General features: G+C 41.2%; 8 protein-coding genes across 11 annotated transcripts; 4 read left to right on the forward strand and 4 right to left on the reverse strand.

The window, feature by feature from the left end:
- The first annotated feature begins 2,104 nt into the window (after positions 1-2,104).
- LOC135081356 (uncharacterized) lies at positions 2,105-152,299 on the forward strand. Its single transcript, XM_063976075.1, has 70 exons — positions 2,105-2,244; positions 53,499-53,593; positions 54,455-54,545; positions 55,350-55,479; positions 55,958-56,100; positions 57,833-57,960; positions 58,611-58,790; positions 59,287-59,453; positions 61,861-62,136; positions 62,480-62,732; positions 64,270-64,452; positions 65,692-65,924; positions 66,787-67,000; positions 70,711-70,884; positions 71,555-71,784; positions 72,186-72,331; positions 75,378-75,508; positions 80,014-80,202; positions 82,115-82,329; positions 82,870-83,087; positions 85,501-85,631; positions 86,178-86,366; positions 86,789-87,516; positions 87,876-88,125; positions 89,394-89,576; positions 90,072-90,331; positions 90,717-90,885; positions 91,339-91,505; positions 92,013-92,259; positions 92,625-92,771; positions 93,148-93,359; positions 94,893-95,026; positions 95,566-95,696; positions 96,276-96,491; positions 98,348-98,552; positions 101,518-101,658; positions 103,395-103,534; positions 106,102-106,329; positions 106,893-107,028; positions 107,432-107,531; positions 107,737-107,943; positions 108,334-108,454; positions 110,601-110,791; positions 112,142-112,280; positions 113,220-113,418; positions 113,911-114,097; positions 115,344-115,541; positions 116,423-116,584; positions 117,722-117,833; positions 118,354-118,625; positions 119,164-119,306; positions 123,081-123,234; positions 128,765-128,908; positions 129,483-129,585; positions 129,924-130,069; positions 130,560-130,763; positions 132,800-132,980; positions 133,974-134,086; positions 134,969-135,116; positions 135,707-135,814; positions 136,572-136,723; positions 139,101-139,252; positions 140,083-140,246; positions 141,096-141,225; positions 143,530-143,627; positions 145,633-145,781; positions 146,580-146,762; positions 149,571-149,719; positions 150,735-150,847; positions 151,773-152,299. Exons 2-70 carry the CDS (start codon positions 53,528-53,530, stop codon positions 151,857-151,859), a joined length of 12,090 nt encoding a protein of 4,029 aa, XP_063832145.1. The 5' UTR covers positions 2,105-2,244; positions 53,499-53,527; the 3' UTR covers positions 151,860-152,299.
- Positions 152,300-157,221: 4,922 nt separating this feature from the next.
- LOC135081357 (uncharacterized) lies at positions 157,222-181,714 on the reverse strand. Its single transcript, XM_063976076.1, has 14 exons — positions 181,181-181,714; positions 180,349-181,060; positions 179,511-179,684; positions 177,580-177,782; positions 175,185-175,280; positions 174,674-174,800; positions 173,648-173,715; positions 172,641-172,795; positions 171,601-171,695; positions 161,918-161,990; positions 160,586-160,712; positions 159,488-159,614; positions 158,029-158,142; positions 157,222-157,253 (listed from the first exon to the last, which is right to left on the reverse strand). The coding sequence occupies exons 1-14, from the start codon at positions 181,634-181,636 to the stop codon at positions 157,222-157,224; spliced, it is 2,559 nt and encodes an 852-aa protein (XP_063832146.1). The 5' UTR covers positions 181,637-181,714.
- Positions 181,715-181,956: 242 nt separating this feature from the next.
- On the forward strand, positions 181,957-186,279 carry LOC135081016 (ubiquitin-fold modifier 1). Its single transcript, XM_063975739.1, has 4 exons — positions 181,957-182,082; positions 182,170-182,226; positions 184,472-184,602; positions 186,119-186,279. Coding segments are annotated over exons 1-4 (261 nt in total). The 5' UTR covers positions 181,957-182,080; the 3' UTR covers positions 186,190-186,279.
- Positions 186,280-186,860: 581 nt separating this feature from the next.
- Positions 186,861-209,706, reverse strand: LOC135081017 (GDP-Man:Man(3)GlcNAc(2)-PP-Dol alpha-1,2-mannosyltransferase). The gene is made up of 9 exons (XM_063975740.1): positions 209,521-209,706; positions 208,865-209,092; positions 206,075-206,307; positions 205,422-205,639; positions 199,884-200,006; positions 193,904-194,065; positions 190,181-190,379; positions 188,008-188,203; positions 186,861-187,036 (listed from the first exon to the last, which is right to left on the reverse strand). The coding sequence occupies exons 1-9, from the start codon at positions 209,538-209,540 to the stop codon at positions 186,955-186,957; spliced, it is 1,461 nt and encodes a 486-aa protein (XP_063831810.1). The 5' UTR covers positions 209,541-209,706; the 3' UTR covers positions 186,861-186,954.
- A 2,015-nt stretch (positions 209,707-211,721) lies between these two features.
- On the forward strand, positions 211,722-216,392 carry LOC135081019 (uncharacterized). Of its 3 annotated transcripts, none has more exons than XM_063975742.1 (6): positions 211,722-211,738; positions 215,014-215,211; positions 215,421-215,530; positions 215,617-215,794; positions 215,917-216,005; positions 216,160-216,392. In XM_063975742.1, exons 2-6 carry the CDS (start codon positions 215,158-215,160, stop codon positions 216,374-216,376), a joined length of 648 nt encoding a protein of 215 aa, XP_063831812.1. In that variant the 5' UTR covers positions 211,722-211,738; positions 215,014-215,157; the 3' UTR covers positions 216,377-216,392. The 3 variants fall into 3 exon arrangements, with proteins under 3 accessions (XP_063831812.1, XP_063831814.1, XP_063831811.1); XM_063975744.1 differs by lacking the exon at positions 211,722-211,738 and adding an exon at positions 211,805-211,823; XM_063975741.1 differs by lacking the exon at positions 211,722-211,738 and having other exon boundaries at positions 214,792-215,211.
- A 38,205-nt stretch (positions 216,393-254,597) lies between these two features.
- On the forward strand, positions 254,598-255,248 carry LOC135081358 (uncharacterized). The gene has a single exon (XM_063976078.1). It carries the CDS (start codon positions 254,598-254,600, stop codon positions 255,246-255,248), a length of 651 nt encoding a protein of 216 aa, XP_063832148.1.
- A 9,141-nt stretch (positions 255,249-264,389) lies between these two features.
- LOC135081244 (putative nuclease HARBI1) lies at positions 264,390-266,158 on the reverse strand. Its single transcript, XM_063975992.1, has 5 exons — positions 265,635-266,158; positions 265,286-265,567; positions 264,744-265,131; positions 264,530-264,663; positions 264,390-264,440 (listed from the first exon to the last, which is right to left on the reverse strand). Exons 1-4 carry the CDS (start codon positions 265,887-265,889, stop codon positions 264,533-264,535), a joined length of 1,056 nt encoding a protein of 351 aa, XP_063832062.1. The 5' UTR covers positions 265,890-266,158; the 3' UTR covers positions 264,390-264,440; positions 264,530-264,532.
- Positions 266,159-271,942: 5,784 nt separating this feature from the next.
- Positions 271,943-279,266, reverse strand: LOC135081243 (putative nuclease HARBI1). Of its 2 annotated transcripts, XM_063975991.1 has the most exons (6): positions 279,222-279,266; positions 273,191-273,928; positions 272,839-273,120; positions 272,297-272,684; positions 272,083-272,216; positions 271,943-271,993 (listed from the first exon to the last, which is right to left on the reverse strand). In XM_063975991.1, exons 2-5 carry the CDS (start codon positions 273,443-273,445, stop codon positions 272,086-272,088), a joined length of 1,056 nt encoding a protein of 351 aa, XP_063832061.1. In that variant the 5' UTR covers positions 273,446-273,928; positions 279,222-279,266; the 3' UTR covers positions 271,943-271,993; positions 272,083-272,085. The 2 variants fall into 2 exon arrangements, with proteins under 2 accessions (XP_063832061.1, XP_063832059.1); XM_063975989.1 differs by lacking the exon at positions 279,222-279,266 and having other exon boundaries at positions 273,191-274,770.
- Between the last annotated feature and the right edge of the window lie 9,092 nt (positions 279,267-288,358).

Genomic DNA, 288,358 nt, shown 5'->3' on the forward strand with positions numbered 1-288,358 from the left:
GACTGCGAATAGAAAGAAGAGGGGAAGGCCTATCTCTTCAGAGCATCGATGCCATAATATTTTTTTTTTATGTGATAGGAGGCAAACGAGCAGACGGATCACCTGATGGTAAGTGATTACCGTCGCCCATATCTAAACACTGATGCATTACAACCTTGTTTGGTTGGGTGCATTAGCCCCACGTGGTCTATAAAATGAGAGCATTGACTTAACGTGATGCTCCGAATGCTTGCTAATCAAATTCGCAAACCGAGTCCATGCCATATCGGTGTCATTTCTCAGATGTGCGTCCGCGCAAATTTCGCCATTCACGCGTAACGTTAAATTAATTGCCCAATATTAACACAAACCCATACTATTGACATAAAATATTGTTGTTTTCATTCACCAATAACCATATATTATTACTCCAGTTACGCGAATTTTAGCTTCACATTGACCTTCAAACATTTCGTCAATAGTAATCAGGTTAAGAGTTAAGCAACAATTTGGCATGTGTAAACACAATTAAGAGGCAACCTGCGTCCTGTCTTTGTAGTCGCTCTAGCTAGATGGTTTAATTTTATTCGGATCCAACGTATAAAGTTGAATTGCTGCAATGGGATTTTGGACACAAGCTAAAAGACTCCAGCTCATACAGGATACCAGGTGGTCAGATGATCAGATGGTCATCAGATCTGTTTAGAGACGGAAATTCGATGGGTGCAAACGGTTTAAGATTTATTAGTGTACTAGCTTTCCGCCCGCGGCTTCGCCCGCGTGGAATTTTGTCTGTCACAGAAAAACTTTATCGCGCGCGTCCCTGTTTCAAAAACCGGGATAAAAACTATCCTATGTTCTTTCCCGGGACTCAAACTATCTCTATGCCAAATTTCATCAAAATCGGTTGCGAGGTTTAAGCGGGAAAGCGTAACAGACAGACAGACAGACAGACAGAGTTACTTTCGCATTTATAATATTAGTTGGGATATTAGTTGGGATTAAAAATTACCCCTGCCTCAGCCTAGGTTGAAAATTTCAGTAACTAACAACTCATTTACCGCTATTTCCATTTACTCAAAAAACTTGATTAAGTTTAAGCAATTTACATGCTGAAATGTCTAGTGTTACGAAATATGCCCTTGATTTTTTTTCTATCTGCAAAATGTACTTACTGATGCGTTAAATACCCATATTTTATATGTTATCAGATCAATAGATGTTCCAATGGCCGCTGACGGTCTCGGAACAGGTTCCGAACTGTTACCTAATAGTTGCGCTTGCGCCGAGCGAGAAATGTTGCTAGGGCTGCCATAATAATCATACTTGTTCAGACTGTCACGGTAGTTATAAATCTAAAACTAAACAGAGCTTAAACTAATTACTTTAATTACCTATTTGCATTTAATATCTCTGTAATATAAATAATATGAAAACAATTAAGTAGGTACATAATAGGTTTTGTGTAAAAAATAATGTTCACTCGAAGCCTGTATGATAGAAACGCTCGCCGTATTTAAAATGCACGTGGACTGCATTGATGTAATTTTAATTATTTTATTTTATTACCGTTACTAATTATAGTCTTATTTAACTTCCAAGGTCCAACCCTACTTGACAATGACACTGAGGAGCAAAGCAACTAAACTTTAATTGTTATAATGACCTACTGCCATTAGCAGACACCTAGTCACACGCGTTGAAAGTGTTTATATTGAAGTGAAAAACTCTACGGGCGAAATTAACATTGCAAATACTAGTTTCGTTTACATATAAATGATAAAACATCATTAATCCAGTTTCATTTCATAATATACCTAATTCATTTCAATGTCATTCTATAAATACAACAAATAATACACTATTAAGATTAAGCTCATGGCTGCTGAAAGCACAGCACACGAGAGTTGCGTGACCCTGAAAACCTTACGGGCTACGTCTGCTAATGAAACGTCATAGCATAATGCCTGCAGCAGCCTCATTAACAACAAATAAAGCTTGCATACGATTAGCACGCAATGCGATGTCTTTATCAACTTTATTTGAAAATAGAACCTGCTGCGTCTGCGCAACCTGACAGCTGAGAGACCTTAGTGCCTGTCCGACTTTCGCAGGGAACGGTCGCGTCGCGCTTCCGTGCCAACAGCGCGATTTGACGTACGCGTAACACACGTTAGCTTGACCGGCTTCCGATAACTTTGTTTTGATGTGTTCTAAGGTGTTCTGTGAAGTGTCAATAAGTTAACACCGAGGAGCATTGTAAGTGTAAGTTGTTTATTCAATTTGAAGGGTAGTTGCTTGCGCAAACTTGCGACTTAATTTAATTGTCTGTGGCAAATATTCTAAAGTGGCTAGGTAAATGAGTATGGTTTGGGAAATTACTATGGCCTTGTTGAATTTATAAAAGTGATACGGCTATTTATTCAACTGGTTATTATGTTGTTTCTTTGCATATCGTCATTGTTAATAGAAATTAGTTTTGTAATTAATTGGATTGTTTTTCTCTTTGCGTACGCATTAATTTTGTACCTACTTACTTTATGCGTAATATTTGAAATACAACTTTTCAAGTTTCTTGAATTATGTTAATGACGGTGGTGGTCCTTTTATCGGTATCAATGTAACATTCACCCAGATCAATGGTCGGCCTTGATCTACCGATGAGATTTACTTACTCCAAGAGATTTCGCAAAATGCAAAATAATGTTTTTTACGTTATGTATTTTTCGGACAGTTCAATTTTTATTTGTTGCATCATAATAAAATTTTAGCCTGGTCTCTAATAAAAATGCAAGTAGTGAAGGTTGAGTACAAGCAAGTGCACCTGTAAATTACCTAATTAAGAAAATTTAATTTCTTTCAAATTTTCCAATGAGATCCAACTATCAGAAATAATGATAACTTGAACCCATGGGCAGATGAACTGTTTGTAAAAAGTTAGCAGGAAGTATGTTACAAGTTCGAAACCACTGATCAGATTTGACAGAGGTATTACTTAAATTCCATAATTCTGTACATTTCGTGCAAATATCAAGGTGATATTAATATTAAAATAAAATAAATAAAATAAAAATAAAATAAATAAATACTCAGATTTGCAATCCCTTTGGATGTGAAAAAAATTAAGCTCCTAAGTCAACGCAGTCAAAAGTTACAGTAGGATACTTCCCGTTTTTCTTCCCGTCTTTTTGAAGATACTTCAAAAATGGATAGAATCAAATTTTTACAGCACATCTAAAGAGAAAAGTCCTAAACTATTTCATTTGTACGAGTAATTGTAGGTACAACATTTCTATGCTATTACAAACTTATTAAATTACAATTAGGTTGGGATAGCAAGTAAATTCAAAGGCAAAGAGTTCGATTCGCACTTGGCCGTTTTTTTACCTACATCAAAGCTTGCTCGATATGACTAACAATATTACACGCTTGCCAGTCCCTGGCAGTTCTCTTATTGTACCTTCAAGAAACAAGTTGTCCGTAATTGTTTGTCTTCAACAACCACTTCTCCGCCGTTATTACCCATCTGATCCATGTAGATAAGTAAATAACATCATAACAATGAAAATACCAGTTGAAATTGTGTTATTATAACGTTCAAAGTTCATCATCATGTAATTGCAAAAACAAAAAATAGGTAAAACAAAATATATTTTTGGACTGTTAAAATGGAGAAACTGGTTTAAATAAAATAGGTACATGTAAGTAGGTAACTACTGCATAAAATACAAAATAAAATCATTGTAGCAACTGCATGTGATGATTTGTGACCTGAAAACTCTGAAATACTGCACCTGTACACTGCAATAGCCTATTTATATATTTACCTAATATTTATTCGTAGGTATACAATGAATGTATAAAAGCAGGTACTGGAAAACTTAATGCCACCCGATATTCTCTCCGTCTATTATTCGGGCCAAACAGCAATTAGGCAATCTTACTTGCCGTTTATTCCATTACGGAATTATACTCCATTATAAACACAAATCATTTTCGAGTCGCTTATTATATCAATATACCACCCTGCGAGTAGGTATATGACTATGATATATGACTATTATGTGTAGTGACTGCCGTTTTTGCGCAGGACGCACTGGCGTGGAAAGTTATATTATCCTACCGTCTTATTTGCCTCTACTTCTACCGTGCGATTAACGCTGTTGTTCTCCGGCTAAAATACCGGTTTCGTTATTTATGCATCTCCTGGCAAGCAAGATCGAGATTTAAATTGCTTTATAACAATAAGAATATGATTTATACCTTATTTATCACGTCACAATAACTATAATATGAAGGGTTTAATATGAATCTAGCGGAATACGCGGGGTTTTAACTTAGAATTGCATTAAGATTTTTCCAACTTGTCTAATCATCTCGTAAGTTTATTTAAGACCAAGCTTTGATCATTATAAAAACAAAGCTTTATCTTAAAATATATTGCATAACCCTCTTTCTGGCTAGGGAAAACCATTTTACATCCATACCTTGGTCCTTAAACGATATTGCGATCAAGAGCAAGCGCAACAACCAAACAATAATATAAATCTTTTGTAGTGGAAAGAAATATAATTAAAATTACGTCATCAAGGAAAATTACAAGATGGTAGAGCTGGCTAATTGATCTTAAGAAGGGCACGGCAAACTGCTTTGGCAATTTCGCCAAAAAGCCCTGTGTCATCAACGAGCAGGTCAAGACCTTGCTAATGGACGTGACCCTGTGGAAAATCTTCACTTGCACGTAAACACTTGCATGTAAGATATTTGTTTGTGTATTAAATGGTAATTTTTGCGGCTTCTGACGAACTGGAAATAATATTTAATTTATGGAAAGGTCGACTGTGCAACTTGCATAAACAAAGCTCCTGTATACCTTCTCGATTCACATCAAGCAAAGATCCAAATCAGGTCTCAACGTTGATTCAGGATACACGCCTAAAACCAATTAACTACCTACTTCAACAACATTAAATTATTGCCTTAATGGGTTCTGACATCAAGCATAGGTACACGTGTAATAAAAGTACTAAATAGGTCAGGTCAATGTCTTGATTTACCACTCTGTCTGTTTGGTAAATCAAAAGATAAGCATATTGAAGTCAACGAAGTCTGCAAGCTCAGCTCATTCCGCAGTCCGCCCGCACCACGGTTGCGCAAGGTTCCTACGATCGACTCAGGCGCATTTCACTAGTAAAAGTGCTGCGCAAGAGTTGCTCGAATCCACACTTCGAATTTGATTGAGGAGTCATGAGCCTTCGCAACACACATTTACAAAATAGTTGACGATGCTTAGTTTCGTAGGCATTTAACGATATGTATTTATAAAGTCGGTGTTCACTCTTATCCATTCGTGTAATAACTTTGGTTTGATTGTAACTTAACATAATAACGGTGTCGTGTCTGGACTGGACTAATTAGTTTTTATTAAGGACAGATTCTCTATGAACCAAGGAAGAATAAAATCAAATAGTATTAAAGTACATAAATTAAAGGATTTTACTTTTGTACGTCGCGCGTCGTAATGCATTTCGGGCACATGTATGATCAATTAACAAAATATATTGTAAAAACCTAATAATGCATTTGCACTTAATTTCCATTGAAATACCATAAATTCCTGTCGCTTATGGGAAACGCGTAATGAATAGGCAGCATTGTGTTGCAAACTGCCTGTTTGGTAACGTTCTCACAGCGTGCGTACGCGCCGTGCGATATGGTAGAGCTGTGTACACACGACGACCACGAATGTTCGATTCACAAGCACTCGAAGAGTAGAACTACTTATTCTTCTTCTAAACTTGATCGTCATTTTCCTCAAATGTTGTTAGACTGAAGAATCTTGGTGTCAGACATACATAAGCCGCCAATAGTGTGCGATGTATCGCACATCTCGAATGTTATTCCCACGGCTGCAACTCCTGTGTAGCCAGGATCTACAGCTTGACCGCCAAGGAAAATCCAACTAGTGAAGGTCAAGTTTATCCCGGGGGAAAGTTAAACTGAATGTCGAAAGTTAGTGCACTTATTTAATTTACTATAGTATCAATTCTTAGTATACTTACTCAAAAACTACTCCCCACCAAATCATAATTACTGACGTGCTTTGTTCTGTCTCATTAAATACCCTTTTACTCGTATACCATCACGTGAGATGCAGGCCATGAGCTTCCTCGTTGCGGATAAAAAAACCCTTGGCAAAACTTACTTGAAATAAAATAGCTGTAAGGTTTTTGAACAGTCGTACTGGAGGACGCGCCTTTACCACGCTCATTTGTGGCGAACGAAGCGTTTTTAGGAAGCGGTAACTTTATTTGTAAACTGGGTATTTGCGGTAATAGAGTGATAAATTGAATTTCTTCACCAACACCTCGTTATAGGGTTCAACGTCTTGACTATACTCATAAGTTAAAATCTTCTACTGTGTTAGTCTGCAATCAACCTTACTAATATTATAAATGCGAAAGTTTGTATGGATGTCTGGATGTGAACATGTTTGTTACTCTTTCACGCAAAAACTACTGAACAGATTTTGATGAAACTACAGTATTATTGTTTATAACCCAGAATTACAAAAGTATAGGCTATATTTTATGTCGATCACACGGGTGAAGCCGCGGGCAAAAGCTAGTGTCTAATAAGCTTGGAACGTGAGATTTAGATTTTATCATAAGAGCTAGAGTTTTCAGATTTTGGCATTTAAATATTTCCAAACAACGCTCTTGATCGTGTGAATCTGGATCAAATTCCAGACTGCTCCAAATATTGATATTAAACCAACCAAAACAGAGTTGAATCTGCTTTTCTTTGAAAGAGAGTCAAGCGGCGTTTTATATTCGAGTTTTAACATCCTTTAGAGATCTTAATAATCGTAGTGCAACGCGGATATTCCTGCACTCAAACGTAATGACGAGTTAACCATTAGTGACTTATTAATTGAGACAAATAAGAACCGGCTTAACCACAACATCAAACTGGTGTTGTAGTGTTAATGGCAGTTTGGTCGTGATTTATAGAATCACCTAGGCGCGTGCAGTGCACACAGTCCTGGCAAACGATATTTGATGAAAATCACTTTTTATTGTTGAGTATGAATAAAAGACATACAAATGTAAATCGCTGAAAACGTCCTTTGCAAGGGTATCAGATAGCTCCACAATAGTACATTTATTTCAGTTTTAAATAAATAGGCCAAGCTTTATAAAGTACTAGCTTTCCGCTCGCGGCTTCGCCCGCGTGGAATTTTGTCTGTCACAGAAAAACTGTATCGCGCGCGTCCCTGTTTCAAAAACCGGGATAAAAACTATCCTATGTCCTTTCCCGGGACTAAAACTATCTTTATGCCAAATTTCATTAAAAATCGGTTCAATGGTTTAGGCATGAAAGCAAGATAGACAGACAGAGTCACTTTCGCATTTATAATATTAGTATAGATAAAATAAAATAATAATCTTGGCATATAAAATAAAAAAGTTATGTCATATTCACATGCAACTTAAATTGCAACAGACGACATACAGGAACATAATATTAATCCCTTGAAAAGAAGATTTTCACATACAGTTTAGCGCTTAATATGCTATTTAATTGAAACCTACGAAGCAGCTCCCATCGCACAATGAAACTCGTGGAGATACTATCACTCGCGTGTGTCTTGTCCACACTTTAACAATCATTCCCATGAGTTTCGCAACGCACTGAAAGCTCCAGTCCTAAACATTATTTTTATGTTCTGCTAAAGTTGATATAATTAAATGACAAAAATATTTTATTGTTTGTGGTAATTTTCATTATAAAATGCAGTGATAAGGGCGAAGTTTGCACGCTATCAACGCAACTTTATGTATGTGGGTATTGTGGGTATGAGTGTTATACTGAAGTATAGAGCTTTCTCCAATCTTATCATTCACCCTGAATTTTTGATACGACATTTATAATTAAAGTTAACTACATACTTGGACTATTATATTTAGATTTTATTCTATCTCTGTCTAATGTATTTCTAATAATTCTCACCAAATAATCATAAGATGCATCGACTCTCTACCACATGCTCATTGCTCGCTCATACTAGCTTTAAACATAAGCTACCGCTGTTGCTTAAACGCACAGCGCTGCCCAGACTCGAACCCAGTAGCCTCATCCAGCACCCAAACCACGAAGACCTGCTAATGAGCCCCATTACACATATCGGGCCAAAATAAATGTAGTTCCCATGCGCAGTGACACAATGCGCGCGCGCTTGGGCAACGGTTACTTATGTCACGCGCCGCTGTTAGTGTAATATAATTGCACCGCTCATATAATATAGAGCCGGCAAACGATTCTTGAATCGAATACCCATTCTGAGATCTTGGTACAATTTTGATGTTACCTATGTGCTCGCAGACTAAAAACTTTGTAATGCTACTCAATTAAACATTTAAAAAAGCTTCAAATAATTGAATGATCCGTAATTATGGTTTCTTCCACTTTAAATAAATTAGTATGTATCTAATGTATCACTAATACCTATCTGTTTTGTAATTAGATAGTATATTTTAAATAATTTTGTATAATTTACTCACACTTAATTAGGCAGAAGTTTTATAATTACTTTTTATCGTGTTTTAACTTTGTTTTATGTTAAGAGCGTTTACGCCGTTTGGCGCAAAAACAGTACTTTTTCAACTCGTTACAATCATTAACCAGTAATATTACAAATATGTTATAGGCATAAATAGTTAGGCAATTTCGTCGTCTAAATAGTTAATTGAGAAAATTTTGCGATTAGTTTAGTATTTAAGAATTGTATCAAGATAAGTCCACACAGGTTTTGTAAATTTCCACTTTAGCGTCAGTTTACAAGCTGAAATTTGTATAAAAATACTGTAAAAACGATTTAACAAACATTTATATCCTATAGCATAGATCCTTGGGCAAATAGTTATCTGAGAATTTTTTTAGATTTAAGCATTTTACAATAAGAAATCACAAATTAAAAAAACGTGAAATACCCAAAAATCAAAGTGATTTTTTCACCAATATTCTTCCTTTATTCAACACAAAAATAGCTTAATATAATAGTACAAGTTTTACAAAACAATAAAACTTGTATTATTGAGCAGAGACGATGCACAGCATCTGGTGAGAGATGCGTCTACTTCCGGTGTAGTTTTTTACCATTTTATACCTTAAATGACGTCATTTCCGCAATTATTTAATAGGAATTGATTTGACTTACTTCCGTTTGCCGCCATTTTAGTCACCTGGGGGCGAGCTTGCTCGGAGTTCTTCATAGAGAGCTCACCAGGAGGCCTTCTTGGGATGCTGTGCATCGTCTCTGCTCAATAATACAAGTTTTATTGTTTTGTAAAACTTGTACTATTATTCGGCATGTGACGATGCACAGCATCTGGTGAGAGACTTGTTTATTAGCTCCTGGTGACTACTTACCAATGGCGCTATGTGATGAAAGTTTTCGAGTTTCTGTAACAGAACTAGATTAGAACATGATTAATTTCAGGGTATTAACATGTTTTGTTCTAAATGCCCAGTGAGAGCAGAGTATGATTGAAGAGTATCCAACATCCTTTGGATCTGTTGATTGAAAGTTATTAATTAAATAATATGTTATTTGGCGTATCGGTCGTAGATCAGTTAATAAAAGTGTCTGCCTTATAATTGCTATTATTGTTCTGCCTACGCCTATATCTCATCAAATAATTTCATCTATGGCTAAATATCAACCCAAATTAAAGATGCCACAACGAAGTCAACAATGCCAGGAGAGGTTTTAAATCCAACAACCTTTATACTGTTTTTATCCATGTAGATTCCTAGTATTACTTGGTGTTGAAAAAAAAAATAAATAAATAATGTGTTATTATATTCCGCTGTTCGCCTCTGCTCGCCTGATTCCAGTAACTTACGCAACCGTAGCAAGGGCATACCTATGTTGTTTTTTTTTTTTTTTTTTGGATTTGCTGTCATTTTCCCAGTTGTTTGTATGATGCCGTAACGGTGCCGAACTTAGGGGCCGTCCATAAATTACGTCATCGATTTTTTCAGATTTTAGACCCCCCCCCCTACAATCATCCTATCGTCATTTCTTAATGACACCCCCCCCCCCCTTCTCCCAAAATTGACGTCATTACCAGTTTGACAAAATTAAAACATTGCAGATTTGAGAAAAATAGGGTATTATATTACGATTAAAACACTTGGTTATAGAATCACCTTTTATTATTTTTCTTTGGCAATAATCATTGATTTAATATAATATAAAAGTTAAAAATAGGGAATAATAATATTATATATTGCCAAAGACAAAGGAAGCCGACTTATAGTATAAAACAAAGTCGTTTTCGCTGTCTGTCCCTATGTATGCTTAGATCTTTAAAACTACGCAACTAGGGTTGCCAGAGCCCCGATTACGGTAATTTTTAACGTCTCCAATCCAGACACGCTTCTCGATTCTGCGATACGATTGGTCGTTCAACAGCGTACGTCAGCTGTTTTGACCAATCGTATCGCAGAATCGATGAAACGCGTCTGGATTGGAAACGTTAAAAGTTACCGTAATCGGGGCTCAGGTCCAAATTCACAAAAACCGGACTTTGTGTTTCATATGGCCGGACATTTTAACCTAAAAGCCGTACATGTGACAGGGGGGGGGGGGTGCGCAATTAGTGTCAGCTCATGAGTGAGTACTATCATCATCGGTTGCTAACCAACATCCTGATTCCTGATGCGTGCGCTTCATATGATTCTGTGGCTCGACAATGGACAGGCCGGACAAGACCCTAAAAAGCCAAACATGTCCGGCTAAAGCCGGACGCCTGGCAACCCTATACGCAACGGATTTTGATGCGGTTTTTTTTAATAGATAGAGTGATTCTTAAGGAAGGTTTATATGTATAATACATGAAAGTACCACGGGCGAAGCCGGGGCGGGCAGCTAGTATTATATGTAATATTATTGTTAGAGTATATTATCTGTAGTTATTACTGTATTCGTGTACATCTATGTTGCATTATGTATTTTATTATGAGTTATTTTAGTATTGTACGCGCCTTAGCCGCCTCTCACATTTGCAGTCTCACTTACTAGGTGTGCTGGAAGAAATTTCTTTTTAGAAATAATCTTTTTTGTATGTGAACAATCCCAACTAATATTATAAATGCGAAAGTAACTCTGTCTGTCTGTCTGTCTGTTACGCTTACCCGCTTAAACCTCGCAACCGATTTTGATGAAATTTGGCATAGAGATAGTTTGAGTCCCGGGAAAGAACATAGGATAGTTTTTATCCCGGTTTTTGAAACAGGGACGCGCGCGATAAAGTTTTTCTGTGACAGACAAAATTCCACGCGGGCGAAGCCGCGGGCGGAAAGCTAAACTATAAAGAAATAAATAAGAATGACGTCAATTTCGAAACACCCCCCCCCCCCCCTATCTATCATTTACCGTCATCCGCAGACCAACCCCCCCCCCCCCTAATTTAGAATGACGTAATATATGGACGGCCCCTTACTCGTAGGTCAAGGTTTATTAACTTAATCCTGAAATTATTTCTAAATAATTTCAGGATTAAGTTAATAAACATGTGAAAACAAGTTGACAAAACATAGTCCCACCTAAGGTGTTTTGTCATGTCAGCAGCTGATGTAGATGGTAGGAGAAAAATATACATAAGCTAGTCTGCGAGAAGCCTCGTAAAGGTCACATTTTAGATACCTACTGTTGGGTTTAAGGCCTTTATCAGGAAGTGAAATTGGTTAAGCTTTTATGCTTAGTAAGAAAATTAAAGTTATCTTTAATTTATAGTTTTAGATTAGTAATACCAGCCCTCCTAGACAAGTAGCACTTTTTGATCGAATCGAAAATTGGATACGTTATAACTTCATAATAGAAAAAAGAAGGCTAATCGACCGTCCTTCGACTGGTTTGCGATTTTAAAGTGAATTTTGTCTAGACCCACAGGGTAGTAGAAGAGTAGATAAACGATTTAGTCTAGCAAATAAATCTTGCTGTCGAGCTTCAAGAGGTAAGTATATAGCTACGACTGTTTTCCTTAGGCCATTAGTTTTACCACCAAGGCCAGGTTATTTTATAAGTTTTTAAAGTGGATTTTTGCCAGGTATGTTTTAGGAACGATACCTTATTACACCCAACTTAACATAAAAAATTACATGTTACCCGATCCTGACGTGGAGGTCACCATGTGGTAAGAACATGGTGGAGATTCTGTATTTTGAGGGTCGGCCTCGAGCCCTGCTAAGAAAAGCCAGAAAGGTCACTTCGAGGTGCTAAGCAGGTACCTTTTGCTGTGGTGAGAAACGGGACAGCAAAGATTTAGCCTAGTTTACCACCATAGCCACCCTGGTTGAAGTCGTTGCAAAGGCTGCTGGTGAATCTCTGTGGGGTCTCTGGATATCCAGTTTCCCGAACTTTTGGAATATTTACCTTTGGATCTGAACCCAGGAGATGTCACTAAGTAGGTTGTTTTCCCCGTAAATCGACCTAGATCGTCAGATAAATTTGATTGAATCGACCTGGGAGATAATATTTTGCGCTGTCAGAGCTATTTTTACCCGACTGAACCGGAAGGAGGTGATGTTTTTCAAGTTGAAAAGTTAGAGAGACAGTTCCAATAGAGGCTCTGAATGTGCCCCTTCCTCCCTTAGTTTAGAGTATAGGCTATGCTTTGATTGTCCGATAGCAAAATTAGTGAACGCACATGAAATGAATGAAAGAATGAGAAATCCCCCATCGCTGATTATAATTTCTGATATTTTGTAGACATCCAGATGGTTGTTAAGAGATGCTGAGCTGGAGTCTTGTGTATTGGATCGGTTGTGTGGGGTCGAGTTGTGATGAGCCCTCACTGGAGATCAAGCTTACCATTATAGGCACTTGTTGAGTCGTATAGATTTCGTATTTACCGACAAAACCCTTAGAGATGACGACTTGTTGAACCTGAGTTCACGTAATTGACAAGGTTTAAAGTGTTCCAGAAGATAAAATGTTACACAGAAACCTTCCGTTCTAGTAGTTGCTGTCTCGTCTGGTTTGTCAAAGGTGACGAGGTTTAGTAAGTAGTTTGTGATTGTATCAATGTTTTTCGGTATGCAGTAGAGAACGAGAGATTGATAATTTTGGGGTACCTTGACAAGACATGCGGAGAGGCCGGCGGTGTCTCTGTGGTCGGTATCTGCATCCAGATTTAGAATTTAGCATTCAACTACTTCAGATCGGATACTTACATAATTGTATATACTGATTAGGATGTTTAATAGAATAGGTTGTTTGGTCTGTCTTTCTTGCGAAGGAATATTGTGAGGAGCAGGCTCATGCTGAGCGGTGCCTTATCTGGTAATTTCAGCACCTGTTTTAACAGGATTTCGGTTTATTTGGTCAGCGTTAGACAGTCAAGAGTGTTAAAACGCTGAATAAAGCACGGCGTTGAAGGGACAAGCACCGGCTTGGAGGTGAATGGTAGACGCATCCCTGGAACCATTGTCAGGTAACAGGTTGACCTCCGCAGTCTGATGACGCCTGCCACTGCCTAAGATACGCTCAAAGGCAGCCTCCGTAGAATTTGCTGAGTGGAAAGTCACTTGACTTTGCTATTCTTATTTGGTCAGCGCTAGACAGTCAAGAGTGTTAAGATGCCGAATAAAGCACGGCGTTGCAGGTGCAGGGGCAAGCACCGGCTTGGAGGTGAATGGCAGACGCATCCCTGGAACCATTGTCAGGTAACAGGTTGACCTCCGCAGTCTGATGACGCCTACCACTGCCTAAGATACGCTCAAAGGCAGCCTCCGTAGAATTTGCTGAGTGGAAAGTCACTTGACTTTGCTATTCTTATTTGGTCAGCGCTAGACAGTCAAGAGTGTTAAGACGCTGAATAAAGCACGGCGTTGCAGGTGTAGGGGCAAGCACCGGCTTGGAGGTGAATGGCAGACGCATCCCTGGAACCATTGTCAGGTAACAGGTTGACCTCCGCAGAATGATGACGCCTGCCAATGCCCAAGATAGGTACGCTCAAAGGCAGCTTCCATAGAATTTGCTGAGTGGATGGTCATTTGACTTATTGGTCGTCAAGGGGACCTGAAGGGACTGATTTGGAATCCTTGGCTTTTTGTTCTAAATCGAAGGGAGTTATTTTGAGGCTTATGTACCTATTTGCTTTAAAGTATTATCTTTGTAAGATGTGTAGGTAAAGGTTACTTACTTATTAGTATTTGACAATTTGTAAGAACTAATTTAATCAGTCTAAGCAAATAAAGATATTATTATGTTTTGATTTTGCTTGAAGTGACCGGCTAGAGAACCAAGGTCGGATTATTTTTTAGATATCACCAGTACGAGCAAAGGGTAATTTTACCGAACAAAAATCCAGCACTGGGAGGGTGCTCCTCGCACAATGCTTATTAGGAATTTTAGCCAGGATACGCTCGTGACATGTTCAAATTCAAATTCAAAAACGTTTATTGCATGTCACATTACAATTTATAATATGTTGTTGCAAAAATAGAGGTATACATGTTCGATGCACTTAGCACATTTTGTCATACTTATTAAGCTTCTTGATTTGCAAAAAACATTAGAATTTAATAATTCAAGCTGTAAGCTGGCTCAGTGTTGGGGGTGGCCGCCCAGTCTACTAATAGTTGTAGTTTAAAGTGCTTTGTTGATGTGGTAAAGCATTTGTAGGTGCTATAATTTATGAGCACAATGAGCCTTTTTAAAGAGGTATTTATTAAGAAACTCGTACCAGAAAGAGTTATCGTTCGATTGTGGTAATGCTAACAACGTATTTTGATTGGTAATGTTTGCGATTTGGGCTGACGGGGCCGCCGTTAAAATTGTATAAGATGGTTGTGGGTACGTTATTCAATCTATTTATACAATAATATAGAGATTCGCGAGAATGCTCATTTGATCGAAAAGAGTGTTAAAGCTATCAGAATCCCACGTACCTCGTTTCATCCGTTTTGAATCTCGCCGGGGTCCGAGTTTCTCCGGTATCCGACGCTCTGGGTCCACCTGCTCGTCGTCCGGAAGACACTCGTCCCCTTTGGCGCCAACCACCATCACGTACATGTCGTTCGCGGTCACACACGCGCGGTCAATTGCACTTTTTAATTTTAAACTTAGTATAAGAACGTTGAGAAATAAATTATTTCAGTAAAAATCTGAGCAGAGTTTCTGCTTACGATGTTGCTAGTTTGGAAGTTAAAGACGCTATGTAAAATAGTACAAGTTTTACAAAACAATAAAACTTGTATTATTGAGCAGAGACGATGCACAGCATCTGGTGAAGAACTCCGAGCAAGCTCGCCCCCAGGTGACTAAAATGGCGGCAAACGAAAGTAAGTCAAATCAATTCCTATTAAATAATTGCGGAAATGACGTCATTTAAGGTATAAAATGGTAAAAAACTACACCGGAAGTAGACGCATCTCTCACCAGATGCTGTGCATCGTCACATGCCGAATAATAGAAGAATATCTTATCTCAAATATTTACTTTAAAATTTAAAATAATTCATTGTAATTTTTTTTCTATGAGTATTTCAAAAGTACTATAAAACGCCGCGCAAGAATTGTTCAAATTCAGGGATTTACCTCGATACGCCACTTCCTGAACCATTCGCCTAATTGTGTGACTGCGCGTTGAAGCGCCAAGATGATGTAATTCCGATTACGTCCGGACTTGTAGAGTGCGGTGTCGTCCGCAAAGAGGGCTAAATCCGTATGCGGATATTTGGGGATGTCATTGACGTACAATGAAAAGAGGATGGGCGAGAGCACGGAGCCCTGGGGGACTCCGGCTCTTATGGGGCGGGGGGAGGAGAGGGAGCCATCTACTCGGTAACGAAAGGTGCGATTCGATAAAAAGTCACGTAAGATGTGCACGAGACTGTCCGGCACACCGAGTTCGTAAAGCTTGTAAATCAAGCCGTTGTGCCAGACTTTATCGAATGCCTTCGCTACGTCGAAGAATAACACTCCTGTCCCTACGGGTGGCTTAGCAGTGAGGCCGCTAAGTATATGCTCCGTTAAGCGGTGCACCTGTTGTACGCAGGAATGTGAGGCGCGGAAGCCAAACTGTTCGTTTATTAAGAGATTATTGGAAAAAACATAATCTCTTAATCGAGAAACAATTATACGTTCGTATAACTTACCCATGGTCTTTAAGAGACTGATGGGTCTGTAGCTTGTGGGGTCAGCCAGTTTCTTACCGGGCTTCGGGATGCCAATGACTTCTGCCTCTTTCCACGCATCGGGAAAGATGCAGTGAGACATGGCCGCGTTGAAAATAGCGACTAAGAGGTATACTAGGGGGGCGGGCAGGGCGCGTAAGACTCTATTAGAGATACGGTCCGGGCCGGGGGCTTTGTTGGGACGGAAACCTTTGATTATCGTTCGCACCTTGTCGACGTTGGTCGGGTCTAGGGTTGTGGTCGGAGGGATAAATCCCGAAAAAAGTGCAGCAGTGTACTTTTCTAGGGCTTTGTCTGCGAAACGTCCTCCGGTTCGCACTCGTCCTAATGTCCCCACCCATCTCACCTTATTTGACCAAACTATTCCTTGGAAAAGTGAGGCCAAGTACTTAGGTGTCACCCTCGACCAGAGATTATCGTTCGCTCCGCACCTCAGACGCGTCTTGAGCCGTGCGAACCACTACATCCACCGACTCTACCACCTAGTTGGAAGGAAAAGTAAATTGTCACTTAGAAATAAGTTGACAATTTACAAAACCTGCATCCGTCCATTGTTGACTTACGCCAGTCCGGTGTTTGCTCACACTTCCTGCACAGACCTTAAGAAATTCCAGACCCTCCAAAACAAATTCTTACGCCGAGCCGCGGACGCCCCGTGGTTCGTGCGTAATACGAATCTCCATAGAGATTTCGAGATCCCATCGATTGATCACTTTATGAAAGAAGCCTCTCGCCGCTACTTTGATAAAGCGATCAACCACAAGAACCCTCTTATCGTTAGCGCCGCCACGTATACACCCCAGAAAGATGTCGCTGCCCAATACCGACGACCTAGGCATGTCCTAGACGACCCGGACGATCCTATTACCGAATTTCTGAACACAGACATCACTGCCTTAAGCACGCCAACTACTCCACAACACAGTAGCTCGTTACACCGTACTCGCCGGCGAGTACGAGGCCCTGCTTTCCATTTCGGACGGTACAGACATGTACCGGGCCGGTTCTCCCCTATCCGTCCCCCGGACACGGCCTGAGCCGAGGTCCGAGCCTACCGTGGCGCCCTCAGGCCGCGTCCGTAGTCCCCTCGATCGGGCCCACTAGAGTGAGCCCGCCGTAGGCTGGACTCTGGTCCAACACCGCGGTGGGCAACCCTCTAGTTGGGTTCGCCACTGATCGGGCTAGAGTACCTTCTGTACTCGCCACTCTGCCCGGTGAAGCTGGAAAAGCTCCTCAAGCTACCAGCGCGCGTCCCTACAAAAATAAAAAAAATAAAAAAAGTTCAAATTCAGTCCGCCTCGAGGCGTTCCAGAGTGAGGTCACGTCGCTCAGTGCTCTGCTGACATGTGTCATGCGTACGTTGATATTTGACACGTAGCCGGACTTTTATAGTGTATCCGCAAAATCTTGGTGGTAGATTTTGCGATCACGTTGTGGTAGATTTTGCGACAACAAATTCTATTTCAGACGTAATGAGAAATAAAAGTAAGTTATTTTTAGCGATGAAACGAAAACGAATGACGAAAATTTGGAACAGCAAGAGCTAAAGTATGTATACTAATATTATAAAGAGGAATAATACTGATAATTTACTTGCCATAAATAGGTGGTTACAGAATAGTTAATAGGAATGCTCCGCCAGCAGGGTCCGACCCAGTTGTAGGGGGAACACCTATTCCAGTCGGAAAATCTTTGCGGTACCTCGGGTTGTAGTTAGTTGGACAGTGGTCATTTGACGGCCACTTGAAGCTTCTCACCCCTAAGCTTTTGGCTACCGCCGGCGTACTAAGTCAGTTGATGCCTAATTTCGGAAGCCCGACCAGAAAAAAAATCGGGACGTTGTGTAGAGGCTTGGGAGGCGTCATTTACTAGGAGAACTCTTAGACACCGACTGAGCACTCGACACTCGACTACAAATGGAGGCGCTAAAAATAATTTATTCTCAAAGTGGGCAGTAGACAATATAAGTTTGGGAACCGCTGCTTTAGATGGTTCACTCACTCACTCGGTAGCCATCTTGATTTTCTGACATTTCGGATTTTTCCCATAGTCTGGGTCGTATAACCGACCAAACCCCATTTTCAGATTTTCCCTGCCATATCTCCTTCTGTCCGTCCTTAACTTTAAAGACACCCATGTCGAAAAAAATACTTTTCCCCGTAGCTCCCAGTGTTGCCAGGTGATCGAGATGAAAATGGTCAAATGTCATTTGCACGACCCCTTTGCAGGAGGCGTCATCCAAATTTTTGACCGGAAGTCGTTATTTCTACTTTCGACATTTTTGGACCAAATCTCCCAAAGTGTGGCAACACTGGGGAAATTTCTTCACCCAAGCGAAACCTCTCGACAGGACACACAACCGCCTCATACAACTCGACTTTCCAAAATGTTGCCATGTGCTCGAAAAATGAATTCCAAAATTTCGAAATTTTGAACTTTTCACAAAATGGCCGCCCACGCCGCCGCCATCTTGATTTTCTGACATTTCGGATTTTTCCCATAATCTGGGTCGTATATCCGACCAAACCTCATTTTTATTTTTTTTCTGCCATTATTCTTTCTGTCTGTCACTAACTTTAAAGTCACCCATGTCGCAAAAATAACTTTTCCCCATAACTTTCAGTGTTGCCAGACTTTTTTCATAAAAATGGTGAAATGTCATTCGGGTCCCCAAACGTCACCAAACTGCACACCAAGTTTTTGGAATTTTTGGAAATTTCCATTTTCTACTATCCGGGGCCGTGGTGGTAAAATTTTCTTCCAAAATGGTAGATTTTTCCGATTCATGGCAACACTCGAGGAACAGACCAACAATCGCCCGGAACATTGTACCCCACTCCGGTGTCGCCATCTACCGGAAAATTGCTGTCAAAGTTTGGGAATTTTTTGATCGCAACAAAATGGCCGACGGCTCAGCCGCCATCTTGTTTTTTCATAATCTGTGAAAAAGACTAAAGAAGACTATACATGTCACAAACACCCAAAAGAATTTTTCAAAAACAATTGCGCATCTCGGAGTGACACCTCCCTAAAAACACCCCGAAATCGCATTTTCAATCCAAGATGGCGGCGCGGCCATTTTGTTTTTCTAATTTTTTCTCAATTTTTTTAACACGTCTTGGCAACCAAAATAAACTCCCAAAAAGGAAAAAATTCAGGATGAAAAACAAAAAAGTTGTTGTCTCAAAAAATGCCGCCATTTTGTTTTTTGGTTAAAAAAATCTAAAAAACCTGCGTGTCAAAAAATCTAGTAAAAAACAAACACCAACAATTTTACCCCCCTCCCCTCTAAATACCCCAAAAATACCCCTGATCAGTCAGTCAGTCAGTGAGTCAGTGGTAATCGAGCTTTATATAATATAGACTAGCTTTGGTCGCCCGCTACGCGGGCTACAAAAGCTAGATCTGCGATGCTGGCCGCTCCGGGCTTCGCCCTACGCGGCGCTCGGCCTGCGGCCTCGCATTCGGAGCTCGGCCTTCGGCCTCGCAAAAATTACACGGGGCGTTTATTGTCTGTCGCGGTGCTCTTGTGCTTTTTTGACGCAACACAAGTAAATCTATGGCGACTGTCGGGATTTGAACCATCGCTCGGCCTTCGGCCTCGCCTTTCTGTCTGTCACTGGGCTCTAGTCCTTTTTTGACGCATTAAAAATAAATCTATGGCGACTCACAGGCTTTAAACTATCGCTCGGCCTTCGGCCTCGCCTTTTTCTACGTTAACCAAGCCCCCCTGCATACAATTTGTATGGAAAACTCAGTTTCATTTGGAAAATGGGTAACTGCTTGGCGGCCATCTTGGATTTCCAAAATTTTGCATTTTTCCCTTAATCTGGACAATTTTCCGCGCCGAACCCTATTTTTCATTTTTTTCTATCCTCACCCAGTCCCGTGAAACAATTCCTTAAAACCACCCAAGTCCCAAAATTTTGAGTTCCCCTAACTCCCAGTGTTGCCAGGTGATTGAGATGAAAATAGTCAAATGTCATTAGTTTGACCTATTAGCAGGAGGCGTCATCCAAATTTCTGACCGAAAGTCGTTATTTCCATTTTTTACATTTTTGGACCAAAACTCTCAAAGTATGGCAACACTGGAAATTTTGGTTTTCCCAAAGGATACTCCTTGACAAACTACGTAATCGCCCCATACAACTCGACTTTCCCAAATGTTGCCAACTGCCCGAAAAATGCATTTGAAAAATCAGAAATCTGAAACTTTTTACAAAATGGCCGCCCGCTCAGCAGCCATCTTGATTTTCCATGATTTCGGATTTTTCCCATAATCTGGGTCGTATAACCGACAAAACCTCATTTTTAGATTTTCCCTGCCATATCTCCTTCTGTCCGTCCTTAACTTTAAAGACACCCATGTCGAAAAATATACTTTTCCCCGTAGCTCCCAGTGTTGCCAGGTGATCGAGATGAAAATCGTCAAATGTCATTTGCACGACCCCTTTGCAGGAGGCGTCGTCCAAATTTTTGACCGGAAGTCGTTATTTCTACTTTCGACATTTTTGGACCAAATCTCCTAAGGTATGGCAACACTGGCGAAATTTCTTCACCCAAGCAAAACCTCTCGACAGGACACACAACCGCCTCATACAACTCGACTTTCCAAAATGTTGCCAACTGCCCGAAAAATGCATTTGAAAAATCGAAAATCTGAAACTTTTTACAAAATGGCCGCTCACTCGGTCGCCATCTTGATTTTCTGACATTTCGGATTTTTCCCATAGTCTGGATCGTATAACCGACCAAACCCCATTTTTAGACTTTTCCTCCCATATCTCCTTCTGTCCGTCCTTAACTTTAAAGACACCCATGTCGAAAAAAATACTTTTCCGCGTAGCTCCCAGTGTTGCCAGGTGATCGAGATGAAAATGGTCAAATGTCATTGGCACGACCCCTTTGCAGGAGGCGTCATCCAAATTTTTGACCGGAAGTCGTTATTTCTACTTTCGACATTTTTGGACCAAATCTCCTAAAGTATGGCAACACTGGAGAAATTTCGTAACCCAAGCGAAACCTCTTGACAGGACACACAACCGCCTTATACAACTCGACTTTCAAAAATGTTGCCAAGTTTTCGAAAAATGGATTCCAAAATTTCGAAATTTTCAACTTTTTACAAAATGGCCGCCCACGCCCCCGCCATCTTGATTTTTTGACATTTCGGATTTTTCCCATAATCTGGGTCGTATATCCAACCAAACGTCATTTTTATTTTTTTTCTGCCATACTTCTTTCTGTCCGTCACTAACTTTAAAGACACCCATGTCGCAAAAAAAACTTTTCCCCATAACTTTCAGTGTTGCCAGACTTTTTACATAAAAATGGTGAAATGTCATTCGGGTCCCCAAATGTCACCAGACTGCATACCAAGTTTTTGGAATTTCTGGAAATTTCCATTTTCTACTATCCGGGGCCGTGGTGGAAAATTTTCTTCCAAAATAGTAGTTTTTTCCGATTCATGGCAACACTCGAATAACAGACCAACAATCGCCCGGAACATTGTACCCTACTCCGGTGTCGCCATCTGCCGGAAAATTGCTACCAAAGTTTGGGAATTTTTTGATCGCAACAAAATGGCCGACGGCTCAGCCGCCATCTTGTTTTTTGATAATCTGTGAATGTATCTCTTAAGAAGACTATACATGTCACAAATACTCAAAAGAAATTTTCAAAAACAATTGCGCATCTCGGAGTAACACCTCCCTAAAAACACCTCGAAATCGCATTTTCAATCCAAGATGGCGGCGCGGCCATTTTGTTTTTCCATTTTTTTCTCACATTTTTTAACACACATTGGCAACCCCAACCAACCACCAAAAAAGAAAAAATTCAGGACCAAAGACAGAAAAGTTTGTGTTTCAAAAAGTGCCGCCATTTTGTTTTTTGGTTCAAAAAATGTGGTAAAGCTGTCAGTCAAAAAATCTAGTTTAAAACAAACACTAACAATTTTACCCCTCTCCCCTCTAAATACCCTAAAAATACCCCTGATCAGTGAGTCAGTGAGTGAGTGAGTGGTAATCGAGCTTTATATAATATAGACTAGCTTTGGTCGCCCGCTACGCGGGCTACAAAAGCTAGATCTGCGATGCTGGCCGCTCCGGGCTTCGCCCTACGCGGCGCTCGGCCTGCGGCCTCGCATTCGGCGCTCGGCCTTCGGCCTCGCAAAAATTACAGGGGGCGTTCTCGTTTGTCACGGTGCTCTTGTGCTTTTTTGACGCAACACAAGTAAATCTATGGCGACTGTCGGGATTTGAACCATCGCTCGGCCTTCGGCCTCGCCTTTCTGTCTGTCACTGGGCTCTAGTCCTTTTTTGACGCATTAAAAATAAATCTATGGCGACTCACAGGCTTGAAACTATCGCTCGGCCTTCGGCCTCGCCTTTTTCTACGTTAGCTAAGCCCCCCTGCATACAATTTGTATGGAGAATTTAGTCCCTTTAGGAAAACGGGTGAACGCTTGGCGGCCATCTTGGATTTCCAAAATTTTGCATTTTTGCCTTAATCTGGACCATTTTCCGCGCCGAACCCCATTTTTACTTTTATTCTAACTTAACCCAATCCCGTAAAACAATTCCTTAAAACTACCCATGTCCCAATATTTTGAGTTTCCGTAACTCCCAGTGTTGCCAGGTCATCGAGCTAAAAATGGTCAAATTTTGTGTTCCCGTAATTCCCAGTGTTACCAGGTGATCGAGATGAAAATGGTCAAATGTCATTAGTTTGACCTATTTGCAGGAGGCGTCATCCAAATTTCTGCCCGAAAGTCGTTATTTCCATTTTTTACATTTTTGGACCAAATCTTCCAAAGTATGGCAACACTGGGAATCATTGTTTTTCCAAACGATACTCCTTGACGAACTACATAATCGCCACATACAACCCGACTTTACCAAATGTTGCCAACTACCCGAAAAACGCATTTGAAAAATCGAAAATCTGAAACTTTTTACAAAATGGCCGCCAGCTCAGCCGCCATCTTGATTTTCTGACATTTCGGATTTTTCCCATAGTCTGGGTCGTATAACCGACCAAACCCCGTTTTCAGATTTTTTCCCACATATCTCCTTCTGTCCGTCCTTAACTTTAAAGACACCCATGTTGAAAAAAATACTTTTCCCCGTAGCTCCCAGTGTTGCCAGGTGATCGATACGGAAATGGTCAAATGTCATTTGCACGACCCCTTTGCAGGAGGCGTCATCCAAATTTTTGACCGGAAGTCGTTATTTCTACTTTCGACATTTTTGGACCAAATCTCCCAAAGTGTGGCAACACTGGGGAAATTTCTTCACCCAAGCGAAAACTCTCTACAAGACACACAACCGCCTCATACAACTCGACTTTCTAAAATGTTGCCAACTACTCGAAAAATGAATTCCAAAATTTCGAAATTTTCAACTTTTTACAAAATGGCCGCCCACGCCGCCGCCATCTTGATATTTTGACATTTCGGATTTTTCCCATAATCTGGGTCGTATATCCGACCAAACGTCATTTTTATTTTTTTTCTGCCATGACTCCTTCTGTCTGTCCTTAACTTTAAAGTCACCCATGTCGCAAAAAAAACTTTTCCCCATAACTTTCAGTGTTGCCAGACTTTTTTCATAAAAATGGTGAAATGTCATTCGGGTCCCCAAACGTCACCAAACTGCATACCAAGTTTTTGGAATTTTTGGAAATTTCCATTTTCTACTATCCGGGGCGGTGGTGGAAAATTTTCTTCCAAAATGGTAGTTTTTTCCGATTCATGGCAACACTCGAATAACAGACGAACAATCGCCCGGAACATTGTACCCCACTCCGGTGTCGCCATCTGCCGGAAAACTGCTACCAAAGTTTGGGAATTTTTTGATCGCAACAAAATGGCCGACGGCTCAGCCGCCATCTTGTTTTTTGATAATCTGTGAATGTATCTCTTAAGAAGACTATACATGTCACAAATACTCAAAAGAAATTTTTAAAAACAATTGCGCATCTCGGAGTGACACCTCCCTAAAAACACCTCGAAATCGCATTTTCAATCCAAGATGGCGGCGCGGCCATTTTGTTTTTCCGTTTTTTTCTCACATTTTTGAACACACCTTGGCAACCCCACTTAACACTCAAAAAAGAAAAAATTCAGGACCATAGACAAAAAAGTTTGTGTCTCAAAAAATGCCGCCATTTTGTTTTTTGGTTCAAAAAATCTAGTAAAGCTGGCAGTCGAAAAATCTAGTTTGAGATAAACACCTACAATTTTACCCCTCTCCCCTCTAAATACCCCAAAAATACCCCTGATCAGTCAGTCAGTGAGTCAGTGAGTGGTAATCGAGCTTTATATATTATAGATAGACTAGCTTTGGTCGCCCGCTACGCGGGCTACAAAAGCTAGATCTGCGATGCTGGCCGCTCCGGGCTTCGCCCTACGCGGCGCTCGGCCTGCGGCCTCGCATTCGGAGCTCGGCCTTCGGCCTCGCAAAAATTACACGGGGCGTTTATTGTCTGTCGCGGTGCTCTTGTGCTTTTTTGACGCAACACAAGTTTAACTGTGGTAACTCTCGGGATTTGAACCATCGCTCGGCCTTCGGCCTCGCCTTTCTGTCTGTCACTGGGCTCTAGTCCTTTTTTGACGCATTAAAAATTAATCTATGGCGACTCTCGGGCTTTGAACTATCGCTCGGCCTTCGGCCTCGCCTTTTTCTACGTTAGCTAAGCCCCCCTGCATACAATTTGTATGGAGAATTTAGTCCCTTTAGGAAAACGGGTGAACGCTAGCGGCCATCTTGGATTTCCAAAATTTTGCATTTTTGCCTTAATCTGGACCATTTTCCGCGCCGAACCCCATTTTTACTTTTTTTCTAACTTCACCCAGTCCCGAGGAGCAACGCCTTAAAAACACCCATGTCACAAAATTTTGTGTTCCCGTAATTCCCAGTGTTGCCAGGTGATCGAGATGAAAATGGTCAAATGTCATTAGTTTGACCTATTTGCAGGAGGCGTCTTCCAAATTTTTGACCGAAAGTCGTTATTTCAATTTTTTTCATTTTTGGATCAAATCTCTCAAAGTATGGCAACACTGGAAATTGTTGTTTTTCCAAACGATACTCCTTGACAAACTACACAATCACCACAAACAACTCGACTTTCCCAAATGTTGCCAACTACCCGAAAAATGCATTTGAAAAATCAGAAAACTGAAACTTTTTACAAAATGGCCGCCCGCTCAGCCGCCATCTTGAATTTCTGACATTTCGGATTTTTCCCATAGTCTGGGTCGTATAACCGACCAAACCCCATGTTTGGATTTTTTCTGCCATATCTCCTTCTGTCCGTCCTTAACTTTAAAGACACCCATGTCGAAAAAAATACTTTTCCCCCTAGCTCCCAGTGTTGCCAGGTGATCGAGATGAAAATGGTCAAATGTCATTAGTTTGACCTATTTGCAGGAGGCGTCATCTAAATTTTTGACCGAAAGTCGGTATTTCCATTTTTTACATTTTTAGACCAAATCTCCCAAAGTATGGCAACACTGGAAATTTTTGGTTTTCCAAACGATACTCCTAGACAAACTACATAATCGCCCCATACAACCCGACTTTCCCAAATGTTGCCAACTACCCGAAAAATGCATTTGAAAAATCAGAATTCTGAAACTTTTCACAAAATGGCCGCTCACTCGGTAGCCATCTTGATTTTCTGACATTTCGGATTTTTCCCATAGTCTGGGTCGTATAACCGACCAAACCCCATTTTCAGATTTTCCCTGCCATATCTCCTTCTGTCCGTCCTTAACTTTAAAGACACCCATGTCGAAAAAAATACTTTTCCCCGTAGCTCCCAGTGTTGCCAGGTGATCGAGATGAAAATGGTCAAATGTCATTTGCACGACCCTTTTGCAGGAGGCGTCATCCAAATTTTTGACCGGAAGTCGTTATTTCTACTTTCGATATTTTTGGACCAAATCTCCTAAGGTATGGCAACACTGGAGAAATTTCTTCACCCAAGCGAAACCTCTCGACAAGACACACAACCGCCTCATACAACGCGACTTTCCAAAATGTTGCCAACTACTCGAAAAATGAATTCCAAAATTTCGAAATTTTCAACTTTTTACAAAATGGCCGCCCACGCCGCCGCCATCTTGATTTTTTGACATTTCGGATTTTTCCCATAATCTGGGTCGTATATCCGACCAAACGTCATTTTTATTTTTTTTCTGCCACGACTCCTTCTGTCTGTCACTAACTTTAAAGACACCCATGTCGCAAAAAAAACTTTTCCCCATAACTTTCAGTGTTGCCAGACTTTTTTCGTAAAAATGGTGAAATGTCATTCGGGTCCCCAAATGTCACCAGACTGCATTCCAAGTTTATGGAATTTTTGGAAATTTCCATTTTCTACTATCCGGGGCCGTGGTGGAAAATTTTCTTCCAAAATGGTAGTTTTTTCCGATTTATGGCAACACTCGAATAACAGACCAACAATCGCCCGGAACATTGTTCCCCACTCCGGTGTCGCCATCTATTCGAAATTTGGTGTCAAAGTTTGGGAATATTTTGATCGCAACAAAATGGCCGACGGCTCAGCCGCCATCTTGTTTTTTGATAATCTGTGAATGTGGCTCTTAAGAAGACTATACATGTCACAAATACCCAAAATAAATTTTCAAAAACAATAGCGCATCTCGGAGTGACACCTCCCTAAAAAAACCCCGAAATCGCATTTTCAATCCAAGATGGCGGCGCGGCCATTTTGTTTTTCCATTTTTTTCTCACATTAAAATTCACCCTTTGGCAACCCCAACAAACCACCAAAAAAGAAAAAATTCAGGACCAAAAACAAAAAAGTTGCTGTTTCAAAAAGTTCCGCCATATTGTTTTTTGGTTCAAAAAATCTAAAAAACCTGGGTGTCAAAAAATCTAGTAAAAAACAAACACCAACAATTTTACCCCCCTCCCCTCTAAATACCCCAAAAATACCCCTGATCAGTGAGTCAGTGAGTGAGTGAGTGGTAATCGAGCTTTATATAATATAGATAAATTGTTAATTTGTAACACACACTTTTTAATGATTTTAACACACACATTATGTATTGCGACCGAGCGCGACGACAGCGCCACGTACAGGTGGGCTATATGGGCAATATTGTCACCGCTGTCAAACAAGAAGTAAGTAAATAATGTGAAAAAGTTTATGAAATCTTGTGTTATTTTACTATATTTGTCAATTTTGAACGATGGTAGTCAGTAAAATTATTGCAAATAACATTAAACTTGTTGTTTTCAGTGAAAATTAGCCTACTGGTGACTAAAATGGGGTTTCGTGCCATCATCATTATCATTTCTTTCTTTGTTCTTATTCCGTGGTGGATACCACGGTCTTGGAAATCGATAAAATTCGCAGTCGCTTTTCTTCTTGGTGTTTACAATTCACAACAACACATCTTTCTTACTAGAACCGTATTTTTTCTTTAAAACGATTATAAAATGTTTACTGCAATATGGATTTGACAGCTCAAGTCAGCGACTAAAATGTCAATTTTAGCCGCAGCGAGCGCTGTGATCGTTTAGGCTACTCCCTCCACCCGGTTTGCACCCTGCCTATAGTTGCTATTTAAACACAATTGTGATTTCTCATAGACTGACATATAATTTTGAAATGACAGTAAGGCAAACAGGGAGTGCAACAGACTGTGCAAAGCATGTCACGTCGACATTTTTTGTTATAAGCTACTGAAATTTAGGCGCGCTGTGCTGAGATCCCTTACAGCGGCAGCAAATAACTAGTCACTGTTAGTTGTTAGTTTTTAAATTTGCAATTGTCTGCATTGCATGCCGTGGCAGCCTCTAATTAAGACAATACTTAGTTCTAAGCACTGTGTTTGTCTTTTTGGTTGTCCTCCTAATAAATAAAATACACTAGACACCACTGGTGTTGGCGACAGATCTGGTAACACCGATGCTAGGCCATGGTCTATGGACTGCAGCCTAGCAACGGTGTTAGCCATCTTGTTTCTCGATATATCTTGTTTTTTGGATATAATTCTGTTGCTTTGCCTTTTGTGCTTTTTATGTGATCTGAATACAGTTTCGTATTTAAAGCTGAGCATTTTCTATTTCTGTAGCTAACAACTGGTATTTTGTTACAAAGATTATTCGTGATAATTTCAACAGTTGCAACATAGCAAAAGTGACAAAACAACAGAAGATAAAGATGATTGATGAAATCTTTCACCATTACAATTCAATTTTTTCAGGTGAACATAAAGCTAAAAATATTCAAAAAATATGTAGTAAAAAGCTTTGATAACTTTCTATTTATTTATTTATTTAGAAAGGTACACCAACAGTACATTGTATACTTACACTTTTAAAAATACATTATTTGATAATTAAATTACGGATTTATTTATTTATTAGGATTCATTTATACCATAACATGATTTATAATGTTGGAGTCGGTGTTGGAAGATTTTATAGTTATTTTGAGCTGTCACTTGACAGCCTGGCACACTTTTACGATGGTGGATCAAAGTAGTTGGGTTTGACTATAGAGCAAGAGAACACGCACACAGTCACAATCTTTTAAGTGTGAATAAAAATAGCATTGAAATTACCTAAACTTGACATGCCACGCTAGACGTAAACGCTCTTAATATCTATCTATAAATTAGCTAAAAAGCTAAACATAATTATTAGCACTTAATTGAATCTGAATAAATCAGTATTTTAACCGCGTTATGTATAGGTACTTCACAAAACGCGGTTAAATCAGTGACATTGTGAACTTGATACCTAAAGTGATGACATATCCGCAAGCGGAGCCGCGGGCAAAATTGATACTTGTTTTAACTACATCACAACAATGTTTACTTTTAAAATACAATTTAGTTTAACACCTAACTGCAGTAACCTATACTCGTGCTTTATTTTCTGTTTTATATGGCACTCGGCGGGACAAAGCCAGTGGCAACTGTAGGGAGTGATATAATTCACACCTCGTCGTCTGACGCTACAGTTTCCTCAATTGTAACTGCAGTAATTGTAGGAAGAAGCCTCTGAAACGTGATGCTGATAATCCGTAATAAGTATGCGCCGTACGCCGGTTCCCATGGCCTTTTGCGATATGGAATTTCCCTATATGTTGAAATAAATAAAAATATAAAGAAAACATTGGGCCAGTGTGTTTTTATAGCTCTCCAAATAGTAGATTTAACAATTTTGCACTCTATTGCGCTTTCTCTTACTTAATTAATTATTTTTCAATGTCATTATTTTTCATGGTAATGTATCTACTTAGTAGGTACGTGCGTATCAAGTAACAGCAGTTGTAGGCTGCTTAAGAATTTTCCAAAATGTTTTGAAATCCTTTAGCATGGGATGAATATCACTCCCTCCTCCTACGTCTCCCTGGAATTATTCACAGCTATCATTTTACCAATTCCATATTTTATGACGAACCAAAGTATTTCTAATATTCTGGCTCGCAAGCCTTATAGAGACTTCACTTTGACATTCACGTGCAATGGTGTTGTCTTATTAAAGTTAACCTTACTTTGTATTTTAACTGCTCCAACAATAACTGTCGACGTAGCTGCAGTAGCTAATCGCCCTGTTTGGACAATTACTGCCGACAGAGACATGACCGCTGACATAATGAACGGCCAAGACGATGTTTGTTTGCTTTCAACGTTTAACTATTGTTCACATCCAAAACAGTCAATTCTATTATATGAGCACTTAGAGCAAACAAAAACATTCCCAATAGTAAACGAAATATGGTTGGACTGGCCGAATCGAGACCCGATCCGACGACACGCGGGTTCGCTCAGTTGAAATACGATCAGTAAAATGACTTCTCGATCGATATTATGGTTCTGAATCACTCATTTGGCTTAGCATCATCTTCTGAGCACAACCTGATGTTCTAAATTGGCGGTAGGTAGAGCAGGCTATATTTGGACGTGTATTAAAAAGGTCAGGCTATTATACATAGGTAGGTACTTACTAATAAAAATAATTTGAACTTGAAGGAATGCATTTAGTTAGGTTGAATTAAGAAATAATGTTAGGTTGAGTTAGAAATACTAGTTTAGGATGAGTGAAGAAATGTGATGAGATGTCATTCTCGTAGGATGAATACGTAACAACCCATTTTAACACCTAATCATTATTTTAAAATGTATTTAATGTTTTAATTAATTAAAATTCGATTGAGCCATGTAAAACGCTAATGACACGGTCCATTAATTAATCCGACACCAAGATTAATAGTTACGAACGACCTACGAAACCGCGGAATTAAAAATAAATAAAAAAATAATTAATTCATAACAATTCCTTTATTCGAAGTTTATAAACAATAAGTAAATAATATCATTTTTCAAATATTACATAAATTTTTGGGTACCACGGACCATTATGTAGGCAACCTAGCCATTGACCTTCCTAATGATGCCTTTTGACGCAGGCTGCATTCTCTTACAAAATCTGACACAATAGAGTTGCCTTAATTAAATTATAAAAGACTGTGAGTACCTACTTAATACACGAGGAAGCTAAAGTGTTAATTGATGGATCATATTTTGTAACGTAACAAACATCTAGCCAGTGATGTAGGTAGGTACCGCCTTATTATATTTTAAGTAAGTAGGTGCAATTTTCCTTCAAAATATAGTTTGTGTTTCATCATCATCATCATCATTTCAGCCACAGGACGTCCACTGCTGAATATAGGCCTCCCCCAGTGATTTCCACAATTTCCGGTTGGTGGCGGCCTGCATCCAGCGCCTTCCCGCTACCTTTATGAGGTCGTCGGTCCATCTTGTGGGTGGACGTCGGACGTAGTTTGTGTTTAGGAACCAGTTATAAAAAAATATTTCAAGTAAACAACGTACTTTTGTCGCACTTTTTGTAAGTCAGTAAAATGGATATAATGCTTAATTCAATACAACATACATCTGTTTCCGCAATTTATTACACCGATCTTGTCGCGACAAGGAAAAATTTCCGTGCTTTTAAGCGATTTTGTGAAAAATATTATTGGCAGGTAGTTGCTAATTGCTCATAAGATAGGCCCCTTAATTTAATTTATTGTCCGTGGTGCATAATCTTTTTCTTAAAGGTTTTAAACCTTTGTTTGTCACCTGTCATCCGCTTTGCAATGGAGGGAAGTCGAACCTTAATTTCGAACTCCTCCTATGTTCTTCTGATTAATTTCGTTGCGGGTCCAATGACAGTTTAACTTTCCCCCGGGACAAACTTGACCTTCATTGGTTGGGTTTTTGTGGCGGTCAAGCTGTAGATCCTGGCTACACAGGAGTTGCAGTGGTGGGAACGAGAGGTGGGAATAGTCCCGTTAAGTCAGTAAAATGGCATCTTAAGGTAAGTGCCCCCTACTTCGGTATATTAAGGCTCTGACGACTTTAACAATTTATTTAAAAATAACCAAGCATGATATCAATATGAAAGCTTTTGTATGCTAAACTTTGGTCTTTTGACAGTAACTTAATACATAAATTATAGTTATATTGTTTGAACTTTTTTTAATATTAATTGTTTGGATCCTGTTTCGTGATAAAATTTTGCTCTGTTTCTAAGTTCGTGAACTCATGTCCCCTATTTCGGGATAAAGTTTTACGCATCGAGTTAGGATATTTTAATAATGATTAAGGGTTTAATAAATTTAAAAACGATAGTATAAATTTATAATAAAAGAATTCTGTGAAATTGACAATATTACTTACCTGAAATATTCATGATAAATAATGTGAGTCTGTCTAGCTAGGTAGGTACGTACCTTCGTATAAAGTTTTGATTTATTATTCTAACAATATGTGAAAATATTTATATAACCATCAGCAATGTAGGGGGGCCTTACCCCTCCCCCCTCCCCTTCGTACCCATAAAATTTAGATTTTTTATTTCTAACGATAAGTGAAATTATTCATCCAAGTCTAAGTTTAAAAAATGTGGGGGGGGGGGACTAACCCCCCACCCCTGGAGCTGCTTCAAGTGAGTGTAGCCCCCCCCCTGAAAATAACCCCATATACGCCAATGACTCATAATAAAAATTAATTAATTTATTACTTAGGTAGGTAAGTATTAAAAACTAAACAATATGTCGATTTCTTTGATGTTATGTGTCATACAAGTACCTAACACTATACATTTATATATCACGAACTTGGGAAAAAGTAACAATAATTACGGTTCCTTGTTTCGTGATACTGATTATTCCAAATTCCCCAAATAAAATTCATGGATTATTGTCAAATTGTGTCAATTAACTATTATATATCCCATATAAAATACAAATAAACCAAGATAAATAAAACGAATCGAATTAAAACCAAAATTACGCTGGTAGTACTTATGCTAATTTATCTTAAAATTGGTAATTTATGTGAACTTCAAACTCGTGTCATATTAATTCTAGTGAACGAAACATATACCGAATTTAGATCATGAGAAACTTTAATTAATGTATTATTTGTTTCATAACTTACATTTCAATTATCATAAATAATTATTTAAAAACCAAGCATCAAAATATTATCCTCAATATCCTTGATTCGGTAGTATCACGAAACAGGGGACACCCGAAAAATAATATGTACGCTATTTCGTGAGTCAATTAATCGCAATTTTAAAGGAATTCTACGTTTTCATATAACTTTTTTCTAAGCCAAATCAATTGTCAATGAACACATGAAACCACTATTACAAGTTTTATGCAAATGGACGTTTCTTCGCCTTTCTATAAGCTTAAGAAGTTGGAGCGCTAACCTTACGGTGAGAGCAACATTTTCACGCCGCAAGACTGTTTTTGGCTCTCTGAGAGTTTGAAGCTTTGTATTGCTCTCATTTTTGGCGCCACAATGTTGATACTTGGTTTTTTAGATACTTTAAATAATAGAGTTTTTGTAGTAATAAAGATTTTTTATAAATAATATTCCATTTGCTTATTATTTGAACTAGAAAAAAAACTTACGAACTTACATACTATCACGAACTAGTAGCCGTTTACCTTAGTTGTTACTTTTTACGTTTTCTGCTGATCATCATGACGTCACAAAGTGCTCCTAAACTGGTCGGTTTTCTCGATTTACGTATCATCACTTTTTTTGTAAGTAGGTAATGCAGTTTGTAATGCAAAACAGCGTTTAACAATTCGCTAGATAAGCAAATAGGTAGTTCAGGTGTCAGGAGGATGACGAAACGACCGGCGGCTTCGGATTGACACCGTTTCTGCGAATTGCTCAATAATAACATTGCAGATCTGACATCTTGATAGCACAAGTTTTAATAACTAGGTATGTCGTTTTGCGGAACAATAATTATCGTAACATTTTTCCTTTCGTCATTTCACGTGAACAATAAACACGGCTCAATTCAAGACTTACTACAGGAATACTACTTAGTCCATAATGTAGAGCTCGAACCGTATTTCGTGTCGAAAAGAAACAAATTCGTAGAGGCTGCAATTATTGACAAAAATAGTAAGGCTGTGTTACACCATCTTACTTTAACTTTAACAAACGTCAAAATCTATCAAACTCTATACAAAAAGCACCGGTTATTCTTATAGTTACGACGATCAAAGTTACTCGTAGGTGGTACAACTCAGCCTAAGTGCTAATTTTACTAATACAATACTTATTCATACGCAATCTATACCGATTAAAAAAGTTATTGCATTTTACCTAAATAACTCAATTGATATGTGAGAATGATCATCGGGCGGTTCTCACGTGTGCGTAGAGTCACGTCGCTTGAGCAAATCATTTCAAGCCTGTATAGCTGTGACCTATCACTTATTCTGAGCCTATAATTAGGTTTTCTTTCTGTGTAATTAAATATGACAAACAAAAACACAATACTTAGTACTACATTTTTTCTCACTTACATTTACGTCACGCGTCAGTTTTTTTAATTTATTTCATATTTATTTACATGGTAAATACACCTCATAATCAAAAAAGTGATCAAAGGTGATCTGAAATTGCTTGTACAATGATCCTTCGGGTGAGAAAAAAAAAACTAAATATTTTTGATTATTTCGTACTGTCGTTTGGGTTGTAGGTACCTAATTAAAAAACTAAAATTTAGACGCATCTTTTTATTATTTCAATTTAAAATCCCTACCTTAAAGTAGAGTTAGGTAAATAGAAGTTCCAACGCTACGAATTTGAGTGACCTGCATTGTCAACAGTTTTAATCCGCAGGTTCGGAAGTCATTACGCCTATTATGTGTCGACGAAAATATCCGACATCGCCCGAACAAAGCGTAAGCTTATTATCTCAAATTACGGCATTAGTGTAATGCCGCTTCCTCGTCACCATGAGAAAAACACTTTTCAGTGACGTGAGGGGAATTGCACATTGCGTCAAGACTTGAAGACAGCTGAATGTTGCTGAACTGTAAAAACTTAATACCAATTAGGTATCTTCTAACTTGTACGTGTTTGAATTATGCAATGGCGACTAATTAATAACGGATCATCAGCACGTTATTTGGTCTCTACTACATGAGCACGACCCTCTCTAATTTACCAGAGGCAAATGAAGGATTTGGGCTACACTCCCCACACTGATTGGTCGGATTGGGAGAACTTCTTCTTATCGTGTCGACAACAAACCTACTCAGTGTCAGCACAAAAACTCCGCTACAATAGTGGGTTTGGGAAACCTTTATGCTTTTTTATAGTCATGTAATTTAATAGCTTTTAATGCCTAGTTCAGTAGTGCGGAAACCAAAAAACTATGATCTGCTACGTTTTAAATCAGATGAATTGTCATCAAAAATCCGTCACGGGAATTGAACCCGGAAACCGAGCGAAGTAATGGTACATCATTGTCCGTCGTCCTTGGTCTGTTATCTGCAACAATCATTGTTTTCACAACAAACCGGTTAATAATCACGCAGTGCAGATAGACTCAGTGACTCTACGCTAGAGACAATGTAGATTCTATCCAAAGCTTGAGTTCGCTTCCCTCCCTAATCAAGTGCCAATAAGTAGACAACTCAACGATATTAGCAACGACCTCTTCCTATTTTATTTTTAATAATTTCGTTGCGGGTCTAAAAAACATTTATTATTATTAGAAACTCTAATCTCAAAATTTGTTTTTTTTTATTTCACATTACGAACTACGGTACGTAAAGTTGTTGCCTTCTCAATTTATGTGTATTGTGTTCAATTAAAGTATGAATGCATTAACACACTGAAGAATATTTAAGACCATCTTAAGGAAAACTTTACTGGAAACAAGACTTTTTTTTTCTTTCGAGAACGTCTAGTCTAACGAATCATACCTACCTACTTCAAATTCATAACTTAAACTACTAATTGTCAACAGTCCATGCAACTTCATTGAATTACCTATGTTATGGAACAAAAACGATAATTCTCCAGTATCAGGATGGCCCATTGCGTGTCCAGTTACAGAAGATGGCACCATCGCATGACCCGTCATGGCTCATGGCGTGGCACGAAATACAATTGACCTGTGCACCGCAGTATTTACTAACGATATTAATAATTCATACCCAGATGCATCGATAGTAGAGATGAGACGTATTTACTAGAACAGATCCACACACTAGGTATTTTACAGTACTAAGTGGCACCTATTCCAATTTTTAAAATACTTGATCCACCTAGTATTTTTTAAATTACACGATTTCCGACCCTACCATCAAAGTAATAGAGGTTATTATTGCATAATCCGTAGTCGTCCACCTAGTATTTTTTAAATTACACGATTTCCGACCCTACCTTCAAAGTAATAGAGGTTATTATTGCATAATCCGTAGTCGTGTATTACGCGCACCGCGTATTTCTCGCTAAGCTTATGTGCGAACGTAGAGATTCACTCCGTCTCTGTCTGACAAACAAATTTGAGCGCAGGCAGGTGTGAGATAGGAATAGCCTGTTGAAGTATGAAGGGAGGATATCAATAAATCAACAGCCAGCAAAAACATTATTATTCAATTTCAAATTGCATTATTAATACTACGGTTGTATCTTTTCAAAGAAAATTGTATTTTAAAGTCATAATACGTGGATTAGTCCGCACTAGTCGCGTCAAGTATGGTAAATTACTACGTACTAGGTGGAATAGGTATTTGGATCAAGTATTAATAAATACTTGGAATAGGTGCACCTAGTATCAAATTTACCTAGTATAACCCATCTCTAATCGATAGTGACGTCCCCGACATAGTTCAACGGAGCGTATTCGGTTTTTGCAAGCCATTGTCTGAGATAAGTGGAGATTACTGCATTTATTTATTTATTTATTTATTTATATGGCATACCAACAACATATATATTATACTCTTATGATTAACATTTATGAAGATAACATTTGCATTGCATTGCATTGCGCTTATGATTATTTGCGCAACCTTACGGTGGATATAAAAGCTAAAGATTGTGGGTGGAATGATATTTAGATGGAGCCAAACTGTATTAAAATTAAAAAAGCTCTCCCACTTCATTCAGGATCTAATTTAAATACTTATCTAGGTTTTACTATCAAAATTATGTTATAATACAAAATCCACACATCATGCTACTCTATTTATTTATTTATTTATTTATTAATGCAAAACACTTGTAAGCTTACAGAGCAGGTCCAAAGCGCTTACAAGCTTAAAAATAAAATAAACATATCATAACAAGTTTATAACGATGACACAGCTATAACTTGAATAAATACCTACTTTTTTTTCACAACCGTCGTCAGAAGTACCTTATAAGCATTCAGTGACGTCCAATCTCAAGACCCCCCGCTAGTGTGTGTTGATATGACGAAATCGATTCTGCATAAAGATGCTAAAAATAGCGAATCTAATAAACATTACATATGGATTCAGTAGGCTCTTTGCAACAGGTCTTCATTAAATTGAATGTCGGACTGGAAAATATATTTTTTTCAACCATAGCTCCCATAATATTCATCAATTATCCCGACCCAGTTCAGACTTTTTTTCCAGTACTTAGCCTAGATTTGCTTCCTTTAATATGACGTTTCAGCAATAGTTCTTGCACTTCTTTAGTTCAGCAATGTCTGTCAATAAAGCAGTCTGGGGTAGGATGGAGTAAGGGCCTTTAAAATTGGGTTTTAGGCACAGAAGGATGCTTTTATACGCTAAATGTTTCTGTTTTGCATTTCATTTATGCCATCTCTACATCCGTGAGCTCTCTGTCTTATCTCTACATTGTACAAATTAATATCATGTCTTTTAACGGAGAGGTATTTTTAAGATCCGGACTGTCAGATATACCTTGCTTTGTTTGGGCGAGTAAAAAATATCCACCTTCAGCAAAAACATATACGTGCCTAGTAACAAATATGGCGCTGTTCTTTATGTTTTAGACCATCCATACTCGCTAAAGACTTTTCGGATCCCTCATTAGTTTTCAGTGTTAAGGATCAAGTAGAAGTAATTGAGTTCTTTGTGTGAAACGAATGGCACTGATGACTGCTTTGGTTGTAGGAAGTGATATTTTGTATAGGTAAGCCATTTTCATCATGGTGTTACTTCTTGTGTATTGTTGTTGGTAGTCCACGAGGCCGATAGAACTGGTTCTGACTACATTCATACGGAAAAAGTAGTATCTGGTCTGGTTCACCTCGAGCAAATTCACCAGTAATTTCTTTGGGATTGCGTCGTCAAAGAAGAAGCGAATAAACAAACACTTGTTTGTAGTGTTGAATATGCAAAGATACCAAAAGATCAAAGGCTTTACTAAACTGGTATGGGACAGTGGATGCCAAAGCATCATTCACTAAAGAGTGAGTTAGTGTAGCATATTTGAATGTGAACCTAAAACCGAGCATTGAGAATACATAAACGAACGATAGTAGAGTATATTCTTAATAAAAATAATTAAAACCCTCTGGCCTTCAAAAAGGGAAATAGGCATAGACAATTTATGCCCATTTCCCTTTCTGGGCCAGAGGCAGAGGCTTCTTTGATCCTACGTAGGTACTAATCCTACATTGACGCTTCTATTTTGAAGCGGCCTCTGTCCATCATGAACACAATAGCCTACCAAAAAGGATTACCGTATCAGCCTTGGATTTAAAATTAAATGTCGCAAAAGAAGATCGAACCTTTGACTTGATAAGGAAGGAAACTTTCACAAGCAAGGCCTTTACATAAATATCATTTTCAGAAACTAGTTGTGCCCGCCTGAGTTTTTAAAGTAATAAGGAAGATACGCAGGCACGTCTGAAAGTCACCGCCAAAATAATTTACGTACCTACTGTTTGCGTCTGCGTATTTCTAACAAGTTAGTTTTTATGATGATGGGCATTTAGATAATAATATTTAGTAAACTACATAGTTACAAAATCCTGCCTACTTAGTAAATTAATATTCTCTCTTCTTCTTTTCCCTAACCCTTTTTCCCATTATTTGGGTTCGGCTTTCCGTGTTCTGAGATAAGCGGTTATCACGCCATTTTATCGATTTTGCCCATACATTTTGACGTCGATAAAAGTTATCACGGCGCGCATCTTAGGCCTACTGGACAGTCTATCCTGTTTTGTCGTAAAAGAAAAAGTAAATTAATCTTCTCTGAAATCATGAAAATCTTTCCGGTTTTTCTTTCAACTCGTGGAACCCTAAGTGATCGCATGAGACCGCGGTAACAATTGATTTCTACTGTGTCTTGATTAGCTGGTACCTACTTGAAGGTGTAATCGTGTCACCAACATATTTTTATTAAGGTTATAATTAATTACCTTTTGTTGAAAATGACTAACGGACAACAAAAGCAACTGAAACAAGTTGAAACAACACAAATCATACTTATCGCTAATCGCGATCTCTTCCAGACAGCCCACGCGGCTAAACCAAATCTTTTATTTTGTTATACAATGATTCATAAAGAATTTATATTCGTTTGACTTAAGATGGACGCAAATATTCTTAATTTTTTCACCTACCCCTTTCCACATAGAAACAAAGCCTTTATCACACGGAAAAAGCCATCAATCAATGGCTAATCAATCAACATTCTGTTGCCCTGACTGCATTATGCTCATTGTTTTACCGTAAAATTAAGTAATTAAAATGTGTACATTGACCTATTGGCTTGCATTAAGTCAATCAGGTTTCTTAATAAGGAAATAAAAAGGCTTGTGATCCAGATGGGTCTACCAATGCTTGCTCACCTTGTACTTTGAGTAGGTATGCTATACTCAACTTATGTAAGTCTACAAGCTTTTAACTTTGTATTTTTCGAGATGAAATCAATACCACTTTGAACGGATCTCATGAATGCAAATTAGATGTAGATAAATATTGTTTACTCAGGTATTTATAAAGTTATGAATATTTAAAAGTAGTCAGAAGTGGATTATAAGGTTTAATAATACCCTATCAATACCTAATTAACAACCGCCGGCTCTAAACACACTAGCTTGTAGACCAGAAATCAATCTAAAAAAAATATTTCACTTAGTAAATGGCTAATTACTAACTTATTTTGTCTTATAAAATCTTTCTCATCCTCTCAGCTTTTATTGAGGAATAAGAAAGATCTAAAAGTATGTAGACAAATGGACAATACAAAACAATTTTCAAAGATTCTTAGAGCTTAAACTACCCATATCTAATAGCACAATGCTTGAGGAAGTTCTAATAAAGCTCTTTAAGTGCAGTTAGTTCTTGCTATAGTTGTTTCGCTGATTTGCCTACAGCACACGCCACATGTAGCCATCCAATTAAGCCGTCGGCTACCCGGCTTCCCTAAGGCTACACGCGTCCTGCAATTTGAGAAAAATACTTCCTAGGCATTTTTTTTATTTTATTTACTAGCACTTTGTTGTAGACTTGGCCTTTGGCTAAACTGTGCAAGATTTAATGGAAGTGTAGTATGTAGGAAAGGGAAATCAGTTCTCAAGTTAAGGATATGAAAAGTATGTATGTTTATGGCGCACATCAATAAACTTCTGCCCCATGTTTTCAATACATACGAATACTTATTTTTCAAGATCTTTTTCTTTCCTCGACAACTTGAAAGATGTCCTTTGTCGTCAGTTTACAATACCTACAGACTTAATCCACGCAGACCAGGCCAATAAGACCAGTGAGTAATAAAATGATCGAATTACTTAAATGGACCATTTACATTCACACCGACTTTACATAATCCGCTCGGATAGCCGTCATCCTGAGGATGGGCCTCATTAACAGAGTCATATGCGCACGCGTTCTTCGAAATGTCTAAACGGTTTGTCAACTACCATAGTGTTAAGATTAAAGAAAGAAAGAAAAGATTAGGTCTTAGGACATTACTTTGAACGATTTTTTTTATTTAATGAAAAGCTTGCATGAAAGGATTGAAACTTTGAAAGGTTCAACTGAATTTGGCCGTGAGCCAAACAATGCATGAAGGTAGATCCGCCAACGGATAGAGATGCGATTTAAGACGCTCTTAAATCGCATGGTGCTGCATTTTGTCCTGGCTACCAGAGACTAGTCCTAGCTATAATTTTGTAGGGGGGAAAATGGGAAACTGACCCATGCCCCTCATTTTCATTTATTATCACTTCTTAATTTGATAGAAATCGATTTTTTCTTCAGCTGTATTGTTTAGTACTTATTTTTACCTTAAAAATACGTAGGTATATGCGGTAGAGAAATACTGTCGTATTTTTCAAACTTCATTTTATATTGTTTACGTGTTCCAAATAACTTGCCACCCGCAGAATATTTCACCTGTCAGTTATTTAGCTAAATCTGAAATATGCTCGTCATTTACCTACCTATACATGAGTTTCATTTCGTAACATGGGATTTTTCTTGAAAATCCTACGTTTAGCGAACGGATCTTCACGGTCCGCCAGTTGGCAGCAATTGCTGCTATTATGGCCACCACACATGCTGGTATGCAGCACTGTCATTAGGGGTCACGTCGCTCGATAGTCCGGTATCGATAACACAATAATGGAGGAAACCTATAACTCTACATTTTGCAGGTCGAACCAAAGCTGTGGTACCTATATGTATAACAAACTAAAAAAAAAAGATACATGCAGTCGAACATACAGCCTCCTCCTTTTTGGAAGTCGGTTAAAAAGTATACCTATCCCTAAAAACGCTAAACATTTTATAGTACTTATTACCTACTTGTTGTGTTTGTACAAAAATATCTATAGGTGCCATTTAGTCGAAGAAACAACACTAGTTATGGCATGTCAGCTCCAAGGACGGACTGACATGAGATTTAGGGATACACTGTTATTAGGGAAGGAAGGTCACTAACCAGCTAATGCTAGGCATTACTTCATTTCGATGATAAAGCAAGTTGGAGGCGTAATCTGAACATGTAATGGAGACTCGACTGAAAAATAACAAGAAGTCTGAAGAATAGTAATTATTCTTGTCCTTTGCATATTGTTGTCTAACACAGGAAAAATAAATAAAGTATGTCTGAGACTTGTAGTACCTACATGATGATTCATGAAATGATGAAGGTAATCCTTATCACGTTTTACTTTTTATACAATCTTAATGTTATTTTATTTACGTCTTAATAATGAAGAGTCTCTGTCCATAACTTTAAAGGTGAAAAGTATTGTTTACCGGTTTCCTCAATCGGCACTTTACAACAACTTGAGGGACAAAGGATGATGATCGAAAACACCGATGTTCTTCAACTTAGTATTAATCTTTTGGCGAAAATTGGCGATGATTTAGGTATGCACGCTGGAAACAATACATTTGTAATATTTATGGGACGCTGCCAGCTATAAAGAAGAATTCCGTGAATCAAAACCCTTATCAATTCCAAGACGTGCAGCTTAACGTACCTACAGGCAAAACAATTTTAATATTCGCTTCTATCCCGTAAGAATTTATGTCTTGCATAGCTTTAATACATTATAACGACATAGTTACCGTCTTTGTACTACATGAAGTAATATCAATCAGGGGAGATGCAGGCAAAATAGAGCTTTCTCATTGCGTGATAGGCCTTTAAAAGTTTAGAATATTTTCTTTGTCTTAAGTTTAATTTTAAATGAAAGTGCCAAATCATCTCTCTGCTGTCTAATTTGGCGATCATCTAACCTGGGAGTTAGGTATTTTTGCTGGAAAAATGGACCCTTCACAAATTCGAAGAGTGCACTCGACCGGTTATGTTAACCCGTTAACGCCCGACGAGTGCCGACGACGATGATGACGTCATGGAGTACTCGCGTCTTACATCAGAAGATCACTGATCAAGGTAATTATAACAAGGTAGGTATGCGCCTTCGATTCCGGAAAGATGGCTGGGTGTTTTTCTACATGTTACTTTGATAGCATTCAATAGGAAAACTACTTATTTAAAAATAGCCTTTCAAATTCAAACTTTGTTAAAGTAAAATTCCATAATCTGCCCTAAACCTAATATAAACTAACGCCTATTTTAGCACAGGTTATTTTTGGGTGTTATTTAAGTTTTTATCTAATAGATATTTTGAATAAAATAACGTTAACCAAAATCCACGTGGTTATGAATTTGCTGGAAGAAGCTATACTTAGGTATGTAGTTGCGAATTAACTTGGAAGCTTCAAAGTCCAGGTAAACGAACCAAACAAGTAGAAAAATGACGAAAACTTGCAATTTTAACTACTCATCATTAGTAAAATAACTGAATAAGTTCTTATTAAGAGAACAATAACATGGAAGGCCTTAACAAAAATATTATGAGAAGTCATTCACTTAGCCGCCACTTAAGTAAAATTTAATTGTGATTTAATGGTGCCGTAAAAATGAGGAAAACACAAACATCAAATGGTAAATTATTTTCGGCTTTGAATCTAACCAAAAATAGTCTTTCAAAGATTTTTAATTAAAGGGGCTACTTTTCCTGAATGCAATGTTTGATAAGAAAACTTAATTTGTATTCGTTCGTTACAGGCAAATGACGTCCTCTGCTGGACACAGACCACCGCTATTACATAATTATGATACCTTATATCATACGATTTTTTTCAGCTTTTGGTGGATAGGCGAGATCTTTAAACTGTTTGTTTATTTTGTAACGTAATTGTTCCTACATGCAAATATGTTAAAGATAGGTAATATCTGCAGAATGAGCTCTTGGACGTGCCTTTTTTCCAATATTCTTTATTACGTGGTCATTTCAACGTGTGCATACATTGTTGGTACAACTGGTACAACTTTCTTAGAGACTACAGTTCCAATTCCAAATTAAATAGTATTGTAAGCTTGTAAGTGATTTTCTTTTATCGTGTTGTGGGTGGTAAACATTTTTAAAGCTTTCACGGTACAAGCGATAAAGACTCCGTGACAAACCGATACTGACATGGAAACCACGGTATTCTATTATTTTCTTAACCCATGTGTAAATAAATAAACCTGACATGTGACCTTTGTGATTACACGGCTTGCAAGCCCGTGGCCAATGCACACCACATTAGTGACTTTGTCTCTGCTCACTGGCGTCCTTCACGGGATTATGTAACAACGAGCGCGTAATAGCTGTACTATGCGTTTAGTTCTGCTCCTTGTGCTCGAGACATGTCAATGTTTCCTTGATTGAGAGCGTTGATAATTGATAACTTCGCTTGAGCAGCGGTCACATGAATTTCTAGGAATTTCCCATGAACCACCTTATTTTAGATCTATGGGATGAGAACTATAGGCTACAGGAGTTCAATTTGTATTGTAGACATATTTAGATTCTATTCTTGGCCTACTAAAATGCAAGGAATATTATACGCCCTACAGCAGGGTCCCAATAACGATTTAGAAAGGTTATTATTCATTTACAAGACGTCAAACTGCTATTAATGTTTACATTTCGAAACGCAGTGTACTGTTGACATGCAAAAGACAGTCAAAATATCATTGTTCGGTCGCTGCGCACAACACCGCGCATAAAAACTGTCAACACGCGCCCGCGCACGATCGTACGTGAGGAGATAACAGCTGTTTGGGCTCCACTGCGGAAAATGGCAGTTAGCACTCAAGTCACAGCTTAAAGTTCAGTGCCTCGTAATCTAAATGCAGGAACTTTGAAGCGTTCTCTATAGAGAATTGGTTCATAACATATTGTTTAGTAAATAACACTACACTTAGCCATTTTCAAGTTTTTATAAACGTTCTAAAATAAACTTCAGTAAGTATTCTTAAAAATAAACTATTACCCCCTTATTAATATAAAGTTACACCTAGGATGAAAACTGGATTAAAATGACATTTACTGTAGCAAAAAATTATTTTAGCTAATAAAAACATTAACTTTACTTCACCGTGTCTATTTTCCGACACTACACCTTTTAAAACTGTTTGTCCAATTTCGAATTATCGATGGCTCCTACGTATACTGGCGTAAGTGAAAAAAGTAAATTTTACAGGAGAGCCATTTTAGTGGCCAGAACCATATTTTTGGGTCATATCTTCTGACCTACTAAAACGAATTTAATGTAGAGGTTTTACCTTCCAATAAAACCGCCATTGTGCTCCGAGCCTTGTCCGGGGGAATGGGTGAGAGAGCTATTGCTGATTTCATCGTTTTAACAGGTTTTTTCGTCTGGCAACACTGGTTTCCCGCCCTTTTTCCTGCAACATAGACTACAAACCGCGCGAATCATCCCCTCCACCAAGTGTGGGCGCCCATCATGGCGGCCGTCTATCGCTCATTGCTCTCACCAGGGGCAATAAAATGCCCGGACAAGGCTCGGAGCACAATGGCGGTTTTATTGGAAGGTAAAACCTCTACATTGTGCTTCCTCGCCTTGTCCGGGGGAATGGGTGAGAAATGTCTGTTAACCTGGTGAGGGATAGATGATTAGCGCCTTGACCATAACGGTCCACATATATGTAAATTAATTTAGTTTAAGGTACAAAATTATAACACATTAAATAAAGAAAACTAAACTTTATTTCAACTCTTCATAAAAAAAGCAAATATTCATATTTTATGGTTATTAGTTATTAGCATTATCTAATCATCTAAAGGTAAAAATAAATTTGACATGTTGATAAATTGATTACTCCTAGTATTTCTAATTTCCCTACAATAATGTTTAAGAAAGGTCGAAGCCTGATTCCAATTACCTTTTTTAAGAATTTTGTCAATTGGAACATTGCAAAGCCAATTGAGCGATGCAACAGCTGATCTACTGCTTCCTGGGCTAGCATCAATACCTGCGGCCTTAAAAATAGTTCTTACCCAATTAGCAATTACTGTCCTGGAAGCAGGCTTCGCCTTACCTTGGGTTGTAATAAAAAGTTGCTGAAGTGAGCCTCTTCTCGTAGCTGATAATTCGATGACCTTATGTATCCAATACACTGGGTCCAACATTTGATTTTCGTGGGGGATCAGCTTCCACCCCGATTGCTGATGCCGGGTGGTGTCAGTCTTCGAGCCAAAAGTTGGCCATAGTATAATATTGGAGCCATCATGCTCCAAATGATCAGTGGGTCTAGACAAAGTGCAATTATAATCGCAAACCAGTCGAAAAGTGGTCGAAAAGCCCCTTTTTTGTATGGAATTTGACGGATTCGATTTTCGATTCGATCAAAAAGTGCGTTTTGTCTAGGGGGGCTGAAGACACGTTTAAAAGTGTCAAATCATGAATACGTCTACCTGACACAAGCAATAAAATCGTTGCACAGCGTCGGTTTGCCTCGAATAAAGAGACAACTTCTGGATTATTGTCTTTAAGCCACTGGACTACAAGCTGCGGATCCCAAATTGGCACTTTTTTAACTCTTGGTCGTGTAAGTGTAATAGATTTTAGTACCTGTCTTACGAAGATGTCCTCGCTTAATTTTTTGCCTACATGAGGTTCGCATATAGTCGATATTACCGACTTGTGCAAATGAATTGTAGCAGGCGCCAATTTCTCTGTCAAATGAAGATGTGCTAGAAACTTTGCCAGGTCTTTAGCCAAGGGAGTTGACACTGTGACATTATTCTCCGCGCACCATTTCACCCAGCGGTTCCACGCCGGTTTATATGATAACGTCGTAGACTTACGCCAACCATTAAGCAGCAGAGCTTTTTCTTCTACAGTCCAACTCTTGAGGAGAGAGTCCCAGCTCCAATCAACCATGCTTCCAGAATAAGGTCTTCTACCCTTGGAAGTGAGTAACCTGTGGTCATGTCCACTAACGTCTCGCTCAGGTTCTGAATTTGAACTGGCCCGCTGAGGGCTCTGTTCTGGAGGTCTGGTCTCCAAAACGATTTCGGCCATTTTGGTGCTATCACTATGTATAGGCCGCTGCAACTGTTCAGATGAATTAATACTCGTGGTATGAGAGACGGGGGTGGAAACACCCACCCTAGATTGTAATTCCACTGCCGGCTGAAGGCATTGTGAAACTCCGCTCTCTTGTCCCACGGGTCCATCGACACGTAGCGCTGAACTACGTGCGCTCGAACAGATGCGAAAAGGTCTATCTGTGGAACACCAAATGTCCGAAATAGTTCCGAAGTTACCTCTGGCAGGAGATGCCATTCCGGGATTGGTTTTCCTCGAGACATGCGGTCCGCGATGCCGTTGAAGCACCCCGGTAAGTGTTGACATATGACTACCATCTGTAAGTCCTGGATGAGTTGACATACCTCTCGAGTCTTTGCCATTAGCATTGGAGATCTCGTCCCACCCTGGTTGCGTAAGTAGGCCATCGCCGTCGTATTGTCCGATTGGATCAAAAGACAGGCACCGTGAAGGTCGTGTGCACAGGCTGCTATTGCCTTCTGGATGACAACCAATTCCTTGATGTTGCTGTGCCAGCGCTGTTGATGAGGAGCCCACTGACCCGACAGGTGAGTGTCGTTCAGTAGGGCACCCCAGCCCTGATCTGATGCATCGGTTACAAGGTGATGTGTGACCTGAGGTAAGTGAATTAATGAGTGTTCGCTCACCGATCGACGCCACCATTGCAGCTCCTCTATTACTTCCTTGGGTAGGCTGTGTCGTTGCTTTGGATGTCCCTGGCGTAGGATTCGTAGGTGACTCTGAAACAAGCGGCAGTGTAAACGACCTTGAGGGACTACATAATTTGCGAAGTTCAACCTTCCTAGTATCGATTGGGCTTCCCTCAATGAGCATGTTTTCCTCGTTAAGAGTCGCTGAAACTCCACACGAAGTTTTAGTACCTTCTGCTGAGGAAGGTATTTTCGATTTGAGGCTGTGTCCCATCGAATCCCTAAGAACTCTAGGTCCTGCGTGGGGCACAATATAGATTTTTCGAAATTTAGGATCCAACCTAGTACTTGAAGTAAGTGTACTGCAGCCGAGGTCTGCTGCTGAAGCAGACTTCGGCTCTGGTTCACAATCAAAAAATCGTCCAAATATACTACTACCCTCATTCCCACTTCTCTTAGCTTTTGAGCTAAAAAATTTGTTATCATTGCGAAACATCTTGGTGCGCATGCTATACCGAATGGAAGACATGTCATCTGGTATAGTTTTTGCCTGAAAATCAATCTTAGGAAGCGTCGATGACTTTGAGCTACATTCACGTGAAAGTAAGCTTGTGACATGTCGATTTTTGTCAACCAATCGCCTGGTTGAAGGAATTTGGGTATCTCGAAGTGCGACACAAGATAAAATTTCTTTACCGAAATATAATCGTTTAGGCATTTTAAATTGAAAATTGGTCGATATGATTGATCCGTCTTCTCTATTAGGAACAACGGTGAAACAAAACTGGGACTCACCTGAGCTGGTTCGATTATGTTCGAATCGATCATTTTTTGCACTTCTGTACACATTTGTGGGGTATCCGGAGTCTGATAATAATTTAGATTTGGAATAATCAGCGGGGGCTTTTTTACGAATGGTATTCGAAAATTTGAAATCATATTCAAAATCACCTTTGGAGTTTTTAGAGCTACCCACCTCTCGAGAAAATGTTTCAAGCGCCCTGCTTGAAACACTCTCGAGTCAATCATAACGACGTCTTTTGGAATCTCCGCCGTGACGTCGTCCACTAGATTTTTTATTTGAGTCATAAGAGTACTTTCGTTTTCCTCGCGATGACAAGTCTTGTTTTGAACTCTGAACTGATGGTCCGTTAGTATTTCCTCGAAAGGAGGTTAAATATTGATTCTTTGGAGCAAATTTTGGAGGTTGTCCTTTAAAGGAAACATTAGTTGTTTTTGCAAGTTGGGGTTTTTGAAAAACTTTTGTAGGACCACCCTCTTTCTCTAGCAAAGAATTAAATTGATCCGGCTGAAATAAAAATTCCGGAGATGGTGGGATCTTTTTGAATTTATCAGCCGTGAAGTTATTTGAAACCGATTTCAAAAGTTCAGTTCGTCGATTGTTAATGATTGAAGCTCGTTTTCCGCAAATAATTTGCATAATATTGTTAGAAATTTCATTGTAATCCTTATCCTCACAAAATAATTCATTGATTTTAGCACTAAATTCATCATAGGAGACGGACTGCAAGTCCTTCACCCAAGTCAACAATTGAGTAACATTATTTTGCAACATTCCTCTTTGTAAAAGTATGGCATTTGATAAAGCCGCGAACGTGCGTTCACATGAGGGTAGAAATTTATTTTTATCGTATGGTTTCAAATCGTCGTTCGTTTCCAACTCGACAAAACCAGGTTTAGATAAATAAGATTTTTGTGTATCAATGAAATTAATGTTCAACCAATCAGGTGACCCAAATAGTTGCAAAGAGTTAATGATGTCAAATCGATCCTGGTCAGTTTTACCAAAACCAGATTCTTTTAATGTTGTTTGCAAGGATTTTAAACAAAACTCTTTACTACCTTCATTTTGCAATTCTGTTTCTAAGGTGGCCGTGGGTGTACTATCTGTAGCACCCGGCAAAATTGATTGACTTGGGATTTCGTTGTTTTGAACAATATTATGCATAAAATTCGTTAATACTTCAACTTGGTTACACAAATTTTCTAATAAAGTATCGGAATTGTGGTACTTAGCTCTTTTTGCAGAATGCCGCCAATTAGCCCGTTCTATCGAGCTACTTGAAGAAGAGGAACTTGTTGATGGTGCCCTCCGTCTTCTTCGCCTCTTCCGGCTCCTTTCAGCATCACCAGACGATGAGGCGTCCATGTTGAATATTTTTTCTGAATAAACTGACAGGACTTCCTCTTAACCTTGTTAATCCTGCGAAGTTCAGCAACGCAATGAGCGATAGACGGCCGCCATGATGGGCGCCCACACTTGGTGGAGGGGATGATTCGCGCGGTTTGTAGTCTATGTTGCAGGAAAAAGGGCGGGAAACCAGTGTTGCCAGACGAAAAAACCTGTTAAAACGATGAAATCAGCAATAGCTCTCTCACCCATTCCCCCGGACAAGGCGAGGAAGCACAATGAAATTTCACATTTAGCCTTAACATGTAATGCTTTTGCTACTGCTGTTATCAATTTTTATATTTTTCTTATATATTTTGAGATATTACGCATTGCCCTTTTACGTCGGCATATTTCTATAATTTCATGTATATTGTTCAACGTAAAGAGACTTAAATGACAACGTAAATATAATATTTTAAGCGATTACTCTCTTTATTTATGCATGTAATTATTTTAATTGTTATCATGTGCTATATCAATAATAAATCAGTTAGAAAAAGTCGTTTAATGTACCGTTTTACGTTTTAACGCAAATACGCCCATATACTGTGCTCGAGATTTAGTTAGGTCTTTTAACATAATGTGTCATATTTTTAAAAAATATAAATAACTTGAAAAAATCGAATTGCCTAAGGCGGGAATTGAACCCACGATGCCTTAGGCAGTTCGATTTTTTCAAGTTATTTATAATTTTCAAATTAGTTTGAGATGCGACTCTTAACGCTAAAAATTAAATAACTATATAATGTGTCATAATTTATAAATAAAACAATTTGCTAAATATTTTCATGGCTTTATTTAAGATTTGGATTATAAAAAATATATGTTTATGTAAGCAACTACTCGTATAGATTGACGAATCGTATGATTGGGCTTTATACGTGGCGTAGTTTTGCACATACGCCTATTTGCCTAAAATTTTATTTTGTATCTAATGGAAAAAAAAAATTTTTTTCTTACTGATGTTATAGATTAGAGCAAAGTGAAATCATTGCTTAAATAATTGGAAAAAGGCGTAAGCGGCAGTTTCGCCCTTATACGTAGGAGCCATCGTTATCGCAACACTGAAGTTTATTAATAGGTACTTTAGAGATGGTACGATTATACAAACACCACTAGATTTATTTATTTATTTTTATTTTTCTTTATTCAGAAAACCACAGCTCTTTATAATAATAATACAAACAGGTATTTTTGTTCTTACAGCCAATAATGGATTCTATATATTATTACAATCTCGTAAAAAACAGTCAAAGGGGCAAAAAAAAGAAACATAGGCTTGCATGCAGGTTGTGTATTAAAGTTTACCAATCGTAAATACAATAATTGCTTCTTAAAATTAAGTTTTTATTTATTTTACTTTGCTTATACAACCCTGACGCTTGAGCCAGGCCTGGCTCACTCCGCGCGGTACATCTGATAATTACCTACAGCGAAGCGCCCCGCCGGCGGGTATTATATCAGTCGAGTGTCACGCGCGCGCTCGTCAGGACGCTGGCGTGCGTTGTAGTATGATTATAATTCTATGATCGAAGTATTATTTAAAAATGGACATAAAGAGAAAGAAATATTGTGCGGCGTTCGGGTGTTTAAATTCGAAAAGTAATCTACCGGATTCATCTTTCTTTTTTTTTCGCTTCCCAAAGATGCTGAAAGGTATGTTGGTCATGTAGGTAATCAATAATTCTTAGGATAGTATAGGAACCTAACCTACTATGACTACTGCTCAGAATGCGTTCGTTCGTTTCAGCCAAATGACGTCCACTGCTGGACAAAGGCCTCTCCCAAGGTTTTCCATAATGAATGCATACTTACCTACATACGTACCTCATTACAAATAAGTAGATTAATTATTTTTTCACTAGACAGCAACCCTAACAGCGTAAGAAGAGTTCAGAGGCACGCGATAGAAAGAGACAAAACTTGTAGGTGAATAAAATTGTAGGTACGTAGTGCTGTGCGAGCTGAATTCCACTGTATCGCGTCGTAGCAAGACTCGCATTTGTTTAAATCGCCTTGCGGAGTAATCCTTCTGTACCTGTACTATTACTTATTCTGTGCTTGAGCTGTGAGGTAAATCAATTCTGAACACAAAAAAATTGCGCTTTTGTGAGCGTAGTAGTAAGGTGCGATTTCGAATGCACCATGTGCGTTGGATATTTTGCATTATTATTATTACCGTTAAAATGTCGGCATCTGATCCTTCACAAAGGAGTGCAATTTCTGTTGCTACTATTATGTATTCTGTGCTTATACTAATAAGGGGGTTAAAGGCACCACATTACTTTAACATCAAAAATCTGGCAAACTCCATACAAAAAGCACCGGCTATTGTTATTTTAACTATAACATGAAGATGGTGCAACTCAGCCATAAACTCTTCCTCGAATAAAATAATCCTAACAGCTCTTTAAAAACTTGCCCTCAAACGAAAAATGTTACCTACCTAAATGTGAGCAGCGTATTTCTTGACTCTGGGAAGAGTATAAAAGTGGTGGCTGTCAAAGTGTTTAAACAACGCCACTACACTATTTCCAAAACTAAGTATCAATCGACACAAAATTTTCCATGTTTGATTTATAAACATTTAACAATAACCATAGCATTTCCACGAGTGTCATTTTCTAATTTTATTACAGTTTCTTCATTATTTAACCAAAATTAGCAAAAAAAAAGTTAATATTTTTATCCCTGGATGTATGTCTAAACGCCTTTGCATTATTCTAAACAAAAACAAAATTGCCAATATGCCAAGGCCGGAAAATTGTAAAAAAAAAAATCTTTTACAAAATGGCGGGAAGGAAGGCGAGCGCGTCTGTGACTGTGCAGTGGGAAATACAAGAAATAATAAAGTGAGTGTGCTAAGCTGGGAAATAAGTAGAATAGAATGGAATTAATTCGAGTCCTTGTGAACTTTATTTACAGGTAAGAAATTTTCGGAAAATTTTTGTACATAGGTCAACCCGCGTACCCGCAAAAAAATTACAATTTATTTTTGGTTTGTTCACACGAGCTTAGGTAGATCCTAGACATTTTCAGAAGTTCGGCCTCGGGATAGCGAGACGTAGATTGTAATAACCCACTTGATTGCATTGTACAAATCATTATGTACGCCGATTGTCTCTGTATTGTTTGTATTTCGCAACGAGGTACGGTAATTAAAATAATAACTATTGTAGGTACTCTAAATAACGCATTATTCTGGTTTTATGACTACCGTTTTTTATAACACGAACGACAATTTAGACGTTAAACTACTTAGTTAGTTCTAGCTAATAGGCAAGTCAAACTGCGAATCCACCTACCTACATCGAGGTGTAAAGTTCAGGCTGCACACAACTGGTTTTGAACCAAAAATAAAAGAAAGGAATAAGGAAGGATACGCTCATTTGGTTTTACAATACAGCCGAGTGCCGCCCTACCCACCTTCTAGAAATAAAATTGTTTTACACATCGTGTGTGTCGAGTTTGAACTCCATTTGGCGGTGTTTTAACATGCTAAAACAGATCATTTAGTGGTCTTCCAATACCTGGTGGCACCCTACGCCTTATCATAGGTATTTCTTTAATTTTAATTTGTGGCCTACCCTCATTTGTTCTCACGTATTTGGGCGTTGGTCAGCCGAGTACCGCCTTACCAAATTCCTAGAAATTGTTATACGTCGTGTGTCGAGTTTAAACTCCCTTTGGCGGTGTATTAACATGCGTTTAGTGGTCTTCCGATACCTGGTGGCAACCTGCGCCTTATTATAGGTATTTCGTTCGTTTCAGCCAAATGACGTCCACTGCTGGACAAAGGCCTCCCCCAAGGTTTTCCACAATGAACGGTCCTGCGCTGCCCGCATCCATGCTCTTCCCGCGACCTTTACCAGATCGTCGGTCCACCTAGTAGGAGGCCTGCCCACGCTACGTCTTCCAGCCCGTGGTCGCCACTCGAGAACTTTCCTGCCCCAACGGCCATCGTCTCTACGAGCTATGTGCCCCTCCCACTGCCACTTGATTTTAGCAATTCTGCGAGCTATGTCGGTTACTTTGGTTCTCCTGCGGATCTCCTCATTTATGATTCGATCACGCAGGGAAACTCCGAGCATAGCCCGCTCCATCGCCCTTTGCGTGACCTTGAGCCTTTTATGAGGCCCATAGTAAGCGACCACGTCTCAGATCCGTATACCTACCATTATAGGTATTTATTAGATTTTAATTAGTGTTTTGTTCCAGCGGCTCGGGCGCGCGCCGCGCTCGGCGTGATGGCGGCGGGCCGGCAACTCAGGCTGCTCCTGTGGAAGGACTACCTCATCCGCAGGAGAAAGCTGGTAAGTACACATTTATGTATAGTGTTTGTGTTTGTCGGCCGTTTGGTGTAGTGGTTCGAAACGGACTACTATTCCGGAGGTAGCGGGTTCGATTCCCGCACAGTACACACATTTGTGTGCATGAACATATTTGTTTGTATTGGACTGGGTGTTTTCTATGTATAATAAGTATGTATTTGAAAGAAAGAAAGAAAGAAAAAGTATTTAAGTATGTTTATATCCGTTGTCTAGTACCCATAGTACAAGCTTAGCTTAGTTTGGGACTAGAAGTGCAGTGTAAAATGTCCAAGGATATTTATTTATATTTATTTATTAGTGTTAGAGTCCCCGCAGATTACAGACTTTCAGCCGGCCGATATTTGGTCGCTTTTTCGGCACAAGTGATTCATTAGCGGCCGTTAAAAATATTTGATGGGTTTCACAATTACCTTCAAAATAAACTACCTGCAAACTTTTACGATTAGGGTCCTGGGATCATAGAGTATGTAGATTTACTATTTCTAAGATTTTGTAAGATTTTCTCTATTTTTATGAATTAGAGACTAGATACTAAAGGTTCGGCCAAACCAACGCGATAACACTCGATCAACCGGCGTGCAGCGATGGCGATCAATGCATTTAGGTCTGGTCGCCATCGCTGCACGCCGGCTGATCGCGGTGTGATCGCGTTGGTTTGGCCGAACCCTTACTCGGTTTAGTATCAGTTATCCAATCGGTAACTAAATTAATTGTAAACTGGTATGCAAGGAAGAGGTTTATACTTTTACTTGTATAATAGTAAGGCAAATCCCGCAAAATCGCACTCGCTTAACTCTGGATCCTACTCTACATTTCAATAATAATGCATTACTTCTCTTCCAGATAACCCTGTTTGGCGTAGCGTGGGCCACGCTGGTGATGCTGTGCCTGTACGTCGTGCGCATCAACATCGACAACCAGGACTTCCCCACATGTAAGCCATTAACTATTTCACTTATCTAAGCGTTATATTCATTAGTTTAGTCAATTTCTTAGAATTAATTTCTTGAGGTTTTTCCATATTATTTACTGACCTACACACTTCCTTGACCACGTTTGCATAGGTTGATTTGATGGTTTTTTTAGTTAGTAAAAAAGTACCTACCTTCTTAGTTAAATTAATTGAGTAATTATTAAGATGAAGATTCAATAAAATATTAAAGCTAGCACGAAATAGAGATGTTGAAAATTATGTTTACTTTCGCACCAATTTGCATGTATTTTCATTAGCATTTTTTTAGCAGAAATTAGATAAAGATTACGATAGATTAAGATAGAGGTCATCTTACCAGCGAAGAGCAAGTACTTAGGTACGCCATATCTTTAATTTGCTTTTGATAAATTAGAGAGGGTTGTGTTCCCACAGTAGAGACTGATGATAATGATTCTCTTCCTATGTTCTTTTAATAAAATTCGTTGCTGATCCAATGACAATTTAATTCTCTCCCGGGACAAACCTAGCTGAACTTTACTGGTTGGGTTTTATTAACGGTCAAGCTGTAGATGCAGGCTACCACAAGTGTGGGAAAGAGACGTGTTAATAGTCCCGTTGATGATGGTGTTCCTACTCCTCGTTCCCACGAGAGGTGGGAATATTTTTTTAAACACAACTAGGAAGCTCTTGACTATATCTTACCTGATGGTAAGTGATGATTAGGCCGAAGGTGAATGAAAGCTTCACCCGGAATCCTCAACCACAGAGGATCCCCGTTGATGATGATGGTGTTGTCTCTGGCAGGCCAGTTCAGCGCGCGCGCGCTGCCGAGCGCCGGCGTGCTGCCGTTCGTGCAGTCATTCGTGTGCAGCGTCAACAACGAATGCGAGCCTATGGACCGCTTCCAAGAGGTGCCTACTTACGAGAATGCCAAGTGAGTTCTTTTTCATACTTCGTTCGTTTCAGCCAAATGACGTTCGACAACTGGACAAAGGCGGGAGGCCAAGGATTTCCATAACGACTGGTACTGCGCTGCCCGCATCCAGGTTCTTTTAGCACCAGATCGTCGGTCCACCCAGGGGGGGCCTGCCCACGTTCGCTACGTCTTCTGGCCCGTGGTCGCAACTCGAACATTTTTTGTGCCATTTGTTTTATTTGTATTGATCTATAGGTATTTTATTGGTACAGTTTGTTCTTTACATGAAATAATTTTATCGTCTCAGAATAACTAATACCCATACTTACTTAGTAGGTACAAAGTTTTCTTAGTTTGGGAAGAGTTGCTTGTGCCTAGTAGAATGTCTATCATTTTAGGGTTGAAACTGATGATTTCCAAACCAAGAATAAAGCACATTTTTTTCTAATAAAACACTTCATCCCTGGAAAGTAACTGCTAACTCATATTTGTTCAGATTAACGCAGCTGCAACGAAAGTTCTCTCCGCTCCTGCACAACGAAACAGTCCTGGAGGTAGCAGGCACGGTGCCCGACGCGCTGCGGCTGCTGGCTACCTGCGCTGTCGTCCTGGACCATCCCACCATGATCGAGATCAGCAGTAAGCATCATCAGGCCATACTCTAGAGACTGACGCAGCTGCAGTCACTCTCTCCTTCACTATGAGACAGTCCTGGAGGTAGCAGGCACAGTACTTGACGAGCTGCGACTGCTCGCTACCTGCGCTGACGTCCTGGACCATCCCACCATGATCGAGATCAGCAGTAAGCATCATCAGACCATACTCTAGAGACTGACGCAGCTGCAGTCAGTCTCTCCTTCACTATGCGACAGTCCTGGAGGTAGCACGCACAGTACTTGACGAGCTGCGTTTGCTGGTTACCTGCGCTGTCGTCCTGGACCATCCCACCATGATCGAGATCAGCAGTAAGCATCATCAGGCCATACTCTAGAGACTGTCGCAGCTGCAGTCACTCTCTCCTTCACTATGAGACAGTCCTGGAGGTAGCACGCACAGTACTTGACGAGCTGCGTTTGCTGGTTACCTGCGCTGTCGTCCTGGACCATCCCACCATGATCGAGATCAGCAGTAAGCATCATCAGACCATACTCTAGAGACTGACGCAGCTGCAGTCACTCTCTCCTTCACTATGAGACAGTCCTGGAGGTAGCAGGCACAGTACTTGACGAGCTGCGACTGCTCGCTACCTGCGCTGACGTCCTGGACCATCCCACCATGATCGAGATCAGCAGTAAGCATCCTCAGACCATACTCTAGAGACTGACGCAGCTGCAGTCAGTCTCTCTTTCACTATGAGACAGTCCTGGAGGTAGCGCACAGTACCCGACGCACTCCGGCTGCTGGCCACCTGCGCTGACGTCCTGGACCATCTCACCATGATCGAGATCAGCAGTAAGCATCATCAGACCATACTCTAGAGACTGACGCAGCTGCAGTCGCTCTCTCCTTCACTATGAGACAGTCCTGGACGATCCCACCATGATCGAGATCAGCAGTAAGCATCATCAGGCCATACTCTAGAGACTGACGCAGCTGCAGTCACTCTCTCCTTCACTATGAGACAGTCCTGGAGGTAGCAGGCACAGTACTTGACGAGCTGCGGCTGCTCGCTACCTGCGCTGACGTCCTGGACCATCCCACCATGATCGAGATCAGCAGTAAGCATCATCAGACCATACTCTAGAGACTGACGCAGCTGCAGTCGCTCTCTCCTTCACTATGAGACAGTCCTGGCGGTAGCGCACAGTACTTGACGAGCTGCGACTGATAGCCACCTGCGCTGACGTCCTGGACCACCCCACCATGATCGAGATCAGCAGTAAGCATCATCAGGCCATACTCTAGAGACTGACGCAGCTGCAGTCACTCTCTCCTTCACTATGAGACAGTCCTGGACCATCCCACCATGATTGAGATCAGCAGTAAGTCCCCTAAATTTATACCATAGACCCCACATTGCACCATCCAATGTGGCTTTAGGTAGATGCCTGCAAAACCTAGGAGATGGACATAGACTTTGGTCGTGTTTTTTGTGGGTCAACCTGCTGGCAGATGCTAGTGAGAGAACTAGGTCAAGGCACCATTTTCTTGACTAGGACGATCTTTTAACATCCTTGGAACAACAATTATTATGTGTCTCTTCCTTATTTGAAACGATCAATTTTGATACACAGACAAATAATCACAGAAAAAATTGGACAGAAATCAGCAAATTTTTCCTTCACTCTAATTTGCTGATTCGCGAAACCAAATATTTAGCACTTCACTCTTATCAAATTCGTAGAAAATCTTATTTAAAAACCTTTTCTAGAAAACGGTCTCCGAGTGGAGAGCTTGTTTGCGAACCCGGCGCGCGCGCGGCGGCGCGTTGCGGCTCTTTTGGACGTGTCAGATGAGCTGGCCGCTGACGTCATGGCCGCGCAGCTTAGTTTTAAAGGGGTAAGTCTGTTATAAAGCTAGGCGCGGACTGGTGTTACGAGGCGTAATGTAACATTTTACAAGGCGAGCATTCATATGTCGTCGATCGGGAAACTAGCGAGCAGATACAGTTTTAAGCAGACCGTAAAAACGCCGCGCCAGTCTGTACCTACCTTTATGGATTCCAGTTGACACTTTTTTATAACGGGGAAGCTTTTGGCTTGGGCCTCACTTGTTAGAAAGTGATGAAGGCTGAAGGTGGAAGCGAGCTTCTCCCGAGTGGATTTGTGCAACAAAAAATAAAAAATATACCCACACGGTGCGCCATTCTCCCAGTGGCGCGCCAGTAGCAGGGGACACCCGGGTTTGAAGTCGAATGCTCTACCGCTGAGCTATATCCCCTTGAACGATTTCGACGAAAATTATAATCCATTAGAAACAGGTTATTTTTATTCAGTGTGATTCACGTTTTTCTAAAAAATTATAAAAGACGCGCAAAAATTTAAAAATATTTTCCTGGTATCTTATAAACTAAGAACTAATAGGTGCTATTCTAAAAACAATACCTTGAAGTCTGCTTATTTTAGAGTTTGGAATTTAGCGTTATTTTCTCACGTACGATATATGTATTTCAAGTAAAATCGAGTACCTATACAACCTTTTTGTTTTAGATTTTCAAAGGCAATATAAACAGATGCGACACTGACTCCATAGCGGACCTAATCAAGATGGAAGATAAGGAGAATTTACAGGTGTTCGTGAGGAAACTGTGCAGCATGACCGATAAGGACCTGCAGAGGATGGCCATGGACTTGATATTTGAAATCAACTTCGGGAAATACCTTAGAATGGTGAGTTCTATGTCTCCCAACAAAGTAACATCAGTTTAGATATTGGGATGCTTTGTGGCTTTTGATGTATCTTACTGAATCTAGGGTAATTAACGAAGTTAAATACCTATGCGCTGGATGCAGGCCGCTACCAATCGATCAACGTGGAAAGCATTAGGGGAGGCCTATGTTCAGCAGTGGACGTCCTATGGCTGACATGATGATGATGATGATGATGATGATGATGAAATACCTATGTATAGTATAAGTATCGAGATATTTTCTTTATATGCTAGCGATGTAGCCGGAATTTTACTGCTACCGTACTGCTCTCTGATGCCAACTCACAGGCTTAGCAGACCTTCCAGATTCTCTTTGCCCGCTCGAGAAAAACATATCTGGCCGTCAGATTAGTGTTACATATTTCGACTTATGGCCTTATAAATGGCTTATACCAGATTTTCGTCATAACATAACATTTTTGTCTTTTTTTAAACATGTTTTTTAAATATTTCAGATAGGCGACATGTACTTCAAGCTATCGGGCGACAACCGAATCACCACCTTAGCCGAGTTGGCCACGGCAGCGCTGCGTATGACCAAACTGGACAGCTTCCTGCCACCAGCTGTGACTACCCTCTTTAGCGGACGGGAGGTGGACTTCAGCTATTTTAACGTCACTTTGTAAGTAATAACATGGTAATAATGAGTGGAGAACAGGGGATCGGACATTGCCGATATTCTTTATTTGCATAGACTATTTAAATTGTTCTTACAAATCGTCAAATAAAGATAAAAAAGAGCTTCTTTAAAGTAACTCAAGACGTTTGTAAAGTATGTGTGAAAAACTGCCTAATTTTCATCTTTTTGCTATTCGATTTTTATTTGACTTGGAGATATCCTTCGAACAGTTAACTTTGTTAAAAGCAGGATTCTTCCTTGTGGAAATCCTCAGGGGATGCCTACGTCCAGCTTTAGACGTCTTTTGGTTTTTAAGAATACACAAAATTAACATAATTCACTTTGTAATGTGTTTTTGAGTTTTAATGTTAGGGCCTTGCCACACTGGCGGATTGCAAGTGTTTTCTGGGTGGAGACGGCGAGGCATTTTGCATGCTTTTGGCGACCGCGGTGTTCCTCACCGCGCCGCCGCTCCGCTTGCAATCCGTCAGTGTGGCAAGGCCCTTAATGTCAGTTACTATTTGTGTTATATATGTCACCGTAAAATTGTGAATTCCGTCAGATTATAATATGACGTAGTTAAATTACAATCTAACCTAACCTAACCCACTGTTAGTTTACAATCTAAGGCGTTATATTATAAACTGACAGAGTTCACAATTTCACGTTGACATATACAACGTGTCCCAAAATTCAAGGATAAGCCGACGCCACAGGATGGACATAGTCATGACAACTTTAGGAAAAATAAGGAAAAAAATCTATCTCAATTATTTTTTAACTTACTCAATAAATTATGAAATTCGACGAAAATTGACACCCCTTATGATATTTTACATTACCACGACCACAATTTTTCAAATATTCCTGTTTTTCTGTTTATATCGGCAACTTAAGTAGTGCTGCTGTTCACCCCAACTCTTAAAACCCCCAGAATTCTTGCAGTTTTTACACAAAAGTTAACCAAAATATGTTAATTCCTTAAAATTTTGAACGATTTTTACTTTCACTCCACTTTGACTCATCGTTTTGTAAAAAAAAAAGTATGAACACTACTGCGGCAAGTTTTTTATAAAGTTGACGCATCTATTCAAGATTCCAAAATGATATAATACTCTAAGAAACCTAGTCGCAAAAAAGATATGCGTGCCATTTTTACAAGCACTTCGCTTGTTAGTTAGAATGGGATAAATCTGGCAACTGAATTTATAACCAGTTCTCCTTAACCAATTGAGCTGAAATTTGGTATACTTGTGTAAGTACGATGACAATGCAATATTATGGTACCATTGAGCTGGATGGAGTCTGGAGGTGGCCATAGGAACTCTTAACGAAACGGTGGAATTGCATCTAGTTTGGGCTCGTTGGACTTGTCTTTTCGAGCACTTTAGTGCTAGATAATGTCCAGGGTCCTGATGATGAAGTCAAGGGGTGGCAGGAGCTGGCCATAGGAACTCCTAAACGAAACGGTGGAAGCTTATAGAGTTTGGGTTCGTTGGATTTGTCTTCCCGAGCACTTAGGCCATGAGATTGAGAAACAACTAAAAAGTTTAAAATAAAGTTATAATAAAAAAAAACTTTTTTAAAAACAAGCTTGACTTCGTTTGAAAATTATAATTGACTTCATCATCAGGACCCTGGACATCATCTAGCACTAAAGTGCTCGAAAAGACAAGTCCAACGAACCCAAACTAGATGCAATTCCGCCGTTTCGTTTAGAAGTTCCTATGGCCACCTCCAGTCTCCATCCAGCTCAATGGTACCATAATATTGCATTGTCATCGTACTTACACAAGTATACCAAATATCAGCTCAATTGGTTGAGGAGAACTGGTTTTAAATTCAGTTTCAACATTTATTATCACATACTAACTAACAAGCGAAGTGCTTGTAAAAATGGTACGCATATCTTTTTTGCGACTAGGTTTCTTAGAGTATTATACCATTTTGGAATCTTGGATAGTTGCGTCAACTTTATAAAAAACTTGCCGCAGTAGTGTTCATACTTTTTTTTTACAAAACGATGAGTCAAAGTGGAGTGAAAGTAAAAATCGTTCAAAATTTTAAGGAAATAACATATTTTGATTAACTTTTGTGTAAAAACTGCAAGGATTCTGGGGGTTTTAAGAGTTGAGGTGGACAGCAATACTACTTAAGTTGCCGATACAAATAAAAAAACAGAAATATTTGAAAAATGGCGGTCGTGGTAATGTAAAATATCATAAGGGGTGTCAATTTTCGAAGAATTTCGTAATTTATTGTGTAACTTAAAAAATAATTGAGATAGATTTTTTTCCTTATTTTTCCTAAAGTAGTCATGACTATGTCCATCCTGCGGCGCCGGCTTATCCTTGAATTTTGGGACACGTTGTATATGCTACGTCATGCTAATTTTTCATATTTTTTTCAGAATATCAAAGCTAATGGACCAACTCCAGCCTACTTTCTCAGGCACCAAAGCCTTCGCCATCCTCAAAGACGCCTCTGACATGATAACCATGGCTTTGGAATACTTGGACAAGCTGGTTGTGGCCAAGTCTGCCAACCCCGTGAGAGATACTGCCGGCCTTATAAGCCAAGTTGTAGGCAAAACGAACGCCAGTGACTTGAGTGCCATATCAAAAGCATTTAATGAAGCAGTTGAACTGATTGAATCTAATGAAAATTCGATAAATATATTTAAGATGTAAGTATCGCAATTAAAACTTAAATTACTAACAATAATTAATAGTCTTATGTCTTTTTAGTATCTAATACAAGTTTCAATTCATTTCATATTACTAATGCTTAATGCACCAACTGAACACTTGGATAGTTGACACCTAAAATTGCTATTACTCGTAAAATAACTGTGGTACAATTTGGTTTTGATAGCTTTGAAAATGTATGTCATTTTATACATAGATGGTGTGGTTACACCACTGATAAAATTGACTAATTTCTCTATCTCAGACTAATATGCTTCATTATAATTTATCAAATTAACAAGAGCGTTATAATTAAGACAATAAAAATTGCCTCATTTTCAGTTTAGCCCAAGTAATGAGTTTCGTAAACAAATTCTTGCCAGAGGCCACAAGGCACGAGGTGTTATTCTACGCCACGCTGCTGGCCAAACTCGTGGAGGGAGCCACACAGGTCGTCAGCGTCAACCTCAACATACAGGAGGTGGCCTATGACGTCAGCACGAGGCACCCGGAGGGGGTCCAAGTGTTGATGGCCCTCCCGCTGCCCATAGTGAGGAAAGGCTTCGAGGGCCTGGCTGATGCGGAAAGAGTGCAGGTAATTGTGACGTATTTTCTAGTCAACATACAAAAGGTGGCCTATAACGTCAGCCGGAGACCTGTGGGGGTCCAAGTGTTGTTGGAACTCCCACTGCCCATAGTGAGGAAAGAATTCGAGGGATTAGCTGATGCTGAGAGGGTGCAGGTAATTAAGTATATTGTAGTCAGCATGAACCCGGGCCAGGGGGCCTATGACGTCAGCAGGAGGCACCCGGAAGGGTCCAAGTGTTGGTGGGTCTCCCACTGCCGCTCGTGAGGAAAGGATTCGAGGGCCTGGCCGATGCTGAAAGGGTGCAGGTAGTTATGACGTATATTATAGTCAGCATGAACGTCAGCATATAGGAGGTGGCCTATGACGTCAGAAATAGGCACCCGAAAGGAGGAAAGGCTTCGAGGGCCTGGCTGATGCGAAGAGAGTGCAGGTAATTGTGACGTATATTGTAGTAAACATTAAGGAAGTGGCCTATGACGTCAGCCAGAGGCACCCCGAGGGGGTCCAAGTGTTGTTGGGTCTCCCACTGCAACTTGTGAGGAAAGGCTTCGAAGACCTAGTTGATGCGGAAAGAGTGAAGGTAAATATGACGTATATTATAGTCAGCATGAACGTCACTCACAGGAGAGGGCCTATGACGTCAGCCAGAGGCACCCAGAGGGGGTCCAAGTGTTGTTGAGTCTCCCACTGCCACTCGTTAGGATAGGATTCGAGGGCCTGGCTGATGCGGAAAGGGTGCAGGTAATTGTGACGAATATTGTAGTCAAATTAAGGAGGTGGTGTAGTCAACATACAAAAGGTGGCCTATACGTTAGCCGGAGGCCTGTGGAGGTCCAAGTGTTGTTGGAACTCCCACTGCCCATAGTGAGAAAGGATCGTCACACACAGGAGAGGGCCTATGACGTCAGCCGGAGGCACCCGGGGGGAGTCCAAGTGTTGTCGAGTCTTCCGCTACCGCTCGTGAGGAAAGGCTTCGAGGGCCTGGCTGATGCGGAAAGGGTGCAGGTAATTGTGACGTATATTGTAGACAGCATTTGAACGTCAGCATATAGGAGGTGGCCTATGACGTCAGCAATAGGCACCCGATGGGAGGAAAGGCTTCGAGAGACTGGCTAATGCTGAGACTGTGCAGGTAATTGTGACGTATATTACAGTCAGCACCAACCACACGTACAGGAGGTCGCCTATGACGTCAGCCGGAGGCACCCGGAAGGCGTGAAGATATTATTGGGAGGAGGAGGGGGTCTAAGTGTTGTTCGAGTCTCCCACTGCCACTCGTGAGGAAAGCATTCGAGGGCCTTGCTGATGCTGAAAGAATGCAGATAATAAATGATATTGCATTGCAAGGAAACTGTTACAAATCTAAGCCCGAAGCTAGCCAAATTGTGCCAATGTAAGAAACTTAAGCCACCACAATATTACAAAAAAATTAGGCTTATTCTCGATTGGAAACTCCTATCTTTTACAGGTCTTGATATTTTGTATTAATGTACTAAGGCGTATTTAATTATTTTGATTCCTAAACTCGCCCATGATGTTTCAGCTAATGACTTCAAAGCTGAACGTACGTGGACAAGTGTTTTGCGACGCCAACAAACTGGCGGGTTTCTTCGCTGTGTCCAAAGACGAAGCGGCCGCGCTGAAGAAACAGCTGTGCACAGATGCCTGGAAAAACTACATGGGAGACTTCATACAGTCCTTCGGGATATACGACGTTAAGGATATCGTGAGTTGTTATTAGTTTTTACTGAAGTAAGTATTTCCACATCGCCCGTTTGGTAGCGCCCTGCATCCAGCGCCTTCCTGCTACCTTTATGAGGCCGTCGGTTTACCTTGTGGGTAGACATCCCACGCTGCGTTTTCTTTTGTGGGCGTCCTATGGCTAAAATGATAATGATGATGAAATGAAGGATTTGGTTGACACTCCCAATGCTGGCCAGATGGGTCGGAAGGCCTGAGGTCCGCATATGTGCCTCTTAAACGCTTTTTATTACATCCATGAGAAGAGAGTGGATGATCCTATTTTATTCTACTGTGACCATATTATGTTACGGCATTTTAACCAATTTAAAAAAGCAGCAGGTTCTCAATATGGTCGGTTACAATCTTCAAAAGTCATGGTAGTAATTCGTCACCTATTCAACACGTTATACATTAATAAATATAAATTATACCACATAGCAAACGCTTTGCCAGTCCCAAATGTGTGTTTATAGGAAGTCATCATCATTATCAAATAATGAAATGTTATGCACTCGTGTGGCAGGCAATCATTAGGCACTAAAGACAACCTTCACCGCGTGTTATTTGCAGTTTGCAGAATCATTTATATGAATTTGCACTCTATTCATATGTTATTTATTTAGACGCGGCCAAAAATACTTCAATGTGTCGATCACGTTTTTTGCACTGCTCGATGCAAAACAAGTTTTTGTAGCATGTTAAGTATGTGTTGCAACTGCATAATTTGAACCTTAGTTACCTATGTGAAGTACCTATTATTTACTTGTTTTCATTGTAAATTAAAATATCCAGTAAAATGAAGATTAATCATGTTCTGAAGCCTACTTTTTTGGGTCGGGATGCTGTACTTAGTCAAAAGTCAAAACGAATACTTCCACAATAAACATGACGACTTAAACTTAGTAATATGTAGTTGCGGGTTTGAAACCTACTAGAGGCAAATGTAATGCCCGTTTTCAACTTCAATCCCCAAGTTTTAAATTACCTCTATGCGCTATAGTAGCACATAACAGGGATTTTGTTTTCAAAGGTGTCACTTAAAAATTAGAAATAAGGGATTGATGGTGAAAACGGGTATTAAACTTATAGTTGCGGTTTTGAATACTACTGGAGGCAAATGTTGTAGTATTATATAAATTCCTAACTAGGTTTATTATTGTCCTGTCTCTATAGAAGCTTTGCTTAATTAAGCCGTAATAGCAATTATTTGGAACACTTTCAGATAAACAACATGGCATCCATAGTGGTCCAAGAGACTTTCGGCAAGGACGTGTCCGACCAGCTCTACACCATAGACAAAGACTTCGAGATCCTGCAGAACTTCACCGACACGCTTGTAAAGCGGGAGTCGAAGGGAACGAGACACGTCGACTGGAACGCGCTGTTCAACGTGACAGATGATTCGGAGTTCATGAGGATTTTTACAGAGAGAGGACACTTGGGGAAGCAAATTTTGTAAGTAAAGCTGCCTTAAAATGTCTTTATTTATTTATAACAAGACATACACTAAAAAACAATAACACAACGTATTTGAACTTAATCTAAGTGCTGCCTTAATTATAATTTATGAATTAAGATTGAATTAAAATAATTTAGACAAACCCACAAGCTAGAACCGAGAGAGTTTCCTTAAAATTGTTCACCAGTTGGCGCTTCTGGCGAGTAAAGTCAGGACCTTGTGACAGGTCGCTTGCTTGTGCCTGAAACAGTGGCGCCTACTGGTGACGCTATAGCGGTTCGCATTTATTTGCAATCACTGGATTGCATACGTTAGTTGGCGCCACTGTCGAGTGAGATCCTACCCCCTGCCAGTGGTGCCAACTAATGAATGCAAATACGGAAACCCTCAGACCAGAAACTCAAATTACGATTGCGTCAATTTCTTTGTCAAAAAACCCTGATAAAGGGACTTGCATCTTTTGGCTACCATGACTTAGAAGACCTTCTTTCAAGGCCTGTAGTACTGTAGGCTTTTATTCGAACTTAACCGTGTCTTGAGTAGTGGTCTTTAAAAACCGATCCCAAGATTAAAATCGTAGGGCTACCCATCGCACACAAACTCTCACACACACACACACACACACACACACACACATACACACACACACACACACACGTACACTTACAACCTTATTCAAATATTTAAAAAACTGTAAGAATTTGCTTCTGTAAAATATATCTATATATCCATATACTTACTAGGTAGGCCCCAGCCTCAGATTAATGTAAGTACTTGCTTGTAAAAGTAAATAAAAAGATTTTATTTTATTTTATTTTATTTTATTTTATTTGTATTTATAACAAATATATTTTTCAGAATAACAGTCCACGGCGCCCTCGCCAAGGAGGTAGTCAAACAAAACGCGATCCTAGAGTACAAGATATCGCCCATACTGCTGGACCTGACGACGGTGGTGCTCGCCATCCAGGAGCAACTCGCGCTGACGCCGCGCCACGTCACCGAGGCGGTCAAGACACGGTACCCAGCTATAGTGGAGACCATGCTGAACACTTTGCTGGATGAGAATAAGGTAAGAAATGCTATACAGGGTGAATCAATTAATAATAATAATAACAAATAATAAAAACGTTTATTTGAACCAAAAGTTACATTATGCATGTATTACTATGCTAAAGTTAAAATTATGATGAGAAAAACTTAACCTCAGGCCCTTGTTTCCAGGTTCTAGTGTTTTGAATAACCAATCAGATTTCATTAATTATTTATTGGAGAATGAAATCTGATTGGCTATTCAAAACATTTCTCCGCTCCGCTATTTGGTGGAAATCGGGCCTTACCAATTTTTGTGTAACTCAGTGTCATGTTGATTAAATATCTGAGTATATAAGTTATACAACTAAGTACTCGTATATTACTCATTTTGAAAAGATCTCAAGAGAGACGATAATCTGTTTACTTTCTATTTAGCATATGGGGCATTTCACGCGAAGCGGACAGCGAAAATCTAGTCAGGTTTTGGATTTTGTTCATATTTGGATTAAATGTACTGCTATATGACCTGAATGGATGTGCATCATTATAATTTTTTTATGAAGCTTAGTTTATTTTTTATGAGCGTTCAAAAAATTGGTAAAATTTTAGGAACAGATTTTTCAGAAGCTTTTACTGCTATTATTACATTTGATTAAAAATAAACTAACTATTGGACTTTTGAGAATAAATAACTGTGTTTCTTACTGTTTACTACAAATTTGAAATTTCTTTTTTGTTCACATAGAAAACCGGAAGTAAAGTTTTAAAATCGAATTTTACAAAACTTCGGGATTTTTTAAATTTTAAATTTTTATTTTAAAATATACCTAGTAGTCTATAAATAACGTGTGCAAAGTTGTAGAGTGGAGTCTGTATTGGTTTTTGATTTAGACGCAGTACAGTGCGAGCGCGCCGGAATGAGCGTCATACTGGCTATCGACATTTAGCTACTGTATAAAAATTATTTGTTCAAAAATAACTGAAACGTTAATATTGTTGCATGCATACTCTTAAACAATTATAATTTTGACTCGGCGAACTTTGTACCGCCTAAAAACAATGATTGTTGGCATTGAGATGGTGCGTATTACGTTGCGGACTATCCACATCTTATTGAATAATACACTAAAAATATTATTCTTCTTTTTTAGGTAGTTTAGCTAGCTACCTCCATATCAAATTTCATCAAAATCTGCCCAGCCGTTCTTGACTTATAAATCGTGTAACTAACACGACTTTGTTTTATGTATAAAACAAAGAACGGCTGAACAGATTTTAATGATATTTGGCATAGAGATAGCTGGCACCCTGGACTAACATATCCCGACTACCCAAAAAGAAGGGTAATGTTTTAAGAATATTATCCAATAAGTTGTGGGTGGTCTGCGACATAATACCATCTCAATGCCAAAAATCATTGTTTTTAGGCGGTACAAAGTTCGCCGAGTCAAAATTATAATTGTTTAAGAGTATGCATGCAACAATATTAACGTTTCAGTTATTTTTGAACAAATAATTTTTATACAGTAGCTAAATGTCGATAGCCAGTATGACGCTCATTGCGGCGCGCTCGCACTGTACTGCGTCTAAATCAAAAACCAATACAGACTCCATTCTACAACTTTGCACATGCTATTTATAGACTACTAGGTATATTTTAAAATAAAAATTAAAAATTTAAAAAATCCCGAAGTTTTGTAAAATTCGATTTTAAAACTTTACTTCCGGTTTTCTATGTGAACAAAAAAGAAATTTCAAATTTGTAGTAAATAGTAAGAAACACAGTTATCTATTCTCAAAAGTCTAATGGTTAGTTTATTTTTAATCAAATGTAATAATAGCAGTAATAGCCTCTGAAAAATCTGTTCCTAAAATTTTACCAATTTTTTGAACGCTCATAAAAAATAAACTAAGCTTCAAAAAAAAATATAATGATGCACATCCATTCAGGTCATATAGCAGTACATTTAATCCAAATATGAACAAAATCCAAAACCTGACTTGATTTTCGCTGTCCGCTTCGCGTGAAATGCCCCATATATGACTTTATATCCTACACCCTGATCACCCTGGCTTGAAATATGTCGCAGGCAAATTGTATGATTCCGCATTTTACAAACGGCGTCGTCAATTTACAAACGCTCGCTGTTCTATGAAATGCCGAAGGCAAATTGGCAACTCGTTCAATTGATAAAATTTCGACTATGAATGTTGCAATAGGGTGACCATCATAAAACACACGTTGGACAAATCAGACATAATTTCAGAAATCAGGTTGGTATCTATTCAAGTAAGACAAACCTAAAATACTTGCTACTCCTAAAGTAATTAAAATATTTTCGTAACAAAAACAACACTAGACTAATTTAAACTATTGACGTACCTATAGGTAGGTACATAAAAATATGACATTAAATAAGTTTCGATAGTCAGTCCTTTAGGTAAGTCTTATATTTTAATTATACCACGAAGAAGTCTAGAAGACATAACACAATATTTTTTATACCAATATATTCCGCAGCAGTCCTCCGAGCACCAGATTCCATTGTCAGCTTAGCGTGTTTTACGTGCCGGATAACCTCAAAAACTATTTTATTTTTTCATAGCTTTTTCACTGCTCCTATTTGTGAATCGTAAAATTTTCTTAACTCACTAAGTATAATAAATGTCTTTTTTTGTGAAAAGTCCTTTGAATACGTAGAATTTGCACTGTTTTCTGTATCACAAAACCACTATCTGACGCCATTTTTCTTGTTTTGATTAGCAGCGCCTCGCGTGGTGAGAAAAAGAACTAAATACTTCAATTTGCCGCGGCATTTTGTAAACAGCGATTGAATTAGCTATCAAATGTTTTGGCATATTATAAAGTGCCAAGGCAATTTACATTTTGCCTTCGGCATTTCATAGAACAGCGAGCGTTTGTGAATTGACGACGCCGTTTGTAAAATGCGGAATCATTCATACAATTTGCCTGCGACATATACAACATACAGGGTGGAAACGATAAGTGATCTCACTCGATTATTTCTAAACTATACAAGATATCGAAAAACTGGTTACTGATCCTGAAAGTGCTTCACAAGCTCTTTCAAACGGTACCAATAATAGTTTACAGAATGAACTGGATCTATTCGAAAATTCAATGTTTCCAGCTTCCATACTAAATGTACGCAAACCACACAATATTACAAGTGTAATAAATTTTTTGTTAAATAATAAATTTAAAAAGTTGTTTAAATAAACTTGTAAATTGCATCTTATTTAAAACTATTTCTGGAAAACATTAGTTTTAGGCTTTACTTGCTATAATATTATCAAGAGATGAGTGCCATGACTGTGATAGTACTAAATGTATGGAAGATGGAAACATTGAATTTTTGGATAGATCTCATTTATTCTGTAAGCTATTGTTGATACCGTTGGATAGAGCTCGTGAAGCACTTTTAAGATCAGTAACCAGTTTTGAGATATCTTGTGTAGTTTTTAGTATTATGTAACTTTACCAAATGTATGGAAGCTGGAAACATTGAATTTTCGGATAGTTCCAGTTTATTCTGTAACCTATTATTGGTACCATTTGAAAGAGCTCGTAAAGCACTTTCAGGATCAGTAACTAGTTTTTCGATATCTTGTATAGTTTAGAAATAATCGAGTGAGATCACTTATCGTTTCCACCCTGTATACAAATACAACAACTAACGAGTAATCGTGGCATCTAAATTAATACTATTCCACAAACCTTTTCAGACATACAAATCCCTCTCCACGGCAAGTGCAGACGTGGTGTGCGCGGGCGCTGACGCGGCGGGTACTTACCTCGTACTACCGGAGGAAAACCGGGAACTACTGGTCGGAGCACTGTGCAACGCCACGCTGGCTATTGACGCTGGCTTGAAGAACGACTCTGCTGTTGGCAAAGCTGTAAGTAGTATTAATAACATGATACTTAGTGCTACTATCCACGTAAACCGCACGTCCATGTGCATGCTATCGTCAATTGACGATTTTTTGCATCTCGCGTAGAAAAAAACAAAAATGTGTCCATGGAGCGGCCGGTGGCGTCCTATCAGTAGTCTTGCGTTCGTCATGCGGTATGCAAGCATTCGTCAAATGACGGACAGTGGACAGTAGGCCTTAGGTAAATACTTCACTGCGAGCGAGCACGTGGTGTGCGCGGGCGCAGACGCAGCGGCTACTTACCTCGTACTACCGGAGGAAAACCGGGAGCTACTGGTCGGAGCACTGTGCAACGCCACGCTGGCTATTGATGCTGGCTTGAGGAATGATTCTTCTGCTGGGAAAGTACCGTACCGAAGCCTTGATACTCGTACTAATATTAAAATACGTTTCCACAACCCATCTGGACGTACAAACCCTCTGTGAGCACGTGGTATGCGCGGGCGCAGATGTGATTTTTGCATTCAAAAGCGGTATTGACTGATTATAAGTTTTGACTCTAACATTAATTGTTATAAAGCAAAATTATTGGACCTCGCTACGTGCGAGGGATTTTTATCAATTAATTAAAGGCCCTTAAATTATCGCCCGTTGAAACCTGGACACGCTGTATAAATATTTTTGTTTTCTACAGATATCAGCCGTGAAGAAGTCATCGCACATCCTCGACGAAGTGAACTGGACGAAGCTCATCGACGGCCTCAAGAACGTCTACGTGAAACTGGACCAAGATTACCCGTACCTGTTCGAGTTTGCGTCCTACGGCATGGACGATAAGGAGCACAGTCGCGTGAAGGAGCTGATGGATAAGGCGAGGGACTACTGGTTCAGTATCAAGAGTTTGGAGAGGAGCTTGCACTTGAGGTAATATCAGAAGCAGTTTGTTGCTGGGGAGATGTAACATTCTACTTATGTCCGAGATGGTGATAGCCTTTCTTTTCGCTTTACCTCCAATATACGGTCAAAACACACGCACACACACATTTTCACACATTTTTAATTTTTTAGTAGTTGGTTCAATTTTATTTTTATTTCACTCCATAACTTTGAACAAAATTATGTGATAATTCTCAAGTCAAGTGCATACTTATTGTACCTACCTCAATATTTTAATTATGAAGTTGAAAAAATACTTTCATGGTATAATGTTAGAACATAGTAGACATTCATCTTCGAGACAAGAAAATTATTGTGAACAACAGCTAGCTCATTCAACATAGGTACGAGTACACCCACCCACATATAATTATTTTTATGTATAACAGTATCAAGCTGGTATTCCGCCTTCTCGACCTGGTGGACCGAGGAGCGTTCGACCTCCATAGCGAGGGTTGGCTGAAGATGAAGCACGCCTTCAGCTCTTTGCAAGCGCCGCTGGCTGTAGTTGACGACTTCATTAGGCTGCTCACTGGTAAGGAACAAGATAAATTACCGAAAACCATAGTTATCGGAACGTAAAACCAATAGATGGGAAAAGAGTGTAGTGAAAAAATTAAAAGTTCCCAACGCTATACAGGGTGGAAACGATCTACGGGTGATCTCACGCGATTATTTCTAAACTATACAACATATACAGGGTGTTAGGTAAATGGGTATATGAGCCGAGACCAGCCCATGTTAACATAGTCATATAAATACTATAGTGGTGTCAGAAAGTCTGGGAAAGGTACCATTATTGAGTAATCAGCTGATTCAGTTTTTGTCGCCAAATTGCGTCGTGACACCCCTGAAAATTAATAGTACGACAAACTAGCGTAGATAAAACAAATAACAGAAAATTCATTATAATTTTCTGCCTAAAAATTTGTCTCTGAGAGGCAAAAACCTTAAGCAATCCCCCAGGAAAATCAGTCCATCTAAAAAGATTTAGCTCAAGTCAAATACCCCCTTACCTTATTTGATTCGATTTGGATTTTGGATAAGTAAAAGTAAACAAAGTGGTCAAGAATTAATTGTACTTCATTGACTGTAACTTACTTATTAAATAAACTGAATAATCAGGACCGTTCATTGTGGACGTCATTCGGCTGAAATGAATGAAGGAACGAATCATTAAACTTGATAACTTTGATTAAGGAAAATGAGACATTGTAGGTAATCATCTAAATTTTATCATCGTAAATCACGATATTGTGTACTAAAAATACCTTAACTAAAAATAAGACACCATTGAAAAAAAACCTTAGGCATTAAAGAAATGTGTCCAACGCACTGTTTAATCTTTGAAGGACAATGAAAGGTCTTTTGTTGATGAACAATGGGACCGGCACGTGTGGTGCGAGTGAGACGCAAGACGTATCGCACGGCGGCTTTCACTTGCAAGAAAGAGTCGGAAGATCATCGCGGCGCAGGAGTAGAGATGTGTAAGGAGGTGACATTGAAGGCAAAAAATCGATTAAGATTTGTCACGTGTTCAATAATAAATCGTTGAAGGATTTTTTTTCTACAAACAATAAATTTAGGTGCCATTAATTCATTTCCAATCATTAATGGAGACGACATGTGGTTGGGGTTAAGTTTTCATTTCATGATTGACTAATGAAGGTCGAGTCGTCTGGGGTCAAAGTGTCGTAATTACAGTGCCGTAATTACAATCCAATTGGTCAGTACAGTAGTCTTGCCGATTGTCTATCAATAGCCTATCGAAAGGCCACCCAAGCACTCATACTATCGTTAATAAAATATCATATTTTCTAATCTAAGAAAAATAACAGCGTTTATCGCAAATTTCAATTTAGCTAAAACATTTCCAAAAGCATGGCAGATTACGGTTTTCTTAATTTACCAAATAAAACTGTGTTGATTTTTTTTCAATGTCTTCTATCAATGCAATGGTATCGTTAAACTAATTTAGACCCATCGATAGTATGAGCGATTTCAGGTAGGTAGGATCTATCAATTAATCGATAATTGATTTTAAGACATTCCTATTGATTACTCAGATGGTTTTCAAACAATTTGATATTTTAATCGATTTTTTTGATATCAATATCGATTACCGATTTTATGGAAAAAATAATGACCCCGCACTAGTTGCACCGCGCATGCGCCATGCGGCCATGTTTATTTGTTTACATTATTTTGTCAGTAAATAATTTGCGTTCGTTGCGATGTTTTGTTGTTGACGTTCTGGATAATTAGATATTCAAATAGCTAAGTAATACAGTGAAATTATGGTGATGTGTGTTGAGTGGTGTTGGTGCAATAGGACTTTGTGTCTTCTTTAGTGTGATGAACGATTTATGTCCGGGAGACCTTCCATTCCACGATGCCTTGTATCTTAATGTTTTCGCGGGTGGGTGAATCGACACCACCATACCACCGAAGGGAGACCCGGAGATCCCGTTCTTGAAAATAGGATTTCACTACAAGAACCTACCCGGTCACTTGAAAGCGTGAGAAGGTGAATTAAGTGAGTGGATGGATGTGATAGATGTGTTGCGATTCGTTTTGTGAATTAGAGTGAAGTGTTACCCCCTGAATACCTTGGATTGCTTGCAGAGTCAATAAAAAGAGGTAAGTGAAGAATTGGTTCAAAAGTAATAATAAAAGTGGGCGGTGCCGACTCGCGTCAAAATTTGTGAATGAAATACCGTTTGACCACGTTTGACCTAGGAGGGAGTTGCGCGATCGTAGGGCTGTCCAAAAATTAAAATAATAATAATTTATTTAGTTTTGTATGGGAAAATATTTTTTATTAAATATTACGATATCCACTTTCTGACACCACTATAGTATTTATATGAGTATGTTAACATGGGCTAGTCTCGGCTCATATACCCATTTACCTAACACCCTGTATAAGGGATAGGGAAGCTGAAAACATTGAATTTTCGGATAAATACAATTTATTCTGTAACCTATTATTGATTCCATTTGAAAGAGCTCGTGAAGCTCTTTCAGGATCAGTAACCAGTTTTTCGAATTATCTTGTGTAGTTTAGAAATAATCAAGTGAGATCAGTTATCGTTTCCACCACAGATCACAGAGATGTGACAAGGGGGCGGGGCCGGTTTCGCAGCAATGCCCAAAAACAAAACACATTGCTCGTGACAGCAATGATGACAGCAGCGACGTCATAATGTAAACAGTTTACATTGCTTGCGTAGTACTAAAGATTATTCGGACGTTGAGTACTGATATACGCAGTGGATAATGAGCATATATTTTGATTACTTTGGGGGGTGTAAATTTCTAATGCGACACTGACGCCCGTATTCACAAACGTCTTCATTAGATGACCTCATGGTCTCACAGTGCTCGTGGACGCACAGGGTGACACACGAACCAATCACAGAGCACTATTCAACGCTCTGCGTTCGATTTGCTGCTTCACTTAAGCAAGCATCGTTTGTGAATACGGGCGTGAGTTTCGAACTCAGCGCATTAGTTGGTATCTCTCTATGGTTTCCACCCTGTGTGCTTAGGAAATAAATTTCTAATGAAATGTTTTCTAGCGTTGGCGCGCAACGAGAGCTTTTCCTCAAGCCTGCCCGCTAAAACGTCGCAGGCCCTATCAGCCATCATCCCCAACATACCGCAGTTGGTGGTGGAAGTCGTCAACATGATCGTCAGCGGAGACGTAGACGTGAGTATTAGTATCCAGAAGTCATTAATTCTCAAACTTACTAATATTATAAATGCGAAAGCTTGGATGTTTGTTACTATTTCACGCAAAAACTACAGAACCGAGTTTGATGAAACTGTGGCGACACCGACGATACGCCACTACAAACTGTGTACCAACAGATGGCGCTGTCACTACTACACTATGGCACACTCCGCCGCTCATACAAACCTGCATCGCGGTGACGGAGTTTTATATCCTGCCAAGTATAAATAGGCAAACCAAGATGGTGTAAATTGGGGTGCAGTCCTGTTGTCCCCCCTGCTTGGCCCCCCTGGGGGAGCCAACAGGATTTCGAAATCCTGTTGTCCCCCCTGGCTAGGGGAGACAACAGGACTAGATTTTTAAACAATGATTTGAGGACTGTTGTCCCCGCTGGCAAAAATTATTTAAAAGCCATAAATTTTTATAACATAATTTATGAAAAACTGAAGTATTTGACTGAGTGCCAAATTGAATACTTAAGCGTTTGTCAAGTAGGTAATAATTACAATTTTGATAGGTACCTACCTATTGGTGCCGGCCGGTATTAACTAACACCTACAAACTTGAAACTTGGCAGGTAGGTTCCTTATATAGGGTGTAGACATCCACTAAGAACGGAATTTATTTATTAAAGGATAGAAAACAATATGTAGGATAGAAAAATAATATAACGAAATCGCGGGCGGCCGCTAGTTGAATCACTGTCACTGAGCAAGTAATTTGTTGAATATTATGATTAATTTAAAATTACCCAGTTTTAACATCCTACTTTTTTGTATTTTAATGTATTATTGACATTCTTACTTGACATATCATTTACATGCCAATATCTTGGTAAAACATGTTGTATCACCTGTTAAAACTGTAAGACCAAATCATGTTGCTCTGTAATATGTTTTCACACATGTTTATGTAAATAAATATCTTCATCTTTATTTTTATCTTTACCTACTAATGTTGTAAGTAAATGCGGAAGTTTATGAGTATGGATGTTTGATACTCTTTCACGTAAAAACTACTAAACGGATTTTTACTTAAACTTGATAAACTTTTCAGTAGATAATATTTTTTATACATGAGAATAGAATAATAGAGGTACCTACTTAGCTTTTGCCTACGGCTTTGTCCGTATAATTTTTTTCTGTCACAGAAAAAAGTATAGAGCGCCACACTGTTTCAAAAACCGAGATAAAAACTGTCCAACGACTTTTCCCAGGACTCAAAACTATCTAAATATCAAAATCGGTTCAATGGTTTAGGCGTGAATTCGTAACAAACAGACATATAAAGTTACTTTCGTATTTATAATATTATTTAGTAGGAATAATTCATAACGATCTATTAAAAGCAAGTAAAGCAGATTTTGAAATAGTCTGAAATAGTACCGGTACCAAGAACTTATATTTTTTTCGTTAACCAAATGTTAATTATTATTTGACATACGTTTAGGTATTCAGTTTGGAATTTGGCATTCATTCAGGTACTCCAGTCCTTCTTAAATGTTATAAAAATTTATGGCTTTTAAATAATTTTTGCCAGGGGGGACAACAGTCCTCAAATCATTGATTAAAAATCTAGTCCTGTTGTCTCCCCTAGCCAGGGGGGACAACAGGATTTCGAAGTCCTGTTGGCTCCCCCAGGGGGGCCAAGCAGGGGGGACAACAGGACTGCACCTAAATTGGACCTTGGTCCCCGAGCACAACACCCGCTCGGAAGGAAGCACTAACATCTAGCTTCCTTATTGTGGATCAACATTAGGGTGGTCCTTATTCCTACGAAAAAAATTTTTTTTCTTATATTTTGCGGGGCACCACGTAATTTGAATATATACCATATGAAAGTCTTTTATTTTTTTTTTAATTTTTAAAAGACATTTAGGGGTCGCTACCAAGGTTTGAATTTTAAGTAAAAACACAAAATCTGTATTTGTTAGATTCATTTATTTTTAGCCAAAGCCAAATAAAAATATTACAAAATTATTGTTGTTGCTATGAACTAAGATATTATGTACAATGTACATTATTTGAATCAATTATTTTTAAGATATAAGGGCCATTCTTAAATTTGTGCCAATTTTTTTTTAAAAATTAAAGATTTTTTTTTTTAACTTTTTGCGATGTGTATCGAAAGTATAAACCAAAAGCATACTTTTGATGTATATGGACAACCTTAAAGCCCTCGGAAAGGAAACAAAATAGCCTACGTAACCACGGCTGTGACACTGCATGACACGGATGTGACAGTTTTACATTTTTACTGTAAATAATAATATTTATGTTGTTAAATTTATATCATAATAGTTTAAATTGATTAACAATAAAATACACTAAATTCGTTTCATCAACAAAGGTGTTATTTGGTAATATGTACTTTTTTCTGAACATCCAAAAATTTAATTAAAATTGAGATCAAAAATACCGTCAGGTAGTTAATATATCTACTAGATAATAAAAAAATAGACTTTTTATTATTGGCACTATCTGATCATGCTTCCGATATGCTACCTACATGGTTTCGATATGATAATATGCTTAACAAATTAGTAAATCTTAAACACAGTAGGTACCTAATTGAGTATCAAATGAGATTTCTGTAGGATTCACATAACAGTTGTTTTTGACAACTTAAACATGTTTCATAGTCACCGTACCACTAAAAATATGGTTAATAGCAATTCCTTTTAAAACAACTCCGACCACCTCTGCAGGGCCTTTACCGGGAGCTGTCTCAGTAAAATTTGATATTACTGCAGAAATGAGAAAGTGCAATAATTTTTCCTTCGTGGCATCTAGAAAATCATAATAGCGAAAAATAAGTACACTTACTAAAAGGCTACTTCTAAAAATTGCACAATACACAAAATAATTTAGCAGAACAACAAAAACTATTAAAATAACAAAAATAGAATGTCACAACCACGCGTTGTAATGTCACGACCATGTACTTAAATTGTTTGCGGTAGTGACACATTTTTAATACCATGGCCGTGACAATTTGGAACGTGTCCGATATATCCAAAAAACTATCTGTGAATTAGCAGATCTTGTGCAATTATCTGAAACTATACTGCATGAGGTACATAATTATGTTTTATACAATAGCGTGACATTGATACCTACCTTTAAAAACCGTACACGGGATGGACGTGTTATGGTTGTCCCTTTTTTCAAATAAATAGGAAATAATTTTTTGCGGCTCACTCACTACGTTCAGCCATTTGCAAATCTAATAAGATGACAATGTTACTGTTCTAAAAAAACTTAGCAAGGGATGACAATATCAAAGATAGTTTTTTACCGAGTTACGCATATTTAAAGTGGCGCACGTGGTTGTGACACAAAAACTGCTCACACAATGTTTGGTGTTCAAAATCAAAAATGGTAATTATTATTGATATACATTTTTAACAGTCTTATATAACATGTATTAATCTTGCATAATTACTGTAATATTTATCAAAATAACATAACATCTCTTCAGAAAAAAATATTGTATGTCCAAATCCGGGAATCTCACACTACACGGTCCGTGACATTTTGGACTTGTAACTTTTTTTTAATATTCTTCTAATAGTTTTATGATAAAAATGACATTGGGCCTAGTTAATAGAGGTATTTTACTAAGTAAATTAATATACAGTGCACTGATTTTCTTTAAAAACATATGCTATTCTTACATCTCACACAAAAATGCGTAAGAATAAGAATGGCCCATAAGAGTTTACTTGTTAGTATCTCGACGCGTCGGTACCATGGTCGGTACAGAAGAGGGGTTGAGGGAAGAAGGGGACAAGAAGCGATTGTCTATTCTATCTATGCGATGTTCATTTGCACGTAAAATGTGATATTAACACTTAAATAAAACATTTATGAAACCATGATTTAAGATTTTCAAAGCTTTTGTAAATATTTTGACAGCTGGTAGCGACCTCTAAATCTTAACTAAAAAAAAAACAAAAAAAGCTAATTTCATATTTAGAGGTATATAATCGAATGAGAAAGTGCCCCGGGGATAATTCAAAAGTCGAAAAATAAGGACCACCCTAATCAACATCATATCCCACATTGGTGACCGTATACCACGTGGTGTTTACAGTATTATTGTTTATAACCCAGAATAACATAGGCTATAATTTATGACGATCTGTGACAAAATAAATATCACGCGGGTGAAGCCGCGGGCAAAAGCTAGTTTTATATATTTTTTCACAAATAACATAGACCTACTTGAAGGCGTTTGGTCAGTAAAGTTCTCGAGAGGAGACTACAGATCGGAAAACGTGTGTAGGCAGATTCCAACTCAGTGGTTTGACGATCCGTTAAAGGTCGGTCAGAAGCACCTGAAAACAGGAAGCGCAGAACCGATCATTGTGTAAATCCAGCAGAGAACGTCTTTTGGTTGAAATAAATTAACGAACTATGTAATACTCGTGGAAATAAAGCTTTATTTATTAAATAATTTAATGCAATTCCCTCTTACAGCTGCAGCCAATCATCTCCCTAATGAACGGTGAGCCGGCCTGGCCATGCGGCAGTAGCGTGACCGACATCTTACAACTATCGGCCGGCTCTAAAGAAGCTGTCACAGCTGCCGAACGCGCCATCTGTATTGACAACGGCTTGCAGGACGAGTGGGCGGAGTTCGTCAAGGACAGACACATTTCCTTATACGTGAGTATACTAGTAACCTTTCTAAAGCTGCAGCCAATCGTCTCCCTAATGAACGCTGATTAATTTCGTTGCGGGTCCAAGGACAGTTTATTTTTTTCTGGGACAAACTTGACCTTAACTGGTTGGGTTTTTATAGGCGGTCAAGCTGTAGATCCTGGCTAAACAGAAGTTGCAACGGTGGGAAAGAGAGGTGGGAATAGTCCCGTAATGAACGGTGAGCCGGCTTAGTCGTATGGTAGTAGCGTGACTGACGTTCTACAACTATCGGCTCCAAGGAAACTGTCACGGCTACCGAGCGCGCCATGTGTGTCGACAACGGCTTGCAGGACGAGTGGGCGGAGTTTGTCAAGAACAGACACATTTCATTATACGTGAGTATACTATTAGGGGCAAACTTGACCTTTACTGGTTGGGTTGATATTGGCGGTCAAGCTGTAGATCCTGGCTAAACAGAAGTTGCAACGGTGGGAACGAGAGGTGGGAATAATCCCGTAATGAATACTGAGCCGGCCTGGCCGTGTGGCAGTATCGTGACCGACGTTCTACAGCTATCGGCTGCCTCTAAGGAAGCTGTCACGGCTACCGAACGCGCCATGTGTGTCGACAACGGCTTGCAGGACGAGTGGGCGGAGTTTGTGAAGGACAGACACATTTCATTATACGTGAGTGTACTGTTAGTAAGAAAGTTGTAGCCAATCGTCTCCCTAATGAACGGTGATTATACATATAATTTCGTTGCGGGTCTAATGACAGTTTATTTTTTCTTGGGCAAACTTGACCTTTACTATTTTGGATTTTATTGGCGGTCAAGCTGTAGATCCTGGCTAAACAGAAGTTGCAACGGTGGGAACGAGAGGTGGGAATAGTCCCGTAATGAACTGTGAGCCGGCTTAGTCGTATGGTAGTAGCGTGACTGACGTTCTACAACTATCGGCTCCAAGGAAGCTGTCACGGCTACCGAGCGCGCCATGTGTGTCGACAACGGACAGCAGGACGAGTGGGCGGAGTTTGTGAAGGACAGACACATTTCCTTATACGTGAGTATACTATTATGGGCGAACTTGACCTTTACTGGTTGAGTTGATATTGGCGGTCAAGCTGTAGATCCTGGTTACACAGGAGTTGCAGCGGTGGGAACGAGAGGTGGGAATAGTCCCGTGATGAATACTGAGCCGGCCTGGCCGTGTGGCAGTATCGTGACCGACGTTCTACAACTATCGGCTGCCTCCAAGGAAGCTGTCACAGCTGCCGAACGCGCCATGTGTGTCGACAACGGCTTGCAGGACGAGTGGGCGGACTTTGTGAAGGACAGACACATTTCATTATACGTGAGTATACTGTTAGCTCGTAGAGACGATGGCCGTTGGGACAGGAAAGTTCTCGAGTGGCGACCACGGGCTGGAGGACGTAGCGTGGGCAGGCCTCCTACTAGGTGGACCGACGATCTGGTAAAGGTCGCGGGAAGAGGCTGGAAGCGGGCTGCGCAGGACTGTTCATTGTGGAAAACCTTGGGGGAGGCCTTTGTCCAGCTGTGGACGTCATTTGGCTGAAACGAGCGAGTATACTGTTAGTAACTCTCCTAAAGCTGCAGCCAATCGTCTCCCTGATGAACGGTGAGTCGACCTGGCCGTGTAGCTTCTGCGCGACCGACATTATCATGGAATTCCTGCTAGGATTTTAAATTCCTTTCTTCAGAATCGGCCGAATAAAAAATATTAGTTAAATTACTTAGGTCAGATATTTCATACAAGCCATCCCATTAAATGTTGATGATTAAGTTTCTACTGCCACTTTTCAACACCCGTCTATTACGATATCCTGAAATGATATAGTTGACAAGGTGTAAAAGACACTTGCCCTAATAATAGTGAAAAGAGCCTAAATATACTAATAATTTAATTTTCACTTCCAGAATGCCAGTACATGGAACAGCATAGCCTTCGGTCCGCACGTGTTCCTGCAATTCTCGTCAACCTTCGACGCCCTGGTGGAAGATACGACCCTGATAAAGGAATTAGTGCTTGACCTGGTCAACGAAACCAAGAGCGATGCGCCATTGACGATTGTCGGCGCGTGGAAGTATGCCGCTGGGCTGTTTGAAGGGACTGACAGGAATGACACTTTGAGGTACGTTTAAGTTTAATGAAGTGATACAAACTAGTGTTTTTAATGAGGCCCGTTTGAGTTTACAGTTATACCACAGAATAATAATAAATAAGTACTACGTTATACCACATGTTATACTCTAACCGGGAACTGGGAAACGGGGCCTATTTTTATGTCAATTAGTCTTCTTCTGCCTCGTCTTATTCCGTTACGCGGGGTTGACATTCCACATTATGTGTCGCCATTTATTTCGATCAATTAGAGTGAGTTTTAAATCTTGGATTTGTTAGCAACCTGCCCCTATTAAACGAAGTTTAACCCCTGACAAATATGAATATTTCTTCGAGTTTTAACCACCTATGCGCTATGTACACTTATGAAGCAATAAATGATTATGATTATGATCATCTGTTTACCGTTATAAAAGTGTTTTTGTTTCAAAATCCCGAGACTATGATAATTTCACTGCACTAAGGCCTACTAAAGCCATCGGCCTAAAACTTAGATCGACTAAAATATTTAAGACATTAAAAAAATATGTTATCTTTCTCCGCATCCTAGGAGCATGTTCTCAAACATCGACGCCCTCCTCGAAAGCATCAATACAACACCTCCCGTGCAATCCGTCAGCGCCCTCTGGGAGGGCTACGCCAAGTGTAAGCCCTCTGAAGGCTGCGGAGATTTGCGGAGGGCCGCGCTCAAGTACTCCTTCCAAGCTGTATCGGTCGTGCTCGATAATGTGGCTGGAGACTTGCTCACGTACTTTAGAGAAGTCAACGGTAAGATTTATTAGAAACATTAGCGATTGTATCCTCATGAAACCTCCCGTCTAGTCTGTCAGAATAACTTACCTGGAAGTCTTTAAATAGACTTCGGACGCAGGTTGGCCGTAGTAAGGACAATCTTGGATGGCTCAAACATGTTCCCCAGTCGATGAAGCACATGATGTCGTGGCCTGAGTGCCCGAGCAACTGCACGCAGGAGGATTTAATTAATGCTGCTGACAACGCCACTCTTGTAGCGAAGTTTTGGGCTGACACTGTGTAGGTTTGTTGTCGATACGATAAGAAGAATGGTAAGAATTACTAGATGCATTTGCGAGTGTTTCGACACAACTCCTCTCGCCTAGGTCGTTAGCGCCCTTTGGGAGGGCTACGCCAAGTGTAAGCCCTCTGAAGGCTGCGGAGACTTGCGGAGGGCTGCACTCAAGTACTCCTTCCAAGCTGTGTCAGTTGTACTTGATAATGTCGCTGGAGATCTGCTCACTTACTTTAGAGAAGTCAACGGTAAGATTTATTCGATACATTTGCGAGCGTATATCGACACAGCTTCTTTCGTCTATTCTGTTAGCGCTCTCTGGGAGGGTTACGCCAAGTGTAATACCCACTGAAGGTTGCGGTGACTTACGGAGGGCCTCGCTGGATATGCTCATGTACTTTAGAGAAGTCAACGGTAAGATTTATTAAATAAATTAGCAAGTGTAAATCTATTACTTACCGAGGGCTGCGCTTAAGTACTCCTTCCAAGCTGTGTCGGTGGTTCTTGATAACGTGGCTGGAGATTTTCTAACTTACTTTAAAGAAGTCAACGGTAAGATTTATTCGATACATTTGCGAGCGTATATCGACACAGCTTCTTTCGTCTATTCTGTTAGCGCCCTCTGGGAGGGTTACGCCAAGTGTAATACCCACTGAAGGTTACGGTGACTTACGGAGGGCCTCGCTGGATATGCTCACGTACTTTAGAGAAGTCAATGGTAAGATTTATTAAATACATTTAGCGGGTGTATCGCCACGACCCTCCCGCAAAGTCCATCAGTGCTCTGTGGGATAGCTTCTGTTTTCTTTTCCTTTTCTTTGGCAACTCCTCTCGCCCAGTCCGTCAGCGCCTTCTGGGAGGGCTACGCCAAGTGTAAACCCTCTGAAGGCTGCGGAGACTTGAAAAGAGCAGCGCTCAAGTACTCCTTCCAAGCTGTATCGGTCGTGCTCGATAATGTGGCTGGAGACCTGCTCACGTACTTTAGAGAAGTCAACGGTAAGATTATTAGAAACATTAGCGAGTGCATCACTACGACACCTCCCGTCCAGTCTGTCAGAATGGCTTATCTGGAAGTCTTTAAAATAGACTTCGTACGCAGGTTGGCCGTAGTAAGGACAATCTGGTCAGGTGGGGATTCTTGGATGGCTTAAACATGGAGTGCAGGTGCGGTTTTGTTCCCCAGTCGATGAGGCACGTGATGTCGTGCCCTGAGTGCCCGAGCAACTGCACGCAGGAGGATTTAATGAATGCTGCTGACAACGCCACTCTTGTAGCTGAGTTTTGGGATGACACTGTGATAAAAATTACTAGGTAGATGCATTTGCAAGTGTTTCGACACAACTCCTCTCGCCAAGGTCGTCAGCGCCCCCTGGGAGAGCTACGCCAAGTGTAAACCCTCTGAAGGCTGCGGTGACTTACGGAGGGCTGCCCTCAAGTACTCCTTCCAAGCTGTGTCGGTGGTGCTTGATAACGTCGCTGGAGATCTGCTCACTTACTTCAGAGAAGTCAACGGTAAGATTTACGAGATACATTTGCGAGTGTTTCGACATAACTCCTCTCGCCTAGGTCGTCAGCGCCCTCTGGGAAGTTTACGCAAAGTATAAACCCTCTGACGGCTTCGTAGGGGCTACGCTTAAGTACTCCTTCTAAGCCATGTCGGTGATTCTTGATAACGTCGCTGGAGATCTGCTCACTTACTTTAGAGAAGTCAACGGTAAGTTTTATTAAATAAATCCTCCTGTCCAGTCTGTCGGCGTCCTTTGGGAAAGCTATGCCAAGTGCGAGTCCTCAGAAAATTGCTGACTTGTCACGCCTAAAAATCGGTAGGTACATAGCTTTCAATTCAATATCATAAATTCCTATACTTAGCTCTGTTTTCCTTGCATATTTTTATTTCGTCTTTAGACTCTCTTTGTATTTGCATAAATGTGGTGTGTTTGCATAAATAAAATATTTGTATTTGTATTTGTATTTGTATTTCATATTATGATTTATAACCTTCACTACTGAAACATGGCAACAAGTTTTAAGGTGGCCTAAATTGTGCGTTACTTTTTGAAATCCTTTAATACCTACTGTCACTTGTGGGTCAATCCTACAACTAACAAAGAGTATCTATGAATCTGTCTTAATTATTATTTTGTAACTCCACAGAACCAGATTCGAACCTGCTGCAAATGGTGGGGTTCACCAAGTCTACCGGCTTATACATCCTGTTCGACAAGCTGCCGGAATTCGTGGCCGCTCTGCTTAACTCTTACTTTGACTACGGATTTATGAGTCAGGTAAATAATTCGGAAGTTTTCTAGTCTTCGCTTCACATTGAGAGTGAAACCTGCCAAGGTAGGGGGCAACTATTGCAGTTACTGATCTTTAAATGTGTCTCTTCCGAAAGGTACTTCTTGTGTAGATCTAAAAAATAGCAATACGCCGACAGAAAAAAATGTATTTTCATCTAGGGTATGCAATGACAAGCAACCAAAATCTAGTGCTCCGAGGCAGTTAAGTTTCATGCAACAGCAGCTTACGCCCGTATTTACAAACATTACTATGAGGTCTCACAGTGCGCGTGGACGCACAGGGTGACACACGAACCAATTACATAGCTCCATTCAACGATGCTGTGCGTTCAATTTGCTGCTTCACTTAGCATTGTTTGTGAATACGGGCGTTAGTGTATTTCTTTGTATTTAAATAGTAAGCCGACACAGTGTTCCTGTAAATTCCTATAAAAATGTATATCATTAAACAAATCCCACTTAACATCAGGTGCGATTGTGGTCAAATACCTGCCTTGTTATGCATAAAAAAAATACATGCCTTTTTTATAGATCCGTCGCGCCTCCCTAACTGACTTCTGGGACTGCCAAGAAGTTCTATCGTCCCTGGCACCAGCGGCCGGCAGCAGCATAGACAAGGAGACAGTCAAGAAGGTGCAGCCCTTCGTGTGTCCTTCTTTGCTGTACTGGATCTCGCTTCCACGCGGGGATAATACGTTCTTGGACGTCGTGGCCAAACCGGTGAGTTGACGGGATTGTGCAATAAGCATAACTTTAAACTTAATTGATTTTCGGAATAAACACCAGACAGTGTAATTTACTGTTTTACACTCATTACATTCGAGTGTGCCTGTCAATTAGTGCAACTTATGTGGTCCTTTTTAGCCTAAAATTCTTGAAAATACTATCAGACACCAATGAGTATGGACCTTAATACCCTTAGAAAACTGTTAACTGTCTATCTAGGTATTTTAGAAAGTTCTGGGCCTTCATATACGTATCTCTGTATCTCCTTCATATACGTATCTCTGTGTCTCTGCCTGTACCTGAATCTGTTGCTGGTAGAAGAAATTATAGCGTTCTTGAAAGTTATTTCTACCTATTTATTATGATAACATTTTAAACTGACTGAAATAATCTCAGTGTATTTAATTTCTCTACAGCAATACATATTCTACACGCTCCCAGCACAAAACCTGACGAGTAGCTTTGAAGCTGCATTCAATAAAGCTTCTGAACTCAGTAGCTTTCTCTCAAACATATCCACCAAGAACCAAACAATTTTACCGGAAGAAGACACTACACCTGATTCTTTAGAGGCAAAACTGCAAAAGACTGTCGATAGCGTCCTCAACTACAAAATTGACGAAACCGACCCTTCGTACAGATTGTTCAATGAAATAAATAAGAAACAATTCATTTCAATGACCTATCTGACTAGAATAACGGCTATGACCAACAAACTTGCAGTAGCTATAGAAAATTTAAAAGCAAACGATATAAACAACGGTTACACTGAAGAAGGGGCAAAAAAACTTGATTCGGACATAAATTATATCAGCAGGATATTCAAAAGAAGACCGTACGAGGCTATTGCTATACATTTTGATGTTATAACCTACATGTTGTCAACTAACAACGATTTTGACTTGGTGAAAACCTTTGACACTATTTGCGAAGACTTCAACAATACTAACATAGATATACTTATCGAAGATCATAGAAGTAAGAGTAAAGTCTGCAGTAAGCAATATAAAGTGATATATGGGGCAGTACAAAATGTAATAGCCGATGATTTGAAGGGAGCAAAAGACAGTTTGGATAATTTGCTGAAGGCTCTGCAAGATGACAATGAAGAAGCCGTGGATGTCGCGAGATTCTTTAGAGACAGGTATGGTCTTGATACTACTTTTTTAAAGCATGTTTCCAAGTTAAATGTTAACTTAATTTTTTTTTTTTACCTCTTCTGTCTTTTGTGATGTCCATTGAAATAAATGTTTCTTTCTTTCTTTCTAAAATGTGCAACCATTTCATTGCTTTTTCTTATGATCCAAAAAATTGACTCATTTTTATGAGCAGTTATTTGATAGTTAGAAGTTTTTTAAAAGCCACACTCAAATTATAAAGGAAATTACTATTTAGAAGAGTGTAGAACTACTGTTATGTTATTAAGTTATTTGTGGATTTAAACCAATCAGTTTTTCAATATTTTTTTTCTAACAAATGCTTTAAAAATCGTTTTATTTTCAGAAAGAAACTAATATCGTCCCTAAGATCATCCGTCAAGTACTCATACGACCTCGGCCTTGCTATCTACCTGCAGTACCTACAAAGCAGCTTACAACAATACGGCATCGTGTTGACATTCCTCGCCGGCGCCGACTGGTGGGCGGGGCTTAGAGCGCAGTACAAAGGACCACGGGTTGCAGGCTTCCTGGATGCCGTGGAGACCAGCTTTGAGGTGGCTGAAGATGTGTTGACCAAGCTGGATGAGATACGAGTAAGTTACTGTAGCCACCTACCTCCAGTACTTATAGAGTAGCCTAAAGCAGTATGGTGTCGTGCTGACGTTCTTTGCTGGTGCCCACTCGTGGGCGGGGCTTAGAGCGCAGTACAAAGGACTACGGGTTGCAGGCTTCCTGGATGCTGTGGAGACCAGCTTTGAGGTGGCTGGGGACGTGTTGACGAAGCTGGATGAGATACGAGTAAGTTACAGTGGCCACCTACCTCCAGTTTTATAGAGTAGCCTACAGTAGTATGGTGTCGTGCTAGCATTTTTTGCTGGTGCCGACTGGTGGGCGGGGCTTAGAGCGTAGTACAAAGGACTACGGGTTGCAAGCTTTCTGGATGCCGTGGAGACCAGCTTTGAAGTGGCTGAAGATGTGCTGACCAAACTGGATGAGATACGAGTAAGTTACAATGGCCACCTACCTCCAGTACTTATAGAGTAGCCTACAGTAGTATGGTGTCGTGCTGACATTCTTTGCTGGTGCCGACTGGTGGGCGGGGCTTAGAGCGCAGTACAAAGGACTACGGGTTGCAGGCTTCCTGGATGCTGTGGAGAACAGCTTTGAGGTGGCTGAAGATGTGTTGACCAAGCTGGATGAGATACGAGTAAGTTACAGTGACTACCTACCTTCAGTACGTATAGAGTAGCCTACAGTAGTATGGTGTCGTGCTAGCATTCTTTGCTGGTGCCACCTGGTGGGCGGGGCTTAGAGCGCAGTACAAAGGACCACTGAATGCAGGCTTCCTGGATGCTGTGGAGACCAGCTTTGAAGTAGCAGGGGACGTGTTGACCAAGCTGGATAAGATACGAGTAAGTTACAGTGACTACCTACCTCCAGTTTTATAGAGTAGCCTGCAGTAGTATGGTGTCGTGCTAGCATTCTTTGCTGGTGCCGACTTGTGGGCGGAGCTTCGCGTGCAGTACAGTTAGTATCAAATACTTCGTGGCACCCAAAGTGGCCAAGAAGTTGTAAACACAACCTTATTCTAATTTTAACAAGACGTGTTGGAACTTTTGGCTACTTTGAGTGTCACGATCTATTAGACGCTGACTGTACAAAGGGCCGTGTGTTACAGGCTTTCGTGGATGATGGATTTTTCAAGTTCCAAGTATATCTTATATAGTCTACTAATTATTACCTAATGTAATCTTTATTCTTATGTAATGTCCAGGTGCGATTGCGGTCAAACACCTGCCTTGTCTAGCATAAAAAAATTAAAAAAATGTTTATTGTTACATAATATAAAACTAATTCGCAGTTAGTCCGCCTCCTACACGACGTGAACGTGAACGACACGGCTTCCTTCTGCCGGGACAACGTGTCCCTCGCCGACTATATGCCAGACTCCACCGGGACATTGTCCCGGCTCAAGAAACAGATATGCAGCGCAGACAAGACCGAGTTGTTTAGGGAAATACCGCCGCTGGTGTTCGCTTCGCAGGTAAGAAGATAGAGATTAAATTCAATTTCTTTATTATTTATGTTCAGGACACTTATACACTTCCCAATACTCCCAATATACATAGCTTACCCTTACCATATCACTAGATCGACGTCGAAACGGCAAAAAAATCAAACATAGCTAGAAATAAGCATACAAAAGCAAATACAGACAGTGCATATCAAAATGTAATTGTAATTCATCGAAAATAGTCCAACAATAGCCGAAAAAGTTGATCAGTTTCCACACCATTTTGTATTCATAAATAATTGCATATGAACAACTATTTACAATTAAATAATTTCATTTGATTTGTGTCTATCTACTGCACACTCTTTGAATGCAACGTCATAAGAACTTTATTTGATTAATACCGATTTCTATTTTGCCTTGCGTCTCTTGCTTATGTCTTCATACTTACATTACACCTTTACACTTTTTAGCACGTGATTTGTTCGCTTTACAATAAATTCTAATTTGTTGTTTATTTCGTAGGGCTTCGAAGACGACCTCCAACTGCCGAGAGAGATCAACTACACGGCCTTGTACTCAGACATCTCCTCCACTGAGTCCCTCTTAGAAACCATCCACAACGGACCCAAAGCGCCGCTACGACCCAAATGGATCACCGATGAGAAGGTCAAAGGACTGCGAGGAACCGCCTTGAAGCTGCTGTCAAAGGAAACCTTGACGAGGATCTCTTTTGGCGTGTTAGGGAATGTAGTTGATGCTGGAACGCTGTTCTTGAATACTAGGTAAGTTTATATCGCTTTATGCAAATAGAAAACGTGTGGCAACTGGAAAACGTCAGAGATTGTGGCAAGATCTACTTCTGCTTCCACAAAAGTCTGTGATATTTTTCAAATCTGGTATTGTAGTCGGTTACGTATTTTATGTGGAATAAAATTTTTTTGGGGACTAGAAGCTATGATAGTTATATCAATAACGAGTCGTCAGCTTGGAGATAATTAGAGTTAGACACATTAGAAATTATCTACACTGTTCTTATGGGTGGATTTGTGCAAAGATTTAACTCAATAAAAATCACCAAATATTGCTGAAATCGTTGGCTTAAGAGTGTAAACCTTCGTTACTTTGTCAGCCAATCTTCACCAGTTCTCAAATCCTCCTAACTTGCAGCCAATGCACGCTATGCTCGCCGCTGACAACATGGCTGAAGCAGCTGAGCTTGCAGCTGTACAAGAAGCAAGAATACGACGCACTGCTGTGCCGCCTGCATACTGTTTCACTGGAGGAAGTACACCATGCCTTGAACAACGAATTTCACTGGGACATGGCCGTCAGGGAGGTAAGGTATCTTTGAGGAATAATTAAACATGGTTTCGTGACAATCTTCCTTCATTTGACACGGACCGTGACCGTGAATACTGTGCGAGAATTGCTCGGCATTAGCTGAGTCTCCCTTTGTGCAGATTCAAAACTCGATTAAGAGTATCCTAATAGCTCATCAGTTAGTGCCGTTATAGATACGGTTCTGCAACTCGCTAGACCGTTGAGACAATCTGATGATCGCTTAATCACTAGGATGGCGCTATCCGATTTGTCCTGTCTGAAAATCCTCCTTTTTCTTTTGTTAAACATCGTAGCAAGTCCACCAACTATTAAATTGTTCCCCAGTATTGTTCGAGTCTTGACTGGTTAATATTTATTGACAATCGATATTAGTTTTAGGAGGTTATTTCACACTCCATACCTCACTTCGTTGTTGTCACATTGTTTTATACATCCCATTAAATTCCAGCTGATATCGTTCCGCAACTACACCAAGTACGAGCTGAACAAGTCTTTAAACGAGCTGCTGGGACAAATCAAGCTGCACCTGCTGGAAGACGTGGCCGCCGACACCAGCCGCGTGGCCGCCTGCCTGGCGGGGAACGTCACGAGGAACGAGTTCGGACACGCTGCGCTGTGAGTATATTTATCTATAATATTTAAGCGTTAATGCCATATAATTGGTACATAAAGTGAACTTAATGCCATTGGGCATTCTCTGCCAGTACACAGTTAACCAGGAGTTTGTTCGCACGTTCTGTTATTGCGAAATAATAATTTACATGACTATAATTAACTTTTAAAAATTGTATTGCCTATCGCTTGCCGGACTCTTCCTCTGATTTGATTTACATGATTGTTAAAAATATACTTTTTTTAATACTCGTACACGGTGTTTAGCTCAAGAAAGCACTAGTTTCATCAACGTGCTCTGGCCACAACATTGACATCATTATCTATTCTTATAAGCTCTAACTGATATGTTGTACCGAGGTGGTGATAAGACAAGCAGATGTCCCTGTTAAGGGCTATTATTAAACCAATTTGTAGCAACAAAAATACGTTCAAACAATACCACCTATATGGCACTGATTTCAAATTAACTAAACAATTAACTACAATGTCTCCCTTCTTCCTCCCCAGTTTCCTCACAGTCTTCGCTCAGACGACTACCCTCATCCGAGCAGAACTGCCCCACTTACACGAGATAGACGGCGTGAAAGAAGTAGCTTTCCTCAAGGAGCTGGCTTCACAAATAGCTCCCAACTTGGATGTCTACGCGCCGCTGAAGCAGTACTTGAAAGATGGGAACAGCTTGGAACAAGACTTGAGGAAGTTAGGAGACGAGCTGGCGATGAAAGTGGGAGATGGTGACGTGAATTTGAGATTGGTAAGTTTCATAGATTAGAAAAGCTTTTTTTTATTAAAGTAAAGCCTGAATTCATTGTGTTGACACTATGAGTACATAAGATGAAATTGGCATGAAACTCGTCATTTTGGAACCTGTAGGTCTAGGATGCGCGTTACGATAAACTTATCGAGGTGTTTTATCGATTTTGCACGATAAGCCCATAGATTTGTCGTCTTAAATCGTCGATAAGAAGTCATGGCGCGCTTCCTAGTCCGGCTGGAAGGTTTGGGACAAACAATTTTTGTTTGTTCGAAATCTTGCAGGTTCCAAAAGTCCCAGTTTTGTTATTGTCTTTTACCATGTTCTATAGACATGAGTTTATTTTAAAACTACTTTGGTTTCAGCTTAAAAAATCTCTGGACCAAAACTCAATGGAAATTTTTGTGGTGCTACAAAACCGCAGTCTTGATGAGATGTGCCCTCACTCGGATTGTGCTGTCCTTATGGATATTATCAAGAATAACATCAACTCCACGCTTATTTCTAAAGATGTAAGTAATATTAAGATATTTTTTTCGCACTGTAGTTATTTATTTATTTATTAATATTAGGAAGACCAGGGTTTACATAATTATAACAAGCTATACATTAGAGTAAATCACAATGAGGGTTTTCGCGAATGAAAGATCCGCTAGATGGCGGGACGTGGATGATGTGGGGTCTGACTGCTGCGTGATTGGTGAATTTTGACATATCTGTCAATGTCATGTCAAAAATAACCAATCATGCAGCATATGGACCTCGCGTCTACGTATTGCCATCTGGCGGATTTTTCATACGCGAAAACCCTCATTACCAAGTCCTTTCCGAGATATATGGAATAACGTTCGTCAGTATGTGAATAAAACCTTTTTTCGTAACCCTCAGTTACCAAAACTCCAAGAAACGGAGTTCTGGAAGTTCCAGCCCGTGTCGAACATCTTGTTCCACGTCGAACAGCTGCTTAATCACTTGGGCAGGCTGGTGGGGCTGGCCAGTACTATGGATGTGGCTGGAGTGCTCAAAGGAAGGCTTGCTCCTACCCTCGACTTGGTATTGGAGATATTGGCAGAGGATCCCCTCAATAGCGTAATCTACAGGTAAGTGTCAAACATTTGGAACAGCTGCTCAAACACCTGGGCAGGCTAGTGCTGGAGGTAGCTAGAGTGTTGAAAGGAAGACTCGCGCCTACCCTCGACTTGGTGCTGAAGATACTAGCTGAGGATCCCCTCAATAGCGTCATCTACAGGTAGGTATCAAACATCTGGAACAGCTGCTCAAACACCTGGGCAGGCTAGTGCTGGAGGTAGCTAGAGTGTTGAAACGACGACTCGCGCCTACCCTCGACTTGGTGTTGGAGGTACTGGCGGAGGATCCGCTCAATAGCGTCATCTACAGGTAAGTGTCAAGCATCTTGTTCCATGTATGTAGAACAGTTGCGCAAACACCTGGGCAGGCTGGTGGTGGAAGGAAGACTTGCGCCTACCCTCGACTTGGTGTTGGAGATACTGGCAGAGAATCCCCTCAATAGCGTCATCTATAGGTAAGTATCAAGCATCTTGTTCCACGTGGAACAGTTGCTCAAACACCTTGGCAGGCTGGTGGTGGAAGGAAGACTCGCGCCTACCCTCGACTTGGTGTTGGAGGTACTGGCGGAGGATCCGCTCAATAGCGTCATCTACAGGTAGGTGTTGAATATTTGGTTCCACGTAGAACAGTTGCTCAAACACCTGGGCAGACTGGTGGTGGAAGGAAGACTCGCGCCTACCCTCGACTTGGTGCTGAACATACTAGCTGAGGATCCCCTCAATAGCGTTATCTACAGGTAAGTGTCGAACATCTTGTTCCACGTAGAACAGCTGCTTAAACACCTGGGCAGGCTGGTGGTGGAAGGAAGACTCGCGCCTACCCTCGACTTGGTGTTGAAGATACTGGCAGAGGATCCCCTCAAAAGTGTCATCTACAGGTAAGTGTCAAATATCTTGTTCCATGCTGATCAGCTGCTTAAACACCTGGGCAGGCTGGTGGGGCTGGCCAGCACTATGGACGTGCCAGGAGTGCTGAAAGGAAGACTCGCGCCTACCCTCGACTTGGTCTTGGAGATACTGGCAGAGGATCCCCTCAATAGCGTCATCTACAGGTAAAGCCCGGTCTCTGAGTACGTAGAATTTTGTCCAGTGATCCCAAGCTATCCATCCTGATATCCGTAATTATGTTGCTGTTGCGCTCGCACACTCACTGCGGGCGCCCGTCGCACAGTCGCGACAGCAATATAATTATTAAATAACGAGCGAGCGATAAGGATGGGTACCTAGCTTGGGGTCAATGGACAAAATTCTACGTGCTCAGAGACCAGACTATAGTTGTTTATGTCTCAATAATATTTAAGACGCTTGGGGCCTACTTTAAAGACTAACTTTTGTGTGCAACTTACGCCCGTGTAATTGAAACCAAGCCTTGAGAAATTGTATATCTAAAAACCTTCCAATCAATCTTATCTGTTGCTGAAAACCGCATGAAAATCCTATCAGTAGTTTTTAGTTTATCGCGAACAGACGAAACTGATGCGGTGGCGTGGAGGACTTTGTTTTTATAATAATATGTAGTGATTTTTATTTATTCCATTATTATAGTATCCACGGCATCCTAGAACAGCTGCGGCCGCTGCTAGGCAACTCCACCCTGGAGCACGATCTACAGGCCCTGACAAGCGGACTCCAAGTGTTGCATCAATACAAAACCTATCTGGAGAAACAGGACTTCAAAAGTATGACTAAACCGATCTATTATTATTTTAAACTTGAATCTATTAACAGTCCGCGCGACCTGTCCATTGACCATTGGCATATGATCGCGCCGGCGATGGCGATCTGCACGCGTTTGTGTGGTTGAAGCTTTAGTAGGTGTTTTGACTATGATTTTCTTCAAGTTTTTTTGTAATGTCGGTATATTTGCTGCACTCCATTTCTCTCTCGTTATCTTTTCTCATTAAATGGACAATTTGACACCATTCTCCAATAATTCGAAATCACAACTTTTCTAAAAAGACACTTCATTCTGGTCTTAAAAACTTAATTAATTTTATATTACCTGTAAATTACAATTTTTGGTCGCATTTTAATGAAAAAAAAGTAGTTTATTTGAGTTAACAAAATAGTGACGTCACTAGCTTGTAGTGCCATACAAAATCTAGGGGAGAGTTTCGTTTTGACAGTTTTAAAAAGTACGTCAATTGATTGGTGGTGTCAACATTTATCTAAAATCAGTGGTCACATAGCGAGCTTGATATGATTCGTTGTGTTGCAGTCCCAGTGTGGGAGGTGTTCTTGAGCCAGGACCGCGTGGAGTCAGCGCTTGCGGCGTTGGGCATCAACAACACCAATTTCTGGTCTATTGCTGCGCCGCGCATACACGCCGGGTACATACTGCTCAAGCCGGTAACTATCTCTACATACTTATGTACTCAATTTGGAATATCCTTCCATTCCTTCCTTAGCGTCGTCGTGGCCTTTCTCACCGTCGGCCACGGCATATGCTGAGTGGGGTCTCATTGCGATGGCCATCGCTGTTGCGACAGGGTGGCCCAGTGGCACTGCTCAGTTCACTTTCTCTTTCCTTGTTATGTTTTATCTCTGTCTTTTTTTCCCCTTTTTTGTCTTTGTGTGGTGTAAAACTGTAGACACTGGCTAAACTGTACAAAAGTGGCAGTAGTAAGATAGAGAGGTGGGTTGATATTTATATAGTAAGTAATAAAAAGCTGTGTGTGCGACTGATGGTAACTGTAATTAACAGCGAGATAAAGGTAAACGCGGAACTATTTACGCGCCCAGTAGATTTTTCGTCCAAGAGCACAAGGGGCATTAAACTAGGCAAATTATGATCTAAAGCTCCTTATTCACACTGCTTTTCTATAAGTCAACTGACTTGAAGTATCAATCAACTAAAGCCTTTTATTTATTTATTAAGAAAAAAAGCTGCTTGAAGACTTATATTTTGCAATCCGTTTCTTTCTACAGATCCTATCCTGGAAGCCAGGCGACCACATAGCCAACTACGTGTGCCAGCTGGAAGCCATGTCGCGCGCGCTGCAGCCGGCCGACCTGGGCGTGGTGTCGCGCGATGACGTCAGCGGCGCCGTGGCCGAGCAGCTGTGCGGCCTGCCCGACGAGCGCGCCAAGCAGCTGCTCGTGGCTCTGATGCACAACTTGAACTTCAGCTATATTGTGGACAAGGTGCGTGCTTTACTAAAGCCCGGTCTGTGTGCACGTAGAATTTGGTCCAATGACCCCAAGCTACCCATCCTTATCGCTCGCGCGTAATTATGTTGCGGTTGCGCTCGCACACTCACTGCGGGCGCCCGTCGCACAGTCCAGACTATACAACTCAATGACTTCTGAATGGTGTCTCCAACTTGACATGTATAGCAGATAGCAGCTCTGCTCCAGAATTGATCTTCACGTACAATATGGACAAGGTACTTATTTAATTACAGCTCTATAGCTTCTTAATTGTGTCCCCAACACTTCGGCAAAGCTAGAATCGTCCGTTCGTTTCAGCCGAAAGACGTCCACTGCTGGACAAAGGCCTTCTCCAAGGATTTCCACAAAGCCCGGTCCTGCGCCGCTCGCATCCAGGCACCTCCTGCGACTTTCACCAGATCGTCGGTCCACCTAGTGGGAGGCCTGCTCACGCTACGTCTTCCGGCTCGTGGTCGCCACTCGAGAACTTTTCTGCCCCAACTGCCATCGTCTCTACGAGCTATGTGCCCCGCCCTCAAGCTAGAATACTGCGTAGCCAAATACGTGTGCCAGCTAAAGCCTGGTCCGTGAACACGTAGAATCCCATCCAATGACCCCAAGCTACCCATCCCTATCGCTCGCGCGTTGCTGTCGCGACTGCTCGTGGCTCTGACGCACAACTTGAACTTCAGCTATATTGTGGACAAGGTGCGTTATAAATTACAGCTCAGTAGTTTCTGAATGGTGTCTCCAACACGACATGTATAGCAGCTGTGGCCAGCTGATAGCAGCTCTGCTCCAAAATTGATCTTCACGTACATTATGGACAAGGTGCGTATTAAATTACAGCTCAGTAGTTTCTGAATGGTGTCTCCAACACGACATGTATAGCAGCTGTGGCCAGCTGATAGCAGCTCTGCTCCAGAATTGATCTTTCTTTACGTACATTATGGACAAGGTGCGTATTTAATTACAGTTCAATAGCTTCTGAATAGTGTCCTCATCACTTCGGTGATGCCAGAAGAATACGTTGCTAACTCCGTGTGTTAGCTAAAAGACATGTCGCTAATATATCAATGCCGGTCAGTGTCGGTCTGCTCTACTGCAAAATAAGAATTAACTTCACTACTTAGATCCAGATGCAGAATGTTCTTTCAATGGTAAGTTGCTAATGAATTTTGAGTACATTTAGCCGCAAAAAGCTATTAGCACAGAATAATAATAAGTACTACGTACAGAAGTTTTACTTCGCGAAGGTATTTAAAAAAATGTATGCTCAATGTCATTAACAATATGGTGTAATTTAGCCTGTCTCAAGAGTCAAGCACCATTTTGTTGACAAACGTCAGTGATCGGCACTGCGCCGAAGCTATAGGGCTGACTTCAGTAAAATGATGTGACGTGAGGTGCCAAACTGCGGAAAATGGCGGAGGAAATACATGATTTAGCATGAATTATTATGAATAATATTAACTACTTATTTATCTCTCAGTGTCTTGAGGCAACTTAAAAAAGTACATTCTGTGTTTTTATTATTATTTAGGCAGTTAAATACTGCACAGTATTTAGTACACCATTTTCTTTATTTTCTTCCATCATACACAAGAATACGCGTGCGTGAGTCAATGTTCGCTCGTATGTGAGGCCTTGTCGAATAGTATCCTGTAGGTGGGCCATCGTGCGTGTTTTGTTTTCGATGTAAACTCGCGGAGATGAACAGGCCTGCTATTAGTAAGGTAAGGTTTCAAAATTTGTTGTTTTTTTGTTTATAAGCTGGGAACCGTAGCAATTTTTATCTTGACGACAATCGAAACACTTTCGTCACAATAATTCATTGTATTTTCCCTCAGGTGACCGCAGCCCTCCTCGTACAACTGTACACAGCCTCCAACCTCACAGAAGCAGAGGGCACAGCAGTAACGCAAGGTCTACCGCGTATGGCCGCCGTGCTGCCTTCAGTACAGGCTCAGATCAGCGAGGTGGCTGACTCTTTCGCTGAAGAGCCATTGTTCAAGAGCCTGGCCAACTTCAGCTCCGTCGGGGGACTGTTGGGATGTGAGTAGAGCTCTTGGCTAGATACTTAAGGACTATAGAGCCTGTATGACTGCGGTGCTGCTGCCATCAGTATAAGCTCAGATCAGCGAAGTGACGGACTCTTTCGCTGAAGAGCCATTGTTCAAGAGCCTGGCCAACTTCAGCTCCGTCGGGGGACTGTTGGGATGTGAGTAGAGTTGTGGGCTTGAATAAAAAACTTTCGTTGCGGGTCCAATGACAGTTTAACTTTCCCCCGGGACAAACTTGACTTTCATTGGTTGGGTTTTTGTGGCGGTCAAGCTGTAGATCCTGGCTACACAGGAGTTGCAGTGGTGGGAACGAGAGGGGAATAAAAAAACCCTGGTTATTTTATTATCTGGCGGCCGTGACGTCACATTGTAGCTCTGGTACGGACAGGCGAACGCGGGGAAGTTTGTGGGTAAGCGGGAGGGAGAATCGTATTCCAGTGAGATGCGCAGCTCGCTCAATCGGGCTGTAAGTACTATAGCGCCTGCCTCGCATGGCCGCAGTGCTGCCCTCTGTGCAGACTCAGCTCAGCGAGGTGGCCGACTCTTTCGCTGAAGAGCCATTGTTCAAGAGCCTGGCCAACTTCAGCTCCGTCGGGGGATTACTGGGCTGTAAGTAGAGCTGTTGGCTTGATATTACAACCCGGTTATGTATTAGTCGAACCTTAATTTCGAACTCATCCTATTTTCTTCTGATTAATTTCATTGCGGATAAAATGACAGTTTAACTTTCCCCCGGGACAAACTTGACTATACAGGAGTTGCAGTGGTGGGAACGAGACCAGTTATTATCAGGCGGCCGTGACGTCACATCTTTGCTCTGGTACTTACGGTGGGAGGGAGAGTCGTATTCCAGTGAGATACGCAGCTAGCTTGATCGGGTTGTAAGCACTATAGAGCCTGCCTTGCATAGATGTTAGTATGTAAGAAGAGCTGTTGGCTTGATACGTAAGGACTATAGGGTCTACCGAGCATGGCCGCCGTGCTGCCTTCAGTACAGGCTCAGATCAGCGAGGTGGCCGACTCCTTCGCTGAAGAGCCGCTGTTCAAGAGCCTGGCCAACTTTAGCTCTGTCGGGGGACTGTTAGGCTGTAAGTAGAGATATTTTATATACAACCCGGTCGTGTAAATTGAGCATGGCGGCCGTGACGTCACATTATACAGACGCAGCGAACGCGGGAAGCTATGTGGGTAAGCGGGAGGGAGAGTCGCATTGCAGTGAGATGCGCAGCTCGCTCGATCTGGTTGTAATTGCTGGGCTGTAAGTAGAACTATTGGCTTGGTATACCACCAGGTCATGTTATTTGCGCACCTGGCGACCGTGACGTCACATTGTCGATCTGGTACGCATGCATGGCCGCAGTGCTGCCCTCTGTGCGAACTCAGATCAGAGAAGTGGCTGACCCATTATTCAAGAGCCTGGCCAACTTCAGCTCCGTCGGGGGACTGTTGGCACGGTAATACTATCTATACAGTATTCCAACTCGGCCATATTTTTGAAATAAATGTCAACAGCCCCGCGGAACGTCACCCTATGACAACATGCGATAGGGCTGCTCACCTACAGTACCCATTCTAATTACATCTGTCTACTTAGAATTTCTATCTAGTTTTGTGATTGTAATTTTTTATTTATTTAGACAAACAAAATACTTTGTGAATGGAATAGGATAAAATTACGTGATGTTTTGTGATTAGTAGATTTAATTAAAAAAATATACTAAAATAATTTTGAATCTATGTACTAATCATAATGAGTACTTAATGACCTGTTACTTTAATTTCAGGCGGGCGAAGTCGTGGGCCAAAGCTGGTTTTATACAATATAATTTTCATTTCAAATCAAACTGACTGAAAATGACCATTTCTGACAGTTAATGACTAGTTTTTGACAAATTTGACCGTTTAAGACGGGCAGTCAAATTCAATCACCTTAGTCATTTTCAACATTTCAACACTAGGCCATCGACGTCCGTTTGGCACATTCGCGACACCCCTAACTTTTTCATCTCGACCGCGTCCCGAGATTTGAAATTCGAAGGAAAGCTCGCGTTTCGTCGGTTTATATGAAGTTACAATACTGTATGATATTATTACCGTGCTGTTGGGATGTGAGTAGAGTTGTGGGCTTGAATAAAAAACTTTCGTTGCGGGTCCAATGACAGCTTAACTTTCCCCCGGGACAAACTTGACCTTTATTGGTTGGGTTTTTATGGCGGTCAAGCTGTAGATCCTGGCTACACAGGAGTTGCAGTGGTGGGAACGAGAGGGGAATAAAAAAACCCTGGTTATGTTATTATCTGGCGGCCATGACGTTACATCAATGCTCTGGTACGGACGGGCGAACGCGGGGAAGTTTGTGGGTAAGCAGGAGGGAGAGTCGTATTCCAGTGAGTTGCGCAGCTAGCTCAATCGGGCTGTAAGTACTATAGCGCCTGCCTCGCATGGCTGCTGTGCTGCCCTCTGTGCAAGCTCAGATCAGCGACGTGGCGGACTCCTTCGCCGGAGAGCCATTATTCAAGAGCCTAGCCAACTTCAGCTCCGTCGGAGGACTGCTGGGCTGTAAGTAAAGCACTACAAACCGATTGAGCTTACTGTGCACCTAGCTGGAATGCTACTCTCCCTCCCATTTACACTCACACTTCCCCCTTTCGCTCCGCGCGTTCGTACCAGAGCGTGGAATATGTTAGTTAAATTGGCTCACCGACTACACGTCACTTGGCGAGCTATAGAACGGAATAAAATCCAAAACGAGATCGTTCGGTAGAAGACCAAAGCAATCGATAATGTTAAAAAATATAGCAAGCTGAAATCGAGTTCGAGCGAGTTTTCAAATGGAGATCACATCTCAATAAACGCAATGTTGGGCTCCCAACTGATTTATATACCGAAGACCTAAAAATTCCAGATCATGATTAGATTCCAGATTAAATTATAATTCGAAACTTCTTCATTTCCAGCGTCTGAGTTCCTTGCTAGCGCGGGCAACATGCTGTGCGGGACGCCATTCTCGGCCGCTGTACCGCGCCTCTACCGAAGCGTCATCGCCAGTCCCGACAAGGCTGACAAGCCTGATGAGCGGCAGCTGCAAGCGCTACCTAGTAAGTGAAAAGTTATCGGATCTATTTGTTACTAAAGCCCGGTCCGTGAGCACGTAGAATTTTGTCCAATGACCCCAAGCTACCCATCCTTATCGCTCGCGCGTAATTATATTGCTGTTGCGACTGTGCGACTGGCACCCGCAGTGAGTGTGCGAGCGCGATAGCAACATAATTACGCGCGAGCGATAAGGATGGGTAGTAGAGATGAGACGTATTTACTAGAACAGATCCACACACTAGGTATTTTACAGTACTAAGTGGCACTCCAATTTTTAAAATACTTGATCCACCTAGTATTTTTTAAATTACACGATTTCCGACCCTACCATCAAAGTAATAGAGGTTATTATTGCATAATCCGTAGTCGTCCACCTAGTATTTTTTAAATTACACGATTTCCGACCCTACCATCAAAGTAATAGAGGTTATTATTGCATAATCCGTAGTCGTGTATTACGCGCACCGCGTATTTCTCGCTAAGCTTATGTGCGAACGTAGAGATTCACTCCGTCTCTGTCTGACAAACAAATTTGAGCGCAGGCAGGTGTGAGATAGGAATAGCCTGTTGAAGTATGAAGGGAGGATATCAATAAATCAACAGCCAGCAAAAACATTATTATTCAATTTCAAATTGCATTATTAATACTACGGTTGTATCTTTTCAAAGAAAATTGTATTTTAAAGTCATAATACGTGGATTAGTCCGCACTAGTCGCGTCAAGTATGGTAAATTACTACGTACTAGGTGGAATAGGTATTTGGATCAAGTATTAATAAATACTTGGAATAGGTGCACCTAGTATCTTTACCTAGTATAACTCATCTCTAATGGGTAGCTAGGGGTCATTGGACAAAATTCTACGTGCTCACGGACCAGACTATAACAGTCTTCATAAATGGTAGGTATACGTGACGCCCTACTGCCTTATCATTGTCGATGAATGTCTGGTGGACGGTGCTCATGAGCCAATTTCAGCACGTAAAAGGACCAGAAAAATATATTTCCACAGCATCGCGACTAGGTAGCATCGCTTTCTGGTTTCTATTGACCTTTTTCATTTTTGAGAATTCTCGACAAGAATTTCTCTAATATATTTTAGATTCTTTAATAAATAACTGTAAATACATATATTCACACAAACTGGAGAAAAATCGTTTAGCTTATCAATGATGTTATACATAGTGCCATCCACGAAGACGCGCCCCATCAATTTTATTCGAAGGAAGCGCGGGGTGTGGGGAGTTTGATCCGAGCAATCCGAGCGTCATTATTGTAGTGTGCGTGTGCACTCATGGATAATTTTGTGTACCGATAACACTCAAACATTAGCGGAAGAATGGTGGGGCGCGTCTTCGTGGATGGAACTATCTATACGTTTTGCTGTGTCAATACGCGTCACTTTTTTCGTGCTATAATTAAATGTTCTCCCGAACCACTAAGTACTACCAGGTGCTAGCTATATTAGGACATGTATAAGTGACTAGCTGTGCCCGCAACTTCGTACGCGTGAAAACCCGTTTTCGCAACATATTTCATTATTGCTCTGCTCCTATTGATCGTAGCGTGATGTTGTATAGCCTTCCTTGATAAATGGGCTATCTAACACTGAAAGAATTTTTCAAATCGGACCAGTAGTTCCGGAGATTAGCGCGTTCAAGTAAACAAACAAACAAACAAACTCTCCAGCTTTATAATATTAGTATAGATGATAAAATTTTTACATCTTGTGTCGCAGCGGATTTCTGCCGCTCGCTGTACTCAGACGTGACGTCGCTGCAAGGCGGCAAAGTGGTGTGGAGTTTCATCAAGCCGCTGCTCATGGGCCGCGTGCTGTACGCGCCGCCCGGGCCCGCTGTCGACAGGATCATACGACAAGTAGGTTTCAATCCTTATTTATACCATTATTGTGAAGGTATTAAAGAAATTAAAGAGGCGATTGAGCGAAACAAGGGCTCTAAAGTGTTCGCAAGAGATCTGTCTGTTGGCCAAAGTCAACTGACCAAGCTGAAGACAGAGGATGGCAGAGCCATTTCGTCGGGGCCGGAGATATTGGAAGAGGTTGAGAAGTTCTACGGACAATTATACACGAGCGTACGCGCACCTGTCACAAATCTAGCCGAAGACCCAAGAGCTAGACTGACCCGACACTACCGAAGATATCCCGGACGTCAGTCTGTACGAGATTAGAATGGCTCTCAAACAGCTGAAGAACAACAAGGCACCGGGTGATGATGGAATCACGGCTGAGCTTTTGAAGGCAGGCGGAACGCCGGTACTAAGGGCTCTTCAGAAGCTGTTCAATTCCGTCATCCTCGAAGGAAAAACGCCTGCGACATGGCACAGAAGTGTGGTGGTACTCTTCTTCAAAAAAGGTGACCGCAGGAGAACCAAAGTAACCGACATAGCTCGCAGGATTGCTAAAATCAAGTGGCAGTGGGCGGGGCACATAGCTCGTAGAGACGATGGCCGTTGGGGCAGGAAAGTTCTTGAGTGGCGACCACGAGCCGGAAGACGTAGCGTGGGCAGGCCTCCCACTAGGTGGATCGACGATCTGGCGAAGGTTGCGGAAGGTGCCTGGATGCGACCGGCGCAGGATCGGTCTTCGTGGAAAACCTTGGGGGAGGCCTTTGTCCAGCAGTGGACGTCTTTCGGCTGAAACGACGAAGGTGAAGGTAAATAATATTGCGAACCCATTCTTTCGCAGCTTAACATTGTGATGTATTAAATACACTTCTCTCCTAGTATACTTATGAATATTATAATAGCAAAATAAATGTGATATAAATATCCTTGAACATTTTACACTGCGTTTCTAGTCCCAAGCTAATAATAACAACAATAACACTGGTCAACAAAAAAAATAAAATTGTTTGTTTCCTGTGATTTTTTTTCTGTTTCTATCTCAAATTGACGCATATTTTTTAAATATAGCAACAGTTTTTCTCTAACAGCTTTTGTTTTTAAGTTATAGCTATCTACCTTCATTTAATATTTTTACTTGGATTTTTGATTTAATTGGACAAAAAAATATATTTTGTTGGTGTTTTCGATATTGCTTTGTTATGAAGATGTTTGTGTGCTTAATCCAGATTGCTTCTGCTATGTTTGTGGTAAATAAAATATTTGAAAAATGTCGAAAACCTCTATCGGATTTCATGAAAACTGCGTAACATGGACACTTTAAAATAAATATTTGAAATTAATTAATCAAGACCACAAATGGGTTATTTGTGTTCTGGGAATAGGTAACTTACTTTAGGCCAACAAGGGGGCTCCACAAAATTCCCGTTTCATGTGTATCTGGAAGAGTCGTAACAAACAAAAGCATTGGTTACAAAAAATTTGACCAGTGCGGCGTCCCGCACACACAACTTTTTGCTTTTCAGCTAAAGTTGATACAAACTATTTTATAAATATGCCTTTAGTTAGCCAAGACCGTATCACCGTACTTCCACCACTTTATATTAACCTCGGCATCTTGAAACAGTGTGTGAAGGCGCTTGACAAAAGTAACGAATGTTATAATTTTCTTTCATGAAAGTTTTCAGGATTAAGCACAGAAAACTTGAATGTTGGTAATTTTTGATGGGACTCACATTAGGCAACTGGTAAATGATCGTTATTTTAAGAAATCAATGACTGAAGTCCAGTCCTCAGCTTAGAATTCATTTTTTTGGTTATAAGTAATTTCCTAAGCAAAAATAAATTGTTGAGAGCATGCTATCCAACTTGCAAGAGCTAGGGTGCAACATGGGCATAAAAATACACTTCATGTACTCGCATTAACATCGATTTCCACAAAATGTGGGTGAGTTTAGTGAGGAGCAGGATAAAACATGTCATTAGAATTTTCGGACAATGGAAGAAGGTTATCAGGGGCGGTGGTGATCATATATGAATGGCAGACCATAGCTGGAGTTTGCAACAAGATCTACTCAAACTTGTCTATTCAAAGAAATCATATAAAAGATCATCATCAATCATTTGCTAGTGTTCAATAGATATTTTATCAAGACAATGTATAATTTTTCGTATTTTTTGGTCAAAATAATAAAACTATATTTTAAAAAGTAAAGCTGTTGACGATCTCCCAGTATTTTTTTCATAATCAGCGCCATAGAAATACCCAATAACAGAAAAAAAATTAAAGGAAAAAAAACATGTGTTGACCAGTGTAATTGATGATTTGCTGATGGTTTCCTCTACTTATCACACTGTTTCTCATCAAACATGATTAGAATTAAGAAAATACTTAGCAAGAATGTATTACTTATCCACTGCAGGTTTTGATTTTGATAAGGAAAGGAACAAGTGGTACTTTTTTAATAAATTATGACTAAGTAGAATTTCAATAACTGATCCCAAACTATCATTATCTAAAAACATTTTAGGGGAATACTTAACGTAAATATTTACCAAAACCAATATCTCTTCCCGCCCAGGCTAACTCAACCTTCGCGCACATGTCGCGTCTCGCGGACCTAGTCCACGCATTTGCAGCATCCTTCCCAGCCGTGGGCGAGCTGGCCTCGCACGCGGCGGGAGCAGAAGTGATGACGAGGCTGCTAGCATCACCGGCCTTTGAAGACCTGAGGACCATGCTGCTGGGAGACGCTGAAGTGGCTGATGTGGAGTTCAGTGGGGTGCTGGATGAGCTGGGAGACGTCCAGGTTAGATATGATTCAGTTTCAATCTAACACACTACTAGTGGCACTCGCGGCAGCAGCAGAAGTGATGACGAGGCTGCTAGCAGCGCCTGCGTTTGACCTGACCTTGGCCTTGGCTTGACCGACCTGAGGACCATGCTGCTGGGAGATGCTGAAGTGGCTGATGTGGAGTTCAGTGGAGTGCTGGATGAGCTAGGAGATGTCCAGGTTAGTCAGCTTTTATCAGACTTAAGAAGGTGCCTTTTACACAAGTTGTTCAAAGGTCCTTGACAAGGTCTACAGATAAATTGGAGTGACTGAAAATCAGCGCAGTCTACGGCCCCATCGCTTCGCGAAGCCCACACTCGGCCTCGTCGGCACGCGCACCGACGATCGCCAAACGGCTAGAATACCTTCTGTACGCGCCACTCTGCCCGGTGAAGCAGGAAAAGCTCTTCAAGCTACCAGCGCGCGTCCCTTAAAAAAAATCAGCGCAATCTGACGTATTCTCAGGCGGCATTAGCTAAGCCACCTCCAGTTGCTTTTAGTATGTATTTCATTATTATTAATGTAAATGTTTCCCCCAGGGTCTAGGCAACATCCTGTCCAAAGCGTCGGAGCTCCTGCGCTGCATCAACCTGAACCGCTTCCACGCGGCTCCTACTGAAGAGGCGCTCACGCACGAAGCCGCCGAACTTACTATGCTCAACGAGTTCTCCGCGGGTAAGCACCACAACAAGGTGAATCTTAAGCACTTGTAATAGGTGTTATTTTAGCTGAACCGCTTCCACGCGGCGCCCACTGAAGAGGCGCTCACGCACGAAGCCGCCGAACTTACCATGCTTAACGAGTTCTCCGCAGGTACGAACCTTGTGCAGTTGCAATAGGTATTATTTTCAAACAGAAGTGTGTTGTCTGATGTGCTGTATCTTATGATGAAGGTAAGCCATTTGAGTCTATGCGTTGTTGTGCCATTGATTTAAATACGGTAGGTATTTCCAAATGGTTATGTCTTCTTCTTACTCTGTGCCATATCCTATTACATTTGGCGTAGGCCATCCTCGCACTAAGGCGCCAAAATAGTTAGTCTGATTAAAATATTATGAATAATATTTTTATTTTTTAGGCCTAGTGTTCCTGAATACCGACGAGTCTTTCACAAACATTGAATATAAAATCCGGATGGACATAGAAAACACTCCAACGACCAGGAGAATGAAGAACTAGTAAGTTAACATTTGTCTATAATAATCATTCAAAGCTCCAAAATATTAATTTCATTGACTGTATTTTATTTGAATTTTATTTTGATACAAAATCAAACAGTTGCGTGACCTTTTTTTCAGGAAGGATGTTATTATTAAGTGTAATTATAATACATGATAGTTTATGTAAATAAACTACATGAAACCACGAAATTATGTTCTCCAGCCTGTGGATCCCCGGTCCCGAGTCCTCGTTCCTCGAAGACCTGCGTTACTTCCGCGGCTTCGTGCAGATCCAAGACCTGGTGGACTCCGCTATCATCCAGCTTGCCAGGAACGCCTCCCGGAGGAGCAAGAGGGAAGCCACAGGAGGGGACCCTGACTGGGCCGTGTACACGCAGCAGGTGCCCTACCCCTGCTATAGGAAGGACTTGTGAGTTTAGGTTTCGTTCGCTTAATAATAAGTTCATTGTGTATTCATGGACCAAAAAAAGTTCATATAAGAATTACAGGGGTATAATACAATTATGACATAATGACACTATAAACTTTAAAACAATATAATTTTTCCTACGAACCATGTAGCTAAAGAACATTCACTGCTGTATATTATTCACTGCTGGACAAAGATGTCCTCCAAAGTTTTCTTCAATGACCGGTCTCATGCTGCCCATTTCCAGGTGCTCCTATGTTCTAAATAAAGGTTGCTTATGCGCTACCTTAAGATATTTTTGTCTACTACTTTTCTAGAACCTTTCTTGAGTTTGTGCTTTTATTTGAGTTTGTGCTTGAACTCTTCAATAGTCAGCTTCTTTTATTGCAGCTTCCAAACGTCTCTGTACGAGTCGCAGGCGCTGATCGTGGCGTTCTTCTTCTCGATGCTGTTCACCGTAGCCTCGGTTGTACGATTCGTCGTGGCCGACAAAGAGTCTGGTAACACTATGGTAAGTACATATTATAACCTGAGGTAGGGTACTCACCTGCCATGTAGCACGTAACGTAGCATGTAACGTAACCAACCTTCAAGTGAGTACGGCTCGTCCACGGTCATCGTGTATCTGGCTGCGAGCTCCTGGATCCTACTGCAAGCCGCCTTTATGCTCGCAGTAATACCGCCACTCGGCAGGTCGCTGCGCTCCCTGCGAACCACGCGCGAGCAGATACATTATACGGCTAGATGAGTACTCTGCTTGCGATGCGCGCCGCGATTGCATCGCACCGCACCGTGTGGCTTCTTCCCAAGGATTTTCACAACAATCGGTCCTGTCGTACACTTTTCGTAGCAGCTGGTAGCAGGCAGGTCCAGCAGCTCTAGATTTCCCCGCGTTCGCAATAGCGTGCGTGCGTGGCCGGCTGTGCTGCTACATTCGTGATCGCAATCAGACTGGTAGCTCGCAGCGTCGTCTGCTGGGGCGGGCGCCAAGATTTTCGGTTACCTTATTGCTGGTGTTGTTACTACAGTGTGAGTCACGTTAAAGTGTACATATGAAAATAGATGAAACTAGACCTATTTTCATCGACAAAAAAGAGGTCAAAAAATTTTAGAGATTTTTTTTTAATTTTTTATAGAATTTTTTTTCTTCCAATTACTTTTTGTAAAGAAAACGTAATAACTTTTAAACTAAGCGGTATATCCTGATAAAATAAAAACAGTAATAATGCTAAATAACAGGCGATACTAAAAAAATACATAAAATACACAAAAAAGGCCAACAAATAATAAAAAATGATACTTTTTGAAAAAAAAGTGCTTTTAAATTCGTGTTTTTTTGGTTATTTGATAAATTTCTCCAAAAAATGCCCCCATATCCGGTGGTTTTTATTACTTTGTATTATTCTCCATCGTATTACCTTTGTAAAACCAAAAATCGCATGTCTCTATCCCTATCACAACGTTTGCAATGATCGTTTGAACTAAGCCTCTCCGGGCGCGCCATTCAACGCTTCGTTAACAACGAAACTGAAAATGGCTCTAGATTTGTAATTTTGATAAAGACAAGTTAGATTTCAAATAAAAACAAAAGATTTCGAAGTAAAATAAGCATTTTAGTTAAAATTAAAATTGTCTCTACCTGTAGCGGAGAATAATGTTGTGGCAGGCCTTTGTTCAAACGATCATAGCAAATGTTGTAATAGGGATAGAGACATGCGATTTTTGGTTTTACAAAGATAATACGATAGAGAATAATACAAAGTAATAAAAACCACCTGTTATAGGGGCATTTTCTGGAGAAATTTATCAAATAACCAAAAAAACACGAATTTAAAAGCATTTTTTTTTTCAAAAAGTATCATTTTTTATTATTTGTTGGCCTTTTTTGTATATTTTATGTATTTTTTTAGTATCGCATGTTATTTAGCATTATTACTGTTTTTATTTTATCAGGATATACCGCTTAGTTTAAAAGTTATTACGTTTTCTTTACAATAAGTAATTGGAAGAAAAAAAAATCTATAAAAAATAAAAAAAAATCTCAAAAATTTTTTGACCACTTTTTTGTCGATAAAAATAGGTAAAGTTTCATCTATTTTCATATGTACACTTTAACGTGACTCACACTGTATAGCCAGGCCTGTTCATCTGCGCGAGTTTACATCGAAAACAAAACACGCACGATGGCACGATGACAATCACATACGAGCGAACATTGACTCACGCACGCGTATTCTTGTGTATGATGGAAGAAAATAAAGAAAATGGTGTACTAAATACTGTGCCGTATTTAACTGCCTAAATAATAATAAAAACACAGAATGTACTTTTTTAAGTTGCCTCAAGACACTGAGAGGTAAATAAGTAGTTAATATTGTTTATGATAATTCATGCTAAATCATGTATTTCCTCCGCCATTTTCCGCAGTTTGGCTCCTCACGTCACATCATTTTACCGAAGTCAGCCCTATAACTTCGGCGCAGTGCCGATCACTGACGTTTGTCAACAAAATGGTGCTTGACTCTTGAGACAGGCTAAATTACACCATATCGTTAATGACATTGAGCATACATTTTTTTAAATACCTTCGCGAAGTAAAACTTCTGTACGTAGTACTTATTATTATTCTGTGCTATAGCGATTTATTATATTGGCAGCTGATGCACGTGATGGGCGTGGAGCTCCGCTGGCAGACGCTGTCGTGGTTCCTGTGGAGCGCGTTGGAGGCGCTGGCGGCGATGGCGGGCGCGGCGCTGGTGCTGTGCGCGGGCGGCGTGCTGGCGCGCACAGCGCCCGCGCTCGTGCTCGCGCTTGCCGCCGCCTTTGCCGCGGCCGTGCTGTGCTTCTGGTGAGCCGGGGGATGGCATTCTCTAAATAAATAATAAATAACTAGCGGCCGCCCGCGACTTCGTACGCGTGGATCCCGTTTTACCCCCTTCCCGCTTTTCTGTTGAAATTTTTCCTGAATTTTCTTTGCTATAAACCTCACGGAGCCCGAGACCTTTCCAACGAATGCAAAACCGTGGAAATCGGTTCGTGCGTTCTGGAGTTATAGCGTCAGGGAGGAAAACCGGACTTATTTTTATATAGTAGATAACTTTATTGACATAAAAACAAGTACAGTATAAAATTGCGAAACCCCTGACTCCTGTGCTAGGTGTATGTACCTGTGTTACAGGAGCCAGTGCCCACACTTAAGCTATATAAAGTTATTTATCGCAAATGGTAATTTTGAAAATCAATTTAACAAACATATTTAAAAAAAAAATTGGAAATAAACAAAAAAATAACAATAATAAATAAGCATGTGTATGAGTGGTGTGTTTGTAGTGATTGTGTGTGTGTGTGTATGTGTGTGTATGTGCGATTTTCTGCCAGTCAACCACGGGTCATGCAGATAGTAATGCCCGTTTTCACCATCAATCCCTAATTTTTAAGTGACCCTATGGTAACACTTAACAGGCATTTTGTTCCTATGGGTTACTTAAATATTAGGGATTGATGGTGAAAACGGGCGTTAGGCACTTATCAGGTATCATCGGTCCCCATCGGCGATCATTTAGTGGGCACACGTTGCAGGTACAACCGTAGGTGCCCGACGCCGACACAGTCTCCCGACCGCTATCGGACTAGCAACGCGGTCTTCCCATAAAGGCGGGGACTAGCAAATAACTGTGGAATACAGTCCATCTTGATTTCTTATTAGTCTACATATAGATAATGCCATCCACGAAGACGCGCTCCACCATTCTTCCGTTAATGTTTGAGTGTTATCGGTACACGCTAATTATCCATGAGTGCACACGCACACTACATTAATGACGCTCGGATTGCTCGGATCAAACCCCGCGCTCCCTCGACCAAAAATTGGTGGGGCGCGTCTTCGTAGATGGCTCTATCATCCATTTTAGTATGTCCCCTCCGCTCATAGTTCTCACAGGTTCACTCAAAACACACATTGAAACTATGTATAGTCTGGTCTGTGAGCACGTAGAATTTGGTCCAATGACCCCAAGTTACCCATCCTTATGGCTCGCGCGTAATTATGTTGCTATCGCGCTCGCACACTCACTGCGGGCGCGCGTCGCACAGTCGCGACTGCAATATAATTACTCGCGAGCGATAAGGATGGGTAGCTAGGGGTCATTGGACAAAAGTCTACGTGCTCACAGACCGGGCTTTACCTATATCTCCGCAGCTACATGATGTCGAAGCTGTTCAGCTCGGCGAGCTCGGCGGCGGTGTGCGGCGCCGTCGCCTACCTCGTGAGCTTCATGCCCTTCGTGCTCATCCTGTCGCTCGAGGCCGTCATCTCGCGCGCCGCCAAGATCCTCATCGTGAGTACACACTGACATAACATCATCGAATAAATACTTTTCTTTCTTTCTTTTTTTCTTTCTTGTATGTGATGCGACTTTGGTTTATTGACCACACTGCTTTAGGCCCGATTCGACCAAACTTTTATCCGAGAATAACTCCTGATAAAACTGGCACATTGACAGTTTCAGTATGGGAAATATGTCAAAACTGACGATTTATTCTGAGATTAATATTTATAGTTCCAAAATACTGAACTGTCCTATGCATGACATTGACAGTGGGGCGCCACCGTCAATACCGGATCGCTGGTTCTGATTTTTGCCATGTTTGAAACCATATAGTTGAACGATGGTAGCGCCCCCCTGTCATTGAGTTTGGTGGGACAGTTCAACGTGGGTCATCTATACTCTTGTTTGGTCGAAACCACCTTTAGAATATAAATGAAATAGGTCTTGAAATATGCGAAAGAAAAATGCTACATTTTAATTCATTTTGTCAAAATATCAAAGATATTCCTTTTTTTTACGCAAAACAAGACAAGTATTTGACTGCAATTACACTTGATTTTTCTTGCCTTGAAGAGGACCAGAGCACGCATACAAATGCCAAATATTAGTTGGTCCTTTCGCATCAATATAAATAAAGCATCATAATCACTGGTGCTAAGAAATTGCGAAAAAATATTTCATCTTTGATAGCATTTGGAAAATCTAATAAAATGATTTTAAGGTGATTTTCAAACTTGTGAACTTATTACTAAAAATTTGGTAATGGTGGCACTTTATGATGAATGTTCCATGGGGCACACTGAAAACCAGTGTCGTGGCCTTCCTCGCCATAGGCCACGGCATGCTGAGTGGGGTCCCATTGAGATGGGCATCGCTGTACGACACAGGGTGGCACTGCTCAGTTTAGTTTCTCTTCCATTGTATGTTTTATTTGTTTCTTTCTTCCAGTGCCTGTCCATGTCGTCAGCGCTATCCTACGCGTTCCTACACGTGGCGCGGTTGGAAGCAGCGGGCACGGGCGCGCACTTCGCAGGCTTGTGGGACGTCACCGACGACGATGACGTCAGCATCGGGCTGGCCGCCGTCATGATGATCGTCGACGCGGTCATTTACTTCGTGATCGGCTACCTTATTGATCGGTTCTTTGGTGAGTAGCATTTTGATTCGTTTTTCTGATCCTGCATGTCTGAGAAATAATTTGTTGTATCTAGTACTTCGTCTAATTTTCCACTCAAACAAAAATCAATGATTGGTTGTTGGTAACTCTTTGATTTAAGACGTGTGTTGACGAGCTGGCCGATGCTACTTACAGCATGTTCCGTCTGGTCTTACAACTGCTCCAACTGGAAGACGCAAGCGATTTAGCCCACTTTTAGCTCTTTCCAGGGGCCAAGTCGCTGGATTCATCATCATCTCAGCCATAGGACGTCCACTGCTGAACATAGGCCTCTTCCAATGCTTTCCATGTTGCGCGGTTGGTAGCGGCCTGCGTCCAGCGCCTTGACTGAGTCGCTGGATTGATTTTTTAAATATTTTTTCTTGACAACTGAGACGACAATGAGAAAAGGGTTTTAAAAATGGGTCAGTAGGGAAGAAAAGTGCCTCGGGCGAAATAAAAAAAAATATTTGTCCATTCCAGGTCTCAAAACTCTCCAAAGCAACATCACATACTGCACCACAACAGACGAAAAAGCTGGCGTTAGCATCATCAACGTCACCAAGTGGTACGGCTCGCGGCTGGCACTCGACAACGTGTCCATGGAGCTACACAAGGGGCAGGTCACCACGCTGCTGGGGCACAACGGCGCCGGCAAGACCACGCTCATGTGAGTGGCTCTCCTGTTGGTCACCAGTGGCTCTTACTTCCTGGTTACCAGTGGCTATCTCTAGGTTACTAGTGGCTCTCTGCTCCTGGTTACCAGTGGCTCTCCTCTTGGTTACCAGTGGCTCTCTCCTGCTAGTTACTAGAAGTTCTCTCCTACTGGTCGCCAGTGGCTCTGTCCTGCTGGTCACCAGTGGCTCTCACTTGCTGGTTACCAGTGGCTATCTCCTGCTAGTTACTAGAGGTTCTCTCCCGCTGGTCACCAGTGGCTCTCACCTCATTGGCGGCGTCAGCATCGTCAATGTAACAAGTGGTGCGGCTCGCGGCTGGCGCTCGACGTGTCCATGGAGCTGCACAAGGGGCAGGTCACCACGCTGCTGGGGCACAACGGCGCCGGCAAGACCACGCTCATGTGAGTGGCTCTCCTGCTGGTCACCAGTGGCTCTCACTTGCTGGTCACCAGTGGCTATCTCTAGGTTACTAGTGGCTCTCTGCTCCTGGTTACCAGTGGCTCTCCTCCTGGTTACCAGTGGCTCTCTCCTGCTAGTTACTAGAAGTTCTCTCCTACTGGTCGCCAGTGGCTCTCTCCTGCTGGTCACCTGTGGCTCTCACTTGCTGGTTACCAGTGGCTCTCTCCTGCTAGTTACTAGAGGTTCTTTTCTGCTAGTTACTAGAGGCTCTCTCCTCCTGGTTACTAGTGGCTCTCTCCTCCTGATTACCAGTGGCTCTCTCCTGTTGGTCACCAGTGGCTCTCCTGCTGGTCACCAGTGGCTCTCCCTTGCTAGTTACTAGAGGCTCTCTCCTATTGGTTACCAGTAGCTCTCTTCTCCTGGTTACCAGTTGCTCTCGCTTCTTGATTACCAGTAGCTTTCTCTTCCTGGTTATCTGGTAAATGATCAAATAATTTATGTTTGTCAAAAACTTATGACACTTCCAAATTATGTTTTTAGGGTTTATTTTATCTGTTCAATTAAATTTTAATGTGCTTCAAATTTCTTCTTGCTGCGTTGTACCGTGATAGTTTTCATTGGTAGCGCGTTTTATATCTCTATCTGCTGCTTCTTCTCCGCATTGGCCCATTTATTGTCCCGAAGCAGTGGTAGGGTTAATACTGGGACGTGTAAAAGTGCTTTTTAAAAGCCTATTTGCAAAAAAAAATGAGTTTTATTTATTTATACTTTTGCACATACAACTGTACAGTGGCGGACTTAATGCTTAATGTTTTATGAGTTTTTATCTAACTTTTATAGCAAGATCCTGACGGGTATGTTGTCCCCTAACGCCGGGCACGTGGTGGTGCGCGCGGAGAGCGCGCGTGCAGTGCGCGTGGGCGCGTGCCCGCAGCGCGACGTGCTATACGAGCAGCTCAGCGCGCGCGAGCACGTCGCGCTCTACGCGCAGCTTAAGAGTGGCAAGGCGTTGGAGGAAGTGCAGGATGAGGTGGAGAGGTAAGTTTTTATATGCACTTTGTTGTACTCTTATTCTATTGCTGGATAAAGTTTCACCCTGAAAGTTTTCTCCAATTGTTCAGGTGGACTAAGAACAGTATTTTCTGTGAGCCTTTAAGCAGCTTATAAATAAATAAATAAATTTGCTAGTCCTACAAGTGTTTCATCTTCGAGAGATCCTCTTCAGAATTAAAACAAAAGACAGTTTTCCACCAAGGTGGGAGAGAGGAAACGAGATGTGTTCTGAATAATTTCGTTTATGCCAATAAATCTCTTCAGTGGAAACAAATCGAGTAGAAACGAGAAGAAATGTGTCGGGTGGTCTTATTTTTGTGTAGAATTTGAATTAACGGTGATGTTGTTGGTAGGACTTAGGCTGTGTGGCCGAGATGCGATACAGCTGTCAAGATCGCTTCGCATCGCTTCAAGAAAGCTCGGTTTCTATCAAGATGGTGCGGATCCAACCAGACTTCCTAGATTCCTGAATAATGAAATCTGGTTATTCGGAACACTTCTCCGCTCCGCTCTGCCTTACGCTCGCTCACATCTTCTCTCCTCTCGTTTTCTCTTCACTCGTGTCTTTCCTCGTCTTCTCTTCGCTTCAGAATTAACCTGCTAGTTCTCCCCTTGTATCAACACAAGCTAAACTAAAGCCTGGTCCGTGAGCACGTAGAATCCCGTCCAATAACCCCAAGCTACCCATCCTTGTCGCTCGCGCGTAATTATATTGCTGTCGCGACTGTGCGACGGGCGCCCGCAGTGAGTGTGCGAGCGCGACAGCAACATAATTACGTGCGAGCGACAAGGATGGGCAGCTTGGGGTCATTGGACGGGATTCTACGTGCTCACGGACCAGGCTTTAAAAGGTAATTATTTTGCAGCATGCTCCGAGTATTGAACCTGGGCCCTGTGAGCGAGGAGCCAGCTTGCCGCTTGTCAGGCGGCACGCGGCGGCGCGTGTGCGTGGCGCTGGCCTTCGTGGGCCGGCCGCACCTCGTGTCGCTGGACGAGCCCACCGCCGGCGTCGACCCCTCGCACCGCCGGTCAGTATACATCACAACTGGGCCCGGGAGCGAGCAGCCAGCTTGCCGCTTGTCAGGCGGCACGCGGCGGCGCGTGTGCGTGGCGCTGGCCTTCTCTTCTGAGCTTTAAGTATACAGGGTGTCCCAGAATGGGTGAAAAAAACTGATAGGGGAGGTAGCTCTACTAATGTACCAAAAAAATATGAAAAAAAATTAAGGAAACGCTTAAGGAAAAAAAAATTTTTTTTTTAAAGTGAAAATAAATCAGCTTTGCCTAAGTATCTGGCTATAATTGCTGCGTTTGGAGTTTATTTGTACTTTTTTTGTTACTAATATTAATTGTACATGATCGCTTTGTTTATTTGTAAACAAACTTTTGAAAATAATGACTACACTTTATTTAAAAAAAAATCCGAACTCAAAAATTTTTTTCATATTTTTTTGGGATCGTGCATTAGTAGAGCTACCTCCCCTATCAGTTTGATTCACCCATTCTGGGACACCCTGTATAACGGGATGTATGTACTGAAAGCTCAAAGATGGGAAACCCCTCAAATGAATTACATGCATAGGGCTTTTTTAAAGTATCTTTATACACTTCTCAAATAAAAATTATCCTACCACCACATATCGACTGGTACGGTAAAAAATTCCACTTTATTTCTCACTTTCATGTTATACCTATTTATATTCGATTTTTACATAACACCAAGTTGATAAATCATAGACTAAGAGCTAGTGAAAGCCAGCCCTACGTCATTTTATAAAAGTTTGCCAGCGTATGCTCCCAATATAGGTAAGAATGTTGGTGCATCATGAAGTTTGGGTCATCGTGGCTTTGGGAGTTACCCTCAAAAGCTAGTCTGGCGTTCACCAGCTCTTAGGCCGGACCGCTTGAAGCAGTCAGAATCGACAGCTTCAAGCTGCGACTGCACAGTGAACTGCAGAGTTCTATGGACGCACATACACGAACCGCTCGAGCAGTTGCAACTGATTCGGGCGGTCGACAGTACGGTGAATTTTCATCGTGCGGTCTAGCAGTCACCAGCCATACACCGACTGCTTGAGCTGTGTGGTCCGTGTATGTTGATCACTGACTAACTGCTCGAGCTGTCCGTGTATGGCGGGCCTCAGTCTAACAGTTAATGAATCCAACAGGGACATCTGGTCGATGATCGTGAAGCTGAAGGAAGAGCGCACAGTGCTGCTCACCACGCACCACCTGGACGAGGCCGAGCTGCTCAGCGACCAGATCGTCATCATGCACAAGGTCGGTAGTCATTTGGCAAACTGCGTTGTTGGACCTTGACACAAGGTGATAAAGTTCAGAAGTATGTTGAAACTCCCATAACGCATCGGTAACTTTTTCTTTCTTTTTTTTTACCTGTTTTGAGATACATAAATACTTTCAATCTATGTATGTATAGACCCAATACAATGAACTGTCCCACCCGTGACATTGACAGGGGGTGCCACCGTCAATACCGGATCGCTGTTTCCGATTTGTCATATTGAAAACTTGAAGTTAAACGATGGTGTCGCCTCCCTGCCAATGAGTTTGGTTGGTGGGACAGTTCAGTGTAGTTCATCACTAAAGGGGTTCCTTACATGACATAGTACCATGTCAAACGCAATGCAATATACACGTTTCTTCGTATTTTTGTTCGCTATTAATTCGACACAATATTATTATGTCATGCTGACAATTAGTACAAAAAATTATATATTACTTTTTTGCAAATCATGATAAAGTGGCAATTATTTTACCATTGACGCGAATAAATATCCAGGGCCAAGTCCACACCTCCGGCTCGCCCATCGAGATAAAGCGCTCGCTCGGCAACGGCTACAAGCTGTGCGTGTCGTACGCCGACACAACCGACGCCGACGCCGACATAATCGCCGACGCCGACACCGACGCCGACGCGTGCCTACACGAGCGCAGCAAACGGCTGCTGAGTGTAGTCCGGGAGGCCATAGCCAATGCTAACTTGCTGGAGATCAATGGGCTGGATGTAGAGTTGTCGCTGCCCTTCTTTGATGCCAATGGACTGAATAACGAGTGAGTATACAAGTAGGGACGCACATGAAGGGGCGTGCTATGTATGTGGTTGTAATTATAACATAAGTACCAATTAAATTCAATGTAATTTTTTTGATTTTGAATTTAGTTGCTGTTTTTCCATAAATCTTAATCTTGTGTATAGCTAAAGCCTGGTCTGTGAGCACGTAGAATTTTGACCAGTGACCCCAAGCTACCCATCCTTATCGCTCGCGCGTAATTATGTTGCTGTTGCGCTCGCACACTCACTGCGGGCGCGCGTCGCACAGTCGCGACAGCAATATAATTACGCGCGAGTGATAAGAATGGGTAGCTTGGGGTCATTGGACAAAATTCTACGTGCTCACGGACCAGGCTTTAGTCATAATCAACCTGCATGTAATGGATAAATTTTGATTGTCCTTTATGAGTCAAGTACACTATAAGCAATAGATTTGATCTTCCCGTGAGAAAACATGGTAAAAAGTCAGTCTTTGGCTCATGAATGTCTAACTTCAAATTGTTTTATAACCTGAAATATTGGCGTTTTGTTTCTTAGCTTCCTCAAACTATGCACATCACTGGAATCGAGCCAGGAGGCGCTGGGCTTCCGCGACTACTCGCTGGAGTGCAGCAGCCTGGAGCAGGTGTTCCACAACGTGTGCTCGCAGGCCGAGCTCACCAGCCACGCCATAGAGGACGGTGAGCCGCGCGCATAAGGTTCATAATGTCCTGCTGTACTCGCTGGAGGACAGCAGCCTGGAGCAGGTGTTCCACAACGTGTGCTCGCAGGCCGAGCTCACCAGCCACGCCATAGAGGACGGTGAGCCGCGCGCATAAGGTTCATAATGTCCTGCTGTACTCGCTGGAGGACAGCAGCCTGGAGCAGGTGTTCCACAACGTGTGCTCGCAGGCCGAGCTCACCAGCCACGCCATAGAGGACGGTGAGCCGCGCGCATAAGGTTCATAATGTCCTGCTGTACTCGCTGGAGGACAGCAGCCTGGAGCAGGTGTTCCACAACGTGTGCTCGCAGGCCGAGCTCACCAGCCACGCCATAGAGGACGGTGAGCCGCGCGCATAAGGTTCATAATGTCCTGCTGTACTCGCTGGAGGACAGCAGCCTGGAGCAGGTGTTCCACAACGTGTGCTCGCAGGCCGAGCTCACCAGCCACGCCATAGAGGACGGTGAGCCGCGCGCATAAGGTTCATAATGTCCTGCTGTACTCGCTGGAGGACAGCAGCCTGGAGCAGGTGTTCCACAACGTGTGCTCGCAGGCCGAGCTCACCAGCCACGCCATAGAGGACGGTGAGGCGCGCGCATAAGGTTCATAATGTCCTGCTGTACTCGCTGGAGGACAGCAGCCTGGAGCAGGTGTTCCACAACGTGTGCTCGCAGGCCGAGCTCACCAGCCACGCCATAGAGGACGGTGAGCCGCGCGCATAAGGTTCATAATGTCCTGCTGTACTCGCTGGAGGACAGCAGCCTGGAGCAGGTGTTCCACAACGTGTGCTCGCAGGCCGAGCTCACCAGCCACGCCATAGAGGACGGTGAGCCGCGCGCATAAGGTTCATAATGTCCTGCTGTACTCGCTGGAGGACAGCAGCCTGGAGCAGGTGTTCCACAACGTGTGCTCGCAGGCCGAGCTCACCAGCCACGCCATAGAGGACGGTGAGGCGCGCGCATAAGGTTCATAATGTCCTGCTGTACTCGCTGGAGGACAGCAGCCTGGAGCAGGTGTTCCACAACGTGTGCTCGCAGGCCGAGCTCACCAGCCACGCCATAGAGGACGGTGAGCCGCGCGCATAAGGTTCATAATGTCCTGCTGTACTCGCTGGAGGACAGCAGCCTGGAGCAGGTGTTCCACAACGTGTGCTCGCAGGCCGAGCTCACCAGCCACGCCATAGAGGACGGTGAGCCGCGCGCATAAGGTTCATAATGTCCTGCTGTACTCGCTGGAGGACAGCAGCCTGGAGCAGGTGTTCCACAACGTGTGCTCGCAGGCCGAGCTCACCAGCCACGCCATAGAGGACGGTGAGCCGCGCGCATAAGGTTCATAATGTCCTGCTGTACTCGCTGGAGGACAGCAGCCTGGAGCAGGTGTTCCACAACGTGTGCTCGCAGGCCGAGCTCACCAGCCACGCCATAGAGGACGGTGAGGCGCGCGCATAAGGTTCATAATGTCCTGCTGTACTCGCTGGAGGACAGCAGCCTGGAGCAGGTGTTCCACAACGTGTGCTCGCAGGCCGAGCTCACCAGCCACGCCATAGAGGACGGTGAGCCGCGCGCATAAGGTTCATAATGTCCTGCTGTACTCGCTGGAGGACAGCAGCCTGGAGCAGGTGTTCCACAACGTGTGCTCGCAGGCCGAGCTCACCAGCCACGCCATAGAGGACGGTGAGGCGCGCGCATAAGGTTCATAATGTCCTGCTGTACTCGCTGGAGGACAGCAGCCTGGAGCAGGTGTTCCACAACGTGTGCTCGCAGGCCGAGCTCACCAGCCACGCCATAGAGGACGGTGAGCCGCGCGCATAAGGTTCATAATGTCCTGCTGTACTCGCTGGAGGACAGCAGCCTGGAGCAGGTGTTCCACAACGTGTGCTCGCAGGCCGAGCTCACCAGCCACGCCATAGAGGACGGTGAGGCGCGCGCATAAGGTTCATAATGTCCTGCTGTACTCGCTGGAGGACAGCAGCCTGGAGCAGGTGTTCCACAACGTGTGCTCGCAGGCCGAGCTCACCAGCCACGCCATAGAGGACGGTGAGGCGCGCGCATAAGGTTCATAATGTCCTGCTGTACTCGCTGGAGGACAGCAGCCTGGAGCAGGTGTTCCACAACGTGTGCTCGCAGGCCGAGCTCACCAGCCACGCCATAGAGTACGGTGAGGCGCGCGCATAAGGTTCATAATGTCCTGCTGTACTCGCTGGAGGACAGCAGCCTGGAGCAGGTGTTCCACAACGTGTGCACGCAGGCCGAGCTCACCAGCCACGCCATAGAGTACGGTGAGGCGCGCGCATAAGGTTCATAATGTCCTGCTGTACTCGCTGGAGGACAGCAGCCTGGAGCAGGTGTTCCACAACGTGTGCTCGCAGGCCGAGCTCACCAGCCACGCCATAGAGTACGGTGAGGCGCGCGCATAAGGTTCATAATGTCCTGCTGTACTCGCTGGAGGACAGCAGCCTGGAGCAGGTGTTCCACAACGTGTGCTCGCAGGCCGAGCTCACCAGCCACGCCATAGAGGACGGTGAGGCGCGCGCATAAGGTTCATAATGTCCTGCTGTACTCGCTGGAGGACAGCAGCCTGGAGCAGGTGTTCCACAACGTGTGCTCGCAGGCCGAGCTCACCAGCCACGCCATAGAGGACGGTGAGGCGCGCGCATAAGGTTCATAATGTCCTGCTGTACTCGCTGGAGGACAGCAGCCTGGAGCAGGTGTTCCACAACGTGTGCTCGCAGGCCGAGCTCACCAGCCACGCCATAGAGGACGGTGAGGCGCGCGCATAAGGTTCATAATGTCCTGCTGTACTCGCTGGAGGACAGCAGCCTGGAGCAGGTGTTCCACAACGTGTGCTCGCAGGCCGAGCTCACCAGCCACGCCATAGAGGACGGTGAGGCGCGCGCATAAGGTTCATAATGTCCTGCTGTACTCGCTGGAGGACAGCAGCCTGGAGCAGGTGTTCCACAACGTGTGCTCGCAGGCCGAGCTCACCAGCCACGCCATAGAGGACGGTGAGCCGCGCGCATAAGGTTCATAATGTCCTGCTGTACTCGCTGGAGGACAGCAGCCTGGAGCAGGTGTTCCACAACGTGTGCTCGCAGGCCGAGCTCACCAGCCACGCCATAGAGGACGGTGAGGCGCGCGCATAAGGTTCATAATGTCCTGCTGTACTCGCTGGAGGACAGCAGCCTGGAGCAGGTGTTCCACAACGTGTGCTCGCAGGCCGAGCTCACCAGCCACGCCATAGAGGACGGTGAGGCGCGCGCATAAGGTTCATAATGTCCTGCAGCTGCCTCTGCTTTTCCACAGCGCTGGAGGCGAGCTAGGAGGCGCTGGGCTTCCGCACTAATTTAATAACTTAACCAATTGAGGGGAACTCAGGCCAACCTTACCTCGCGTGCCAAGTGCGAATTGGTGGAAAACTGGATTTAAGTGTATTTTTCTTGTGATTTGAATTTCTGCACATGTGCGGATCTGATCCACGTGCGTGTAAAATCACGCTGCTGGTTGCACCCAGTACAAAGATTTCGTATGAGGGAGATCTGCGTATATCGCAGTTGAACGTATACTCGTTGTTTGCGCGCTTATGTTGGCAACAAAGAGTTCTCATGTTCTACCGTTGGTATACATGCGTGCATCTTCCCGACCATTCCGACCAACGGTAGAACATGAGAACTCTTTGTTGCCAACATAAGCGCGCAAACACTCGTATAGGCAAACGTAACTTTTTTTTAATTGTTTATTTACTGCGTGTTCTCAGCGCCAGAGGAATCGGCATCAAAGAGTGCGTCTACATCAAGTGTTCGCACTGAAGAGGCGCCGCTCGTGGGCGGCACGGGCCCGCTGACGGGCGGCGCGCTGCAGCACTGGCGCGCGCTGCTGCGAGCCCGGTACCTGCACTACTCCCGGAACAGGTCAGTGACTACACCTGACGCTTGTGACGGCGTCACAGCGCGTCACATCGAGCGGGCCCGCTGACGGGCGGCGCGCTGCAGCACTGGCGCGCGCTGCTGCGAGCCCGGTACCTGCACTACTCCCGGAACAGGTCAGTGACTACACCTGACGCTTGTGACGGCGTCACAGCGCGTCACATCGAGCGGGCCCGCTGACGGGCGGCGCGCTGCAGCACTGGCGCGCGCTGCTGCGAGCCCGGTACCTGCACTACTCCCGGAACAGGTCAGTGACTACACCTGACGCTTGTGACGGCGTCACAGCGCGTCACATCGAGCGGGCCCGCTGACGGGCGGCGCGCTGCAGCACTGGCGCGCGCTGCTGCGAGCCCGGTACCTGCACTACTCCCGGAACAGGTCAGTGACTACACCTGACGCTTGTGACGGCGTCACAGCGCGTCACATCGAGCGGGCCCGCTGACGGGCGGCGCGCTGCAGCACTGGCGCGCGCTGCTGCGAGCCAGATACCTGCACTACTCCCGGAACAGGTCAGTGACTACACCTGACGCTTGTGACGGCGTCACAGCGCGTCACATCGAGCGGGCCCGCTGACGGGCGGCGCGCTGCAGCACTGGCGCGCGCTGCTGCGAGCCAGATACCTGCACTACTCCCGGAACAGGTCAGTGACTACACCTGACGCTTGTGACGGCGTCACAGCGCGTCACATCGAGCGGGCCCGCTGACGGGCGGCGCGCTGCAGCACTGGCGCGCGCTGCTGCGAGCCCGGTACCTGCACTACTCCCGGAACAGGTCAGTGACTACACCTGACGCTTGTGACGGCGTCACAGCGCGTCACATCGAGCGGGCCCGCTGACGGGCGGCGCGCTGCAGCACTGGCGCGCGCTGCTGCGAGCCCGGTACCTGCACTACTCCCGGAACAGGTCAGTGACTACACCTGACGCTTGTGACGGCGTCACAGCGCGTCACATCGAGCGGGCCCGCTGACGGGCGGCGCGCTGCAGCACTGGCGCGCGCTGCTGCGAGCCAGATACCTGCACTACTCCCGGAACAGGTCAGTGACTACACCTGACGCTTGTGACGGCGTCACAGCGCGTCACATCGAGCGGGCCCGCTGACGGGCGGCGCGCTGCAGCACTGGCGCGCGCTGCTGCGAGCCCGGTACCTGCACTACTCCCGGAACAGGTCAGTGACTACACCTGACGCTTGTGACGGCGTCACAGCGCGTCACATCGAGCGGGCCCGCTGACGGGCGGCGCGCTGCAGCACTGGCGCGCGCTGCTGCGAGCCCGGTACCTGCACTACTCCCGGAACAGGTCAGTGACTACACCTGACGCTTGTGACGGCGTCACAGCGCGTCACATCGAGCGGGCCCGCTGACGGGCGGCGCGCTGCAGCACTGGCGCGCGCTGCTGCGAGCCAGATACCTGCACTACTCCCGGAACAGGTCAGTGACTACACCTGACGCTTGTGACGGCGTCACAGCGCGTCACATCGAGCGGGCCCGCTGACGGGCGGCGCGCTGCAGCACTGGCGCGCGCTGCTGCGAGCCCGGTACCTGCACTACTCCCGGAACAGGTCAGTGACTACACCTGACGCTTGTGACGGCGTCACAGCGCGTCACATCGAGCGGGCCCGCTGACGGGCGGCGCGCTGCAGCACTGGCGCGCGCTGCTGCGAGCCAGATACCTGCACTACTCCCGGAACAGGTCAGTGACTACACCTGACGCTTGTGACGGCGTCACAGCGCGTCACATCGAGCGGGCCCGCTGACGGGCGGCGCGCTGCAGCACTGGCGCGCGCTGCTGCGAGCCCGGTACCTGCACTACTCCCGGAACAGGTCAGTGACTACACCTGACGCTTGTGACGGCGTCACAGCGCGTCACATCGAGCGGGCCCGCTGACGGGCGGCGCGCTGCAGCACTGGCGCGCGCTGCTGCGAGCCAGATACCTGCACTACTCCCGGAACAGGTCAGTGACTACACCTGACGCTTGTGACGGCGTCACAGCGCGTCACATCGAGCGGGCCCGCTGACGGGCGGCGCGCTGCAGCACTGGCGCGCGCTGCTGCGAGCCAGATACCTGCACTACTCCCGGAACAGGTCAGTGACTACACCTGACGCTTGTGACGGCGTCACAGCGCGTCACATCGAGCGGGCCCGCTGACGGGCGGCGCGCTGCAGCACTGGCGCGCGCTGCTGCGAGCCAGATACCTGCACTACTCCCGGAACAGGTCAGTGACTACACCTGACGCTTGTGACGGCGTCACAGCGCGTCACATCGAGCGGGCCCGCTGACGGGCGGCGCGCTGCAGCACTGGCGCGCGCTGCTGCGAGCCCGGTACCTGCACTACTCCCGGAACAGGTCAGTGACTACACCTGACGCTTGTGACGGCGTCACAGCGCGTCACATCGAGCGGGCCCGCTGACGGGCGGCGCGCTGCAGCACTGGCGCGCGCTGCTGCGAGCCCGGTACCTGCACTACTCCCGGAACAGGTCAGTGACTACACCTGACGCTTGTGACGGCGTCACAGCGCGTCACATCGAGCGGGCCCGCTGACGGGCGGCGCGCTGCAGCACTGGCGCGCGCTGCTGCGAGCCAGATACCTGCACTACTCCCGGAACAGGTCAGTGACTACACCTGACGCTTGTGACGGCGTCACAGCGCGTCACATCGAGCGGGCCCGCTGACGGGCGGCGCGCTGCAGCACTGGCGCGCGCTGCTGCGAGCCCGGTACCTGCACTACTCCCGGAACAGGTCAGTGACTACACCTGACGCTTGTGACGGCGTCACAGCGCGTCACATCGAGCGGGCCCGCTGACGGGCGGCGCGCTGCAGCACTGGCGCGCGCTGCTGCGAGCCCGGTACCTGCACTACTCCCGGAACAGGTCAGTGACTACACCTGACGCTTGTGACGGCGTCACAGCGCGTCACATCGAGCGGGCCCGCTGACGGGCGGCGCGCTGCAGCACTGGCGCGCGCTGCTGCGAGCCCGGTACCTGCACTACTCCCGGAACAGGTCAGTGACTACACCTGACGCTTGTGACGGCGTCACAGCGCGTCACATCGAGCGGGCCCGCTGACGGGCGGCGCGCTGCAGCACTGGCGCGCGCTGCTGCGAGCCAGATACCTGCACTACTCCCGGAACAGGTCAGTGACTACACCTGACGCTTGTGACGGCGTCACAGCGCGTCACATCGAGCGGGCCCGCTGACGGGCGGCGCGCTGCAGCACTGGCGCGCGCTGCTGCGAGCCAGATACCTGCACTACTCCCGGAACAGGTCAGTGACTACACCTGACGCTTGTGACGGCGTCACAGCGCGTCACATCGAGCGGGCCCGCTGACGGGCGGCGCGCTGCAGCACTGGCGCGCGCTGCTGCGAGCCCGGTACCTGCACTACTCCCGGAACAGGTCAGTGACTACACCTGACGCTTGTGACGGCGTCACAGCGCGTCACATCGAGCGGGCCCGCTGACGGGCGGCGCGCTGCAGCACTGGCGCGCGCTGCTGCGAGCCAGATACCTGCACTACTCCCGGAACAGGTCAGTGACTACACCTGACGCTTGTGACGGCGTCACAGCGCGTCACATCGAGCGGGCCCGCTGACGGGCGGCGCGCTGCAGCACTGGCGCGCGCTGCTGCGAGCCAGATACCTGCACTACTCCCGGAACAGGTCAGTGACTACACCTGACGCTTGTGACGGCGTCACAGCGCGTCACATCGAGCGGGCCCGCTGACGGGCGGCGCGCTGCAGCACTGGCGCGCGCTGCTGCGAGCCCGGTACCTGCACTACTCCCGGAACAGGTCAGTGACTACACCTGACGCTTGTGACGGCGTCACAGCGCGTCACATCGAGCGGGCCCGCTGACGGGCGGCGCGCTGCAGCACTGGCGCGCGCTGCTGCGAGCCAGATACCTGCACTACTCCCGGAACAGGTCAGTGACTACACCTGACGCTTGTGACGGCGTCACAGCGCGTCACATCGAGCGGGCCCGCTGACGGGCGGCGCGCTGCAGCACTGGCGCGCGCTGCTGCGAGCCCGGTACCTGCACTACTCCCGGAACAGGTCAGTGACTACACCTGACGCTTGTGACGGCGTCACAGCGCGTCACATCGAGCGGGCCCGCTGACGGGCGGCGCGCTGCAGCACTGGCGCGCGCTGCTGCGAGCCAGATACCTGCACTACTCCCGGAACAGGTCAGTGACTACACCTGACGCTTGTGACGGCGTCACAGCGCGTCACATCGAGCGGGCCCGCTGACGGGCGGCGCGCTGCAGCACTGGCGCGCGCTGCTGCGAGCCCGGTACCTGCACTACTCCCGGAACAGGTCAGTGACTACACCTGACGCTTGTGACGGCGTCACAGCGCGTCACATCGAGCGGGCCCGCTGACGGGCGGCGCGCTGCAGCACTGGCGCGCGCTGCTGCGAGCCCGGTACCTGCACTACTCCCGGAACAGGTCAGTGACTACACCTGACGCTTGTGACGGCGTCACAGCGCGTCACATCGAGCGGGCCCGCTGACGGGCGGCGCGCTGCAGCACTGGCGCGCGCTGCTGCGAGCCAGATACCTGCACTACTCCCGGAACAGGTCAGTGACTACACCTGACGCTTGTGACGGCGTCACAGCGCGTCACATCGAGCGGGCCCGCTGACGGGCGGCGCGCTGCAGCACTGGCGCGCGCTGCTGCGAGCCCGGTACCTGCACTACTCCCGGAACAGGTCAGTGACTACACCTGACGCTTGTGACGGCGTCACAGCGCGTCACATCGAGCGGGCCCGCTGACGGGCGGCGCGCTGCAGCACTGGCGCGCGCTGCTGCGAGCCCGGTACCTGCACTACTCCCGGAACAGGTCAGTGACTACACCTGACGCTTGTGACGGCGTCACAGCGCGTCACATCGAGCGGGCCCGCTGACGGGCGGCGCGCTGCAGCACTGGCGCGCGCTGCTGCGAGCCAGATACCTGCACTACTCCCGGAACAGGTCAGTGACTACACCTGACGCTTGTGACGGCGTCACAGCGCGTCACATCGAGCGGGCCCGCTGACGGGCGGCGCGCTGCAGCACTGGCGCGCGCTGCTGCGAGCCAGATACCTGCACTACTCCCGGAATAGGTAAAAACATGTACAAATATTGTAGGCGCTCACTAGCCGACTCCCGACAGCGACAGCTCGGCGACCTGACACACCTACTCTAGTATTTTAATTTGTATACATAAGCTTGTCGTTGCGACTCCGCGACTCTGACGAGCAGTCGTATGTCGCCCAGTGTGAGTGTACGCATAAATTTAGTAATCAACCTTTTTTCAACTTCAAATCATAAAACTGGATGATACCGCTCTCCGATCGCGTGAGGCACTTATGCGCACGACTCTATGTAGGCGTGTCGCGCGCGATCGGAACATTTCTTTCTGTGGCATTCTTTACTCTATTCAGTTTCAGTTAACTTCATTGTGTGGCAGTTTCAGTATCCTTAGAATCCTTCGTTACCTGCTTTACCCCCTTACTCCATCTACGACGTATTACCTGACCGCAGGTGGCTACTGTTCGTGCTGCTGGTTCTCCCGTCGCTGTTCGTGGGCATCGCGATGGCGTTCTCGACCATCCGGCCGCCCGCCGACAATGAGATCGCACTGCGACTCTACCCCGGCCTTTATGCGAATACTACGCAGTTCATCGTGTGAGTACCACGTAAATTGCTGCTACAAGTCTAGCGTATGACTGAGGTATGGGAGCGACACGGGAGAGGTGACATGACGTGATGGAGCATACAATTGTTTATTATTAATAAGAAAATATATTGAAAATTTGACATGTAATTAACATTATGTATAAATTTCTTATTGTTATTCTTATTCAAGTTTGAAACACATCTGAAATCTCGCTGAGGTTTGATGTTATATAAAATCGTCCTCATACATCGGGCATTAACTCAGACATGCGCTAGCTAGACCTGTATTTATTTTTTACAACCTCGTTCTTATTGCAGAAAGATAACACAATATTTTCTCATCTACACTGAAAATAAATCAGTGTGACAAAAGAACTACCCCCCATAAAACACTACACTAATGTTACTAATAATGTGCAACTTATCGACCCCTGGGGATTAAATAGTAATTATGTTTTTGTCACTAATTAGTAAATGTAAGACTAGGCGCAGACCATCGATTTTTAGCTGGCCGATAGTTTAGTCGGGCAGTTGATCAGTATGGACATAAAATAAATGATAAAGAAAATGATTGTGATTTCAGGCCAGATCCGTCAAGCTATTCCGAGAACGTGGACCCAACGTTTGCACAACATGTCCTGGATTACTTAATGATGGGTGATGGTGCCCGGAACTGGACTCAAGCGGTAAGATTGAATTACATTCTGTTAAGTATTGTGCACATGTTTGATTTACCTATACAGATCAACTTATAGTAATACTACATAACCTTTCATGTAGGTTATTGTCAAAGTTACGGTGAAAGTAAGTTGGTGCATTTAAGCTAACACAACTAAACATTGCCGTGTTGTGTGGTTCGTACATGGATGTAATAAACACGCAAATATCTTTGGACAATGGTGCTGGTTGCATTGTTACTCAATATTTAAGCTATTAAGATTTAGTACATAAGCCCTCAATGTAACTGTTTGTTGTCCCAAATAAAGAGAAAGAAAGAAATATTAATTTATGTGCCTTCCGTCAGGACACCCCGACTTGCCAGTGCAGCGACAGCATACAGCAGTGCAACGCAAGCAATGCCATCGACAAGCCCAGTATGATGGTGCTGCCAGACGTAAATACTCTCAACGAGTGGCTCGTCAACTCGCAGAAGGACTACATTGAAAAAAGGTATATTGAAGAAACGTACCTTGGCTTTCTTGGGGACACTTAGACACACTTAATTCTTACACTACTTTTCAAGCTGTAGATCCAAGCTACACAGGAGTTGAAGCGGTGGGTATGAGAGATGGGATTAGTCCCGTTTAACACCAGTTTTGCTTTTATTAGCAGCAAAGTTGGTCGTAAAACCGTGTATTTTTCTACAACTCCTGCGTCAATATGATCGAAGACAAGTTTGCTGATGCAATCACCGTGATAGAACCGCGTCCCTTTTTTTTAATTTTTTTTATGTAAGACGACAAGACTGGTATTTGACCGCAATCGCACCTGGTGTTACGTGAGATGTAGTCTAAGATGGTACATATCTACCCTGTAAGTGCTTATTCACTCTCGCCTTGAAAAGGCCCGGATAAAAGTCTTCAAGAAAACATCCTGCGCGGGATTCGCCTACCTAACTAAATCTTTCATTGTAAATGAATTTGAATCTTAATGTCTCCAGATATACGGGCTTCACGGCATCCCTGGCCAACAACAAGACAAACCTAATCGCGTGGTACAACAACAAGGGTCACCACGCGCTGCCCGCCGCCCTATCCGCCCTACACTCGGCCGCCCTACGCGCCGCCCTACGCGCGCCAGCCGCCGTCACCGCCTACTCGCATCCCATGAAGATCTCGCCCGAGCAACTCAGCAAGGACACTGTGTGAGTACTACAGTCTACACTCACACCCGCCGCCGTCACCGCCTACTCGCATCCCATGAAGATCTCGCCCGAGCAACTGAGCAAGGACACTGTGTGAGTACTACAGTCTACACTCACACCCGCCGCCGTCACCGCCTACTCGCATCCCATGAAGATCTCGCCCGAGCAACTCAGCAAGGACACTGTGTGAGTACTACAGTCTACACTCACACCCGCCGCCGTCACCGCCTACTCGCATCCCATGAAGATCTCGCCCGAGCAACTGAGCAAGGACACTGTGTGAGTACTACAGTCTACACTCACACCCGCCGCCGTCACCGCCTACTCGCATCCCATGAAGATCTCGCCCGAGCAACTCAGCAAGGACACTGTGTGAGTACTACAGTCTACACTCACACCCGCCGCCGTCACCGCCTACTCGCATCCCATGAAGATCTCGCCCGAGCAACTGAGCAAGGACACTGTGTGAGTACTACAGTCTACACTCACACCCGCCGCCGTCACCGCCTACTCGCATCCCATGAAGATCTCGCCCGAGCAACTGAGCAAGGACACTGTGTGAGTACTACAGTCTACACTCACACCCGCCGCCGTCACCGCCTACTCGCATCCCATGAAGATCTCGCCCGAGCAACTGAGCAAGGACACTGTGTGAGTACTACAGTCTACACTCACACCCGCCGCCGTCACCGCCTACTCGCATCCCATGAAGATCTCGCCCGAGCAACTGAGCAAGGACACTGTGTGAGTACTACAGTCTACACTCACACCCGCCGCCGTCACCGCCTACTCGCATCCCATGAAGATCTCGCCCGAGCAACTGAGCAAGGACACTGTGTGAGTACTACAGTCTACACTCACACCCGCCGCCGTCACCGCCTACTCGCATCCCATGAAGATCTCGCCCGAGCAACTGAGCAAGGACACTGTGTGAGTACTACAGTCTACACTCACACCCGCCGCCGTCACCGCCTACTCGCATCCCATGAAGATCTCGCCCGAGCAACTGAGCAAGGACACTGTGTGAGTACTACAGTCTACACTCACACCCGCCGCCGTCACCGCCTACTCGCATCCCATGAAGATCTCGCCCGAGCAACTGAGCAAGGACACTGTGTGAGTACTACAGTCTACACTCACACCCGCCGCCGTCACCGCCTACTCGCATCCCATGAAGATCTCGCCCGAGCAACTGAGCAAGGACACTGTGTGAGTACTACAGTCTACACTCACACCCGCCGCCGTCACCGCCTACTCGCATCCCATGAAGATCTCGCCCGAGCAACTGAGCAAGGACACTGTGTGAGTACACTCTCCGCACTTACACCTCCCGCCCTACACTATATCGTGCGATTATCGCCGGCACTTGCACGCCGCGGATGCGCAACGTTTCCGCCTCGTGTTCGCCGTGGAGTCGTGGCGCGTCGCCGCTCCGCTTTAAACAAATAAAAAATTGTTTATTGCTTTACAAAACAGGAATTACAAAAGTAAACTTATAATAAAAAGTTGGAAGCAACTGGAAATGGCTCAGTTTTAAAAACACTTGTAATCCACCAGGGTGGCAAGGCGACAGCAGTTAGATTTACAAGCAGGTGGAGCACGGCATAGATCTTGCGTCGATAGTATTTGGACGATCACTGCGCGGTGGCCTTGGACCTTTCATAGCGGTTTTATGCCCGTATTCACAAACGATGCTTGCTCAAGTGAAGCAGCAAATCGAACGCAGAGCGTCGAATAGAGCTCTGTAATTGGTTCGTGAGTCACCCTGTGCGTCCAGGCGCACTGTGAAACCTCATAGTAATGTTTGTGAATACGGGCGTTAGTGATGTGCGCATATTCTAGTGACATGTTAACAATAACATAAAGGCAAAATTATTTAATTTTTAGCGTTAAGAGTTGAAAAAATCCAGTGTCTAAGTAGCTCAGTTGGAAAAGCAGTCGCCCGGCAAGCGGAAGATCGTGGGTTCAATTCCCTTAGGCAGTTGGATTTTTTCAAGTTATTTATAATTTTCAAACACAATGGCAACTGTCCACAGCTACCAGCACGTAGCAGACGCGGGTATCTCGGCGCTGGTGGTGCTGGCATACTCGTTAGCCAGCGCGGGCGCGGCCGTGTACTTGGTGCGCGCGCGCACTCGCCAGGAGAAGCGCCTGCAACTGCTGGCTGGAGTGCCGCCACTGCGCTACTGGGCCGCCGCGCTCGTCTGGGACATGCTGGTAAGCCACATTTTATTTTTCATGTTATTTATTTTATTTTAAACTAGCTTTCCGCCCGCGGCTTCGCCCGCGTGGAATTTTGTGTCACAGAAAAACAATATCGCGCGCGTATTTGCTCACCGTTTAGACCTACCCTGGACTACGACAAACATTTTAAAACCAAAATCAGCTCAATCGGCCCAGCCGTTCTCGATTTTTGATCAGACTAACGAACATCAATTCATTTTTATTTATATAGATAGATAGATTAAAGACCGGTCCGTGAGCACGTAGAATTTTGAATGACCCCTAGCTACCCATCCTTATCGCTCGCGCGTAATTATATTGCTGTCGCGACTGTACGACTGGCACCCGCAGTGAGTGTGCGAGCGCGATAGCAACATATTTACGCGCGAGCGATAAGGATGGGTAGCTTGGGGTCATTGGACAAAATTCTACGTGCTCACGGACCAGACTATACCTATATTGTAACTGTATGTGTCCCAAAAATAAATAAAATAAATGTTACAGTGACAGGCCATCGCGGCATAGTCTCTACGAGCTATGTGCCCCGCCCACTGCCACTTGATTTTAGCAATTCTGCGAACTATATGTATAGGTCACTTTGGTTCTCCTGCGGATCTCCTCATTTCTGATTCGATCACGCAGGGGAACTCCGAGCATGGCCCGCTCCATCGCTCTTTGGATGACCTTGAGCCTTCTTATAACGATGGCCGTTGGGGCAGAAAAGGTTTCGAGTGGCGACCAAGGGCTGTAAGACGTGGGCAGACCTCCTACTAGGTGGACCGTTATCTAAAGGTCTCGGGAAGAGCCTGGATGCAGGCAGCTCAGGACCGTGCATTGTGGAAAACCTTGGGGGAGACCTTTGTCCAGCAGTGGACGTAATTTGGCTGAAACGATAATGACAGGACCTTAACTCTACATTGATGCTACCTGTTCTCGATAGCATGATAGCTTTATGAGAATTTACAGCATATTTACTAATCTTTGCAGATCATCGTCATCAACATGGTGATCACGGCGATACTGATGGAGGCGTTCCACTTCCCCGTCTTCGTCGAGAAAAATAACCTGCCGGCCATCTGTTTGCTCATTTTACTTTACGGGTAAGTTTTAGTTTATTATTATTGTTTTGTGACATTCATTCATTTGTATAAAAGAACGAAGTTTATCACTTTGTAAATTACAAATTGTAATTCCAATTCCGCTCTTAGAATGTTAAGTAGCCCATCGGGCATCGGATCTAATCGGATCATCTAAACTGTTGGGCTATTTGGCGATTCTGGATATAAGAGCTTATCTAACGCCCTCTACGTATTTTCGGTTCTATCTGTCACTCACCACGGAATCTCGGTTTGCGTGAGTGACGGGTATAGATGAAGTATACTGAACTGTACCACCAAACACATTGACAGGGAGGTGCCACCATTGTTCAACTAAAAATCAGAATCAGCGATCCGGTATTGACTGTGGCGCCCGCGCCCCCCTGTCAGTGTCACGGGTAGGACAGTTCGGTGTAGTTTATCTACAACGTGCTCCTTTTGTTTTCCGGAAATTTTAGGGGTATATTTTATAAATAAAAACTATTTAAAGAGTCTTAGGAATATGTGTTTCTAGAAGCATATTTTTGAAGATATTGTGGATTCTAGATTTAGAAGATACCTAGTTGATTTAGATTAAACATCATCAATCCAGTTTTTTTTTAAATTGTCACCTAGTCTTTTTGTGCAGACTTTTTATTGATAAGTGTATGTAAATTGTGAATTATTTCAGTGAAAAATTAAGTTTAAAAAAATTGTTGAATTTAACAAAAAATGTAATGCCATTCCATTCTTTGAAGTGGTCTTATTAATACCCTAGAGTTCCAGGAAATCAAAAAGGGCACGTTGTATAACGTTGCAGAATCATTTCTTTTTTTATTTATTTACTCATTTTATAACCTGTTACATTGTTTATTGAATAGCGTCTCAAATCCTATTTATTGTAAGGTTCGCGTGCGGCAGCTTAGTCCACGCGTGCGAGAAGTTGTTCAGCGAGGCGAGCGTGGCCAACATGCTGCTGTTCTGCGGCGGCGCCTTCGCCGGGCTCGGCGGCGTCACCGTGCTGCTCATCCTCGACGTCATCTCCGACTCCGACGTGAGACTACTTTCAACCTTATTGTACTTTAGTCAGAGTTCAATTTGTATTTATTTATTGACAAAGATCTACCAACAACACATCTTTACACAAACAAGAATGCATGCAATGATGACAAGACCAAAAGATGTGTCTTAATAGGTAAATACAGCTTACATACGAAATAAAAACTTAACGACCGAATTTATTGTGGAATTTTCTCAGTTGATGGTGTGAGCCACTGCCACTAACACTAATAACTAAATTTATGTCGGCCGTCTATCATTAGGTAATGTATTTACAACTCTCTTTATCAGGTACCTCTAGTACAATATTTGCTTAATTTGGGGGCTAGATGGCGCAGTAGGTATTTATCGAAGCATAGTATATCATAAAGTAATTTGTTTTTTTATATACCTTTGTGTGATTTGCACACAACTAGCCAGTGTCAACTAAATTATTAAAAAGTATGTTTATATCCGTTGTCTAGTACCCATAGTACAAGCTTTGTTTAGTTTGGGACTAAAAGCGTAGTGTAAAATGTCCAAGGATATTTATTAAAAAAAAAAATCTTTAGAAGTTATTCATATTATGATAATGTATGTTTCTAGCAAACGGACAACGCTCGGTGGGTGCTGCACAAGATCTTCCTGCTGTCGCCGCAGTTTGCTCTCGGAGACGGATTGCTCGAAATCGCCAAGAACACTATACAAGCTCAGGTATATTTCAATAACAAACCTGCCTATTGACATAAGGAATATTTTATGAACTCGGTTTGACATGTTAATTTGAAATAATGTTTTTTTTTGGTCAACACAATAATAGAGCACTGTTTTGAAACCTACCGGAGTGTATCAATCTTTGCGATTCTTGATCTGTATCATCCACCTCGTATTTCTTTAACGGGGCGGAACCTGTGTGGATGGTAGCTACTGCCTCCCCACCAGATTTTGTCTCTATAGCGATGGAGTTAAAATAAAGGGACGTGTAAAACCCTATTTGCAGGAAATGAATGACCGCAATCGCACCTGATGTTAAGTGAGACGCGGTCTAGGATAGTATTTTTTTTTTAATCCACAACGAGGAAGCTTTTTGCCTGTACCTCACCTGATGGTAAGTGACGATCAGGCCGATGGTGGAAGCGAGCTTCACCCGGAATCCTCAACCACAGAGGAACTGGCTATCTTACCTCTAACTGCCGGAACACAACAATGCTGTTAACATTGTTGTTATGGCGACCGACTTAGGTAAGTGGTAGCTAGCCAGGCGGACTTATAACAAGCCCTGCCACCAACCAAACCGAACAGAAAAATCTGCCCCCACTGGGAATCGAATCCGGGACCTCTGCGTCTGAAGCAGGTGGTCTTACCAATAGACCACAGAGGCGGTTAAGGTAAAACAGATCTGTTCTGTAAGTGCCTATTCACTCTCGCCTCGACTCTTTAATAACAGTTTATGTATGTAATCGTTCTCCAGGTGCTAGCACGCTTCGGCATGGACACGTACAAAGACCCGTTGGGTTCAGAGCTGCTGCTGGCTCACTACGCCTCCCTGCTGCTGGTGGGCGGCCTGCTGTTCCTGCTCAACCTCGCCGTCGAGCACCAGTACTTGGAGTTCCTGCTGCTCAAGTGAGTGGTTCCTTCGGCGTGACACGTACAAGGACCCGCTGGGCTCGGCGCTGCTGCTGGCTCACTACGCCTCCCTGCTGCTGGTGGGCGGCCTGCTGTTCCTGCTCAACCTCGCCGTCGAGCACCAGTACTTGGAGTTCCTGCTGCTCAAGTGAGTGGTTCCTTCGGCGTGACACGTACAAGGACCCGCTGGGCTCGGCGCTGCTGCTGGCTCACTACGCCTCCCTGCTGCTGGTGGGCGGCCTGCTGTTCCTGCTCAACCTCGCCGTCGAGCACCAGTACTTGGAGTTCCTGCTGCTCAAGTGAGTGGTTCCTTCGGCGGGGACACGTACAAGGACCCGCTGGGCTCGGCGCTGCTGCTGGCTCACTACGCCTCCCTGCTGCTGGTGGGCGGCCTGCTGTTCCTGCTCAACCTCGCCGTCGAGCACCAGTACTTGGAGTTCCTGCTGCTCAAGTGAGTGGTTCCTTCGGCGTGACACGTACAAGGACCCGCTGGGCTCGGCGCTGCTGCTGGCTCACTACGCCTCCCTGCTGCTGGTGGGCGGCCTGCTGTTCCTGCTCAACCTCGCCGTCGAGCACCAGTACTTGGAGTTCCTGCTGCTCAAGTGAGTGGTTCCTTCGGCGGGGACACGTACAAGGACCCGCTGGGCTCGGCGCTGCTGCTGGCTCACTACGCCTCCCTGCTGCTGGTGGGCGGCCTGCTGTTCCTGCTCAACCTCGCCGTCGAGCACCAGTACTTGGAGTTCCTGCTGCTCAAGTGAGTGGTTCCTTCGGCGGGGACACGTACAAGGACCCGCTGGGCTCGGCGCTGCTGCTGGCTCACTACGCCTCCCTGCTGCTGGTGGGCGGCCTGCTGTTCCTGCTCAACCTCGCCGTCGAGCACCAGTACTTGGAGTTCCTGCTGCTCAAGTGAGTGGTTCCTTCGGCGTGACACGTACAAGGACCCGCTGGGCTCGGCGCTGCTGCTGGCTCACTACGCCTCCCTGCTGCTGGTGGGCGGCCTGCTGTTCCTGCTCAACCTCGCCGTCGAGCACCAGTACTTGGAGTTCCTGCTGCTCAAGTGAGTGGTTCCTTCGGCGGGGACACGTACAAGGACCCGCTGGGCTCGGCGCTGCTGCTGGCTCACTACGCCTCCCTGCTGCTGGTGGGCGGCCTGCTGTTCCTGCTCAACCTCGCCGTCGAGCACCAGTACTTGGAGTTCCTGCTGCTCAAGTGAGTGGTTCCTTCGGCGGGGACACGTACAAGGACCCGCTGGGCTCGGCGCTGCTGCTGGCTCACTACGCCTCCCTGCTGCTGGTGGGCGGCCTGCTGTTCCTGCTCAACCTCGCCGTCGAGCACCAGTACTTGGAGTTCCTGCTGCTCAAGTGAGTGGTTCCTTCGGCGTGACACGTACAAGGACCCGCTGGGCTCGGCGCTGCTGCTGGCTCACTACGCCTCCCTGCTGCTGGTGGGCGGCCTGCTGTTCCTGCTCAACCTCGCCGTCGAGCACCAGTACTTGGAGTTCCTGCTGCTCAAGTGAGTGGTTCCTTCGGCGGGGACACGTACAAGGACCCGCTGGGCTCGGCGCTGCTGCTGGCTCACTACGCCTCCCTGCTGCTGGTGGGCGGCCTGCTGTTCCTGCTCAACCTCGCCGTCGAGCACCAGTACTTCGAGTTCCTGCTGCTCAAGTGAGTGGTTCCTTCGGCGGGGACACGTACAAGGACCCGCTGGGCTCGGCGCTGCTGCTGGCTCACTACGCCTCCCTGCTGCTGGTGGGCGGCCTGCTGTTCCTGCTCAACCTCGCCGTCGAGCACCAGTACTTCGAGTTCTTGCTGATCAAGTAAGTTGTCCCTAACATATAGATTTTGGTTACTCTCAAAACTAGAGTGAGCAACCCTATGTTAGAGTAGAGCGAGCCTATGCGCCTGGTGTGGAGGCGGCTATTGATGAAGTCTGACTGCCGAGAGACACTAGACAAAATAAAAAAAAATATTTTTCGATGCTCACCGACGAGCCGCGTTGTGTCTTATTATTAATTTTATTCTTTATCACGTAACTACATTGTAACGATTAGTTTTGTACGGCTAACATGAAAAACTTTCGAGTTTGAATCGTTTGCTTTTTGATAAAATTCGATACCTTCGAATTAAACGATAATATGACAATTTTAATTCTCAAAATAAGTTTCGTGCAATTATTTCTCATACTAAGTTCACTTTACGACACGTCCACAAGGGCGCTGTTGTAGTTTTCGTACTAAATTTTTTGATGGTTTTCGATTCGAATTCGAATGTTTTTCATGCTAGCCGTACTGACCCTGTTAAAGGTTTATTTAGATACCAACAGAATCTTCTGTATTATCGACCTCATTGTTGAACCCTCGTCTGCGCTTCCGCAGGTTCCGTCGGGAGTCGATCCCGCCTCTGACCGGCGCCGAGTTGGACGAGTTGGAAGCGTTAGGCGCCGGCGCGGAGCGGCGCCGCGTGCGGACGGCGCTGGCGCACGCGGACGCGCCGCTGCGCCTGCACACTATTGGCAACATCAACGCCGGTGAGTACACGACCAAATTTTAACTATTGATTTTGCTTTCCCTCCCACCTCTCGTTCCCACCACTGCAACTCCTGTGTATAGTCTGGTCCGTGAGCACGTAGAATTTTGTCCAATGACCCCTAGCTACCCATCCTTATCGCTCGCGCGTAATTATGTTACTGTTGCGCTCGCACACTCACTGCGGGCGCCCCTCGCACAGTCATTGGACAAAATTCTACGTGCTCCCGGACCAGACTATAGCCAGGATCTACGGCTTGACCGCCATAAAAACCCAACCAATTCACCTGATGAAAAGTAGAAAGTGGCGGAAGGTAAAAGTGAGCTTCACACGGAATTCTGAACCACAGAGGAACTGGATATCTGCTGGCCGCTTTGAACACAATAAGGACCATTCAACTGGAACTGGAGTTTGAGAGTTTTGCTTGCTTTTAAGAAATTTGGAAAGTGTTATTTGCAAGCAGGCTAACAGCTCACATAGTAGGTCCCCATAGTTAATGCTAGTGTATAAATTTTCGTAAAGGCCAAACTCCTAAATCCTGGATTTACAGAATTTACAATGATGGGAAGGAAATGTAAGACTAATCTTGACTTACACCTATTTCAAGAGCAAACAGCTGAACATACGCAATCGTGTAGTCCCCTACTATCTATTTTTTGACACTATTTTTATCTTACATCTGTCTATAATAGTACGTGATTGCTTTAGACTAATTTGTTATTACTTCTGATTTTAAATTCAAAAGCTAAATCACTTTTGTTTTGAGGCAATATGAATTGATTAACAAATTTGTAATTAACGTTTATTCAAGTTTTCACTTAATTTTCCCAGGTTTCGTAGACACAGAGGGCAAGAAGAACTCGCTAAGCAGCATGGTGTCGGGCCCGCAGGACGTGGCGGCGTGCGTGGGGCTGGGCAAGGCCTACTCCACGCGTGGGCCCGGCGCCGGCCGCGTCGCGCTGCGAGACCTCACGCTGGGCATACCGCCGGGACAGGTGAGGATCTTTTTTTATAAGGAAGTTGGTAATTATCATTAAAATCACCACCTCTTATTATTTCTGTAACACATTTGTTTGTAATTCCTAAAATAAATGAATAAAATAAAATAAATTAAGGCTCCGATAGTGGTCACATCATTATCATCATCATTTCAGCCATAGGACGTCCACTGCTGAAAATAGTCCTCCCCCAATTATTTCCATAATGGCCGGTTGGTAGCGGCCTGCATCCAGCGCCTTCTTTTTCATATCTTCGTCGGTTCATCCTGTAGGTGGACGTCCTATCACATATTTTGTCTTTGACAAAGTAGCATTCATGACAGATTTTGTGATCGCTAATTACAAAATTAATTAGCGATCACAAAATCTGTCATGATGCTGAGTGGATACCGTTTCGGTGACACGCACATTTCCTACTCTCTTTACTTTTGTTAAATATTTTTGATTTGTGTCGCTGAATAAAATATTTCATTTTCATTTTTTTTCAATTAAATCTGACAGTTTTAGTTCAAGTTGGCCAGTTAATTCTTGCGAGTCGCTTGTGGTGCCAACTAAACCCCTAATTTTCTTTGAGTAGTGTAGGCTAAATCCTGCATTTGCCTCGTATCGAGAAAATCGTTCTCCTGCAGTAGAGACTAAATAACCTGAGGTGGAATTGTGTAAAGCAATCGTAATCATTTGACAGTTCATAACGTACGATAAAGTCAGTTAAACAAAGCGTTTGACAGAATAATCGTACGTTATGAACTGTCAAACGATTACGATTGCTTTACACAATTCCATCTCTGATGATTTTATAGTATGAAATACAATGAATGATTGAATATTGATGATAATGATCCGCAGTGCACGGCGCTGCTAGGCGAGAACGGCGCGGGCAAGTCGACGACGTTCGCGCTGCTGACGGGCCAGGCGCGCGCCTCCGCCGGCGAAGTTAGGTTACGAGGCGACGTCTCCGTACGCTCCGGGTACATTAGTAAGTCATATCCACTATCTAATATCTTTTATTAAAGATATTTTGAATCAGACGTCAGTGTAGACGCACACTGGGCGACAGTCACGGCGACCAGACAATACATGTATGAAACTAGCGGCTGCCATCGACTTTGTACGCGTGGATCCCGTTTTACACCCTTAGGGATGGAGTTTCGTAAAATCGGTTCTTGGCAAATGTCTACACCCTGTAAGGAACTTTAATTTATTTTAATTTTAATTCTTTTATAGATATTGATTAACATGAAAAGGCATCCAGGTCGCCGCGACTGTCGCCTAGTATGTGCAGTCGCTTAAGGTAAGTGCCCCCTACTTCGGTATATTAAGGCTCTTACGACTTTAACATTTTATTTAAAAATAACCAAGCATGATACCAGTATGAAAGCTTTTGTATGCTAAACTTTGGTCTTTTGACAGTAACTTAATACATAAATTATAGTTATATAGTTTGAACTTTTTTTAATATGAATTGTTCTGCGGACCTCTTGTTTGGATCCTGTTTCGTGATAAAATTTTGCTCTGTTTCTAAGTTCGTGAACTCATGTCCCCTATTTCGGGATAAGGTTTTATGCATCGAGTTAGGATATTTTAATAATGATTAAGGGTTTAATAAATTTAAAAACGATAATATAAATTTTGAATAAATGTATTGTGTGAAATTGACGATGTTACTTACCTGAAATATGTATGAGAAATAATGTGAGTCTAGCTAGGTACGTACCTACGTATAAAATTTTGATTTGTTAATTCTAACAATATGTGAAAATATTTATATAACCATTACAAATGTGGGGAGGACTTCTCCCCCCCCCCCCCCCCCCCCCTCGTACCCATACAATTTTGATTTGTTATTTCTGACCGATAAGTATGTGAAAATATTTATACAAGCCATTAGAAATGTGAGGGGGGGGGGGCTAACCCCCCCTTTCCCCCTAATCCCACCCCTGGAGCTGCTTCAAGTGAGGGAATGAAAATAACTTCAGATACGCCAATGACTCATAATAAAAAGTAAGTAATTAATTAATTTCTTAGGTAGGTAAGTATTCAAAACTAAAAAAAAACGGATTCCTTTGATGGTTTGTGTCATAAAAGTACCTAACACTATACATTTTCATATCACGAACTTGGAAAAAAAGTAACAATAATACGGTTTCTTGTTTCGTGATACTGATTATTCCAAATTCCCCAAGTAAAATTCATGGATTATTGTCAAATTGTGTTAATTAACTATTATCTATCTCATATACAATACAAATAAACAAAGATAAATAAAACAAATCGAATTGAAACCAAAATTAGGTTGGTAGTACTTGTGCTATTTATCTTAAAATTGGTCATTTATGTGAACTTCAAACTCGTGTCATATAAATTCTAGTGAACGAAACATGTACCGAATTTGGGTCATTAGAAACTTAAATAATTGCATTATTTGTTTCATAACTTACATTTCAATTATCATAAATAATTATTTAAAAACCAAGCATCAAAACGTTATCCATAATATCCTTGATTCGGTAGTGTCACGAAATAGGGGACACCCGAAAAATAATATGTACGCTATTTCGTGAGTCAATTAATCGCAATTTTAAAAGAATTCTACGTTTTCTTATAACTTTTTTCCAAGCCAAATCAATTGTCAAGGAACACATGAAACCACTATTATAAGTTTTATTCAAATGGACGTTCCTTCGCCTTTCTATAAGCTTAAGAAGTTGGAGTGCTAATCTTACGGTGAGAGCAACCTTTGCACGCCCCACGGCTGTTTTTGGCTCTCTGAGAGTTTGAAGCTTCGTATTGCTCTCATTTTTGGCGCCACAATGTTGGTACTTGGTTTTTTAGATAGCTTAAAGAATAGAGTTTTTGTAGTGATGAAGAATTTTTATAAATAATATTCCATTTTCTTATTATTTGAGCTAGAAAAAAAACTTACGAACTTACGTACTATCACGAACTAGTAGCCGTTTACCTTAGTCGTATTTATTAAAATGTTCTAGCGTTAATAATTTCAAAAAATCGAATAGCTTGAGGTGGGAATCGAACCCACGACCTTTCTCTTGCCGGGCGACCGCCTGTCAGTCGTATGTTTATAAGGCCGCTCAAACAGTTTTCTTTTTATTCAACCTGTTGGGTTGGGTTTTTTTTTATTGGTGGTGATCTTTGCAACACAGGAGTTGCAGCGGAGTGAGCGGAAGGTAGCAATAGTCTTGAATTACGGGACTATTTCCACTTCTCTGATCTAACACCTAACAGTGGCATTTAATGTAATACAAACGTGTTTACTCTGCAGGTTATTGTCCTCAAACCGACGCCGTGGACCCGCTGCTAACCGTGAGAGAAACGCTGGAAATATACTGCACGCTGCGGGGCATCGCTGAGCAGGAAGAAGTGAGTATTCATTTTCAAAGTCAAAATTTCTTTATTTGTTTAGACTAATAAATAGTTCTTACAAATAGTCATTTTGCTCTTAAGGAGCCTCTACATGTCTCATAATCTATTTACTAGAGATGGGCCGACTAGTCGCCGACTAGTCGGGAAAGCCGACTATTCGGCATCATTTGTAGTCGGCCGACTAGTGACGACTATTCGGCAAAATATGCCGATTATAATCGGCGCATTACAAAAATAAATATGTGAATAAAATAAAACTCATAATCACCAAGATGAATATGAGGTAGACCTAGGGCGTTTAGCGAAACCACTTTTTACTGCAAAAATCAGTTAAAAGTGGTTTCATCTGATTTAAAATTTTGGCAATCAGTCTAAATTCTTACAAAGTTAAGATTAATTAAAAATACCAGGAAATCATCATAAATGTGTAAAGTGTATGCAATTTGTCCATATAAAAATGATGACACTTTTTTTGGGGAAAAAAATGCATGGAATTGCATACCTACCCTGCGGGGAAGTGGTTGATTATGTCAGGCTACTCTCATGGGAAGAATGAGGAATACCTACACAAATAGCCCCTGAGCTCCGTCGATCGCCTTAGTTTGAAGTACTATGGGAATCCGGACAAAGCCACCAACTATCACAGTCCGTCCCGGCAATTGCCCACCTGTATGGCGGGCCCTGCCTATCAGACGGTGGTAGTAGTCCGTGCAATGCAGGCAGACCCTACCCCCACGCCCTCAGCTCGCTGACCATCACCGTGGAGAGTGGAAAGGAATCAGTGGGCCTAGAATGCGCGCCGCGATAAGCCTTTTTATCAATTTTTCCCACACATTTTGACGTCTATAAGAATTTCACGCGCATCCTAGCCCAGCAGGAGGCGATCATTATTATTACCTCCTATTTGACATCTACGTTAGGTACTGTTAGGTTAGATTGTAATGTTGCTTTTTATTTTTTGTCATATTAAAAGTTTTATTTCTCAAGAAGTAATACTCGTATTATCTCTTAAGAAATCTAGATATTCTTATTTCTTTGAGAAATCTAGATATTATTCTTCGGACAAGTAGGTATTAGAATGATCGGCATTGCCGACTAGTCGGCCGACTAATCGGCAATTTGAAAACCGATTAGTCGGCTAGTCGGTTAGTCGGCAAAGACCATAGTCGGCCCATCACTACTATTTACCCTACCAGCGCTTCGAGACCAACATTTGGCAAGTGCTGAGAAGAAGCGCCGCAACAAACTCGGTCACCACTGTCTGTCGGTTAATATAAATAAATAAATTTTCATTGCTCGCATATAATTAAATTTTTTTTATGCTAGGATAATGAGCTATTTTTAGGTATGCTAGCTGGCGCCACTAGTATGGTAGGATCTCATTCTATAGCAGGGGTGGCCAACTTGATTAGACATAAGATCTACTGTTTACTAACGAAACGAAACTCACAAAACGAAATCTTAAATGAAACAGCATAGTTTAGTACACAATAATGTAGTATTTTTTGCCTTGCCACGATCGACTGGACTAATATTCGCGTTGGGTTGGCCACCCCTGTTCTATAGTGACGCCATCTGGTGAGTTCAAATACGGTAGCCGTCATTGATGTTACTAATCTTTCGTAGTTTTTTGAAAACTTCTTATTACCTATCAGCAAATGTTACTGAGCCTGTCCAGATGACGCGTTTTCACTCGCGCGATAGTGAGGTACTAGAGGTTCATACATTTAAAGGCCGGTCGCCGAGCAGATAGAATTTCGTCCGATGACCCCAAGCTACCCATCCTTATCACTCACACGTAATTATATTGCTGTCGCGACTGTGCGACGGGCGGCCGCAGTGAGTGCGAGCGCTCAACGACCGGACTTTATCCAAATGCAGTCGCGTATTTTGTCTAAGTAAGAACCTCGATCGCGTAAGTAAAATCGCGTCATCTAGACCAGCTCTTAACCAATCTGGCTTGGAGTGAGAAGCAGATACTTGACGTGAGTGCCCATTGCAGGTGATAAAGCGCACGCTGGCGTGGTTCGAGCTGGCGCGCTATGAGAACTCACGAGCGGGCGCACTGAGCGGCGGCAGCCGGCGACGTCTCTGCGCCGCGCTCGCCTTCATGAGCCGCTCGCCGCTCATCCTGCTCGACGAGCCCACCAGGTAAGGAACTGCTTTACTCACTTAGGGCCTTCACCCACAGCGTTAGTCTCATTTAATAAAAAATTTGCAACGCACTACAGCAGCGTTTGCATCGCGACAGAAGCTCTTTTATGTGGGTGAGGGCACACAGTTCGCGACCGCATTGCGACTCCTCCATCAGGTGTGTATACACGCTACAGGACGCTACATGACGCTACAGGACGCTACATGACGCTACACGACGCTACATGAGGCTGCTAGACGCTACACGGCATGACCAGACGCTACAAGACTATAATATAACACGACAAGACGACAAGCATTCTGGATCGATGTGGACGCGCAACAGAATCGCTACAAAAAGTCGCCATGGGCGAGGGGCCTCAGTTTGCGGGCACGAAACTGGCTACGGGCAAACGATGGCGGGGCGACGCAACGGCGAAGCGACGGCGATGTATACAACAACATGGATAGTATATGATGACGCGCACGAAACGGAAGGTGGCAGAGCGGGGTGATCGCAAAACTACTCCTCATCACCGCCGCTCCGCCGTCGCATCGCGTCGTCATCGCTCAGTCGTCACCACATTCGTGCCCGCAGACTTAGCGTGCGTGTTTGCTTACACACTATACCGGCACCGGAGCTACTGCACACTAGCTTCCCTTAGATTAGTTTCCATTCAACTTATAGGCTTGTAGAACCCTAAGGTCGCATGAGACGGTAAGTTGTGTTTTGATTCGGGTACGTGAAAGGATAAACGTTTCTTTTTTTCAATAAGTTTATTTAAGTTCAAAGCCTGAATCTTTGTTTGTATCCAGCGGCATGGACGCCGGCTCCCGCGGCTGCGTGGCGCGCAGCGTACGTGCGGCGTGCGCGCGCGGACGCGGCGTGCTGCTGGCCACGCACGCGCTGGGCGACGCGCGCGCGCTGCGGGCCCGCGTGGCGCTGCTGCGCGCCGGCCGCCTGCGCGCGCTCGCGCCGCTCAGGGCCTGCCTGCACAGGTCAGTGGGAGCACGCGGCGTGCTGCACGACGCACGCGCGGGGCACGCGCGCGCGCTGAGGGCCCGCGTGGCGCTGCTGCGCGCCGGCCGCCTGCGCGCGCTCGCGCCGCTCAGGGCCTGCCTGCACAGGTCAGTGGGAGCACGCGGCGTGCTGCACGACGCACGCGCGGGGCACGCGCGCGCGCTGCGGGCCCGCGTGGCGCTGCTGCGCGCCGGCCGCCTGCGCGCGCTCTCGCCGCACAGGGCCTGCCTGCACAGGTCAGTGGGAGCACGCGGCGTGCTGCACGACGCACGCGCGGGGCACGCGCGCGCGCTGAGGGCCCGCGTGGCGCTGCTGCGCGCCGGCCGCCTGCGCGCGCTCGCGCCGCTCAGGGCCTGCCTGCACAGGTCAGTGGGAGCACGCGGCGTGCTGCACGACGCACGCGCGGGGCACGCGCGCGCGCTGCGGGCCCGCGTGGCGCTGCTGCGCGCCGGCCGCCTGCGCGCGCTCTCGCCGCACAGGGCCTGCCTGCACAGGTCAGTGGGAGCACGCGGCGTGCTGCACGACGCACGCGCGGGGCACGCGCGCGCGCTGAGGGCCCGCGTGGCGCTGCTGCGCGCCGGCCGCCTGCGCGCGCTCGCGCCGCTCAGGGCCTGCCTGCACAGGTCAGTGGGAGCCCCCAGCATAGCGTGCTCTAGTGTGCCTTCTTATTCGTTACGCTCTTGGCAGAGCGGTCGTGGTTACGTTGAGGCGTTGTTCACATCGTTGTAAAGACGGATAGAACTCTCCGCACGATCTATTGGCAGACTGTCTGGTGCAATCACATAAGCAGTTTCCCACTGCTGCTTTCACTTGGTCGGTCCAACGCATTGGTGACCTGCCACGACTGTGTCTACAACGATAACAATTGTTCGCCGTCATTGTGAGAGGCAATAGTCACCAGCAGTCACTGCGAGGCAGCTGTCACGCGCAGTCAGCGTAAGAGGCAGCTGTCAAAGCTCGAGGCAGCTGTCACTCGCCGTCACCGTAGAAGGCAGCAGTCACCGGGCGAAACAGCGTGTTTGGATAACTGCCTTCTACGATGACGGCGCGTGACAGCTACCAGCTGTTTCGTACGGTGACTAGCTGCCACACATACTCACCGGAGAGGCAACAGCAACTGTCACGCGCCGTCACCATGGGATGCAGCAGTCGCCGCGCGAGGCAGCTGTCACGCGTCGTCAACGGGAAGGCAAGCAGTCACCAGACAACTGCTTCCCACGGTGACGGTGCGTGACAGCTACCTCGCACAGTGACAGCTGCGTCCCACGACGACGGGGCGTTACAGCTACCAGGCCTTGTCTTCGAGGACGAATTCGTCGCGAATGTCACCGCACGAACACGAGCATATGTTGCGTCCAGAGAAGCGATTCGAAACGGGAGTGTTTGGGGAGGGATTCGGGCATTTACTGGACGCAACACTAATATCTCAACTCAAGCGTAATGCACGCGATTTACGCGCGAATTTTCAACTCACGCGTATCATGTGGACGCAATGTATTGGCTGCTAAAGCCTGGTCCGTGAGCACGTAGAATCCCGTCCAATGACCCCAAGCGACCCATCCCTATCGCTCGCGCGTAATTATGTTGCTGTCGCGCTCGCACACTCACTGCGGGCGCCCGTCGCACAGTCGCGACAACAACATAATTACGCGCGAGCGATAGGGATGGGTAGCTTGGGGTCATTGGACGGGATTCTAGTGCTCACGGACCAGGCTTTAGCTGCCACACATACTCACCGAGGAGGCAGCTGTCATCGTGGGAAGCATCTATCACGCGCAGTCACCGCGCGAGGCAGTTTTTACACGCAATTACTGCACCGTGGGAGGCAACAGCAGCTGTCACGCGCAGTCACCGGGGAGGCAGCAGTCACTAGACAGCTGCCTTCAACGGGGACAGCTGCCTTCAACGGTGACGGCGTGTAATAGCCGTCTCGCGTAGTGACTGCTGCCTCTCACGCTAACGGCGCGTGACAGCTGCCAGTTGCTTCGCACGGTGACGGGGCGTGACAGCTACCTCGCGCCATAACAGCGCATGACAGCTGTCAGGCCTTATCTAAGAGGGCGAATTCGCCGCGAATGTTACCACGCGAACACGAGCGTTATGTTGCGTCCAAAGAAGCAAATTCGAAACACGAGGGTTTGAGGAGGGATTCAGTAGTGCAAAATAGTATCTAAATTTTACCGCTCCATGATCCCTACATGCGTGCACCGTCGCGTTCGGGCGTTTAATGGCAACACAGAGGTCTCTAGTATCTCAACTCGCGCATAGTTTCGCGCGAGTCGAGTTTGGCGTAGTGTCACGCGATTTACGCGCAAATTTTCAACTCGCGCGTGTCTTGTGGACTTGGTTGCTAGTATCTCGCCGACGCGAGTATTTTATGCGCGTAAGATTCGCGACGTATTCGCCCGTCTGGACAAGATCTCAGTTGCTTCGCACGGTCACAGCGGTGACAGCGCATAACAGCTGCCTCGCGCAGTGACTGCTGCCTTCCACGGTGACGTAGCACGCATAGATGACCCACGCTGAACTGTCCCACCAAACTCAATGACAGGGGGGCGCTACCATCGTTCAACTATATGGTTTCCAACATGGCAAAAATCGGAACTAGCGATCCGGTATTGACGGTGGCGCCCCACTGTCATGCATAGGACAGTTTAGTATTTTGGAACTATAACAGCTAACAGTTTCGCACGGTGACAGCTACCTCGCGCAGTGACGGCAGTGCCAGCTGCCTCACGCGATGATACTTTGATGCCCCCGCGTGTGTTAACCACTGCCCCCCTTAGGTTCGGCGGCGGCTACGTGGTGGAGTGCCGCGTGGCGGGCGGGCGCGCGCGCGCGGTGTGGGCGCGTGTCGTGTCGCGCGCGCCGCACGCGGCCCTGCGCGTGATGCACCACAGCGCGCTGCACTTCCTGCTGCCTGAGCACGCCACGGGTGAGACTGCACTCTGCATTCTAAGTGCTTGTTCACGTTGACTCGCGGGCGCGGTGACGAAATATCAAACATATGTAGTGATTCTAAGTGTTCACGTACGAAACGCAGGTGCGGTCTAACTAGCGGGCAAGCTAGCGACTGGTGCGCGCGGAGCGCTCGCGGTAATTTCAACGCGTGAAGATGTTTGTGTGTGTTCATGTCAAACTAGCGGCGGCGCGCGCGTTTCACTCGCGACGTCAGGTAAGTTCAACCAGTTTGAACTTGTCGCTAGAAACGATAGTACGTCACACTCGCGCGAACGCCTGGTGGTTAATGTGAACACGAGCTCGCAACGTTTCCCGCGCCCGCACCCGCCCCCGCGCCCGCGCGTACCTACGTGAACAAGCACTAATGAGGGTTTTCGCGAATGAAAGATCCGCTAGATGGCGGGACCTGGATGTGGGGTCCGACTGCTGGGTGATTGGTGGATTTTGACATATCTGTCAATGTGATGTCAAAAATAACCAATCAAGCAGCATTTGGACCTCGCGTCTACGTATTGCCATCTGGCGGATTTTTCAATCGCGAAAACCCTCATTGACGCAGTTACATACGCTGCAATCATATCGTCGGGTCGTCATTAACGTCCACTGCTAAACATAGGCCTCCCATCTAAGGGACGATACCCATTGACCGGCACGCGTCGGAGTGCACTTACACGGCGGTAAATAAAATAGTATTTTATTAACAGTTGTTAGAGTCGTAATTGCTTACAACTTTAACTGACATTTCAAACTAGACAGGACACAACACATTCACAGGACGTCCATTGCTGAACATAGGCCTCCCCCAATGACTTCCACATCGCACGGTTGGTAGCGGCCTGCATCCAGCGCCTTCCTGCTACCTTTATCAGGTCGTCGGTCCACCTTGACGTCCCATGCTGCGTATAAAAAACAATAACAATCAGATACCACAATAAATCAGTGTAGTTAATTGAAAACTAATAAATATGTGTGGTTTGTGCTCATTCCAGTGGACGGTAAAGAAATAACGACGCGTCCGAGCGACATCTTCCGGCTCATGGCGGCGCTGCAAGGCGCCTGCGACATCGACGACTACACCGTCACCCAGAGCTCGCTAGACCAGGTATTACAAAACATTTTGAGCAAAACCAACAAAAACAGATTCGTTCGATCGTTCCAGCCAAATGTCGTCCATTGCTGGACAAAGGCCTCCCCCAAGGTGTCCCACAGTGAACGGTCCTGCGCTGCCCGCGTCCAGGCTCTTCCCGCGACCTTTACCAGATCCTCGGTCTATTTAGTAGGAGGCCTGCCCGCGCCACGTCTTCCAGTCCGTGGTCGCCAATCGAGAACTTTCCTGCCCCAACGGCCATCGTCTCTACGAGCTCAAATCAATATAGAAAAAAATAAAAAGTCTAAGAAAATACTCACACTTTCCTGCGCAAACGCAAGACGACGACTTTATCAAACTATTGCAATGTTCACTTCAAACCATGACAAACTATGTCCAATCCTAGTGAGGGTTTCCTTTTGCGCTTACCAGTTGGCGCCACTGCGCTTGTGGCTAAGAAAATGGCGCCATCTGGTGAGCGCCAAATGAAACCATCATTGGGTGGTGTTAGTGCTCAAATACATCAACTATTTGCATGGGATAAAACCCACGAGAGAACTATAGATTGTTTCATTTGATCCAACTAATCCGAGCGTCACTGTTGGCATTGGCAGCATTGCAATGAGGGTTTTCGCGTATGAAAAATCCGCCAGATGGCAATACGTAGACGCGAGGTCCAAATGCTGCATGATTGGTTATTTTTGACATGACATTGACAGATATGTCAAAATCCACCAATCACGCAGCAGTCAGACCCCACATCCACGTCCCGCCATCTACCGGATCTTTCATTCGCGAAAACCCTCATTGTTTAGTTACAATGATCACGCTCTGGTTGGTCGGATCAGACTCCCTGCACCTCGCTCTTTGCTCGACCGGGGAGTGGTGGGGCGCGTCTTCGTGGATGAACGATCTATAACTAATTTGATGGCATTGTCAGATGTTCCTGAGCTTTTCGGAGCGCGGGCCCGAGCCCGACGCCGACGCCGACAGCCGAGACGACCTCACCGACGTCACTGCGCTCTGAACCTAGCACTGACACAGTGCATAGATCGTTTCATCCACGAAGACGCGCTCCACCATTCTTCCGATAATGTTTGAGTGTTATCGGTACACGCTAATTATCCATGAGTGCACACGCACACTACAATAATGACGCTCGGATTGCTCGGATCAAACTCCCTGCACCCCGCGCGACCGAGACAAAAATTGGTGCCCCACGTCTTCGAGGATGAAACGATCTATAACTACGCCATTAACCCGTCGAACGATTCTCTGATATAGATGACCCACGCTGAACTGTCCCACCAAACTCAATTACAGGGGGGCGCTACCATCGTTCAACTATATGGTTTCCAATATGGCAAAAATCGGAACCAGCGATCCGGTATTGACGGTGGCGCCCCACTGTCAATGTCATGGATAGGACAGTTCAGTATTTTGAAACTATACACTATTATAAAGAGAGACATACTGTCACGATGACAAAAGTCACCCGTGCGAGCTCCGTAATACTATTTATATCTATATTAATCACTGAAGTGGTCATTGGCGAATCGCGCAACGGGTTAATTGCGAATCTATTTTATACTGAGAATATGACATATAATTGGTAAATTTCTTTGTCAGAAGCCATATTCTCAGTGGCTGTAAACAATCCAACATTCGTTAGTCAAAAAGATGATTTGGTTTAATCAGTAAACCGTCCGAAGTGCATTAAAAGCATGCAATTAGCACTAATCATCGTAAGAGTTACATAAATTATATAAAATGGGTTTGTAATATCAAAACCAAACTACCGTCCAATGTAAATTAAATGAATTGCTCAATTACCTTATTGACAAATTACTATTTTATTTTAGTGTTGTATAAATGCATAGAGATAAACATAGGTCAATTAGTGTGGTCTTGCCATTGCCATGGAAATACATTTAAGTTTTTTTAATATTTATAAACACTGGCAATTTTTTTCCGATGTGGCAACTATACAGGGTGGAAACGATAAGTGATCTCATTCGATTATTTCTAAACTACACAAGATATCGACAATCTGATTACTGATCCTGAAAGTGCTTCACGAGCTCTTTCAAACGATATCAGTAATAGGTTACAGAATTAACTGGATCTATCCATAAATTCAATGTTTTCAGCCTCCATACTAAATGTATGCCGCTATGCTAGCCACTCAATATTAGAAGTGTTTTTTTTTCATTTCAAATAATAAACACTTGAAATTAACTCGTAAATTGCAATCTGATTTAAAATTATTAATGGAAAACATTGGCTTTAGGCTTTACTTGCTATAATATTATCAAGACATGAGTGCCATGACTGTGGCAGTACTAATTGTATGGAAGTTGGAAACATGAATTTTCGGATAGATTCAGTTTATTTTATAACTTATTATTAGTACCGTTGGATAGAGCTCGTGAAGCACTTTCAGGATCAGTAACCAGTTTTTCGATATCTTGTATAGTTTTTAATATTATGTGGTTTTACTAAATGTATGGAGGCAGAAAACATTGAATTTTCAGATAGATCCAGTTTATTTTGTAACCTATTATTGGTACCGTTGGATAGAGCTCGTGAAGCACTTTCAGGATCAGTAACTAGTTTTTGGATATCTTGTATAGTTTAGAAATAATCGAGTGAGATCACTTATCGTTTCCACCCTGTATTATTTCTTTTGTGGCAACCCTCAAGTATTGTGTACAGACTGACAGCTTAGTGTGACGTAATAATTTAGATACATTTCACTTACCTTTTTATATAGGATTTTGTGTATTTTATAGTTATTTTAGGTACCATTTTAATGCAATACTAGAAATAGTAGACACGGACGTGTTGTTTTGCATTTGAACAACCATTCGCATGTGAGAATAGCATTAAGTTAATATATTTACCGACTTAGCTCAAATAGTATGTTATTTTATAAATGAATATACGAGCTCTGTGATATTTAGTGTTTTAGACTAAGAGAAATAAAATATTTTTGAAGGTTTATGGAAATTTGGCGTTTATTTCTTAACATTAATGACTTCCTTAATAATCCTGAGTATTCACACCATTTAAAATGGATTTATATAAATAGAAAATATGCTTAATAAATTCAACAATATAAACTTAAGTAGGTAGTTACTAAAATCCCGATATCTTATCTCCGGCAGCTCTTTGGAATGCTACAGTCGTAAATATATGTACTTGACACACAAAGCGGAACGGCACGTGTCATCAAAATCCGTCCAGCAGTTTATGCGAGAAGGATTAACAAACATACATAACACATACTCTCAGATTTGTAATGTTAATTGTAGAAAAATCAACCTGCATAATACCGGACCCGTTCCGCTGTGATGTCACAACATTGCTTATCCTATTAGTAGGTATTAATTTAAGAGTATTATAAATTATAAACATTAAATTCATAACAATTAAGCATTGGAATATTTATGCACAAGTACGTATTTTATGCTTATTAAAATAAGTAGATAAAATAGTGATCAGAATAGCGCGCCTGTTTCTTTCAAATCGGCAATAAAAATATTCACGAGTTTTACTGAACACTAACTTCTTACTACAGCTTTTAAAAGATAAATTCTAATTTATTGAATTCTTAAAAAACGTTAGACCATCTTTAACTGTAATGTAACTTCCGATCACTTAAATGTAAGACAATTTTAACAAAATATAAATAATAGTTTACAAAATAATAAAGTGTACCGCCATTATTAATTTAAATCACAGTCCACCACCGAGTAAATCGTAAACAGTAAGTACATACGTTCAGTTGGCGTCGAAGGACGGGTTGCGGAGCGCGGCGGCGGCCTTAAAGCGGAGAGCGATTGCGTCCAGTGCGCGGAAGCACACGTCGCGGTTGACGGCCGCGTGCGTCAGGCTCGACAGCGACAGGCGGGCGGCGCTGGACACCGTCTCCGAGCCGAATAACAGGTTCACTGGAAAAGACATTCAGATTTTATAGAAGCAAGACAATACACTTATGTGTTACTAAATAGGAGAGCAAGACAAAGCTACATAGTACTCATGTGTGTTACTAAACAGGGTAAAAAGACAAGATTACATATACTCGTGTCGTGTGTTACTAAATAGCAAGACAAGGTTACACACACTCATGAGTTAATGAAGAGGGAGGCAAGACAAGGTTACATACACTCATGTGTGTTACTCAATAGAAGAGCAAGACAAGGCTAAATACACTTATGTGTGTTACAAAAAAGGGTATAAAGACAAGGTTACATAAACTCGGGTGTTACTGAATAGAAGAACAAGACAAGGTTACATATAAATGTGTTACTAACTAGGGAAGCAAGACAAGGTTACACATACTTGTGGGTGTTGTGAGCTACTAAAAGAGGGAGGAAGACAAGGTTACATACTCATATGTGTTACTAAATAGGGGAGAAAGACCAGGTCACATACACTTGCTTGCTAATAAAATTGAGGGACAAGCGGGAAACAAGAACAACGGAATAGCTGACTAAAGCCCACATTACAAAAGGATACATAAGTACGCATCCATCTTAAGAATAAATAAGTCCGTTATTAGAATCGAATCTATGCATGACTTAGTTTCAAGGGTTCTTCGTAATACGGGCCTTAATAGCGGGCCCTGGAATAGAGGACCATTATACAACAGTGGACTGAGACACAGGTTATGACGTGACTGGAAGTACTATCACAGACATAATCATCTAAGTCAGGGGTTTCCAAATTTATTTGAGACGCTCCCCCTTTCGACCAATAAAAAAAATCCGCGCCCCTCATCCTCCAGTCCAGATTATTTGTTGGTCGTATTGAGCAGTCTGGAATGCATTCGAGAGAAGAAATTCCGTTGAGAAACGGTCGCAGGTTTTTTATACTTGAGTACACAGATGGCCTGCGCCCCCCTTTAAAGGTCTTTGCGCCTCCCCCCACTTTTTGAACCAATGATCTTAGTCAACTGACTACTAAGGATAAATGGTTTTACTACTCACGTTTAGACAAGTGGTTCAACACCACCGCGCACGTGTGGTCGACGTCAAGCGGACGCAGCGCGTGCTTCTTGCCGAGGCCAACTTCGGCGTCTTCCGACATTTGAGCAAAGGTGGCAAAGACTTGCTGCCGCAGCCAGCTGGACAGCTCGTCTAGCCACGAATCGATTAAGGTCTCGGCTATGTCTGAAATGGAAATTGTTTATAAATTCGTTGTTTTTGTGACAATAACTTGGTGATTTATCTGAATAAATATTTTAATTGAACAAAGCTTGTCTAGTAGTAAGCTCCGTACAAACATTAGCAGTATTAGCACAGAATAATAATAAGTACTACGTACAGAAGTTTTACTTCGCGAAGGTATTTAAAAAAATGTATGCTCAATGTCATTAACAATATGGTGTAATTTAGCTTGTCTCAAGAGTCAAGCACCATTTTGTTGACAAACGTCAGTGATCGGCACTGCGCCGAAGCTATAGGGCTGACTTCGGTAAAATGATGTGACGTGAGGTGCCAAACTGCGGAAAATGGCGGAGGAAATACATGGTTTAGCATGAATTATCATGAATAATATTAACTACTTATTTACCTCTCAGTGTCTTGAGACAACTTAAAAAAGTACATTCTGTGCTTTTATTATTATTAGGCAGTTAAATACTGCACAGTATTTAGTACACCATTTTCTTCCATCATACACAAGAATACGCGTGCGTGAGTCAATGTTCGCTCGTATGTGAGGCCTTGTCGAATCGTATCCTGTAGGTGGGCCATCGTGCGTGTTTTGTTTTCGATGTAAACTCGCGGAGATGAACAGGCCTGGTATTAGCACCTTATGTAGTTATGTAGTTTTAGTCGGCCGTTTGGTGTAGTGGTTCGAAACGGACTACTATTCCGGAGGTAGCGGGTTCGATTCCCGCACAGTACAAACATTTGTGTGCATGAACATATTTGTTTGTATTGGACTGGGTGTTTTCTATGTATAATAAGTATGTATTTACAAAAAAAAAGTATTTAAGTATGTTTATAGCTTTGCTTAGTTTGGGACTAGAAGCGCAGTGTAAAATGTCCAAGGATATTTATTTAAAAAAAAAAAAAAAATATTAGTATAAGTGTGCGATTGCGGTCAAATACCTGCCTTGTCTAGCATAAAAAAATAATTTAAAAAAAATTACGATTTTGCATTAAATATTTAAATTATATACAGATAGTTTTTGCCCGCAGTTTCACACGTTTGAACTTTGGTTTGTCACAGATCGTCACAAATTGTAGCCTGTATGTTATTCTGGGTTATAAACAATAATACTGTAAAGTTTCATCAAAATTCATTCAGTAGTTTTTGCGTGAAATAGTAACAAATATGTTGACATCCAGACATCCATTCAAACTTTCGTATTTATAATATTAAGTAGGATAACAGCACGCCAAGCTGAACTCTGTGAGGTGAGTACATCTTATAGAGTTTTGTAATAGAGGCTATTATGCAAAAAAAAAATATGATGTGCTTTCGTCTGTAAAAGTATTTGCTATTAAAAGGTTGGGAACTGTCTACTCTCTCAGCAGCCAAAAGATATTAGCATTATTAGCCTTACCAGCGAGCAGCAGAGTGGTGTATCCAAAGTAGCCAAAAAGTTCATAACACGTCTTTGTTTGTGATATTCAAAAGTAGCCAAAAAGTTCGCATACGTCTATTCAATCGGAATAAGGTGGCGAACTTTTTTTTTAATTCAAAACAAGTCAGGTGTTTGACCACAATCGCACCTGATGTTAAGTGGGATGCCGTCTAGGATGGTACATTTCTGCCCTGGCTGTAAGTGCTAATTCACTCTCGCCTTGAAAAGGCCCGGATTATAGTTTTTGGGAAAGACAGCAGCAAGCAACGAATTCCAATTAAACTATTTGACGCTGATATAACAATGTTACGGAGAATCTATTTGGCCAGACTTTAATACAGTCTTTCCCAAAGTGGGCGATAACGCTCCCTTGTGGGCGCTGCAGGCTTAAAGGGGGGCGGTAAGAGACCCAGAAAAAAAATCGGGACGTTGTGTAGTGGCTTGGGAGGCGTCATCTACTAGGAGGACTTTTAGACATCGACTGAGCTCGACTCTTGACTACAAAAATGGGGGGCGCTAAAAATAATTTTATTCTCAAAGTGGGCAGTAGACTAAATAAGTTTGGGAACCACTGCTTTAATATAAGACATCGACTCACCAGCAAGTAGCAGCGCGGCGAGGCGATGCGCGACGTGCGCCCGCAGCAGTCCAGCCGCCGCCGCCAGCTCGCTCGCGCCCGCCCAGCCGCGGCCCAGCTGCGCGCACCACTCCTCTGCGGACATATTATGCTATCGATACTAATATTATAAATGCGAAAGTAACTCTGTCTGTCTCGCATTCACGCCTAAACCACTGAACAGATTTTGATAAAATTTGGCATAGAGATAAATTGAGTCCCGGGAAAGGACATGGGATAGTTTTTATTACGGTACTTGAAACAGATAAAGTTTTTCTGTCACAGACAAAATTCAACGCAGGCGTAGCCGCGGCCGGAAAGCTAGTACGTTATATTACATTACATTATACACTACGGCAGGGAAACTCCGTAATGTCTTTAATGTAGTTTCGGGTCTTAACATAGATAGTAGTTAGGAATATTTACAATAAGGTAGTAGAGTTCAATTGGGACGATGACTCGGCAATGAAATAGAAGTTTTGTTTACTCCGTCAGACAAAGAATAACAAATCTGAATAATTACAGTAGCATACTGAGATTAAGAAAAAAAATGTATCCAATATTTTATGTCTGACGGACAAATAATTACAATTTTGTCATCTATCCTATTGAACTAAAACAGCTGTTTATTTATTTTTTTATAAAACTTTATTGCACAATAAAATCGTACAAAAGGTGGACTTAATGCTATATAAACATTCTCAGCCAGTCGACCCGTGGGCTGTTTATACAATGTGTCCGGACAGGCAGTGATCAAACTTTAAGGGCGTAATTTATGGACAATTGTATCGATGAAAATTCTTCAAATCTGGAGCTTGAACCATTTCTAAATTTGTATAGGTATTTCATTCTTGCCATTTCTCGCAAAATACCAAGAATTTAAGTTTTACATTTTTAGTATTCACCTCTTCCACCTTAACACTAATAAGCAAATATTTGATATTATGCGATAGCCTATAAAATTCTCTATTGGTAGAAGTAGAAAACAGATGCAAGTTTCAAACATTTTAATTGAGTAATAATGGATTTAAGAAGAAAAAACATGACTTTCCACTTCTTTTTCGGCTGAAATAGAAGTGAAACGTCATGTTTTAAAATAACTATATATTTTAAAACAAGAAAAACCACGTCGTCAAAGTATGTTTAGATAAAATTGTCCATAGATCACGCCCTTAAACTTTGATCACTACATGCACGGATACACCGTATAAAGATTAAAGATAAATCTACTTTATTCTTAACTTCAAAGCTGCACTTGCCGTTGGCATCTCTAGCAGCTGTGCTTCAAGCCACTGTCAGTGCCGCTGCTGTATGAATGCTAAACATTAACGAATCACACCATGGGGGCAAGGGGGGTTGAAAAATTGCCACAATTTTCTTACGTAATTAATGGTCACCCCATAAATATTCAAATTTCAAGTGTGTGATCGTAAGCACTCACCGAAGTCCTCGGGCACGAGCTCCGTCTGCTTGGGCGGCGGCGTCAGGTGGTGCAGCGAGTCCAGTGCCGCGTCCACGTGCGTGAAGGCCCGCCGCGAGCCCACCAGCCGTGCAACCGCGCCGCCCACCTTATTGCAAAATAAATCCATATAAATAAAAATGAATTGATGTTCGTTAGTCTCATTAAAACTCGAGAACGGCTGGGCCGATTGAGCTGATTTTGGTGTTAAAATGTTTGTCGTACTCCAGGATAGGTCTAAACGGTGAGCAAATAAGGAAAGATTTGCTTATTTATTGCCTTTAAGGCGGAACAGAGTTCGCCGGGTCAGCTAGTCGAAAATTAAATAAAGATTTTAATAGATGCTTTTCATTTCGGTCACAGACACGCGTAGACGTTTTTGTCGGGACTCAAGATCACTAATTTGCGTTAAAATTTTCCCTTTCGAAAACAATAAAGCAAAAACGTAAGTTTGAAAGGTCAAAAATGTTAGAATAGAATAGAATAGAATAGAATACTTTGTTGATCTACTTCTGTCTGTTCTCTGCTTCAAGCTGATATGCCATAAAAAATCATGACATGTAAGGTCAAAATAGTAGAAACCTCAAGTTTTTAAAGGTCGGTCGTCATAAAACTACCTGGATTTTAATCATGCACATCAAGGACTCGGTCTATTTCCCTTTTTTATGGCAGAGTTGGATAGTGGTGTAATAATTTAGAGGTACAACCGGGGTCACCAAATGTCAGTGACCAAAAATCAAGGTCAAAGTAACCAAAGATCAAGGTCATCAAAGGTCAAAGGCACCAAAGGTCAAAAACATTGAAGGTCAGTCACCAAAGGTCATGGTCAAAGTAACCAAAGGTCAAGGTCACTGAAGCTCAGTCACGATCGAGTCAATCATTCCCCAAGGGCGAGGTCACCAAAGGTCAAAATCAAAGTAACCAATAATGTTAAACATGTTAATGGTTATAAGTTTTCTAAAATGTTAGTCTACATAGTTTTTACACTGTATTGTTTTCCTTGTAAAATAAAATAAATAAAGCACAAAGTCCCCAAAAGTCAAGGTCACCAAAAGTGAAGGTCACTTGTGTGGTACTCACGCTGAGCTCGATGGAGGTGGTGACGTAGGCCCAGTCGTGGCGCGCGCCCTCCGCTCCTTCCGCACCCTCGGCACCGACTGCCGTCTTGATCGAGTTGAATACGCCCGTCACCGTGCGTTGGAACAACCTGACAAAAATACCTTTTACTGGGCTAATCTGAACTAAATAGAACAACTGGGTTTTTTTAAATAGAATTAGTACCCAAATTACACATCCCCCTCTAGTTAAACCCTAGTGCTAAGCTTAAATACGCTTCGTGTTACGAGTGGGTTTGCCACAATAGTCCAGCAAGTGGCGGTCGGGCACTTTCAACTATTGTCGATTTTTATGTAGGTAGTTGATAGGTACGACTGTTAAAAAATTGCAGTCTGATATGCTATCGACTATGCATTACTGAGACTATGCAGGCTATGAGAAACACAAAGAAAATGCTCAAAGTTACGGTCAAACCTCGCCGGCTCATTTGCGAAAATACTTACGTGCCGTGAAGCTCACTATACTACCCGTTCGCGCTAAGTTTGCCGATGCGATATGACGTCACTCGAAGAAAATAACAAACTATATTTAAAATATTTTTTATTTATTATTGTTGATAAAAATTGTGTATTTGCGTAAAATAAGACACTTTAATTGGGTTTAATCACTTACTAATTGCGTTTAATCGCGGTTGGAGGGGACGCGCATTCCACGGACAGGCAAACTTAGCGCGAACGGGTAGTATCGCAAAAAAAAAAACTACCTCCGATGTAACCAAATAAAATGACTATTGCAGGTAACTGGCGCAATCGTTTGTAAATCGCAAAATGCCGCGTTATATTTACCGATATGCAACAGTTTTCTGACTACATCTACCTACCTGAGCCTACTCCCTAAAAATGGCGTCGTTGCATAAGAGAAAATACTAATATCGCGGTAGGGCTAAGCCCCGTTTATTACAATGAAAAACCTACCTACATATTATTGCAAATAAAAAAAAATGGCTGTACTAATCTACAAAACATGGAATTACCCTACCATTACTTGCGATTCATCATAATAAAGTTGCATCGTCAATTATTTCCTTAAAAAAAATTATTATATTTTCGGGAAATCTTACGAAATTTGACCACTGACTATCCAATCTACATGAAATATGTGAAAACGAATGCACCAATTAATGAAATAAAAATTAAAATAATTAACTTGTATCGTCAATCATTTGCATATGACGCTTTTTAGATTGAAAATTAGAAAAACTTTCGGAATTTTGGCACACTGACTCCACACAAAAAATGAAAAAACGAACACGCAAAATACAATATCGACATAAAAAAATATTTAAAATTAACTCACTTGTCCAACCGTTGCATGTTGTTCGACGTTTGCCCGGGAGACACGTTCCTCTCGATGCTCATATCGTATTCGTCTACAAAGAAATTATTCAACTTCAAATACTTCAATAGACTGCTCGATGCTCGACATCTTTCCGTTACGAATATTCAAAGAGAAGAGGGTAGAACAGGGTGGCCTACTTTACCGAGTTGCCGCCATTAAACGGGTCGTTCATTCTTGACTCACTCATTCGTTCACTCTTTTTTTAATTTTCTTTCGCGGCTTTGGAATTAGCTCATTTGAGCAAGTTTACAAGCAAAATATTTCGAGATTTTTTTTATTTTATGACGCGTTGCAACGCGTCATAAAATAAAATGAAAGAATTAATTTTATAGTTGAACGATTTTAAAACGTCAAATGGCAACGATCGGAAATGTTGATTGATGGCAGCGCCCTCCTGCAAATGACATTTCAATGTTTTCCAACGTGGCAAAAATCGGAACCAGCGATCCGTTATTGACGGTGGCGCCCCCCGTCAATGTCACGGGTGAGTACACGTTTCAGTGTAGTTCATTTTATTTCATTCAGCGTATTTTTTTTTGCCTGTGCATTTGCCACGACACAGAGAAAGAATTGATAAACAAATTTAAATTAAAAAACAAATGTCGGAAAAAGAATTGATAGAAATGTAACGGAAAATTTATACGTTCCTTATTTTATAATAAAGATAACATGCTATACTCGTATGTATAAAAAATACTAGAAGCTAATAGGATGACTGATAAACAATTATTATTTCGTCACTTTATTCGAAGATATAGTTCTAAATATTATATGTATTTTAGAATACATATGTCAGTATAACACGTAGTCCTTTTATTGCTTGAGCAACCATTCGCACACTTTTCAGATTTAATGGTATTCGATGTATCGATTAGAAAATAAAATCAATTTCTACACTGGTATCCCTAGCGCCCCGCTCCCTGCATCGCGCCATCTTTACTTCATTCTTTTATTGTGCGCGCAACGGAACGCCGCTTCGCTCACTTAATATACGTACCTATTCCTATTAGCAATCATGCCTAAACGTAGTGCAGAAGAACAAATTGCGTATTATACCAAAAAGATTAAAGAACTTAAAAGTAAAGAAAGCAAACGTCGTAAACGTGTTATTGTTTATTCGGATTCATCGGACAGCGAAGAAAACTTGGGTAAGCATAAAAGTTTTCATCACTACCCACTTTTGTCGATATTATTTTATAATATTTTACAAATCATATCACAAGTTATTTTATTCAAATAGTGAAGCTTAGAGTTGACCGTGAGTCAACCAAAAGCGAATTTGGCCCAAGAGTTAACCGTGAGTTAACCAAAGGGTATCAGTTAACTAGAGTTGACCGTGAGTCAACCTGCCATGACAAAACAACTCACTGTCTCAGCCATTTTATTTTTATTTTTTATTTTGCAAATACTTACCAAAAACGTCTATTTTAGGTGTCGCTATAAACGAGAATATTGCAGACAGTGAAACAACTGCTCGGTCGAATAATGATCTTGAGGCGTCTACGTCAGATCAGGGGTTGAACTTGATGGATAATGATCAGTCGAATAATGATCCAGAGACTTCGATATTAGACACGACTTTGCCCTCGTTAGACCCTGACGTGCTCATAGCTTTAGGGGAACTTCTTCCGGAAGAAGTTACCTACGGAGAGGACATACACCCAGATTTAGCGCAGAGATGGGCTCCAATCCTGCGCAAAGGATTGCCTGATAAGGAACAAAAAGAGAAGCTAGTTAAGGAATATGCTATACCAAAAAATTGCAAGCTGTTTCGAGCTCCTCTTCTTAATCCAGAAATCGCTGCTGCAGTTTCTGAATTCGCTCGTACACGAGACAAAAAGATCGAATGTTCTCAACAACAATTGGGTGTAGGCCTAACGGCGATCAATAGAGCTATGACACTTTTGCTCACGAGTGACAATAAGATACAAGCTATTAAATGTTTATCAGACGCTTGTCGGGTCTTATCAGATCTACATGCTTCAGAAACGCAAACGCGAACAAAGTCTTTAACACAAGGCTTAGAAAAGTCCTTCCTAAACTTGATTCAGGATACTGAACGTGACGAGTTGCTTTTTGGTGCTGGCTTGCCAGAAAAAATCAAAGCTTCAAAAGCCATCGAAAAGCAAGGATCTCAAATTAAGAAACCGGACAACAAGACGAATCCAGGTACATCGGCTTTACGTACGACAAGGCCTCAGGGAAACTGGAGGCCCCTCTCGCTCGACGCCGAACAGGGGGGGGCGCGGAGGTTCCAGGAAACCTTACACGAATCAGAAACCTGCGACGCAACAGACCAGCTTCAACCCATCGAGAGTTTGGAACAAACCTCCCCGTGCAGGCCCTCGGACATAGAGGTACACGCCGGTAGATTGCAATATTTCTATAGTTGTTGGTGTAATATAACTGACAATAGACTTGTCTTAAATTGGATTCGAGATGGTTACCCAATACCATTTTGTAAAAAGGTAAATATGGTGGCGGACAGGCATCGTAACTGGGTACCGAAAGAAAAGACTGAGATGTCCAAAGCTATTCAAAAATTACTCCATCTTGGGGCCATTACTGAATGTAAACCATCTCGAAATCAATATTTATCGGACATTTTCCTAGCTCCGAAACCTAATGGAGATAGTCGATTTATTTTGAATTTAAAATCGTTGAACAAATCCATACAAAAAACACATTTTAAAATGGAAGATTATAGGACGGTTTCTCTTTTGATTTCACATGGTTGTTTCATGGCCACAATAGACCTGAAGGAATCATATTTATTAGTTCCGATTAATCCCAAGCATAAAAAGTACTTAAGATTCCAATTCGAGGATAATAACATGCAGACTATTACATACGAGTTTAATGCAATGCCTTATGGTCTCTCTGCCGCACCTAGAACTTTCACAAAAATTATGAAAGTGGTTGTAGGTTATCTTAGAAATCGAGGTTTTAAATCGGTTATATACCTAGATGACATCTTGTGCATTGGTTCCAGTTATCAGGAGTGCCTAAACAACGTAACAGAGACCCGAAAACTTCTAGAATGCTTAGGGTTTGTCATTAATTATGACAAAAGTCATCTTAATCCCGTTAACAAATGTAAATATTTAGGCTTTGTTTTTGACTCTATTGAAATGTCCCTCAGTTTACCCAGCGAAAAGCAAAAACATATTTTTACTCTCGTCCAAAAATTCCTGACCCTACCTCGATGCTCCATCCAAGAATTTGCACAGTTGATTGGAGTGCTGATAGCAGCATGTCCAGCTGTTAACTATAGCTGGATGTATACTAAATTACTGGAAAGGGAGAAACATTTAGCGTTACTCAAAAACCATAATAACTACGGTGCAAAATTTACACCCACGGCTGAAATATTGCCAGATCTTACTTGGTGGGCCAACAATATTTTTACTTATAAAAATAAATTGGAAAAACCTACATTTGTATTAGAAATATTTTCTGATGCATCTAGGCAGGGTTGGGGAGCCTTTTGTAATGACACTCGGACAGGGGGTAAATGGAAGGTAGACGAGCTGAAATTTCACATAAATTATTTGGAAATCAAGGCAGCATTCCTTGCATTGAAAACATTTGCCCGAGAAATGTGCGAATGCGCTATTTTGTTACGTTGTGACAATGTCACAGCTATCAGTTACATAAATCGAATGGGAGGAATTCAATTCCCCCATTTAAATGAAATTACCAGAGATATCTGGCAGTGGTGCGAGAAGCGAAAAATATGGCTGTATGCATCATATATTAATACAAAAGACAATATAGAAGCAGATCAAGAATCGCGTAACAAAAATGTGGATACAGAATTAGAAATTTCCAGTGCAGTGTTTCAGAAAATTATTAATAATCTAGGAAAACCTGACATAGATCTTTTCGCTTCTCGCGCCAATGCCAAGTGTGAAAAGTATATATCTTGGATGCGGGACCCAGATTCATTTAAGGTGGATGCATTTACCCTAGATTGGCGTCCTTACATTTTTTACGCCTTCCCCCCATTTACCCTAATACCAAAGTGCCTTCAAAAGATTAGGACGGACAGAGCAGAAGGCATACTTGTTTTCCCCTTTTGGCCCTCTCAACCATGGTTCCCATTCTTAAGGGACATGTGTAAATCAGAAATTATTTATTTCGATGCAAATGACCACATAGTAAATTTCTTTTGCAGGAGAAGGCAACAGCTCAAACTTACCCTGGGTGTCGCGAGGCTCTCCGGGAGTCTTTTCTAAGAAAAGGAACCCCGGAGGAAGCATTAGAAATAATGTTATCTTCGCTAGCTCAAAATACTGTTGTACAGTATAGCTGCACATATAAATTATGGTGGCCATTTTGCATAGGTTTAGATTTAGATCCATACAACACTTGTTCCGAATCAGTGATTTTGTCATTCCTTACAAACCTTTATAATCAGGGTGCGGCATACGGTTCCCTTAACAGCCACAGAGCTGCATTAGGTTTATTACTAAATTGTGATATTGGAAATTATAAATTAATTACGAGATTTTTTAAAGGAGTTTACAAGCTTCGGCCAACTCATCCCAAATATGTAGGCACATGGGACCCCCAAATTGTGCTTAATCATATAGCGCATTGGAAGCCCCATAGTGAGATTTCCATTGAAAAATTGACAAAAAAAGTCACTATTCTTTTAGCACTGTGTACAGCGCATAGAGCACAAACATTTTCTTTGATCAAAATAAAAAATATAAAAATCGGTAACAATGATATTAAAATATTTATTTCTGACATAATTAAAACTTCTCGCGCAGGACGAGCACAGCCATTGTTGATTCTTCCTTTTTTTCGTGAAAACGAGGATATATGTCCAGCAACTGCTATCAAAGATTATTTATCTAGAACGGAACAAGTAAGAACTAACGCTAACGATAATTTGTTGCTGACATTCAAACCACCGCACAGTGGTCTGAAAATGAAGCTCCCATACCATAGAAATTTAATGTCAGAAATTAGTAAATAAAAATATGTATTGTGTTTAGTATACCTCCCTTTGTTTTACTAATATAGTATGAAGGGTATGAGTAGCTCCATGTGTGAGAAAAAAAATATTTTTATTTTTTTTGTATGGAAAAAAACACTTAAAGTGGATTTTTTTTAAACTGAATAGAACTGAAGGGCTGGTACTCACATGAGCTATTGCACCATACACGGCGATCAAGATGACATACAATTCTTGTGCCTTTGGGTGCCGCTTTGCATGTACCAAGCTTTGGAAATTTTGAATTTTCGGTAGGTGATCTTTCAAGTCTTTGATGTTATTTTATGAAGTTATTAACCGCTTTCAATACGAGAATAGTATGTAAATTAATACTCATACTCATAATAATAATTAGGAATATAATAGGGATATTTTTAAATAATTTTTATTTTGAAAATATAAAAAAATAAAACGTTTAATCATTGAATGAAGTAACCAACCAGTTGGTAACTGACATTGTTATTAGTTCATCATTTCTGCCATAGGACGTCCACTGCTGAACATAGGCCTCCCCCAATGCTTTCCATGTTGATTGATTGGCAGCGGCCTGCGTCCAGCGCTTCCCTGCTACCTTTACGATGTCGTCGGTCCACCTTGTAGGTGGACGTCCCACGCTGCGTTTTCCGGTACGCGGCCTCCATTTCAGAACCTTTCTGCCCCATCGGCCGTCAGTTCTGCGTACTATGTGCCCTGCCCATTGCCACTTCAGCTTGCTAATCCGTCGGGCTATGTCAGCGACTTTGGTTCGTTTACGGATCTCCTTATTTCTGATTCGATCTCGCAAAGAAACACCAAGCATAGCCCTCTCCATAGCACGCTGTGCAACTTTGAGCTTCTGTATAAGGCCTATAGTGAGGGGCCACGTTTCCAAGCCATAAGTTATCACTGGTAACACACATTGGTTATACACTCTAGTCTTCAGGCATTGACGTATTTTGGACGAAAAGATGTTGCGTAGTTTCCCGAACGCTGCCCAGCCGAGTTGGATTCGACGATTGACCTCCTTCTCGAAATTGGACCTACCTAGCTGGATCGTTTGTCCGAGGTAGACATACTTGTCGACAATCTCGAGAATTGAGCTCCCAACAGAAACTGGGTAGGGCGCAACATGGACATTCGACATAAGCTTCGTTTTGTCCATGTTCATCCTCAGAGCCCCGATTACGGTAACTTTTAACGTCTCCAATCCAGACACGCTTCTCGAATCTGCGATACGATTGGTCGTTCAACAGCGTACGTCAGCTGTTTTGACCAATCGTATAGCAGAATCAGAAGCGCGTTTGGATTGGAAACGTTAAAAGTTACCGTAATCGGGGCTCAGGCCTACCTGTTGGGAAACTCGATTAAGGTCTTCGAGCATTGTGCCAAGATCTTCCAACGATTCTGCCATAACCACAATATCGTCGGCAAACCGAAGGTGAGTGATGAACTCGCCATTAATGTTTATGCCGAATCCTTTCCATTCCAGGAGTGTTATTAGTTACTAACCTGCTAATGACGTTTTAATGAAAATAATAGAAATCAATATTGATTAAATAAACAACTTAAAAAATCGAACTGCCTAATAGGCCAGTAGAATTACAATTAATCCTGCATGTTTCTGCCTATGCCTATGTTCAGCAGTGGTCTTATTCAATGCAGGATTAAATGCCCTTCAACCGTCATGAAGACCAGTTTTCGATAGGGTAAGTCCTTTACGCGATATAACCGTAAAACCGAAAAAACGCCCCTTTCGGGGGCCCCCACCACTTAAGCACAACTTCGTCGAAGTCGAAAATTTAGGATAGTCTTAATGGGTAACAAATGAAGCCATTAAAACAATAAAATCTTTTGTAGGAATTATTTCCGATTTCAAATGTAATTCTACTGGCCTATTAGGCAGTTCGATTTTTTAAGTTGTTTATTTAATCAATATTGATTTCTATTATTTTCATTAAAACGTCATTAACAGGTTAGTAACTAATAACAATGTCAGTTACCAACTGGTTGGTTACTTCATTCAATGATTAAACGTTTTATTTTTTTATATTTTCAAAATAAAAATTATTTAAAAATATCCCTATTATATTTCTAATTATTATTATGAGTATGAGTATTAATTTACATACTATTCTCGTATTGAAAGCGGTTAATAACTTCATAAAATAACATCAAAGACTTGAAAGATCACCTACCGAAAATTCAAAATTTCCAAAGCTTGGTACATGCAAAGCGGCACCCAAAGGCACAAGAATTGTATGTCATCTTGATCGCCGTGTATGGTGCAATAGCTCATGTGAGTACCAGCCCTTCAGTTCTATTCAGTTTAAAAAAAATCCAATTTAAGTGTTTTTTTCCATACAAAAAAAATAAAAATATTTTTTTTCTCACACATGGAGCTACTCATACCCTTCATAATATATTAGTAAAACAAAGGGAGGTATACTAAACACAATGCATATTTTTATTTATTAATTTCTGACATTAAGTTTCTATGGTATGGGAGCTTCATTTTCAGACCACCGTGCACCGTACCGACCAGCGACGAGTCAGACGATCGCGCGATGGGTGAAACAAGTCCTAGCGGCGAGTGGAGTAGATGTGGCGATATTTAACGCGCATAGCACGCGGCATGCCGCCACATCTGCGGCCAAAAGCGCGGGCGTCTCACTCGACGTGATACGGAAAACGGCGGGTTGGACATCAACATCGGAGACATTTGCTAGGTTCTATGATAGACCACTAGTAAACAATGAAATTTTTGCTAGATCGGTTTGTTTACAAGATCAGTCCCCTTAGTTGTTCCGTTCTCATACTAAAAATGAACTAGGTATGTACTATTGCCTTTTTGGTTTGTTTCGAATTAGTCAAGATACGAATATTAATTTAGCATTAATATGAATTGTTAATACATATAAAATTATTTACAATAATCATAATAAAATTATTATTGTCATATTACATTATTTTATTTAAACTCTTTGGGGTTCGGTATAAGGTATACACAAAATTATTATCTTTAATAATATTTTGCTACTCGGCAAAACTTATCTCTAAACATCTACGTGTTATACTGACATATGTATTCTAAAATACATATAATATTTAGAACTATATCTTCGAATAAAGTGACGAAATAATAATACATGATCAAACGAACTTCCAAGTGAAGTTCGATCAGTATTATATGAGTCACTTTATTCGAAGATATAGAAAAGGGTCCCACCCGATTCCCTGCCCATTTAAGTTTTGCCGAATCCGGAGAAACTCTGAAGAATGAAGTAAAGATGGCGCGATGCAGGGAGCGGGGCGCTAGGGATACCAGTGTAGAAATTGATTTTATTTTCTAATCGATACATCGAATACCATTAAATCTGAAAAGTGTGCGAATGGTTGCTCAAGCAATAAAAGGACTACGTGTTATACTGACATATGTATTCTAAAATACATATAATATTTAGAACTATATCTTCGAATAAAGTGACTCATATAATACTGATCGAACTTCACTTGGAAGTTCGTTTGATCATGTATTATGAAGCCCTATGGACGATAGCTGGTCAACAATATTTAGTTAATCCTCTGACAAAAAATATAAATAAACGTCACTAACAAAATGTTTACCTTGCGTTTTACCCATCATAGGGCACGATAGGGCATGTATTTTTTTAACTAACTAAAAAAAAGGAATGTTTCCTTTGAGTAAAATTTTCAATCTACAGTATTTAGAGTACTTTCCCTTCAGATGGCGTTACAAAATTCCACCCTGTATAGTTTCCAACGAGTCAAAAATCGGAATCAGCGCCCCTTGTCACTGTCACGGGTGGGACAGTTCAATGTAGTTCATCTACAACAGTCTACAGTGTGAATACACGTATGGTTTGTTTCATCCACAAAGATGCGCCCCACCATTTTTTGGTCTCGGTCGCGCGGGATGCGGAGAGTTTGATCCGAGCAATCCGAGCGTCATTATTGTAGTGTGCGTGTGCACTCATGGATAATTTAGCGTGTGATACTCAAACATTGGAATGAAGAGGTTGAGAATGGTGGGGCGCGTCTTCGTGGATGTAACGATCTGTGAGCTGAGTGTGAGTTTACATCAAAAGCAAGCAAGTTTAAAAAATGTATGAAAATTTTAGTTTTTGAACGTTTTCCGCTAGGGGCGCTGTACAATCCGTCATGAATTTAATGTCGGACTTCTTGGCGGGAATCTGAAGCGTCATATTAGCGGTTTTGTTTTATTTCCTCAAATTCGTGTTTGGGCGACTATTAATGTGTAATAATGGTGGATTATTAACCATTGAGTGTTCGTGAACGTGCATGAGTGTGGGCAAGTGAAGCAAAACAGTGCATCGTGATTCTTCTGGTTCTCTCAAGTTGTCCATAGGAAGTCTCAGTAAAGCACCACAACTTTACTGAGACTCAAAGGGTGGGAAGGGGTATCATCTATCATCCTTCATAATATCATTACTTGATCTCATTTTGTAACTTGTATCACTTATATACTTGAAAATGGCACAAATCAAGTCGACCTCGACGTGTATTGCCAACATCATCAAAAAAGAAGAAGAAGAAGAATTTAATGTAATTTTTTGACACGCTCACTAGTGAGCGCGTTTGATGTAAACTCGCACTAGGCTCTCTGTAGTGAGCGTACCGGCGAGCGCGGCGGCGTCGACGGGCCGCGAGGAGGCGTGCTGCGAGGCGCGCCCGCGCTGCTCCTCCGCGCCCTCCCACCACATCTCCTCCGCTCTGCGGACCACGGACGCATAGCGTTGTTAATATAGCACGTAGTATTATTAGTAAGATCTCCTTCCTTCTGTTAAGCAACGAGCCACACACATCGGCACCAATATAGTATAGTTAATAATATCCTTGGACATTTTACACAGCTCCATCTCGTCAGACCCGTCTTTAAGCTACTGGAAGTACTGGGCACAAGGATCTAGGGGGTCCTATGGTATTACTTTAGACTTTTAAGTGTTATATTATTATTATATCGGTGTATTAAGATGTCCATGGATATCGTAAGAGGTGACTGAGAAATATGCGAACTCAAGAGCTCAGTAGCTCACCTGGAGCCGTCCTTAACATGCCTCCAGTGAGCTCAGAAGCTCACCTGAAGCCGGCCTTAGCGTGCCTCCAGTGAGCTCAGGAGCTCAGTAACTTTTATGGGCCAAGCTCGGCGCGCCTGCAGTGAGCTCAGGATCTCACTAGCTCATCTGGGGCCAAGCTCAGCGCGCCTCCAGTGAGCTCAGGAGCTCAGTAGCTCACCTAGGGCCGGCTTCGGCACGCCTGCAGTTAGCTCAGGATCTCACTAGCTCATCTGGGGCCAAGCTCAGCGCGCCTCCAGTGAGCTCAGGAGCTCAGTAGCTCACCTGGAGCCAGCCTCAGTATGCCTCCAGTGAGCTTAAGAGCTCAGTAGCTCATCTGGCAACGGCACGCGTGTGGTCCAGTGAGTTCTGTAGCTCACTTGGGCCGGGCTCTATGCGTCTACAGCAGTGAGCTCAAGAGCTCAGTAGCTCACCTGGGGCCGGCCTCAGCATGTCTCCAGTGAGCTCAAGAGCTCAGTAACTTTTCTGGGTCGGCCTCAGCATGCCTCTAGTGAGCTCAAGGGCTCAGTAACTTTTCTGTGCCGTTCTCAGCTCACCTGCAGTTAGCACACGAGCTCAGTAGCTCACGAGCTCAGTAGCTCACCTGGGCCCGGCCTCGGCGCGCTGCTGCAGCAGACAGCGCAGCTTGGCGATGCTGGTGGAGAGGTCGGCTGCTTCCTCGTACTCGGGTTCCGGGGAGTCACTGAGAGCCCCCAGTGGTGGCGGCGGCTCGCGGGGAATCGCTTTGGCTTGCGATGGCTGGAAAAGAACAAGTAAAGAGGTTTTAGTTAATTAATAAAAACGAACTCATAAGTGCCAAAATACTGGACAATATCTAATCAAGTACTAATATACTAATATTATAAAGCTGAAGAGTTTGTTTGCTTGTTTGTTTACTTGAACGCGCTTATCTCAGGAACTACTGATCCGAATTGAAAAATTATTTCGGTGTAAGAAAGCCCATTTATCGAGGAAGGCTATAGGCTATACATATACCATCACGATACGAGTAATAGATGCAGAGCAACAATGAAAAATGTTGCAAAAACGGGATTTCACTCGTACGAAGTCGCGGGCACAGCTAGTTATTATATAAATAAAATATTTTTGATTTGATTGTGATTTTGTGTCATCGTTAGAACTCCCGAATCAGGTTATTCGTTTTAGTTGCGATTTCGTCGAAATACAAATACACACTCGGTCCACTAGATATAGGCCATCCCCAATACGCGCCAATGTATCTTGTCTATCTTCGACTTGTCGCATCTAGCTTCTGCCGACGACTTTTCGCAACCAAGTAACCTTGACAGTTTGTATAGTATAATAATATACATTTAATAAATATAAAGCCTGGTCCGTGAGCACGTAGAATTTTGTCCAATGACCCCAAGCTACCCATCCTTATCGCTCGCGCGTAATTATATTGCTGTCGCGACTGTGCGACGCGCGCCCGCAGTGAGTGTGCGAGCGCGACAGCAACATAATTACGCGCGAGCGATAAGGATGGGTAGCTTGGGACCATTGGACAAAATTCTACGTGCTCACGGACCAGGCTTTAGTGTATATTACAGTCAAAGAGAACTACAACCAATGACTACAGCAAGAACTTACCACACTATCCTGGGAGATGACTCTCTGCTGCTTTATTAACTGCGGGGCTGAGCCATTACCGTTGTCTTCTGGAAAAAGTTAAGCATCAATAGTACAGGTACTTTTGAATATAAAGAAAAATGTTATTAGGATACTTTTTTTCTTTACAGTCCAGTGTATAGCTTTAGCGCTTAACTCAGCCAGTCTAAGGTATGGGAGCGGCACGGGAGGGATTTCAGTTTTTAAGTTTCAGTTCTAAGTATGGGGAGCCCCCAATATTTATTATTTTTTTTTTTATTTTTGCATCAAAATCTTGATGCGGTTCACAGACTACATCTACTTACCAAGTTTCAACAGTATAGCTCTTATAGTTTCGGAAAAAAATGCCTGTGACATACGGACGGACAGACAGACATGACGAATCTACAAGGGTTCCGTTTTTTGCCATTTGGCTACGGAATCCTAAAAAGGTGCTTTGGTGAGGGACCTCCTCGTGGTGCACCCTGGGCAACGTCCGCGTGGTCTGTTCACGCGGGCGGCTAACTTCTCGTCTGCGCGGCAGGTCTCGTCAACTCGGCGGGCCTGTCGGGCAACCCGTAACCCACAACTGAGTGGGCCGAGGATCGTCAAGGCATGTGCCCGGGCCACAATGCAGGGGACATCTTTAAAAACCCCCACAGGACTGAGCAGCGGCATGGAGCAGACCGTAACCCGCTACGGCGGACCGAGGGTCCTGTTGTACTAGGGCCGCGAGGAGAAAACCTCTATAAAAATAACTGGAAGAGGGGATTGGGGGTTCCCTCGATCGAAGCCGGAGAGGATCGCTCGTGAGCGAGCCTCTAGCCTGAGGCGGAGCTGCGGACGAATGTCCAAATAGGACAATAACTCACGGCTCCGTTTCTTTGGGCTCTGGTGGAAGCCGTCGGGTTTTAGTGTTTTAGTCCCACATAACTTACTGGCCGTCCCCATCAACCAGTGGGAACGCGCAAAGCATTTCCCGACGTAAAAAATGTGCTTTGGTGGAAACCGGACCTAATGTGTACCAACCTTTCTGTATGACTGTGGAGGAGCCCGCCTCCTTAGGCTCGGCCGCCGTCTTCGCCTTAGGGCTTGTTTCTGGCGGCGACAGCTTCTCACCATTCCCTCCTTTCTCTCTATGGGACGGGGATTTCTCCTGTAAAAGTGCAATTACTTTTATTGGGTACCTCCAATATTTATGCATAGATATTTTAACCTCTGTATTTATTTAGTATATGAAAAGTAGTTCAAAATTGATCTGTACCCACCGAAATGGAAGGTGGAAATGAGATGAAATTAATATCACAAGATATTAATAGTACGAGAAAAATTGCCATTTACCAGTTTTAGTAATGACATGGGCACAGGACTATTCCCACCTCTCCCACCGCTGCAACGCCTGTGTAGCCAGGATCTACAGCTTGACCGCCAATAAAAACCCAACCAGTGAAGTTCAAGTTAGTCAAGGGGGCCAGTGACATGGGCAGCAATTATTTCATTATTTGAGATTTGAATGACTAGTTTAAGAAGATAAGCTAACCTGCGAATCGTCGCTGAGTCCCGTAAACCTTAGGCCTTTCTTGAAGCCCGCGATGCCGAAATCTAGTAGGCCCTCCATCATGCCTGCCGCTTCGTCCTGGACAATCGAAGCGCGTGAGAATATGGTTTAACACGGATATTATTATGGTAATGTCTAGCATGCCTAACTCTAAGGGCCTTGCGCTGCCTAGTGTCAAATAACTGTACATTTCATTTGAGATTTGAGGTTTGGCATCTATTTATATTTCGGAGGTATTAGGTAGTATATCATAAACTTAAAAACACATCTCCCAGGTCACATCTGTCTTTCTCTTTATCTATTACACACTATGCAGCACAGTGCCTATTCAGTAATGATGTGTGTATAAATCAATCAGTGATAATAGAATATGGAAAAAGAAAACCTTCACCATAACTGTAGAATTCACGAATTGAAAGTTTTTGAGAAATCATCAACTGTACATTTTCATTTTCCTTTTTTTTCAAAATCGAATATTTGTCTTATAATGATTAGATTGATAAAAAAATTACTAGTTTCGTATTATTAATCAACGGACATGCAGACAGCGCATGCGTATTGCCAGGCCTCCGTCACTCGCCTATGCCGGCCGAGATAATTACCTACAGCGCGCGACAACTTCAAGTTGCAAATCAGTCAGGACCGCCACGCGCCTGTGAGCACACGCGTATTTCTATACACGCTCGGTCGATCATCGTCACAATCAAGGTTTATTGTTCCAACAGCACTGTTATCCTTCTTTAATGTTAAATCGTAGTATTTAGGAATAATAATTAACTGTACTAATTTAAATAATTAAAAAAAACTACACTTTTTAAATAATTTTGAAATACTTATGACAAAAAACTGTAGCAAAAAAATTATTTTAGCTAATATAAACATTAACTTACTTCACCGTGTCTATTTTCCGACACTACACCTTTTAAAACTATTTGTCAAATTTCGAATTATTGCAACACTGAAGTTTATTAATAGGTACTTTAAAGATGGTACGATTATACAAACACCACTAGATTAATGATTACCAATCGTAAATACAATAAATGCTTCTTAAAATTAAGTTATTATTTATTTTACTTTGCTTATACAACCCTGACGCTTGAGCTGCGAGGTAGATCAATTCTGAACACAAAAAATTTGCGCTCTTGTGAGCGTAGTAGTAAGGTGCGATTTCGAATGCACCATGTGCGTTGGATATTTTGCATTATTATTATTACCGTTAAAATGTCGGCATCTGATCCTACACAAAGGAGTGCAATTTCTGTTGCTACTATTATGTATTCTGTGGTATTGCCTAACATCGCACGCAACGCGCGCCGTCTCATTCCATTTAGCATCGATGCCTCGTTTGTATGAATCCTTCCGTCTTTCTTTACCTAAAGTAAATTTAGTCAATACCGTACTGCGCTTTTTGAGAATAGGCGACATCATATCAGACTATACATTTCTATGGAACAATATAATGTATTGCAATTACATTGAAGTCAATTGTCCCAGAGTTACCTTGATAACAAACTTGATTATTATAAAAAATCACAGAAGGAGAAAAACTAACAAAACGTCACAGTCGATCGTGCGAGCACTTTAACACGAGTATTTCATGCGACTCCTACCCACATATTGCATTACCGTTAACACACATATTCTCGTGATATCCTTAATTTGACTAATTTTAATATTTTCGAGACAATTTCCATGTTAGGATATGGGATTATGGGTGTTAACCAACATGCAGACACCACAGCCCGTATTTTATAACAATATCTATTACTTGTGGAACAGAACATTTCTAATTTTCCATGCCATTATAATATCAGTAATAGAAAACTTTTAGAGGAAAAAGTCATTTTAAACCATGAAGAAGATCTTAAAGCAAAACTCCTCAATGTGAAGCCGACACTGAGCTTTAGCTCTTATTGTAATTTTATTAATATTGTAATTGTAATTTAAGTATTGTAATTTTAGAATTCAGTATGAAGGAAACTAATAGTTTTCGATTCTGATAGCGAAATGTTTACCGCCCGGCTGTGATTTTGAACCTGGATTTTAAACCACTTTCTTAAACAAATTGTTTTTAAAATGGACTTGTTCTCGATGATTCAAAGTTGTTTTGCGGATTCTAGTTTTTGTTAGAATTGTAATGCTTCAACCACACCAGGCAGAACGCCATCACCGGCGCGGTCGCGCGACCTGTCATTGGCCTATGATCGCGCCAGCGAAGGCGATCTGCCTGATGTGGTTGAAGCTTAATTTGTAATAACGTTCGTTAATTCACGAATAAGTTCAGACACAGCCGCGCGGGTATGTAATGAAGAACGCACTTAACTAACTTAAAAGCCAAGAGAAGCTGACAGATCGTGCATAAACTCTAACATACACCGGAGTATTGCTTGCGGGGCACATCTATTGAAAGTTTGCGTGGGACCTGGAGGTCTCCGATCTTAGTCTTAGCTTGGTGGACGGTGGTCTGCAGGTCCTTGAGGAGTGCGTCGGCGGGCTTCGGGCTGGTCTCCTTGCGGACGGGACTCGGCTCCTTCTGGGGGGAGTCGGCCAGGTCTAACTCGATGGCGTCCTCCTCGCCTGGTGACAAGGTTTCTTACTAAGCCTGGTGTTTTAAGCTCCGTATTACAATAACTGCACCAAATAGGACAAGTGACTGTATCATGAAAATGCTCATCGAATCGGCTAGTTCGCTACTTTCATCGTTGGACTATTGTCGCAATTTTTTTCTCTCTCCAGTGACGGATTTTCGGGAGCGACAAAAATAGAGGACGTTAGACATCTGGATGGGTGTTGGAATAGCCTACTGGCTAGAAATGGGTAAAATCACCACTGTCTAACTTAGAAACTGCACACCATTTTGAATGAATGTTTGAAAGGCAATTTTTTTCTCTTGCCAAACCACAGCTGCTGACTATTATCAGAAACAACACAATTCAATCAAGTGTTTTAGAGCCAAAGTACACGATGCGTTAGTTAGTTAGTTCAATGTAAGAAGACGCAGCGACACCGCTCCGACATCTCACCGCCGCCGCAACTGATCGTGTCTCAGATCATAGAAAGGGTTCTTATAACTTATAGCAGTGTTTTTCAACCTGTGGGTCGCGACCTCCTGGGGGGTTTATGGGTCGTGAGAGGTCGTAAAAACTACCTCAGTAAAAAAATTCTCATAAAGACAGATTAATCCGAAATCTAATTATGCAAATGTTGTATGGATTGAAGTAATTCGGTCCATACAAACATCTTTGCAACTAATGTTGCATAATTTGTTGTTAATTTTATAATTAAAATGCATGAAAAAAAAATAGAACGGTCGGGGGGTCGCCAAAATTTTTTTCATACTAGGGGTCGTGTCATGAAAAAGGTTGAAAAACACTGACTTATAGTATTAGATATAAGTAATGTGAACTTACCAAACCACAGCGGCTGCGGCGACTTGCGCCTGGGCGGGTTGGGGCTCCCGTCGGCGTCGGCGTCCTGCCCCCACAGCCGGCTCAGCGTGAGCTCGCCGTCCAGGCTGGCCAGCAGGTCCTGGCCCAGGCTGATGCACTGCAGGTCGATGTCCGACGAAAATCTCCAACGTCGAGCTATTGGAACGCTGCACGAAATTCCGATCGACCAGCAGATCAAGCGCCGCATGTGGAACTGGATTGGCCACACTCTCCGAACGGATTCCGATCACATCCCTAAGCAGGCTCTGGATTGGAACTCCCAAAGAAAACGCAAACGTGGTCGCCCCAAGCAAACTTGGCGGCGCACTGTAGCAGACAAGGCGAAGAAAACCGGCAAGACCTAGAGCGAGATCAAACGCGAAGCTCGAGACCGAACGCGATGGAGGACTGTTGTGGACGCCCTCTGCCCCATCTAGGACATAGGACCTTTCAAGCGACCTTCAGACTCGTCACTAAGTGGATGGGTGACCGCAGTCAAGCGACCTTAAGTCTGGTCACTATGGATGGGTGACGTCAAAGTAAGTCAAGTAAGTCATGTAAGACGACGCAGCGACACCGCTCCGACATCTCACCGCCGCCGCAACTCATCGTGTGCTTTGGCTCTTATAATTTATAAAGCCTGGTCCGTGAGCACGTAGAATCCCGTCCAATGACCCCAAGCTGTTCATCCTTGTCGCTCGCACGTAATTATGTTGCTGTCGCGCTCGCACACTCACTGCGGGCGCGCGTCGCAAAGTCGCGACAGCAATATAATTACGCGCGAGCGATAAGGATGGGTAGCTTGGGGTCATTGGACGGGATTCTACGTGCTCACGGACCAGGCTTTAGTATTAGATACTAAATAATGTGAACTTACCAAACCACAGTGGCTGCGGCGACTTGCGCCTGGGCGGGTTAGGGCTCCCGTCGGCGTCGGCGTCCTGCCCCCACAGCCGGCTCAGCGTGAGCTCGCCGTCCAGGCTGGCCAGCAGGTCCTGGCCCAGGCTGATGCACTGCAGGTCGATGTCCGTCTCCCAGGTCTTCACGCTGCCTGTTGGCAGTTTGGAACTATTTTACACACACGCCCGTATTCACAAAAAACGCGGCCATAACAGCGTTCGACAGGTTCATCCAGTGTCTAAGTAGCTCAGTTGGAAGAGCAGTCGCCCGGCAAGCGGAAGGCGAGAGAAGCGTGGGTTCGACACCCGCCTTAGGCAGTTCGATTTTTTCAAGTTATTTAAAAATTACTATGACGTCGCCCAGTACGCGTGGAAGCACAGCGTGACACACAAATCAATCACAGAACTCTATTCAATGCTGTGCGTTGGATTTTCTGCTTTACTTAAGCAAGCGTCGTTTGTGATTACGGGCGTTAGCCTTTTAGTTGGACCATCATGTTTGATATTTTAATACTTTCTACTCCAACCATGACCCATACCATAAGCTTTCGGTGGCGATGCTGAAGATGGTAGACAACACAATGTTGACAGCATTCATCATCATAACACCCTTTAAAATGACTACTGCAGAACGTAAGGCTCGTAAGCACGACCTGAGATGCATCCACCTCTTGAAATTAATCAGCTGTTCTTGCCTAATTATAAAATGTGAATAAGTTCACATAGCAACAACTACATCATGGTGACAATTTATTTTTGAGGAAAACAAATAAGGTTTAATTTCAGAAAGTGTATTTTAAAGTAAAAAATGCCTACCTTCAATAATTCTGTCATAGATCTTCACTTCATTCCTGCCCTGCCTGCCGCGCCGTTGCCTCAATATCGGCGATGACTTGATATCAAGGGGTTCTGAAGTCGTCACGGGCACTTCCTCAACAATACTCTCAATCATCTCACTTGCCACACTTACTTCTTCTTTAACCTCTTCATTTAAAGGTCTCTGTAAAATAGGAGCCGTTGTATTCGTAATTAACGTCGATAACGCAGATTCCACTGTAGGTTTTTCCACAATCGGTTCTAATAATTCCTCCTTTACGTTAAAAACTTCTTGTATTTCCTCTTTTGATTCCATTTCAGCCTTTTCAGGAAATGTTTCTGTGCTTTCTTCGTCTTTTAAAATCGAAAGTAATTTATCATTCAGCCAAACAGGGTCAGCTAATGTCTCCCCAATGAATGTGTCTAGCTTTTTAGATAAAATTCGAACTAGCAACTCTGAATGGGGTGTGTCCCATAGTTCCCAAGGTACCAGTTCTTTGAGGACCACACGAAGAACATTTGTGCAGTGGTCAGCAGATTCTAACTTCTGATCCGAGTTGGATATCGGATGAGATGTTTTGTAATGAGATTCTATAGTGCTAGTGGGAGATTTTTCGTGCCGTTTCAAAGCCTTGCGGTACTCCTTCAAGTGGCTGATCATTATGGAGCAAATGTCAACATAAACATCTTTTGGTTCTATTTTGTTGCAAATCTATAAATTAAAATAAAATAATTATCTATGGCTTCATTAAAAATATTTTGTTGTAATTTAATTAAAAAAAAAAACAATTAATTTCTGATAAGAACAGAGCTCAACTAGTTAATAACAAACCTGGAACATTTTGCCAATCATTTGGTCCAACATTTGCTTGCATGCAAAAGGAAAGCCAATCTCCTGGGATATGTAGGGCACGTACCATGACGACACCAACTTACGCTCCAACACCGTGGTTATCACGCTCAACTCATTGGTATCGTAATCCTCCCTGACTTCTTTCGTTTTCCTCTTGGGAGGGCACGGCAATACCTCCCGCAGAAATGACAAATAAGGATATTCTTTGACAAGCTCCTCCAAATCATATTTCACAGGTTTATTTAATTGCAACAACCACTGCAGAAATTTAAAACTAAAAGCCACAGAAACGATGAAAACAACAAAAATGAAAATGGGAAACCATATTCCGGTCAAGGGGGAGATGTCCGACACATAATGCAATATGACGGAAAAGAATGTGCCAGTGCAAGATACTATAGTCAGAGTTTCAACCGCATTTCGATGCTGGATCATTTTCACAACAATAAACAAACAATTACAATTTAAAAACAGGGTAAACAATTTATTGATTTTTTCGTGGCTGTCGTAAATGACAGATGTCATGAGTGATAAGGAGACAGCTGATTGCTGTCAGCTGTTTGTGGCTGCGTTTGCTTGTTGTTTATTTTATTTAATCTTTCTATTTTACTTTTCAGTCAACACCATGAGATAAATTGCGCAATTCAATGCAATGCAACACAACATAATATCAGAGAAGCCAAGAAAAGTGCGTAGGTGTAGACCTTCAATGATAAATTTTTGCAAACTCTAAATTCATGTGCAATGAACGCAGTATATACTTTGACATTTGTCAAATCTGACACTTTGTGTGTACGTCATTGTGGATCTTTCACTTTACGAAACAAGAAAAGTCTCGTTTTTCTCCAATTCATTCCAATTTTCCTTTACCTTACAAATATGTGAGTATACTTTTCTATGGTTTTCTTCCTTACGTATATCTTTTATAGTTTTTTTCATGATTTCATATAATTTTCTAACCTTTTCAGGTCTAAAGTAACATTCAAGATCACTCTCACTTCAGACCCCAAACTTCCCTTCAAAGTGTAAGTTTATCAGTTTTTTATTAATTGTAAAGTTAAAGTAGCGAGTGAAGTAACTTCAACGTAGAGTTCATGATCAAATTATGCAGATATTTGCAACAAATAAAGATACAAATGGAATTTGTTCACTGTTAACAGATGCTGAGGTCCTGCGCTCTGTGTTGAAGTTGCATCGCTTTATCATGGATACAGCTGTAGTGCGACAATTTCTCGACTTCTTCCAAGACTTTCTGAGCTTGTGTCAGTCTGAAAACTGGCCAAATAATGATACAAGCGAGGCTGAAATGAAAAATGCCTTTTTGATATCTCAACACATTGAAAATTGTCTTGATAAGCTGCAAAAGCGGAATATACTCAATGAGTTTCTTTCTACTGTGAATAGTAACCAAGATGTGCCTAATGCATTCCTTAAAAGTTGTTTCTCTGACCCACCAAAGTACATTTTGAAAAAAATAATCAATTCCAATACAAAAATAAACCAAATCGACATAGGGTTTAAGTTGTTTCTTGAAATGTTTAGTGAAGAGAAATTAGAAAACTGTTTGACAGAATTGATGCTAGAAGCAGCATCCAAAGAGACCCTGCTTAGGAACTTGCCACAAGAGATACCTAAAGGGAAAATCCTGGAATTGAAAAGCAAGTTATTTCTGTCTGAGATGAGCAGTTGTGAGAACCCTCCGGAGTCATTTGCAGCGATGTTTGACACCTGCAACCAAGACACGGTAGAGTTGATAGTAGTTAGTTTAATTAATGATGATATTCATTACTTGAGTGCTGTTAATTCTATAGTTAACTTATTATTAGATGTTTTGAAGAGTAGAAAGTTTACACATAAGAATTTTTGGAAGTATCTTTTCAATGTTGATGAGGAATATTTTTTAAAGATGTGTCTTATGCACAGTGAGTTGTTTAAAATAGTTGTAAAGGCATTATTAGATTCTGGTATGCTGCTTCGGGAGCAGATGTCCGCAGAATGTTTCTACATAGACCTCACATATTCAGAATTGGCAAGAAATGTAAGAAAAATATGTTCAAATGAAAACTTAAAGTATGAGTTCTTTGATATTGTTAATGAGAATAAATCTGATTTAGCATTCTGGCAAAATATTGTATCATGATTAGTTTATTTTTTTATTTGTAATTATAAGAATTTTTTGTTTAGTTAATGTTTGCCTCCTATCACATAAAAAAAAAAAAAAAAAAATGTAATTAAATTAAAATGTGGATTTTATACACTATTTTTTCAACTTACGTGTATTATTATTGCACTCACTCAACTTTTGCTTGTGATGACAAATAGTAATTTACTTTATTTTGAGATAAGTCGCGGTATGACTCGGACATTTCCACCAATAGATAGGTACTCATTAATGTACTATGCTTCACTTCAACTGTAGTATCTACTTAATGTAATACATAGATTACTATTTGTTATTGAAAAATCCTTTAACATCCTCTAAGACCCAATCCTCACTCTATAAATACTTAATATAGGTTACTCGTGCGTATTGCGTGCTCGTGGCTACTAGATTCAGAAAATAAAATATGTGGACTACATAAGTGTAACAATAATAAATATGTCACGCGATGCGTCGCTCTTGTGAGAATTAACGATTCCTCTTACATCTATGGTAGGTAGGCCTACTGCTTTGCGCCAGTAGGGGCGGATTTACCTGTAAGCCTAGATTAATAACGCCTTTATTAATCTAAGCCTGTACACAGTAGAAGTTTAGGGCGGAAAAGTTGGGCTCAAATGTTAGTACAAAAATATTTACCCTATCGAGTGTAAAACCGCCACTGCCTTCCGCTATACAATGTATAAAGTTACCAATCCTTATCGTTCGCGCGTTTATTGCTGTGGCTGCAGTCCTGGATCTGTCAATAGGCCGTATAGGCCGCGGCCTAGGGGTGGCAGATTTCAGATGACGCTTACTCGATTTCAAAAGATAAAAGTTAAAGATCCAACCCCACCTTAGCCTACGGGCGGCAAAACTGTAAATCCGCCACTGTGTGGCTGTCGCGCTCGCACACTCACTGCCGCCGCCCGTTGCACAGTCACGACCAGCAATAATTATAATGAAGCGCGAGCGATAAGGATGGGTAGCTTGGGGTCATTGTACGAAATTCTATCTGCTCGGCGACCGGACTTTAGTATTAGATACCTATCGAGTATAAATCCGCCACTGCCTTGCTATACATGTTCCCCTGGGAAAACCCAGTTGAACACAACCCATAATGATCCTTGCAGGCTCAGCGTGCCCGAGGCGACTCCGTTCACGGCGGTGCTGAAGTTTGCGGCGGAGGAGTTTCGCGTGGAGCCCGCCACCAGCGCCATTATCACCGACGACGGCATCGGCATCAACCCGCAGCAGACGGCCGGTGAGAGTTACATGGTTTTTTTAACATTCAGGCTAAGGCCTCAGCCTCGAGTTTAGCGGGCAGCGGGGCGGGAGCGGCGGCGGCGCGGGAGCGGCGGCGGCGCGGGAGCGGCGGCGGCGCGGGAGCGGCAGGATCTTATGCGTAAAATCAAATAGACCGGTTCTCGAAAACAGCGGGGCCGGAGCGGGCAGCGGCGCTTGAGCGGGCAACGAGCGGGCAGCGCACTCCTTCTTTTGCCCACAATAAATCGAGCGTTAGGCATAAATTTGAATCGAAATAAAATTGTCGCCGTTGTTCAAACATTTCCTTTGCGAATAAAAACAAATATCTCGACAACACAACCCCGAACACAACATTTCGCCGCTAAAGCGCCGCGCGAGCTGCCCGCTTGTTTCGAGAACGGGTCTGCGTTGCCCGCCCCGCTCCCGCGCCGCCGCCGCTCCCGCCCCGCTGCCCGCTAAACTCGAGGCTGAGGCCTAAGAACTCATGGCGCGATTTTCACCCGCGCCCGCGGCGGTTGCGGGCCCGCAGCTTCTGTAGAATGCAGATACTTATGTAAAAACTAATGCACAACTCACGACGCGGTTTTTGCCTGCAGCGGGCGCGGCAGAATCGCGCGGGGCGCGGTAACCGCAGCCTCGGCGGTTTTCGACCGCGCGAAAACCGCCCGATCGGCGGGCGACCATTTTGAACCAGTGCCTTAGCGCGCGGCGCGATTTTCACCCGCAGCTGCGGCGGGCGCGGGTGAAAATCGCGCCGTGAGTTCTTAGAATAACCGCGCAAATAACCGCTCCCGTGAGACTTGAAATAAAACCGCAATTCCACAACCGCCGCGGGCGCGGGTGAAAGTCGCTCCGTGAGTTTTTAGCCTTATTTAAGTAATAAGGCCCGGTTTCCAAATGGATCGAGTGGAGAAGTGTCGGGCGCACTAGTTTTTGACAGCGACTCGGTGCGGAGAATAGCGGAACGATGCTGAGAAAAGCGGAGCGGTGGAGATGTGCGGTCTTTCATAGATAGCAATAGACTAACAGGTAACAGCTGACTGCTACGCACAGCTCACATTTCTCTCGTCTCCGTGTGCCGGTATGCACATTATTTAATCTGCATATTAATTATCTTGATCACGTTCACAGTGTCAGCACATTTAACACGTAAGTAGTGTTGATGCTGTGACGTTATTTATCTGTAACCTATATCGTATAAATACTCACGTAGTTCACGTTAATAAAACAGACTAATAACAACCTTTGTCTCATTCATACGGTCCCCTACCATGGCACACTCCGCACCTCTCCTCTTCGCGTTTGGTGGAAACCGGGCCTGCCTTTAAATGCCCTGAGCCTTCAATACGTAATTATCTAGTAGGTAATAGGGTACAAACACGGGAGGGTAAAAACATCCTCCCGTGCCGGTCCCATCCATCTCAAGTAGAAAACACTATTTCATACTGTCTGGATATCAGACAAGATTGCAAATTGTTTTATTGGAAAATATACTCTATTATTACCTGTTCCAGGGAATGTATTCCTGAAGCACGGCTCGGAACTGCGCCTGATCCCCAGAGACCGGGTAGGGCACACCCCTTAGTCACAAGCATTCCGTAATTTAAGCGCACTTTATATATAGCATAATATATTCTATTTCTATGTTTAATTATTAAATGTTTTGTATATAAAATACTTTTTATTTACTACCCTTTTCATTCACATGCATAATTTGGTTTTCAGTAAAGTTAAATATGATTTAAGCAACGGATAGTGGACAGGGCACTTGTACCGTTCGAGTTTATGACACTAAAGTACAATAGGATAATATTTTGTCCTAGCAGTACTGTAAACGATATTTTTAAATCTAAACCTAACCCATCCCATACGCCTAGGATACGCGCCGCGATAAGCTTTTATCGCGCCTTTTTACCGATTTCACGCGATAGGCCCATACATTTGTCGTCGAATCATCGATAACATTTTAATACGGTGCGCATCCTAGCCCGGCTGGTATCTTTATAAGGATCAGAGAAGCATTCGATTTCCACTGGCATAATGTCGAGTTTATTTGTCACTGTCACTCATATGCATCAATACAATAATGTTAGGACTTGGGAATCGGAATTAGAATGCTTCAAAAAGTTGTTTTCAGGTTTATCACATAACTTAATTACCTCTACTTTACTACAAAATCTCAAAACCCTTTCCCCATGCATGCAATTTCCAATTAATTCCGCTACCTTCCACAAATCTTCAAATGAAACAAACATGGCAACTTTGGTAAACTTAATATTGCTTTTAAATTACAATTATTATTAGAATACTTATAGCTAATGGAACGTAATGTACAGTCTACTGCTACTAGTTAGTCTATCCGCATGAGGGGTTCCGCAGCGCGGAGAAATGCCTTCTCGAACTCCATGGTCGAGAAACGGTCCACAGAAGCCCTAGAAAGTCATAAAGTATTAATAAAAGCAAAATAAATACCTTAGAAACTATAGCTATAGACAATTTCTCCAACGCATCTCTAAAAAAATATTTGTATAAAAACGAAATTGCACTCAACATCGTCCTTGCTAGAACTGTTGTGATTGCCGGTTACAGATATGTGTCAAGATGTGCACAAGTTTGTACAAAATGTTTATGCAAAACTTACAAATATTTGTAAAACATATTTTTGCAAAGATAGCGTACACAATGGACGACAGTTTCATTGTTGTCATGAAAGTTGATGAGATTTTTTTTAGAATTTGACCTTTATAAATTGCTTTTCAATATTCTGTAAGAGAGCGCTTGAACCACAGCTTGAACAACTTTTCACATCACTCAAATATATGTACTAATATTTGCAAACATCTTGGCACATATCTGTCACCGGCTTTAGGTTATATTTGCACGATTAACTCCATCGTCCGTCTCCATCATCATTGGAGAAGGCCTATGTTCAGCAGTGGACGTCCTGTGGCTGAAGCTTTTTAGCACTTCTTTGTCTCGCAGTAATTATTCCCAAAATTCTGTGGTATGCAGAATGCACCGCATTTATAACAAAAAGTTTAGTCAAGTCGATTTGTTTTGCACGTCCAGGCACTCTTTTAAGAGGGAGATTTGCGACTTATTAGGTAAATGAAAACACACGCACACGCCCTCACACACACACACACGCACACACACACACACACACACACACACGCACGCGCACACACACACACACAAACACACAACCTGCATGCAAGCCTATATTTCTTTTTTTTTGCCCCTTTGACTGTTTTTTTACGAGATTGTAATAATAATTAAATAGAATCCATTATTGGCTGTAAGAACAAAAATACCTCTTTGTATTATTATTATAAAGAGCTGTGGTTTTCTGAATAAAGAAAAATAAAATAAAATAAATAAATGAAATGATGATGATCCTCACCTAGCAGCCTCGATAATCCGCTTCCTCTCATCCGAGGGCAGCGCGATGACCTCGAGAATGGCCCGCGCGTATTCGTCAGGCTCGGCGGCCAGGAAGCCTGTCCGCGACCCAGCAGAAGTCTCAATGATGTCCGCCAGAGGGCCGCCTGAACGGTGCGCGATGGTAACAAGTCCTGCCGCCATGCACTCCACCACACCTAGGCAAGAAGAATACGTCAGGAGTAAGTTTATAAGACGGTTCAAGGTCACCCAAAGTGCGATGAAGCGTGCTATTGAATCAGAAATGAGGAGATCCACAGGAAAACCAAAGTGATCGACATAGCCCGCAGAATTGCTAAAATCAAGTGACAGTCGGTGGGGCAATAGCTCGCAGAGCTGATGGCCGCTGGGGCAGAAAAGTTCTCGACTGGTGACCACGGGCCGGAAGACGTAGTGTAGGCAGGCCTCACACTAGGTGAACCGACTTTCTGGGCGGCAATCCAAGGGGGCACCAAATGGATAGAAAGGACACTGGAATTTTTGCCCCTAGAAAAACCGTAGATTTGTGGATGCTCACTGATGCCGAAGTGCTCGTTCCACGTAGTAGACCGCCTGGACCCGCTCCTTGTTAGATTATCTAATGGGGGCGCGAAATAAAGAGAAGGGACGCTGGGAGGCGGCGCCACAATACCAATTTGGAATTTTCGCCCTAGTTACAAAAAAATCGTAAATTTGTGGATGCTCACTGATGCCGAAGTGCTCACACGCACACTAGGCCGCGATCACACGCTGCCCTTGTGGCATGGAGGATGAGTGGCCTTCTTTTTGACGCTGAGAAGGGGCGCCATAAAACAATCTTGGAATTTTGTCCTAGAAAAACGTCGTGGATGCTCACTGATGCCGAAGTGCTCGTTCCACATGGCATGCAGCGCAATACTGCTGGTCTGGTAGAGCTGCAGCAGGCGCGCGTAGGGCGCGTTGACGACGAACTGCACGTTGTCCTCGAGCGCGAGGTGCTTGGCGAGGTCCTTCAGGTTCTGAGGGGTTACTCCGAAAACTGTGATCCGTTTCGAAAGCTGCCATCCCTCTCTCGCAAAGCGAGATGCCAGCGTGAACGACGGTGACAGAAGGATACGTAACTACGTAAACCGCGTTTCGGAGTAGACCGCTTGGACCCGCTCCTCGTCAGATTCTCTAAGGGGGGCGCGAAATAAAGAGAAGGCACGCTGGGAGGGGGCGCCACAATACCATTTTGGAATTTTCGCCCTAGTTACAAAAAAATCATAAATTCGTCGCTGCTCACTGATGCCGAAATGCTCACACGCACACTAGGCCGCGATCACACGCTGCCCTAGTGGCAGGGAGTTTGAGTGGCCTTCTTTTTGACGCTGAGAAGGGGGCGCCATAAAACAATCTTGGAATTTTGTCCTAGAAAAACGTCGTGAATGCTCACTGATTCCGAAGTGCTCGTTCCACATGGCATGCAGCGCAATACTGCTGGTCTGGTAGAGCTGCAGCAGGCGCGCGTAGGGCGCGTTGACGACGAACTGTACGTTGTCCTCGAGCGCGAGGTGCTTGGCGAGGTCCTTCAGGTTCTGAGGGGTTACTCCGAAAACAGTGATCCGCAATTTCGAAAGCTGCCATCCCTCTCTCTCAAAGCGAGATGCCAGCGTGAGCGACGGTGACAGAAGGATACGTAACTACGTAAACCGCGTTTCGGAGTAGACCGCCTGGACTCGCTCCTCGTCAGTTCTAATTTTCTGGGGTGGGCACTGGATGCTATACGCGCATTGCGTCTGTTCCGGACGGCAATCTAAGGGAGAGCCTAATAGATGGAAGGGACACTGGGAGGGGCGCCACAGTACAATTTTGGAATTTTTGCCCTGGTTAGTCCATATGCGCATACTAGGGCGCTGAATGGTGACTCACTGATGCCAAAGTGCTCGTTCCACATGGCGTGCAGCGCGACGCTGCTGGTCTGGTAGAACACGCACACTAGGCCGCGAACACACGCTGCCTTAGTGGCAGGGAGTATTTGAGCCGCCACTCACTGATAGGCACGGACCTAAGGGGGGGGCGCCAAATGGAAATAATGGACGCTGGGAGGAGGCACCACGATACATTTTTGGATTTTTTGTCCTGGTTACGCCTTGGTTATATCCTGGGATCGCTCAATCCGGAATGGTGTCACTTACTGATGCCGAAGTGCTCGTTCCACATGGCATGCAGCGCAATACTGCTGGTCTGGTAGAGCTGCAGCAGGCGCGCGTAGGGCGCGTTGACGACGAACTGCACGTTGTCCTCGAGCGCGAGGTGCTTGGCGAGGTCCTTCAGGTTCTGGACGCGCTCCTCGTCTTCCGCGTTCCGGCAGCCGCCGACGAGGACCAGTTTGATCTGGAATTTGGTGGTTAAATCTGGTTATTGGAATAGGTTTAGGAAGATTTAATGAAGCTTACTGTGATGTATGTACTAACAACCCTTGTATTAATGTGTATGCTCATTTATCCTATAGTATTTAAGTCGCTTCATTGTATTTTATCGTGCATTCAATAAACGGGATTGACTCAGTTCGGGTGTTTGATTATGAACTCCTCATATGGCGACCCTGACAACGCCACTCTTGTGGCGGAGTTTTGGGCTGACGCTGTGTAGGTTTGTTGCCGACACGACAAGAAGAAGAAGGAATAGGTTCCCTGGGTATAAAAGCAATAGTTTGAATTGGTCTGTCATTTGAGTTGTCAAAAAACTACCCGATGTTTTATCGCTGGTAGGGCCCAAAAGATAAGGAGATATGTAAAGTGCCCCATAAGGGCTACCTTTTTTTTATTTACTACTTTTTGACGTTCATAAGTGCCACTAGTGGTCTAAATTGCATAAAATATTTTTGATTTGATTTGCTGTAAGAAATCAAAGAAAATTGACAGACGTAAAACGCACCAAGCTCAAAAGTAAGGACTTGCGACGTCATTACATTACAAAAAATGTAGCACAGCGTGACGTCACGCGGAACATCAACGAACCATAATTTCATAATTACTTTTTTTGCTAACAAATAAAAATGTGTCCAATTTTTTTTAAACATCTTTGACAGACAATTTGAAACTATAGGTCCTAGCGCTTAACTCAGTTAGTGCCTGAGGTATGGGAGCGGCACGGGAGGGTGTTTTTGGGACGTCAAACGTCAGCGAGACTTCAAATGTGCTTCAGTGGGTCTAGTCAAAATGCCATCGCAAACCAATAGGAAGTTTTCGCTAATGTCAGTTGCCGCGTCACCAGTAATTCGATTCGATCGGAAAATGGCAGCCAAAATGCACATTGAACCACCAACGACGCGGCGATATAAAAGTTCATTCAAACTCGAATAAAAGTTAAAAAATGTCTATGACTTTGCGATTGTTTTTACTTTTTTTTAGCTTTTTTTTTAATTTGTTTCTTCTTTCTTTCTGCTCTCTGTTTACGTCTAAGCATAGACTAGCTGTCAAAACGACATCGCGATACGGATTTGTCAAAACAGCCTTAGGGTGGATTGCACCATCTTAGTTTAACTTTGACAAACGTCTAAAATCTGTCAAACTCCATACAAAAAACACCGGTTAACGTCATAGTTACGGTCAAAGTTAGGTGGTGCAACTCACCCTATTGGTTTTCGATCGAATCGAAGCTTATCACCGGGGTTTTAGTGATGGCGGGTGTTGCAATGAAAATGGCGGGTGTTGCGATTCGATTCGATTTTGATTGAGTCTTAAATGCATGTTGGCTAAGCCTTTGTATGGGAAATTTCAATCCAGTCTTTCGATTATCGATAGGTAGGGCTTTGCGATTCGATTTTTTGCCGTTTGGCTAAGCCTTTTTTGTTATCGACCTCTTTTGCGATTTGTTTATTTGTTTGCGACTGGTTTGCGATGGGTTTGCGATTTTAAAGTGCGTTTTGACTAGACCCACAGATTTGTATGCTTTGTCACGTCATAATATGTCAATGTTACCCCTCCCGTGCCGCTGCCATACATCAGGCACTGACTGAGTGCTAGAGCAATAGGTTGCTTGAGTGAATAAATGGCAATGCCAGATTTTGTATGGAAGGTGGAGTCTTTTTTTTTCGCGCGGCCATCGACCAAACTTTGTTTTTTGATTACAAAATAGTGTATAGCCTGACCAGGAACATAAAAACCCTCGCCATGTTGCGGAAAACTAATGGTACTAATTTCTTTTAATGGCAACAGTAACTGAAAACTTCATTGACATGTCACCTTGCATGTCAGTCTATTGCTGTCAAAGTGTAAACAAACTTTATTTTAAATGTGCGCAATTGGTTTTATGAATTAAATAGCTAAAATATTTTTATAGTCGTGAAAGAAAAGTGGTTCACAATGTGTTAAAGTATTTGTCGAAGAGAAATACTAAGGGTTCGGACAATATTTTCATTGAATAATGTTTCCGACAAAGGTTGTCAAATTGACTGACATGTTTATCGTATAGTACAGTCCACTATGAAAATTAGCTGTGGTTTGTTTCAACTACCTATTTTTAAAAAAATTGTCACTTTCTAAGTGTTGAATTTTATGGGATTGGGAAAGAAGTACCGAGTTTGAAGCGTTCATGAGCAGACATTGCAGTTGAATATTCAAGTTCTGAATTTGATTATTGATGAATAATAAAATAAATTCTACTAGCTCGATTGATGGTTTCATTTAATTTATTTAAATCAGGTTACCTATAATAATATTTTTTCGTTAATTTATGAAAATATCAAATTAGCCCGTAATCCTGAATCCTGATACATAAAGTTAGCCTATTTAAATTTTACACAGGTACGACTGTACTCAGTGTTGCACTATCAAATGCAATTGACGCGCCTCTATGCCAGGGTTTTTATGTTCCTGGTCAGGCTTTAATAAACCAAACTTACTACGGCATGTATACCTCTAAACTCAGTCTGAACTGAGTTACGAACATTAGAAGTTTGATGATTTTCATACTAGATTTGCTTTTTGCGCGCAAGTTTTGCAAGAAATTGCAACAAAATATTGCGCTGATTCTGCTCCATACTGATGTCTGGAGCCTTTAATGGATGGTATTGTGTTATGTGTGTTGTGGTATTTTGTTGCAATTTCTTACAAAACTTGCGCGCAAAAAGCAAATCTAGTTAGAAAATCATCAAACTTCTAATGCTCGTAACTCAGTTCAGACTGAGTTTAGAGGTATACATGTGATAGTAAGTTTGGTTTATTACACTATTTTGTAATCAAAAAATAAGGTTTGGTCGATGGCCGCGCGAAAAAAAAAGACGCCAATTTCCGGCATTGTCTTTTAAACAGGTTTTAACGAGATACGTGGATAGGTAACATTGAAATATTACCTGTATTTGCCTTACGTTTCGATCGAGTTGCACCGGCCGTGGTCACAGGCTGACTCACGTTAAAACCTGTTTAAATTAATTCAATTAGGCAACGCGAAAGTTTCAAATTATTTATAGGTTGCTTGAGGCTTAAAACGAACCACGAAAATGGGAAACAAAATAAATTTAAAAAAACCTTCCAAAAGGGCTTTGTTTTGTTTTGTTTAAAAAAATATTATTAGTAATTTGTTATTACACAAAATACTAATATTCCCGTTAGCCCCTCGTACTGAGCTAAATATGCTTGTATCACGAGTGAGATCACCACGATAGTCGAGCGGCGGCCTCTAGTAAAGCCTGGTCCGTGAGCACGTAGAATTTTGTCCAATGACCCCAAGCTGCCCATCCTTATCGCTCGCGCGTAATTATGTTGCTGTCGCGCTCGCACACTCACTGCGGGCGCCCGTCGCACAGTCGCGACAGCAATATAATTACGCGCGAGCGATAAGGATGGGTAGCTTGGGGTCATTGGACAAAACTCTACGTGCTCCCGGACCAGACTATACCTCCAGCAAGTAAGTACCTTATTCCACAGCATCTCGTTCTTGACCAGCAGATTCCGGAGCTCATACATGGCCTGCAGCATCAGCGGGTGGTCTTTCTCCGGCCGGAACTGGCCCACGGACAGGATTCGGATCGGATCCGAGTCTTTGACGAGCGAACGGAGCTGCTTCAGCTCTGTCACCTGGAGGCAGGATGTATAGGGATGTGAAATAATCGTTCGTTCGTTTCAGCCAAATGACGTCCACTGCTAGACAAAGGCCTCCCTCAAGGTGCGGGGCACATAGCTCGTAGAGACGATGGCCGTTGGGGCAGAAATGTTCTCGAGTGGCAACCACGGGCTGGAAGTCGTAGCGTGAGCAGGCTTCCTACTAGGTGGACCGACGATCTGGTAAAGGTCGCGTTAGGAACCTGGATGCGGGCAGCGCTCCTGCGCTGTTCATTGTGGAAATAATCGATCTTTTCTTCTTAGGCGGAGCGCCTTAGAACCCGGAGGGTCGAAATGAAATAGGAACAGGTAGAACATAACAAGATACTGCATCCCATCCGAAGATTTCGGAGCGTGACGTAAATCAATTAGTGACCTCTCACACAAGCGTCTTTTAAACGTCGTTGTATCGCCACCTTAGACTGCCAAACAAGTAACGCAAAAGCGGAGTGTGGGGATTGCATTACTTTTCCGAAAATAACGTTACGTTGCCGCGCCACAATGCTCGAAAGACGCTAGTGTGTGGGGTCCCTATAACAAATTCTTTTTAACGCCATTCGCGCGTCTAAGGCGGCAACGTTTCTTCCTATTTATGCTTTTATCATGTAAAAAAAGAAAACGACGAATTATTTCATAGAACAATAACACTGGTCAACAAAAAATCAAAATGAAAATGGTGCCGAGATTCTGTTGATAGTTTATTATTAGGTGTGTATTAGTAATCATAAAAATATTTTTCTTTTTTTTTTCCTACGTGTAGTTTTGGATCTACCCTCAGTTTTAAAATTTAGCTTTAATCGGTACTTTGGTTGCACAGTTTGTAGTGTTATCGGTACATTTTTATAAATGCATTTATTTTAATATCATGTCTACATTGCCAAGAAGTTGTCTCAATAATCAGAATGTATTTTTGTTACATTTGTGGTGTGTACACAGTTAAAAAGTTCAAAAATTCAGGCAATATTTCATTAAAAGTGCTTATTTTTCTTACTTTAAGTCGGAAATTGTGGTTGTATTCAAGCCATAGATACCCAAAATTGTATGTATAATCTGCTGTGAACACTTAAGGCAATGTTACAATGGTCAAAGAAGCCGTTACATGAAGTTCAGAGTGGAGAAAGTGAGGAAAGAACAAAAAAAAAATCCTAGTTTGAGCATAATTTTTTTTTAAATTAATTTATTAAGTAATTTTTAATGGTCCATAAATAACAATATTAATAAAAGATACTGATTTCTTAAGTTCGATGGACTATTTGGAACGATTTGCATAGATTTTGTTAATTGAAATTACAATTTTTTTTTCGGAAATCACTAGTCCAGTAACTACTCTGAAATTGTGAGACATGCCGTAAAAACTCAGGATGTCATAATTTTCATCAAAGAGCACTACCTCCACAGTCATCTTGACCAATTCCCAGAGAATCTTGGGTCACTATAGCATGCTATAGCTAAGAATAGGGAGAGCGATGCTATCAAGACCTAAAAACCATTGGAAGAGAGGTACCAAGGCAAATGGGATCGGTATAGGATGGCTGATTACTGCTGGAGGATGCAACGTGATAGTTCCATTACACCTCATTCACAAAAGTCGTGGAAAATAAAGTTTTTAAGCATTTCAAAATATTATAAACGCTGATTTTGGTGAAATTTTGTATTTTTCTATACACGTCATAATCTAGAAAACCACACGTAGGAAATCGAAAAATTTGCTACTAAAGCAACCAGCATAAGGTCCTCAATCAAAAAATATATACAGTTCCTTGGCACCAAAACCACTGTTGACCAGTGTAATCGTTCTTTTTTACAAAAAAAACGATTATTTGTCGATAAATCTGTTGTACCAAATCGATTATTATTCGGCGGGAAAATCGATATTTGTCGATAAATCTATTTTACACATAGAGATATAGAGAGATGCCAACTAATGACCTGATTTCGAAAATCAGTGTCGCATTAGAAATTCACACTCACAAAGTAATAAAATATGTGCTCATTATCCACTGCGGTATCAGTACTCAACGTTCGAATAATATTTAGTACTACGCAAGAAATGTAAACTGTTTACATTATGACGTCGCTGCTGTCACGAGCAATGTGTTCTGTTTTTGGGCATATTGCTACAGAATAATAATAAGTACTACGTACAGAAGTTTTACTTCGCGAAGGTATTTAAAAAAATGTATGCTCAATTTCATTAACAATATTATGGTGTAATTTAGCCTGTCTCAAGAGCCAAGCACCATTTTGTTGACAAACGTCAGTGATCGGCACTGCGCCGAAGCTATAGGGCTGACTTCGGTAAAATGATGTGACGTGAGGTGCCAAACGTACAAGGTAAAATGTACAAGGCTTCTCCGGCAAAGAATTGGAAATTGAGTTATTTATCCAAGAATTGAATATTCATGTCTTATGTTTAACGGAACATTGGCTCAGGCAATATGAACTAATGCTGAGCATTAATAATTATAAGCTTATTAGTTCATTCACTAGAGAGTTAGCTATTCGTGGAGGGTCACTAATATTAATCAATGATAAATTAAAATGTAAAGAGCGTAAAGATATTGTATCTCTCTCTGTTGAGCGAACTATTGAGCTGTCATGTGCAGAACTGGACGACTATGTTATTGTATGTGTATATAGACCCCCATCTAGTAACTATGAATTATTTGAAACCACAATGGAAGAGGTACTTAGAAGAGTGTGTAATAGTTCAAAGAAAGTAGTTGTATGTGGAGACTTTAATATCAATATAATAGAAGATTCCTCTCTTTCAATACGGTTTTTAAATTTATTCAAATCTTTTAACTTGTTAAATCTTTTCTCTGAACCAACTAGGGTGACTCCAACATCAGCTACTTGCTTAGACAATATATTCTGTAACTGCTTAGTGCTAGAGAAATCAATAATAAATTTTGTTAATTCTGATCATTGCGGTCAAATAGCGTCATTTCAACACCATTTTGCGCCATCGAGCAAGGAAATAGAATATAGACCAGTCACTGCATCCCAGAAAGACGAATTTAAATCTCAAATATCTAATAAGGTCCCACTTTTGCATTACTTTAACTGTAGTATAAATATTTTATATGAGCAATTATTTGAATTAATTAAAAATGAGTTCAATAAAATTTTTCCTAAGAAAACAATTATTATTAAAAACAATAAAACTAAATTCAGTGACTGGGCTACAGTAGGTATTTATATTAGTAGGAAAAAAATGTTTGAATTATATGGTAGAAAAGCCTATAGTAGCGACCCGGACTTTATAGAATATGTAAAAAAATACTCAAAAGTTTTTAAACAAGTTTGTACTATGGCAAAATCTATTTACATACGTGACAAAATTAAAAACTCTGGCAACAAAATTAAAGCTACTTGGAATTGTATTAATAAAGAAACTTGTAGAATTATATCTCGGGATGACACATTCGCGTTAAAAATTGATAATAAGTATATTAAATGCAATGATAAGGTAGCAAACGCATTCGAAGGTTACTTCTCAAATGTACCAATCATAACAACAAGCAATCTTAATTCATGTTCATATCAGGCAATGTCTCTTCTCGAGGGTTGTGTTGATGTTTGCAATAGCCCATTAAAATTTAGACAAATAGACCCCATAGTTATTATAAAAACTTTCAAAGAACTAAATATAAAAAAGACAGAGGATATATGGGGCATATCAACAGACATAATAAAACCCATCATTCCTCTTATAGCTCCCCATTTAGCTCATATCTTTAATGAATGTATTAACGAAGGTCAGTTCCCTACCCTGATGAAACATAGTAAAATCATACCATTATTTAAAGCAGGAGACAAAAGTGACCCATCCAACTTTAGACCTATATCGATACTACCTGCGCTCAGTAAAATATTTGAAAAAATTATTTTCAATCAACTACTGTCTCATTTTAACTTAAATAAACTGTTTCATGAAAAACAATATGGGTTCACAAAAGGGAAAAGTACGACCGATGCAGGGGTTGCTCTTATCAAACACATTTTCGATGCTTGGCAGGAGAAAAAAGATGCTATTGGTGTATTTTGTGACTTATCGAAGGCGTTTGACTGTGTTGATCATCAAACTCTGTTATTTAAGCTAGAACATTATGGCGTATCAGGCAAGGCCTTAAGCCTATTACACTCTTACCTCTCAGACAGATTACAAAAAGTAAATATTCACGGAACTAACTCTTCGGGCGCCCCCCTAAAAATGGGAGTGCCCCAAGGCTCAATACTGGGACCATTGCTCTTTCTGATTTATATAAATGATCTACCTTTTTATTCAAAGGACCTTTGTGAGATAGTATTATTTGCTGATGACACTTCTTTAATTTTTAAAACTGACAGGCGTCAGGAAATATTTGACGACGTGAATAATGCTCTTTCCAAAGTATTAGACTGGTTTACAACTAATAATTTGCTATTAAACGCAAAAAAAACCAAATGTTTAAAATTCACTATGCCTAATGTCAAACAAGTTAATACTAATATTACAGTAAATAATGAACGCATTGAACTGATAAACTCTACTGTCTTTCTAGGTATTACCCTAGACTGTAAATTACAATGGGGCCCCCATATTGCTGCCTTGGCGGGAAGACTTAGTTCAGCTGCCTTTGCGGTGAGAAAGATCAGAAACTTGACTGATGTTGAAACAGCAAGGCTTGTATATTTTAGTTATTTTCATAGTATTATGTCTTATGGTCTTTTACTGTGGGGCTCAGCAGCAGACATAGAATCAATTTTCATTTTACAGAAAAGAGCTGTTCGGGCAATATACGGTCTTAAACCACGTGACTCGCTTAGAGAAGTTTTTAAAGAAATCAATATATTGACTGTGGCTTCGCAATACATATTTGATAACATTATGTATGTCCGTAAACATATACATTTATTTACTAAGAAAAGTGACGTCCACTCATTTAACACGAGACATAAGAATAAACTTGCTGTTCCATCATTTAGGTTGCATAAGATAGGTAATTCATTCTTGGGGAAATGTATTACCATATTTAACAAAATACCACACAACCTTGTCGAATTGCCAATAAACAAATTTAAGATACATATAAAAAATACCCTTATGTCCAAAGGGTACTACAAGGTTCGAGACTATATTGATGACAAGGATGCGTGGTCAGTTCAGTCTGCACATATTTGATGTACTTAAATTTGACTATTCTTACCGTTAGATAATTCCTGGCAATAAGTGGTGACTGAGTTTGTTCCGGCGTTTCTTCTCAGCACTTGCCATATGTTTGTCTCGAAGCGCTGGTAGGGCCCAAAAGATAAGGAGACATGTAAAGTGCCCCATAAGGGCTACCTTTTTCTTTTTTTATTATTTTCTATTGACGTTCATAAGTGCCACTTGTGGTCTAAACTGAATAAATATTTTTGATTGATTGATTTGATTGACTGCGGAAAATGGCGGAGGAAATACATGATTTAGCATGAATTATCATGAATAATATTAACTACTTATTTTACCTCTCAGTGTCTTGAGGCAACTTAAAAAAGTACATTCTGTGTTTTTATTATTATTTAGGCAGTTAAATACTGCACAGTATTTAGTACACCATTTTCTTTATTTTCTTCCATCATACACAAGAATACGCGTGCGTGAGTCAATGTTCGCTCGTATGTGAGGCCTTGTCGAATAGTATCCTGTAGGTGGGCCATCGTGCGTGTTTTGTTTTCGATGTAAACTCGCGGAGATGAACAGGCCTGATATTGCTGCGACACCGGCCCCGCCCCCTTGTCACCGTTTAGTTTCAGTGAGCGGACTCACCTCGCACGGCGGGTACACCCTGTAGGTGCTGAAGGGAACGTTCCAGAGGTCGTTGACGTGGTCCTCCGTCCACGTGCCGTTGACCATCACCACGTCCGCGCAGCGCCCCATCCAGCCGTATAGCTAAAACAAACACATCATCAGATTTTTTTTTATTATATTAAGTCTACGCGGCGCTATGCTCGGAGTTTCCATGCTTGATCAAATCAGAAATGAGGAGATCCGCAGGAAAACCAAAGTGACTGGCATTTCCCGCAGAATCCCACATAGCACCACATTGGTCAACGTGTCAACCGCTAGACGTGAGAGTGCAAGTGCGAGTGAGACAACTGTAAGTACGGAAGGACCGTCATCGCATCAGAAGCTCAGCGATCGGGCGCTCCGGGCGACTCAGCGTAAAGAACGGGTTGCAACGAAAGGTGCGGCCCCACTTCATAAGCGAGAGCGGTCGGCTGCCCGAACTGTAGCGACGACGCCTCGTACCTCACATAGCCCGGCAGGTCCCTCAGACGGTAATACAAACACACCATCGATGATCGACCAAGAAAAATGGCAACCTGTAAATTCCCGGCGAAAGCATCGCAAATCAACTAAACAGGTGATTACTGGGACAGGTGAAGAAGACGAACTACTACAGACGATAGAAAGAACTAAATATATTCAGGCTTGGTCATTCAAACCTGAAACAAGTACTGAGATGGTAATAAGTTACCTAAATAAAATAACAAAATGTGAAGATTACTACGTCGAGAAACGTCAACTAAAGACCGATCGACATGCTGCATTTATAATTGGAGTTCCCGAGAGGCTATTCGAGCAATTCAAATCGCCTGCAGTGTGGCCCCCGCGCGTTAAGGTATCCGAGTGGTTTCTTGCGCGACCCCGCAGTCAACAGCGGGGGAGCGAATGAGACGACATCAGCGGATACTGAGCCGAGCGCTCAACGAATGCGTATGCCCATTCTGGATTCATCGACGCACAGTAGCAAGGAGACAGCCGCCGATGCATGTTCGAATGTACCACGACAATCACTCACTATATGTCATCAAAACATCGCCTCCCTTGACAAGAAAACGGGTCGTTTAGAAGTGCTATTGTCTAGTGAGCTAAAATGTGATGTGTTAGCTGTTACAGAGCATTGGTTATCTGACAGCAAGTTGAAATGTGTGAGCATAAATAACTACACCTTGGCATCTAGGTTTTGTAGAAAAATAATATCTCACGGTGGGTCGTGTATTTACACAAAAGCAAATATAAATTGCAACGAAAATGTCGAACTGACGGCGTTGTCGGTCGAACAATATTGCGAAATATCCGCCATTGATGTTGTAGATTATAGATTAACAATAGTTTGTGTATATCGTACTAACCTAATAAGCTCAACGGACTTTCTATGTCATTTGGATCGCCTGCTCGACAAAATTTGTGACATGGATATTGATTGCGTAATCGTAGGAGATTTTAACATCAACTGTATTGGTGACTTAGGCCCCGTACAGAAGGATTTGATTGACTTGCTCTCGATGCATAATTTTTAGAAATGAAGTTGAATTCCCCACTCGTGTATCACCCACGTCCTCGACGTGTCTTGATCACGTATACACAAATTTGACCGAGCCAATATTAACCTCACCGGTGATGACAAACCTGAGTGACCACTTCGCGGTGCGCGCGGAGGTCCAGGTATGTGCGCCTGCGCGCCCGGGACTGCACTCCCGTGTCTCCCGATCCTACTCACGGGAACGTGTTGCCTTGTTCGTGGCGACCCTCGACAGTGTGGACTGGTCAGAGATAATAACGCGTAGAGGTATCAATGCCGACGCCTTAGCGAGTGCAGTGATTAATGTAATTGTTAACAAGATCTCGATCTGCTTTCCGCTTACAAGTAAACCGGTACGGATTTCGGAAACCTGGATTGACGACGATATTATAGAATGTAAGAACTTTCTTTTTGACTTAATTAGATTAGCAAATAGACTTCCACCAAATGACGTAATGAATAACATAATTGACATTATTAATAAAAAATATATTCAATTAATTGACTCCAACAAATACAATTATTACAAAAATATTATTTTGAATAGTACGAATGCCTCTAAGGCTATGTGGAGGGTAGTGAACTGCGAGAGAGGAAAAACCAGTGCTCCTGCCGCTGATTTTACGGATGTTGTAAAAAATCCGGATGGCCAAGTTTACCAATCCAAGGCAGCCGTAGTTAATGCCATGAATTGTAGGTTCGCGAGTGCCGCAGCAGCCTGTGGTGCGCCTTCCGTTGACACCACTAGGGTCCAAGCGTTACTGAGCGCTGCGTTACCAATCGCAGACCGCTCCATGAGACTAAAACCATTCACTGCGGAAGAGGTCTGGAAAATCATCGTGTCTCGTATACCACCTAAACCAACAAACGATATTTACGATATCTCAATGAACATGTTGCGTAAAGGCGCGAATCAGATCTCAGCTGTGCTATCCGTCATGTTTAATAAATGTCTCGAAGAGGGTGTCTACCCGACTAGCTTTAAGACGAGTAAAATATCACCTCTCTTTAAGGGGAAAGGTAGGCGTGACAATATGGATCAATACCGACCAGTGTCAGTGATACCTGCGATCGCTAAAATCTTCGAAAACGGACTCAGCACTCGTCTAACAGAGTACCTATGCTCCACAGACACGCTGTCCGACAAACAGTACGCGTACCGCGCCGGCCGCTCGACGACATCGCTCGCGAGAGAGGTAGTGCGCCGAGTAGTAGATGCCCGCGAACGGAAGCAGCATGTGGCAGTGCTCTGCTGCGATCTATCAAAGGCATTTGACGTTGCTGATCATAAAGCACTATCAATAAAACTGCTGTATTACGGAATCCGTAGTAATGCCCATCGACTGTTAACAGATCTACTATGCCGTCGATCTCAGGTAGTAGTAGGAAATAGAGGCAGATCTAAGTCTGAACCAGTAACAACGACAATGGGGGTAGCGCAGGGTTCCTCAGTATCTAACATCCTGTTTTCATTGCTTTTGAATGATCTCCCACAGTACATTAAGACTGGAGACATTTTGATGTACGCTGACGACATTGCTGCGATCGTGCGTGCGCCTGGTATTGATGAACTTGAGTCGAAATTGAACACAACAATATCAGAACTCGGTGTCTGGTTCAGGACTAACGGACTAGTTCTAAACCTGACAAAGACACATTTTATACATTTCTCACTATCCGGGAAATCCGATAGGCCAGTTAGTGTGACATTAGAGGGAACTCGACTTGAACAAGTGCAATCCACTACCTTTTTGGGCTTCGAATTAGATCGGGGCCTGACATGGACCTCGCACATGGATAAGTTGTGTGGAAAGTTGGGGAGCGCGTGCTTCGCATTGACCAGACTATCTCGGGTAGTAGCAGAAGATACGATGCGAACATGCTACTTCGCAACCGTGCACTCGCTGCTGCAGTATGGTGCTGAGCTCTGGGGTCTCGGTGCCGACCGAGAGCGGGTATTTAGGATGCAGAAACGCGCTGTGAGGGCCATTGTACGGGTATCGCAGCGAACAACTGTTAGGCCTCACTTCAGAAACCTAGGTATACTCACCCTGCCGTCCATAGTAATTTACCAGGTAGCTATATACACGCGCGAGAACCTGGACTCATTTGTGAGACATAGGGATCGTCACAACTATAATACTCGCTTCGCCGAAGCACTAGTATCGACTGCAGGTAGACTACGAAAGTCTGACTCTTTGACGCACGTATTGGGGCCTAAAGTATACAACCGACTGCCTAAAATAGTGAAAGAAGCGGTATCACTCCATTCTTTCAAATTTCAACTAAAAAAGTGGTTGATCGAGCAGGCGTTCTATAAAATTGACGAACTGTTTGGAATTTAATTATTATTGACACTGTTACCCACTATTTATTTTGACATTTAATTGACATTAATTCTATTTGTATTATTAATTTATTTGGACATGATGATTTCTTTCTTATTAATACTGCAATTGTTTATTATTAATAAGAAAATATATTGAAAATTTGACATGTAATGAACATTATGAATAAATTTCTTATTCTTATTCTTATTCTTAGCTCGTAGAGCTGATAGCCACTGGGGCAGAAAAGGTCTCGAGTGGCGACCACCACCACTAGGTGGGCAGGCCTCCCACTAGGTGGACCGACGATCTGGTGAAGGTCGCGGGAGGTGCCAGGATGCGGGCGGCGCAGGACCGGTCTTTGTGGAAAACCTCGGGGGAGGCCTTTGTCCAGCAGTGGACGTCTTTCGGTTGAAACGAAAGAACGAAGTCCACGCGGATAGGAGCCGTTTTCCTTGTGTGATGTCCATTGTAATAAATGTATCTTTCTTCTTTCTTTCTTTCTTTTCAGCCTGTCACAATATGTATAATAAAATCCCATTCCATCCCATCAAAAGCCACGTCCTTTAACTGACGATCAAATGAACTAAGAGAGACAGCTTTTGTTAGTAGGTACTATGCATCACTTTCAACTACTTTTAGAAGTACCTATTTATCAGTAAGTGAAGTACCACTATTAATTAATCCATTGCCAAAAGACAGCTCCAAATAAACTTTTTTATGCCTGTTTATAGTATTTTCGATTTGCTGTATAATTAGATTTTTGGTAGCTTTTAAATTAATACCTATTTAATTGAATTCACATCAATGAGTGTAACAGCCCATGGGGCATTGGGCGGGGAATAAGAACTAATAAAGAACAACCGCACTTACCCACCCGAAGACCTTATAATAAAGCACCTTCAGCCAAGTAAACACGGGGTTCCGAGCGATCACGGACGAGTTATTATGCGCCACGATGCGGTGTTTGACACGGCGCGTCATGGCCGCCGTGATGGTGGGGTAGTGGGTGTAACAGCCCACGGGGCATTGGGCGGGGAATAAGAACTAATAAAGAACAACCGCACTTACCCACCCGAACAGCTTGTAGTAAAGCACCTTCAGCCAGGTAAACACGGGGTTTCGAGCGATCACGGACGAGTTATTATGCGCCACGATGCGGTGTTTGACACGGCGCGTCATGGCCGCCGTGATGGTGGGGTAGTGAGTGTAACAGCCCACGGGGCATTGGACGGAGAATAAGAACTAATAAAGAAGAACAACCGCACTTACCCACCCGAACAGCTTGTAGTAAAGCACCTTCAGCCAAGTAAACACGGGGTTCCGAGCGATCACGGACGAGTTATTATGCGCCACGATGCGGTGTTTGACACGGCGCGTCATTGCCGCCGTGATGGTGGGGTAGTGAGTGTAACAGCCCACGGGGCATTGGGCGGGGAATAAGAACTAATAAAGAAGTACAACCGCACTTACCCACCCGAAGACCTTATAATAAAGCACCTTCAGCCAAGTAAACACGGGGTTCCGTGCGATCACGGACGAGTTATTATGCGCCACGATGCGGTGTTTGACACGGCGAGTCATGGCCGCCGTGATGGTGGGGTAGTGAGTGTAACAGCCCACGGGGCATTGGGCGGGGAATAAGAACTAATAAAGAACAACCGCACTTACCCACCCGAACAGCTTGTAGTAAAGCACCTTCAGCCAAGTGAACACGGGGTTCCGTGCGATCACGGACGAGTTATTATGCGCCACGATGCGGTGTTTGACACGGCGCGTCATTGCCGCCGTGATGGTGGGGTAGTGGGTGTAACAGCCCACGGGGCATTGCGCCATGTACCGGAATATGGGGTACGTGAACGCGAAACCGGTGGTGTCTATGTACACGTCTGGAATGGGGAGGAATATGTTTTATCTGTGTAAACTCTATATGACGACACTTAAGGGGCTAATGGCCGTTTTCACCGTCAATATCTATGTTATAAGTGACCCCTATGGTAACACATAACAGGAATATTGTTTTCATAGGGGTCACATAAAAATTAGGGATTGATGGTGAAAATGAGTATGAGCGTTTTCGATGTTAAATGAGCGGATAAATAACATGGTAAACCAACAGTAAAAAAGTATCGACGTTAGAACGAGTTTGTCGTTAAATCGAGTGACGTTATGAAGTGTTTACACTTTGAAAGTCATTAAAGTAATCTTATGTAATCGATTTATGTATAAAAAGTCACTTTTTTTTGGAATTAGACTTTTACTAGCATCCTCTCTAAAGATTAAGAGCAAATCTTTTACTAGACATTTGTACTTGGTGTATTTACCTGGATTCAGCTTCATAAATGCTTCCATCCCCAGTATCATTGAGCCCAGGCTCTGCAAGATAAGCGTGAAGTACGGGTAGGACTTCGCTTCGATGACTTTCTTCATAGACAACCGGATGAATGTGATCTTTTCTGGCTCAACTTTCACGTTGAACTGGTTCTGGGCTTTGTCTAATATCGTCTGGGGCTCTGCTGTCTCCACTGTGTATATGAAGATGTTGGTGTCTGGATATCTGGAAGCAAAAGTGTATAGATAGATAGATCGTTTCATCCACGAAGACGCGCCCCACCACTTTTTGGTCGAGGTTGCGGGGAGTTTGATCCGAGCAATCCGGCATCATTATTGTAGTGCGTGTGGATGGATGGATGGAAGGATGCGTGGTCAGTTCAGTCTGCACATATTTGATGTACTTAAATTTGGCTATTCTTAACGTTAGATAATCCCTGGCAATAAGTGGTGACTGAGTTTGTTCCGGCGTTTCTTCTTAGCACTTGCCATATGTTTGTCTCGAAGCGCTGGTAGGTCCCAAAAGATAAAGAGACATGTAAAGTGCCCCATAAGGGCTACCTTTTCTTTTTTTATTATTTACATTTTGACGTTCATAAGTGCCACTTGTGGTCTGAACTGAATAAATGATTTTGATTTTGCGTGTGATAACAGCGTTGCAATTGGATAATTCGATGAGTGCACACGGATGCTCGGATCAAACGCCCCGCACCCCGCGATGACTTCGACCAAAAGTGGTGGGGCGCGTATTCGTGATCTATATGTTTATCTGCTGTTATTGAATGTAAAATACAAATTGATAACTTATAAGAATATAATTATGTTAAAACTTAGCTACTAACTTACCATAGAAGAAAATTTTGTATTTAAACAACTGTTTAAACAAGTGTGAGTATTGATTTGATAACAATACAATGAAGTATACTGTATTGTTACTGTAGTGTAATACTGTAGTGTTCTAGTTTACAGTATTTATCATGTAGTTATTTAATGTTGAGTCAGAATTATAAGAAATGCTAACCGAATTTAAATATGAATTAATTATGTATCAATATTAAACTTCAATAAAAATATGAATTGCATGAGATAAGTAATCTTTTTTTTATAATGGACTAAGAAATACACTCGACGTCAAATAAATCGCACCTCCCGCGACAAGCATTATCAAACGTATGCATCCCCACTTCCCACTAATATTGGTACCATTTAAAAGCCTAGTTCTAACCTTCATTTCATTAAAGGAAAGGTTTTTACCCCAAAAATGTGTCTTTAGAAGGATCCAGAGTCACTTCTTCAAAAAATAGGTAGTTACGCTAGAGCCAACTTTTATGGCTATAAAACTGTTAAGTTGGGTTTAATTGCTATCCATCTGTTAAAGAGGACACGTGAAATCATTATTTGGTTTTATAACCATAAAAATTGGTCTCATTGATCCCATAGGTGGGCCCAAAGTGAGGTATTTTTTCAATTCACATTTATGGTATATGTTAATCATTTATTAAGAAATTAAATGTGTTTTTCTTTAAGGATATTTATTGGGCTTTCAAATAACACCAATATTGTTGGGGTACCATGATTGTGTCAGAAGAAAATCGTTAAAGTTCGCGTCGCGGAAGGTGCGGTTTATTTGATGTTGAGTTCTTTTTTTATTATTTACATTTTGACGTTCATAAGTGCCACTTGTGGTCTGAACTGAATAAATGATTTTGATTTTGCGTGTGATAACAGCGTTGCAATTGGATAATTCGATGAGTGCACACGGATGCTCGGATCAAACGCCCCGCACCCCGCGATGACTTCGACCAAAAGTGGTGGGGCGCGTATTCGTGATCTATATGTTTATCTGCTGTTATTGAATGTAAAATACAAATTGATAACTTATAAGAATATAATTATGTTAAAACTTAGCTACTAACTTACCATAGAAGAAAATTTTGTATTTAAACAACTGTTTAAACAAGTGTGAGTATTGATTTGATAACAATACAATGAAGTATACTGTATTGTTACTGTAGTGTAATACTGTAGTGTTCTAGTTTACAGTATTTATCATGTAGTTATTTAATGTTGAGTCAGAATTATAAGAAATGCTAACCGAATTTAAATATGAATTAATTATGTATCAATATTAAACTTCAATAAAAATATGAATTGCATGAGATAAGTAATCTTTTTTTTATAATGGACTAAGAAATATAATTGGAATTATTACTGATAACACTAACTGCAGTTTAAACCTATCTGTAAGAACTATACTATAACATAATATGATTTGTTTTCATCCACAATATGGGGAATGGTAATAACAGACAGAAAATTGTGGAAATCTCTATAGCAACTAACTTTTATCTATATTTTTGTAATTAACCTATTTGACTGATAAATAACATTTAAATTGAAAATACCTCCATCACATAACACACATTTAAATAAACCACGATAGCCGAACGGTAAGAGGTCGTACTGGCCGACTCGTGATTCGGGGAACGGGGAACCGGATTCTGTCCCCGCCGCTCGACTATTATGGTGAGCTCACTCGTTATACAAGCATATTTATCTTAATACGAGGGGCTAACGGTACTAAATAATTTGTTACTAAAGCCCGTCGCGACTGTGCGATTGGCACCCGCAGTGAGTGTGTGAGCACGATAGCAATATAATTACGCGCGAGCGATAAGGATGGGTAGCTAGGGGTCATTGGACAAAATTCTACGTGCTCACAGACCAGACTATACACAAATTACTAAAAATATTTTTTCAAAACGTATTTATTTATAACACACCTGGCTAGTAACGCCTTGATGGCCACCCACAGCACTCTCTCTCCGCCTCCGCCAGCGTTAGCGTACGGATGGAAGAAGGCCACATTCGTTCCTTCTCGCTTTCTCCGTTGCAGTTTACGCTCCTTGATACGCATGTACCATGATGCAAATATGAATGCACACGGCACGATCACAAAAGCACCGAACAGAATAATCCCTATGAAAAATAGGGGCAGCACGATCATTAACCTGTAAAGAAATTGTTTTATACAAACTCTTACATAATTTTTAAATGTGTTGGTTTGTGGCTTGTGCAAATACAATTTCAGTATTAAGAATTTCAGTATTCTTCTTTTATTTTGGCAATAATTAAGATCTCTACTACATACTAAGCATTAATTGTATGTTGACAATAATCCTGAAATTTGCAACAATGTACTAAAGATCTGTATTAATTTCACGTTATCTTATAGGTAGGTACACAAGAAAATGTAGATACTTGATAATTACATTGGAATTAAAGCAGTGTTTACATGGAAATTTAAACTATTTTCACAAACACAATTACGTTAAATATATACAGAAGTAGAATTAAATTAAAGCCAAATATTAGTAGTAGGGAAACAAATAGCATTAAAACAGTATTTTAGAAGAAAACACAAGTTATTACAACTTACATGAAACATAGAAAAAACATTATGACTAGAAATAGGATCTACTTTTACTGGTTCACAATACATACACAAACTTAGTTTTGCCTAAATATGCACTTTACAGGCATTTATGAAATTAATTTAAATTTTATTTTAATAAAAATAACCTTTCCAGTCTTCTGATGTGTACATCAAGACAGAAAGATTATTTTAACGTTTAACTCAAATGTCATTGAAGTTAAAAATAATGTAATGCAACGACTAAATAATACAATGGAGGCGCTTTGATTGATTTTTAAAAACCGACCAAGTGCGATTCGGACTCGCACACTGAGGGTTCCGTACAAACGTTTGATTTTGTTACAGCTTACAGAGCCCCGATTACTGTAACTTTTAACGTTTCCAATACAGACGCGCTTCTGATTCTGCGATACGATTGGTCAAAACAGCTGACGTACGCTGTTGAACGACCAATCGTATCGCAGAATCGAGAAGCATGTCTGGATTGGAGACGTTAAAAATTACCGTAATCGGGGCTCAGGTACTATAATTTCAATTTATAGCCTGACCAGGAACATAAAAACCCTGGCATAGAGGCGCGTCTATTGCATTTGAAAGTGCAACACTGAGTACAGTCGTACCTGTGTTAAATTAATAGGCTAACTTTATGTCTCAGGATTCAGGATTACGTCCTAATTTGATATTTTCATAAATTAACGAATAAAGATTATATAGGTAACCTGGTTTAAATAAATTAAATGAAACCATCAATCGAGCTAGTAGGATTTATTTTATTATTCATCAATAATCAAATTCAGAACTTGAATATTCAACTGCAATGTATGAATTCTCATCACTCACGCTCATGAACGCTTCAAACTCGGTACTTCTTTCCATAAAATTCAACACTTAGAAAGTGACAAAAATCTTTAAAATAGGTAGTTGAAACAAACCACAGCTAATTTTCATAGAGGACTGTACTATACGATAAACATGTCAGTCAATTTGACAACCTTTGTCGGAAACATTATTCAATGAAAATATTGTCCGAACCCTTAGTATTTCTCTTCGACAAATACTTTAACACATTGTGAACCACTTTTCTTTCACGACTATAAAAAGATTTTAGCAGTTAAATTCACAAAATCAATTGCGCACATTTAAAATAAAGTTTGTTTACACTTTGACAGCAATAGACTGACATGCAAGGTGACATGTCAATGAAGTTTTCAGTTACTGTTGCCATTAAAAGAAATTAGTACCATTAGTTTTCCGCAACATGGCGAGGGTTTTTATGTTCCTGGTCGGGCTATAATACTTTTACTCGTTCATGAGGAACATGATCAGTGTTGCCAGTCGGGTCTTGTCAGAAATTACCAGAAATATTAAAAAAGTAACCTTTTTGAATAAAAAGTAACCTTCATACGGGGGGATACGGGGGTGCGATTGATATCAAGCTGATTCGTGCAAACACCTTTCATCTTCGATCAGTTGAATGAACATTATTAATATTTTTTATATTTTCGAAAAATCACCTAAAAGTTACCTTTTCATTAGTGTAACCTAAAAGTAACCAATGCAGTTCAAAAGGTTACAAAAGTAACCTTCTGGCAACACTGCACATGATGGTATTTTTGATATTTTTCCATCGATTTAAATAGGTTCACCTACTTTCATTTATGTGCACTTTATCAAGCAAGAGCAAGACTCACGTCTCACAGTTAAAAAAAAAACTCATTAAAACTCATTTATTTCTGTAAATAGGCTTAAAAAGGCACTTTTACACGTCCCAGTATTAACCCTACCACTGCTTCAGGACAATAAATGGGCCAGTGCTGAGAAGAAGCAGCGCAAGAAACTCAGTCACTATTGAGTCACACTGAGCCCCGATTACGGTAATTTTTAACGTCTCCAATCCAGACACGTTTCTCGATTCTGCGATACGATTGGTCGTTCAACAGCGTACGTCAGCTGTTTTGACCAATCGTATCGCAGAATCGATGAAGCGCGTCTGGATTGGAAACGTTAAAAGTTACCGTAATCGGGGCTCTGTGGTCTGTATGATGTTGATGCGTGCATGTATCAAGCACGTTTATTTTAAAGGTATACCCAGTCCATAGTATACACGTCAATGGTGAGTTGTCATTCACTGAGTGAATGAATTTTTGTCCTGTCACTGTCATTCATTTTTTTTTCATTGATTGATTGATTGAATTTGAAGTTTGAAGAGGCGTCTGTGTTTGTCTGTTTTGTTTTTGTCTTATAAAATGTATTTTTTGTGGTGCTTTAACCAGCTTGTCTTGTTGAAATTTTTCTTCAGTACTTAGGTACTATATTTCCACGTTTGATTCTATCCGTTTTATAGATTGATTGATGATTGTCTATCATCATAACCTTACTCTCTCAAAATGTAATTTTGCAAGTGGGCTCTTTTAGTGAAGCATGGTTGGTCTCATATTAATCTAAGATCTCATAATGTTCAATTCTGTCTTCCAGCCAGATTGGCTTGGCGATTCTTGATCGACTAGGATTAATTTTATAAATTCTACATAACGTATGTTGAGCTAACAATTTTATGGGTATGTAACATACTTTTCAGGAGTAACTCAAATTTTTTAATGTTCTTCACATCTTTTTCTCCGTCTTGGAACGACAAAATCTGTGGTAGTGATGCATCAGTGGTTGTAATTGCTCAATGCTCAGAAGTAGCTGCTACTAAATTTATGCCAAGATATTCCTTGTTCTATCACAACATGACCCAGATTCGAATTTAAAAGCATGAAGCTGTTGAATTTTCTGTAATGGAACATTTGTGTTCATCTTGGCTACAAGTAATGCATGGTTACAGCATCAACCATGCATTACTTGTAGCCAAGGCAACCTTAAGAGTGAACAATCTTGAGTCCATTTAACTGTTCAACTTATCTGAACGGACAAACGTGGACATATTTCAGTTGTAGGATTTTACTACTTCAGAATGACTAATGCCTGTTTTCATCATCAATCCCTAATTTTTAAGTGACCCCTATAGTAAACAGCAAGAATTTTGTTTTAATAGGGATCGCTTAAAAACTGGGATTGATTGGGAAAACGGGCATAACTGTCCTGATTGCACACTTAGCTGAGTATTAATTAGTAAAAAACTTTGCATTATTGTATGCTTATGCTCATACAAAAATAAAACTCGCAGATATTGAGCAATTCTGAGAAACATTCAATGTAGCACTCTAAAGTAGATTGTTGTCCGCTGCCTGTGTAACTTTGTATCTTAATAGTAGGTATGCTTCGTCACTGATTTTGATAAAAGTTGATCATAATGTCTTCAGGTTACAGAGTTGATCATGTGTATTCACCTCGTCAATCTCTACACCTCTTAAGAACTCTTAAGCTTGAAACTAAATCATCATATTTTAGGTTTTCGTTCTCTTTGAAGAATTTTTCTCATCCACTCAAAACAGAAATCTTCATCTGTACTACTTTGAGGATTCAAAAAAGGAGTCACTAAATAATTATTTTTTTAAATTCTTATTAAAGTATGTAGTTAGGTACTATCTTCTGATAAATGGCTTATATTTTCCTCTTTTAAAATCTGCACACAAATGGGAATTGTTGAAAATTGTAGAATCATGTGCAGATCTGGGCCATGTAACATAGAGGCATCACAATTCATCACATACAGCTTGTATGTTAATGGAAAAATGCCCTTTTCTGCAACAATATAGTTCAATGTCAATGACCCTCCTCGGGTCCTAGTAATTGTAATAATTCAGATAATGAATCTTGGGTGTCTGCACCCGTGGAAATCTAGCAATCTCATAGAAGCTTTCTGCAACTCTTCTCAACTGGCATTTAAATATAATCTGAGCTTAGATCTGCAAGCTAGCGCGTCACTTTCTGTAACACTAAGAGTAGGCGCACACCGTTGATTTTTAATTGGCCGATAGTTGTGCCCGATTTTAAATTGTATGAAGAATCGGCCAAATCGAATCGGCGTAGACATGCCCATACTGATCAACTGCCCGACTAAACTATCGGCCGACGAAAAATCAACGGTGTGCGCCTACTCTAACAGCGTGTCTATTTAATGTAATAGTACGTCGGAAACTGAATCTTTTATCGACTGGGCCCATTCTTCTTTAGCGCTATGTAGATAATCAGGGTACCACCATGCATAAATTACACTTAAAGGATGTCCAAAAATTAACGCAACTTTTAAATTTGCCACCATTTATGCAATAAAGTGTTGACAATCCTAAATATAAAACAAATCGACAGCTGTTTAGGGTTACTAAAAATGTAGCGTTACACGATAGAATAACCTACTCGTATCTTCGTCCGCAGTTCGAAAATTTCATACAAAATATGGTCGAAATAGTGTTTTACCTTCGTGAATTGTGAAGAGATGAATTGAGAAATTCCGGGAGATAGGATCTGTTGGAGACTCCAAACACGTCTTCTTTTTCCTCCTCGTTTCTTCCAAAAACAAGTCGTTAAAATGTCAATATCGAAGCAGTCTTAGATTAATAATTAACTGCCTCTGTGGTCTAGTGGTAAGACCACCTGCTTCAGACGCAAAGGTCCCGGGTTCAATTCCCAGTGGGGGCAGATTTTTCTGTTCGGTTTGGTTGGTGGTAGGGCTTATTCTAAGTCCGCCTGGCTAGCTACCACCATCTTACCTAAGTCTGTCGCCATAACAACAATGTTAACAGCATTGTTGTGTTCCGGCAGTTAGAGGTAAGATAGCCAGTTCCTCCGTGGTTGAGGATTCCGGGTGAAGCTCGCTTCCACCTTCGGCCTGATCATCACTTAGCATCAGGTGAGATACAGGCTAAGAGCTTCCTCGTTGTGGATAAAAAAAAGCTTTATGAATCTAAGGAAGCAGTGCGTGAGTATCGGTGACAACCCAGGAATCTCAAATCGGCGTCGTGGACAAGATGCTACGTATCTAAGCTCCATTTGCTATGGTGCACCAGTTTGGGCTGACAAAGCTACTATAGGAGCCGCTAGACGTAAACTACTCCAAAGTCAACGCCTTTGACTGACTTTGCAAAGCTTATAGAACTGTGAGCACGGAAGACACTTGCATCTGTGAATCAGCTTCTACTTCTACTATCTACTTCTTTTTCGGGGTTAGCCGCCAGCTGCTCATCATCAGGCAATGGGCCTCGTGGTCTGGCCAAAACTGTATTTTTGGCTAAGACTCAGTTTATAACACTTTGTACGCAACTCGTAATGTCGTTCATCATAATCTTGAGGGGATTGGTCTTACAAAACATTGTCACACATTGTTTAGGCCGTGTCTCTTTAAAACCGCGCTAAACTTCGTTCACTCTTATACTCGTACGTTTTTATGCATGCCTGACTTATAGCTGATTTTTCAATCGTCGGATAACTTTTAAGTGAAGAATAAGTTTGGCACATGTCAGTTTTTCTTCAGTTAAAAGATATCTGACAATTGAAAAATCAGCCCTTAATGAAATATTTGCTGGTAAAGAATCAAAATGTTTTTTATCTCAGATGTTTTGTTGTTAAAAATATCCGTTGGTGATCACTGATCAGTGAAGAACTTTAACCAGTGAAGTGATTGGAATCAATGAACAGACGGAACTTGTCATCTTTGAACTGTCATCATTCGTGGTAACAATTAAAAGTTGCAACAATATGGATAAAATTAAAAGTCGTTTCCGTTCCGAAAATTGGACTCGAGAAGAAAAGGTACACATAAAACATTGCTCCTGTACCCGTTTTCTTTCATCATCAATCCCTAATTTTTAAGTGAACCCTATGTAAGCAAAATTCCTATTATTTCTTGCCATAGGGGTCACTTAAAAATTACGGATTGATGGTGAAAACGGGCACTAAGTAGTCTCATAAAATTACCGGCATGGCTACAGACTGTCTCAAAATGTTGTTTCATCTTATAGGACTTACTCCTAGAATTAATGCGGGACTCATCCCATATTGTCGATAATAAGCAAACCGACACAGATACTAACAGACGCAAACACTTGGAATGGTTGAAGATACAAAACAGGTGAATATGTTTTTTATACAGGTAAAACTTGGTGTAACTAATGTACGTACAGGTACATTAACAGATTTTTGTGATATGTATTTCAGTTTAGCTGAAATGACTGGAAAGATACGGGATGTTCCTCAACTAAAGGGACGTTGGAGGAGAATGAAAATGGATGCAAAGAATAATATTTTGCAAAATGAAAAATCTGAAAGGCTGACTAATGAAGGAAACAGCTCACAATCTTCTTCAGAGGATGATTTTTTATGCACGTCGCGAATGGTATTTTTTATGTGATTACTTCATTCGTATCTACAAAACTCGTACAAGCTACAATATTTTATTTAGTACCTATTTATTCAAATTGTTGTGAATGTTATGAAATAATTAATTCAAAATTTCAGGATCATGTTGAAAGCGAACAAAATATAGAGGAAAATCAAGGGAATGATCATTTAACGAAAATTCATGACTTCAAGCGTCGTAAGACTGAGTGAGTATTCTTATACCTACGAGTCATTTAACATAAATGAATTTAAGAAATCGATTACAGAACAGAGTAGAACATTTATTATTAGAAGTTCATAAAGAAAGGTGTGCAAGTAAATGTTTACACGGATTAAAGCAATATTTAATTTTGTTTTCAGAACCAGTCATAGAAGCATGGTTTTGGCGGGTAACATTGACTTAAAAAACTATACAAAAACACTTATGAAGGAAGAGCATGAGCTGAAGATGGAATATCATAAGTTAGAATTAAGCCACCAACAGGCGCGCCATAAATTGGAAATGGATATTTTATTATTAGAGAAGGAGAAAAAAGAGTTGGAAGTAAAATTATTAAAAGACAGATTAAAAGAATAAAAATCTTGATAAATAATTTTTTTTCTTATTACTATTCCCACTTTGATTTAGTTGTTGTGGTCTTCGATGTCGGACATATTGTGCAGTACAGCTAAGGCTACAATAGTTGCTTCGGCAGTGCTCAGCTTCGTATGTAGGTACACCTCATAATTGACGTCTGAGCTTTTGTTTTAACAGACCTCTATTGTATCCCTGGTCTTAATATGTGCTTTATTATAAGCTTCCTCTTTTCTATTTGTTGGGTGTAGCAGTAGTGTGAATTAGAGTGCAAGCATAAATCCACTATCTCCAAAAAGTCTTCCATGGAATTCTCCATTCTCAAATCTTTCATACAAACCACCCGTTAAAAAGTTGTGAGTCGTGGACAGTTCCTGTTAAGAATTTAAAAAAAGTCCTTTTACTTAAGGATTAGTCTATTCTTGAAGGTTTTACATTCATGATAGGTTGAAGAGCAAAAAGTCGAAAAAGTGAGCTGCGCGCTCGAGTGTTGGATGCAAGATGGCCGGCAACGCCGCTAGTACCGTTCTTCGCTTCCTGTATGGAGGCATTAGTGACGTCCGGCGAGGGGGAAAACTGTGGAATGCGCACTGCGCGAACACTTCCTCTTCATCTTTTTACTAATTCTAATTTTCTTTTGAACAAATATCGTCAGTGTTGAAACAGATTGATTCAAGTGTTGTCTGAGTATCTCGAAAATTGTTCATATAATACAAATTCTTTCATACATTCTATTCTTTCATATTCATAGGAATCAATGGCATCTATTTTGTGCCGAAAGCCGCATATTTCACGGACAATAACTTACTCTTTTTTAGCTACCTAAGTTTCGGAGCATATAAATAAAAAACTTAGCTCTTTTCGCCAAGGCTAGCGCTACACGACAACATTATGGTCGTACGTAATTGACTGCTGACTCAAGCCGTGTAGGTCGGCAGCATCGTGTTGCACTTCTTGGAGTGCCCATGTCCGCAAAGCTGTTAACACTTGCAGCCCAGGAGATATTCCATATCCTCTCCGGTCTTGTAGGATGTCACTTCGAATGACATTCACTATTTTTAGGACATAATCTTTGCTGAACCTGTATTTGTATTTGAATTCCGCATCAGATCAAATGTCAATTTGATTATGGTAGTGCATGTAGTTCAATTCCTTTTACAGTAGCGTCGTTATTGCCACCCGCCGTGTTTTGATCCAGGAAAACTTCCTTTTTTTCTACAGTAACTGTAGAATTACTGCCTCAGACCTGTCAGCAGTTTATATTTGACAATGGCTTCCATGCTGCTGGCTGGAAAATTGCAATCTGTCGATGCCTCACGAATTCGAGAATAGAATTTCGCCACACTCTCGCCGTCATCTTGTCGAAGCCTATCGAACTCAATCACCTTTCTGTAGTGAGAGATGCGAGGTTTAAAGCGAAGTTTGAGTGCATCTTCGATTTGCTTGTAGGTTTTGGTAGATGGTAAATCTGGGTGCAGAACGTTCTTCAATGTTTTGTAGACTTCTTCATGCAAACTTACAAGTAAAGATGCCACTTTTCTTTCTTCAGGGATAGCATTTGCTTCGAAATATTGCTCCATGCGTTCCAAGAAACATGCTATGTCCTCACCCTCCTCGTAGGGTTTCAAGTTGTGGCCTATGCCGCCTTGGCCGCCGATAAATGTTTTGCTCGTCGCCATATTTGTGATGTCTCCGCCTTGGAGACGTAAATAAAAGTTGTTTCTATGTGAAGATACTGTCTTTTATTTTCGATTAAACACAGAGCTTACAAGATTGCCTATCGCCATTTTGCCTTGCGAATCAAGAAGAAGGAATTTCGGATACACATCCTGAATAATGCTTTTAAACTAGCTACGTTTGGATACGCGCTTATAATAACAAATTAAATACCGATATAAAATAACGATACATAACACGCGACATTTCTCTATGAGAATACGAACATTCAAAATTTGTTCGCGAGTGCCCTTTCCTGCAACAAATCCGGATTGCTCACTCGGTATATGGTGATCTACAAATGATGATAGTCTCGTGTTAATAATGCGAAGCATAATCTTGCTTGCATGCGACATAAGAGACAGCGTTCTGTAGTTTTCGCATTTTCGCGTGGAACCTTTTTTGTGCAGAGGAACAACAGCAGATTGAGTCCAGTCATCTGGCCTTTTAATATCACAATATTATTATTATCGAAATCCACATATTGCAGATTTTAAATTTGTGCTAGCTTCTCAATGCAATGCTCCAGTGAAATTTCTTGGTCGGCCAATTCACGTATAATTTTTTCAATCTTTATTTGTCTTAATTTGGCTTCTTCACTCCTTTTTGTGATATAACTATTTTTTTTTCCAAATGGTGAAATAATAGTTGGTGTCTTTTTGTAGTGCATTCAAAAACACTGCGATATTTGGCTTTGCTTTAATTTTTTTATTCAATCTCGAATTCCATGATTCTGTGACGTTAGTTATTACTTGGCATCGTAAAAACACCATTTATGAGACAGGGAAGATTTAGAGCTCAGCCAAGTGTTTTCAAAATAATTATGTATTGAAAGGACATCATCCACGTTTCATACATTTTTGGTCCAAAATCAAAAGTGCCGGCCAACAAAAAAAAGTGCTTTATATTGACAGAATACGTCTGCCTTAGCATTTCTTACTATGGCACCAAAGCTGTAGCACCACTGTGCGTCGAGTATTTGAGATCTAAAAGTCATCGAAGATCCATACGTTTTTTGTTCAAAATCAAAAGTGTCGTCCCATAAAAAAATAGTGCTGTATTCTGACAGAATACGTCCGCCTTAGCATTTGTTACCATGACACCAAAGCTGTAGCACCACTGTGCGTCGTAGTTTTGAGATCAAAGTCATCCATGTTTCATATATTTTTGGTGCATAATCAAAAAGAGCTGGCGAAAAAAAATGTGCTGTTTTCTGAGAGAACACACACGACAACTTCGCTCTCGGTACTAAAGAAATAAACAGACAGTGACCGACACACGCGGGTGGAGCGCAAGACCAGCGGTGAAGGGTTGAGGGAGGGAAACTCCTCGTTCTGTCATGTAACACTGTTGAAGCCGAGACCATTAAAGTGTGTCGCCTGTTAGGGCACTGGCCACACGGCCTTCAAGTGCGCCGCTGGCATTGACCGCAGTGGACTGTTTCCGCTGCGGTGAAGAGGGCCATAAGGCCAAAGTGTGCTCGGTCCAAGTTCTCCGCTGCTTATTATGTGACACTGAGGCCCGAAGTGCGCGCGGAGCCCGTCCGTTTCGGAGGGAGTTGCCTTGTTGAGGGCGACCATGTAAGTGAGGCTACGGCCAAAGCGTGGGGGTACGCACGTAAAAAAGGGGTGTTGTGCTGATGTCTCAGAAAGAGGCCACAGAGCGAGAGCGTGAGGATGATCCAGACGCGCCCTCGCTCCGGCTACGGCGGAGGGATCAGAGGAGGCGACAATATGATCGCCTCCAGTTTCCTCTCCTCGGTGATGGCCAGCGGGCCGGGGGCGCCCCCACCTGATTGCACAGGTCACCACCACCGTCGGACGGGAACAGCTGAGTGCTCCCAGCTGCTCCTGTCGCCCCCCCCCCCGTCCTGGGGGGCTTGTAGGGCCGGGAGGGGCTGTGGTAGAGAAGACTTTGTCCGGAACCCCACAGTTTTCCAGTCTTGGTTTATTCGCCTTGTGGCGATGCTTTTTATAGGAATTCTTTCAATTGTTCCCAGTTGGTAGAGCATGCGATTTCTGCTTTACCCTGAATTTGGCATAAAATAGCCTCGGAGCATATAGTTGTTTTGTCCCAACACTAGTGGTAAGTCTTCATCGACTTCATCGTTTATTTCTATTAAGTAAGTGCCTGTTTGCCTGACATGCTCGCCATAGTAGGATACTGTTTGTTTGATCTGGTAAGTACCCAGAGCAAATCTTTTTAACTCTTATTAGTCTCTCTTTTTAGTCTTGGAAATGTGTCCAGGTGAGGATTGTTTCCATCATGTGAAGGGGCATCGAAGAGAGAAACTTCAGTCGGTTATACCACACCTTTTATTCCAACAGAATCATACACTGTTACACACTATATTTCACAGTAATTGTACTTCACAGTATTTACAACTGTACTGTTCGACCGCCAGTGATCGAATGCCCGAGGCCCGAGCAGCGAGAGATCGGTAAATTAGTTAGGCAACGTTATTGGAGGGGAGAAAGTGTTGCCAGTGGTGAAATAACGATAACTGTAACGTTATCGTTATTATAAATATTTCATAACGCTATTTTGTAATAGTTGCTTGTAAAATAAACGAATAGAGGTATTTGTAATATTAATAGTAATTTGCAACGGTATTGTGTAACACAACGGTATTTTTGTAACAACTCGGCCATCCGATCACCAACAAGTCCCTTCGTTGGTTATATATCTTTAATTAAATAAAAAATAAACAATATTAATCTATAACTTTACTTTAACTTATAAAATGCTAACTAATTTGAAAACCATAGCTCAAAATGAAAACATTCAATGATTATTAAAAACATGTATGTCATCAGCACATCAGGTACTATGCTACAACTGCTAACTTGATTTGCTGTAGTCATTACTAGAATGTGACAGTAATCATGTAAATAACATTATTAACATTATTACAAATATAAAAGTGTAACTAATTTCATACAATCAATCAATTTACTTATTTGATTGCTAATTATAGAATTTACACGTTATTACATTAACTAGCTCTTATTATCATAATAATATACTATTACAATCATAATATCATACTATTCACTATATGAATGATGAATTCATCCTTAGGCGGGACATCCTTGTCCCAATCATGCCCATAATCTCAAAAATCAAAAATAGGGGACATTTATCATTGTGTCCGATGTAGGTAAATCAATAGTTTAGGGACTCGATCCCACGTTTATCACTGCCCTAAGGACTGGCCATTGATTTTCCTTAGGCGGCACATCATAGTGCCCGGCATGCCCACAATAACCAGCCTACAATAATGCCATTGTGTTTATATTAAGCTCGAATCCTTTCGGGCCCACTATAAACACATGGACTTTTTAAATATTCACAGATAGACAAAAACATTTTTACTCTACTTCTCAGCTCTCTAAAGATCAGCATGGTGAGAGGAGCTTCCATGTGACAAATTATGTTAATTTGTCGGCAAGGTTACCAATTTTTCTTAATCACCTGAATCCGAGTCCGAACCTACATCACTATCGGAAATTGATTTGAAAGACAACCAGGGATACATTTTGTCTACTGCAATAATGGCTTCGTATCGACGTCCCTTCCGCGATATTGGGGTATCTTCCACTACGTACCGATCGTTGGGTAATACCTTTATAACTTTGTATGGACCCTGTAGTTTTGGTTCTAACTTCTTAGACTGCCCGCTGCCTGATGCAATTGCTCGTACTATTCTAACTAAGTCTCCGACTTGGTAGCATTTTGCTTTCTTTTTGCGAGAATCGTATCTGTTTTTGCTAGTTTTGCTTTGCTCTTGCATCAAGCAACTGGCTTCAGTCCTAATATCCTCTAAACTTCCTTCAGGCAAACCATTGCCGACGTCAGAAACTACGTCATTTAAAATACCCTGCGAAGGATTAGTTACTCTGCGGCCAAATAATAACTCGCTGGGGGTTTTCTTTGTAACGGCGTGGATTGTGGTATTGATGCCTAATTGTACATCTGGGAGGTATTGGTCCCAGGTGCGAGGGTCCTTACCGTGGGTCATCGCACCCAACGATGCCAAGATAGTCCGATTTGACCTCTCCACTTGCCCGTTCGCTCGGGGCGTCGATACTGCGTTAAGTATATGTTTTATACCGAGGGATTGAGTAAAAGTTTTGAACTTTTTGCTTGTAAAGCACGTGCCCCTGTCAGTTATTAAGCGTGTTGGCGTCCCAAAGTTACCAATTAAGTTTTTAATTACTTTTATTGTTTCGGACGATTTTGTACTCTTGACTGCTGCTAGTGTGATAAATTTTGTAAACGCGTCAATCAGTACTAAAATATACGAGTTTCTCTTTTTACTTTTATTAAAAGGTCCTAGGTGATCGGCGTGAATGGTGTGAAATGGAATAGCCACTTTCTCCATAGGATGTAGGAAACCGCTAAGCTTACCAGCCGGAATTTTGTGGTGAGCGCATTCTAAACACGCGGAGGTGTACTTTTTTACGAATGACCTCATTTTGGGGAACCAATAAAGTGCTCGAATTCGGTCAAGCGTTTTGTCAAACCCGAAGTGTCCGACATCGTCATGGTTTGCCTTAACTACTTGCCATCGACAACCTTTGGGTACTACCCATCTGAGTGTACCTTCCGCTAACACCCTATAAACGCGCCCATTCTTTAATTTGTAATTTTGGTGTATTTCTACCAATTTTGCTGTGTCCGGGTCGGAAATAATGCTTTTTATGTGTTTTATTTCATCATCAGCCGATTGGACAGTAGCAATCCAATCGTCGGCGGTTACTGTTAGGATATCAACGACATAGCATTCTTCAAGAGGAGGATCTACAGGCGCCCGGCTTAAAGCATCAACGTGTGCCATCTTGTCTCCTGGACGGTATTCAAACTCGCAATCAAACTCCTGCAATTGTACCCACCACCTTGCAATTTTTGGGACCAAATCTCTCTTTGTCAAGGTAGTGCGCAGGGAATTGCAGTCAGTCACGATTTTAAATCGAATACCCAGGAGATAAACTCTAAACTTGGCCAATGCAGCTATAACAGCTAAAGTTTCAAGCTCAAACGAGTGGAGTTTTTGCTCGTCGATTGATGTTTGGCGGCTATAATATGCCACAGCCCTCCAGGATCCCTCTTTGTCCTTTTGAAGAAGGATGCCAGCTATTCCGAGTTTAGAAGCATCGGTGTGCAGTTGAGTCTCTAAAGTTTTGTCGTACAAAGCAAGGACTGGTCTACATGCTAAAAGTCTTTTAATTTCGGTAAATGCTACCTCCTCATCACTACCCCATTTCCAGCTTGCATCCTTCTTCAACAGAGCGGTTATTGGCCTGGCTATCAACGCGAAGTTTTTGATAAATCTTCGGAAGAAACTGGCTAATCCCAGGAAACGCCTAACGTCATGCACACTTTTTGGAGTGGGAAATCTGGACACTGCTTCAGTTTTTAATGAGCCTGGCCTGATCCCATCACCGCTTATCTCAAAACCCAGGAAGTCTAATTTATCGAACATAAATTTGCATTTGTTTAGTTTAAGGGTTAAGCCCCCTGCCTTCAAGAGACACAAGACCTCATCTAATCTTTGTAGAGCCTCATCGAAGGATCGCGCGGGTATTAAGACATCATCCATATATACTATTACGTAGCCTACTTTCGACTTGTCAAGGAGTTTATGCATCGCTCTCTGAAAGACCGATGGTGCATTCGCCAGGCCAAACGGCATTCTGGTATATTCAAATTGGCCGTCTGGCGTGACGAACGCGGTCCTTTCTTGAGATTCCTCAGATATAGGGATCTGGTAATACCCCGATGCTAAGTCAAGAGATATAAAAATGCTATGGCCAGCGAGTTGATCTAAAAGATCTTCCACTCTGGGTAGAGGATAATGGTCACGTTTGGTCTTATTATTTAATGCCCGGTAATCTACACACAAGCGCTTCTCTCCGCTCTTCTTTTTTACGATTACAATGGGACTAGCGTAGGGTGATGAAGACTCTTTTACTATGCCACAATCTAACATTTCAGCTATCATATGTCTTACATCCTCTCTTTCAGAATGAGAGGCAGGGGCATCGAAGAGAGAAACTTCAGTCGGTTATACCACACCTTTTATTCCAACAGAATCATACACTGTTACACACTATATTTCACAGTAATTGTACTTCACAGTATTTACAACTGTACTGTTCGACCGCCAGTGATCGAATGCCCGAGGCCCGAGCAGCGAGAGATCGGTAAATTAGTTAGGCAACGTTATTGGAGGGGAGAAAGTGTTGCCAGTGGTGAAATAACGATAACTGTAACGTTATCGTTATTATAAATATTTCATAACGCTATTTTGTAATAGTTGCTTGTAAAATAAACGAATAGAGGTATTTGTAATATTAATAGTAATTTGCAACGGTATTGTGTAACACAACGGTATTTTTGTAACAATCAATTGTTTGAAAAAGTGCACTCCTTCTATTCATGTTTTCCCTTTTTACAAAATCAGATAAATGATTTGGCAGTAAATACCTGGCCTTTGCAATGCTAACATAAAGTGCAGCTTCTGGTGGGTCTTCAATCAACTTGTGGTGAGTAATAAATTCACCGAAATATTGATATAAAGATTGATATCCTATACGAGGACTGAAAAATGATCGCATGCTGCCCGTATCTATCATCATATGCGCGTCTAATTCTACGGTAAGGTTAACAACTCCTATTTATTGCTGTTATAGCCGAGCCTATATGCTGCTGATTTGTGGCCTATATTGTCTTTTGTTTACCTTGCATCTGTCACGGCCGCCATGATCTCTGTGTTCATTTTGGGCTCTTAAAGCAGCCTACAGTTATTGGGAATTGGGAAAATCTTGTCTATTGCTTCTTTTTACAGGCCTTTTTAATTATAGGCTGCTATAATTTAGCCAGCCGTTCGTGGACGTCGCTCCCGTATTCAGGAGTGTCATTAGTCTGGTTCCTGGTGACGTTGTTGTCTCCGTAGTGGCATTTTCGGCAAGACTCGTGACTGGTTCTTATACAGGCTCGGAAGTAATTTCTACTTCAAGGTTTTGTTCTGGGATGATCTCTATGATTTCCTCGTAAGGGATTTTCACCGTGTTGTCGGCTTGAGAAGGTTAATTTCTCCTCGGTAACTAAACAAAGTATTAAAATCTATGGGCAGATACTTTCTTGTCATGATGTAGTTTGTTTCAGCAATCAGTTCCGAATTTAACCAAACTTGTTATTTCAACGGGGTGAAGAATAACTTCGTTGTTTTCAGGTTTTCTTTCATCACACCAAACTTTTTAAACCCAAACTATTACTGTTAAAATATTAGGGCTAACGGGACTATTAGTGATTTGTGCTAAAACCTGATGTTAAAGGGAGATTATTATAATGGACGGAAAATCATAATTACCTACACGTATTTTCTGCTTCCAAATTGGATGTCAGCAATAGTTTATTTTGTAATAATTCATAAAGTTGTTGGTTATATCTGCTTGAACAGGATGTATGGTACTACTGGTTAATTATGTTTTCGGATGTAGAATTTAAAATTGAGAAATTATCCAGAGGGATATAATTGCCCGTAGAAGATGACCTAATTGAAGATTATTAAATAGTTATTTATAGGCTGCTCTAAATTGCAAAATACTTTGGTTTGGACGTCCATGACGGGTATTGCTCCATTCGGCCCAGGGTATCACGTGAATTCACGTGGCCACACATTGGCGATGACCACCAGGTCTCCAACTTTGACTGCCTCGTGGTACTTTGGATTGTTATTGTAACCGCCATGTCTTCTTGTTGATCCAAAAAATACTTCCAAGTGGTCTTGGCTTATCCGTTACATAGATAGGTATGTAACTAAACATCTCCTTTTCCTTAACTATGTAGTTGTATAGTGACTAAAGCTATACAATACATATTATGGCACCAATGAATCTTCAATAAGTTTTGTACATGATGGACATTTCGACAATGAATTGAGCGACGGTGGGATTGTCATTTGATCCAGACATGCTCATTGGCACCCAAAACAATTTTCCATTGGGTCTTGGTTTATTCGCCTTGTGGCGATGCTTTTTACTTGGTGCTTTTTATGAAGGGTATTGGTTGGATTTTTACCTGGCTGCTTGGTGACCGGAGTTGAACCGCCACCGGTGCAGACGGACAAGGTGGTAAATTGTCTGCACGCGATAAGAGGTTGTCCGGCTTGCAGAAATTTATAAATTACCGTTCCTTGATGTATTTAAATAAAATAATTAAATAAAACAGTTCCCTCTCAATTGACACGATTTATGCCTTTCATGTGTAGCTTTAAATCTATGCGTTTTTAAACGGGTAAGTCTTGATTAACGAGAGTATTCCATAATTTGACAATCTCGTTATCCTGCCCTTTAGAATTCCCCATGTTTTAACTAACTACTTAAGCACATTATTGTCACTTGGCTCAGAGAGAGCAAGTTTAAACGGTGACTTTTCTGATGTCATTATGGTGATTTGTGTAATCCTGGTGTGTAGGCGGATGCTAGCTGACGTAGCACGGATTGGATGGATGAATGCAAGCACTGGAATGAGAAATTAAGCACGGTATCAACCAACACTAGTGAAGCTGGAAAGGCAGGTTAGGGAAAGTGCCAGATGAAGCTCGTGCATCTCCTCGATAGGAAAGCGTTCAAACTCTCAGAGGTTTTAGAACAAGGAGGAAATGCGAAGAGATGATAGCACGAAAGATGTTGGTGTAATTAACCAAACATTAAAGTTTATTTTAAAACAAGATAAGATTTAAGAACCCGCATCTGAAACGAAAAAATAGGAATGTCAGCATCACAGTGGAACGTAGCATTAGGTTATGGAAAAACCACCTATGGGAACCAATTACTTACGAAGACTGCTCGCTGGTTACATTTCATTTGCAGTCTTCAGCATCCCACCCTCAGCCAAAACAACGATTCGGGAATTCCTGAAAGAAACGATCGATAATGTTAAGAGATGGGTCAAGATATATTCGGTGTTTGATTTTACCTCGAATATGATGTATTTCAAGGGGCTCAAATTTTTTAATAAATCCAATAACAGCATCTTTTCTAGCTCTCAATTCAAATTCTTTGCGATCTCCACCTCGATTTTCGGCGGCCACACAGCCTGACTGCCAATGTCTTTCCAAGACACCTTTGAGACGACTTGGTTTTATTCGAAGAATACCCAGAAAGGCTTGTCGGCACACTCGTACCTTCTCCTTTGATTTACTCTTCCGTAGAAAGTATTGAACTGATTACTGACTTATGCTTTTTGGGTCTACTGTTATCTTTTGAACGCGATCTTTTAGAGCGTATTGTTTTGCAATATTGCAGTATGAAATTATCTTGGTCTATCTTATTTTTTGAGTGATAAAAGTTAGAATGAAACTTAAAAATGTCATTTGACGTGAGATACTGGCACTGATATATTTGCTTTTTGTTATGTTTACATTTTGGTTTTATAGGCAGTCCAGTTGCTGAGTACCTGAAATAAATTGAAATTGTTTGTCATTATAGAACACATAATTTGGATTTTTACGCGTGGGACGTCCACCCACAAGGTGGACCGAGGACATCATAAAAGTAGCAGGAAGACGCTGGACGCAGGCCGCTATCAACCGGGCAACATGGAAAGCATTGGGGGAGGCCTATGTTCAGCAGTGGACGTCCTATGGCTGAGATGGATGATTACTTGCACTTGCAAGGGATATTTACCGATTTAGCTGCTCTTTAAAACTTTTTGGGATATAAAAATTCGAAAAAACCGAATTTCAATGTCAAAACCCGGATTTTTTGATAGCCTCAAAATTCGAACTTTTCAGATCTTTTCGAATTTCGAACAATTCGGATTGCAATATCTGTGTATTAGTGTGTATAACCTCCGGTTTCAGACAATCTTGGCCGGCTCTCCTGCCGGTGGCCATGTTAGCATTGTGGCAAGTCGACACTGTGGTTACCAGTTTTACGTTCTTCCACGCCACGACAGAAACATCACCACAGTGTTGACTTACAACTGAGCCTCTTGCCATTCTCTTGTCGTTAATGTTTTTGATTTGTACAGGACAATCTGTACGGCGCCTGTTCAAAGTGCCCACCACGTCTTTCTTCTTTCTGCCTTTTCAAAAATCGAGCTAGTGACACCGAGTTATAAAAATTGACCATGAAAAGGGCATAACCTTTGCCAAGATAGTCTTTAAAAAGCTGCAAGACTATCTTGGCTGTAGATGTTGTATCCAAAAATGGAGTTTGAGGTGATTGTGCTCTTTCCAGTGTACAACATTATATTTAAAACATATCCCGTTACGGCCTCGCAGAGCTCATAGTTTTTAATGCCGAATCGTGCCGCTTTTGTGATGCACTGAATCCAGCTCAAGTGACCTTTCCAAAGATGAAAACGATTCGTCGATGCTGACCTCTGCGAGGCGTGTGGACAGATTTAAATTTAAATCATTTGAAATGGGTGATATTTTTGCTAGCTTGCGTGCAGCCCCTCGTTCATGCAGCTCAATATTTAAAACATAATCCCGTTACGGCCTCGCAGAGCTCATAGCTTTTAATGCCGAATCGTGCCGCTTTGGTGATGCACTGAATCCAGCTCAAGTGACCTTTCCAAAGATAAAAACGATTCGTCGATGCTGACCTCTGCGAGGCGTGTGGACAGATTTAAATTTAAATCATTTGAAATGGGTGATATTTTTGCTAGCTTGCGTGCAGCCCCTCGTTCATGCAGCTCATCATTATTAGCGAAGTGTAGGAACGGAACAGCATCAATAAAATGAACCTGTCTTACGACATTATAGACGCCGGAAAACAGGCATACCTAGGATTCCTGTGGTCCAATATTCATCGATGCGGCTCCTGCAACACATTTCCATGAGGATCATGACAGAAATAAGATTATACATTTCTATTACTGTAGTTTCCACCCACCGTCGCATCCTGGAACCAACCGGCATACCGTCACATCTGTCTCAAAGTGAGACGCTATACCGGTTCGTCTCCGTTACAATTATTTCCATGAGAGTGGTCCCACATTTAAGTAAACAAGTCTGACATATTCATGGCAACGTTGTATTTTTGGTCACGTGCCCTTTTACTTGCGACCAGATATTCTCTATCGTATTAAGATCAGGATGCTAGGAAGGAAGCCTTAACACCGTATGACCATGAGCTTCCATGATGGTATCTAGTGAGTATTTTGTGAAGTGGTCCTTATGGCGTTTAATTAAACTGTATAGTTCAGGTTTATATGCTTTGCTGTCAAAGGGTATATTTTTGCTAGTTAGCCATTCTTGCATTGTTTTTTTTAGAGAATTTGAAGTGGGTGCTCGATCCTCTAACTTGCTGTGATATGACGCGTTGTCAATAACGAACACAGAGTTTGGTTGGAGATTGGGTATCAACTTTTCTTGCAACCATTTCTCATAATTTTCCTTATTCATCTCGCTGTGGTAATCTCCAGTTGTCTGAGCCGATTTATACATCAAAAGAGCATTTGATATAAAACAAATTGGAAAATATCTATTTCTATAAATAATTACTTATTGATTTAGTAACCTTTCTCTTCACTTTTTTACTTTTGATGCATATCGCATACAAACATTATCTTCATTTTTAAATAAAAGTTCTAATTTTACCTTTTCTTGTTTAATTTTTCCTGTTGCTCCTGTAGGCGTAGTTTTTCTCTTTCCTCATGTAGTCTTAGTATTCACATTTGAATAGCATGCTCCTCCTCAGCATGTGTACATTTGCGGAGTGTGTGTGGCAACACTCTCTCTAGTGGTCTTCAGAACCCGGGTGCGATCCACCTCCGCCACCCGCAGCACCTCCAGGTCCAGCGGTGTAAATTGGGCCCACGCCAAGGAAGCATTAGTGAAAACAGTACGGTAAGCTCTAGTAGTTTTCAGGGCAAAGCCCCTTTGGAGCGCTAATAGCTTCTTGGCGTGGACCCGATGCCGGATAACCTGTCCCCATACACCGGAAGCGTACGTCACGATCGGGACGATGACGTACCGGTATATGGAGTCCACGTTGGCTGGGTGAAGACCCCAGGTGGGGCGGACAAAAAAAAAAAGCCGGTTATAGACCTTGCCCACGGTTAGCACGATGTGCTTTACATGGGGAGCGAAGGAAAGTCTCTTGTCCAGTATGATGCCAAGCAGCTTAATTGGGCTAGTGAATGGTATGGCGATCCCCGCCATTATTCAGTCCAATGCGAGCCGCTCGGGGAGAAAAGGCCAAGGCCTGGGTCTTGCTGGGACCGAACAACAGTTTGAATCGCTGGCCCTAGTCGAAAATTAGGTCCAGCGCACTGCATGCTGCGTTTTCCAGGGCAAACTCGTCCTTGGCACCGACTAGCAGTACCGAGTATCGGTAGCACGCATTCGCGGTAGTTCTAATACACGCATGTGTGCTTTTGACTGCCACATAAAAAGCCTAACAAAAGCCGGACTGGCCGGACAAGAGAATTTTTGGCCGGACAAGTCCTTAAAAAAAGCCAAACATGTCCGGCTAACACCTGGCAACCCTAGCTGTGACCCCTGCATAGTTGAGAGCGACCGTGCGGTCGTGCAGGTCCAAATGCATTCCAAATGCACAAATGCTCTAAACTCAGTATGAACTGAGTTACGAGCATTAGAAGTTTGATGATTTTACATACTAGGATTTGCTTTTTGCGCGCAAGTTTTGTAAGAAATTGCAACAAAATATTGAGCTATTTTTTATTGGCTGATTCTGCTCCATACTGATGTCTGGAGCCATTAATGGATGGTATTGTTTGTTTACACATACAATGTCACTATTTTGTTGCAATTTCTTACAAAACTTGCGCGCAATCAAATGCGAATTTGTCATTGTGAGAAATAGGCATTATGAAAAGTTGTCTTTTAGCGAAGTTGACATTTTAGATTCTTAGGGTGTTCACCGAGATATGGGAGCTCAAATTATCGCATATCAATATTTTCTTTCCTTCCTTTTTTATGGCGAATGGAAGAAAATGATACTTGAACCAGTCGTCAAAACTCTCAAGATCTATCCAGCCACTTTTAGTCACAGTCATTCGTGAGCCAGGTGATGCTCCAATAAGCCAGTCAGACCAAGCATTTTTGGCTTTAAAATTAAATAAGGGGGAAGGATTTCTCCTGCAGCAGACCCACAAAAGACAGCTGTATAACAGGATTTCGTAGAATTACGAATAACTTCTGGGTTCCGACATTTGCGTCTAAAAAGCAGCTTTTTCTTTTTAGGGTCGTCATGAAACCCTGTCTCATCGAAATTAAAGATATTCTCAGGTGGAACATCGCGAAATTCTGACTCAAGGTTATCAAAAAATTAATTAATTTTGGCTTCATTTACCTGAGCTCGAGATCGACTAATATGATGCCCCACCGTTGCTTTTAAATCTCGATGTCTATCTAGAAAGAGCTTACCCCACTCCTAGCCTGGGCGGTTATTTTTAAAAACCTTAACTTTTCTGTTTGCCGAGTTCAAGTATCTTTGAATTATGAGGGTAACATCATCAATGCCTATTGGTATCCCTGAATCTGCCAACGCCATGACATGGTATTTTAAAATGTTTTCCTCTTCTTCAGCTAAAGCTGTGGGTCTCCCTACTTTTTCTGTGTGTCTATTTTTAATTTTATTTTTTATTGTATTAATTGGTATTTTACATTCTTTGGCAGCAGCATATGCACTTAGTGCACCAGATTTAACCTTCTCTAAGATTTTGAACCATACTTGCGGGTGCCAGGCTCTGGAACCTTCTTTTTTCTAGGCATCTTGTTAAGATGAGCTGAAAAATGAGGAGTACTTAATTCACATTTTATGTATACTTCAAATTAATTTATATTGTCAAGTGTATACGACTTTAAATGTATGTACGCCTATGTGTTTTTAATACGTTACAGTTATATGTCAAAGTTAGTTACCCATACTAAAAATTTTAGATGGCATAAAAGACTGGGTAACATTGACACTGTCAAAGATACCCAGAATTTGTACAAAATACGACAGACCGGAATTTTGAGTAATTATGTTAAAGATGCAATGTAAAAACCACAAAAATTATTTGTGTATCCAAAATTAGACATATTAATTGTTGTATTACGTTTTTGACATACCTGGAAAGCAGCCAAACTTTTGAGTTTCTGTTCCTCTTGCTTCATTCTGAGAAGCTCATATTATGTGTGGATAAGTTAGTCCTTTCCTCGGCTCCGAGTAATTGTCAAACAGCTCCAATACGTCGTCCAATTATTCTTTCACTTTAGGTTGGTCTCCATCTTTGCTCTTGGCGGCATTGTAGATCTCCACGCCTTCCGTTCCCGCGCAATTAAGGAATATTGCTATTTTCCTTGACTCTGTCGCCGTTGCAAGTCCAATCGCCAGTTGTTATTTCGTCCCAAAATAAGCAAATTTCTTGGCGGTTGTAGGGCCTCCATGCCCTTCATGTTTGGTTGTAGGGAACGCCGCGAGGTCAGTTTTTGTAAAACGCCGTATCTTTGTAACACTGAAGTAATTCTTATTTCCCACTTGAGGGTTGCTTCCTGGTGTATTGTTTAACAACTGACACCATGTTTTATATGAATAAAAGAGTATTCATTGTACTTTATGTTTATTTGTAAAGCACACGTATTACATGCCGACATTAGCCAAGAGGAAGAGGAAGTCCTGAATCCACAGACGATATAAACTTATTTCAAATGCCAAAGATATTATAAAGCATGTATCGAGTATACAACACAGAGAAAACCCTCGTAGCCAGATGAAACCATGAGCAGCCTGAAACTAGACAATTTGAATAACCATTTTGATTAGCTATCAATCATTAATTCTACCTATTATTTGGAACTTAACTTTTAGGTACCTACTAGGTTTTCATTGAAAGTCAAAATATTGTTTAATTAAAATGTTTATTAAGATAAGTAAGTAAGCTTATTTTATTAAATAAATTCTCACAAGTACATTTTGTTTTAATCCCATTAATGTCAGTTTGCCCGCAAGCGTTGATGGTTTTTCTTAAGTGTACCCGGATATAGGTATCTGGATCTGTTTAAGGCTTAGGTGTGATTGTAGAAGGCCATAAAGTATACGATGACAACCGCATAACCATACAGTTAATGTAAATTTTGATAAAGTCAGTTACAAATTAGTAACTACGGCACATAAAGACGAAATTTATTTTATTCCTCTATTACATATGATAAAATAATTGTATAACAGTCACTCGAAACACACACAGTACACACGCACACCTACACAAACACAACACACATACACCACTACCGTCACACACCACTACCGTCACACACAGCTTACTCACACCAATAACTTTACTATGTACTACAATTATTACATTCTAGTAGGGCATAATTCTGTTGCAATTAATTAAATAAACTAGTGATCCAAAATTGCAGGAATGGCTCAACTTTTTAAGGTCAGTAACATATTGTCGAATGTCTCTTCTTGGTCTTGTTTCCTCGTAAACATCTTGTAACCTTCGTAGGTTATGTTCGTTTTCGGTATGAAATATTCGTCTAGTCTGATGAGTATTTTGTCAATAGTTGTTTCTGTCTTGAACATAAATTAGTATCGTACACATCCTGCAAATATTCTCCTCCGTGGTACAGTAATATTCCAATTTTTTGCGCATCTTTGGCATTAGCATGGTAAGCCGCAATGTATGTTTCCAACCTTCTTCTCACAGATAACTAATTATATTAGTCGGAGACAGATAGGGACAGTTATAGATGACCCACGCTGAACTGTCCCACCAAACTCAATGACAGGGGGGCGCTACCATCGTTCAACTATATGGTTTCCAACATGGCAAAAATCTGAACCAGCGATCCGGTATAGACGGTGGCGCCCCACTGTCAATGTCATCGACAGGACAGTCCAGTATTTTGGAACTATACGAAGTTTACGTCTAGTACCAAAAGTATGCGCTAAGCGCTAGTGTCGCTACCACAGATAACTATAAGTCGCAATGTCAATTAGTGATGAGCCACAGCTTACCTACTATAAGCCACGATAAACATTCGATATAGAATATCGATAAAATAGTGATGTACCGTGGATAATTTTTTTAGGGTTAATTTTATTTATTTTTAATTTTATTATTTGCAAGGTATAAAAATAAAACGACTAGTTTTTGCTTTTTACTTATTTTTTTTTATTTTTTTTCCTCTTAACCTAAGGGCTTCATATTTATCAAAGGCTTCTGTGTTATGTTGTGTACACCCCAACCAATTTACATTACATTTCTTTAATATAATATCTAATTTTAAATGTTCTTTTACACATTTTTTGTGAGCATAATTATTTGTTCAAATTATCGTGGATAAGGCCGGAAATGTCTCTATATAAAATTAAAAATGTCTTTGATGGATACGCTAAATTGCGATGTTTTAAAAGGTTATATTCCCGTTGTTCGATCCATTTATGAAAAAACATATATTTTGTCTGGGTTATAGGTCTCAGAGCATTTTCTACGCTTAAGTTTTTTTGTCATTCTTCTGCACAAATACCCTGCTGTATATGCAGAAGAGTGCGTGGTCTCAGAGCATTTTCTACGCTTAAGTTTTTTTGTCATTCTTCTGCACAAATACCCTGCTGTATATGCAGAAGAGTGCACACGCAATCTTTCATTTGCTGGATTTAGCGATTGGTTGCTATTATTGCTAGTGTTTTGCGTCATAGTTGTCTACATAGCATAGAATTTTATTTATCCTCATCAAATGTGAGCACATTAGTTTTACAAAATCGACTACCTTGTCTCCAGTGTCATCTTCAGTTGGCATATATTGAATGAGGACCCATAACGTTTGACATTAATAATGATTTGAATGCATTCATGGACGTGTTGGCATCAGGATTAACGTTCCTGTGATTAATGGCTCTGATCCGACCAAAAAAATTCTCAAGAGGATCTTGATAAATGTTTCTGGGACAAAAATAATATTTCTCAAACAATAGTTTAGTCTTTAGATAACCTTTCAAAACTTTCTAAAGTTGTGACCCCCATCCATTAAACGAAGGAACTCTTACATTATAGGCCTTATTATTTTTGCGGGCTTTCTTACTGTGTTTGTCAATAAACTCAATATTTTTCAATATTTGCTTCGCTTCGGACCAAAAATTAAAGTGTTGTTGACAGGGCCGCGCTGACCGCCGGCAGCGCCTGTGTGCGGAACCTATGAAGCGCCTCTTTTCTAATGAATCGTCATAAAAATACGAATTTAAATTATTTTTAACGAATATTTTAATTGTTAATTTTGACTAAAATAAATGTTCTTCAGTTTTATAGTAGGTACTTAGATAATATTATCATAAGTGTATTAAAACTGAAAACCACTTAGGAATTAGGATACTAAATAGGTAAATCCCGTTCGTTCTGCTTGCCAATTACTACGAAAAAGAAAACTCGAACTAAATTTTTACATGCTTAATACAAAGAATTGTATATTTAAATATTAATAACAAATTAGCTTACTTGTTTCTATTCATAATAATACTAATATGACTATTTTACGTACCTACCTATGCTATGTAAAAACAGCAAGAGTCTACCTTTTTTTTTATATTAGTGCTACTGAAATGCACTTGCAACTGGTGCTAACAAGAATATTTTAATCATACTTAAATTATAATACAGGGTGTTTGGCGGAAGATTAGACATACTTCGTGGGTGTATAGGTAAGGTCATTTTAAGAATACAAGTTCGCCCATTTTACCCTAAGTGGGCTATTTTTTAAAATTTATATTTTTGTTTTAATTAAATTTTTCCGAATTTTCAATCGCTTTTATTATTTCAAATTAATATCGAATATGTCTTAAGTCAAGTAAAATAAATTTCAGATCCAGATAATGATTGGATAGCTAGTTACGAGCCGCCAAAGTTTAACAAAAGTACGAACCATGATAAAAAAAACTACTTGGAATTCTATTTAAAAAAAAATTAAAGATGACAGTGAATTGCCAATGATCTTAAAAACATCTCTAGCTTCTCTTCTTTCCAATGATATTATGTCACATGTAGCCTAATTAGATGTTGAAATTCGTCAAAAATTCAAAGTTTAGGGAAGAAAATGGAACAGTAATACAAAAGTTATCCATGCAAAGTAAATTTAGAATTTTTTTACTGTTTTTTCTTCATAATGTGGTTATTATTTTTAAATTGATTTTGAAATAAAACACAAAAAAAGTAATGAAAATGAGTATAGCAGAAAATATAACGATGTTGGAAGAAGCTTTGTATGGATAACTTTTGTATTATTGTTCCATAGTAACGGCAAGTTTATTTTTGTTTAAAATAAATTTGCCGTTCCAAAGTAAAGTTATGCAAATCGCTCTTTTTCGTTAATTTATTTTTGCGAACATAACTATTTACTTACTTCAGTAGTTACTTACGTACTTAGTAGCTCACTGGGTAAAATGGGCGAACATGTATTCTTATAATGACCTTACCTATATACCCACGAAGTTTGTCTAACCTTCCGCCAAACACCCTGTATACTGTGGTTTTGGCTTGGCTATCTCGTTCGTTAAAATCCCCGTGGCGGGGAATCCCCGGGACCCCATCCCGTTTGTGTCGCAACTCGCACGCATCGCATCGGGTTGCGTTCATAAACTCACTCATAGTCATAAAAAAATTGTATTACAAACTCGGCGCCTCTACGGTTCAAAATATGTAACTAGTACTTTATGGTTCAAAAGAACTGCCGCCGTTTTAACGTTGAGCTCGTAAGTAATCTATACTTATAATAAATCTGTAGAGAGGTCAATTCTGTACATGAAATATATTTTCAAAATAACTACCAGGGGGTGATTAGTGATCGATACTGATGCCAAAAATGCAATCAGTAAAATTTTTGTCTGTCTGTCTTAAAATTTTGTAACAACGCCATATCTCTCATAAATATTATGATATTCGGATGGATCGAGTATGACCTCCTTATTTTTTACTTCTTTTTCAATGAACCCGAACACTCGGTCTGCCGGCATGAACGAATGCCCGGGAACAGGAAAAATGAGTTCAATAGTTTTAATATGAGCAACCATGCTATCATTGTGGAATTTTTATTTTGTGAACCACACCCGTCAGCCATCATTCGGATCTTTTTTTTCCCTGTCAAATCTGCCTTTGAAAGTAGATCGAAAACTGCCGATGCAATTTGCATTTGAAGATTTAGCGTGGACATTTTCTGTCCACGTATATATGCGGACGTTTTCTTTTTGAAATTTATTTGTACTTGTACCTATCACGATAGTGAAGTTGTAAATGTACAATTGCCGAGAATAGTAAGCAATCTGGTCTGCAACTTTGGGCAAGACCTGATTTTTTTGGCAGTCAAAGGAAATTGTTAACGTTTCGTCATCAAGCTCCCGCAAAAACATATAAAAGGATTTGGCTTTCAATTTATGAATTCGTAATGCCGTCATGAGAGCCACTTTTTCAGTTTCCACCTTCTCATTTTTAATTTTCTCCGATAACTCACTACATTTTGAACAAATGTCAACTCTGGGTGTTTTAAACCCAATATTATAATGTACTACAAAAATCCTTCTAAAAAAGCAATGTCGCACCTTAAGATTTTCATCGGTCTGATTTTCTTGATAAAGTCTCCACATTTTTTTTATGTTGAGGTCTGAAGATACATATTTTCTTGTTGACGTGGCTGATCTGCAATAATGAGATTCAATACATTGAAATGTCTCGATGAATCTCATCACATTTTCTTTTTTAGCTAAAGTTTTCCTAGATACTCTATCTCCACCTCGACGCTCTTGGGGCATTTGGCCAGATACTAAAAATTTCTTAGCTATGTTTCGGAGTCTATGGGTACCGACGCCTAATATTTTTTTTAAAGCGTTTTGACAAATTCTCACTAATTTGTACGGTTTTCTATATGTACGAATATAATATTTCGTAAAAAATTCAGCTTCAGCACGGTTTTTTACTTTACGTCTTCGTCTCTGTGGTGTACTGACTTTTATGAATTTTAATATAAAATTGTCTTGATACACTTTATCCGCCTTGGAAAAAAATGCTTGGTGAAATTTTCTTGTCTTGAGGATTTAAATCGTTGCATTTTAGTTTACCCAATTTTTTATGTACACAATTTTTTATATCATTTATATTCGGTGGTCTTTTAGCAGAATACCTGTAATATAAAAAAACGGTTAATTTAATGTATTTGAAATAAAAGTAAAATTTATTATTCACAATTACATGTCAGCACAATTAAAATAACATAAAGATATACAATAAAATATTTTTTAATTCTTTTGGCAGTGACATTTTTTTAAATCTATACACGACTACATTTTTATCACCGAAAAAAAAATTCTGGGTAATGAGTTATTGATACTGATCCTATTTATGCAAAAAAAAAGTTAAATAAAGCTACTCAAAATTTTATCCCAAAATTGGTAATATTTGGACACACGCGTCGCTAGCACTATTTACGCTCAACGCAAGGCCGCCCGTTACTATGGAGAGAGATGCGACGTTGCCGGCCCGACGCTTCCTAAAGGCGGCGGTGTACGTTTGTTGTGCGGCCATTATCGGGCGGGTGCCCGCGGACCCGCGCCGCCCTCTCGCTCGCCCGGCCGTCGGCCGCGGTCGGTCAGTTGCGCGCGCGCGAGCTCTTGATCGGTCGTGAACTGTCTTGTTAACATTGTATCAAACAAGTCAATAGTGTCGTGCAATTATTACGTTGTCTTACCAATTCACCTCACGTGAATACGTGTTAATGATACGTGCATTATTATTCTTGGCCGGAGAAATTGTGTAGTGCAGTTTTGCGACTGTACCGGGACAGCCACACTTCAGCACGATGCAGGGTGCTTATCAAAGCATTGAATTTTGCCGGTCCTAAGGCCGATCCTAAGCCCGGGTAAGTTGAATTATTTTTATTATTTTACCTAAGCGCCTACTAAAACCACCATCTAAAACTGTTCGCACCACTCAGCTGTTATGGCGGATCTTAAATTCACGAACTACGAACGACGCGCGATCTCAATTGGAGTTACACAGTAGGTATTATTATTAACTAGTGTTAAAAACTCACAGAAATACAACGTGACGTATTACGTAATTACTAAATTACTGTTTTCGTCCTTTGCCCTGCGTTCAATTACAATTCTAATTACCTGCTTGAAATGTTGCAATAAAAATAGCCTAAGATAGGTAGCTAAGTAATACATTATTATTATTCTGTGATGATAACACTGAAAGCCGCTGTTTTGGCAGATCTTTGAATTACATATTTCTTTTAAAGTCGTAGTAGCCTCGTAACGACACATTGGTGTGTATTCGTAACGTATTCACAGTAGGTAGGTATTTCATTGTATTATTAACTTACAATTAGTGTTAACAGTCAGAATACCACGTAAAGAAGTACGTAAGTGTAATGAAACACTTATTAGAACTCAAAATTACTTGAAATGTTGCATTATAATGGTCTAAATTAGTAATAATAAAACTGGAAGCGTGGTCAAGGCGTGAGCGAGACAGACAGATCAATGTGCGAGCGCGTACGACTACTCTACTGAATGAACGAGCAGCGGAGTGGCCCAGCTGTGACGCGTAAAATAGGGACTAAAGAAAATTTAATAAAAAAATGAACTTTATAAAAATTTCAATTTTTTTTTTTACTTTAATAATTTTCACACATTTCTACATAACCTGTTAAAAATTTTCCGGTGATAAAAAAATAGTGGTGTATAAATAATAAAATAAATTTAAAAGAGTTTATATTATTTTTATGCATTCACAGTGCAATTTTTGTAAGTATAGGAAAAATGTGATAGTGTTAAAAGAGTAAAATTTTCTGTTAAGTTAAACAATCATCATAATAAATCTTAAAGCAAGAGTCATTACGGTATTGACCCGTCCATTACATCATCTCAAAACATGGTCAGGTAAACTTACCTTGCACGCTTTTGCACGTTACGTTTCCATTGTTTTTCATTGCGGATCCGTTTTCTTCCTTTATTATCCTGCACTGAAGCAATATTAATTTCCATTTTGCGTTCTTTTACTATTAAAAATCAACAAAATAACGGGACGAAATGTTCAACAAACAACACGCGGACGCCATTACAGTTACTAACACAGCCCGGCTCTGTGATTGGTCGAGGCGGGATACAAGCGCTTTTGTTACTAGATTAAATAATAGAGACGTTTTTGCACCTCACCGCGAATTTCAAATTGAATTTAGTATGGAATATAGACGGTTTTGCACATATGTAACTATGTGAGGTCATAGACTAACATGCAATGTGTTGCCAATAATCTAAAAATGTGTTGGATAAAAAACTGGACAGAGGCGCTTTTGAATCTATAGCCCTCAATTAATTAAATTAATAATAACAGAAAAAAAAGGCTGTTCGGAGATAAAAACACTAAGACGTTTTTAGCCTTATTGTTAGGTGTTCTTCAATGATTTTTAAATGTATTGTGTCCAAGTGGGTTAATGAATTGTTTTTTTAAATTAAATTACCGGTATTGACAAGTGAAGACGCAGGAGGATCTGCAGATCTGCATATAATGCATGAGTATATCTGCTGTTCTTGAATAAGAATGATCATCTGGATGTTCTAAAATGAGAAAAATGAATATCAGAAAACAGTAACATAATATTTTATAGCAAATCATAAATATTAATAAAAAAATGAGTATCATACCTTGGGTTACAACTGAATTTCCAGCAAAGCTATGATCATAATGATCACCTGAAAATAACCAAACATTTGAGCACACATTGACATACCCACGCAGTTTTAGATGTTTAGAATAGTAAAGTTTGACGGAAAGTTAATACACTTACCAGATAGAGGTACCCCATGCTCGACTTCTTCAGTAGAAAACAAACATGGATAACCATGTTTGAGACGATTACCCTCCCCATCCAGTTGGTATTTGTCGAAATTTTTTTGACACACACGTTTATTCAATAACTGATCCTTTGTTAGTCCAAAAAGTTCGGAATTTACTGACACCAAAAACGACAGCCACAAAGCCCTAACTTTATCGTCCTTTGGAAAATTATACAGCATTTGATGGGCGCCATGAGCGCGGTGCGTGGTCAAAAGCACCAGAACACTGCAGTATTCGTATCGAACAAGGAACTTGGAATCAATCTCAACTCAAGCAATAAAGCGAGCAGAAGGACCCATCAGCACACGAGGTTCGACACGAATGACGCCATTAATTACGTCAATTCAATCTGTCAGTTTGACATAACGGCCAAAATGGCCGTTACCAACATGGCTACCGATAGTAGCGCCAAAACGCATTTTTTGGAACTAAGCTGTCACAGGCCTGCTTCTTCGGAACGTTCTGTTCTGTTATTAATGTCCCAAAAGCTACCGCTGTCGCCATGTTTTAATAAACTCGTAGTCGCCAGTCGCCATTACAAAATTCCACATACAGAGAGATTCCATAGACTATACATAGCTATAGGTGTACCAGAATCTCATGGCAAATGGGGAAAATAAACTTTGTTGAGTGCAATACTGGGGAAATTGGATTAAACGATCTTGATACTTTTTCATTTTTTATTTATGACTTAAATATTAATGAACATGAAGTACGAATGCCTACCTATAGGTACATTTTAGGTATGTGTATGAAGAATGTTGTTATACATCGGGTTTTTAACATAGAAACATGTCTTGAAAAATAAGTAAACAGTATATTACTGTAAATAATTGTATTATGTATCATACTTATAACTTATCACTTCATTCAGAACTAGAAAACGATTCTAAGAACTCCACTTGCATTTTTTATTCTTCAATAGATGATCAAGTTAAAGAGGTATTTTTATACAGGATGGAATTTTGTAATGCCACCTGGAGGGAAAGTACTCTTAATACTGTAGATAAAAAAAATACTGAAAAAAAACATTCCTTTATTTTTGAAAAAAAAAGAGAACTGCATTCAAAGATTTTCGAATTTTGTTCGAAAATTCACTACTATACCATACAATTTTCTGTAACATTATCAAAATAATTTAAATTTTCATGGTTTTCCTTTCATTTGATATATCAAGTTTGTTAGAGAGATTTCATCCTTATATTTAACCCTAACGATCGATGTAATAAAAATACAGGATGTAATTTTTAACAGTTTTAAGTTAGTTCGGTTCCCGGGTGTTGTAAGCAAATTTTTGGAAATCTTTGAATGCAGTTCTATTTCTTTTCAAAAATAAAGGAATGTTTTATTTGAGAAAAAAATTCTATCTACAATATTAAGAGTAGGTACTTTCCCTCCAGGTGGCATTACAAAATTCCACCCTGTATAATATAAATCGCTCTTTCAGCATTTCAATTACTCAAACTTGCTTGATGAAATCTATTTAAATTTTCTTTACATGGTCATAACATTTTCACCATTCCTCTGCACCAATTTGTGAGATACACCTGAAAATCCCAATAAAGCAGATATTAAGTAATAATAATATAAAAAAAACACAACGCTCCTTCTGACGCAGTTGGGTAATAAACTAAATGTATCAAAACATTTCAGCCCAACTTACTGTCAACTCGACGACGTGCTTTAAAATCAAAGATTGACTTTGAATTATGCCTTATTTTACAATTCTCATTGAAACAATATGACTTGCTTGAGCTTTTTCGACTTTTTCACAAAAATAACAAATAGGCATGAAGAGATTACAAAATTTCTGCAGCGGCTGACAGATCTCTTGATTTACTTTGACAGGTGACATAAAGCCATAGACAATGGCCATATGAAAAACACACTTTTCCAATATTTTTGTTTGCCATGAGATTCTGGTACACCTATATAAATAATCAGACCATAGACTATATTATTTTGATCAGTGTCATTTAGTGGAAAATAGTTGAATCAAGTTTCAAGAGTCATCTGCTAATGACTCAAAATCAAAATCAAAAACAAAGACTATGCAACATTTAGTTAAAGCTAGTACACCTACTGCACGCTAGACGGCGCCCAAAAGATTATTTGAATAAAATCGAAAATGTCGTTAATACTGCAAAAAATAATAATTAAAAAACAAGAATTAGAAGTGGTGACTGAGTTTCTTGCGCTGCTTCTTCTCAGCACTGGCCCATTTATTGTCCCGAAGCAGTGATAGGGTTAATACTGGGACGTGTAAAAATGCTTTTTAAAAGCCAATGTACAGACAGACAGAATGCCAAACAGTTTGAATCGACAATGTACTTTAATTTCGCTAGTGAATTCGCTAATAAAAAGTAATTGACGTGCTAATTCTTTGTCGCTAGTCGCTACCTATTTTTGTAAATGCAAGTGTCAATGGTTTGTGATCAGTATACACAATTAAATTTTGTCCTTCAATAATACTTCTATAATGCACTATAGCCAAGTATATCGCTGTTAACTCTTTATCATAAGTACTATATTTTTGTTGTGACTCTGATAACTTTTTTGAAAAAATATCCTAACGGTTCAGATTTTCCATCTACTATTTGTTCAAAACAAGCTCCAACACAGGTGTTGCTTGCATCTGTAGTTAGCGTATAAGGTACATTTGTCCTGGGATGCGCTAATGTTATCGCATTTTCTAAAGACTGAAAAAAGTTTAGAAGCTTTCGAAGAGTGTAATTAGTAAAACTCTTCGAAAGCTTCTAAACTTTTTTCGGTCCAATTAATCAACGTTTTATCTCTCTTTTTAGAGTTGTGCAAAAATTTATTAAGTTCGCCCTAACCAATTACCGCATGTGGCAAATGTGATCTGTGAAAATTAATCATTCCTAAGAAACGACGTAGTTCCTCTACATTTTTAGGGTTTGGGTAATTGACAATAGCCTGCAAGGTGCAGGTAACGGGCAAATGCCATTACTTGTTACTGATTAACCTAAAAAGTCTATTTGGGACTGTCCGAAAACGCATTTATTTACGTTAATTGGGATTCCTAACTTATCGAGTCTCTCAAAAGTTTGCCTCAAATGTGATCGATGACAAATCTCATCACTACACATCATCATCTAAGTAGCGAAGAAGTGAGGAAGTTATTTTTTTAATTTTTACAACTGCTTTTCTCAAAGTATTCAAGCATTTGTATGAGCCTAGAGATGAAGTACATTTATTTATGGCCCCCTTTTTTATTTTCTCTTTGCTTTCTTTTACGCAACCTTTCCTTTTATCTAAAAGCCTATCTCTTGTTCGAATTTTGCTCACACTCTTGTCTATGTTTTTCTCTACGTTTTCTGTCCCATTATCTTTTTCTTGTGCTATCTTCCATTTATCAGGGTCCTTCTTCATTATCTCTCGTGATTTCCTCTTTCTCCCTGCGGCATTCATCTAAAATCCAAAGCAAGCAAACAAACACCCAGTTCACATCACCGCAAAGGCATGCATTCATGTGAAGCTCATAGAGAAAATAAGCAAATTATCACCCAATTAATATTAACCCTTTTCTTGGCATTGTGCATTTAAAGATACGTTGACCAAAACAAAAATATAGGGGAAAAACCTAAAACTATTTTTAAATAAAGGCCAAGAGCTTCCTCGTTGTGGATAAAAAAAAAAAAATGTTTTTTTAATATAACGTTAGCCCAAATAGTACAGATTGTGTTGCACAGTATAAAATTGTTACAGGATACACAGATTTAACAGTAATATGCAAAATGTCAGACCGATGACAGGCGTCTACGCACCGGCTAATAATTTTTATTTTTTTCGGTGTTTTTTTTAAAGAATATTGGTGATTATTTGTAGTAACATGGATAGTAAATAAAGGTTTCTTGATGATAGTGCTGTTTTTTCATCCCAAAACTTGTATAATTATTCTTGTACGATGCGGATTGTCCGAATGTATCTCTAAATGCATGTCAGATACGTAATAATTTACTTTCATTTTTGAATGTATCTTTAAAGACACATTGCCAGGTTCTCGTTGACTTCATTTTATGATTTTTTTCATAGATTTTATCGCATAAAAAAGGGATCATGTTATTAGTTAGTAATATTTACTATGTCGATGTGAGTTTTAATTCATGTAATAAAGAATGATGTTTTTTGGACAACTTTGTGCAGCAGCAACAAATTCAGGCGCGCAAAATGCTGGTTCTGGTTCCAAAATCTGGAACCAGGTCGAAAGTTAGTGGCGGTGACACTTCAGCTGATGAATTAGAAGCCGCACTTAGTCTCCTGATTCTCTTGGGTGGTTATCTTCCTACTCCAAACAACCCAGATTACCCCCAAAAAGCGAGCAGCCTATCCAGGCTGCTGCATGGTTCTGGTTATAAAGCTGGTGATTTTTGGCTATTTTGCGTTTCCAGTGTCAGTTGGGTATCAAATTATCTTCAATCGAAGACGTGAATACAGTTCGGTACAAGTTGGCGTCAATATCCCTCGTATTTTTTTAATGGTCTTGCAGGATTCCTATGTGTCCTATCTGCATTTGCTTCTCCTGGATGGTAAGAGGGGTGTGAGGTTCAGGAGGTACTCCAACGACGCTGATGGAGTGGTTCTCATACATCCAATTGCAGCTATACTTGCAAGGCGTTACAGAAATTGAAGTGGGTTTTTTACTTTGTTTTCAGTTTTTTGTAAGAGATACTTATTTTTTATTTCTCAAATAAGGAATAGTTTAAAGTTTTGTAGTAATTTTCATTTAAATAACGAATTTTTACTAACAAATAAACCATGTTTTAATTTACTACAAAGCTGGCAATGTGCACTTAAAGATACATACTATATTTCCAAAACTACATACCTAAGATATTTTTTCGTATTTTTTACATGATTTTTACTCGTCTTTAATCCAATATTTATAGTGTAAATCACAAATATTAACCAAAACCGTATTTGCCAAGTATAGGGTTAATCTTAATAGGAGAAGCACAAAACCATTCCGTTTTAGGTCTGAACAAAAAAACGCAAGTTAAATAAGAAATCTGCATGCTAACTCTCGTTACATATCAATTGTTAGCCAGTCCGTAAAGAAACCATACAATTTACTTTTTAACCATTAAAAAGATCGCCTCTGACTTGTTCAGGGCGACCTTCAGTCCTAGTCTTCGGATGCGGTCCACCACTTCCGCAACTCCTGCCATCGCCAGTATGGCCGCATCTCTAAATGTCTTGCCCTTATCGGTGACAAGCGTGTCGTCCGCGTAACACACAACCCCTATACCATGCAGGGTTGAGCCACGGATGGCCCAGTCATATCCGATGTTCCAAAGGAGCGGTCCCAGGACTGACCCCTGTGGAACACCGCATGTAACGGGCCTCCTGCCCCACCCATCCGCGATCGGGAAGATTATGTCCCTTGCCCTGAGGTAGTCCAGTACTGTGAGTTATAAATAGACCGGAAACCCGTGGTACTTCAGTGCCTCTTCGATGCAGGCGTGGGGAAGGGTGTTGAATGCGTTGGCGATGTCTAAGGACACCGCCACAACGCAGCCCCCACGGGTGACTTCGTCCTCGGCAAGGGTCTTCACCAGCTCGATGGCATCAATTGTGGACCTGCCCCGCCGGAAGCCGAATTGGTTGTCTGCCAAGTTCGGACTAGGGATGTTCCGATACCTAAGTATCGATAACTACTAATTTCGATAATACTCAAATCTTTTTTCGATACTACTTAAATAAGTACTCCTAAAGTATCGATAGTTACTGATATCGATACTTTTTGGAACTTTTATTTTGTTTTATTATTTTGAGGGTGCTATCAATGAACGTTGAAGGACAATAATTTAAACAAAATTGAGAAGAAAACAACTATTTATTTATTATAAATGTATAATTCAAAAAGCCAAAAGTGTTGCTCTGAAAAGAGAATATTTATTTTTAATAAACTGCTTTAAAAATCACATATTTTACATAGAATTAAATAGGTAATTACCTACCTGAAAAGAGAAACAACATTTAAAGCTATTTGCTTCACAATAAATATTCCTTTAGTTTTCCGTACAGACGCCATTAAACAAAAACAATTTTTCAAATCTAACTTGTTAAAAACCATAGTGTATCATTTTTACTCACGTGCCAGGGTTTGTACGCGGGAAGTTTGAATAACAATGAGGGTCTATAGTGAGTCTCATTACAAATGTTTATTAGGCTTATTATTAATTTAAACAAAAAACTCTTCAGCATTAAGATTGCCCAAAAACAGTAACTGTTAAAGGTATTTTGAAGACAATCTGTTCCTTGTTTGTATCAATGTTGCACCGGCTTTGGAAAAAAGGCACTCGCTAGGAACTGATGTTGCAACAACAATTAAATATTGCTGTGCATACTTGTAAAGACAAGGGAACACCAACTTCATGTCATCCCATTCTGCAAATGGGTTGCTTTTAAGAGAAACTACTGGATTTGATAAATAAAGATAAACTTCATCTCCCTGATGAGATTTTTTTTTCTTCTTGTGCCCATGTACTAACTCTTTATGATGTTTCCAAAAATCGTATTCAGGTGGTGCAGTAGATGAGACATCATCTTCTGACTCACTTGGGCTACTTAGTTGACCGACAACCATGGTTCTAAGTTTTTGAATAGCTCTTCCGCATGCAGAGGGGTCTTGGAAATGCAGATTTTTAAACCTTGGGTCTAGATTTGCTGATTCGATTCGATACCAAGTATTTTTGTTTCGATACCGATTATGTATCGCAAAATTGATTCGATACAATAAATACTTAGTATCGAATCAAAAGTATCGAGTACCTACTCGTATTAGTATCGGAATATCCCTAGTTCGGACCCGTCCCCTAAAGATGACGATTGAGGCGGGTGGCGATAACGCGTTCCAGCAATTTGGCAGCCTCATCCAGTAACACGATTGGCGTGTATGCCGACGGGGAGTCCACTGGCAAAGAGGGCCGTTTCCGAAGGAGAACCAGTTTTCCGGTTGCTAAGCTGTCCGCACCTGAAACATTGGCGGCTTCGGTCCACCTCTGCTGGACACACCGCTTGGACGTGACCCGCTACTAGGCACTTAAAGCACCGCAGCTCCCTACTTGGCAGAAACCTGACCCTGGCGGCCTAACCTAACCTAACCCAACCGACCAAGAGAAGACCCTCTGCCACTTTCTTTGCTGCCACTATTGGGCAGCGAACCCACACGGCGAAAAGGCCATTATAGTCCCGGCGGGGACTTCCGACTTTAACCGCTTCTACTGGGCAGCCTCCAAGCTTAGCCACCGCAGCCGCAACCTCATCCGGTGTGACAGAGTCGTCCAGGCCAGACACTCTCAGTTCTGAGCTTTTTTTTAAAATGACGGATCATCGGGGACTTTTGACATTTCATTTAGGATGGTGTTCTCAACTTTCACACAAATTTTCAGCTCTATGCGAATTATTATAACCTGGACTGTCTAACTTGGTCGGGCTAAAAGAGTGACCATAGAGTTACAAGTAGAGTAGTAACGTGTGCATATAAGAGCTCTTAAACATAATAAACACGAAAACTTCGTATCTTAGAAACTCATGGCGCAGTCCTTCGTCAAAGTTGCACCCATTTTTCGATAATTAAAGATGACAGACGACATTGAGGTTGATCATTTTATATTTGACGTCGACAACACATCATGATACAATGCTGAGTCGTGACACGAGGCGATATCACATTAGATTTATGTGTAAGACCGTTATGAAAAAAACACTTTTTTGACTCTTCGGATCATCGAATCTCAGAAACGCTGACTCTTAGGAGAAAGTGTATAGACAATTTTGATAGATAATTGTATGGTCTTAAACCTTGACATACATATTTTTGTGATAAAACTTACCGTTTAGCTGAAAATCTCAAAAACCCGCATTTTTTAAGTTTGACCTTGAATTTTTTTTTTAGCACATGTCGGATCGATGGGGACTTTTCACAGTTAATTCATAATGGTGCTCCGAACATTCGTACCAATTTTCAGCTGTATGCGAATTAATGCAGGGGTCATGTCTAATTTGACTGGACTATGCGGGCTGCACGGAGAGCACAACTGAGTTGGGTGGGCGTGACTTCCCCAAGGTAGGTTTTCGGGGGCGGCTTTTGTCCAGCGTTCCCGTTAGTTTTCCCCTTCTTTACTACCGTGCTCCAACCCTCTTTCATCGAGGCTGGTGCTGGTGGTAGCGTGCGGGGAACGGGTGGCGCAGTCTCTACTGGGGCTCTTTATACTTTGCTAAAAGACAACTTCTCATATTGTCTATTTCTCACAATGACAAATTCGCAATTGGTCAACTTCGCATAATGTCAACTACTTGTTGATAGTTGAGCTATGTTATGCAATAACATGTCAAACCCAGAAAACCAAATCCTGAGAAATGAAAGGTCAAAGAATTTTGCAGATTTAAAAAATAACCTTACCTGTTTGGGTAGTGAAGTCACTTTTGCTAGTTCGGTGGTATTGTAGGGAGTGATTGTAACATAGTGTAAATAGTTGATATTTTGAGTGTGATAAAAAAACAGCTTTCTTTTCATAATTTGTTTATTGCAAAATAAAATCAAGAAATTGGACTTTTTGCTATAAACGTTTAAGCCTAAATCGCCTAAACCGACATTATTAAAATAATGCAACAATCTTCTAAACACCTTTGAAGGGTTATTGCGATTTTAAAAAAATATAACAACAATTGTTTCCTCAATATTTGCTCTTGAATAATACAGTCAAATGACAATTTTAATAGTATTAGTATGAATTCGAAAGTCTTAAATTCAGAAACTCTTAAAAAATCAAATATAGCCCAAAATAACAAATCAGTTTTTTGGCGTCTGCAGGTACAAGCTTTAATAACTCTCGTAAGTCTTTTATTTTTTCTTTACTTAAACTCTTTCCATTTGGCCAACGTCCCGGTAAATCAATATTCTTCAGTAGGGGTTTACGACCTTTTCCTGCCTTTTCAATGTTGACAACTTGGGGTTCTTCCTCCAGATCATTCTTTATTTTCAAAATATGGGGAGAATCCTTTTCCATTACAATTTCGTGAACATTTAGCCAATTCACTTTATTTTTGGCGCTATCAAATTTTCTATTAGTAATAGCTTTTTCTAATAGTTCAACAGACAGCATGTCGGGCGATAGCATTCGCGTAACGTCAAACTTCTTTTGCTTTTTACTCATCGTAATGCTTTCAGCATAATCTTCTAATGTATGTAAAGTCTTTGTTGCGTTTCAGTCGAGTTTCTATAACACCAAAGTTCGCATCATTAGGCAAGAAACTATGGCCCGATAGAAGGAATCGCATTGTCGACTTAAGCGATGAATGATGTTGCATAGTATGAATCAACATGAGGACTAATTTAATGCTGCGGTTTTGTCCCCCACACGAGTCTGACCATAAAATCAGTTCCGTTATTGGATTTTGTATCTGGGGGCACGGCAGTGCCCCCGCCAAGTCGAGCGCGAAGCAAACGCTGCCGTACCATCTTTACTGGAACCATTTCGCCGCATTTTCAGGCCTCTATTTGAGAACCTCTGGATAAGACCAGAACGCAGAAATTTTTGTCATCTAGTAAGCTATAATCACATAATTAAAATCCAAAATTTCAAGTTTGTAGGTCATTTAGTTACGAAGTTAAGCGAAAGCAAAGTTTCGCATTTACGACACTCACTCACTCACTCACTGATGATCATCAAAATAGAACTAGTACTTCCCATTAACTCAGAGAGCTGAAATTTGGTACAGAGTTAGGGTTTAATGACTACATAAAGGGAAAACTATAAAAACTAGGAAAATCGAAGATCTGGAGTAACACCACATTCATAATCAATACTACTAGCGCCACACCGGCACCGTGGTGTTCGCCTGTACCGCTCATCGCTAGATGGCGTGGCACTTGTTATTAAAACAATTTTTGATTCGTTGTCCATTTTAAAGGTCGTTGAGTTTATTTGTGTTTAATATCGTAAAAAAAATGTCGATGATATTAAAAGAAAAGACGCCGACGTTAAATAATTATGCCACTTTCTACAAAAAGAAGTGAAATCCCACCAAAAACATTCTGTAAAAAATTAGCCAAGTCTCGATGGAGCTGCCTGTTTATCTCTAAAAAGTAATGAAATCTAGACAAAGTCGTGCCAAGTCTATGGTTCCTTACTGCGATTTCTTTATTATTATATTTAATGTTGTGTGACTTGGCCGTTGAACAATCTTTATTAAGATAATCATACATAAGTATTGAAATACGCAGCTTTATTAAGCCTACAATTGACTGGTTATTGAATCAACGTTTTCCAAGTGCAATTTATTTTCCATCGTCAATGGGTAGCGATTTTGGCGACAAATTGGTACAATGGTGTCATGGAGCATCTGGTTTGGTACCCTTCAACGGCATAAGGATGGGTAGCTTGGGGTCATTGGACAAAATTCTACGTGCTCATGGACCAGGCTTTAACTAGATGGCGTTTTATGGAATAGATACGATGTTGTCCATTTTTTAAGACGTAGAGAGTACCGAGAACAATAACTAGATGGCACTATCTCAATATGCGATTTTTTGTGGGTTGACATATTATTGCATAACATAGCTCAGTTTATTTTCATTATTTCTAGAGTTCTAGTTCTTCTAGAGTTGTCATTATGCGAGGTTGACCAAATGCGAATTTGTCATTGTGAGAAATAGACAATATGAGAAGTTGTCTTCTAGCGAAGTTGACATTTTAAGAAGTTGTCATTTCGAGAAGTGAACATTTTGCGACCCGGTTGTCATTTTGAGAAGTTGTCATTACGAGCTGAAACGCCGGAAAAGACTGGAAAGACTTCTCGCAGAGGAAGAAAAGAAGAAAATGTTTAAAGAAAACAACTCGAGTGCCTTCACTTGTTACAACTGTGGGAAGCCAGTGCATAAGAAATACCAGTGCAGAGGTCGAGGACTAGGAAATAACTAGTTCACACCTTCTATCCATAGACTTTTACTTAGTTGACCTGAATGTAACAAACTTCTTGCTGGTTCCATTAATATTCTGTTCTCACGTTCCGCTGCACCATTCTGTTGCGGACAATATGGCATTGTTATTCTAAATACCATGCAAATTAAGTACATCCTGCATCTCTTTGTTAACCAACACTTTATGAGGTTTATGTTGAGGTTATTGAAATGAAATTCAGTTTGTAGCTATAAGTAATATTTACTAAAATGTAACATGTAAATACAGAATTACACAAATTAAATGCGTTTATGCTCAGAATGCCAACTTCTCAAAATATGCACACCGTGCTCAGCTCACTCACATGACACATCGCAACAGGAAGTAGGAGAAAGGAAGTTAAACGCAAGCAAATCCTGTCTATGAAAACCATAATCTACAGTTTAGGTTGACACCACGCAGTCTTGGTAAATGAGAACGCAACCAATATATTTTCTTTAGGTTGGCTATATTGTTGATTTTTGACGTTTCATGTTGGCAGCAAGTTTAGGTATTTAAAGAACATCCTTTATCTGAATTTTACTTTGTTAATACTATTCATAAATAAATTAACCATTCTCATATTTTCCACTGTTTCCACAGGTAGTGGTGTGTTACGGTATCGGTAAACTTGTGATATCATACATCCAATCACATCTGATGGTCATGTGCATTGAGGCACCCGAGTCCACATACCACAGGACCGGATTCATTGTCTGTGAACATGCTGAAAATGCTGCAACAAAGCCTTTATTTTCTTCAACAAAGCCTTTATTTTTCTTCTTCAGAGCACGGCAGTTCCTGGCAAAATGTCCGTGCTTGTTACAATAAAATTGTACCTATGCATTACGCACTTTCCATTTGTAACTCTTATATTTACACTTAGGAATATTGTGATTACTTTTACCGCAATGAACGCACTGTAATACTTTTCCTTGTCCTTTGCCCTGGTGGTGCTCCTTGCCCTGGTTGTGCTCGTTGCCACTTGTGTTCTTGAATATCTTGTTGACCACTCTGTAATTGCTCGCTGTCTCCTTGTTTAACGCTACTTCCAGTAACTCCTTCAGGGTCTTTAGGGAATCCTCTTCACAAAGTCTATCCTGTGCAGGTCCTGGCCTCAGACCTGTCACCAGTTTGTACTTGACATTGGCTTCCATGCTGCTAGTTGGAAAATTGCAATCTGTCGATGTCTCACGAATATGAGAGTAAAATTTCGCTACATTCTCGCCGTCCTCTTGTCGAAGCCTATCGAACTCAATCACCTTTCTGTAGTGAGTTTTAAAGCGAAGTTTGAGTGCTTTCTCAATCTGCTTGTAGGTTTTGGTTAGGTTAGGTTAGGTAAATCCGGGTGCAGAACGTTTTTCAACGTTTTCTAGTCTTCGTGCAAACTTACGAGTAAAGATGCCACTTTTCTTTCATAGCATTAGCTTCAAAATATTGCTCCATGCGTTTCCGATGCCTCACGAATTCGAGAGTCGCCACATTCTCGCCGTCCTCTTGTCGAAGCCTATCGAACTCAATCACCTTTCTGTAGTGAGAAATTTTAAAGCGAAGTTTGAGTGCTTCCTCAATCTGCTTGTAGGTTTTTCTGGATGGTAAATCCGGGTGCAGAACGTTTTTCAACGTTTTGTAGACGTCTTCGTGCAAACTTACGAGTAAAGATGCCACTTTTCTTTCATAGTATTAGCTTCAAAATATTGCTCCATGCGTTCCCGATGCCTCACGAATTCGAGAGTCGCCACATTCTCGCTGTCCTCTTGTCGAAGCCTATCGAACTCGAATCAACTTTCTGTAGTGAGAAATTTTAAAGCAAAGTTTGAGTGCTTCCTCAATCTGCTTGTAGGTTTTTCTGGATGGTAAATCCGGGTGCAGAACGTTTTTCAACGTTTTGTAGACGTCTTCGTGCAAACTTACGAGTAAAGATGCCACTTTTCTTTCATAGTATTAGCTTCAAAATATTGCTCCATGCGTTCCCGATGCCTCACGAATTCGAGAGTCGCCACATTCTCGCCGTCCTCTTGTCGAAGCCTATCGAACTCAATCACCTTTCTGTAGTGAGAAATTTTAAAGCGAAGTTTGAGTGCTTCCTCAATCTGCTTGTAGGTTTTTCTGGATGGTAAATCCGGGTGCAGAACGTTTTTCAACGTTTTGTAGACGTCTTCGTGCAAACTTACGAGTAAAGATGCCACTTTTCTTTCATAGCATTAGCTTCAAAATATTGCTCCATGCGTTCCCGATGCCTCACGAATTCGAGAGTCGCCACATTCTCGCTGTCCTCTTGTCGAAGCCTATCGAACTCAATCACCTTTCTGTAGTGAGAAATTTTAAAGCGAAGTTTGAGTGCTTCTTCAATCTGCTTGTAGGTTTTTCTGGGCGGTAAATGTTGAAGAGTGCAACAAAAACAAGCTGATTAATAAAAATGTAATAGAAAACCTACTGTATCTGTGGTAGATGTCGCCCTTGTCTATGACAGCTCTCTCTCGAACCCTCCATCATTGTGCTAGATTGTACTAAATTACTTTCCAAGATAAAATACAGAAAGTCAAGTTAATTACGCATCTTTTCTTTAATTACCCAATAACCCTAACAGGTTATGGGCCCAGACACAACTAGTGCATATAGTTAGAGTTGAAAGTTGAATTACAGTTGATTTGCAAAAATTGCAAACTTGCATCACCAAAATGGAGGCAAAAGGCGTGGTGCTCAATGGGGGCAATTGGCCGGCGTGGAGGCTGCAAACAACTATTATGCTAAAGGCTCGTGGTTTGTACGAAGTGGTTACCGTTGAAAAGCCAGAAAAGGGGGATCGAGCCATGATTGAGCAGTGGGAGGCCAGGGACAGTAAAGCACAAGAACTCATCGTGCTACGTGTAGATGAGGAGGTATTGAATTACCTAGCAACATGTGAAACCAGCAAGGAGATGTGGGTCAAACTTACCAACCTCTACGAATCAAAGTCCAAAGTCGGTGTACATTTGATCCAACAAAAATTCTACAATTTGAAGTATGAGGGGCCAATGGCTAAATTCCTCTCCAACGTAGAAGAAATAGTAACAAGACTAAAAACCATGAAAGAAGAAATCTCAGAGAAGATGGTTGTCACCAAGATCATTATGAGTCTGCCGAGCAGCTATAAACACTTCGTGTCAGCATGGGAGTCGGTTCCGGAGAGCGAGCAAACCATCAGTAATTTATCTGCAAGGCTATTGGTTGAAGAGGAAAGCTGCAAAGTTGAGGAAGAAGAGGTCACAGCGGCTCTGGTGTCAAATAGTAAGAAGAAAATGAGTGAAAATAAGTGTTACAATTTTAAGGGAGATTGCAAAAATAGATAAAATTAATGGTAACATCATCCCGTCTGGCTAGAGAGAGGAGTGTAGGTCAAATCCTCCCTTTTACCTCTGGTTTTGACAAAGACGTCCTCCAGCGCACTGTGGAAGTTATAATTAACTTTTTAAAAAAATAAAACCGACTTCAAATGCGTGAACACAAAAAAAACTAAAAATTGCGTATAAAAAAGTTCATCCCCAATTTTCCACCCTTGGGGGTGAAATATTTTCTTCAAATTCGCATGAAACCACCCTTTTGATAATACCTATTCAACAAAAAAATAATCGTTCAAATTGATTTATAATCGGCGGAGATATTGCGTATAAAAAAGTTTATCCCCAATTTTCCACCCTTGGGGGTTGTTTTTTCTATTATTAAATTTAAATGGGACCACCCTTGAGGTATTACCTATACGCCGAAAAAAGATTCACATCGGTTCATAATTGGCGGAGTTATCGCTTTAAACATAGAAAAAAAAAAAAAAACATACGGGTCGAATTGAGAACCTCCTCCTTTTTTTTGAAGTCGGTTGAAAATGTAACTATTGTGGTAAAGTTGGACACTTGTTTATGCAATGCAGAGCGAGGCAAAACACAAACAAGTCACCTAATGCGTATGTAATGCCAGGTTACACATCAAAATGTTGGGTTATGGACAGTGGTGCGAGTGAGCACATGTGCAAAGATAAAGATGTATTCATTAACTACACTCAGGTAAATAACAAACATGTAATTATAGGAGATGGTAAACAATTACAAGTATTAGGTATTGGTGATGTTGAAGTGTATGCTTTTAATGGTAAAAATTATGAACCCTCAATTTTATTAAATGTTTTACATGTTCCAAAATTGCAAGTAAATTTATTTTCAGTTGTTTGTGCCATTGACAAAGGCTATAAAATGGTAGTACAGAGTTCTAATGAATGTTGCTTTACTAAGGATGGTAGGACAACATGCATCTCATCACGCTATGGAGATTTGTTTATCATGAATTTTAATTTTAAAGGAAAAGTAGCTTTCAAAAGTGTGAATGAGTGGCATGAAGTTCTAGCACATCAAAATTACAACCATGTTAAAAATGTATTAAATAAATTTAATGTGAAACATGAAGGGGTGAGTGACCAGTGTATTTCTTGCCTTAATGGGAAACAGCATAGACAGCCATTTCATAGTAGTGATTATAGGGCATCCACTCCAGGTGAATTAATTCACATGGACTTGTGTGGTCCTATGGAGGAGTGTTCTCTCGGTGGTTCTAGATAGGTACCTTTTGTTGTGTAAAGATGACTATAGTAGCTTTCGATTTTTATATTTTCTAAAGAACAAGTGGGAAGTTAAAGATAAAATGTTTGATTTCATAAATAAATTTGAAAATGAGACGGGGTATAAAATGAAAACTGTTAGGTCAGACAATGGGACAGAGTTTATTAATAAAGGGGTTTCATGCTTGTTTAACAGGAAGGGAATTAATTACTCACCAGGAATCTGTGAAATATACACCGGAACAGAATGGAAGAGCAGAACGGGAAATGAGGACAATGGTGGAATCGGCGAGGACTATGTTGTTTGATGCAGGTTTGGGAAAGGAACTATGGGCAGAATCAATAAATACAGCAGCGTTTGTGATCAATAGAACGGGGCCTAGTAAAGAGATGAATAAAACACCATTTGAATTATTATACAAGAAGGAGTTTGACATAAATATGCTAAAGAAGTTTGGATCTGAAGTCTACATACATATTCCAAAGCAGAGAAGACTGAAGTGGGATGCGAAGGGTAAGAAGGCAATTTTTGTTAGATATGGTGATAAATGTAAAGGATATAGAGTCTGGACGTTTATGCTCAGAATGCCAACTTCTCAAAATGCCAACCGCTCGCAAAATGACAACTTCTCAGAATGCCAACTTCTCGAAATGCCAACTTCGCGAAATGCCAACTTCTCGAAATGCCAACTTCTCAAAATGCCAACTTCACGAAATGACAACTTCTCATAATGACAACTTACAATTATAATGAATGCAGGAGCAGTGAATGCTACCACAAATAATAAAAATAATTAAAAAGTCCATATATTTACAATATCTCAATATCTTTATTTGTTACTATACCTACAATCAATCAATACACTAGGGTCGTATCGCATCAATCTCTCATCTCAAATGTCGATTGAATGACATACATCTATATAAAATTGTTACAATCATTGTCAAAATCGGATAAACAAAAACCAGATAAGGTCACAGTACACTTTAAATCATAAATTAGTGTATGGCGAAAATAATGTTACGTTATGAGGTTAGTTGTAAAAAATGCACAAGTTATACTTGTCAAAACTATATCGCCCTTGTAATGTGTTAATTTATCTATTTAAATAATTGTTTTGCTGTTACAGACCGTACCTGGTTTTTGTTTATCTGATTTTGACAATGATTGTAACAATTATATAGGTGTATGTCATTCAATCGACATTTGAGATGAGATATTGATGCGATACGACCCTAGTGTATTGATTGATTGTATAGTAACAAATAAAGATATTGAGATATTGTAAATATATGGACTTTTTAATTATTTTTATTATTTGTGGTAGCATTCACTGCTCCTGCATTTATTATAATTGTAAGTTGTCATTATGAGAAGTTGTCATTTCGAGAAGTTGGCATTTTGAGAAGTTGGCATTTTGAGAAGTTGGCATTTCGCGAAGTTGGCATTCTGAGAAGTTGTCATTTTGCGAGCGGTTGGCATTTTGAGAAGTTGGCATTCTGAGCATAAACGAGTCTGGATACCGAATACTAAGACAGTTGATACTTTCAGAGATGTGGTGTTTGTCAATAAAAACAATATGAAGAAAAAGGAAATAAATAGCGAGAGACACGTATACAATAGTGAAAATAAAGAAGAAAATACAGTAAATATTGAGAGAACAGAAGATAGTACAGATGAAGAAGGAAGTAACGAAGAGTGTGACACCAGGGGACAAAACAGGATGACTGAAAACATGGATGGACAAAAAAATGAAACTAGAGAACCGGATATTACAGACGAAGAAAGTGAAATAGAGAAAGGGAGCAATAATATAAAGCAGGAAATGGAGAATAGCGAGGAATATACAACACCAGGAGAAGAAGAAGAAGAAATTACAGGATCTGATAGACAGAGACAGAGAACCAGAACAAGAGAAATCAAGAAACCAAAGAGATTTGAAGATTATTACACCGGATTTTTAACTACATCGGAGGAACCACTAACTTACAGACAAGCCATGAATGGAACGGACAGAGAAAAGTGGGAAGAGGCTATAAAATCGGAATTGGACGCACTAGAAAGAAACCAAACATGGACTGAAATGGAATTACCAGAAGGAAAAACGATAGATGCGAAATGGATTTTTAAGATCAAAAGGAATGAAAATGGAGAATCGCAATTCAAGGCAAGACTTGTTGCGAGGGGTTTCCAACAGGAGGACAGCTTCGATCACTCGGAAATATACGCACCAGTCGCTAAATTACCAACTTTGAGAATTTTATTGGCTATTGCAAGTAAATATAATTTGAACATTTCACAAATGGATGTAAAAAGTGCATTTTTGTATGGAGATATTGCAGAGGAAGTATTTTTGAAGAAACCTGAAGGAATAATCAATGACAACAAGGTTCTGAAACTGCAAAAATCACTTTATGGCTTGAAAAGATCACCAAAGATGTGGAATGAGAAGTTTAACAACTTTATGATTCAGGAAGGGTTTTGTAGAAGCAATTCTGATTATTGTTTATACTATAAAAGAGATGAGAAATTATATTTGTTACTTTATGTAGACGATGTTATTGTAGTTGGAGAAAATCAAAATAAAATAAATAAATTAAAAGAAGCATTGAAAAACAACTTTGAAACGAAAGATCTTGGAAATAATAACTTAAAATACTTGGGAATTAATATCAACAGACAGGAAGGAGTAATTGAACTAAATCAGAGACAAAACATATAGAAGACTTGCTAAGGAAATATCATAAATGGAAGAATGTAATGCTGTGGGAACACCTATAGAGTTAGGTCTTGAACTGAATAAAGAGCCATCAGATGATCCAGTCTTGGTAAGAAACTGTAGAAGATTGATTGGTAGCCTAATGTATGCCATGATGGGCACTAGACCTGATATTTGCTACGCATTGAGCTATCTAGCTAGATTTCAAACATCTGCAAATCAATCTTTGTGGAAGGCACTTAAGCGTGTTCTACGTTACTTGAAGGGGACACTGGACTACAAATTAGTATTCAAGTCTGAAGAAAGCTCACCGCTGTTGGGATAACCAGATGCTGATTGGGCTGGCGATAGAGCAGACAGGAAGTCAACATCCGGGTATGTCATGAAGGTGTTTGGTTCTACCGTTTCGTGGAGTTGTGCAAAGCAACAGTGTGTAGCTCTCTCTTCGACCGAGTCTGAGTATGTAGCATTGGGGAAAGGGGTAGCAGAAGGCTGTTGGATACAAAATTTGTTGTCAGAGTTAAAGTAAATGCTAAAAGTTTTAAAGTTTTCATAGATAACCAGTCAGCCATTCATGTTTCCAAAAATAGTGAACATCATAAGAGGTTAAAACATATTGACTTAAAGTATCATTTTATAAGGCAAAAGGTTTGTGAAGGTGTTTTGTTGTTAGAATACATTCCTACTAAGGAAGAATTAGCAGATATGTTTACCAAGAGGTTGTGTAAAATGAGATTGCAAGAGTTGTGTTTTGGGATAGGTTTATTTAATAAATAATATGTATTTTTACAGAAAATTTAAAGTACTAAGTTTATAGAGGTTCCAATTTTATACATCGTTTTTAACATATAAGTAAACAGTTTAGAAGTCAAGTCAGTATAAATTTGTGAGAAGTAAAAGTAATTAAGTTGAATAAATTGTTGAGAAGTAATTCTGTGTAAGTTTAAGCTTAGAGATAGCTTGTTTTGAAATGTTATAGCTTGCTTTTGTTGAGGAAGGGTGTTGAAGAGTGCAACAAAAACAAGCTGATTAATAAAAATGTAATACTGTATCTGTGGTAGATGTCGCCCTTGTCTATGACAGCTCTCTCTCGAACCCTCCATCATTGTGCTAGGTTGTACTAAATTACTTTCCAAGATAAAATACAGAAAGTCAAGTTAATTACGCATCTTTTCTTTAATTACCCAATAGGTAAATCCGGGTGCAGAACGTTTTGTAGACGTCTTCGTGCAAACTTACGAGTAAAGATGCCACTTTTCTTTCATAGCATTAGCTTCAAAATATTGCTCCATACGTTCCAAGAAACATGCTATGTCCTCACCCTCCTCGTAGGGTTTCAAGCTGTGGCCTATACCGCCGATAAATGTTTTGGAAAAATAAATGAAAGCCGCCTTGGTGTGAAGATACTGTTTTATTTAAGATTTTATACAGAGCTTACAAAAGTGCGTGTCGCCATTTTCGCCTTAAAAATAGAAGAAGGAATTTTGGACACACATCCTAAATCATACTTCAAAACTAGCTGCGTTTGGATTCGCACTTACTTACCGATACTAAATAACGATATACAGTGTGTCCGGGCATTTCATATTTTTCGAAATTGAAGTTATTTGAAAATTGATCTTAATCCCCAAATAAAATAATTTCTGATTTGGCAGTTTACTTAGTTCATTTTTTTTTTAAGTAAGAAGTACAGTATTTTTCAAAGAAGTCTCAGTGTTCGTTATTTTGACTGACGCCCAACGTAGGGGGGCCCTGTAAAGTCCGCGCAACCTTGAAGTTCAAGATCTCCGAGGAATCGATCTCCGAGTTCGCTCAAAGTCTGCGTCCTGACTCCTAAAGGTTCAGCCAAACGTGCACGCCGGCTGCACGCGTTGGTTTGTCCGAACCTTAAGTCACCTTGGAACAAGGGTCTCTACAACAAAACAAATACGTAAAGATACCTACTACGACCATGCTGCTTCGTGTCACCATCATCTTCAAGCTGTAAATGCCTGAAGCATTCTTGTCGTTTTCCAAAATTCCCATCGTAAAACCCGCAAGTTTTATTTATGGTCTATAAATAAAACTTGCGGGTTTTACGATGGGAATTTAAGGCTAGTTGCTGTAAACGAGATATGACTGACCCTCGTCCTAAGATGGAGGGATATGTTAGCCATGTGTCTTCAGCACAGAACCCGAGTCCAAACCCTAGGCAGACGGCTATGCCGACCATAGATCCTAGCGTTTTGATAAAATTCGTCCCCATGTTAGGAAAATTAGAGGGAAGAGCATCCCAAATTGTAACAATGATAAATCATAATTTTCACTGGAATATATCTGTCTTAAATCTGAATGAGAATTTTTTAAGTTATTTCTTATCAAAAGTAAACTGTATGATAAATTAATATAGTAACAATAATTTAGTTTTAGTACATGAGGTTATGGAATCTTATTATTAAAACTGCACAAATTTTGCAGTTATAAGCGGAAGGGCGATGGGATTTTATCAAACAAAAATTTTACAATTTAATACCACCAGCACCTAGTCATAAACCAATCGTTTCCACAAAACCGTTCTGCATTCACATTTCAATAAAATTAATCCACAACAAAGGGTAATTAACGCAGTACCGTTTAACAATAGGTCGTAACACGTGAAGAAAGTGTTTGCGAACAACAACATTGATGCAACTGATGACATCGTTGGCGATTGTAAGGGATGTTTGGAGGGCAAAGCACATCGTTTGCCTTTTAAAACAAGCCAAACGACGACTTCAAGGACGTGCGAATTAATTCACGCTGATGTATGCGGCCCGATGGAGGAGACTTCCATCGGAGGAGCCAAGTATTTTCTTCTTCTGAAAGATGATTTTTCGGCATACAGAACTGTCTATTTTTTGAAAGGGAAGTATGAAGTCAAGGCCTATGTGGAGAAATTTATAAAGATGAGTGAAAATGTGACAGGTAATAAGATTAAATACTTCCGGAGTGATAATGGCATACGGTCTTATTCATAATAAAATGCTAATATAGGTTTAAAACCTACATTAGCTAAAACGTTTGATAGGCTTAAAACACTCTTATAAACCTCTGATAAAAAACGTTATTCATAATCGTTTATAAACCTTTGATAGCTAAAACAGAGTTTAATATTTTCTTTCCACAGACTATACAAAAAGAATGAACGAAAACAGCTTTTTTGGTGATTTAACTTGGTGGACCATGTAAAATCATAGACAAATCGCAGAAAAAAAAAACAAAAAATTGGCAGCTGTGACGTTTTACTTACTGACATTGACATTTGGCACGAAAATTTAATAAAGTTTTCGGTTTTTTCGATCAACTCCCAAGTTTTATCAAACTTTTATAAAACTTGGGATTGTATGTTCTGGATTCTGTACCTCTTACCCTGTACTCTGCAATAAGCTCTTACGACGACCCGGCTAGTTACATCGGATACTAATTATGTCCATGACGAAGGAGAACAGACCGCCTAAAAGGCAACGATCAGAAAACTGGTTGGAGGAAGATAAGGTAGTACTTATTTTTAGCCTGATAAAGTGCCTACTAATTTTTGTAGCATGGTTTTATTTATGTTTGACGCCTAGTGTTTGCTTTTCAGTATTTGCTGAAAGAGTTGGTGAAAGAAAGAGTAAATGCAATCGAAAATAAAAATACAGACACTAACACGAATAAACGGAAGGTTGCGGCTTGGGCTGATTTACAAACAACGTTGGTACATCTTTTGATTTCTGCCTTCAATATAAAATTTTGCCTTTACCTGTAATTCAAAATCCTGTCATTTCTTTTTCAGGTTTAATTCAATGTGCGCTGGTATGAACCGCTCCATTACCCAGTTAAAATCGCAATGGAGCCTCATAAAAATCAGTGCGAAGAAAGACAAGACCATTGCTAGGCAGGCTCAAATTAAAACTGGCGGTGGTCCACCATTATCAGTGCCTGACGATAGGGCTGATGATATAGCATCTTGGTTGCCCAATGAATTTGTAGTCGATGTTAACAGATTTGACTCGGACTCAAATAAAAGTGAATTAATTAACATTCAAGAGGAGGAATCAACTCAAAATACGCAAGATCAGGAATTGATAAATAATGAAGAAATCCAATATGAATTGGTGGTACTTGATGAAGAAATAGAAGATACACATGCTTGTACTACTAGAGGCATATTGGAAGATAAAGAAAATAAAAAAGTAGAGGCAAAAGAAAATAAAGCAAAACCTAATTTTAAAGCACCAGCAATCAAAAAAAAAAGGAAACTGTTAAACAAAGAAGGCTTAATTGATTTAAGCAAAGTTAGGATTTCCGAAATTGCAGAAACAGAATCAAAATGCCGGATTGAACTGCATGAAGTTCAAATGGAAAACGAACGGAAGAAAGGGAGAAACTTGGATCTTGAGCATCAATTATTACAGGAAAAACTTAAATATTACACTCACATTAATAAAGAATAATAAGTCTTTTGATGTTAAAGTTTTTCAAGTACTAACAGATTCTAAATAATAAGTTAGTTCCTCCCTTACTTCTGTTTGTTTTTAATTTGTATTTTATGCAGTTCCAATCCGCATTTTGATTGTGTTTCTGCAATATATTTAGACGGCTATGAATATGTTTACTAGTCATAACTTAATAAGAGTTTGAGATTACTATTAACTAGCTGTTGCCCACGACTCCGCCTGCGTAGACTACTATTTCTGTAACCTACAGGATCTGTGCATTTTTCCAGGATAAAAAGAAGCCTATATGTTATTCGAGACTATATAATCTATCTGTTTTAGCAATTTATTTGTTTATAAGAATTGAACTGTGATTTTTAGTAAGTAAGTTTAATAATTGTACTTAAATTAGTGATATAAAGTAAATACACATATGCCTAGTCACAAACATTCGCCTTTATAATAATAGTGTAAATTATGGTTATTTTGTTTTAAATGTAGAAGGTTGATAACCTCCGAATAGAAACGTTTATACTTAAGCAATTTCTTTGTTTTAAAGAATTGAACTGTGATTTTTAATAAGTAAGTTTGTTGAAACTAATTGTACTTAAATTAGTGATATAAAGTAATTTGTTTTGAATTTTTGCAGAATAATTGCTTTTTTAAAGAGAACTACAGGTTTTGTTTTTGTGATAGTAACAAATTGGACTGAAAATTGAAATACAGGTATTTTTCAATCAAATATTCTTTTTATTTTCATTAAGATGCCAGGAACAGTATCTGAAAAATTAAAATACAACATTTTCATGAACTCAAATGACATTACATAAAAGTAAATCGTTGGAATTTATCAAAATGTATTTTAGTACCATTCAAAAATGTTGATTTATAAAATTTTGTAGTATCAACTGCGACCTACGCCTCAACAATGAAGGTCGGTTGTCGTGAACACTGTTCTCCGTCGAAAGTTGCGGAGTTACAGGGACCTGCTCCATATGTTGTTCTGAAAAATATTATGAATTTGTCAACATTTTGTCATAAAGATTTGTATTCCTTATGTACAGTCAAATTGATAACATTTACCTAACAATGTGTCATTCATATCAATGGCTATATTATGTAATACAGCCAATGCTATGATCACAGCTTTTCCATTTTGGAGGCTTACTGGTAAGCCATGGAGTAGGCATTGGAACCGCTGCTTCCACACCCCAAAACACCTTTCAACAGTGTTCCTAGTTGAGATGTGAGCATTATTGTATGCTTCTTCTTCTGGACGACTAGGCCTTAAAATAGGTGTAAATAGATATGGCAGAAGAGGGTAGCCCGAATCGCCAATAAGGCGTCCTCTAAACTGCCTATCCTCAAATCGTTGTTTTATATTGCTCTCCATAAAAATTCGACTGTCATGTGTACTGCCTCGCCATCTAGCCACTATATCCATTATTTTGAGGTCAGCATCACAGACAACCTAAAATAAAAAAAACAGTATCCTGTAGGTAATCCATCCAATAATATAGTGTTGAATGTTGCTAAAATTTAGATCATACAAAGTAAAAATTATAGACATTATTAAAACAAATCTTTCTCTGTTGTAAACTGTATAAAATCAAAATATATTTTACCTGAACATTCAGGGAATAATAGCCTTTTCTATTAATATAGTACTGGGCCATGTAACCTCCGGTTTTTTTAATTTTAATGTGGGTGCAATCTATGGCTCCTATCACCCCAGGAAAATTTTTAATTGCTCTAAATTTGGCACTAATTCTTTCCTGCTCTCCTATAGTGATAGGCATTTTGATGAAGGAATTTGCCTTATTCGCGATTGCATGCGCGACTCTGGCGCATATCCGGCTCACTGTCGGCTGACTTAGGCCATGGAGGTCACCAGCATCATCTTGTACCTGAAAATGTATGAAAATAATTATAGCAGCCACAAAGGGATAAAATAAAACACTTTTTTGTGCTTACCTCACGACGTCCCCAACATCTTATGGCCACTAAAACTTGCAGTTCAGGACACGTGCCACCACCTCTAGCGCTCTGAACCAGATCATCTTCCACCAAATCTATGATGGTGCGCACTGTGTCCTTATTGAACCTATATTTTATTTTAAAATTTAGGTCCCGCAAATCGAATGGGTTGCTTCGTTGGCGGTAGAGCTTTCTACGTCGCGCTGGGTCGGCATTATTGGCTAAATGCACAATTGCATTTATAGCATTCATTTTCACAAGCAAGGATCACAGCAAGGATATTTTGAATAAATAAACCAACGAAGTGACATTCATATGAAATGACATTTATAAAAGTTAGGTTAAAATAGGTTTATTAGAGCTTTAAACAAGGCCCGAGCTCTCGATAACTTATCACACAGTTATAAGAGGATTTTAGCGCTAAATGACGATTATGAATAACAATTTTTATCAAACGTTTTATAAACCTCTAATAAGCATTTGATAAAATGTGAAAAATGATTATGAATAAGACCGTTAGAGTTTATCAACAAGGGCATGAGATGTAGACTGCACTAAAATAGTGAAACATTACAATGCACACATGGGTGGCATGGATTTAGCGGACATGCTAATTGCCCTGTACCGAACAGAAATAAAGAGCAGGCGCTGGTATTTATCCATATTTTCCCAGTTACTCGATATCTGTGCAAATAATAAATGCGGAGAAGTGGGTCACGTATTAAAGGATTGCAATAAAAAGGATGAACCCTCAAAATGTGCGACCTGCTTGCACTTCAAAAAGCCCAACAATCACAAGACAGGTGACGCTGAGTGCCCTGCTAAGAAACCAGCAGAACAAAGATATATTAACACCATAGATTACGAAGGCGCCTAAGAGCGCCCCCTGCGAGTTTATGTTTGTCTTGATGTGTCAGTTTTATCATTAGCTAATTTACTACCTGAGCCCCGATTACGGTAACTTTTAACGTCTACAATCCAGACACGCTTCTCGATTCTGCGATACGATTGGTCAAAACAGCTGACGTACGCTGTTGAACGACCAATCGTATCGCAGCCTCGAGAAGCGTGTCTGGATTGTAGACGTTAAATATTACCGTAATCGGGGCTCTAGATTGTATAAATTAACTTTTACCATTAGTACCTGGTAAAAATGTAATAACGATATCTGGCAACCCAGAAGCGTTGTATGCTCTATGGCCCCTCTCTATGGTCTCTTTTTCCTACCATTCAAGTGTGTGCACATGGTTGTAAATTATCTTCTCAATAAATAGAATATCACTGAAGTTAAGTGTCTTTTGTACCTGCCGCATCACTCTGTTCATGGTCCTTCAGAGCTGGATGCAGGAGTCTGTACTGAGAATCTGTACTTGAAGCAGTTCAGAACGTGTTTGTGTGCTGCCGGCCCGGGGTGACGTTAACGCATTGCATACCACATATTGCGTGCTTTCAAAATGCCCCTAACCGGCGAGGATACCAGCAGTGATTTTGCTCATCAAGACAAGCAAAAATTGATAAATGTGAGAAGTTACATCAAAGGCCGCATATCACTTGTGGAAAATGAGCTGGGGGACGTTTCTACCGCAAAATCCACCGCCATGTTGGATGTTGCCGCCGAACGAATTAGCAGTCTTTTTACGAGATTGGAGGACGTCAATCTCAATTTGGAATCGATGGATACTTCAGAGACCGCTGAGGGATCGAAAATCGAGTCAAGGTGTCAAAGAATACTAACTGACATTCGTGAACGTCGTGAGGCGCTGAAGCATCATTGTAACTCATCGGCGAGTGACTCCGGATCGACGCAAGAGCACCAGCATAAACCGAATCTTCCCAAGATATCGTTGCCCAAGTTCAGTGGAAGTTATGGAGACTGGCTGTCGTTCAAGGATTTATACGTCACTATGGTACACGGAAATGAAGATTTAAGTCCCGTGCAGAAGTTCTATTACTTGAAGTCGTGTTTGGTCGGCGAAGCTGCCTCTTTGGTTACGACTTTGGAATGTACGAACGAAAACTACGTGAAGGCATGGTCTGCGATTACATCAAGATATGACAATAAGCAGCGCTGCCAAGCATTAGATATGCTATGCCGTGATGAAGCAGTGAGCACTACAAAGGTCGTGCCTCCGGCAAAGAGCACTAGTCATGTGACTGTTGGCAGCGGCAGAAGTGCAAATGGTAAGTTATTTTCTTGTTTGTACTGCAACAAAAATCACTCAACTTACAAGTGTTTTAAATTCATTAAATTGAGTCCCAATGACAGACAGACATTTGTTAACAAAACTAATTTGTGTGTTGTTTGTTTATCAGATAAACATTGTACTAGCAAAATACGTACGGCGGCAGCGATAGTCTCAAAAAAAACCAATTTACTTTAAACTAATTTAATTAAAGATATAGAAATTACAATTACAAATTAATTATAACTAGAGCGATTGACCAAGTTCGATGTTGGAACCAAAGTGATCGATGTGGCGGTGGCGCGATGGGACGCGGCGGCTCGGTGCATCACGTTCTGCCGACGCAGCTCCTCGTGTCGCCGATTGACGCAATTACTTGTTTAGCCAAAATCTAGGTTGGTACTTCGTAGGCGTTTCCCTTAGAGTGGCAGGGTGTAACACCTCCCCCCGAAGATCAGCAACTATTGGAGAATTTTCTTCGAGAATGTTGCTGTAGTGAGACTGGATACATCTCGTTGCTTATCTGAGATTTCTGCATAGGTTTCTTGAGGGCTTGACGTATTCACTTGACGTTTGATGTAGTGACGTCGAATTAATAAGCCAATAACGAGTGCGCCTGCACTTAACAGTACTACGTATAAGGGTATCGTAGTATGGTAAAGGCTAGCTTCCACAGATTTGCTTATCTCTACTGGATGCTGCAGAGATATCTTCGTGTTACTTGCGTGTAGATTTTCTAAGTTGATTGAGTTCAATTTTATGAGTGATCTCGGAGTTGATGGGAAGTTCTCTGGAGGTGGCAGGTTCATGATTTTGATAGCTGTTCCTCTTGTGCGGTCGTTGCTGTTGAGTATAGTGAACTCGGACGTTTGGAGATAACATCCCGAAGGGACGGTAGCCAGATAACTGCCTTGAAGAGTAGAGTAAGTATTCTTTCCACAGGATGTCTGGATCTTCGTTGGTTTTGGAAAGCTGACTACATAGTGTTTGTCGTCCAGTTTCTCAAGGGCTTCTCGATCGAGTAGAACCGTGGTGAGCTTGCATGTGATGTCCAGTTTCTGGGTAGCGATGAGAGTCTGGATGCAGTCAACTTGATCTTGTGGCTTGTAGTTTATTCTTATCTCGCAGAGATACCAAGTATTGGACTTCGGACATTCTGTCTCTATGTAGATGAAATCATTTCTATGTATTGCTATATAAGGAGAGGATGGGATGAGAACATTATGGTGTTTATTGGGAACAATGGCTAATTTATACAGATCATAGGAATGTGGGATAGCGATCGGAATCTTGAACACTATAACTATTTTATTTTTAGTGTAGTAAGAACCTAGTTTTATAATATCGTAATATTCTCTAAGATTGACTTCAATAACTTCGTCTTTGTTATATAAAGTCTTTAACTTATCTAACATTGATCTTAAAACTTCTAAACTTAACATAGAATGGTGCGTGCTCGATGCACGGATAAATGCTAAGAGGTTTTCTAACTTAACTAACTCCTCTGCAAGATCTTCTATATTATCTCCTAAGATTAAAAGTAACTGAGCCAGATGGGCGTATTTTACTAAATCTGTATCTCTACTTGCTTCGCTATTAATAATTAGATTAAGTACGTTCTCAATCTTTATTTGATTTTTAGAAATAGTCTCTAGTATGTTAGTGTGTTCAGTCATCCATTCTTTACTTAGACTTATGTGACTGTTAAATTCTGAAACTAATTTTTCTTCGTTACTTTGTAAAGACTTAAGAGCATTATCGTAACGCACAGCATCTGTATAATCTAGGTTTCCTGAGATGCTTTTTATGACTGATCCTAATCCGTCTATCAATCCTCGTTTAACGCGATTCATTTCAAACGTTTGCAACTGGTCAGCAACCTTTTCTAGCTTCTTACTCAGATAATCAATATGTGGTTCGTACAAGTTTAAAGTCTTACGGTCTTATTCATAATAAAATGCTAATATAGGTTTAAAACCTACATTAGCTAAAACGTTTGATAGGCTTAAAACACTCTTATAAACCTCTGATAAAAAACGTTATTCATAATCGTTTATAAACCTTTGATAGCTAAAACAGAGTTTAATATTTTCTTTCCACAGACTATACAAAAAGAATGAACGAAAACAGCTTTTTTGGTGATTTAACTTGATGGACCATGTAAAATCATAGACAAATCGCAGAAAAAAAAAACAAAAAATTGGCAGCTGTGACGTTTTACTTACTGACATTGACATTTGGCACGAAAATTTAATAAAGTTTTCGGTTTTTTCGATCAACTCCCAAGTTTTATCAAACTTTTATAAAACTTGGGATTGTATGTTCTGGATTCTGTACCTCTTACCCTGTACTCTGCAATAAGCTCTTACGACGACCCGGCTAGTTACATCGGATACTAATTATGTCCATGACGAAGGAGAACAGACCGCCTAAAAGGCAACGATCAGAAAACTGGTTGGAGGAAGATAAGGTAGTACTTATTTTTAGCCTGATAAAGTGCCTACTAATTTTTGTAGCATGGTTTTATTTATGTTTGACGCCTAGTGTTTGCTTTTCAGTATTTGCTGAAAGAGTTGGTGAAAGAAAGAGTAAATGCAATCGAAAATAAAAATACAGACACTAACACGAATAAACGGAAGGTTGCGGCTTGGGCTGATTTACAAACAACGTTGGTACATCTTTTGATTTCTGCCTTCAATATAAAATTTTGCCTTTACCTGTAATTCAAAATCCTGTCATTTCTTTTTCAGGTTTAATTCAATGTGCGCTGGTATGAACCGCTCCATTACCCAGTTAAAATCGCAATGGAGCCTCATAAAAATCAGTGCGAAGAAAGACAAGACCATTGCTAGGCAGGCTCAAATTAAAACTGGCGGTGGTCCACCATTATCAGTGCCTGACGATAGGGCTGATGATATAGCATCTTGGTTGCCCAATGAATTTGTAGTCGATGTTAACAGATTTGACTCGGACTCAAATAAAAGTGAATTAATTAACATTCAAGAGGAGGAATCAACTCAAAATACGCAAGATCAGGAATTGATAAATAATGAAGAAATCCAATATGAATTGGTGGTACTTGATGAAGAAATAGAAGATACACATGCTTGTACTACTAGAGGCATATTGGAAGATAAAGAAAATAAAAAAGTAGAGGCAAAAGAAAATAAAGCAAAACCTAATTTTAAAGCACCAGCAATCAAAAAAAAAAGGAAACTGTTAAACAAAGAAGGCTTAATTGATTTAAGCAAAGTTAGGATTTCCGAAATTGCAGAAACAGAATCAAAATGCCGGATTGAACTGCATGAAGTTCAAATGGAAAACGAACGGAAGAAAGGGAGAAACTTGGATCTTGAGCATCAATTATTACAGGAAAAACTTAAATATTACACTCACATTAATAAAGAATAATAAGTCTTTTGATGTTAAAGTTTTTCAAGTACTAACAGATTCTAAATAATAAGTTAGTTCCTCCCTTACTTCTGTTTGTTTTTAATTTGTATTTTATGCAGTTCCAATCCGCATTTTGATTGTGTTTCTGCAATATATTTAGACGGCTATGAATATGTTTACTAGTCATAACTTAATAAGAGTTTGAGATTACTATTAACTAGCTGTTGCCCACGACTCCGCCTGCGTAGACTACTATTTCTGTAACCTACAGGATCTGTGCATTTTTCCAGGATAAAAAGAAGCCTATATGTTATTCGAGACTATATAATCTATCTGTTTTAGCAATTTATTTGTTTATAAGAATTGAACTGTGATTTTTAGTAAGTAAGTTTAATAATTGTACTTAAATTAGTGATATAAAGTAAATACACATATGCCTAGTCACAAACATTCGCCTTTATAATAATAGTGTAAATTATGGTTATTTTGTTTTAAATGTAGAAGGTTGATAACCTCCGAATAGAAACGTTTATACTTAAGCAATTTCTTTGTTTTAAAGAATTGAACTGTGATTTTTAATAAGTAAGTTTGTTGAAACTAATTGTACTTAAATTAGTGATATAAAGTAATTTGTTTTGAATTTTTGCAGAATAATTGCTTTTTTAAAGAGAACTACAGGTTTTGTTTTTGTGATAGTAACAAATTGGACTGAAAATTGAAATACAGGTATTTTTCAATCAAATATTCTTTTTATTTTCATTAAGATGCCAGGAACAGTATCTGAAAAATTAAAATACAACATTTTCATGAACTCAAATGACATTACATAAAAGTAAATCGTTGGAATTTATCAAAATGTATTTTAGTACCATTCAAAAATGTTGATTTATAAAATTTTGTAGTATCAACTGCGACCTACGCCTCAACAATGAAGGTCGGTTGTCGTGAACACTGTTCTCCGTCGAAAGTTGCGGAGTTACAGGGACCTGCTCCATATGTTGTTCTGAAAAATATTATGAATTTGTCAACATTTTGTCATAAAGATTTGTATTCCTTATGTACAGTCAAATTGATAACATTTACCTAACAATGTGTCATTCATATCAATGGCTATATTATGTAATACAGCCAATGCTATGATCACAGCTTTTCCATTTTGGAGGCTTACTGGTAAGCCATGGAGTAGGCATTGGAACCGCTGCTTCCACACCCCAAAACACCTTTCAACAGTGTTCCTAGTTGAGATGTGAGCATTATTGTATGCTTCTTCTTCTGGACGACTAGGCCTTAAAATAGGTGTAAATAGATATGGCAGAAGAGGGTAGCCCGAATCGCCAATAAGGCGTCCTCTAAACTGCCTATCCTCAAATCGTTGTTTTATATTGCTCTCCATAAAAATTCGACTGTCATGTGTACTGCCTCGCCATCTAGCCACTATATCCATTATTTTGAGGTCAGCATCACAGACAACCTAAAATAAAAAAAACAGTATCCTGTAGGTAATCCATCCAATAATATAGTGTTGAATGTTGCTAAAATTTAGATCATACAAAGTAAAAATTATAGACATTATTAAAACAAATCTTTCTCTGTTGTAAACTGTATAAAATCAAAATATATTTTACCTGAACATTCAGGGAATAATAGCCTTTTCTATTAATATAGTACTGGGCCATGTCACCTCCGGTTTTTTTAATTTTAATGTGGGTGCAATCTATGGCTCCTATCACCCCAGGAAAATTTTTAATTGCTCTAAATTTGGCACTAATTCTTTCCTGCTCTCCTATAGTGATAGGCATTTTGATGAAGGAATTTGCCTTATTCGCGATTGCATGCGCGACTCTGGCGCATATCCGGCTCACTGTCGGCTGACTTAGGCCATGGAGGTCACCAGCATCATCTTGTACCTGAAAATGTATGAAAATAATTATAGCAGCCACGACAAAGGGATAAAATAAAACACTTTTTTGTGCTTACCTCACGACGTCCCCAACATCTTATGGCCACTAAAACTTGCAGTTCAGGACACGTGCCACCACCTCTAGCGCTCTGAACCAGATCATCTTCCACCAAATCTATGATGGTGCGCACTGTGTCCTTATTGAACCTATATTTTATTTTAAAATTTAGGTCCCGCAAATCGAATGGGTTGCTTCGTTGGCGGTAGAGCTTTCTACGTCGCGCTGGGTCGGCATTATTGGCTAAATGCACAATTGCATTTATAGCATTCATTTTCACAAGCAAGGATCACAGCAAGGATATTTTGAATAAATAAACCAACGAAGTGACATTCATATGAAATGACATTTATAAAAGTTAGGTTAAAATAGGTTTATTAGAGCTTTAAACAAGGCCCGAGCTCTCGATAACTTATCACACAGTTATAAGAGGATTTTAGCGCTAAATGACGATTATGAATAACAATTTTTATCAAACGTTTTATAAACCTCTAATAAGCATTTGATAAAATGTGAAAAATGATTATGAATAAGACCGTTATTATTTAACTGAGGTCGAACATCATTTAACTGTGATCTAACTAAATTTACCTTAGACTGTATGTAATCGATATCAATAAATTGGAGAAAGGAATGATAGTGGGATATTATTTTGGTAGGACCTAGTTTGAAAGGGAGAATGCCTGGACTGTCTTCTAAGCTGTCAAGTAGGATCTCTTGTGCGACTGCTGCCCGGAGCAGGATCATCATTATTATCCTGCAACAAGCGTGCACTATTAGGGACTCTCTTTAACCTAGACTTAGCCACGGGACCACGCTTTTTCTTAGTGTAAATATGTATAGGGAGATCGGCTAAAACAGTATCGTGAGTGTATCGCGGTGCTAGTTTCTGACGACTGGCCATAGGGTTTTTAACAAAAACGTTTTGCTCGGGATTATACGTTTCTTCGGCCTCTCTAGTTTTATTACGATTCTCCATGATCTCAGTACGGAGGCGTAGAGATGAATCTTGTATCATCTCATAAGCCTTGCTCATCTTAGCGCGGTGATCTATGATATATTGTTGCAATAAATGCTCTGTTAACTCGATATCTATTGGGTCGCGGGGATCGAAGTGACCAGTAATAACCTCTAAGGGTCTACATTTAGTTAAACTGTGTATCGAGCTATTGTACGCTAAGATCGCATAAGATATAAGATTTACTACCGATTCGCTGCGATGCTGTAGTTTTAATAATCGCAAGTGCTCTAACAACGTCGAGTGGAAGCGTTCTACTATTCCGTTTTCGTTTGGAGCATGAGCTAGGATCTTGTGATGCTGGATCTTATGAACGCGAGTGAACTCTAAGAAAAGCTGGTTTGTAAATTCAGTGCCACGATCTGATACTATAATTGAAGGGATTCCATGATGGGTGCAAAACTTTAATACAGCCTGTACTACACTAATAGCAGTGCCATCGCGAAGATGGTACGCCTGGGCATACTTAGAAAAAGCATCAACTAGTGTTAGGTATTTTTCTGTATCAACTGTGAATAAGTCAATGTGCAAGATTTCAAAAGGCTTGGTGGGCGGAGGAACTATGTGAAACTGTTGCTTGATTGGACTACGGTCGTATTTAGCTTGACCGCAAATATTACATTCATTGATATATTTCGAGATGCTATCTTTCATCTTAGGCCAAAAATATTTATTTGACAAAGCTAAGTAACATTCAGTAATACCGCGATGGTTAGTTTTTCCTTCGTGGTATTTCTGTATTAACTCTTGCTGTCTTAGATACTCTTTAATGTTTTCAAGTTCAGTTTTAGTTAGTACAATGTTCATAGCGGAACTTTTAAAGTGGGTTTGAATAATAGGAACAATGTTAAACATCTCTAAAGGAGGGTGGATGATGATGCCTGTCTTCACTTTCGGATTAACGTATTCTTTTATTGCGTTAACTACATCTTGTTCGAGATTAGACTTAGATAATTGAATAGCGGTGCGTGTGTGGCTTTCGAAAGGTTTAGATACAGTGGTTTTGCCTTTGATATCACCGACTACTGTGAAACAGATCTGTCTATGGAATTTATTAAGAGGCTCATCTGAAATGGGGACTTCTAAGATGGGATTCTCAGCATCTGTATGTACTGTCAATGTGTCTGAATTATCTAAAGAAGGGGCCTTCTCGGTTGGGTTAGCTACTATAGAACTGATCTCCTCATTGTGGATTTCAATGCGAGATAGCGCATCGGCGTTGGTGTTACATTTGCCTTGCTTATAGATAACGGTGAAATCATATTCACTCAGCTTTAATCTCCAACGAGTGAGACGAGAGTTGGGTTCTTTGAGATTCATAACCCATTGCAGGGGCTTATGATCTGTAATGATCTTAAATTTACGTCCAAATAGATATGGACGGAAGTACTTAGTGGCCCAAACAATCGCTAACAACTCCTTCTCAATAGTACTGTAATTTATCTCGCTGGTGTTAAGAGTTCTAAATGCGTACGCTATTGGCTTGTCGCTACCGATAGGTCCTTGAGATAGTACAGCGCCTATTGCTAGATTGGAGGCGTCTGTAGTTAAAATGAAATCTTTAGAGAAATCTGGATACTGCAATATGGGATCATTGGTGAGTAGTAATTTACATTTCTCGAAACAGTTGACATAATTTGGATCTAAAGTGATTTTGGAACCTTTTTTCAAACACTGAGTTAACGGCTTAGTAATCCGTGCGAAATCTGGGATGAACTTCCTGTAGTACCCTAAGAGTCCTAGGAACCTCTTAATTTCAGTGGGAGTTTTTGGTATGGGATATTTCTTGATGGCTTCGATCTTATCCGGGTTAGGCTTTACACCATCTTTGCTGATGATGTGACCTAGGAATGCTGTCTCAAGTTTGAGGAACTCGGACTTGTCCATCTGTATCTTGAAATTAGACTCACGGAGTCTTTGGAACACCTTTTCAAGATTATTTATGTGTTCCTGTAAGGACGTACTGAAAATGATGACGTCATCAAGATACACAAGACAGATAACGTTCTGTAGACCACGGAGGACATTGTCCATAACGCATTTTTTTTTTTTTTTTTTTTTTTTTTTTTTTTTTTTTTTTTTTAAAAAAGATTATTACCAATTTGTATTGCCCAAATTACTAATAGTCCCATTAGCCCCTCGTGGTAAGCTAAATAAGCTTGTGTTACGAGTGGGCTCACCACAATAGTCGAGCGGCGGTGGGATTGGCATTGGAAGGTGCTTGGTGCGTTCTTTAAACCCATCGGCATTCTGAGAAATTCGAAATGGCCGTGTTCTACGTTAAAAGCTGTTTTAGGTATATCCGAGGGTTCCATTTCCACCTGATGGAAACCACTGGCAAGATCCAGGGTGGTAAAATATTGACAGTTGCCTAGTTTGTCCAAAATATCCGCAATGTTAGGGATAGGATACTTGTCGTCGATGGTTTTATCATTTAGTTTCCTAAAATCAACAACAAGACGCCACTTAGTTTTGCCAGAGGCGTCAGCTTTCTTGGGAACTACCCAGATAGGTGAGCTCCATGCTGAACTAGATGGCCTGATGATACCTTGTTCTAGCATTTTACTAATCTGGCTCCTAACCTCTTCCCTATGGATGTACGGGTAACGGTAACTCTTGGTATAAACTGGTAGCTCGTCAGTAGTCTTGATCGAGTGTTTGATCTGATTTGTAAAAGTTAAAGCCTCGCCTTCGATATAAAATACGTCTGCATATTGAGCGCATAAATTTTGTAAGTTCGCGCGCTCTTCAGCGTTCAAATGGCTAGTCCGTAGACGCGAGAGAACGTCCGTAGCACGTTTAGATAGCTTCGTAACGCTTTGATGACGCGGGTCACGCGGTTCACTACTCGTAGTATGAGGGTGACGTAATTCGCTCGTAGCATAGGTAAGTTCCGTAGCATTTAGTTCGCGCTCGGTACGCGTGGACTCTACATTATAGATCTCTGCGCTAACCTGGCGGTCGACGGAAAAAATGACGTCATTATGACTTGGGTTTGATATCTCTAAATATCCACGATTATCTTTAACGCTGGTTAAACATTCTCCTACAATGCAATTAGATATTACCTGTTCTGGGATAAACGCATCTCCGTCTCTGACATTGATAGGGAGTTTAATTAATTTAGAGGAACGCCCTGGAATGATGTCTTCATACAGGTTAACGTTCCGGGAATCATAGACATGAATCGGGTTAGAAGCGTGCCGTGTAATAAGTAACTTATTTTTAAAATCAATTGACGATTCCCATTTGTTCAATAAATCTGACCCAATTAAACCGTCGAAATAATTATGGAATTTATACACAAAAAGTGTAACATCGGTCGTGTCATTGAATTCCGAGAAACACGGTAGCGTAATAGAATAATCGCACCGGCTTATTGCGTGTACATTGACGACTTCAAACGGATCGTAATTTAATTCATAATTCGAGAAATATTTTTCGACAGCTTCCGGACTTATAAACGACTGATTAGCTCCGGTGTCTATAAGTAATTTTAAAGGTGGGTTCAATATCTGAACATACGGGAGTTGTCTCTGGGTTTGCAAGTTTAATTCTATTTTGGTTTGTCTGAGCGGGCTGGCTCCTGAAAATCCTCGGCCTTGCTAGGTGAAGGACTTTCTTCCGTAATTTCACAAACGGGTTCGGTATTAAATAGTTCTGGATAATTATAATTGGGTGCATAAAAAATATCATTAGAATAGTCAATGTATTCGCAATAGGGCATGCTGTTATCGCCGTGATAGTAATCTGAGTAGCCATCGAAATAAGGTCCGTATTCATAATCCAAGCAATCATTAAAATTCATTTCTCGCGTTTTAAAGTAATTACTTGGTGGTGGATTACCAAACCTACGCCAATCATGACCACTAGGTGGTAAAGGTTTGCTAACAAAGTGGCTTACGCCGCTCATGGGTTTGGGTGCCTGATAATTAGCAACGGGTGGATTCCTATTGGGCATTCTGAACACATGACTTTGTGGATTATAATTTGGAGGTGGAGCACTGAACATCTGCTGGGTACGTGTCGGTCCACGGTTCAGTTGTGGTTGAACTGGGTTTGGTCGCCATTGCTGGGACGGCTGGGGTATACGGAATGGTTGAGGTTGAGGACGAGATGCCCCTGGCATGCTAAAACCTAGAGGCTTTGAAGATGGCATTGGTGGCATGGGAAAATAATTAGGAGGGCTATAAATTGGTTTAGTAGGTGGAGGTAAAATGAAAGATTGCGATTTCCTATCGGGCAATTGCTCATTTCTCTGCTGTAAATATAAGGTATTAATTTCCTCCTGTACAAATTCTAGCGCTTGCTCTATAGATGCGGGCCGCATGCATCGAATACGCGAACCCAGCGGTTCCTTGAGGCCGCGTAAATATGATTGCAAGGTTAATTTTTTGTATAACTGACGTTTGGCCTCTACTGTAGTGGGAACACTATCATGCAAAGTTACGTATGTTATTATAGTGCTGAAAAGGGTCTGACAGCGCTCATAAAATTCCTGCGGTGTGCTATGGCCCTGCGACTGTAATGCTAAATCATTGTACAACGCGGTTTCATCGCGTTGATCGGCAAAGTTATTAATTAACGCATTTCTTATGCCTTGCCAATCGCTAGGAATGCCATGTGAATTTATAAGACGGGCGGCGGGCCCTGTGACTTTATTTAAGATGCCGTTTAATAAGGCCTGGTTTTCCAATTCGTGTCCCGGCCCTGTGTTAACGTGCCTGAGAACGAGTTGATCGCACAAATGTATGAAACGAGTTAACACGTTGGGGTTCCCGTCAAATTCCGGGAGTAGTCTAAGGGATTTAAAGATGTTGTCTACGGGATCTGACATTATTTCGACTTCTTCCTCTATTACTTCCTCTATATTCCTATGTGCGTCTAACCTATTAATCCTATCTAACCTAGGGGAATCGGACCCCGATCGTCTAGGATGAAAAATTTTGGAAAGGGATAATTACACTAGGAAAGGTAAAAAGGATTACACAGTAAAAGGAGAGCAACACATGAAAGATTCAAATGTACTCACAGTTTCATAATCTTGGTTTTCTCTGGCTATTGGTATCAATGTCTGGATGCCTGCGCTGCTGCACGTCGTAGGTTCAGGATACTCAGGATGCGACTTGATAGCCACGCGGTCGTCTTCTTCTAGAGTCTTCTCGATGAAGCGCGAGCCCGACCGTGAGTATCCTACCGACTGCGCCAAATACGTACGGCGGCAGCGATAGTCTCAAAAAAAACCAATTTACTTTAAACTAATTTAATTAAAGATATAGAAATTACAATTACAAATTAATTATAACTAGAGCGATTGACCAAGTTCGATGTTGGAACCAAAGTGATCGATGTGGCGGTGGCGCGATGGGACGCGGCGGCTCGGTGCATCACGTTCTGCCGACGCAGCTCCTCGTGTCGCCGATTGACGCAATTACTTGTTTAGCCAAAATCTAGGTTGGTACTTCGTAGGCGTTTCCCTTAGAGTGGCAGGGTGTAACAAGCAATTGCACATCCAATATTGTCTGTAAAAAGTGTTTACAAAAGCATCATCACTTATTACATCTTGATTCGCAGACATGTAATGAGACTTCTGCCTGTAGCTCTACTTCAAATGATTCTCACATCAATTCCCCGAGTAATGTTGTAATGACATCTTCAATAGTTACACAAAATAGTACCTCTGTATGTCAAGTGTCCCTTCTGCCCACTGCATTAGTGAATGTGTGTGACAGTGATGGTAAGCGATATGACTGCACTGTGCTTTTGGACATAGGTAGCCAAAAGAATTATATTAGTTCTGCGTTTGCTAATAAATTGTACTGTGTTAATTTTGAAGATGCTAGTCAAACTGTGGCCGGGGTGGGAGGTCATACTTGTAAAATAAAGCATAAAGTTGCACCATCAGTTTATTCTAACTGTTCTGATTTTAAATATTGTTCAGAATTCGGTGTGTTAGATTTTATTACTGATCCTTTACCAATGGTCAATGTGTCTAAAGAGGCACTGCCGTCTCTCATGCATTTGCATTTAGCTGACCCTAATTTCAATGTGTCTAAGGACATTGATATGATTCTTGGTGTTTCATGTTTTGCAAAATGTCTTCGAGAAGGCAAGATCGATCTAGGTCCAAATATGCCCACATTAATAAATACTGAATTTGGTTGGGTATTTTGTGGTGAATTGTCTGTGGTAGGTCAACATGTTTCGGGTTTAAAAAGCCAATGTCATTTGTCTGTCCTACATAACGACATTAAAAAATTTTGGCAATTAGAAGAAATGCCTAATGATAATATGTTGTCATTTCAGGAGAAAAGGTGCGAACAGAGCTACCTTGATTCTGTGTCCAGGGATGAAGAAGGAAGGTATCATGTCGATTTGCCAATAAACAAAGAACTTCTACCAAAACTAGGTAATTCTTACAATGTTGCTTTTCGTTGTCTTATGTCATTGGAGAAAAGATTCCAAAATAATTCTGACTTTTTTAAGGCCTATAAAGCTTTTATTGAGGAATTTCTTAAACTTGGCCATGCTCACTTTGTTCATATAAATTCACACAAAGGTGATGAAATTGAATATTACATGCCTCATCATGCTGTCTTGAAGGAAAGTTCCTCTACTACCAAGCTTAGGATTGTATTCAATGGTTCTCAACCCACTTATACGGGCTTGAGCTTAAATGATGTACTTCTTGTGGGTCCTGTTGTTCAACCTGACATGTTTACCATACTTCTGAGATTTCGTACCTATGTTTATGTTTTTGTGTCTGATATAACTAAAATGTACAGGCAAATTCGAAAGAAACCTCAGTATCAAGCACTTCAGCGCATCCTGTGGAGAGATGATCCATCGCATGATATACAGTGTCTTCAGCTGGATACTGTTACATATGGAACAGCATCAGCCAGTTACCTTGCTACACGGACATTGGTGAAATTGGTTGAGGATGAAGGTGATAATTTTCCATCTGCTTCTAAGGCATTACTTCAAAGTACCTTCGTTGATGACATTTTGCATGGCGAGAATGATCTTTCTTCTGCATTAAATACCATAAATGAGTTGCAAGAGTTGTTAGCTAAAGGAAGGTTTGAATTGCACAAATGGTACTCTAATAGCTCAATGTTAATGTCGCAATTTCCTCCTGAAAAACTTGAAAAATGTCATTTTTCCTTTGACAATAAGGAGGGTTCTTGTATTAAAACGCTAGGTTTGAAGTGGGAGCCAAACTCAGATAAATTTCAGGTCGAGGTACCTAAATATACTTCCACTAGTCATACCAAAAGAAATATTTTGTCTGATATTGCTAAGGTCTATGATCCCTTGGGTTTTATTGCTCCAGTTACAGTCTATGCTAAGTTGATAATGCAAGATATCTGGAAGGCAAACGTTGACTGGGATTCTGAGGTGCCTGACGCTATTTTATCTAAATGGATTTTTTTTTGTGCCAATCTTGAATGCTTGAATGTCATTTCAGTGCCTCGTCTCATGGTTAATACTGACGCAGAGAGGGTTGAGCTTCATGGCTTCGCAGATAGCTCCACGAAGGCGTATGGCTGCGTCGTGTACATCCGCTGCAGTTGTCCTGAAAAAACTACAGTCCACTTAGTATGTGCGAAGACAAGAGTTGCTCCTCTCAAACCTGTCACTCTGCCTAAGTTAGAACTTTGCGCTGCACTGTTGCTTGCTAAGCTTATGAGCACTGTTTCCAAGACTTTAAATATTAGTTCTGAGAACTCATTCTATTGGACTGACTCCATGATTACCCTGTGTTGGATACAGAGTGATCCCGCTAGACGAGATGTTTTTGTATCGAATAGAGTTGGCCAAATACAAAATTTGTCTCCTAAAGACAATTGGTTTCATGTAAAGTCTTCAGAGAACCCTGCTGACATGGCTTCACGTGGTTTGGAACCACAGGATCTTTCCAATTGCAAATTATGGTTTAATGGACCTAACTGGCTTTTTCAAAGTGACTCACCTTGGCTTCATTCACCTCAAGTGTTTTCTCAGGATGACTCAGTGGGTGTAGTGTAGCACTACCTACCTTTGAGGAGACTAAAAACGATTTTCTTGAATTATTCGACAGATATTCGTCTTGGAGTCGATTGGTTAGAGTCATGGCTTATGTACGTCGATTTATTAACAATATGAAAAATGCTAAATCTAAAATCACTGAATTTCTCACAAGTAAGGAGCTTAATCAAGCATCAAGTTGTATCATCAAATGCGTGCAGCATGCTCATTTTCAAAAAAATGCTAATGGTAATGTTTCCTCGGAACTTGGTTCTGGTTCTAAGTCTTTGAAGTTTTTAAACATATTTTCAGATGGCGAAGGAATGTTGCGCGTGGGTGGTCGCTTACGTTATGCTGATATCCCTGTTGATCAAAAATTTCCATTGCTACTGCCAGCACGTTGTCATGTCACTGACTTGTTGATTAGGTATGAGCATGAGAGGTTGCTGCATGCTGGAACGCAGACGACTTTGTCCAGTTTACGAAGATTTGTGTGGCCGCTAAACGCTCGAAATTCTGTGCGTCATTTCATACACAAGTGTGTACGTTGTTACAGGTTTAAGGCAGAAACTGCTTCACAAATAATGGCTGACCTACCCAAATGTCGTATTACTCCTTCTCGACCCTTTCTGTTCACAGGCATAGATTTTGCTGGACCGCTGTCTGTCAAAGTTGCTCGTATAAGGAAACCTATTATAACTAAAGGTTATATTTGCCTTTTTGTGTGCTTGAGTACTAAAGCTATTCATATCGAACTAGTGTCGAATCTCACTACTAAGGAATTTCTAAATGCATTGCGTAGATTCATTTCTAGACGAGGTAAATGTGCTAAAATATTCAGTGATAATGGTACTACTTTTCATGGGGCAAAAAATGAGCTTCATGAGTTATTCAACATGTTTAAGAACGATTTTGAACAAGTTTCAAATTATGTAATTTCAGAAGGTATTGAGTGGCGGTTTATAATTCCTTATTCAGCTCATTGGGGCGGGTTATGGGAAAGCTCTGTAAAACTTGTAAAGCATCATTTAAAGAGAGTGTTAGGACACACTGTACTTTGTTATGAACATTTGTATACTCTCTTAACTCAAATTGAAGCTATTGTAAACAGTCGACCAATAACTCCATTGAGAGACTTGGATGGTGATGAGCAGTGTCTCACGCCAGCTCATTTTTTAATTGGGAGCAGTCTGACTTCGTTTCCGGAGGGTGATTTTGCAGAATTTCCTGATAATAGATTGGATGTATATCAACAAATATGTAAACTACGGCAAACCTTCTGGAAGCGTTGGAAAACTGACTATTTAAATACATTACAAATGAGGTATAAATGGTACAAAGAAAACCCAGATTTAATGTTAAATACTATTGTTTTATTAAAGGATGATAATCAGCCACCAATGTCTTGGCCATTGGGTCGTGTAGTTGAATTATATGAGTATTTCTCAAAAAAAATGTACGTAACGAAACGGTAGTAACGAAATAGTAAGGCCATAAGGCTTGTTATACATTGGCGAAATATTGTGAATGCTCTTCATTTATTCAATTCGAAATATTTGTAAGTATGCACCCAAATACGGGGTAATATTAAGGGGTTAGAAATAAAATAAGGGAGTAATCATTCATACTATTTTAATAAAATTATTTTTGTTCCATCATGTTTATCCATTTTGAGTCGTTCTCTGTAAGCGTTTTGCCTTTCGGCATTGGTTTTTGGCGGCATTCCTAAAAAAACAAAAGATGTAATCACATAAAAACGTAATCTAAATGATTTGATTATTTTTTGCCGGTGGCACTTTTGTAAGGCAGATAGTATCCAATCCTTTTGTTATTGACGCTCTATATTTTTTGAAATAAATTAAGTAGTGAATATTACTATGCTTAGTCAAGCAATAACAGTATACACTCAGCATTATGTTGTACTTTTTCGTAACGTAACGAAATTCGTAAAAAACGTAACGAAATATTAGACAAAATGAGATCAGAAACAAGTATTTTTTTGATAAAAGCTGTTACAGCAAATATAAAAGCTTACTAAATGTTCGTACCACACGTATTACAAAAAATGGTTAAATGAAGACTTACCGTTCTATATAAAATCGCTGATTTTACTTCCTGTTACGAAAAAGTAATCCCACAAAACACACACGTTTTCACTGATTTTCGCGATAGATGTATGGCGGAGACGTCAGGCCAACAGCCATTCAGAGTGCAGCTATTGTTGTCCGTGTAAAATAAAATATGGAACTGTTCAGAAACCATGGGAAAGTAGAAATAAACGTAACTAAAGAGTAAATAACGAAATAGTAAATGAGAGCGACTCATTTTGTTTTTTTGCTTTAAATTGCTAATTATTATATCACCCCATAGAAAATCAATTTGATACAGAAACTGCGATTACTGTAGAACGATAATACAAAGAAATTTACAATAATTTAGTTACGTATCGCATTTTATGAAACAAAAACACATGAAAAAGCTAGGGTGGCAAACAGGTTTTTGTATGAAAGGTAAAAAAGGACTATTTTTAAAATATCTAAATATTTGGTAATAAGTAGGATTATAGCTATAATTCTTCGTTATCTTAAAGATTAATATTCATCCTTCAAAATTGTGTGTGTGTTTTTTTTGTGTGATGATTTATAAATATAAAACTTTTGAACTGTTTCAGAGCACACTTTTTTTTTTCAAAATGTACATTTTTTTTGAGAAATACTCATATAAAGGTAAAGATAATCATATTCGAGCTGTTGTTGTAAAAACTAAAACTGGTTTGTATTCTCGACCTATTACAAAAATTGTCCCATTGCCTATTGAGCAAAGTAATTAACTTAAGAACTGATAAATGTAATTTTATAATTACTGTCTAAACTGTAAAGTTAAAAGTTTAATTATGTATTTGTTTAACTTTCATTATTAAAAACATAGTTTGATTTGTTTCTACACTATGAGTGTATACTATCTTGTGTATTAAACTAAATATTGTATACATAATTACATGTTATATTTAAAGGATTTACAATAAGTAAAACTTGTTTACTACTAGTATGTAACTGGTAGGCTATTATAGCTCGTAGGACACCTTATGGTTGTGTACTTATGTATGATGCCAAGAGCTTGTACTTATGTATGACGCCAAGAGCGCTTAGGTTTGTTGAACTTACTTACCTTAATTAATCTCTTTCTTGGTAAGTGCATTTCTGTAGGTGTATTTCATTGCTAAAGTATTATATTGCAAAATGTAAGTTGTAATGTTAATAGCTTTAACTTCTTTGTTTGAAGATTGAAATGTAATTTCAATGGGGCGGGTGTATGGTAAAAATGTAATAACGATATCTGGCAACCCAGAAGCGTTGTATGCTCTATGGCCCCTCTCTATGGTCTCTTTTTCCTACCATTCAAGTGTGTGCACATGGTTGTAAATTATCTTCTCAATAAATAGAATATCACTGAAGTTAAGTGTCTTTTGTACCTGCCGCATCACTCTGTTCAGTACCTATTAGTAGATAACTCCATAATTAATCATAGAGCTGTCCCACTAACCTTTTATCAAATCTATGTACCTTAACAAACCGAGTTGAATTTAAGTATATCTAGAGTAAACATAAATAACTTGTTTGATTTTTGCAACATTGAGCGTGACCCAGTTTATTATTTTTGTTTACGCAGACACTGTAATATGTTGGATGTTTTTAATAAAGTATGTAGAACAAGCAATATTATGTAGCACATTGTATTGATTTTAAATCTTAAATGTAACTTGTGTAGATTTTAATTTTTAATTATAATATTATTATGTATAAATATTAGATTATATATTTTGCTAGAAATAATTCTATTAATAAAGTAATGTAAGCCTTTTTTTTGCCTGAGATACAGGAATTATAATTCTTAGTTCAGGCACGTATGTACTTTTACCTATTTATAGTTTAATATTAGCCTATTGTTAAAAACTGTCAATAAGTTATTCAATAAAGAATTTATTTATTAAAGAATTTATTATATAATAATAAGATTATAGATGTCGTCGTTGTCTAAACAAACGGACATTATAACATCGATCGTAAATATAAAAAAACTCGATTAACAGAGTCAGATGCTTAAAGTTAATAATTCTTCCTAAGGAATGTTAACTTTATGGTCAGATGATAAATCCAAACTGGCTTATCTCAGTGTAGTTAAAACTAGTGAGAATACGTTAAACCGAATAGGTACTTAATTATTTTTAACCGATTATGTCTATTATAGGCATTGAAAATCGTTTAATATTAATTTACTAATTTCGATCAATTTCCAATCTAGTCAAACAGCCTGTTTAAAAAAACCGTTTTTTTGACATACCTAGGTACTCTAACTAATTTACTAATGACTAGGCAGCATGGCCTTTGACCTTAGCCTGTTCCAGAAAGAACGAATTGAAAAAAACATCTCTAAAGTAATCTGTGCCCTCGTGTTACATGGCGGGAACCGTGAACCGCAAACCTTAAGCCGGGTTGACACGATAAGAGTCAGTTCGGACCGAGTGGACTCGGATTACTACTCGGACGCTACTCGTATCGTGTAAACATGTAATCCGAGCGCACTCGTACGAATGTACTATGACAGAGCGGACTAGGACGCTGCTCTATTTTTTCTATCACTCGGATCTGAGCTCGGACAATTTTAATTAAAAATAATGGCGGCGTCAAGGAAAAAGTGGTCGGAACGTGATACTGTCAGGTTCGTGGAACTGTATGAAGAAGAAGAAGTGCTGTGGAACGTGAGACTTAAAGAGTATAAAATCAAAGATGCCCGAAATGCCGCTATTGAGCGCATTATACATAACCTCAACATGGATATTACAATTCAAGATGTGAACACGAAAATAAATAACATTCGCAGCACATACAACCAGGAAAAACTAAAAATTAAAAAATCTACTGGGACCGGATCAGGAGCTAATGATGTTTATGTTCCTTCGTTGGCTTGGTACGAAATCGCCGACAGATTTTTATCTGGGGTCATAAAAAGCAGGAAAACTTATCAGAATGTGGTAAGTTTATTTATCTATACTTACTAATATTATAAGATTTTTATGTTTGTGTGTCTATTTGAAACGAATAAATTCAAAAACTTCATCCTGCCTGAGTAACATAGGCCGCGGAAAAGTAGGTACACTATTCCCACGGAAAAACTTATTAAACAGCGGGCTGACAGAAAGCTATGTAGTATTAATAAAACATTTAAACATTTGTATTTCAATTTATTAGCTGTAGTTTTATAATGTCACAGATATTCTTAAAATATTCAAACTTAACACAGAATTCTTAAAATATTCTGCTACTTTGCCATGGGACGGAGCCTTCTCCAATGAAGTAATTTTTATAATTGGTTCTTCGTTGCTCTGCCAACCGAGATGGATGATTACTACCTTGATTCACAAGATCTGCAACATAATTTGAACCAGGTTCCTGTCTCCACGAACCAGGTCTGTCATCTGTGTCCATTGTTCCCGCCGTCAGATGACCTAAACTGAACTGTCCCGCCAAACTCATTGGCAGGGGGCGCTACAATCGTTCAACTGTATAGTTTCCAACATGGCAAAAACGGTATTGACAGTGGCAACGGTATTCTAAGGGATTGCCATCAACATCAGGCATGACCATGACGAGCAATAGCGGTGAGTAAAGTTATCAATTAGTTCAATGATTTCAAAATAGGTTTACTTTTAAAGTTTTCTTTAGAACCTAGTTTCTAGAGTAGTACAGTATCTTTGTCATGCACATTTACATACTTGACTATGTTGTTTTTTTTTTAGATTCCTTATCTACTACTTCCGGGCTGGATGAGAGACATAATTTTCAAGATCAGATGATACAAGTATGCCCTGAAACAGCTGATAAATTAACACAACTATGTTTGTCTGCAAAGGTTAGAAGCAAAGCTGTACAAACTTCTAGTCAAGCTAAAGATAAAAATACTTCTTCTTTAACAACTCATACTAAGACTATAGCAACATCACCTATTAAAATTAAGTCTCGAGTTGGATCAGAAGGTTATATGAAATTCAGGAGGAAATTACTATTCCGTGAAAAGTTAGAAGAGTCATCTTCGACCAGTTCAACACCATCAAAACCTTCACAGTTAACAACTGACACATCGCCATCTGTTCAGTCCCTA

The sequence above is a fragment of the Ostrinia nubilalis genome, chromosome 19 (genome assembly GCF_963855985.1).
Source record: "Ostrinia nubilalis chromosome 19, ilOstNubi1.1, whole genome shotgun sequence".
NCBI classification, from domain to species: Eukaryota; Metazoa; Arthropoda; class Insecta; order Lepidoptera; family Crambidae; genus Ostrinia; species Ostrinia nubilalis.

Coding starts and splice junctions, on each gene's coding strand:
- LOC135081356 (XM_063976075.1), top strand. CDS start 53,528: ATGGCGGCGGGCCGGCAACTCAGGCTGCTCCTGTGGAAGGACTACCTC. Junction 53,594..54,454: donor TCATCCGCAGGAGAAAGCTG/GTAAGTACACAT, acceptor CTTCTCTTCCAG/ATAACCCTGTTTGGCGTAGC. Junction 85,632..86,177: donor ACTACGGATTTATGAGTCAG/GTAAATAATTCG, acceptor CCTTTTTTATAG/ATCCGTCGCGCCTCCCTAAC.
- LOC135081357 (XM_063976076.1), bottom strand. CDS start 181,636: ATGATCCAGCATCGAAATGCGGTTGAAACTCTGACTATAGTATCTTGC. Junction 181,061..181,180: donor TGATTGGCAAAATGTTCCAG/GTTTGTTATTAA, acceptor TTTAATTTATAG/ATTTGCAACAAAATAGAACC. Junction 179,685..180,348: donor CTATGACAGAATTATTGAAG/GTAGGCATTTTT, acceptor AACTGCCAACAG/GCAGCGTGAAGACCTGGGAG.
- LOC135081016 (XM_063975739.1), top strand. Junction 182,227..184,471: donor CCCAAACTTCCCTTCAAAGT/GTAAGTTTATCA, acceptor TGATCCTTGCAG/GCTCAGCGTGCCCGAGGCGA. Junction 184,603..186,118: donor CAACCCGCAGCAGACGGCCG/GTGAGAGTTACA, acceptor TACCTGTTCCAG/GGAATGTATTCCTGAAGCAC.
- LOC135081017 (XM_063975740.1), bottom strand. CDS start 209,540: ATGTTTTTTCTATGTTTCAT. Junction 188,204..190,180: donor GAACGAGCACTTCGGCATCA/GTAAGTGACACC, acceptor CTTCTTGCCTAG/GTGTGGTGGAGTGCATGGCG. Junction 187,037..188,007: donor CGGATTATCGAGGCTGCTAG/GTGAGGATCATC, acceptor ATGACTTTCTAG/GGCTTCTGTGGACCGTTTCT.
- LOC135081019 (XM_063975742.1), top strand. CDS start 215,158: ATGGATAAAATTAAAAGTCGTTTCCGTTCCGAAAATTGGACTCGAGAA. Junction 215,212..215,420: donor ATTGGACTCGAGAAGAAAAG/GTACACATAAAA, acceptor TTCATCTTATAG/GACTTACTCCTAGAATTAAT. Junction 216,006..216,159: donor TTCAAGCGTCGTAAGACTGA/GTGAGTATTCTT, acceptor TTTTGTTTTCAG/AACCAGTCATAGAAGCATGG.
- LOC135081358 (XM_063976078.1), top strand. CDS start 254,598: ATGGAGGCAAAAGGCGTGGTGCTCAATGGGGGCAATTGGCCGGCGTGG.
- LOC135081244 (XM_063975992.1), bottom strand. CDS start 265,889: ATGAATGCTATAAATGCAATTGTGCATTTAGCCAATAATGCCGACCCA. Junction 265,568..265,634: donor GATGTTGGGGACGTCGTGAG/GTAAGCACAAAA, acceptor ATACATTTTCAG/GTACAAGATGATGCTGGTGA. Junction 265,132..265,285: donor ATTATTCCCTGAATGTTCAG/GTAAAATATATT, acceptor TTTTTATTTTAG/GTTGTCTGTGATGCTGACCT.
- LOC135081243 (XM_063975991.1), bottom strand. CDS start 273,445: ATGAATGCTATAAATGCAATTGTGCATTTAGCCAATAATGCCGACCCA. Junction 272,685..272,838: donor ATTATTCCCTGAATGTTCAG/GTAAAATATATT, acceptor TTTTTATTTTAG/GTTGTCTGTGATGCTGACCT. Junction 272,217..272,296: donor TATGAATGACACATTGTTAG/GTAAATGTTATC, acceptor AATATTTTTCAG/AACAACATATGGAGCAGGTC.